Raw genomic sequence first — 244763 nt, forward strand, 5'->3', positions numbered from 1 at the left:
TATGCATATGTTTATAATTCCCACGACTGTATCTATTTTATTATTTTTTAGTTTTCAGTACATTTATCTTAAACATTGCAATGTATGTTTAACATAAAACCGTTTAACTTAAAAAGTTTTTTACCTATTTTTATTTTCTAGTTTTTAGTTTTTATTTCGCATTCTGTTGTAATTGTATTCTACTTGTTAAGACCTTTCATTTGATACCCATGTTGATGGGATTGATAAAACCTAAGTTAGCCGCCATTTTGTAGCGGCGGCCATCTTGAATTTATAATGCTAATCAGAGAACTGCATTAAGTATGATCGGTCGGTCCGGTTTGATCAGCAACAATCAAAACTTAACACAACGGTTCGTTACAACATTTTCGATCAAGCTTCGGGCACAACACAAACAAGTTCGTTCAGTTGACTTGATTTGTTCTGCTGGCTAATTCAAACTAATTGGTTGGTATCGGTATGATGATCGGAACTGATCGTGCAGAAAAAGAACGATCGAGCCCAACGATTCATAACAGCTCGGGGTTCGCTCATGTTTGATTTGATTTGATTGTGAATGATGCAATCAGACCGAAAATATGTACATATGAAGTTGCGATGAATAGAATTAACTGAAACAGATTAACATAATTTATTTGTCATTTTATATCCTAAAAACTAAAATTCAACAAATAGTATGCTCAGAACACTAAGGAACACATATTCTTCTTCATGGAATAATCGGATTGAATCAAACCAGGTTTGACCAAAATGAATGATTGTGATCGGCCTGAATGCAAGGAGAACTCTCGATCATTCTTTGCAAGTCACACAAAACGTTTGAATAAAAGCAAGAGTGATCGGAACTGAATATTCGCTACGAACATGCTCTCTTACGATCATACAATTTTGTTAATGCAAAGTTTTGCGTCACAAAAAATCCGAGTCAATGATCGGGTATGATTGTAAAAATGTTGATCGTTGCAGTTCTCTGATGCTAATGAATAAACATAATTGTATTGTCACCAAAATCCGAAGTGTATACAAAATTTGAGATTAATCGGTTGACAGGAAGAGGGTGAAATTTGAATAACTAAATTTGACCCAAGAAAAAAGAAAACAAACGGGGTGAGCTAAATAAAACCGTTTAAAAACACGATTTTTTAAGAAAAAATCGTCGTTGTCATTGTAAAATCAAAAATATGGAAAAAAACTCGACAGCCTTACCTCGCAAAATATGTACAGAAATAGTGTTTAAAATTTCAAATGGATCGGTGCAGTAGTTTTGTAGTTATGATTGGCACCGACTTTGAAAACGTGAGAGTTGTGGGAAAAACGCTTTAAAGTTTTAACCACAATCAAATCCAGTGTAAAACGAAAATCCGGCAAGTATAAAAATACTCATAACTTTGTCAATTTTGTTTTAATTGACTGAAATTATTATTATTATTAATTTACAAAAATTTTGGTAGAATATTCTTCTCATATAATGCATTCAATATGAAAAAAACCCTCTTCCCTAAAGATCTAGTATGTGAGGAAACTAAGATAAACAAAAGGTAGTTTGTGTATAAAGTGTACATAATCAGACCCTGACTGAGTCAGCTTGGTTAGGGGGGCATCACTTATCGCAACCCGAAGATCATTATGCCCCTACTTGCTAGATCAGCTCACTTTTCACGTAAGGAGTACTTGATCTTATTTTCCTTTAGTGTTGCGCCATTGGCAAACATCGTTTGAAATGTATGAAGCCTTTAAGTTAATAAATTATAAAGCTTTGGTAACCTAAAAACTAACTATATGTTTACACATGACACGTATATAGTGAAATTTTCACATAAGCAATAAACATCCGGACATCATAAGTGACAGAAACAATTCTTGAAATCAAAAAGTGGTCGCACTTGATTAATATCCCAAGCTGGCGCCTCGCTTCCAAGTTCATGTAAATAAAGGGCAATGAATTAAGATTTTTAACTTCAGAATTAAGTCTTTAGATGATATCAATCGAATAAAGAACACAAAACCAATCCGTTGTTTAATTTATTCTCAGCGTTGTTCTTAGACAACTGACAAAACATTAATTCGACTTACTATAAATTTCCATATATATAAAAAAATAATATGTAAAACAAGAAAGGAAGCTAACTTCGGCACGCCGAAGTTTATATACCCTTGCAGATAGAAATTCTATGACTAGGAATCCATACCATATAAATTATATATATTTGTGTTAAAAAACAATGAAGTAATACCTGCTTTCATTTCATTCACCTATACATATTATATTTGCAGCTTTTCGTTCACAGATTTCCATTTTTCTTCTACATCAAACGATAGTTTGTATGGCACCTATATGATATAGTCGTCCGATTTTCATGAAATTTGACACAAAATTTAAGACTAATATAAAATGGCTACACCTCAAATTTGATGAAAATCTGTTGAAAACTGAAAAAGTTATAATTTTTAATTATCTTAATTTCTCGATCGTTCCTATGGGAGCTATATGATATAGTAGTCCGATTTTTATAAAATTTTCTACAAAATTGTAAAGTATAGTAAAATGGCTATATCTCAAATTTGATCCAATTCTATTGAAAACTGAAAATGTTAAAATTTTTTTTGTAAAAATTTTCCGATCATTCCTATGGCAGCTATATGATATAGTCGTCCGATCCGGCACGTTCCGACATATATACGAGTGAGAGTATATAGAAGGCTAACTACAAAGTTTCATTCAGATAGCTTCAAAACTGAGAGACTAGTTTGCGTAGAAAAAAACTATTTCATCTTTCCAATTGAACGGACGTGTTTTTTTCTTGCGCTCTCGTTTTGTATTAAAGATTGATTCTAACCACCGGGGTTAACTTAAATTTTCTAATTTGTGTTTATAACTTCCCGTTCACTTCGCGTGTGCATGCAGCTATTCTAATTTGTGTACATAATTGGCTTTATTTTCCAATTTAGTTGTGCTGCTAGTGTTAGATTTTGCATATTTTGCATTCCTTTTTGTGCCTTCTTCGTCTAGCTTTTGTTTGCGCTGTCGCAACAGCTAAACGATTTATCTATCCATCTCCCACGCTCTCTCACTCTCTCGCTTAAGCTGTGCCGCTGCACTTCTTATCTAATCTGAACCTATTCGCTCTCCCGCTCTCTCGCTCTCGCTGAGACTCTTCACTTCTTTCTTAATTGCTCTGTTTTTATTTTTTTTCAAAGTACAAGTACAGTGGTAAGTCTATACAATGTCCGGAAATATTGTCTGTTTCGTCAAAGCCTGCAAAAAGGCAATTGTTGCAGGTGACCTTACAATCGGCTGCTGGCTGTGCGACAACGTCATGCACGCCAAGTGTATTGGAGTTGCAGCTCGGACGGTGGACGATATAAAAAAAACATCGGTCTGCGTTTCTGTTGTGAGGCCTGTCGCGATGTAGAAAGGGAAATGACGTCTTTCATTCGGCAAACCAAAAGCGGTTTTAAGGGCATTTTAAAGAGTTTTCGTAAAACTCTTGATATGTTCTTGGCGCTGGACACCCAATTTAATAGCCTTACGCTATTAAATGAGTCCCCTAGGCGCAAAAAAACTGCTATTGGTGGGCAGCATGTAGACGGACCCCAACTACCCGCAACAGGCTCTCAGCAGCAGCCTCCCTCGGCATAGCCCTCGACCTCAGCATTAATTCCAAGAGTGCTGAGATCGAGCGCTAGAAAAGATTCGGTATCCGAATGTGCAGCGGGAGTGCCCGTACCGCCGATTATTTCTGTTTTATCCCCTGGGGGGTCGCAAATATTGACCCCTCAAAGTCCCGTGCACACAAATATATCTGCCCAGGGTGTTAGGCCCGGAATACCGGCCGACAATGGCACGGCAGATAACCAATCTGCCTTGCCAAAAGCCCTTATAGCTGTTCCACCAACGAGACATATTTTTGTCTCGCGGCTCTCCCCTGACCAAACATCGGAAGATGTTCTCGCCTTTATACAAGGCAAAACCAGAGCCGAAAAAATTAAGATAAAGGTGGAAAAGTTCAAATTTTCTTACGCAAGGGACATTTCATCTTTCAAAATAAATGTCCCTAACGAGCTCTTTAACACTATTTGCTCTCCCAACTTCTGGCCAGAGTACATAGTTGTTAAGGAATTCGAGGCGAAGAAAAAGAAAAAGCGGCCTGTAGGAATAACTCTTCCCAGGCCTGAAATTACCACTGCACCTTCTACGTCTTCCAATCCCCACCCAAAAAACTAACCTACTCCTTAGGTATTTCCTATCAGAATGCAAGAGGCTTACGTAGTAAGCTTCCTAACTTGTATTCTGATAGCCTTTCGTTTGCATCTCAGGTTATTGTGCTCACAGAAACCTGGTTAAAGCCGGAGATTCTGAGCTCCGAAGTTTTTCCAGCTGTGTTCACAGTATATCGGCTAGATCGCCCTATCAGACGCGGGGGTGGAGTTCTAATAGCGGTGGACTCCTCACTCACGTCAGAATTATTAACCTTCGAGGAATGTAACGATGTTGAATTCCTCTGTGTGAAGCTATCTATCAAAGGTAGCTCCATTTTTATTACCTGTTCCTACATACCTCCACTGTCGGAACTTCCTATTTATTGGAATCACCTTTCCGCTATTCAGATGGTTTCCAGTAGACTTTTGGATAGAGACCAGTTGGTAGTTCTAGGAGATTTTAATATCCCTGGTGCTATTTGGTGCTCAAATAATTCCACCAATACTCTCCATACACCTACACAACATGACTTTATCGCTGGCTTGTTTGACATTTCGCTGTCTCAAGTCAACCATGTTCGAAATTCCTTACAGCGCTTGCTCGATCTTTGCTTCGTCTCTGATCCTGCGAGAGTCAGTTTAGCAAGGGTGGCGCCTCTGACGCAGCCCGAAGATCCTTATCATCCAACTTTCGATGTGACTCTTGATATTGGGTGTGACGTACAGAATACTTCTGATCGTCCAGCCAATAAAGTCCTATGTTTTCGCAAAACGGACTTTGAACGGTTGAATAATTTTATAAACGAGTTCAATTGGTCTAATCTATACATGTGCACTGACATGGCAGTTGCCGTTGATATTTTTTACAGTGCCATGAATTCATTTTTTACTGAATGTGTTCCGTTATATTATCCGCCAAGCTCGAATAAACCGCCGTGGTTTACTAGAGTTGAGCCGACTTAAAAATAAAAAATCTAGACTGTACGCTAAATTTAAAATCACCGGTTCTCAATCTGCCCTTTCATTTTATTTATCAGCTCGGTCAAACTTTACCGTGCTGAACGCGCAGTGTTATAAAAACTATTTAACTCGTTGTAGGGCCCAGTTCTCACAGGACCCAAAACAGTTTTATAATTTCGTTAACACTAAACGTAAACCTAAAACAAATCCTTCCTCGCTTTCATTTGAAAATACTACCGCAAATAATGATCAGGCAATAGCCGATCTATTTTCGCAGTTTTTTCAAACAACCTATTCTAGCTCTTCGTATATATACCAGACTTATTCCTACGACATACCCAAATCGAACTTAATTTTCTGTCCTAGCCTAAACGAAAGCTCTCTCCTTTTAGATCTTCATCGTGTCAAGCCAGTTTATTCGCCAGGTCCCGACGGAATTCCTGGCTGTGTGCTCAGGTATTGTGCCGACGCCCTGTGCTATCCCCTTCTGAAATTGTTTACCTTGTCCTTAGAAACCTCCCACTTTCCCATTATTTGGAAGGAATCGTTTATGATTCCTCTCCACAAAAAAGGTAGCAAATTGGATGCCAGCAATTATAGAGGAATCTCTAAGTTGTCGGCCATCCCTAAATTATTTGAAAACATTATCACCCCTCACTTACAGCACCTTTATAGATCGGTTATTTCTCCATGTCAACATGGTTTTATGAAGCGAAGATCAACAACAACAAATCTTTTGGAGCTCTCTTCCTATATTATAAAGGGCTTCCATAATAATTGTCAGACAGATGTAATCTATACTGATTTCAGTAAAGCATTTGACTCTGTTAACCATTCTCTCCTCGTTAGAAAACTCGATTCAATGGGTTTTCCAAGTGATCTTCTTAATTGGATCTCTAGTTATTTGAATGGCAGGACGCAAAAGGTCCTCTTTAAGAATAATTTATCCAATGTTCTAAGGGTTACATCTGGCGTCCCGCAAGGAAGCCATTTGGGACCCTTATTGTTTACATTATTTATAAATGACCTGCCCAAAGTCTTGACTAACTCCAGAGTACTTATGTACGCGGATGACGTCAAGCTTTGCGTGCAATACAATGACGTTGCCTGCCAGTCGGATTTACAAACAGATCTTAATAATTTTCAAACTTGGTGCCGTGTAAACTTATTAAACTTAAATGACTCGAAATGCAAGCTAATGACATTCTCACGTGTCGTTCCTAAGCTTGCTACTTACACGCTGAACTGCTGCTCTTTGGAAAGAATTAATTCTGTTGACGATTTGGGCGTCCGCTTGGACCCAAAACTTGACTTTATTGATCATATTTCGTCTATGGTGAATAGAGCCAGGGGTGTGCTTGGATTTATTAAACGGTGGTCGAAGGAATTCAATGACCCCTATGTTACTAAATCCTTATATACTTCCTTAGTTCGTCCTATCCTAGAATATGGATGCTGCGTTTGGAGCCCTCAGTACGGCGTCCATAGTAAACGCATTGAGTCGGTTCAAAAGAACTTTTTACTTTTCGCTCTACGCGGTTTAAATTGGGATGCAAACCAAAGATTACCTTCCTACTCTAGTAGACTCCTATTAATAAACTTGCCGTCCTTAGCCAATCGTAGAACGATGCTAGGGATAACCTTTATTTTTAACCTTATACATGGTGATGTGGAAAGTGCTGACTTGTTGAGTCAGCTTAATTTCCATGTACCATGTAGAACTACTAGATCCTATATCCCATTAGTGTTGCGCCACTGTAGGACCTCCTTTGAACTGCATGAACCTTTTAGAGTGCTATGTGCAAATTATAATGATTTGTACACACTAATCTCTAACGTAGATACCCTTCCTAAATTAAAATCTTTAATACTAACACACTTAGTAAGCATGCAAGCTAACAATCTGGCAGCACGCCGGTAGTTCAATTTTCCTCGTATTCTGTCCTATATTTTCCATCGCGCCTACTAACACCTAACCCTAACAGGCACGTGCCTGGTGTCATACGGGCCACTTGAATGTACTGAACTTAGTGCATCAACGTCCAAGAAGAGGAGCTATCTGAATGAAACTCTGTACTTTGTCTTCTACATATATACTCTCACTCGTATATATGTCTGGATCGGGCGACTATATTATATAGACTCCATTGGAACGATCGGAAAATTTTTATAAAAAAAAAAATTCACTTTTCAACAGAGTTTAATCAAATTTGAGACAGCCATTTCATATTATTCTACAATTTTGTGTAAAATTTTATGAAAATCGGGATCGATAAATTAGTTCAATTAAAAATTATTAATGATGTATTATATATCAAATTTTAGATATAGCCATTTCTAATTATTCTAAAATGTTGAGTTAAATTTTATGAGAACTACTACTATATCATAAAGCTCCCATAGGAACGATCGAGAAATTAATACAATTAAAAGTTTTTTCAGTTTTCAACAGACTTCAACAAATTAGATATAGCTATTTTATATTAGTCTTAAATTTTGTGTCAAATTTTATGAAAATCGGACGATCATATAGGTGCCATACAAAACGATCGTTAGATGTGGAGGAAAAATGCAAATCTGTGAATGTAAAACTGCAAATAAAATATGTATAGGTGAATGAAATGAAAGCAGGTATTACTTCATTGTTTTTAAACATAAATGTCATCGAAGTTCTATCTTAGCTTCCTTTGTTGTTGTTTTTTTTTTTTTTTTTAGGACCTGGCTCATTTTTAAGGAGCTGTTGTCTCAGGTGATGTTTCTGAAACATAACTTAATCTTGCGGCCATATAGTTACTTTTTTTTTGTAATTTTGGTCACTTTGTCACGGTTGCCATATTATTGAGTTACCATTCCATTTAATTAATAAAAAAGTATGTTGGTTAAATGGGTTTCATTTAATAAGGCAAATCGCTTCTGATTATCAAAAAATATTTTTTTTATCTATCTGCCGGCATTGGAGAGGTTGCCTTATGTATGTACAGTGTGCCACTAAAGTGATGATACAGCAGGCAAATTTAACTAAACTTAAAAAATACCCCTTCATTAAACTTTATTTGGAAAAATAGAAATGACATGTTGTTTGTTTTTCGTAGCTTTTTATTCCACAAAAGTCATGTATATCTTATATGCTGTATTCTTTTCGCTGCTGACAGTGAGCAGCTCGAGAGAGTTGGAAGTATGGGAATGCTGACTTCTACATTTATGGTCGTCAAGGCAGGGCTCGGGTGATCGTGTTACGGTCAGTTCAAACTATGTTTATGTTAACACCGCAACAAAGTGTTGCACTGTGTATCCCTGAAGTACTCTTGGTACAATGGGTATTGGTTATTCGTGTACATGCTACAGACAACAGGAGGGTCATCAATATCGCAATGCTGAATGGAATGGAGAAGATGATATCAAGTCTGATAATCATTTCACCGTTTCAGTACCAATTAAAATGCTTAAAATAATATTGCAGTACATAGTATTAGTTGGAAAGTTCCTCATATTGTTCTAAGCAATGGTGCTTAAATTAAAATGTTCAATGTAGTTAAAAGCGGTGCTAGTCTTCCACTATCTTTCCGCAGTTGAGATTGTTATGTAAACCCATCATTAGTACAGGGAACACATCATGTATGGAATGTCAAGCTGGCTGCAAACAGAGAACGGCCCCGGATTGCTATCATTGCATTTTCCTTAAACGGGCAACTAATTTCAAACAATTTGATAAATGTAAAGGAATCTAAATTCAAATGTTCATCCCTATGGGGATAAACTTTGTTCAGCATAATCTGGTACGTAAAGGTGACTGAAATTGACTGTCGCGACAGTTTCGTACAATCACAAATCCAACAACAAAGTACATTGACTGCGATGGTACGGTAATATCAGGCCATAATTGGTGCACAACATCTCAAAACTAACAAAGTTGCAGCGGGCAATGCGCTCCGCGGCGTTCTAAATGCTATCCTACACAAAATGCCGATAGAATGGTTCGTGAAGAACATTGACGCGCAGAGCGCAATAAGACTGAAGGCAAGCAATTGTTAAAAGGAACACTGCGCGGTGCTCGGCAAGGTACTTGAAAGCGTCAAAATACAAACAAACGAAACAATGTACTTGACCTCAGGGATGAACTTTGATAACAGTTTTACAACTTCATACCCAACAAGGGAGGAAAGGAGTTGGGACAGAGTAACTGTAGAGGACAAAGTATCCCTCTACACCTACGGTTTCAAGATGAGCTGTGGCTGGGGATCTGTGGCGCTGGGATCTACGTTGACCACTGGGATCCAAGAGGCCTTCAATCTCTCAGACTCAGCGACGGTCTTTTATGTCGAGATACTTGCCATAACGGAAGCAGCCAGGCTTTCAGTTCGGTGATGACTCAGCGACACCAAAGTAAAAATATACTCTGATAGCCGAGAAAACCGACTCCCGGCTAATGGCAGTATGCCAGAATGCTCTTAGTAGACTTGCTGAAGTAATGATGTACAATTAACTTGGGTACCGGGACACAATGACATATCAGGGAATGAATTGGTCCGAGCGGACTGGACTACACATAGAGATACCAATCTCCTTAAACTCGGCCCAGGCAAGGATCCGCGACCATTTCTAGCTAAAAGCAAGGAAACAAGGAATATTTTAGGAAGAGTGAACGCAGGAGATCGAAGAAATAGTGGCCGAATTTCGACAAAAAACGAATTAAAGAACTGTTATCCAACAGAAAACGAGGTTTCACCAGGTTCATGGCGGTCACCACAGAACATTGGGCGATTCGACCGCACGCAATGAAAATGGGACTTCCAAATAAAATCCAATAAAAAGCTGCAAGCAAACTTCGGAGAGAGAGAGACGCCGAAGCATCAGCTCCGTTTCTACACAGCGCCAAAAAGCATCAGACTTGAAAAGATCGGAAAGTTGAAGGTGTTAGCGATCCAAGAATTCCTTAGTGACTCAGGATGGTACTGAAGGTGATCTTGACCACGACTAAGACAACAGAGCGAGTTGATCTAAAAGGAACCCTGATATTATTGGAGGCTTTAAAATAAAGTCTCACCATTTTCCCTACCTATCCATGATATAATAAATAAATATTCATTTATTTAAGAAAAACTTTATAGATAGTCACTTATGATTCATGTATACTTATACCATACTAGCAGCCCGTCCCGGCTTCGCACGGCATTAAACATTACATTTAGATTTGTCAATTTTAACACATTCATAATAATAATAATAATATGACACATATTCATCCTTTATTATTTTTTTTTTTTTCAATTATTGAGGTCATAACCCTAAAAGAAAATACATTTATTTTGTTAGAGCTTCTCTGTAAACAATATTTGATGTTTTATTTTGTGGCAGCAAAATAAATTGATTTTCATTGGCTCCGACTCGCGATAGACCAACATACAGTTGACCATGAGTAAAACATTTATTTCGCAGATCGATCCCTACTAATTCGAAGGTTTTGCCTTGTGACTTGTTAATTGTTAATGCGAAAGATGTTTTTACCGGAAATTGAAGCCGTTTAAATGGGACTGTCATATCATTTTGGATCATCGGTATCCTCGGTATATGAGCTAGTTGACCACCTGCTGGGCATATTGTAGTTAAGAGGGCACTTCTGAATACATCAAGGTTCTGGCAAAATCATCTTCCTGGCATAAGGTGAAGAAGGCAGTCAGAGTTGTCGCTGGCGGATTCAGGACTCTTTCTTGCACATTTCTTTCTGTGAAATAGACACGTTGACCATTCTCCTAATGGACTGCCAAGTGAACTAAAGCTGGATAGCGTTCATGAATGTGGAATGAAAAAATTCTCCATGCAGCCTCGTTGCTGCTTATGTATCTTCCAGCCTGGTATTGAGATATTTCATCGAGAACTCGTACTGCATTGTTGTCACCATTTACTGCCTGAACACCAAAAGCTGCCATATCGCTGCCTTTATTCACGTACTTGCAGATATATTTAATCGATTTCACGGAATTTCAATATTCTACGTTGATGTGCGCTTTGTATGATTTTGACAATAGTGTTGAGTATGGAACCACCCAACGATTGTCTACCTCAATATCACCAATTCTCATGTTTAAAGTTGCCGAAGTCCCTCCATCTTCAGTTGACCGTCTCCTATACAGAGGATATCCATCGTCCCCTGTTACGGTGTTGGCTGTAAATGCTCGAGGATATCCCTTGAAACACTTCCCGTCTACCATGCATGGTGAACATGGGTTGAGGGTACCACATGGGCCATGGATCATGTTCTTGATGACAACTTCATGCAAATCCGTATCAACCTCGGCCCATGGAATCTCAGCGCATATAACATCGTCGATTTCGTCTCGAGTAATTTTATCATACAGCCAAATCAGTATGTGCGCATGCGGCAATCCTCTCTTCTGCCATTCTACTGAATACATCCAGCACCGCACAGATCCAAAAACTCCATGTTTCACAATTAAATCCATCAGTGACTTGAGCTTTTGTCTGAAAACACAGGCTGTGATGTTATGCCTATCCCTATGTGATTGTCTAGGAAATAACAGCTGTACTATCTCGTCCCAAGCTGGATTGCATGTGAAGGTGATAAATAAGTCTGGACGGCCGTAGCAACGAACATATGCCATGGCATCTTGAGCATATTCATGCATGTGGCGTGGACTACCTATGTATAAGGATGGCAAAATCGTGAGCTTTCCAACGTTGGTTGTATTACGGTCATTCATCACAGCATCCCGCAAATGGATATATTCCTCGGACCGAAGTTTCGTCTGATTCAATCGAAGGAGCCTGACAGTATATGCAGACCTGATGCATCCGGCCAATAACGACATTGCGATTCGAGCTGTAATCAACAGTTGGATTATATCTGAATGCAAGACGATTGTATTGCAGGTTTTGATCTGCTGCAAGCTGTAAACGCGCTTCAGCTACCCTTGCCCTGTCGCGTTCATTATTTTGAGAGTGAATCAAATCGATTGCTGCAGAACGCGACTGCCTAACTCTCAATCGTTTTCTCTCAAGCCTATCTGCTCGTCTTTCTGCTGATTCCTCGTTGTGCATCTGCATTGCTTTCAGCCGCTCAGTCTCTCGGATGGAGGCCCGTTCTTCGTCAGTCATATTCGTAATCTTACGTCTGTTTGCTTCTGTATTGCGAGTACGACGACCAAAACTCGACTTCTTGGGTGGCATGACTTCGCTTCTTACTGAACCTGAACAAAAAAATAAAATTTGTATCTCCAATTCCTTATTTCAATATGTTTTGAATGTTTGACAGGAAATGCTTTGTCTGCCTGTAGAGGGCGGTAGATGTAAGGTAGATTTTTGATATTTTTTTAACACCTTGGATTACGTTATCTTAATTTTAGTAAGGATGCCTATTTTTTTTTTAAATGAAATATAGCCTATAACACTCAGGAATGATGTAGCTTTCCAACAGTGAAAGAATTTTTCAAATCTGCCAAGTACTTTCGGAGCCTATTCAATACATACAAACAAACTTACATTACCTCTTTATATAATAGTATAGATTTAACAAAACAAGTTCTGTCTGAAATTTCTGAAAAATAGGTTTATTCAGTATTCACTTTTTGTTGTTTGTCATTTTTACAAGGTTATGTTCATTGTTGAATAGTTTATTTTGAATTTAAATCATTATTTATCTAATTAAATAATTGTTTGTTTTTACTTAGAAACTGTCTAGATTTTTAATTAAATTGGAGCAGTTATATACTTTAAATTATTCCATCTGCAATCAAAGGCAACAATTTGTTTGCATTTAATCACTAAGTTTATGTACTAATTTCTATAAAATAATGCATTAATAGTTAGGGGCTTGCTTTTTGAACTTTTACTTGATTCTGAAATCAGCGGCATAATATTTATCAAACGATCTATTGTTTCTTCCTATAAAACTTGTATAAGAGAGACCCTTTTCCTTTCATTTAGTGCGTATTGCACACATGCATATATACAAAACAGAATTTACTTAATTACTTAATAGATTATTGTTATTAAAAAGCTTAAAAAAGCTTTGGAGAGCTGTATCATTATTTCATATACGCATAAAAAGTGCAAAGAAATATTGGCGTCTAAATGGAACAAAATTACAAGTTTTTTGGTTTTAAATATATACAATGTGTTTCTTTTCTTTCGTGATTTTGTAGCAGCTCAAATTAAAAACAAAAATTAATTAAGTCAATTAGTTTAAGGTAAGTTAAGTAGCGCACTAATTTATAGTACTTAAAATTGTAGCGTGTAGCTAACGTCGGCACGCCGAAGTTTTTATACCTTTGCAGGTTGCAGTTTGATCACTAGAATTCAATACAATTTAAAATACATATATTTATGTTAAAAAAACATATTTACAGTTACAGTTTAACATTCACAGTTTTGAGTCTTTCTATGTAACGATTACAGCAATATGACATAGTCGTCCGATTTTCACTAAATCAAAACTGAAATTCTAGAATAACATAAAATGTATACATATATTGCAAATTATATGAAAATCTGTTGAAAATTGGAAAAGTAAAATTTTTCCGATCGTTTTTGCGGCAGCTAAATGATATATTTGTCTGATTCAGCCCGTTGAGACATACATATATATGAGTGAGAGTATATAGAAGTTTAACTGCAAAGTTTCATTCAGATAGACAGACGGACATGGCTAGATCGACTGTTGATCCTGATCAAGAATATATATACTTTATATGGTCGAAAATGTCTCCATCAAACTTCTGGGTACCCCTGCAAGGGTAACGAAAACTTAAGGGGTTAGACAACCCTGAACGCCTGAAAATTGGGGGGTATTTCAAAAATTAAGTTTTCCAAAGCTATTAAAATACAACTTTTTATTGATTTGATTATCAAAATACATGTTAAGCTAGAAAATAATTATTGAAAGAATAAAAAATATAGCCAAACAAACAAGGCACTTTTTTTGCGAACGGTCGTACGGTGTATATGCTGGACAGGACTATTTTTATCCGAAACCCGAAAACTAAATTTGTTTTAAAACTATATAAATTTAGCTAGAGCATCGAAGAGCATTGAATAGAGAATGTCAAGTAGTCTTTGAGAAATCATTTTCACCGATCCATAAAAAGTTGTTTTGAGAAAAACGCAAAAGAAGAAAAAACTACTCTAAGGTATACCTGTAACGCTCACTTTTAATGACTGTAATAACCACAAATAATGAGATATTTTTAAGCACGTCCTAAAATGACCGTAAGAATATCGGCGTCAAAATTACTATATATAAAAACAAAAAAATTGATTTTTCAAAATTTTCAGGGTGGCCCTTAAACCCTTAATAATAAATCAAAATGTAAGTTATGACTTATTTGTATTATGGAACAAACTGAGCCAAAATAAATAACGGTGTAGCATTAATTTATTATCGCAGCATCCTTTAATTGAATGCTAAGTATAAAAACGAAATATGATATGCCAAACTTCATTTGCAACACACCTTTTTCACAAAAGAGAATACGTTCTTTTTTTTAAATGTGTTATTTGTTTTTTTTTTTAATTTGACAATAATGATAATTATGTCTTAATTATTTTCTCGGCCACTACAGATTGATCCTACACATTCTAATTCATCTTCAACCAGGTATTCGCCATTCGTAAACTCGGCAATTGGACTTGCGACTTTTTCATTGAGTTTTGGGCTATTTTGTTGAATAGGTTGCACGCTTGAAGAGGTCATAGCACCACATACCGCTCCACCTTGAGCAGGTAAGGTTGTGCAGCTTGCTCCTATCTGTGTCCGACTATATCCGGAGCTATTTGGTGCACCTTGAGCTCCTCCTCCGGCTCCAGTTCCGGTTGCCGCTGATCGCCTGTAAACTGTGCTGTTCATTGTCAACTTGCGTACATTTTTGTCTGGATGAAATACGAGAATGTAGACTTTTGGTGAATATAGGCAAACTAGGGCGACCGAAGCACTGAGACTTATCGAAATGCACAATGTGGTGATTTGTATCTGGAGGACAATTAATTATAAGTCTCAAATGTACATATTATATATATTTTAATTAAATTTATACCTCATAAGAATTGCCAGTGCCAAAGTATATGGGCACAAAAGCTAGCCATATTATACATGTCGTGTACATGGTAAAGCCAATAAATTTGGATTCATTAAAATTCTCAGGTATTTTTCTAGTTTTAATTGCGTATACCGTGCAAATTGTGATTAGAATCATATTGTAGAGCTGCGAAAATAGGAAAGACATGTCCTGTATTTTGCATTTTAGTATCACCTCTGTGCGGTCGGGATAATAGAATCGCGTTCCAGGTGGCTCTACAACCATCCAAATCATCGTGATTATTATTTGTATAGCTGTGGAGAGTAAAAATTACATTTAATGTTGTATTTTCTTATTTAAAATGAATTCTCTGTTCTATTAATTCATCTCTCTCATCTTCCCCACACATTCAGAGGTTAAAAATAGAGGAACGATAAGGCTCAGCCTACCGGAGACTTCTGTCTTGTTTATGTAAAGAGGGAGAGTTACTCTTCGACCAAAAAAAGTTTCACTTTACTTAAATTGTGGAATTCCTTAATAGGGTCAGTATTTTGCACTCGAAGAATGAAACTAACGATAAATTCCAGCCATGTCAGCGGAGTCGAAAAGAATATCTGTGTGTACTGCAGTAAGCAGTAGATAGTTGGGAGTGGGAAAGAAAAATCTAGGAAAATCATAAAAAGTTCGGAGTAGGTTGCTGTGGTTACATTTTTTTCCATGATATCGCCTTTTACCTTTACTCAATAGCAATTAATTTTTTGCTTAAGTTTCGAACCGAGTCGCTATCTCTATAAATTTATATTATATATATTATAGTTTACAATTGGATCATTAAGAAAAAATTAAATTTGATCAAATGAAAAGGAAAACGAACAGACCAACTAAAAAGTCACATTCAGATAGCTTAAAAACTTATGGAATGGACTTGTTTGCGTATAAACGGACAGACAGATATACGGATCTAACTATATTTTTACTTTATAGAGTCAGAAATGACTCCTTTTCTACATTGAAAACTATTGACTTCAATTAAAATACCCTCCAGGGGTATAAAAATTAATGTAGCAAAAATATCGCAAAGAAACGTTTTTGTTTAGAAATCAATCCTACGCCACCACAGACATATGTGCATATGAATTTACATATCTTACCGATTAGTGATGCTGTTATTATAACCTGCGACTGCGGACTTATATATTTAAGACGTTGTGCTGATTTAGAGGCCGAATGAAATATTCGTGAAATCCGATTGGTTTTCGTGAGTAGGGCACTGTATATAATAGAGAACCCAACGCCAATGCCAAATCTCTGAAGTACACAGGAGGCAATTGTGGGTTTTGCTATTAGCGCAAAAGTGTTGCAGTAACAGACCAGTATGCCAAATAGAAGGGTATAGCTTAGCTCTCTGCCCGATGCTCTGACCAGTGGAGTATCGTGGTTTTTCGCAAATAAAACTATAACTAACATTGTCACGGAAATGCCAAAAATAGCAATGGCCATGGGAATTATAGCAAAAAGCGAGTTCCAGCGCATATATTGAATATCAAGGGAAAAGCAAGATAACTTGTCAGCATAGGGCCAAAGTCCGGGGCCGCAGTCCTTGCACGTGAATTCGTCAAAAACATATTCATATGACTCGCAGCTGTCACAAATCCAGCAGCATGTGTCCCCCTAAATAAGAATTAAAGTGTATTATATTTTTAGTAAACATTTAAATATTACCTGTTGCTTCTTTATCATCCCAACCTCACATGGCAGGGAACAGGCAGACGTTGGTTGTTCCACTTCCTTATTCCATACGACTGTCTCCGAGTTTAGCTGCAATCCATTAAACCATTTGCCAATTACCTAAAAAGATTCAAACAGTTGTTGACATACATAAGTTATATATACATAAGTTATATATACATATATAGTAGAAAACCTGGCGAACTACGTTTCGCCACCAGATGGCTTCGTTTTATGTGACATTTCGTTTTTTGATTAACAAATTAAGAAATTTTTTATTTTTGTTTTATAATTGAAAAGTAATGGATCCAGTTTAAATTTTCCACTTGCGCAGCATAATCCAGCCGTTTCTCAATATTGGCATATAGTAGCCATTGGTCCAATATCTCAATTTTAATCATCACTGTAGTTCTTAGTGGGATCATATTGGAATGCCAATCGATTGTATGATGCCAATGATCTTCGTGTCCTCACGCGTTGTCTCGATAGGGCATTTTCCCTTATTATATTTTGTCTTTCTTCGCTTAACTTCTGTGAATACACTTGTTGATGATGATGTTCTTTCGCACGTCGTCCTTTGGACTATAACCTTAAATGTACGATCCACATAATTAACACATTTTAACTTACCACCTTAAAGACAAACCTACACTTTATTTATTTTATTGTTTCAAATTGAAATGTTAGGAACGACTACTTCATATATTGGTTTGTAGGAAATACTATATTTCAGCGATGGATATCCCGCTTTTCTGTCGAACGGGATAAAAAGTATCCTATGCCCATCTGCTGGCTCTAAGCTACCTCCCTACCAATTTTCACCTAAATCTGTTCTGCCGTTCTTGAGTGTAACAGATTCAACTTTCGTTTATATATATAGATATATATATATATATATATATATATAACTTGTCAGCATATTCTTATTATATATATATATATATATATATATATATATATATTTATATGTAACGCGGCAAAGCCTGTTTATTTTAAAACTTGCTTTACTTTAAAACTTATTACTAGATACTATAAAAATTTGCCAAAAAACGCGAGAATTCGAATGCATTGCGTTCAGCAGAACATGATCACTGACCAAATGGATTTCTAATGATAGTTTTGCTAAACGGGTATGATTATTTTAATAAAAATCTAACAACTATACCATAGAGACGCCATAGGAATGAACGAAACATTTTTAGAAAAAATGTTTGTTGTTCAGTTTTCAACATATTTTCATCTATTTATATATATAGCCATTTTGTATTATTTTAGAAATCAATTTTAATTTTATGGAAATCGGACAACGACATATGTGTGTCATATAGCTGCTATGGGAACGATCGAGAAATTATTGTAAAAAAAATAGAACTTTGATGTTTTCAATAACATTTTCATCTACTTAGAGATGTAGCCTTTTTATTCCCTTGCAGGGTATTTTAATCTCAGTCAGTTTCAAGTTTTCAAGTTTGCGACGCAGTGAATTAGTCATCTCCGACCATATAAATTATATAGGAACACCCGAAAATTTTTTACAAAAAAAAATAAATAAATTTTTCTGTTTTCAACAGATTTTTATAGAATTTAAGTTAAAGTCATTTTATATTATTTTACATTTTTTTTTTTAATTTTACTACAGATTACTATAATATAGCTGCCATAGGAATGATCGAGAAATTAATACAATTAAAAATTATAACTTATTTAGTAATCAACAGATCTTAATCAAATTTGAGATATAGCCATTTTTTATTATTCTACAATTTTGTGTAAAATTGTATGAAAATTGAACACTATATCATATAACTGCCATAGAAACGATCGTTAGATATATAGGAAAATGCAAAACTCTGAATGTAAAACTGAAAATCTAATATGTATATGTTAACCAAATAAAAGCAGGAATTACTTGATTGTTTTTTTAACATACTTATATATAATATAATATAATATAATATATACTATATTAATTCCTAGTCATCTAAGTTCTATCTGCAATGGTATATAAGCTTCGGCGTGGCGAAGGTAGCTTCCTTTCTTGTTAATCATATCCGTCTGTCCCTTATAACGCAAGCTATTCCCCTAGATTTGAAGCTATCTGAATAAAACTTTCTACATAAGGCGTAACGATCCGCATCGGACGACCATATCTTATAGCTGCCATAGGAACAATCGGAAATTTTGTAGAAAAAATTAATAATTGATAAGTAGATATTTTGTATTTTTCTAAAGTCTTAGTTTAAATCTTATGAAAATAATACAACTGTATCATATAGCTGCCATAGAAAAGATCCTTAAATGTTGAGGAAAATGCAAAACAGCAAATATCAAACTGTATCTGCTGTACCACATGACATCTACAGACCACGGTCATCAACAGTTCATCAACGTGACGACTGCGACTTCTACCGAGAGAACGCTCTTAGGCGACAATCGTGCCAAGCCCGATTCTCTCACTCTCACTTGCTCCCGGTTGCTGAAACGTTGATGAAAAAATAAGTCAAAATCAGCATGTAGATTCTCTTGCACTCGCCCTTGCTCAAAAATATAAAGGGGTGGTTTTTTTATACCCTTGCAGGGTATTATAATTTTAGTCAGAAGTTTGCAACGCAGTGAAGGAGGCACCTCCGACCATATAAAGTATATATATTCGTGATCTGGATCAACAGCCGAGTCGATCTAGCCATGTCCGTCTGTCCGTCTGTCCTTCTGTCCGTCTGCCCGTCTGTCCGTCTGTCCGTTTCTACGCAAACTAGTCTCTCAGTTTTGAAGCTATCTGAATGAAACTTTGTAGTTAGCCTTCTATATACTCTCACTCGTATATATGTATGTCGGAACGGGCCGGATCGGACAACCATATCATATAGCTGCCATAGGAATGATCGGAAAATTTAAAAAAAAAAAAATTTTAACTTTTTCAGTTTTCAATAGAATTGGATCAAATTTGAGATATAGCCATTTTACTATACTCTACAATTTTGCATTAAATTTTATGAAAATCGGACTACTATATCATATAGCTCCCATAGGAACGATCGAGAAATTAATACAATTAAAAATTATAACTTTTTCGGTTTTCAACTGATTTTCATCAAATTTGAGGTATAGCCATCTTATATTAGTCTTAAATTTTGTGTCAAATTTCATGAAAATCGGACGACTATATCATATAGGTGCCTGTTTATGGGGAAGACAACGAATTTGCCACCCTTAAGCAATAATTATAACGCACGAATAGGTTATTATATGCTGTGTATATTTTCGTTTTCACTTCTCTGGTCGGAGCTGCAACTACCGATCGAATGCTTAGTTTCAATATATACATATATCAAAACGCTTACAATGTACATAGCTTAGCTTAAGATAAGGCGACAGAAGAAGAAGAGAGAGAGAAATAGATAAGAAAAGAGAAAGCTAAGAGCGCAGCAGGTGCAGCCATACACCCATGCACGCACAATTAGGCGCTAGCGGTCTGCTCCGAACAGTGCCATACAACCGATCGTTTGATGTAGAGGAAAAATGCAAATCAGTGAATGTAGAACTGCAAATATAATATGTATAGGTGAATGAAATGAAAGCAGGTATTACTTCATTGTTTTTTAACACAAATATATATAATTTATATTGTATGGATTCCTATTCATAGAAGTTCTATCTGCAAGGGTATATAAACTTCGGCGGGCCGAAGTTAGCTTCCTTTCTTGTTAATATATGTAATATATGTATTTTACACGGAAAACGTGAAAGAAATGTTTTTAAGACTTTTTGGTACAGCAGTAAATTCATATGAAAAATAGTGGAATTTTATGGAAAACAGTGGAACATAGAGGTAAGGTAATCGTGAAATTAAATGGAAAACAGTAGAATGAAGTATTTTTTTTTAGGAAAAATGAATGTAAAATTGAGAACCAAATTATACATTTAACAGCGAATTACAGTTTGTCAAGTACTTCTTTGCAAAACGAAAAATCCCTCACAAATTTGGGTTTAAACTGAAAATTTATTAACAAAAAAAAAAGAATTTTTTTAAATTTTCTTTTATAATATTATTAGGATAACTTTAATCTATAAATATAAAATACAAATCTTAAATATTTTAACATAAAACATAGTAAAAAATAACAAAAACAAAAAGATTGCAATTCGTATGCTGTCAATTAATTATTTGCAATTTGCAAAGACGTTATGGTTTAACAAGGAAGACTTAAAAACTATAAACTCTAATAGCTTCGGCGTTAATATTTTGTGTGGAGTCCCTTTGCATCTATTACAGCATGGAGGCGTCGCGACATTGGCATTATTAGCCCGTTCAAATCGTAATATTTTAGAATTTTCTCCCATTTCTCCTGTAGAACTTTAATTAAGCCCATTTTATTTGTTGGATCCGGTTTAGTCACTTTCTTTTTTCAAAAAATCCAAAAAATTGTCTATTTATATTAATATCTGACCTTCCCCAGGAGGGTCAATGAGTTTTTTGCAATTAAACAGGAGCCAGGTCCTGCACAGCTGCGATTTGAGCTTGTTTTCGGCTTTATATGTTGAAGAATTGTTGAGAAATCATTAATTAACTGTTGAGTAATTTTTGATGAATCATCGATTAATTGCTGATGATACATTGATTAATTCTTGTTGAATTGTTGTTTATAACAGTCTAGATCATGCCGATGTTAAATTTATCAGTAATTTGTATGGACATTCATCGATGATTCATCAACACCACCGCCTTGATTGTTGATGAATTACTGATGAATAGTACTGCTTTAAAACTATGGGGGCTTTAAAACTATAATGTATATATATATAGCTAATGTATATATACATACATATATACAAACTTCGAAGTTTGCATACCCTTACAGATATAAATTTGATCACTATGTAATAATACAATTTAAATTATACAAAATTTATGTTAAAAATCAATGAAGTAATACCGGCTTTCATATCATTCACCTACATATACATATTATATTTACTATTTTACATTCACAGTTTTGCATTTTCCTCTATATCTAATAATTATTTGTATATTATTATTAGTATTACTATTATATTATTATACATTTTTTTTACATTTTTCCGATTGTTCCTATGGCAGATATAAGATATAGTCATCCGATCCGGCCCGTTCCGACATACATACGAGTGAGAGTATATAGAAACTAATTGCAAAGTTTCATTCTGGTAGGTTCAAAACTGAGAGATAAGTTTGCGTAAAAACGGACGGACTGACATGGCTAGATCGACTCGGCTATTGATGCTGATCAAGAATAAATATACTTTGTGTGGTCGGAAAGGACTCCGTAGCTGCTGACAGAAATTATAATACTCTTCAATTTAAAGGAAGATTTATTTTAAAATTTTTATTGTATTAATTAAATTAGATTAACTTTTACAAGGGGGCGTTATATTTGAAAGATTCTCATATATAATTAATTTTTATATATTTTTTTATATGAGACATATTTGAGCTGATATCTTCTCTAACGGATTGCAAAAATAAGTTATTTAAGAAGAACAAATTACAAATTTAGTGTACCTAAAGAACGAAAATGAGCTGTGACATGGAAAAAGTCAGTATTTTTATTTTTTTGTTTAGATTTATGTGTTAAATAATGGTATTTAAAAATAATGAAGTTTCTTAATAAATGCCTAAATCCAACTTAACACAACTGCATTTAACCATAAATCAATAAGCATATACATATGTATAAGCAATGGATTGACTAACTGTTCCTCTAATTTGTTTTTATCTATGTATGTACATATGTGATGCAAAAAAACAAATAACAAGATACCCTTGCACGGTATTATAATTTTAGTCAGAGGTTTGCAACGTAAAGGAGACATTTCCGACAGTATGCAGTATGTATATTCCTGATTAACATCAACAGCCGATACGATCTAGCCATATCCGTCTGTCCGGCCATCTGCCCGAAACTTTGAATGAAACTTTGCAGCTAGACTTCTATATACTCTAATTCGTACATATATTAGTAAAAAAGGTGCCGGATCGGACTACTATACCATTTAGCTGCCGCAGGAACATATTTCCCTACGATTATTATTATTATAGTGCAATTTATTCCTGGTTACATAAAATTAAGGATATCTTAATTTATTGAACTTAGTCATATATATATATTGAAGTGTTGTACCTTATATTGATATCCTGATGAGTTTTCCTGGCGTTGATAATTCAAAATATCATATCTAGCCAATCCATCGCCTTGACGATCAAATTTAACCTCGCTGCCAGCAAGATCTTTTGAAAAATTAAGTTAATAGAAATATCGAATCGAAAATTAAGTAATAGTACCTATAAATGACACGTTTAGTAAATAATTATTGTAAAAGTCCTTGCCATCGTAATTAGCCATGTCAGGACAGGCTTGGGACTTGCTATTTCTTGAAATTGGTCTGTACCACACCGACTCGCTATGTTGTTGATGCTTTCGTTGTTCCGTTGTCTGATCACCTTGGATATTGCACCGATCATTATGCAAATTGTCTAGTGCATAGGCAAATGCATATACAGCATCCACAACAAATTGAGTCTTTGATTCTTGTTCGTATCTAAAAATTTATTTAAAAGCAAAGCACATATTTAAATATGTATTAGAAGAAGGAATCATTAAAGGAAGGAGAAGGAAAAATAAATTAAATTATATGAAAGATAAAGAAAACGTACCCAACTTTCTCCGATAACCGTAAAGTACTATCGCATATGGCTTTTGATTTAGCTGTAGACTTGCTGCCAGAAGAAATGTTAAGATTCGATACTGATTCAGGCTCCAAGACACAATTAAAAGTATCCTCCCAATACTCAGCAAACCAGGGATTTCGTTGATTCGTCCCCGGCGTTAGTTGCATCATATAACGATCAAAATCTTCAATTATTTCAGATTGCAGCTCTACCGTGATTGCGCCCTCAGCAATATCCTCCAATCCTTCCAATAATTTCTGTTGCTTTCCCCAACCGTCGCTGGCGATCCAGTGAAAGGGTTGCGATAAATTAGCACGCTTAGCCGCAAGTAAAATTCGCCGTGCATCTTCTGCTCTTGTAAATAGCACAACGCCGCGAGCATTTGGCTTTTTTTGAAGTTTACTTAGAATCGAATCGAAAACCTTATCGTCCGCAGCACTTGGCACTTTTTCAGCGGCAGCAATGCATACGTGACGTTCGTTGGCTTCTTTGTGAAAGGCTTCGATACCATATTCACCTGAAAACGTACAAAGTTTAAGACCCTTTATACTTTTTCTATTAGGTTGTTATCAATAAAAAGCTAAAGGGCATCAAATCGTGAGGAGGTAAAAAAAAGAAACAAAATTTTCCGTAAGTATTATCTATAAATTATGTAGAATATGTGATAATAAGGATTTTTTGAAATTCGATGTCGTCACAAAGTAATACCGCTATATTTGGCGTTCTTCTCAAAAGTGAGATTTTCAAACTTTGCTCTATGTTATCTCAAAACGGCTTGAGATGTAACACGTAAGAGACTGAAATGAACTATTATCAATAAAAAATTTCAAAATTTGTATTTTTATGATTTTTATGGGAAAAAAATTGTATACTTTTAGGGGTATATATAAGTACATATTCTTCAAGCGAGAAAACTTAACATATATAGAAGGTAACGAAAATAAGACAATTTTTTTCTTTTTCGCTTGGGCGGGAACTAACATAAGTTAAATGTTAATAGCGAAAAAGGTAAAGTTTAGCCGAATCAAAAAACTAAACACCTGTGATTAAGCGAGCAAAATAACAAATTGTATATATTTTGCTCTCATGGATCGGTTTCTAGAGTGCAAGAAAAGGTTGGAATTAATAAAGGCATTTAATTACAAAATATTATATTTTTGGGCGGCGTTATCATTATTTTGAGGGAGGGCATAGTCGATTGAGCCAACCTGGCAGTCAATAAATGTAAAATTAAAAGTTTAAATTTAAAGTTTAATTATTTAAAAAACTAACACCCAGCAAATATCTTTTTCGATACTCTTATATGTTTCATATCGATAGTCACACAGTCGTGAGCTAGTGAAGCTCACTAAACTATTCTGTCTACACATAAATACATTTTCGCGCAATTTTTAGGTGTTTTCTTTTGATTTGTAAAAGATGTAGTTTTACAATTTTTTGTCATAAAGGTATGCGGAATGAAATACGAACACGTGTTGTAAACCAAATAACAAATTTATTCCAAGTCGGATCAACGCACACTTTTTATATGTTTTGTATTAGGCTTTAAGCTATTCAACAAAAATATTATTATTATTAGATTTTGATGCACCTTTGCAAAGCCTCCTGAATTCCCATTGGATTAATTTTAGCAAGCCCTTTTTTATTTTTAATATAAAACAGTTTATGTTTTTCAGCTTATAATCCTTTTTTTCAAATTTTCAAATTTGCCGAAAACTTTTCAATTGCCCTTAACTGAAACACATTTGGAGAATTTTTGAACTCAGGCACAAACTCAATGCTCAAATGGTCAAGGGCCTCTAGTGTTGTTTTGTCATAATGAGCCTTTCCTGCCTTATTCGCTTTTTGCCACAATAAAACCTTTTAAGGAAACTTTGTTTTTGTAATTTTAGTGACATTTTCTGGAGGATTAGTATAAGGGAGCATATAATTATATTTTGGAATCGAAGTTTAATAGTCTCTCTCTGGGCATCTGAGAAGATAAAGTGTTATTTTTTTGGAAGACTTAATAACTCCCAATTCTTGTATGTACTTCTTTACAGTTCTGTCAGTTCTGTGGATTACATTGGTTTTGTTTTGCTTTTTTTTAGGTGCGACCCACGAATCGGCCTATAGTTTGGCTCAAAATTGAGACTGTTGTAATGCAAACTGAATGTTCGAAAATTTTAGAAATAAAAGTTTTTGGAAGCCCATAGCCGAAAGGTAATGAAAAACTTCCAATTTGGGTGGGTTATTTGCACAACATGTGCAAATCATGTTTTGACGCTCTGCTGTCCTCAAAGACAAAATATAATAAATAATAGTTTAAAATACTACAAAAAAATGCTTTTATAAATAAAATGCTTAAAGTTAAAAGCGTGGGGTGCATCTGAAGTCACGGTAATATCTCGCGCCAAGTACCGTTTTTTTTGGATTAATTATATCAATCATTGTTTTAACATGTATTTAGTTCGACTATTGCTGTTAATTTGTCATTTGACTGATATACATAATGGTGTCACTAAGCACAACGTTTAAATACATACGTGACGAGATATTCTACTGCTGCAATATTTTTGTTAATCTAATAATTTTTTATAAATATCAAAGATTTTCTTTTATATTTTATGTTCACAGAAATACATTTATCATTGTTTGTAACAATAGTTGAACATGTTCTTGGCGAGGCATTGTATTTTCATAATTCTCCCCTTACAGATAGTTGCCCTTAGAATAATTGTAACATTGATTATAAATGCACCCCACGCTTTTAACTCTGAATTTAGTGATCTTGTTTAGAATTATATACTATTGCTCTGAATTTAATAATTTTGTTTGTAATTATAAATTATTTTCTTCTTTTTAGTTGGGTCTTTATAAAGCGTGTTTTTTTAAACTATTATTTATTTTCTATTTTTTAGTGTGGGTACCTAGAAAAGCGTGTTTTTTAAATTTTCTAAGCTATCATTTATTTTTCGTATTTTAGTTCGATATATCAATAATCAATTTTTGCGGTCATTTAATTATGAAATATCTTACGAACTATTTTGGAATCTCATTATTTCATTTAAGGCCTCATTGTTGCATGGGATTTTTCTTGTTAACTTTGAGCAATCAAGTTCTGCTTGTCCAGCAGGCATGCGCAGATCGCGCGCTAGCTCTGTCCCTCTTACTCCTCTACGGAGGATCTATAACAGAATTTATCAATCCTGACGATCCTAATCAGGATAATGAAAATTGTTTATCAAATTATTGCATTCTCATCGGGTCCTTGAGAAGTATCAAGCTTATCAGATATTGGGAAACCCTTGAAAATAGTGTTCAAAACCTGCAGTACCGCGTGTCATCAACATGTCATCGACATGCGCCGACTGCGACTTCTACCGAGGCGACGCTCTGCCGACTGCGACTTCTACTAAGACCCTCTGCCCACGATACAGTTACGGCGGTAGTCTAGACTGCAGTCGGCGGCAGTACCAGGGCCCGGCCGTTGAGAAATTTGTTGTTAAAACATCGATGAATTGTTGATGAAACATCGATGAATTGTTGATGAAACATCGATGAATTGTTCATGAAACATCGATGAATTTTTATTGATAACAGCCTAGGACATGCCCATGTTAAGTAAATCAACAGTTTGTATGGCCTGTCATCGATGAAAAATCAACAGCATCCCTTGACTGTTGATGAATTACTGATGACAGGTACTGCAGGGAAGATTCCGTTACATACATACATACATACATCCGGAACTAATAAAAGCGTATTAATAATACTTATTGCGTTACAAGCTGGAAAAGTACCGTTATAGCCGTGTGTTCTATTTGTCTCTGTTAATTCTTGGAACATGTTTAATTTATTTCGTATTTCATTCAGCATATCTATCTATTTGCGAAATAAAGGAAAAGTGGAAGAAATGCCGTAGATACCACATATATTTTAAAAAACAAGACGAAAATTTGCTTAATGAGTCTATTGTGCTAACAGAAATAGCCGCTAATAGCTCTGAGTTCTCAGCAATAGCTTTCTCTAAATGCAAACCTCATCGCAAAGTTCAAAGAGATTCTAACATTCGCGTGCGTTTAATTAATGTTGGCAAAAAACTGCATCTTAAATGGTAATAAACCTAGACTCAGAAAGTCTCATAAAAGGTATTAGGAGCTCACAATTTGCAGTTACAATCACAGGTGTAAATATTGACCTCAATAAAATGCATGGCATTTTTATGGAAAAAATGGTATAAGCATTTAATAATAGTTCATGTAGGCTTATAGCTTGTTACAACCATAAGATAAATATTCTTCAAGCGGGAAAATTTTATATGTAGGAGGTAACGAAAATAAGAAACATTTTTCGTTTTCGCTTGGGCGGGTACTAACAGAAGATACATGTTGATAGTGAAAAAGGTATAGTTTTGCCGGATCAAAAACTAAACACGTGTGATTAAGCGAGCAAAATAAAAAATTATATATATTTTTAAAGACAATATGAAGGGAAATTTAAAAGCGAATAATATTGTTCTCATGGATCGGTTTCTAGAGTGCAAGAAAAGGTTAGAATAAATGACCTAATGACAAGGCCCATAGTAAAGAATTTCTTACATTGTTAAGGAAACCTCATGCAAAGAATTGGTAATGGCTGTTCGCGTGCGTTTATTTAATGCTGGCAAAAAATTGCATCTCAGATGTTAATAAACCTAGACTCAGAAAATCCCATAAAAGTAATTAAGTCACAGGTGTAATCATTGACCTTAATAAAATGGCACGTGGCACAGTGGTCGGTGATGTGTGGATATGGTGGCCAAAAATACTTTTAGTAGAGATACCGACTTGAAAGTTTTTTTGTAGATATATAATTGCGTAAAAATATTATATATTAAAATATATATCCTTCAATATCGAATCAACAGTGAAAGCTATAAAATTTGACTCCCAAATGCACGCAACACATTTAATCAGCTTTTTTTCAACGATTGTATTTATGAAATACTTAATATTAATTAAATAATGAACAAAGAATATTTACCAAATAATAATGAATTATATAAAGTTAATAATACTCACGAATACAAGAAAGACAAGGACAACCATGTTATAGTCACATATAGCATGCAAAATTAATAAATATGATACAAACACAATGTATATACCTTTAACTTAAAAATTTATTTTAATTAAGTCTTTTAAAATTAACTTTTATAATGTTAATGAACAAAATACTGCACAATTTCAATAGTGATGCGCACACGTACAGTAGTTCGCTTCGTTTGTGCTCTCTCTTTGCGCGCTTCTTTCTTCGCTAACTGATGGAGCAAAACAAATCAAATAATCGCTTTTGTTTTATCGATTAATAGACGGGCCACATCTTAACTCAATATTCAAAAATTCACTTTTCACATGGGAAGCAGCTTTTATATTTGTGAAGGTTTTATTTGACTTCTTCAATTCACAAAATATTGATTCATAAAACAAAACAGACAAAATAGGGAAAGTTTTCCTTTAAATGTCCGAGGAAGCTCTTAAAGTGGGAAGTTAATACATATATGCGAAACTATTGCTTGAATCATACAAGAACAAGAAAGGAAACTGACTTCGGCACTCCGAAGTTGATATACCCTTGCAAATAGAGCTATATGATATAGTCGTCCGATCCGGCCCGTTCCGACATATATACGAGTGAGAGTATATAGAAGACTAACTACAAAGTTTCATTCAGATAGCTTCAAAACTGAGAGACTAGTTTGCGTAGAATCGGACAGACTGACAGACAGACACACGGACATGGCTAGATCGACTCGTGTGTTGATACTGAACAAGAATATATATACTCTATATGGCCGAAGGTGCCTCATTCACTGTGTTGCAAACTTCTGACGGAAATTATAATACCCTGCAAGGGTATAAAATCGTCCCAAAAAAAATACGATGGAACCTTATGCATTAACTTTTACTAACTTCCGCGTTATCAATAAAGTATATTATGAGGTGATTCAGATTTTGGAAAGCATCCCCGAAATTAGCAACAAAGAAACTTAAAATTACAGAGCTTAAAAATTAAAAGAAATTTTGTTATTTAATTTTGTATGCCAGATTGGCTAAATCGACCACTGTGCAGGGGTGTTGACAACGCCATAACTCAAGCTCTACCCAATATTTTATGCTTAAAATATATATTTATACTCTCGAAATATATGTTAATAAGTGATAATTAACTTAAAGATCTAGATCTAGATATAGATAGAAAAATTCTAATAAATCCATAAAAAACAGACCGTCTCATGGCATGAGACCTTTAACTAAGAGAACGCAATCAAGAACCAATTTTGGAAAGACAAAGTTTGTATAGTGCTTGTAAAACGAAGGGGAAACAAACTGTTAACTTACCATAAGACCCCTCTGAATGTATCGTAGAAACATAAGACCAGTTGAAATTTTTGATTATATCAACTAAAGCTACCGATTGAAATGTGTCTGGAGGCACTGTTCTGGCAAACAGATCAAAACGTGATTTATCAGATAAGGTTTTAGCAGTAGATGCCGGAGATATTTGCGGAATATGAAATAAGCGTAGCAAGTTGGCCACTTGTAAGGATACCGAACTATACGATCCACCAATTACTCCAAAAACTGGACCCGACGAAGCATTTTTCCTCAGCTGCGGAGTTGATGTATCTGAACACTCAAACACAGAAGTGTCCAAGTTGTTAAGCGAAGCCCGTACAAATTGAAGCGACTGATTGAGGGCATATGTATCTCTCGAGCATGTATCTAATATATGAACACCTATCGTGATTCCAGGAAGTATGTTGGAGTCATTATTGACTCGATCAATTGCATAAAGCATCGCTTCTAAACGTTGAACTCCACGATTGTATACTTTTGGTCCACATGGGGCTCCATCGCCCTTTTCATGAACAGGAAAGAGGCCGCCAAGAACTATATCGCCAGGCAGGGACACGGAGACTGTGTCCTGGCCGTTGCTACTTAGTCCTTTTTGCTTCGACACTGATATGCTGAACGTTAAAGCCGCCAAGACCATCAGCATTATTTGTATTTCTTTTGACAGTTGCATTTTAACATATAGTGATAGACTGTAGTTTAATCATTAATAATACATTTTAAATGGATTCATCGGTTAATTCTTTTTAAACACTAAAAAGAATTGCTGTAAGTATAAAATATGAAAGTTTAAATTAAATACTTTTCAATTTGAATATATTTAGACAAGTATATAAAAATATCAGCAAATCTGTACAAGAAAGGAAGGTAATATCGGGAAGCACAAGTTTTAATTTCCTTAATTTTTGCAATTGGGTAATTAAATCCTTAATCAAGAAATGTCTTTTAAAAACAAATACAATCTTAACAGGTAAGACATAATTAATTTATCTTTTTAGGTTTAAATATAAGCATATAATATTGAACTTTGACGAAGTGTAAAACATGTTTTTCAATTCATACAAAATAAATACATTTTTCATTTTCCTATAAACTTACAAGACGTATCTACATTTCTAGTAAGGGACTAATTTGCTTAGTAACGGAAAAAAAGACAAACGGACATGGCTAAACAAGTCCACTGAAGATGCCGAATAAGGATGTGACTCTTATTACAGCTAATGTAATTATAAATTGATTTGAAACAAATTTAAATCATATATATATATTTTTTTTTTTTAGAATCGTCTAAAATAGCTACCTATAGATATCTCAGGGATTATGTGTATATTTTAAAAAATAATCAGCTGCTAACGGCAATGAAATATACCTATACAATTTGTAATTACAGTTTATTTACAGTTTTATATTTTTCTACACACTAACGATCACCAAGATTACCATATTTCAGAGTAACTGGAAATTCATTGAAAAGAAGAAATTATAATTTGTATACTCTTGCAGGGTATTCTAATTTAAGTCAGAAGTTTGCACTGCAGTGAAGGAGTCATTTCTGACCATATATGGTATATACAGCATCAGTATCAACACCCGAGTCGATCTAACCATGTATTTATAAATAACTTCAAAATTATTTTTAAAACATTATTTTTAAACAGTTGCCCTTAACTTCTTTAACTTCGTTTGGTTTGTGTCTAAGCTTAAAAGCTGGTATGAGTTCCACTGGGGTTTTCCACCCCCTTATGGTGAGGGTGGACGACCTTCCTTAAAAAAAAATCCTGTTGGTTGTATGTGTAAAGACGACCCAGAAAAAGCTTTTAGGCTTCCACAAGAACTTAAGCAAGAAGTACCAACAAGAATGGTACAATTGATGATGGCGATGGGAGCTGTGTGGAAAAGAAATGGGAAGTGTTAGCCATAGCCATAGGCCAAAAGCCCAAAAGAAAGAAAAAAGGCGTACACAGATGCAGGATATGTATATTAATATGGTTTTAGTTATATGTACATGTATAAAGACTTAAAAAGTATTTTCCGAACCATATAAGACTGCATTATTATTTACGTTGACCTACCAAAAGAGTCTTACAACATTTAAACAAACTTTACTTTCGTTACTTTCATCAGGTTTTCCTGAAATAAACTTTGATTTCATTTTGTACTTTCACATACCGTTTTAACCGTTTTTTATTTATATTGTTCTTAAAATCTTACATTTGTGTATTTATTTCGTTAGTTTTTGTCGAAACGCGTATACGTCTTTTCTTTGAATTACCAGCAAGTTGACTGATTTAAACCACGACATGATAGCACAACGCGAAATCAGTTCTTGCACGACGCAGCAGCACAACAACAACACCAAGCAGCACGCAGCCAGCGTAGTAGCAGCGATGGCCAAGTAAAAAACAACAAAAGGCAGGCAGCATCAGCAGCCGCATACAACAACAACAATTCTTTCACTGGGTTGGATTCCGTTTTGTCCATCTCTCACAAAAGTTTTTGTGCCAAAGAGAAAAAGCTCGATAAGGGTTACGAAAGAGAAAACACTGATAAGTTTCTCTGCCACGTAAATAATTGAAAGCATTGGGAGGCCTGCGCTTTGCATAACATTTTGATGCTCAACACCAGAATTTACATCACACTGTTACTGTTTAACATTCAAGCGAGCGAAGGCTCTTAAATCTGGTTGTGTGGCATTTTTGTAGTGCAAACCCTTCGGTCATACATACAACCGAATATATTTAAAACTCAACACACGTTAAGCATTTAATGCTTGTAGTAGTAAGAGTATTATCATTTTTGTAGGGAACTTGAAACGCACTAAAAGTGCCAATTCCGACCATATAAATAATTTATATTCTTGGTCAGAATAAATAGCCGAGTCGATCCATCCATCTTCGTATTAATTTTTTTTTTTTTTTTAATTTGAGTAAGTAGATGTAATAACCTAACAAAGATGAACATAGAAAAGCTTTCTGAAATAAAATAAAACGTTTTTGGTTTAGTTAAGGGGTTAGACCACCCTGAACGCCTGAAAATTGGAGGGTTTTTAAAAAGTTGTTTTTGACAAAGATATTAAAAATACAACTTTTTATTCATTGGAAAATCAAAGTATGTTGAACTAAAAAATACTTAGTATATATATATATTTACAAATAGCGGAGATAAAGCCAATCAATCAAATAAGGCAATTCATTTCGTATGGTGTACATGCTGCCCAGCACATTTATTATCGGAAACCAAAAACCAAAATTTGGTTTTAAGCTATGTATATAAATATACATATGTAATAAATATATAAATATACATAGCTATTGCATGACGTATCCGTTTTTGGGAACATTTTTTTGAGCAAATCGGAGCACTTTTCGTGTTATAATTGTTATTACTTTTGGAATATTTTGTTTGTCTCAAAGCGATTGGCATGTATTCTCGTCTGACAGTAAGCAAAAGTACCTGTAATGGTAGCTTGATAATTTGATACGGGTTCTGATAGGCAAGAAAATTGTAGCACCAGTGGCCATACCTATGTGCATCGAGATCGAGAAGGCCAACTCAGGAGCTTTCTCATTTTGTCCCTTCCGGCCCACGGCTTTCCTATTTAATTTTCTCTTCAAGGTATTAGGCCTTCTGAACTTTTGAATTCGTCTTTTTCACATATGGGGAATCCATCATTTAAAATATATTAAGGAGCTGCAAGTGAGTGAAAGGCAAATAGTGGCAAACAGCCTGTTTTATTAAAAGCCAGTTATGAAGAGGGTAAAACACCGTTTTCAAGCAGCGAGAGAGATCGAGAGGAAAATAGTTGAAAACTGCGGTTTGTCAGCGCCGTTTTAAAGGCCAGTACAGATACACGAAATTAAAAATACTAGATAGTTGGATGGGGTTGAACGATTTCTGACGACTTACTTTAGTATTTTTCCAGCGTCTTGCAATATTAACTGTATCAGCCCTTCTTAACTTCTGAATTCATCTTTTCCGCACATCTTTATTCATTGCGGGATCTACAATTGATAATATGTCAAGGAGCTGCAAGTGAGAGCGAGAGGTAAATGGTCGTGAACAGCCAGTTTTATTAAAATTTGTATTCTTTTTGCAAGTCGTTAAAAAAATACTAAAAGTACGTGTGTGTATCTCGCTCTCACCCATTGCTTTAAAACGTTCTTTTATCGTCCCCATACCGTGGCAATGAATAAACTTTTTGACGCTGACGCCATATAGTTTTAACAAAGATTATACAGTGTGGAAGATTCGTAACGCCATACGATTTTTTTGCTCACGATTTTTTCGTGCGGGCTTTTGAACTGGCTTCAGGCTCTCTCACATTTCGTTCAAAAGCCAGCGGTTATAGTTATAGTTATGTTAGTCATGTTATAGTTATAGTCATGTTAGTTACATGATTTTCTGTAATTCAAATATGTTTTGATTTCCGCGCTTGTGTGAAAGAGCGGTCTAAGAAAAGCGCGCCAATTCATTGTTTTCTCCGTTTGTTTCTCTTCTTGCGTTCGCTAAAAGACTACAACAGCATAGAGTGCCGATTAATAAGATTATTAATTACTCAAACGCTTTCCTTTCAAATTAAATTTAACCCGTTACATCTGTGACATGAACTATAATATGTGAGAGTAAAAATTGTGCAAATGTGGTATAAATAGCAAATTACAACTTTTTTCGTTGTTTCGGAACTTTGCGTGCCAGTTTTACGTGCTGCTGCTTGCTATTGACACAGGTTCGAGTTTTAGCATTATTTGTTGTTTAGTTGTTGTTAATTAGGCCATTTGAAAGCCCTTATGGCAATGGCAGATAAAATAAGAGCACAAATCAGTGGAAACAAGTGCAGCCAGCCCCACTGCCAAAAATCTAGGTGCGATTTCCTCGCACTTAAATTGTTTAAATTTTCAGGGAAAAACCCAGAAATTTTAATGAAATGGGCAGTGACGCCGATCCAAATCCCGGGAGTTCCTATTTAACACTTGGGCTCCACCGAAACAAGAAATAGCAGATCTTGTAGCGTATCCAACACTTGGACTTGAAGTGTGGTAATGAGCTTACTCAAAAGTGTTTTATTCTGTTGAGGAGTACAAACTTAGATTCAATCTCAACCTATAACTTTTTACATACCGCAGTATATCCTCCCTTCCCTACTGGGATCGCCGATAGAGGTGCAGAAACATCGAGTGAAACATCGATGTTATCGATGTTATCGATGTTTGCAAATCATCGGAACCATCGATGGCTGGGTCACCACCATCAAAGTTTTTTCACACAACTCCTAAAAAGAAAACCTTGGAGAAAATGAAGACCCTCTAAAATATTGGGAGGAAAGACTTTAAAATTGTTATGCGAAAAATGCTAAATAACAATTTTTTATAGATAAGTACTGATGAGTGCTCTTTAAAATTGGTAGCAGCCAAATACTTGTCTTACAAGCCTCGCCATGCGAAGCGGAAAGAGTGTTCAGCAAAGCTGGACAAACTATTAGTGACCGCAGGACAAGGCTCTGTGGACAAGCTTTTATTTAACAATAAGAATTCACATTTCAATAATACTATTGATAGTCCTGAAATCACAGATCCCGAATAAAATCTAGTCATATTGTTAAATTCCATTTTTTTTTAGAAACATCGATGTTTCACTCGATGTTTTTTTTTAAACATCGAAAACATCGATTGATGCACACATCGATGTTTCTGCATCCCAAATCGCCGATCGGAATAACCGTGGCGCCGAACTTAACATAGCTTTCGGCCATAAACAGTGTGGCCAGTTACAAACATAGTTCGAATACCAAATACATACTTAACGAAGGTTCGCCTTAGTGGCGCGTAATTCAAACTGACTGACTATCGATATTCTAGCGGGTTAGCTTAACCGTTCCGCGACAGGCAGAAATATGCACTTTTAGTGAGAATTTTGTGGCTTCACTTCATTACTGTTTTTATGCCAAGATCATTTCTGCCCATATGATATTGAGATAAAATATCTGAGGCGAGGAACAATCCCAGATTGGAATCTAGTAAAAAATTACAGTTGTCATAATGATGAAACAGATTTTAATGATGTAATGCTGCTCGCCTCCACTAAAAAGACACCGCTCAGTCACCAGCTGAAATTTGTCGTCAGTGCTATAAAAGCACAAAAACATTAAAATGTTTCCTAAAAAAATATTTTGACTTTAGAAAATTGTCTGATGATAGGCAAATGAGAATGAAGTTTTACATTCACAGATTTGTATTTTTGCTCCACATCTAAAGATCGTTTGCATGGCACCTATATGATATAGTCGTCCGATTTTCATAAAATTGTACACAAAATTTAAGACTGATATAAAATAGCTATATCTCAAATTTAATGAAAATCTGCTGAAATCTGAAAACGTTATAATTTTTAATTGTATTCATTTCTTGATCGTTCCTATGGCAGCTATATGATATAGAAGTCCGATTTGCAAAAACTTTACACAAAATGGTAGATTAAAATAAAATGGCTATATCTCATATTTGATGAAAATCTGGTGAAAACTGAAGAAGTTATAATTTTTAATTTTTATAATTTCTTGATCGTTTCTATGGCAACTGTATATATATGGTGGCAGTTCGAGTTTCGTAAAATTTTACACAAAATTGTAGAATAATATAAAACCGCTATATCTCAAATTTGATAATAATCTGTTGAAAACTGGAAAAGTTATAATTTTTATTGAATTAATTTCCCGATCGTTCTTATGGGAGCTATATGATATAGTAGTCCGATTTTCATAAAATTTTACAAAAAATTGTATAATATAATGAAATGGCTATATCTCAAATTTGATGAAAATCTTTTGAAAATTGAAAATGTTATAATTTTTAATTGAATTAATTTCTCGATCGTTCCTATGGAAGCTATATGGTATATTATTCCGATTTTCATTAAATTTTACACAAAATTGTAGAATAATATAAATAAGCTATATCTCAAATTTGATTAAATTCTGTTGAAAACTGAAAATGTTATACTTTTTTTTGTAACAATTTTCCGATCATTCCTATGGCAGCTATATGATATAGTAGTCCGATCTAACATATACGAGTGAGAGTATATAGAAGACTAACTACAAAGATTCATTCAGATAGCTTCAAAACTGAGAGACTAGTTTGCGTAGATGGCTAGATCTCTGACTCTGCTGTTGATCCTGATCAAGAATTTATATACTTTATATAGTCGGAGGTGCCTTGCAAACTTCTGACTGTAATAATAATACCCGGAAAGGGTATAAAAAGGGAATAAATATGAAATGGAGTGATTGCGAAAAGTTGTTCGCTCAGAGCATTTATTACAGGTCGTCCTCAACATATATGTTTTTAAGAGACTCTTTCGAATTAAATCTTTCCAAATCTAAAAAGTCTATCGTCTTTACAAAAGTGGAACAGCATAATAAAAGTACAGCCGGGAGATAACGAATGTTTGTACTCAGCCCTTAAAGATACTGTAAAGAAAATGACTGAATGTGAAAAAAAACAATAATAACTGTGATGAAGTTGCATTAAAAAACATTAACGTACAATTTCTCAGTTGACGTAATTGGCTTAGAGCACTTACTTAAACGCTGAAATAAAATGGTAAGCCAAATTTGCGTATACGAGGTATTTAAAAAAATTGAAATTTATATAGAATTGTTTTGTGCCAGAAACAAATATAAAAGGTGAATACCTTCTTAGCCTTATTTATAAAAACAATAATATTGCAGAAAATACTGAGTTCAAAGTAAGAGGCGTTGTATATGATAAAGGAGGTAACAATAGAAAATGGTATACGATAGGTATACGAATTAGAGTAGGGATCAGTAACGATAATGACTAAATTAACAGGAATACCTAAAGAACGTTAAATACCAAGGAAAAAACATATATTGTCTTGTTATGATCCAACTCGTTACAGATCCTTTTAACGACCACACGGATCACTTTTTCTTAACAAGGATCCATTAGAAAATACATTTCCGTGAGTTCTTATAAAAGGTGGTAACCGCAGAAACTCTTCAGTTAATTAATTTAATATTTATTTATTTATTTATATAAAGCTAGCGGTTGGTTGTAAAATAAAGGCTAACATAGGATATTGAGCATTGGCTGCTGTGGCCTACCGCTCGATTAAATATATACAGATTTTAATATTATACAAAGGACTTAAAGGCTAGATTTTGTGGGTGAGGATGGCTTTGTGGAGAAAGGAGAGGATTTTCATTGAGTTTTCTGTTGTTGGGTTTGCGAGGAGTTGGGTTGGGTTTTCGTGGGAGAAGGATGAGGTTCTGTGTTGGGAAAGTGCAGTGCATTCGATTAATATGTGATTTATATCTATTGTGGCATTATTGCATAAAGGGCAAGTGTTTTTATTGTTCTATTAATATAGTGTGCGTTTGTGATTTGTGTGTGGCCTAGACGTAGTCTATTGATTATTATTTGTTGTTGTCTGCTAAGGTTTGTGGTTTTAAGGGAGTAGTTTGAAGGGGTGTTGAGTGCAATATGTTTGTACCAATGGTTGCATTGGTTTTGCAGATCTTTTTCTATGTGACTGTAGTAATTTTTGAGGTGTTGTGTGATATCTTTGGAGTTGAAGTTTTTGGTAAGAATGAGTGGATAATTGTAAGCTTCCGTGGCTGTTCTGTCCGCTCTCTCATTCCCTTTTATGCCTATGTGGCTTGGGATTCAGATAAGTATAATTTTGGGAAAGAGATTGGTTATTATGTTTCTGATTGCGCTGGGGTAGTAGGAGTGGTTGTTGGAGCTGGTTATGGCTCTTAAGGAGCATAGGGAATCAGAGCATATAGCGAACTTCCCTGAATTTTTCTTGCAGAATTGTACCGCTTCTAGCATGGCTATAGCTTCGCTTGTGAGGGCAGAAGAGTAATAGGGTAGGAGTCCGGTTTTAATGGTGTTGTGGTCGTTGGTTATGCTAAAGCTAACAATGTCGTTAGTCTTTGAGTCGTCGGTGTAGAGGAATTGATGGTTGGGGAGGGAGTTTTTTATAGAGTGGAAAAGTTGGTGGAAGGTTATAGGGGGTGTGGTGTTTTTGTTGTAGTGGGATAGGGATGTGTTTGTGGCTTTCATTCTGGGTTGTATTTTTTGGATTGGTAGTTTTTAGCAGGGGAGAGATGGAGGGATAGGGTTTTGCAGGAGTCAATTATTGTATCAATTGTGCTGGGGTACCTGTATTTTTTTTTTTTTTGTTGGTTTGAGGAATTTGCCAATTGGGGAGTCATGCGAGTGGATCAGTTTAGTTGCTAGTTTGCCAGTGTGGTATTTTTGTCTGATTAGAATAGGGCATATTTTTGATTCAGTCAGCAGATTATTTGTTGGTGTTGTTCTGAAGGCACCAAGCGCTGCCCTTATAGCTGCGTTTTGTGAGGATTTGAGTTGGTTAAGGATGGAGGTTGGAGCTTTCCCGTAGATGAGTAGGCAGTAGTCTATTTTGGAGATGAGGAGGGAGTTTGTGATTTGGATGAGGGTGGTGGTGTTGCAATTGTATTTTTTTAGGAGAGGAGTTTAATGATGTTAAGGGGACGGGGGAGGGATGTTTTTAGGTTGTCTATGTGAGAATGCCAGTTGTACCGGTTGTTGATTGTCAGGCCAAGGATTTTTATGGAGTCGGTGGTAGGGATGTTAATTGAGCCAGTGACTATTTTTGATGTGCAGTTTCTTTTTCGGCATATGTGTAGGACTTGACATTTCTCTAGAGAGAGGGAGGATCCAGAGGATGAGCACCAATAATATACCCACTTAATTAACCTCGAGTAGATATTTTTGTGGATATATCGCAAAAGAATCTTGTTGTGATAATTACAGATCGTTACTGATTAAAGAAAACGAGCAATTAACAGCTTCATCCGACCTTTTTATAAATGAAAAACAAAACTTCTCGAGCGACTCGGACTTTGGAAAATTAAAAGCACCCTCTGATATATTTTTTAATGTCTGTAAAATCCACATAAAGGTTTTTAAAAATATTTTCAAATATAATAAACTACAACTTAATATTAGAAAGGCTGGAAAAATTCATCCAGCTGAACCCTCCAAGAGGGCGCCGGCTGGGCAATGGGCACTTTATTACCCCGTACAATCGTAATGCAATGGCGCTTGCTCTGTCTAGCGTAATGCAGTGTCTAGCTAAGGCTTCCATTCAATTCCTCCCACTTAAACGCCGGAGGAAATGAATCACTAGCTATGGTTGGAGGTGCTTGGCGGCAGGCATAAAACGCAAGTGGGTGGTCTGCCGCAAACAAACCAAACCATTTTTTTTTCGCAGGGATGGAGAAAAGAGAAGCAACCGGGGCTGGGATCTCAGCTCAAACGTCGGTCGAAGGTGTGACTGCTACCACCGGCGGGCAAGGAGAGGAGCAATCCCTTCTGTGTGTCGCCAGCCGACACATCTGATTTGACGGAAGCACGTCACGTCAGTTGTTACGCTACTGCTAGAATAAAGACGTAAAGAAGGCTAGCCCGCAAGGGTGCTGTACTCTATACAGACTCGGAGCTGGAGACCTTGCAGCTTTTAAAAGAGGAAAAAGAAAGCCTTCTTCGCTCGCCGGAACCAGGCACCTGCTCCCCGCGCAGGGACGGGCCGAAGCGTTCAAACGAAGGAAAGAAGGCTAAGGCTCAATATAAAGCGCCGACATAAACGACAGAGGTAAGTCACTTTTAGCCCTTATTCTTTCTACCAATTTAAATATAGCAAACGTGGGGGAGGAACACACCTTTGTAGGCCCCACCTCGTCATACGTGCTAGATATAACACTCGTAGTGGGACAAAGGACAATGGTATCAAATTGGAAAGTACTTGAGAGACCATCTTTCTCAGACCACAAGTACATACAGTTCCAATGCGAATTCGATCACTCTCTAAAACTAACAGTCTTTAGAAACCCCCAAAACACTAACTGGGGAAAGCTCAAAGAAATAATTGCTCGTATACTCGCGACTTGTACGGGCATACTAAAATCCGATGAAGATATAGAAAAGTCCTTAAAGACCCTCACAAAAGAATTACTAGGCGCATATCACGCATCATGGCCGATAACAAGAACGAAGAAGAGGACCAGAACACCCTGGTTGAACAACGACCTTTCGCTCTAACGTGATACCCTCAGAGAATTTTTCAAACTCGCCAAGCAGGCGAATGATGATATAATCAACGAAGAATACAAAATCTTGCTAAGAAATACGCAGGTCGCAAAGAAGCTCTTGAAGAAACTTCTGCTCCAACATAGAGTCGGCCGCAGAAACGGGTAGACTACGGAAGTTACTTTCAAAGCCACCCACCACACAGAGTCAGTCCAAAAGTGACGACGGACAGTGGACTTAGGCCTTTCGCCTCGAAGAGTCCCTAACAGCACTAACGCACGCGCACTTCCCATGTTGCACAGAGATCACCGATGCTAACGAGCACCAGGTACTAGCAACCAAGGAAGAACATCTCCCAAATGATCTCATATCCTCTAGAAGAATTCACTGGACTATTGACTCCTTCGCTGGGATAAAAGCGCCAGGACTAGATGGAATATTTCCAGCCCTGTTGCAGGCGACCAATGAAGTCATTACTCCATGGCTATACGCAATCTACACAGCTTGTCTTAGTACGGGCTATATCCCAATCCAATGGAGGACCTCGAGGATTGTCTTCCTACTACAAGGACTACATGCCGATAAGCCTCACCTCCTTTCTACCCAATACGCTAGAAAAGCTAACCAGCACGCATACACAAAAGGGAAATCAGTGGAGACGGCGTTGCATTCGTTAGTAGCCACCATTGAGAGGTCCCTGCACAACAAGGAATATGCACTCGGAGTCTTTGTAGACATTTCCGGGGCACTCAATAATGTTAGCACATAAGTATTAATGGAGCGCCTAGGAGCGATTAACACGCACCCCGCCATCAACTTTCAGATAGGAAAACTACTGAGGTGCAGTCGGGTACAATCAGATGGGGGCACCGCTTCCGTAGTGAAAGGAGCGCACAGAGGCACGCCGCAAGGCGGAGTCCTATCGCCCCGTATAGAATCTAGTGGTCGACGACCTAATCAGAAGGTTAGAGGTTACAGGTTACAGTGGTGAGGCCCATTGCTGGGGCCTCCAATTAGAGCTAAGCTCCTTTTTGTTCCATCCAGAGTCAGCAAGGAAACCTAGGATTGTTGAAACTTTCAGCTTTCCTATGCTTCTCAGTGACTCCATCTGGTAGGCACCGAAGTGGCGAAATCTGATGTGGTTTAGCGCTGGGCAGAAGCAGAGCAGATGTTCCGGTGTCTCTTGCTCTGTAGGTTGCTTACAGCTTCTACAGATTGCGTTGTATGGCAGTCCCAACTTCATTGCGTGCAAACCGATCGCCCAATGTCCCGTGGTGAGTGCCGTGAACCTGCTGATATCCCGCTTGCTGTTGGATAGCAGTTCCCTGGTTCGTTTCTTGTCGTACCTCGGCCAACATTCCCTTGACCTTCTGTGATCGCTCTTCCTTTGCCATTCTTTACTAGCTATCTGTCTAAAGTGGTCATGGATCCTTGTCTGGATCGTGTTTAGGGAGATTGGTAATTCGAAGTCAGAACTTAGCCCCGCCGAGCCTGCACGGGCTAGTTCGTCTGCCTTCTCATTACCTGGGATCTCGTTGTGTCCCGGTACCCATGTTACTTGTACCTTATTTTTGTCGGCAAGTCTATTAAGGGTCTTCTTGCATTCTGCCACTAGTTGTGAGTTTGTTTTCACGGCAGATAGGGATTTTATAGCCGCTTGGCTATCCGAGTAGATTCGAACTCTTTTGCCCCTGAGGTCCTGCCTTAAGGAAAGTTCGACTGCTTCCCTTATGGCTAGTAACTCAGCCTGAAAGACCGTCGCTGAGTTGGAGAGATTGAAAGCCTTTTCAATTCCCCAATTTTCAGCGAAGATCCCAGCCCCTACGCCGCAGCTAATTTTTGAGCCATCGGTGTAGAGGGACACCTCGTTCTCCACTACTACTCTGCCCCTACTCCAGTCATCCCTTGATGGGTATGATGTCGAGAATGCGTTCCCGAATTTCATTTCCGCGATCATGTAGTCGGTCTTAACGTCTGTGTTAATGCCGCTGTTTCCAAGGATCTTGCCGTGCCCGGCGCCGTAGTCCCTCCAGCAGTTGCTCGCCTTCAGTCTTACTCCGCTCTGTGCCGCAGTGTCCTTCACGAACAGCTCTATCGGCATTATATCTAGGATAGCATTGAGAGCAGCCGCGGAGCATGAGCGCATTGCACCCACTGCCCCCGCACTCGCTGCCCGTTGCATCCGTGTCAGCTTCGTTCTGTTGTAAGCCCTAGTTAGTGCCGGCCACCATACTAGGGCTCCGTATGTTAGAATTGGCCGTACCACTGCAGTGTAGAGCCATAGAATTATCTTTGGGTGCAGTCCCCATTTGTTCCCAAACATTTTCCTGTAGGAGTAGAAGACAATGCTTGGTTTCCTTACTCTTTCTGCAATGTTATCTTTCCATGAGAGCTTTTTATCCAGAATAACTCCTAGATACTTCGCTCGCTCCGATAGTTTTAGCTCCATGCCGCTAATACTGGGCATTTTGAAAGGAGGTATCTTAGTTCTTTGTGTGAAGAGCATAAGTTCCGTTTTAGTGGGGTTAATACCTAGTCCGCAGGTTTCTGCCCATTTGTTTAAACGACCTAGCGCACCCGTCATTATTTCGCTAATAACGTCAGGGTATGGTCCTGATACTAGCAGTGCTACGTCGTCCGCGTATGCAACTGCTTTGACTCCACCCGTATTGAGATCTGTCAATATGGCGTTCATATTTGTGAGCCAGAGTAGGGGCGATAGTACCCCGCCCTGAGGTGTGCCTCTCTTCACAGTCCGCGTGAGGTGAGTGCCACTCAGTTCGGCTGTGATCGTCCTGCTCTTTAGCATGACTCCGATCCACTCTCTGATGCCTCTCTCAATACCTAGCAAGTTGAGGGAGCCCAGGATAGAGTCGGGGTTCACGTTATTGAACGAGCCTTCGATGTCTAGGAAGGCTGCCATCGTGTATTGTTTGTGTTGTAATGTCTTCTCGACATGATGTACAACTACGTGTTGCGCTGTTTCCGTAGATTTTCCTCTGCGATACGTATGCTGCGCATCCGAGAGTTGATGCCCTTCTAGAGACTCTCGGATGTGGACGTCCAGGAGTCTCTCTAGTGTCTTCAGGGTGAAGAAGGTGAGACTTATCGGTCTATAATCCTTTGCTAGGATGTGCCCCCTTCTGCCCGGTTTCGGTATAAAAATGACTTTAGCCTCTCTCCACAGCAGTGGGACGTGCGTCAGTCTTAAACAAGCTTCGTAAATGGCTTTTAGCCATTTGCAAATACTGTCCTTAGCTGATTGTAGCATTGCCGGTATTAAGCCGTCTGGGCCCGGGCTTTTATACTTATCGAAAGAATCTATTGCCCACTGGATACGCTCAGTGGTAATGATGTCTTCCGTAGGTGTATCCATTTGAGAGCTCGTTCCCTCCTCGGGTACCGAGCTCACTCTTAGGCTTCCTGGGAAGTGGGTGTCAACTATTAGCTCTAGTGACTCCTCAATTGTCGTCGTAGCAGAGCCGTCTGCCCTGTTGATCAGAGTAGGGCTTATGTGACCTTTGCCGAGGATTTTGCTGACTCTCGCCGTGTCCTTTATGCTTTCCAGTGACTCGCAGTAGTTTTGCCACGACCCTTTCTTGGCCTTGTATACTGCCTTCTTGTAAATTTTTTGTGCCTCTTTGCATGATCCCTAATCCCGGGTTGCATAGCTGTGGTTAAAGGACTTTCTCGCGCTCTTCCTGAGCTCGCTTAATTCCTTTGTCCACCACGGTGGGTATTGCTTCTTCGAGAATGTTAGCTTACAAGTCTCTTTGAAGGAGTTGTTCAGAATATTCGTTAGGTCCTCAACCTCCTTGTCGAGTGCCTTTGCAGTGGATATTGTCTTGATCCTCCTGCCGTTTACTTTAGATCGGACAATTTCGCTGAAATTGTTCCAATCCGTCTTACGGGGGTTTCTCCTTGACACCTGTTTCTTAACTGGTGTCGTTATATCAAAGAAAATGTATCTATGGTCTGAGAAGGAGTGTTCTGTTGATACCCTCCAGTTCTCGACCTTGTAATTATTTTGTTCTATAAGTAATGTGAGGTCTAACACCTCTTCCCAACCTTGAAAATTTTCCGTGCTCTGAAAGATAAAGGTCGGGGTATTACCTTTATTGCATATAGTTACATTTCTACATATAATATTGTCAAAGAGTGACTCACCTCTTTCATTAGTCTCCGAACTACCCCAGAGCGTGTGCCTCGCGTTCGCATCACACCCGAGCACCAGGGTCGGCTTCGTCGCTTCCGCCCATTACAGCAGCTTGACTACCGGCTCAGGCGGGGCCGGCTCGTCATGGGCCATGTACGCTGATGATAGGGTGACTCCGCTCCCATCCGCCACCACGAATCTGGCCACTGAGAAAAGCGTTAAAATGATTCTTGATTACAATGCAAGCTCTCGACCTACCATTCGAGTTTGTGCACAGTAGTGTGTATCATTGGATTCTAAGTCCAGCGACTTGCCCGTCCCTGGTCCAAGGCTCCTGTATCAGACCGATGTCGATCCTTAGAAGGATCGTGATATTAGCTTAAGCGTGCGAGCTGCGCTTCAGGTTAATCTGCACGATTTTCGACATCGATGTTGGTGGGAGTGGCGTCAGGAGATTAATCTTGGCCTTCCTGATGCCGTACCGGACCTTGTGGTCGTTTGCCTCCAGCTGGGACAGACATTGCTGGTTAATCAGCAGGAGGAAAGGCTGGCTCGCCTTCATTACCTGCTCTGCCCTGAGGATGGTCCAGTCCTCTGTATGTATATCTGGGTTCTGGGCCTTCAGACAGGCAATCACCCTTGCATGGTCAGTTTGGCCCTTAGGTAACCAGATGCGAGCTCTGGGTCTCCTTGGGTCCCTGGCGTGGACTAGCCTAATCTTAAGGCCAGCCCATGTGTCGCTAATCTTAGCCACACACTCCGCCAGGAAGCTTCGGGAGAACCCGTCGTCGCACCTGATGACCCGGTGCCCTCTGACCACGTCTGAGGAGTCGAAGGAGGGGATGGGGCCGGTCGGCATGCTGACCAACCTGTCGGTGCTCAGCTGAGCCCCACCTGTGTGTTTCGATTGGGGAGTGCTACTCGCTCTCCCCTCGGATTGCGACTCTTCTCCGTCGGTCTCCGATGCAATGTGAGATGCAGCGACCAGTCTCGGCCTCTGCAACTCCTTCTCGTCCTTCGTTGATATTGTTTGGGGTTTATCCTCTCCCGGGAGTTCCGAAGCTCGGTTTTTGGAAGTCATTTTAATACATGAACGCCCGCTTTGCTCGACCTGGCAAGCGCAGCGGGCCAGAGGGGGTTTGGGGCTTTGAAGACAGGTCGACCGCAGCTTCGCCCCAAAACTGCGGCAAGGCCACTTACGACCCAGGGCTGCCTGGCCCTGGAAAGGCTCCGTGCAGACACAGCTGGCTTTACCCCTCAGCTGCGAGCCTGAAAGTCAGTGTGCACGGGTCACATCACACACCTTGAGGGACTTGAGGGGAGGCTGATTAAAGACTGCCTATGTCCGCCCGACTACAATTGGTCAGCATCCCCGATCGAGCCTCGAGTGGGGACCTGCTTCCAGCCGCCCTCGCTTGGAAAGTATAGTCGCACTACCGATGGTGTACACAGTTACGGCAGATGACGCGGTCATCCGTTTATCCGCCTGTGCACCGTTTCGGCTGACGGCCCCTAATCGGAAAGTCCGAGAGGAAGTCCCCGAAGATAACAGCCTATGCTAACGACAAAAGCATAATTACCACGGGATTTTGTCCATCGACCCTTAGCTCGATTATGGAATCAACACTCAGGGAGATATGAGAGATACAAGGTACCGCCATGCATCCCCCCAAAAATAAATATAACCAAGTCAAATACCTTGGTACTGTACTGGACAGAAAGCATGGAAACCCAATGTACTAGAGATGGTGAAACGCCTGCACAACGCCTAGTAGCGCTAGGAAATATGTCGACATATCGATACGGGCACAGCTCAATATGTCGAACCATGAGCAGTATATATGACTACATGACGCCTAGAACTTGCCCTGATGTGAAAACATCAACATTCATGGGACCTGAAGACTGAAAAACGGTTCCAAGATAGAAGGAGGAGTTGAAGCAGGCAGACCCCGAGACGAGGGTGTCGTATAAGCTACCAAGCCAATGCAGCATATTCCAGGCGAAAGTCTTTGCCATCAGGAATACGACAGAGCTTGCGTACGTGAGGCGGTAAACCTGTTCGTAGACAGTCAGGCGGCGATTGGATCCATGCAATCGTCAGCGGTCAGTTCCAAAAATGTACTGGGAAGCAGGAACACACTAGATATCCTAAGCACGACAACGTCAGTGCGGATCTACTGGGCTTCCAGCCACCAGGGCATAGACGATAACGAAATTGCCGACGAACTTGCAAAGGAAGAAGGCGGACTGGCTATCGATAGAACAGAAAACGTCCCAGTCTCCCTAAGAACGCTCCAAAGCGAGTTGGGGAGGCGGGCGGATGTACTAGCATAAAGCAGGTGGAGAAGAAACTTCGCAACCTGCAATATATCTAAAATCATGTGCAAAGAGCGCAATGACAAACACTACGTACTGCATCTATCCCGAAAAGATTGTAGACTATTAGTGGGAATTTCTACGGGTCACTGCCTGGCTGCCGCGAGTCCAGTTAAGCTGGGAATCATGAATCTAAGGCAACCAAAACCTTGTAAGTGTCCAGTCCTAACGCAGGCAAGAGTAAACACCTATGTGCCCCAATACTGGCATCACTAGCAGATGCCTCCAAGATGTCGCCAGGTGAACAACATGCCATCACAAAAACTAGCGCGATCCTAAAGGACTTCAACACCACATAAGATTATCCAGGTCCTTGAAAAAACAACAACCGGATAAATAAGGGCCATGCAGGCCTATGATTGCCCCCCATCAGCAATCAAGTTGATTGCTGCAAACAAATTTGCACGTTTAAACACGAGTGAAAACATTTTGCTGCAAACAAAAAACTTGCAAAGTTGTTTTGCAGCAATATTTGTTGCTTGTCGTCTGTATACATTTTTTGACAGCTATCTTGGTTGCGTCAACTGCTTGCTTGTTTGCATGTGCTGTTTGCTTTCAGTCGTAGTATTGCAGCAAACAAAGCACAATGTGGGATCGCAATTCTTGCAAGAGGTGCGCAGGGTGAAACAAAAAAAGAGTGGCCAGGGTACATCGGATAACTATACCAGCAAATGGGAGTTTTTCGATGCGCTCAAATTTATAAAAAACGACGACGGAAAAAATTATAAAATTCTAAATTTGGTAAGTAGTACAATTTATTAAACGTATCATAGTAATAACTTATTTTATATATGTTTGTATTGCCATGACAATTCACCATCAGGGGAAACAAAAAAATCTTTAAATTCTTCCCGAATATCTTTTGCTTGAGTAGAGTTTTGCGATACCCAAATACGGTAAATTTTCAACAGAAAACATAAAAGAATACAGCAAGAGTCTCTTGCTCAGAGCGAGAGCGAGAGAGTATGAACTGTTTCGGTTGTGCTCGCAACGAGAGCGCAAGAAAAAAATAGTTCGACAGTTATTTGCTCTGCTTGCAAGCAGTGTCAATAAAAAATAAAAATAGCCATGCAAAAGTTTGCGTGCAAAACAAAAATTTATTGGAGCAAGAAATTTTCTTGCAATATTTGCATAGGTGTAAACATTTGTGCAAACTTTTGCTGCAAATTATTTTCAACTTGCTGCAAATTGTTTGCATCGTGTGTTTCTAGCTTTAGAAAATATATTGTATTAAATGAAAAATTAAATTATTGATTACTTAGTATGGTTTGATATAAATAATGAATGTTATGTGCATAAGATAGATCTTTTAAAAAAACTTGTAAAAGTTTTACTTTTTAAGCATTGCAAATGGACTGTAATAGCTGATAGGCAGAAGAAGCAAGCTAAGCTCAGTATTTTTTGTAATAAGGAATAAGCGGCAACGATTTTGATAATGATTAGGTAATGAATGTGGACCAGGCCTATTGGGGATACCACAATAAATAAAACGCGCCAGAAAGTCTACCTCTATGGTGGTGTAAAACTATTTAAATATTATTATTTATTATGAACTCAAAATTTTTTTATTTATCATATAGATTTCAAATTAAATATTGGAATTTAACACTAACTATTTATATTTTTTGCATTACTTATAAAAATAAAGAAAAAAAGAACAATATAAAGGGATTCAAGCACTAAAAAAATTTAGACAAGCTAAAATCAAAACAAATGAACATATCGATATGCACATGTATACATCAGCTGTTTCTGCTGCCGTTCTCGTTCCCCTATCTTCCTCACAAGCGGTCAGTAGCCCAAAATATAAAATTAGAATTTTTCGTCGTTGCCCTGCAGTACTTGTCATCAACAAAAAATCAACGTTTCATCAACAGTCTAGGGGGTGCAGTTGATTTTTCATCGATGACAGGCCATACAAACTGTTGATTTATTTAACATGGGCGTGACCTACGCTGTCATCAATAAAATTCATCAACAATTAATTGATGATTCATCAACAATTCATCAACAAATTCATCAACAATTCATCATCAATTCATTGATGTTATGTTGATGACTCATCGATGAAGCATCGATGTTTCATCAACAATTCATCAATGTTTCATCAACAAATTTCTCAACGGCCGGGACATGCTACTGCCGACGACTGCCGTCTTGACTACCGCCGTATCTGTATCGTAACTGTATCGTGGCAGAGCGTCGTCGTAGAAGTCGCAATCGGCAGAGGGTCGATTCGGTAGAAGCCGCAGTCGGCAGAGCGTCGCCTCGGTAGAAGTCGCAGTCGGCGCGTTGATGACAGAGGCCTATTGATGACACACACACATACGAACTTGTTTTTTCTGTGTTTACTCATACATCATTATATTTTTAGATTTTTACGCTCTCAACTTTGTGAGAGCATTGAGAGCGCCATTGTCGTTTCAATCAAAAAAATTAGCCTCAAATTGCAAAACGAATGTATGGTCGTAGGGCATCTTATAAACTGTGTAGTCTTTTGTTTTTACCTCTCTTTTTGCACGCCGCTCGATAAATACTAAAAGTGTGCCACCGGAAATCTCCTAAACCCACCCAACTTTCTAGTATTTTTTAATTTCATGTATTCATACATGAAAACTGTGTTTTACCCTATCCTTACCGTACTTCAAGACAAACGAATCGTTTTTAGTTTTAAAGCCAAGATGGAAAAAACTTTACTCACATGGAGTGGTTTTCTAAGCGACAAGAATAGGTTAGAATTATGAGAAAAGGCACTGCACTTCAAGAATTACACTCTGCCCACTTTCATAGATATAGAAGGCGCCTTCAGAAGGAGTTCTGCCTCCGGCTGATAAACATTCTACAGTTGTACTGACTTTAGGACCTATCCCCGACGTCATCAGCGAACTAATTTTAAGGGCATCAACCCAGGTAAAACGGAGCTTATGCTCTTCACAAGAAGAATAAAGATCCCCAATTTCAATAAACCTCGGATAGAAGGCATAGAACTAGGACTATCGCTAGAAGCAAAGTATCTGCGAGTCATAGTAGATGCGAAGCTGTCATGGAAACTCAACATCAACGAGAGAGTCAAAAAAGCTAGCATAGCGTTTTACTCCTTCAGGAAGATGTTCGTAAACAAACAACAACACCCCAAAAATAATAATATGGCTCTACACAGCGGTTGTAAGACCCATAATCACATAAGGAGCACTAGGCAGCGCTGAACGCCATTCTAACCATTATTCCAATAAAAAATTTCAAGAAGAATACAGCAGCCCAAAAGTGCGGTACTACTGAAGTCGGGTCGGAGCTGCAAAACTACCACACCTCGCACTGTAAGATCTTTGACGAGATGAACTATCGGATGGCAAAAGACACTGATTACTTGACAACCGAACTGCAATTTGGCAACACATGCACCACGATATACCCAACGAGGGAAGAATGGAGAAGACGGAGGGCACCCGATCCAGATGAGGTTTCACTCTACACCGACGGCTTAAGGATGAGCTGCGGGGTAAGGGCGACAGTGTTCCAGTAGGATGTACTCGCAATACTGAAAGCAGTCGAACTCTCACCGAATTGAGAGCTCCGGAATATCAAGGTAAGTATCTACTCAGACATCCGCGGGCATCAAACCCCTCGCAACAGCACGGACTACATCTGAACTAGTGGCCAAATGTAAAGAGGCACTAAACAGACTAGCCAAGGACAACAGGGCTCAAATAGCCTGGGTGCCCGGACATAACGACATCCCAGGAAACGAGAAAGCAAACGAGCAGGCCAGAAAAGGGTCAGAGAAAAGCTCCAACACAACAGACACACTAGTCCTTCTGAACTCAGTCCAGACGGAAATTCATGACCATTTTAAACTATTAGCCAGCAAGGAATGGTCAATGTAGACAGAGCACAGAAGATCGAATCGAGACGGACCGGTGAGCTAATCTCCAAACGTAAAAAAGGCATCAGAAGCTTAACGGCATCCATCACTAGCCACTGGCCAAAAGGCACGCACGCCTGCAAAATGGACCTACCCTATAACACGCAATGCAGAAGCTGCAAGAATCGGGGGAGCAAGAGACATTGTGTCACTGCCCAACGCTTAACCAAATCAGGATGCGTCACTTTCGACAGTCAGTGACTATAATCCTAGCCTACCTCACTGAAACGGGCTGGTACTAAAGATGAGGCGTTGACTACGACCTACGAGGGTGTGTTAATAAATAAATAACCATTGGTACAGGAGCCGTGGACCAGGGACGAGCAAGTCGCTGGACTAAGAATCCCAGAAAATACACTGCATGCATAGCAGTTAAGAAACACTTAAATGCCCTTCTTTGACCCAATCTCAGCACAACTGACCTAGCTTTGGCCAGACTCGTGGCGCCGGATGGGAGCGGAATGTTGATTTGCCCTGCTTGAGTCGGTAGTCAAGCTGCTGCAACGGGCCGAAGAAACACAGATGACCCTGGTGCTCGGTTGTGATGCATGTGCTCTGGGGGAGCTCGGAAACTAGCTAAAGAGGTGAGTCATTTTTTTAAAATATTATATGTAGCAACAAAACAATATGTAACAAGGGTATCACCTCGCAAATCGGCAAAACACTCCTTCCATTGGTACATTTTCTTTAACCTAACGGTACCGGTAAGGTTCCAAAAAGAAACCTCCGTTAGACAGATTGGAACAAATTCGGTGAAATTATTCAATCTAAAGTAAATGGCACTAGGATTAAGACACAATTTTTCTTATAGGTACTCGACAAGCGATGGAGGACCTCACGAATATCTTGAACAACGCCCTCCGAGAGACATGCAAGATATCATTTTCGTATGGAACCCAGGAATGGGAACCATACAAGGGAGCGCAAAGAACATACAAAAAAGCAATATACAAGGCCAAGAAAGACTCAAAGAGAACTCGAAACCCGAGGAGGAAAAGAACCCTCAAACAGAAACACCAACGAAAGAGATCATTAGCACGGAGCGAATCCAGTGGGACCGGTCCCAGATGGAATAATACCGGCAATGCTATCAACAGCTAGAAAAGTATCTGCAGATGGCTGAAAGCCATTTATTAAGCTTGTATAAGACCGACGCACATCCCGCTCTTGTGGAGGGAAGTGAAGGTCATCTTCATACAGAAACCACGCAGAAGGGGGGACATCCTAGCAAAAGATTACAGACCGATAAGTCTCACCTTCGCCCTGAACACACTAGAGAGACTCCTGGAAGACCACATCCTGGAGAGACTAGAGGGACATAGAATTTCGGATGCGCAGCACACGTACCAAAAACATAATGTCAAGAAGACACTACACCACAAGCAATACACGATGGCCGCCGTCCTAGACAACGAAGACACGTTCAATAGCGTGAACTTCGACTTCTGAGCTCCCTAAACTTGTTAGGTATTGAGAGAGTCATTAGAGAGTGGATCGGGGTTATGCTTAAGAGCAGGACGATAACAGCCGAACTGAGAGGCACCCCCCTCACGCGGAAATGCACACCTCAGAGCACGGAAAGGCACTTGAAAGCGTCAAAATACAAACAAACAAAAGAATGGACTTGACCTCAGAGATGAACATTGATAACAGTTTTACGACTTCATACCCAACAAGGGAAGACTGGAGTTAAGACAGAGTTACTGTAGAGGGCAAAGTATCCCCCTACACCTACGGTTTCAAGATGACCTGTGGCGTGGGAGCTGGGATCTACACTGAGCACTGGGAGATCGAAGAAGCCTTCAATCTCTCAGACTCAGCGACGTTCTTATATTTCGAGATACTTGCCAAATCGGAAACAGTCAGGCTTTCGGTTCAATTAGTCCGAGCCGACTAGACTAGATATAGATTGACTCAGGATGGTACTGAAAGCGATCTTGACCACGACTAAGATAACAGAGCGAGTGGATCAAAAAGGAGCCCTGCTATTATTGGAGGCTTTAGAATGGAGCCTCACCACTTTTACCTACCTACCCATTTTATAATAAATAAAAATGCATTTATTTAATAAAACAAGTTCTGTCTGAAATTTCTGAAAAATAGGTTTATTTAGTATTCACTTTTTGTTGTTTGTCATTTTTACAAGGTTCTCTTGTGTTCATAGTTCAATAGTTGATTTTTAATTAAAATCATTATTTATCTAATAAAATAATAGTTAGTTTTTCCTTGGAAACTGTATAGATTTTTAATTAAATTGGAGCAGTCATATACCTTATTCTGAGATCAGCGGCGTAATATTTATCGAATGATTTATTGTTTCTTACTCTAAATTTTGTATAAGAGTGACCCTTTTCCCTTGATTAAGTGCGTGTTGCCCACGTGCTTATATACAAAACAGAATTTACTTAATTACTTAATAGATTGTTGTTGTTAAAAGAGCTTAAAAAGACTTTGGAGAGCTGTAATAATATTTCATATACGCATAAAAAGTTCAAACAAATATTGGCTTCTAAATAGAAAATAAATAAGAGTTTAAAATAACTAAAAAACACGCTTTTATAAAATAATTAATAATTACAAACAAAATATTAAATTCAAAGCAATAGTTTATAATGTGGTGTTGAAGGCGTTCCTTATGTCCAGCGTTACAACAAGACAGTAACTCTTGGAGCCGCCTTTCCACCTCTTGCCCGCGATGGCCGAACGGGCTATGTCCATCACCATCTCGATGGCATCGAGCGTGGACCTCCGGACTCCGTGGGAAAGACCTCCGGACTCCTCGATGGCAGCAGCCAGTCTGGCTGCCACGATCTTCTCGTACACCTTGCCAGTGGTGTCGGTCAGGCAGATCTGCATATAGGAGGATGGCTCCCCCGGCGGCTTGCCCGGCTTGGAGAGCAGCAGTAGCTTCTGCTTTTTCCACCTCTCAGGAAAGATTCCCTCCTCCAGGCACTTGGAGTACATGGTGGCGAACTCCCTCGGGTGAAGCGCGATGGATATTTTTAGAGCCCTGTTGGGTATAGCACACGGCCCCGGCGCCTTCTTGTGGCGCACGCTGCTTTCTAACCGGATCACCTCCTCTTCCGAGACTTCGCGGACGACATTGGGCTGGCGGTCCGCGCTCGGTTTCACGGTCACCGGAGCTCCACTCGGGAACAGCGCTCGCACGATGCCATCCAGCTCCTCGGGATCCGATGGAGCTGTGCTGCCAGCTCTTAGGCTGTTGACCACCATCCGGTACGCTCCGCCCCAGGGGTCTTCCTCCGCAGGTTGCAGCCGCATGCTCTGGTCGCAGGCATACTCCAGCGCTGCTGCAACATGCATGCTGTTTCTTCGGCTCCACCCGGCTCACCTGTTACCATGCCTTCCAACGCGTTTGTGAAAGTCCGGATGCTTTTGCGGCCCGCAGTGCCGAGCGGGTATCTTCCTCAGGTACTCCGACAGAGCACTGGATCGCCTCGAGATCGCTCCCGGTGTAGGCGTCGCTAACCTCGCATTTGGCAGAGTGGGAGATTTCTCTACTCGTGAATGTGAGGTCGATGATAGAGGCGGCTCCTATTCTGACAAACGTGTGCCGTCCCCCATTATTTAGGAGGACGATGTCCTCTGGCGTTGGTCAGGACCGATCCCCACTCCTGGGCACAAGCATTGAAGTCACCTCCGACTATGACGTTGGCCCTTCCACGTAGATCACTGCTAAGGTCCTCAAGGATCCTACTGAACGTCTCCAGCGGGAGGCTAGGCGCCAGATAGCAGCTATAGATTTGGAAGCCGCAAACTTCCGCCCACACGAATCCATCTGCTGCCAGGATGTTGGACATTCGCCGCTGGCCGTCGCCACAGAGCCAAAGGGCCGCCTTGCCGGAGCGGTCCTAAATTGCTAAAAATACTCGTTTTTAGGAACTCTTAATTTTATGGCCGCTGTAGGCCCTTGTGAAGAATTGCCCATCTATTAATTATTATTATTATTATAACAAAAAAAAAGATCATTCAAAATTCATAATTATATATTTATTTACAAGTATTTAATTCAATTGACAAAGAAATAATATATTATAACACATAAACTATAAAAATAAAATATAATAAATTTAAAAATATATAATAAATGCAATCGCGAAATCGGTGATTTGAGGCACGCCATGTTGCTGTATGCGTATGAGAGAGCTGCTGGCTAGATAGCTCTCTCTCTCTGGCTTTTGAACGAAATGTGAGAGATCCTGAAGCCAGTTCAAAAGCCAGCACGAAAAAATCGTGTGCAAAAAATCGTATGGCGTTACGGATCTTCCAATCTGTATAGTCTTTGGTTGCTGCCAGCTCGAAAATAAACCAAATTTTTTTTAAAAGGCAAAAGCACAGAGACCAGACAGATCTACTGCGTGTTCATCGATGATACAAACACTTAATCATTAATATAAAACTGTATTTAATTTAGAAATTTACCTATTCGGAACCTTTTTGCTTGGTATTCTCTAGAAAAGTGAACATCGATGTTGACCAGTTTTTAAAAACATCGCTAGTATCAAATAAACATCGATAATTCTTTCATTACCACATGTTGCTCTGCTGAACTTTTGTTTAGAAGACAATTAAATATATTCTTTAAATTTTCCATGAAGTATTTTTTGACCAGACACCTTATGTAATATTTGGATCATATGTGGTGCCGTCTATTCTTATCAAATGTTTTCTTCGTCTATTCCGCAATTTTAGCACTAAACACTACAAGACAATACTTAATTAATAAATAATTATAATAATAACTAATAAATAATTATTAATATAATTTTAATTTTTAAAAGTAATAATAAATAATAAGTAAAATAATAATGTAGATAAGTTTTGGTTACATTCTTCATTTTAATTATTCTTATCGATACTTAAACCAATGATCAGTGCCAGCAGCAGGCCATCAGTATCGCGATAGAGTAGCTTACTATTTTATATATTTTATTACTCTCGTTTTCTGCTGATTATGACGGAAATAAATCTTGCATCACCATTAGTGATCACACACATTCCAAAGAACTATCATAAAAAATCATCAGTGTTGAATAATTATGATATTATGGTGAACGAAACCTGACTGAACATATCGACAACTGAATTCTGCTTGTTTCATAACTTTTTCGATATCTCGGCTAAAATTTAGCTTGTATTTACGGTTAAATATATCGCCGATATTTTCACTTATTCAGTTATATACGGAATACTCGTATATGTTAAATAAGAAAACTAACAGTCGACTGATAAATAGTGTGGTGCCAGGATTTTTGTCGTCTACATACTTGGTCAGAAGATAGATAAGTTGGCTACAATGTCTTGTTTCCATTATCAAAATATAACAGCTATCGATATACGAATAAATGTTGCAGCTCTGAGCCTATCGAACAGAACACATTGCATGTGGAATTTGACAAAAAAAAGGAAATAGATTTGATATTCTAAAGAGTTATAACTAACTAACTAGAATTATACATTGCATTGCTGTTGTTCCCAACATTTAAAGTTGAAACTGTTATCTAGCTTTTACTTTCTTTTGTAAATACTTAAAATCGCGAGGAAGGAAAGGACTCACATGCTTTAGGTAAAAATTGGATTGGAAGAAATGCAGAAAAAAAAGCCAACAAATATTACATGATAATATTTTGTTCATTAAAAGTGATAGAAGAGTCTCTAAAAATTTATTTTACATGTCTGTGTTCATTTTTTGTATAACAAATTCATTACATTACTTTTATTGCTTGTGTGCCGTTGTGAGAGTGCCATCCAGTATTGCCACAACAGCTACGTCGGCAAAAAGTATGTAAAGGCTACATATGTATGTACATATATATACGTTGTGATTGGTTTTGAAGATCAAAATCTTCCGTTTATGTAAGTTTCTGAGCCTAATAAAAGTAGCTTAATTGTAATATTCAGTTAATAATATAGGATCTTCCGTTTCTTCTAAAAATCAAAATTTAATTTTAATTTTTAAGTTTAAAAAAACCATACTAGTTAAAATGTTTGGTTTTTGTTGTAAAAGTTTTTTATGTTTAAGTCGGTTGATAATTAGTTCTATAGCCAATGCGTGCTGTTAATATTTACAATTAATTAGTGATGAACTACTTGAGTTCTAGTCCTCTTAACATTTTTAACAACAAAAAATATAAAATTTTTATTTAGATATTTTATTAAACACATATTTATGTATGCCAAATTTCAGATATATTTCTGCCAGTGATAATCTGTTCACAGACATTCTTACAACTAATAAAATAAATGCTAATTATATAAAACTTTACCTGCAGAATTCGATGATTGTGTGACGACACATCATTTTGGGTTAAAGAAATTGCCCTTAGAAATCAATGAAACGGTTAAGTTGACCATTTCTATTGATTTCTCTTAAGAAGGCTTATAATTCATAGGATTATACGTAATGCAACACGTTGTAACAACTCTATCGACACAATCAGAAATAAACAAAGTCATGCAGCCCCATTCAGCACAAAATATGGTAAGCTTCGATCTAATATTAAAAAAGAAAAATAAGGAAAAGGTTTTAGAAGTACTACAAATTATTTCTATTATAACTTTCAGTACGTTTCAACGGGAAACAACAGTTCTGCTAACAACCGTTCAAATCCACAGCCAGGCGGTGGAGGAATATTTCGCGGCCCACAACAACAGCCGTCATCATCTGTGAATGCTCCTCGTGGAGGTGGTGTCAGCGGAGGTGCTACGCGTCACGTCCACGTCCAACCGATGTATTCGCAGGCTGCTCTTCACCAAAATATGGTGCTCCAGCCATACACACAATATAATCCCCGCCAGCAAACGTTTTCAACATCGCATCTTCAATACGCTCCAATACACCAATACTACCAATACCAATATGTGCCAGCTCTCCAGCAGCAACCGCCACCGCCGCCGCAACACACTCATCCGCGCAGTGCCGCCGTCTCCGTAAATTCAAATAACAATACATTGCAGGCAGTGCAGGTTCAGCAGCAGCAGCAGCAACAATCTAGTGGTAATCCAGGAGGTGGTCCAGGAGGCACTCAATCCTCCCAAATACAATTACTAGCAAGTACAGTTCAAGGCCCTGGCGGGAACATGGGTCAGGTTGGTGTCGGAGTAGCTCCCATGGTTGGAGTTGGCGTAATGCCGCAGACTGTGGTCCCGCCACAATCGGTCCAAGTCCAAGTGCAGGTGCAGCAGTCTAGCCGAAGACGACATCAGCATCGCTTACCCATAATCGATCCAACCACTAAGAAGAATATATTGGAAGATCTTGACAAGGTGCATACTCAAACTAATAAATTTACAATCTCATCTAAAATTATACATAAAACTATATCTTGTTTACTTTATAGTCAAATTCAAATACAGAGAATGACTTTCCTAATGAGCAGCAGACGACGTCGGCGGCAGTTCTTACTGAAACTCCTGCAATTAGGATTCCTCAGCAAGATGGTAGTGTTGGAATAATAAACCAGCATAATTTAAGCAATTTACAAGCACTGGCAACCAATGCCCCATCGGGTAAGCTTATTTATATTTACCCTTTTGGAAGATATAATTTATAGTGTGAACTTTGCAACGCTTTCTTTTTGACGCTATAAAGTATATACAGGGGTAGTCAAAAGTATTTACACAAATTCACAATTATTTTCACCGCCAAACTTATTTTTGTTATGTTTCTTGTTGTATCTTGTTTTTGTTGATTTCCATAAACATTTTTTTATTGGATAAATTGATCTATTCAGAAACAAGCAGAAAATGAAAACAAAGGATAACGGTTCATGGGACAATATTAAAAGAAAAAAAAAAAACATTTTTTTGGATATAGCTTAATAAACTTAATTCTAACCAATTGAAAGCCTTCATCGATACCTAAGCCAATTTTTTTGACTATTAATAAAGTAACTTATGTCACAAAAATATTATTTAATTATAATAGCATTAAAATTAAGACGAAAACAAATTATGTGTAAATATTACACTGTAGGTGTATCTATTCTTTTACTTATAGCACTTTTCTATGAACCGTCAACTTTCGAATTCCTTTTTGGCTCGCTTCTGCATAGATCAATATATGCAATAAAGAAAATTTCGGGGAAAACGGTCAACAACAACAAGAATAACAACTAAAAGAAATTTGGCTTGAAAATAGTCAATTTGTAAATACTTTTGACTACCTTTGTATATTTACATTTTGATATTTCAGAACCAATACAACGCTCTGATGCTGTAGGTCAAACTCCAATCGTATCCGCCATGTCAGATGCCCCTTCGGTGGAAATATTGCCAACGCCCCAAAAAGTCAGAAACAAAAAGTATGTAAACTACTAACGACTTGTGTTCTAAAGTATCACAAGTAAACCTATAAAAGCTTTTTCCAACAAATTATCTCTTTACACCGAACATTTACAATTTTTTTTTAGAATACCCATAGTGCCTCCTAAAAATGTCTCTGGCTCTACTTCTGCAGATCTAATATCTTCAAGTAAGTAAATATATATTAATAAATACATATATTAAAGGGGGGAAGGGCATTTCCGACCCTGTGAAGTATATATATTCTTGATCAGCATCAACAGCCGAGTCGATCCAGCCTTGTTCGTCTGTCCGTTTCTACGCAAACTAGGCTCTCATTTTATAGCAATATGAATGATACTTTGTAGTTACTCTTCTATATACACTCACTCATATAAAAGTTTGAACGTTCGGAAAAATTTAAGAAAAAGAACTTAACTTTTCCAGTTTTCAACATATTTTTTATTAAACTAAATTTTTTTGTATTTTAGTATTTCGGTTTAAACTTGATGAAAATCGGGAGACAAAATCAAGTCATGATAAACTGAAACTGTGAATTTAACAAAAGCAGGCATCACTTTGATTTTTTTTAAATTGTATTTATTATTAATTATTAATGGTCGATTTGCAATCTGCAAGGGTATACAAACTTTGGTGTCCGGAACTGAAAAATAAATAAAATAAAAAAATTGGTTTTTCTATTTCTTAAGAACATATGAGAAGTTAAGATTCCATACGATTAATTAATGATTTTCATAGAGATGAATTCTTACTTTGTTATTTATATTTACTTACATAAGTTTGCACAAACATGCGAAACATTAAAGTAATGTATTTTTTATCTATCCGTTTAACGAATGGTCCATAAGGTTGTGCCGTTCCGAATTTCTTATTTCCGCAGTAGCCATTTTAACAAGCCCTGTTTTATTAATTTAATTTAATATAAAAATTATACCATTTTAAGTTTTAAACAGATTTTAATCAGATTTGACATATAGCCCTTTTATATTCTACAATTTTGTGTACAATTTTATGAAAATCGGACTACTATATCATATAGCTCCCATAGGAACAATTTAGAAATTAATTCAATTAAATATTATAACTCTTTTAGTTTTCAACAGATTTTTAAAATTTAATCGAAAGACTATATCATATAGGTGCCATATAAACGATCGTTAGATGTGGAGGAAAAATGCAAATCTGTCAATGTAAACGTGTAAATATAATATGCATCGGTGAATAAAATGAAAGCAGGTTTTACTTTATTGCTTTTTAACTTAAATATATATATTATATATTGTATGGATTCCAAGTCATCGAAGTTCTATCTGCAAGGGCATATAAACTTTGGCGTGCCGAAGTTAGCTTCCTTTCTTGTTAATAATAAAACAAAATGGATATAATTCTCAAACTGTAAAAGTTATAAAAATCATATTACATATAATTTCTATTTATATAATTATTTATATTAGCTGCCATATGATATAGCTGCCGATCCGGCTCGTTCCGACTTTTATACGATTGTGTTTATAGAAGACTAACTGCAAAGTTTCATTCAGACGGACAAGGCTGGATCGGCTCGGCGGTTGGTGCTGATCAAGAACATACAGTGGATCACATTAATATTCGTCTTTTTTTTTTTGCAACGAACAAAATGTTTAAAACTAACTTAAAAAAACTAATTAAAAAATGAAAAATGAAAGCTGTTACTATCACCTATGAGGTACGGATATTGGGATTTTATTTTTAATTAAAAGTGAAATTAAACAAGAACGAAAAACAACTCAAAATCTGCTTTACATTAATATTCGTGTTTACGTTTTATTACTAAGAAATAAAAACTTTTTCTAGAGAACTAAACTATATAACTAAGAAATAACAACTTTTTCTAGAAACTTATTCAATGATTTGGTATGATAAACGTTATTTTATATTCTATTTATTTATTATTATTTTATATTGTACCGCTTAAGTCTTTTGGCATATTTTAAATAATTTATTTAGTGTATTCGGCGTCAATTTTACCCCACTCTTGAAGTGGTTCCTTTAAATCTGATATAGACGATATCGACATCTGATGCACACGGCGGTCCAATTCACTCCACAAATTTTGAATATATTAGGCTATTGGGGCGGCGTTTCCAAGACTTTTGGACAATTGTACATGACCCTTGTGCTTTGGATCATTGTCATTGTATAACCTTAAGGTCTTTTCAATGCCCATTTTGCTAAACCATCGTCTTGCCGTCATTTTAGTTAAATTTAGTTTCATCTAGTTAAATGATATCCTCCCACCAACTTTGGCCCTTTTTGGAGTAGTCCTAGGCACAGTTTTTTCGTAGTTTTCGATTGCGCTCAGACAGTAATTTTTTTTTTGCGAGCAACTCTGCCGTTGTACCCTTGTTTTTTTTATAGTCCGTCGAATAGTTTGCGCTGAATCGGACTTCCCATGATCGGCAAAGAGTTCCGCCGTCAATTCCGGTGCAGAGTCACCTTCGGCCTACTTTTGAGGTTGTTTTTTTCCGAATTGATGCCACTCTGCCCTCATTTTTGAACCGTCGGACGATGTCACCTACTGTATTTGGATGCATTTCGAGGATTTCGGCGTTTCCTTGTATATCTTGCCGTCTAAATGCAACTGCAGAACAGGTTTTCGCTGATCCAAAGATGAATTTTTAACCTTGCCCCTCATTTTACAATTCTGTGCTTCTACTTGGTTTTTTTTTCTATGATTTCCGTTAATGAGTACCAGTCCTATGTGTGCCTTTTGAGAAATCCCATTTTCCAGCTCTTTTGAGTTGCAATATTGCTTTTAAATATGACTTACCAAAAATACCGAAATACGCAATATTCTACCTTTATTTTGGGTTTTATATGATTCTTTAAATTATAATTTTATTTTAATATACATGTATATATCTATGAAAAGGAAATATTTCCAGCTTTAATATAAAAATTATTTTTTCTTAGTATAATACATTTTGTTCGCGTTTAAAGTGGAAAAAAAAAAAAAAAAAAAAAACGAATATTGAAGTAATCCACAGTATATACTTTATGTGCTCGAAGTTGCAAAGATCTGACTAAAACTATAGTACCCTGCAAGGGTACATAAAAATCCCTAATAGACTTAGAAAATTGAAAATTAGCAAAGTCATTCTAGAAATGCGCAAGTAGAGTTGTAGAGCGTTACGTTGTCGTAGATGAGATGTCCCATAGAGTTATTAGGTAGTGGAGTGAAGGATTTAAAGCAGTTGCAGCTAGACCTTTCGTACACACGTCAAACGCAAATAACAGACATGATTTACAAGCGGAGCTGCAGTTTTTACTGTTCCGAAAGATCGCTCTATTGCATCAAACTAGAAACCAAAAGCCAAGAGAGTTAAAATATCAGATGTCATATGCTATCAATTCGGAAAAACGGTTCATAAAAAATGTAGTTTGCTATTGACCAGGACAAATTGCTACTAACTGTTCCAAAGGAGTGTCGAACAAAGGATGGAGACCTACGATGGAGAAAAGAGTGGGACTTTTCGTAATAGACGAGCCTAAGTCGAGTACGTTGGTCAATGATAAAAGAAAAGAGAAAGCGAGAGAGTTTTGATTCAGGTAGTACCACATAAAATTATAATAAATAATATTTAATAATTTTAAACTTGTTCAAACAAAAGTTGCAAATTAATGTAAACTCGTTCATCCTGATAATTTTGATAATCATGAAAGAGATATCATTGCTCAAGCTTTTACCAAAGGGACTCCAAAGACGCGTGTATTAACTGGAAAATACGTATTAATTGAACCAACTAAGCCTGTACAAAGGCGACCATACAGATTTACCCTAAGCGAGAGGGAGCTAGTAAATGAAAAAAATACAGAACTAATTGAGTCTAAAGTTATCAGGGAAGACTTTGCGTCGACTATCGTAAATTAAACTAAATACAATAGCTGAAAAGCTTCCATTGCCTTTGATATAAGATCAAATAGCTAGACTTCACTTTCCTTGGCAAGACTTGTGGATGTTATCGGATTCTATTGTTATACAGCTTTTGTTACACCTGATGGGTAGTACGAATTTCTTTCAATGCCGTTTGGATTAAACACACCTTCAGTGTTTCAAAGAGCTGTATTGAAGACACTGGGCAGTCTTGCTCATTCATTTATAATTGTATATATTATCATACATATACTAATTCTTAAAAAAAAGGAAGATGTTTATAAACTGTTAGACCTTGTTTAAGAAATTTAAAACATGACGTGATTTTCGTTTAAAATTTCTAAATGCTTCTTTTTGAAAACTACAATTATATATCTTTGCTTTGATTTAAAAGCTGGAGATACGGACAAATTTAAACAAAATTGAATCACTTGTAGCTTTACCACCGCCAAAATCTGGCTTCCCTATGTGAATTTATTTTTTATTTTCGTCAGTTTGTGTCGGAATTTTCACAGCTGATAATAATAGTTTTGTTTGGGGTAAAGAGCATGATATAATTCGTAAGAAAATAGTCGCTATACTAACGAATAAGAGAGTTTATATTATTTTTGATCCTCACTTTCCAATATAACTGCATAGCGATGCGAGTTCTATCGGGTATGGGGCTTGCTTCTACACCGTTTTACAATAAGCCGAATGGGGTGAAATATTAAAGTAGAGTACCGAGCTCTTGTGAATCTAGGTATAAATTGAAAACGTTGGCTGTAGTGTGTGCTGTAAAATATTATTTACATGGAAGAAATTTTATGATTTTTACTAATATAATTATAAAAACCATTTGATTTTGAAATTGAATATAGATAAGATAAACGGATGGCATTTCCTAGAAACTCTTGGAGAAAATAGAACAGGAAATTTCTAAAATCGTAAACAACTTAAAAAATTATAATTTCCTTAATCACTAGCTGCTACTTTTGAATTGAGATCAAATTTTTTGCATAGAAAGATTGAAAGAAAATCCTTGCTTGTCTCCTACTTTTTGTTGGTCTGTTCTAAATCAGGTACATGAAGCTATAATGCATTTAGGTTGGAAGAAAATATAAGACAAGGATTACGGTCATTATTGATGCTGCGGTAAGGAAAAAATATGTTCGTAGATTTCTTTAAAAATTTCATAACGTGCCGAGTTTCTAAATATACATCAGAAAAACCTTAATTAATATCGAATTCCAAAAAGAAGCATTCCATGGCACACCATTCACACAGCCATGTAAAGAGTATGTTATTGTGCAAATTGATGCTTTTGTTTCACACCTTCTCTCTTAATGAAAACTTCCTGCACTGAAATCTTCGATTGCCATTTTTGGTATGCAACAACGTCTTAGTACGGATCAAGGACGGAATTTCACGGTAGCAAAGTTTACGCAATTCTTTTCCAATCACAAAATAAATGTACACTTAATAAGTTCAGGTTAAAAGAGTAATGAGTACCCTTTACAATCGAATTGTAGTCCTTTAGAAATGTTGATAAGTAAAATTGCAAGGCCACTGGGGTTGACTCCCATCATGCGGCAGACTGAAAGTTATGAGAAGAGTCTTCTCTTCTTTGATGAAAATAAAGTAAAGTAATTGGATTTAGTGTCCTTTAAGTTACATAAAATCACTGAGACATAAACCAAAATTAGATTTCAAATTTGAAGAACCTTTTTTAGTGATTGAGGTTTTGGAGGGACGCGTTTATTTTTTGAAGCCGACACAGAATAATAGGCGTTATAAGTATCCACATGAAAAGTGCCGGATGTGCAAATTCCAGAAAAGCTGGACGAAAATGATGAAGAACTGAGTTTAAGAAAAGATCGTTGAGGTGAGATGATGCGTGAAGCCATAAATCTAGCGATAGACAGACTCGAAATGAGTGGAGTTGGTGAAAAGAGTAAAGCAATGCAACTTTGAGTTGATAGAAAATTCGTAAAAAAAGAGAATTTTGAAAAGAAGTCGTTGTGTTATTTTGCTGCTTCCACCCTCTTTTTTACTAGAGAGGTGGTCTCTCATCTCGATTAGTGTGACCAGAGCAGACTAATATTAACTGATCTGCTACAATATTGAAAATCTGTTTACTGAGTTACATAAAATAACGGAACTGTCTGAAGAGCTGCAGTCTTGCGAGGTTTTTAAAAGTATTTATGATGTTAGTGAAATGTAACTAAATACTAATCAAATTAAGTTGATTTGGCTTAAGCTGGATTAAAGATTGGTATTGGTATTGCTGGTTTTTGACAAAATTGAAAGGGTAAATAATAAAATAATAAAAATAATAATAGACGTTGATGCACTACGGTCAGTACACTCAAGTGGCCCGTATGACACCAGCCACGTACGTGTTTTGGTTAGGTGTTAGTAGGCGCAATGGAAAATATAGGACAGAATACGAGGAAATTGACTACCGGCGGGCTGCCAGGTTGTTTGCTAAAGATTTTAATTTTGGAAGACTATCTACGTTGGAAATTAGTGTTTACAAATCATTATAATTTGCACATAATACTCTAAAGGTTCATTTATTTCGAAGGAGGTTCTACTGTGGCGCAACACTAATGGTATAAAAGATCAAGTACTTCTTGGTACGTGGAAATTGAGCTGACAAAACAAGTCAGCACTTTCCACATCACCATGGATAAGGTTATAAATAAAAATTATTCCTAGCATCGTTCTACGATTGGCTAAGGATGGTAAGTTTATTAAGAGGAGTCTATTTGAATAGTAATGTAATTTTTGGTTTGCATCGCCATTTAAACCGCGTAGAGCGAAAAGTAAAAAGTTGTTTTGAACCGACTCGATGCGTTTACTATGGTCGCCGTACTGAGCGCTCCAAACGCAGCATCCATATTCTAAGATCGAACAAACTAAAGAAGTATATAAGGATTTAGTGACATAGGGGTCATTTAATTTCTTCGACCATCGTTTAATAAATTAGCACACCCCTGGCTCTATTCACCATAGATGAAATATGATCAATAAAGTCAAGTTTTGGGTCCAAGCAGACGCCCAAATCACCAACTGAATTAATTCTTTCCAAAGAGCAGCAGTTCAGCGTGTAAGTAGTAAGCTTAGGAATGACACGAGAGAATGTCATTAGCTTGCATTTCGAGCCGTTTAATTTTAATAACTTTACACGGCACCAAGTTTGAAAATTATTGAGATCTGTTTGTAAATCCGACTGCCAGATGACGGCCTTGTATTGCACGTAATGATCCAATTAAGATCACTTGGAAAAACCATTAAATCGAGTTTCCTTACGAGGAATGAATTAACAGAGTCAAATGCTTTACTGAAATCAGAATAGATTACATTTGTCTAAAAATTATTATGGAAGCCCTTAATAATATTGGAAGATAGCTCCCAAAGACTTGTTGTTGATCTTCGCTTAATAAAACTATGTTGACATGGAGAAATAACTGATCTACAAAGGTGTTCCAAATAACGAGTAATTATGTTTTCGAATAGTTTAGGGATAACCGACAACTTGGAGATTCCTCTATAATTGCTGGCATCCAATTTGCTACCTTTTTTGTGGAGAGGAATAATAAACGATTCTGTCCGAATGGGAAGTTTCTAAGGATAAGGTAAACAATTTCAGTAGGGGATAGCACAGGGCCAGAAATTCCGTCGTGACCTGGCGAATAAACTGGCTTGACTCGATGAAGATCTAGAAGAAGAGAGCTTTCGTTTAGGCTAGGACAGAAAATTAAGTTTGATTTGGGTATGTCGTAGGAATAAGTCTGGTGAGAATTCGAAGAGTTTGAATAAGTTTTTTGAAAAAACTGCGAAAATATATCGGATATTGCCTGATCATTATTAGCGGTAGTATTTTCAAATGAAAGAGGAAGAATTTGTTTTAGGCTTACGTTTGGTGTTAACAAAATTATAAAACTGTTTTTGGTCCTGTGATAACTGGGTCTTACAACGAGTTAAATAGTTTTTATAACAATGCGCGTTCAGCACGGTAAATTTTGACCGAGCTGATAAATAAGATGAAACGGCAGATTAAAAACCTGTGAATTTAAATTTAGCATACAGTCAAGATTTTTTTTTCTTTAAGTCGGCTCAACTCTGTAGTAAACCAAGGTTTATGCGAGATTGGCGGATAGTATAACTGAACATATTTAGGAAAAAATGAATTCACGGCATTGTAAAAAATGTCCACGGCAATTGCCATGTCAGCTCACTTGTATAGATCGGACCAATTGAACTCATATAACATATTTATTTATATAAAGCTAGCGGTTGGTTGTAATTAAGACTAACTTAGGATAATGAGCATTGGCTTGCTGTGGCAACTGCTTTTCCCGTTTATGCCTATGTGGCTTGGGATCCAGATAAGTATAATTTTAGGGAAGAGTTTGGTGATTATGTTTCGGATTGTGGTGGGGTAGTAGGAGTGGTTGTTGGAGTTGGTTATGGCTCTTAAGGAGGATAGGGAATCAGAGCATATAGAGAATTTCCCATAGTTTTTGCTGCAGATTTGGCCCGCTTCAAGTATGGCTATAGCTTCGCTTGTGAGGACAGAGGAATATTGGGGTAGGAGTCCGGTTTTAATGGTGTTGTGGTCATTTGTTATGCTAAAGCTAACAATGTCGTTGTCTTTGAGCCGTCAGTGTAGAGGAATTGATGGTTGGGGAGATAGTTTTTTATAGAGTGGAAAAGTTGGTGGAAGGTTATAGGGGGTGTGGTGTTTTTGTTGTAGTGGGATAGGGATGTGTTTGTGGCTTTCATTCTGGGTTGTATTTTTTGGATTGGTAGTTTTTAGCAGGGGAGAGATGGAGGGATAGGGTTTTGCAGGAGTCAATTATTGTATCAATTGTGCTGGGGTACCTGTATGAGGAATTTGCCAATTGGGGAGTCATGCGAGTGGATCAGTTTAGTTGCTAGTTTGCCAGTGTGGTATTTTTGTCTGATTAGAATAGGGCTTATTTTTGATTCAGTCAGCAGATTATTTGTTGGTGTTGTTCTGAAGGCACCAAGCGCTGCCCTTATAGCTGCGTTTTGTGAGGATTTGAGTTGGTTAAGGATGGAGGTTGGAGCTTTCCCGTAGATGAGTAGGCAGTAGTCTTTTTTGGAGATGAGGAGGGAGTTTGTTATTTGGATGAGGGAGGCGTTGTTGCAATTGTATTTTCTTGAGGAGAGGTGTTTAATTATGTTAAGGGGACGGGAGAGGGATGTTTTTAGGTTGTTTACGTGAGAATGCCAGTTGTACTGGTTGTTGATTGTCAGGCCAAGGATTTTTGTAGAGTCGGTGGTAGGAATGTTGATTGAGCCAGTGACTATTTTTGCTGTGCAGTTTCTTCTACGGCATATGTGTAGGACTTGACATTTTTCAAGAGAGAGGGATGATCCAGAGGAGGAACATTATTCACGGATTTGCTGGAATAGGGTTGTAAGATTGTTTTGGGGGTTTCTGTTCCGGTTGTGTTAGATGATAAGATGGAAGCCGTCGGCGTAGGCAGTGAACTTGACTTGTTTTGAAAGGGAGATAATATTGGTAAGGGAATTATAGGAAATTAGGAAAAGGATGATTGAGATAGGGGAACCTTGAGGGATGCCTTTATCGAGAGGGAAGCTATGGGAGAGGGATGTGCCATTTTTTATTATCATTTTCCGGTTAGACATGAAGTTGAAGCGGGGGCCTAATTTCCATTCCTCCAACTGACGGATGAGGGTGTGGATGCCAATTTTATCGAAAGCTTTAGCGAAGTCGAGAGAAAGTATAGGTAAGTGTTTTTTTAGAGACAAGGATCTGTCTGCAAGATGGTCTACGTAAAGTAGACTATCTAGAACAGGTTTGCCTCTCTTGAAGCCGAATTGGTTGTTATGTATGAGTTTGTTTGTTAAAACAAACTACCGTAACAGTTTGATGTTTGCCCACATTTTATTTGGGTCGGAATATGGGTGGATTTCAGAGGTGAATTTTTAGATAGAGGATTTTTTGGCTTCCCTAATGGATTTTCTGAAAATGGCATTAGATTTTTTATATTCAATTATGTTTTCAATTGGCATTTTTAAGATTGAAGGAGGGTTTGGATGTGTGCGTTGGGGATGAAAGTGAAGGGAATATTGAGATTAGAATAGGCAAGTGGTCACTTCCGTGTAGATCATTGAGGACTCTCCAGTAGATCTCTGGGGAGATATTGGCTGTGACGAGAGAGAGGTCAATGTGCGTAAATGTGTTGTGTGTCGAACACTGTGTTGGCGATTTGTTATTTAGTAATGTGTAGTTGGATCTGTCAATGTATTTTGCAATTGTGTTGCCTCTGGAGTTGGATCTAGGGGAGCCCCAATATTGATGCCAGCTCTTAAAGTCTCCTAGTACGATAGTAGAGGGGGATGTCGGGGTTAGAACATTTTCTAAGTTTTTAATGTTGAATTGTTTGGCAGAGGAAATGTATGTGGATATGAGATCTATTTTTCTTTTTGAGTTATTCGAGACAGGTGGCTTCAAAGTCTGGGCTGAGGGTTTTATGGGAGTGTGAGATGGAGTTATGCACCAAAAGTGCTGCTCCTCCGAAAGCGTTAGTGCTGTCACTGCAGTATAGGGAGAAGTTTATGGGGATTGGTAGGGAAGATGTATTAGTGAGGTGGGTTTCGTGGAGTGTTATGATTTGGGGGTGGTGCTGCTTAATGAGGATTTGTAATTCTGGGTAGTTGTTTCTGTAGCCTTTGATATTCCATTTTATAATTTTTAACATGTTTTGGTTAGTTGTTTGATTTGTTTTTGATTAATATGTGTTCATTTCCCCTAAGTCGCTAGATGCGTCAGAGTTACTTTTGGTGTTTGGCTTAGGTTTTTTAGCATCTTTTTTCATGGAAGCAAGTAATCTTTTAGGTGTGTTTAGGGGTAGGATTTTTATGGATTTGTTTGGGGATTTAGTGGTTGTGGAGGAGGTAATCTTATTGGTTAAGTTGTTACTGGAGCTGGGGTAGATGTCGGCGTATGATGTAGATGGTGATCTAGGAGAGGTTATTTCGTGGTTGTTGAGTCCGGGTCCTTTGAGTTGTTGAGGTCCATCTGCGTTCCGGCATTGCTGGGAATTTTGGTTCTTGGTGACAGATGAGTAGGAGTGCGGTGTGTTATCTGAGATGCGGGCCTTGAGGATTGCGTGTTCTGTTTTGTTGTCGCATTTGTGTGTCGTTTTTATGGCTTGAAGCTCTTGTTGCGTGAGAAATACTGGGCATTTTCTGCTAGAGGAGATGGCCGAATTTGTAGCAATTGTTACATCTTAGCGGCAGAGGGATACAGGTCCTGACCGCTGTTCTCTGGTAGGCAATCATGATGAAGTCGGGAAGGTTGTGTGTGTTAAAGGTGACAATAATGAGTCCAGTCTCTTTAAGAGAGCCGTTGTCTCGTTTTAATATCTTCCGGACGTCAGTTACTTGTTGTGCCGCTAGTTCTTGTATTATGGTGTTCTCTTCAATTCCTCTTAAGTCGTTGGAGTATATTACACCTTTGGTGGAGTTAAGAGAGCTGTGTAGTGTGACTGACGTTTATGGTGGGAGCGAAAGCTTTGAGCTGCATGAGTTTCAACGCTTGTACATTTGTTTTTGTTTTAATGAGCAGTGATCCGTTGCGGAGTTTCTTGCATTCTTCAATTTCTCCACCACATTCAAAATCAATTTGTTTTTTAACGAGGAAAGGGTTAACGTTGTTGAGGTCAAGGCCGGGGTCAGATCTGGAGATAATTAGATATTTAGGTCCTGGGGTTTCAGGAGCTGTCCAGTTGTTACAGCATTTGATGGGTCGGGGTCGGTGGTGTCCCCCATCCCTACGACTCTGTCTTGTGCCGTTGGTAGTTTTTTAATTCTCTTGCACTTGTACCTGCACTTTCACTTGCACTTGCAGTTGTTGGTAGTTTTTGTTGGTTTTTACTTGTATGTTTTCAGTTTAGAGTTTGGAGAAGTATACGTCTGATCTTGACAGAAGAGGCAAAGCCATGAACTCATATATAAAATTGTTCAGCCGTTCAAACGGTCAGACATATTCTGTAAGTCAGACCCAATATCAAGAGTCACATCGAAAATTGGATGATACGGATATTCGGGCCACTGTGGCTAAACTGACTCTCGCAGGAAGGAAAGAAGGAATTTCGCACATGGTTGACTTGTGACAGCGAAATGTCGAACAAGCCAGCGATAAAGTCATGTTGTGTAGAAGTTAGGAGAGAGTATTGGTGGAAATTTTTGAGCACCAAATAGCACCAGGGATATTAAAATCAAAAACCTAGGAGTACCAACTGGTCTCTATGCAAAAGACTACTGGAAACCATATGAATAGCGGAAAGGTGGTTTGAATAAATAGGAAGTTTCGACAATAGAAATATGTAGGAACAAAACTATGTTAAGCAAACGAGGATGTGGGAAGATCTCGATGACCGTGTCGGCGTGTATTACATTCATATGAGTGTGTATGTGCTGGTCATTTGGAATGGCCCTTATTATATTTGTAAATACAGAAACAAATTTAAGAAACAAAAAGCAGTTGCAGCTAGACCTTCAGAGAGAACACATCGGAACTCGTTGCGCTTAAGGGGGTAGACCACCCTGACATTTTTTAAAAATCTATTTTTTTTTTTTTTAATCAATCTTGACGCTGATATTCTTACGGTCATTTTAAGACATCGGGCTTAAAAATATCTCGTTACTTGTGGATTCTACAGCCATTAGAAGTGAGCGCTGCCGGTATACCGTAGAGTACTTTCTTTATCTTCTTATGCGTTTTTCTCAAAACAACGTTTTTTAAAACGGTGTACATGATTTCTCAAAAACCGCCGGACCGATTCTCTTCAAATTTTTTACACAGCTTCTCTATAATGCCCTCTATGGCATGACGTAGGATTTTTTGATTTGTTTTTTTGTTTTAAAGTTATAAATTTTTAAATCAAAAATTTTGTAAAAAAAAAAAATTTTTTTTTCAAAGTGCTCCCATTTGCTCAAAAAAAATTATTTCCAAAAACGGCTACGTCATGCTATAGCCATACTTATATAGCTTATAAAAAATGTTTGTTTTTGAATTTCGGATAACAAATGTGGTGTGTGGTTCGTTTTTTGACTGGCTATATCTCCGAGGTTCGTAAATATTTTTTTTCTTTAAATAAGTATTTTTTAGTTTAACATATGTACTTTGATGTACTAATAAATAAAAAGTTGTATTCCCAATACCTTAGTCAAAATGAATTTTTGAAAAACCCTCCAATTTTCATGCGTTCAGGGTGGTCTACCCCCTTAAGAAAATGGCCTAGAATTTCCACGAACCTCCGTCATATGTACATATATATTTACAGATATCTTTAGAGCCTACAATGTTGATATGTGGACATTCTTAAAGACACAAATTATTATTATATTCTTGATCAGCATGTCAAAAGTCTGGGGCTTAAGTCCCAAAATGAACAAACAATCTGAAAAAAGTTCAAGCTCGTTTTTGTATGGTGGCCTTTTTGCAACGAATTCACGTTATACATGTTTTTTACTCTTTCTTAAAGATAATCTTTTTCTTTAACTTAAGCCAACATTTTTAACGAATGTTTGTTAAATTGTGAATTCTTTTTATATTTTAGTTGAAACCGAAGATGACGCTGAACTAAAGGTCAAGGAGCAGCCAATAAAGCAAATTCTGATTAATCCTAAAATTATCGCGGTCGAAGTGAAACATTCGACATCGACAACGGAGAACGTTGTGACACCTGTTGAAGCTGAAGAGGCAGCTGTTGTAGTTCCGGAAACGACAACTAGCGAGTTTACTTTAGAAGAAAAGATACTTTCAACAGAAGAAGATTTGTTAGCGAAAAATATTCAAGAGTCTGAAATCAAGAAGAGTCATAAAGATGAAAAACCGCTTGAAGTTTTACAAGATAGCACTCCGCAGTCTGAACCAAAAGTTTTCGTTGATATTGCAGAAGAAAAAAAAAGTTTAGGTAAAAATCCAAGTAAAGAGCAATCAGATGAAACTGATCAGTCTTCACTATCATCTATGGCATTAAAGGAAGTTGTTCTTCCTTTAGAGGAGAAAGAGCAAGCACTAGAATCACCAGAAAATACAACAAATGAGATAGAAACACAAATAGACACTCCTTCGGCAAAAACGTATCTCACTGAGAACGATTCAGCAGAACTTGATATTAAGCCCTGTTCTCTTGAAAAAGAAAAAATTTTACCGACCTACATTAACTATAATGAAGGCCAATGGTCACCGAGTAATCCCGATGGAAGAAAACAATACAATCGTGATCAACTAATGCAGTTACGCGAAGCAAAAGCCTCACGCATACAGCCAGAGGTAAAAAATGTGTCTATACTTCCGCAACCCAATCTTATGCCATCGTTTATCCGGAATAATAATAATAATAAGCGAGTACAATCAATGGTCGGCATGATCGGCAATCGAGATCCATCGGCAGGAGGTTATATTGGAAAACAGCTATCTATGTCGGGTGTTCAAGGCCAAAGTCAAGGTTCTGGTGGCCGCAACAGTAGCATGAAAGGCATGATGATTCATGTTAACCTGTCATTAAATCAAGATGTTAAGTTAAATGAGAACGAAAATGCCTGGCGACCGAGACTCTTAAATAAATTATCGATAACAGAAAATGATAGTAACCTGAAGGCCACCCAAGAAAAGGATGAATTGGTAAGACGAGTGCGTGGTATTTTGAATAAATTAACACCCGAGAGATTCGATACATTAGTTGAGGAGATAATTAAACTAAAAATCGATACACCTGATAAAATGGACGAAGTTATAGTGCTGGTCTTTGAAAAAGCAATCGACGAACCAAATTTTTCGGTTTCCTACGCAAGACTTTGTCATCGTCTTATAGCAGAAGTCAAGACTCGTGATGAACGGATGGAAAGTGGAACGAAGTCCAATTTGGCACACTTTCGTAATGCCTTATTGGATAAAACAGAACAGGAATTCACTCAAAACGTCTCACAGAGTACGGCAAAGGAAAAAAAATTACAGCCAATTGTAGATAAAATACGAAAATGCAGCGATCCAAATGAGAAGGCGGAACTCGAGGCCTTTTTAGAGGAGGAAGAACGTAAAATACGCCGGAGATCTGGTGGAACTGTTCGTTTCATAGGTGAACTCTTCAAAATCTCCATGTTGACTGGAAAAATTATTTATTCCTGTATAGATACATTACTTAATCCCCATTCGGAGGATATGCTAGAGTGTCTTTGCAAATTGTTAACAACAGTCGGCGCTAAGTTCGAGCAAACTCCTGTCAACTCCAAAGATCCAGGACGTTGTTATTCCTTAGAGAAATCCATAACTAGAATGCAAGCCATTGCCGCCAAAACTGATAAGGATGGTGCCAAAGTCAGCTCTCGGGTTCGTTTCATGCTTCAAGATGTCATTGATTTACGCAAAAATAAATGGCAAACAACTCGAAATGAGGCACCGAAGACGATGGGTCAAATTGAGAAAGAGGCAAAGAATGAACAGCTAACAGCACAGTATTTTGGCAACATATCAGGAAATTCTACACCTATTGGTTCATCGCAAAGCGGCGGAGGTTCCAATAAGAGAGATGATCGTAATATGAATTCACGGTATGGAAACGAGACACGTTCCGGTAGTAATTACGGTGGTAGTCACAGTCAGAGAGGGCATCATCAACAGCAGAATAACTCTGGAGGAGGTGGTGGTGGCAGCGGTGGAGGAGGTGGCTCCGGAAGCGCCTCAAATGGAGGCGATGACAACACTTGGCATGTGCAAACAAGCAAGGGTAGTCGCTCTCAAGCTGTTGACAGCAATAAATTAGAGGGTCTGGTAAGTTATTATTTATTGTTAAATATATTTTTTATTCTTTATTTTTTCGTATATTATTTTTAATTTACAGTCAAAACTTTCTGATCAAAATTTGGAAACTAAAAAAATGGGCGGCGTAACGCAATTTATTTGGAACCCCAATGCAAGGCAATCATTATCATCGGCGGGTTCTGCGGCACCATCGTCAACACCATCAAATCCCTTTGCTGTTCTGTCCTCGTTAATTGATAAAAACAGTAGCAGCAGCGATCGGGATCATCATCACGATAATCGTGGACCAAGAAATAAGGGTTCCTATAACAAGGGATCAATTGAACGTGATCGTTACGATCGAGGTACTTTTTTCTTATTTTTTTAGCACGAAGATGATAATAAATAATAATTTACAAAGGTATAAGCTCGCGAACTGGCTCATCGCAAGGATCGCGCGAGAGTTCCTCCTCGCGTCAGCAGGGAGGAGGTCGCACGCTAATAAATTCTGCAGTTCAAAAGTCGGCTAGTCATTCAAAATATACGCAACAGCAGCCGCCGACCTCGGTTCGACACAACAATAGCAATAAGGTGAGACTAATTTTTTGTTATCTTTTATAAAAGCTAACTTCGGCACGATGAATTTTGTATACCTTGAATACCACATAAATATCAGAAATGACTCCTTCACTGCGTTGTCAGTTTCTGGTCAAATTATACTTACCCTGCAAGGGGCTAAGCATAATTTCTTCATCTTATCAGTTATCAATTATTTTTAGGTACAATCAAACTCCAGCGGCAACGCAGAACGTGGAATTTACCGTCGCGGTAGCAATGAGCAAGGATCAGGCTTAGTTTCTACTCCAGCGACGACGTTCCCGCAGCAAAGCAATCGAACTGCTGTCTCCGCGCCTCCTGCTGTGTTTCAAGAACCCAGCGATGCCGATCTGAAGCTTATCAAGTCGGTTATCTCTGAAATGATTGAATTTGCGGACGCAGCGAAAACAGTAACGCCTGCGGTTGTCGCGTGTGTAAAAAGAATACCGGAGGATCGTCGTTGCGGCTTCTTATATTATATATTAACCGATTATTTGCATTTAGCGAATGTGGGCAAACAGTATCGCCGGTATCTTGGCATAACTGTTGGACAATTAATTCAACAGAACTATATTTCTGTGGAGCATTTTACGCTGGCGTACAACGAATTTAGCGGTTACGCAAATGACTTAATTGTTGATATACCAGAACTATGGCTGTATATTCTACAATTTGCAGGTAAATAGTATCCATAACAATAATACTTTGAAGAATTTATACTGATGGTAAAGATACAATCTTACATATTCTGTTCTTGTACAGGTCCATTAATTGTGAAGAAAGTTTTGACAGTATCAGATTTGTGGAACAAGAACCTAAAAGACAACAGCCCAACTAGTGTGGCTAAGAAGTTCCTTAAAACATATTTGATTTATTGCACGCAGGAAGTTGGACCAAATTTCACGCGCAGCATGTGGACTAAGTTCTCCTTGCATTGGTCTGATTTTATGCCAGAGAATGAAGTCAACGACTTCATCAAATCCAATGTAATTTTTGTTGTCTCTTAATGGGACGAAATATTTTAATTGAACTGTTATACATCATTATTCGTTTTAGAGACTGGAATATGTGGAAAATGAATCGATATCGCCAGTGATTGAAGAATACGATGGTGAATCGTCCGAGAAGCACGTTAAAAATGTGATAGAGAATATTGAGCGTTTGCTGAGAGAAGGAACAACAGCAGATTGTATCATTGATTATAGTAATGTATGGAATTCACCTATTCCTTTAATTCCTTTAAATAACTTAGGTTTTTCGTTTATTATGTTTAAGGGCAACATAATGGTCGTTGATAAACTGTTTATAAGAAGCTTAACCAAATCGCTGAGCAACTTTTCAATTTTGTACAAGGAGAATAGTTACAAACTAGAAACTGAAACCTTCCATAAGTTTTGCATACCAGTTTTGCAGCACTTTATTGATTTAAATGAAGTTCATCAATTGGAGTGTTTGTATGCGATGCAGCTATTAGTGCATAGTTTGGAGCATCCAAGGGGTATGAATACAAAATATACAGGTCACTTTGCATTGTTAAAATTAATTTTTTTCAGGATTACTGAGCGAACTATTTGGAGAGTTATATGACGCCTTTGTAATACAAAAGGAGTCGTTATGCAAGTGGCGCGATTCAAAGGATCAGTCAGCTGGGAAGGGTAATTGTTTAAAATTAATTAAAATTGCTAATTATTCAATATTGTCCTTATGTTTTATTAAACAGGCGTTGCTGTAAAAAGTCTTAATCCCTTCTTCAACCTTATATTCAACGACGAAGCGAACTGAGAGATATGCGGATGGCAAACATTTAAATTTGTAATAAAAAATTTACTAATTAAAAGAAAGGAAAGATTGGTGTGAATGTTCAGGAGTAACCGAGTATACCGTATATTTCGTTATGGACACTTATTCATTTACAGATTTCTGATTCATAGATGCATTATGAAGGAATATATGCAAGCAACAATATTTAGTGTATTATGTAAAAAATAAAGCAAATTTAAAGGAAATTCTAAAACTTATTTTTCACCTCACAGCATTACCATCGTCATTATACAGTCAAATCAACTTAACCATATCTAGTTTAATAGTTTAAGTTTAAGAGGGTCGTCCCTTGTGAAAACCTGTTCCTTAATGAAGTTTTAACATATATTTCGTCAGTACAAATATACATTTCAAGCTAAAACAAGAAAGGAAGCTAAATTCGGCAGGCCGAAGTTTATATACCCTTGCCCACAGAACCTCGATGACTAGGAATCAATACAATATAAATTATATATATATATATATTAAAAAACAATGAAGTAATACCTGATTTCATTTCCTTCACATATACATATATTTACAGTTTTACCTTCACATATTTTCATTTTTCTATATCCAACGATCGTTCCTCTTTGTGTTATATGATATAGTAGTCCGATTTTCATAAAATTTTACACAAAATTGTAGAATAATATAAAATGGCGATAACTTAAATTTAATGAAAATGTGTTGAAAACTGAATGAATTAATTAATTGTATTAATTTCTCGATCGTTCCTATGGGAGCTATATGAAAATTTTAGAATATTATAAAATGGTTATATCTCAAATTTGATCAAATTCTGTGGAAAAATTAAAATGTAAAATTTTTTTTTTTTAATTTTCCGATCATTCCTATGGCAGCTATATGATATAATCGTCCGATCCGGCCCGTTCCGACATATAAACGAATTAGAGTATATAACTACAAACTACAAAGTTTCACTCAAATAGCTTTTAAGCTTGGAGACATGTTTGCGTAGAAACGGACAGACGGACATGGCTAGATCGACTCGACTAGATATACACACCTTTATACCCTTGCAGGGTATTATTTTAGTCAGAAGTTTGCAACGCAGTGAGGAAAACATTTCCGACCCTTAAAAGTCTACATATTCTTAATAAGGATCAAGAGCCGAGTCGTGCTAGCGGCCGTCTGTCCGTTTTGTCGCAAACTAGTCTCAGTTTTAAAGCTATCTGAATGAAACTACTCTCATATAAGTATAAGTCGGAACAAGCCGGATCGAACGACTATGTCATATAGCTGCCAAAGGAACGATCGAAACGTTTTTGGAAAAAAGAATTATACATTTTTCAGTTATCAACAGATTTTCATCAAATTGTAGGTATAGAGATTACTTTTTTGTATTAATTCCTAGTGATAAATTCTGCAAGGGTATACTAACCTCGGCTTTCTTTCTTGTTATACCCTTGCAGGGAATTATAATTTCAATCAGAAGTTTGCAAAGCAGTGGAGTAACCTCCGACCATATAAAGTATATACATTCTTGATCAGCATCAACAAACGAGTTGATTTAGCCATGTCCGCCTGTCCGTTTCTACGCAAACTAGTTTATATACTCGACTTTTTCATATAGCTGCCATAGGAAGAACAAGAAAAGTTTTACGAAAAATATAATTTTCAGTTTTCAACAGATTTTTATAAAATTATAGCTATAGTCATTTTATATTTTTCTACAATCTTGTGTAAAATTTTATAAAAAACGAATTAATCTATCATATAGATGCGATAGGAACGATTAAGAAAATAATTCAATAACAAATTATAACTTTTTTAGTTTTTAACAGATTTTTATCAAATTTTATATATAGCCACCATTTTATATTTTTTTTTAAATTTTTTGTAAAATTTTTATTTATTATTTCTAAAAATTTTTGTAAAATTTTCTAAAAATCGGACTACTGTATCATATAGCTTCCATACAAACGATCGTTAAATATATACGAAAATGCAAAACTTTGAATGTAAGTCTGAAAATATAATATCTAAAGGTGTATAAATTGAAATTGAAAGCAACCCTTAATTCATTGTTTTTTAGCATAAGAATATATAACTCAAATTGTATTAATTCCTAGTCATCGAAGTTCTATCTGCAAGGGTATAAAAACGACGGCGTGTCGAAGTTAGCTTCCTTTTTAGTTTTTTGTATAAAAAGCTTCCTTTTTATACGCCTGCCAGGTATTATAGGTTAAGTAGAAAATTTTGACACGTTGAAAGCCCCTATAAAGTATATATATGTGTTCGTAGCATACCGCTAGTGCCTAATTATGCGCGCATAGGTGTATGTCTGCACCTGCTGCGCTCTTAGCTCTTCTCTTTTCTTATCTATTTCTCTCTCTCTTCTTCTGTCATCGACAGATGGTTTTCAAATCATTTTTATCTACTCATAGATGTAAGATATTTATACCCTTGCAGGGTATTATAATTTCAGTCAGAAGTTTGCAACGCAGTGAAGGAGGCACCTCCGACTATGTAAAGTATATATTTTCTTGATCAGGATCAACAGCCGAGTCGATCTAGCCATGTCCGTCTGTCCTTCTGTCCATCTGTCCGTTTCTACGCAAACTAGTCTCTCAGTTTTGAAGCTATCTGAATGAAACTTTGTAGTTAGCCTTCTATATACTCTCACTCGTATATATGTCGGAACGGGCCGGATCGGACGACTATATCATATAGCTGCCATAGGAATGATCGGAAAATTTTTACAAAAAAATTTTTAACTTTTTCAGTTTTCAATAGAATTTGATCAAATTTAAAATATAGCCATTTTACTATACTCTACAATTTTGCATAAAATTTTATGAAAATCGGACTACTCTATCATATAGCTCCCAAAGGAACGATTGAGAAATTAATACAATTAAAAATTATAACTTTTTCGGTTTTCAACAGATTTTCATAAAATTTGAGGTATAGCCATTTTATATCAGTCTTTAAATTTGGTGTCAAATTTCATGAAAATCGGACGACTATATCATATAGATGCCATACAAGCGATCGTTTGATGTAGAGGAAAAATGCAAATCTGTGAAAGTAAAACTGCAAATATAATATGTATAGGTGAATGAAGTGATAGCAGGTATTACTTCATTGTTTTTTAACACAAATATATATAATTTTTATTGTATGGATTCCTATTCATAGAAGTTCTATCTGCAAGGGTATATAAACTTCGGCGTGCCGAAGTTTGCTTCCTTTCTTGTTTTTTTTTAATTTCCGAATTTCAGATTTAATTTTATGAAAATCGGAAAACTGTATCATAAAGCTGTCATAGAAAGATAAATGTAGAGGAAAATGAGAAATTGTGAATGTAAGAGTGTAACAGTTATAGGTAAATGAAACGAATGTAGGCATTACTTTTTGGTTTTTATGATATATGTATATATATATAATAATATTATATTACATATTAATAATCTAATTACAATCTGCAAGGTTTTATAAACTTCGTCGAACTTTAGCTTCCTTTTTAGATTTTCTTTTTTTTTTTGCAAAAACTTAAATAAAAAACAATTTCGGAAATATGGTTTAAATAGGATTTATTGAGTTGTATCGAATTGATTTCTATGTCATAGATTATTTTTATTATCAATTTGAATCCATATTTTATCGATTATTTAAACATTCGCCAGTTATGTTTTTCCTTTAGGCGGCCTCCTTTGCCAGCCGATCAGCTTTCTCCACAACCTCCTCAATGGGCCCCACCATGTAGAAGGCCACTTCCGGCAAATGATCATACTCTCCAGCCAGAATCTGCGAGAAACCCTTAATGGTCTGCTCCAGGGGCACCAGCTTGCCGGCATGGCCGGTGAAAACTTCAGCGACTTGGAATGGCTGGGACAAGAAGCGTTGAATCTTCCTTGCACGTGCCACAGTCAGCTTATCCTCCTCCGACAACTCGTCCATACCCAGGATAGCAATAATGTCCTGAAGGGACTTGTAGTCCTGCAAAATCTTTTGAACACCACGAGCCACATTGTAGTGCTCCTGTCCAATGATATTGGGGTCCATAATACGAGATGTGGAATCCAAAGGATCCACAGCCGGATAAATGCCCAACTCGGCAATGGCACGCGACAGCACAGTGGTGGCGTCCAAATGGGCAAAAGTAGTTGCTGGAGCCGGATCCGTCAAGTCATCAGCTGGCACATAGATAGCCTGCACGGATGTAATCGAACCCTTCTTTGTGGTAGTAATGCGCTCCTGCATAGAACCCATATCGGTGGCCAATGTTGGCTGATATCCCACCGCTGAAGGAATGCGTCCAAGCAAGGCAGACACTTCGGAACCAGCCTGCGTGAACCTAAAAATGTTGTCAATGAAGAGGAGAACATCCTGTCCCTCCTGATCACGGAAGTACTCTGCGACAGTCAGACCAGTGAGAGCAACACGTGCACGAGCGCCTGGGGGCTCATTCATCTGGCCGTAGACAAGTGCCACCTTAGAGGTCTTATCCTTCAGAGAAATGACACCGGACTCAATCATTTCATTGTATAAATCGTTGCCCTCGCGAGTGCGTTCACCAACGCCGGCAAAAACTGAGTAACCACCATGAGCTTTGGCTACATTGTTAATCAGTTCCATAATTAGCACCGTTTTGCCCACACCAGCACCGCCAAACAAGCCAATTTTACCACCCTTGGCATATGGAGCCAACAGATCCACGACCTTAATTCCGGTTACCAATATCTCCTGCTCAACAGACATTTCAACGAATTCTGGAGCTTCGGCATGAATGGGAGCCGTTTTGTCCGTAGGAATGGGACCACGTTCATCAATTGGTTCACCTGAAAAAAAAAATAATATTAATATTTTTATTGCAAATACAATAACATGTACATACCAATGACATTAATGATACGTCCCAAGGTCTCTGCGCCAACGGGAATTCGAATTGGATAACCAGTATCGAGAACCTTTTGACCGCGAACCAAACCCTCAGTACCGTCCATGGCGATTGTGCGCACAGTATTCTCTCCCAAATGCTGAGCCACCTCAAGGACCAAACGTGGCGAACGGTTGTCCACTTCCAAGGCATTCAGGATTGGCGGTAAATTGTCATCGAATTGGACATCAACGACGGCACCAATCACTGCCACAATCTTACCATTGGCTCCGGCGGCAGCCTTAGCAGCGGCCTTGGCAGCATGACCACGAGCTTAAAATTACAGATATGTAAAAAATTATTTACACAGAAGTTATATTTCATTGCGCCTGCGAAATCTATACAACATTGAGCTTAGTTTAAGCTTATTAGTTTAAACTAAAGCCTAAAATTACATACACATTTAAATATCAACTTAATGTATTATTACGTCATATAGAATCGGGAACAAATAATGCGGTTCGTTTTTGTTTGAAAAAATAAGTAAATTAAGCTGCAAAGTAAAGTATAGGTAGATGTAAATTTTTATCTACCTATATTTTATTGTATTTTCAGAAAAATTAGTTTCGTTTTTAAAAACATTTAAAAATCAATTGAAAGAAAATATAAATTTTAATTACATTTAAAAAACGTAAGCATCTTTTACTATCTATAAAAATGAAGAAATTAAAATAACTAGTTAAAGTTCAAATGTTATGCAATCATTTCTCTTCTGTTCGTCGTAACAGCAGCACATCATCGTATTAAGGTTATGTTCGATTACCTTTTTTCTTTTGAAACTATACATTATTTTAGAATTAAGAATTATACGATCGTTAAACATACTCCCAAATAAGTAATATTAAAACAATATTTTAATCGTTACTTACTCAGTTGTCCCAAAATGGGAACCAAACTCTTATCGGCTTTGGCGGCAGCACGTAACGCGAACATTTTTCGGTCTAATTCAAGGCTTGTTAGAATTGCGCACACGAATACGACACATTGGATGCAAACAAAAACGAACTAAAAAATACCAAAAAAAAACTTTCAAGTTTAAAATTTTCATAATGTATGGCTCACATCTACAGCATTTTCGATAAAATACCAAATATTTTTTTTTAAGAAAATTTCCTCACATCGTCTTTGATTAGTACTAACATAAATTAGCACAGCTTGCAAATAACTGTTACTGTTAAGCACGGTATGGAAAGGGTAAAACAACGTTTACAAGCAGTGAGAGATAGCGAGAAGCAAATAGTTAAAAACGGCTGTTTGACAGCTCCGTTTTAAAGGCCTCTACGGAGACACGAAATAATACTAGAAAGTTGGATTGCGGTAGGAGATTCCTGACGGCACACATTTATTATTTTGCGGGGGGGCTTGCAAAAAGAATACAAATCTCTCGCTCTCACTTGCATTTTCTTAGCTTTGTTTTAAATTAGAGATCCCTGCATTAACAAAAAATGTGCGGTAAAAATGAATTCAGAAGTTCAGAAGAGCTGATACAGTTAATATATTTAACTTAGTACAGGAAAATACAATATTTCGAGATATATAATATTTTGTAGGGAAGAGAAATACATATATAATATATCTTGGCCAGCAAAGACAAAATGGGACAGCTCCACAGCTCGAATTGATGATTTGAGAGATCTCGATGCTTCTGGAATAGATTATAAAACGCCAGACATTTGCCATGTCGATAACGGAGACAATATTGGAAACCATTGCCAACTTTATCCGAGTCTCATCCGATGAGTGCGTCGAGGGAGTATATGCATAGGTATAGCGACTGGTGCCACCATGTTTTTAAATAAACCGGAGACCGATCCACTCGTATGGAAGCATCTCAGTTCCTTGTTCAGGTATTTGGAGTGGCTATAATATTAAGGGGTCTGGTAGCTTTCCAAGGAGGCGCTACTGCTAGAATGCAGGTCAATCGCTATGGGACAATTATTAATCAAAAACTAAGAAATAAATGTTGAAATGGCCTTAATTTTAAAAATAGGCGGGTCAACAATGTATGACCGCAATTGTAGCCCTCTAAAAATGCCGAACAAAAATGCGCTCGCAAACAATTTTACCCTTTGCATACCGTACTTTACGCTCTTCTCATAAGAAAAACAGAAAAAAACAATAATGGGAGAATTCTTCGGCACACCGATGTTTTTATACCCTTGCAGATAGAACTTCGATCACTAGGAATTTATACAATTAAATTATATATATTTATGTTAAAAACCAATGAAGAAGTGCCTGCTTTCATTTCATTCACATATAGGTGTAATTTATATTTGTAGATATAGATATAAATGAAAATCCAAAACTGTAAATGTCGTCCAATTTTCATAAATTAAAATTGATTTACCTAGTTTCACCACTTTTACATTCATGATATAGACGTTCGATTTTCAGAAAATTAAATTAATTAATTATTAAATAATTAATAATTTAATCTAAACTAATGTAAAATATAAAATGGCAATATCTGAAATTTGATTAAATTCTATTAAAAACGAAAAATTAAAAATTGTTGTTTAAAAATTCTTATAGAACACAAAATGCAAAATTTCATTCAGATAGCTTTAAATCTGAGAAACTAGTTTGCGGAGAAATGGGCAAACGGATATGGCTAGGTCGACTCTGCTGTTGATGCTGATCAAGAATATATATACTTTATATGTTCGGAAATGATTCCGGCACAGCGTTGAATATTTCTGACTAATATTATAATAGAGCAATGGCATAAAAACATTAATTCATCCTCTGTCTCTCGTTCTCTTCGTTTTGGTTTTAGGTTGATCGTTTTACGTTGAGCTATTCGTAACTCACGAATCGTAATCGTTTTCCAAATTTAATTTGAGAATGGATTTTCGTAAGTCTAGAGACAAATAAAAAGCACACCGAAGCCAACTCCGAACTAATTCCAAGTAAAGTTAAAAAAAATGTCCGATTACCATTGCATTTAGAAATAGAAGACACTAAATGAGAAATGTACAAATAATTTTTGTGCTCCATTTTTGGCAGTTTTTTCGCTTTCGTTTCAATACTTTTAAAACTAATAGAAAATTTTTTTTTGTAAAATATCTTTAGAAAATAACTGTTTCCTTAAAACGTACAAAAAAAGTTGTTAAAATTATGAAAGTTCAGACAAATAGTCTTCTGACCTTTGTAATACAGAACGCCCGAATAAATGTTGTCCTGACTGTATGGAAAGACTTATTTCGCCTATCTGCTACTCAATGCTGATCCTGCAAAACCGTATGGGTTTTACATCAGGAAAGTAGCAAGGACAGTAAGACGGCGCCCCCTCGCAGAATCCCTTTATACCGTGGTGACAACACTTGGTGCACATCAGATGCAGAAATTTCCTTGGCTTTTGCTGACGAACTAGAAGGCCGTTTTTAGCCAAAGCATGGTGACGTTATAGCAACACTGGCATTCCTATATACTGCCTATCCAGACGTAGAGCCCTTCGTCATGTAAGTCCAAAAGAAGTTTGTTTTCAAATTCAAAAACTGCACTCCAGTTAAACTTCCAATATTCGACGGCATCGATAACAGTTTCCAATGAACTGCCAAAAAAATGTATATTACTTCTTGTGCCAATGTTCAATTCCATGTTAGGTATCCACCACTTCCCCACACAATGAAATTGCGCTGTGATATCGATGATACCACGGCCGGGCAAACCGGCGAACCTTGTTGCGTCTTACCACTAAGCAAGAAATATAATACATAGAGAAGTCAAACAGAACCAAAAGTACTATCATAAAAACGGCTGAGCCTGGAACCCCAGAGCACCCGAACGGAATATCTAAAACCCCAAAGTGCGTTCGGCTGTTTCGAGTTCGAAGCATTCGTTCGAAAGCAAGCACAACAAGAATTCACTTTTAACTCGCAGATCGACCGCTGAACGATGAGCAGGGGTGCGTTTCTTCGCGCCGCCCTGCAGTACCAGTCATCAGTAATTCATCAACATTCAAGGGGGTGGTGTTGATGATTCATCGATGAAAGGCCATACAAACTGATGATGAATTTAACATGGGCCTTTCCTAGGCTGTCAACAACAAAAATTCATCAATAATTCATGATGATTCATCAACAATTCATCGATGTTTCGACAAAAATTAATCGATGTTTTATCAACAAATTCATCGATGTTTCATCAACAAATCATCTAAGTTTCATCAACAAAATTCATCAACGGCCGGTACTGCCGACGACTGCCGTCTGGACTACCGTCGAAACTGTATCGTGCGCAGAGCATCGTAGTAGAAGTCGCAGTCGGCAGAGCGTCGACTCGTTAGAAGTCGCAGTCAGTCTAGAAGAAGCCTTCGAGTGAGTGTGGCATAGTGGATTACTTTGCAAACTTAAAAGCCTGCTACCAATTTCGCAATACCTCCTCCTAAAGTCGTATCTGCTGAAGTGAGAGGTGAAAGGTCAACCTCAGATGCAGTCTAGCTGAAGTTCAACAAGGTATTGTTTTACATATGTCCCGTATTATGCACTCGGTTTACAAAGCCAAACTGGATGATTAAGTCAAGATGCAAGTTAAGCCTCCATCCATCCAAATATGGGGTACGCAGTTCGACTCAAACATTATGAGATTACATAGAGTCCAAAACCGAGCGTTGTGCACGATCATAAAGTCGATCAAAATCGCTACAACGAAGGTGGTTCAGGCCCACACCATCCACCTCATTGGCAAGCCCGATGTATAAACGATGGCTGAAGAGAAGAGATCTTTTGATAGGAGGGAACAGATGCTGATCAGATGCGGAATTGGGGGAAGCGGAATTAAATTTTTTTTATTGTAAATGTATATATTTTTTTTAATTTATCATCATTGCAAAAAAAGGATACTAGTTTTTTTAATAAAGCTTGGTACTAACAAAAGATAAATCTGATTGAAGAATATAGATAGCGAAATAGCTATTTATTTAGCTTTGTAACCAGTGCGACCAAAAAAATTAAAGAAAATGCGCGAAAACGGTCACACTGGCCGCTGAAGCCAGCTAGGTAACAGCTGTTTTCTGAAAAATTTTCTTCTTCTTTTCGGTACCTTTTTTTATATGAGTAAATCCGCCAAATGGTCAACCATCACTGAAAACGAAAATATTCATTGTCATCGTCTTTTGCAATGGATCCAAAGCATATATCGATGGATTTATTGAAGAATTGACCGAAAAAAATATATATTATTCCTTTTTTAAAAAAGGTATCATATGCTTTTCTTTTTGCACTTTTTTTTACCAAATCTCTTTATTGCGATCTAAAAAGAAGTAAAAATTGAAAATACAAAACATTAACTTATTTATAAAAAAAAAGTAGTGGTAAAATAACAAAACAAAAAAAAATAAATAAAGTGACATGGATAAATCGTATGTTCGCGACCGGAACTTAATTCAATTAAAAAAAAAAACAAATGCAGATATTTCCTTGGGAATAGACTCGAAGCTACATGAATCCATTTTAAAAGTAAAGTTATAGCTTTAGAACATATATGGGCATGCCTTGGCTCCCAACGCTCGGCCGGCTCATTTCATTACACAAAAACAAAATAGATATACTTTTTTTTAACCTGCGTACGAACGTACCTTCGAGACCCCTGGAGATACCATTTGTATTTTGTCGCTTGAAGAATATTTATCTTATTTTACTGCCAAGCTTTAATAAAAAATGGTTATATTATCGTTGCTGTTGTTTTCATGTTATGTATGTTACTAATGCCAAGTCACTACGTTTTACAACCTTTTAATTGGTTGTTTATCTTAAAAATTTATATATATATTATAAAAAAATAAAAAAAACTTCATTATTGCTACAATTATTTATGGTGTGGTCAAAAATACGATTTCGCTACTATCCAACCAGACCAGTAGATTTAAATTTAAATAAAGTTTTACACAGTTTATAATTGTATATTTTTGTTTAAATATGTTACACGCACGTATACACACATATAAAATTTAATTACTATGGTTTACTTAAAGAATATGGTGAATTAATACTGGCGCAACTCTGTTTATGTTTTCAGAGTTAATCAGGCCATTGGTAATAAAATATTTACATTTACACACTTACATTTTTTCTGCAAATACCCTTGTAAAAAATATATAGCGATTAAAGTTCCTAAACTCCTAATAGCTTGACTTGAATAACACAAACAAATTACAGATTAGTGTTTGAGGAAAAATATTTAGTATAAAAAAATTTAATGAAAAATGTAGTTCAAATGTAAAATTTGTACAAGGGCTTACAAGGTAAATGTGTCTAACTTGGCTCTTCAAAGCCGTAGGTTTTAAAGTTTCATAATTTTATAGAAAATTTGGTGGGCATTTTTATTTAGTGGATATTGAAATTAATCGCGCATCCACATTATTGGATTCATGTTCATTACAACTTACTATCAATTGAATCATTTTGAATCTTATATTGATAAATTAACATTCGATTAAGTTCACCCTTTTTTATTACTCAGATTGATCGATTTTTCAATATTTCCAATATATTTTTCCATAAAAATAATTCATTATTATAAATATTATTTGATTAGTTTTCTGCCATATAACCTGCTAATCGTACAAAATTGTATGTGCAACTCTTTTTGTTGAAAATAAACCGTCATAGCGTTTCAGCAATCCATTAAATATGTACACTGTATACACCATTAGGATTATTATTCATACAATTATTTAATTGCAAAGGTTCATTTATACATATAGATACATACAAAGATACATTGAAACATTTAGTATAAAATATTTACGTTCTAGCTTTTTTTAGTAGCGTTAAATTGACAAGAATGAATGTTGGAATAAAAAAACAATAACCTACCGAACCTTTATAGAAAAAATTACAGTAAAAATTCAGTTGTTTTGAAATGCAATTTTATGTAAACTAAATATAAAATATTTCTTAATTTAAAATAATGGCTTTTTCAATAAGGCATATAACGAAACCTAAAACCATGACGATCATGAACTTAAGAACGTAGTACGCAAGCATATAACGAAGTAAACAATATATATAAACTTGAGAGATTGATTGGTTAAAATTATGTATTCCAAATTACATAATTAAATAGTACACAAACGGAATATATATTTTTATTACATAAATTTCATATGTTAAGAACCACATATCTTGCAGGATCAATTATGAATTATAAATAAATTTAAATACTTATTTAACAAAGATAAATTTGAAAACCCAATATTAAAGTCCGTGGCTTTTGGTAATGAATTTGATGTCCATCTTTATAAAGTTTTAAGCACTTATTAAACTTGAGGACGATTAAAATAATACATTGGTTGATGAAATATAGAGATTATTTATTTAATTTACACAATATTCATTGTTTTACAGGCTTTTTATTCCGCAACAGTTCAAAGAATCACAGAACTTTTGTTTATTTAATTTTTTTTTTTTGCTTTATATATAAATATATAGTGTCATTAGGAATGTGACTTAGTACCAATTATGAACTGCACATAAGTATAAGCTATACATACATAAATTATTATTTTTGAACATATGTACGAAACTATTAATATAATATTTATTTTGTTAATAGTTTATGTAAAATAAAGTCAGTCGTTTTTTAAGTTGGATTATTTGTTATCTTGACAAATTTGATTTCACATTATATTACTTAATATCATAATACATATACGTACAATACATTTATTATATTTTTAGTATTAAATGAGCAAATATGCGAAACATTTTCTATAAAGTTTTCGTTGTTGTTTGAGAAAAAAAGACTGTTAAATAATATATAAAATTGCAGTGCTATTGAAATCATTCTCTTTATACAAGTTGTTATACAAATTTCGTTCTTTCAATTGTAATGTTAAATAATATATAAAATTGCGGTGCTATTGAAATCATTCTCTTTATACAAGTTTTTATAAAAATTTCGTTCTTTCAATTGTAATGTTTTTATAATAGTTAAGTATATATTTATCATTGATATGCGTTAGACCGAATTTGAAATAAATTTTAATAACAAATTTAGAAAGCTGAGTATGTACTTCTACGATCACGTTGAATGATGTATTTACAAATTATTAGTGTTCAAGAGAGATAAGGATTTTAAATATTAGATACATATTTAAAATTAAAAAACCTTAAAACAAAAATAAAATAAATGAAAAATAAATATTTTTGATTAAAATTCCTAAGACATAAAGGTGGCAAAGATATAGTGGAAAAAGCGAAATGTTAATTTCATGATAGATGTATTGATAAATTTTCAAAAACTATACTAGTATAGAAAGTACATTTAAGACTTTATTTACTTTAACTATACAAAATATGAAATTATATAAATATACTTGTTTAGATTTAAATGTGTGCTAAACATGAAAATGAAAAAAAACTCTAATTAAAAAAAATATAAAATAAATAATTTTGCAAAAAAAACAGCTAAAAGCAGTAATGTGTAATGTGTGCTTTATTGACAACTACTTTGAAACATGATTTTTATCAACTAGATGCTTAATACAAAAGCTCTCGTTATTTAGCTTATTTTATAGTTATCATATTTGTTTTTGTTTTAGTTTTTTAGGGCAGAAATTTTTTTTATTCGGCTGACATTATGTTGTGAACTTGCTCTAATTTAAATGCCAAGCGCTGCTTTTGCGAAAACTCGTCCTCTTCGAGTGTCACTGTCAGCTGTTCATTGTATTTTACAGCGTATGTGTAGAGCTCATGCAGAGCACAATTTGTATTAAATTCTGTGGTGTGCAGCTGAAATAACATAAAAGTACAATTGAACAATTTTTTTCTTTTTGGATATCCTTGCCGATTGAAATGAGATCATTAAAAATTAATAAAATATATATATTTCTCTTAAAACAAGAAAGGAAGCTAACTTCGGCACGCAGAAGTTTATATACCCTTGCAGATAGAACTTCTATGACTAGGAATCCATACAATATAAATTATATATATTTGTGTTAAAAAACAATTTAGTAATACCTGCTTTCATTTCATTCACCTATACATATTATATTTGCAGTTTTACATTCACAGATTTGCATTTTTCCTTTACATCAAACGTTCGTTTGTATGGAACCTATATGATATAGTCGTCCGACTTTCATGAAATTTGAGACGAAATTTAAGACTTATATAAAATGGCTATACCTCAAATTTGATGAAAGTCTGTTGAAAACTGAAAAAGTTATAATTTTTAATTGTATTAATTTCTCGATCGTTCCTATGGGAGCTATATGATATAGTAGTCCGATTTTCATAAAATTTTACACAAAATTGTAGAATAATATGAAATGGCTATACCTCAAATTTGATTAAATTCTGTTGAAAACTGAAAATTAAAAAATTTTCCGATCATTCCTATGGCAGCTATATAATATAGTCGTCCGATCCGGCCCGTTCCAACATTTATACGAGTATACAAGAGTACATAGAAGACTAAATACAAAGTTTCATTCAGATAGCTTTAAAACTGAAAAACTAGTTTGCGTAGAAACGGACAGACGGACATGGATAGATCGAGTCGGCTGTTGATGCTGATCAAGAATATATATACGTTTATCGTCTGAGGTGACTCCCTCACTGCGTTGCAAACTTCTGACTGAAATTATAATACTCTGCAAGGGTATAACTATGCTAAAAACTGTAAGTTATACTTTTCCTAAAAATTCCGATAGTTCCTATGGCAGCTACATGCTATAGTCGTCCGATCCGTTCCGACTTATACACTAGTCAGAGTATATAAAAACACTAACTGTAATGGTTTATTCAGATAGCTTCAGAAGTGAGACTAGTTTCCGTAGAAACGGATAGACGGACATGGTTAGATTGATCTGGCTGTTGATTCTGAACAAGAATGTATATACTTTACATGGTCGGAAATGATTCCGTCACTGCGTTGCAAACTTCTGACTAAAATTACAAAACCCTGCGGGATTAATATAATCATACTCTCACCCTTGATTCTTCAGCAAGCATTGCGTTCATGTCCTGATCTGATATTGGCGACATATCTCGAATGTCGCGATAATAGCGATCCACCCATTTTCGATACTCGGGTATATCTTTAGCATATAAAAGCTTCGAGCTTGGCGAATCTTTGCCTGTAAACAAAATTAAATAATTTTAAATGCATGAACAAATTATTTCTTTATTTGTATTACCCAATCGGTGATCAGAAGTTGAACAAGAATCCATAAATGTTTGAGCAACAACTGAGAGGCAGGAGTCCACGATATTCGATTTATGTATGTCAAAGACAAAATTTGGATTCTTTATTAAGTTTACCCAAAATCTAAAAAATACGAAAAATTTAAAAAGTTTATTCGTTGAAAAATAATAATAATAGTTACCTTAATGGCAAACTATTACTTTTCCAGGTATGAACGACCTCAGGATCTGTGATACCATGCAACTGGGCTTGATCATCGAGAAAATCAAACATGTACTTTATGGCCAATGGCAAAGCCGATCCACGATGCGCGGTGCTAAATATAGTCTCAAAAAGATCATCCACGAATTTCTGCAGTGTACCCTTGGTTGCCAATAGACGGGTAAGGTATATTTCAGATACCAATTTATTGACACGTTCCCCTTCCTTCTGCATATCACTATCATGGTGCTTAACCAAATGCCAGTATCTCATACCATTATCATGCATATCATTGTTTAAGGGGCTGCCGGCGCGGCTAAAGGTCGGAGAGGAGGAGGTGTATTTCGATATATTAAGTGTTTCATACCTATAGACATATTTAAAATATTTTTATTATTAACAAAATTTTTATATTGATATGTACGTGAATCTTACTTGTGTGACTTCTCATTTTTATCCGATAAAATACTAAAGTTGTAAATGGAACTTTGCTTTGGAACTAAACTCAGGCCAGCTCCATCGGGAACGTTATAATGCTGCAAAGTGTTAAGCTTCTTCCATTCATTCTCTGTTTTTGAGGTGACATCTTCATCGTATAAAATAACACGGCCTGTCGCACCCGTACGCCATTCTATATAGAACAAATTTTTTTGATTTACCACCAAATAATTATTAAATAGTGTTAAGTTATACAAAAAGGAAAGGTAGATGTCGACGTACCTAAATCTAAATCATCTTTCCTCGGTCTTTGGCTAGATGGTATATTTTTATATATTGTTTCCAAACATTTCTCCTTCACCTGTCCAATTGTATCGCAGTCCAAAACCTTAACAGATATGTTTTCCGTATGAGGTGGCAACATGTCCAAATTATTGCAAAATATTGGCTGTTGAATAATGCTGGCATAGACATTCATGGGTCGAAAATCGATGCTTTGCCTTATTAGTTTCTCCTCACTAAGAGAGTATCTGGCTTCATGGGTGCAGGCGTCAACGGGGCCCTTGTCGACTTGTCCCTTGACAGCACGAAATAACATATACAGAGGCTCTCCTGCACACTCTTTTAAGAACTTATAGAGAAGAAAAGTAAACCAAGCGCTCAACATTTTCTCAGCAACACTTTCCGTACGCCGCAGCAATAGTTTTGGATGACTCTTTCCCTCGATGCACTTTTCAATTAAATCTCCGAGCAAGGTCTTTAGAATGTCCGTGCAATATTCCAGTTTCGATTGTAATGTGACCATAATTAGGGAGGCTACATTTACGCGCTCACGCATGGAAAAGTAGCGATTCGATTCTAAGGTTCGAATAAAGAGCAAGAGAAACGTTTTATTCATAATCAACTGCCCAAAAATACGCAATCCCTTCTCTTTTCGCAAAAGTTCAGGGCGTTCCCATTGCAAGACTATGTGATCTTCATGATTGGGAAACAGTATTTTCATGGCATAAGAACGATAATCGAGAAATGGAATACCGCCGGAAGTTAAATCTCCCGTTAGATCAGTCATTTCAGTTTGAAGTTCAGCAAAGGCTTCTTTACATTCTGCAGCCACTCTTAACTCTAGTATATCCATTTGTTCCTGCATATTTCGCAAAACCCGGTTCGATTCGGAGCTCTTCTTTTTATATGCCACAAGCGTTGCAACAAAAAAGAGCAATATTATCACTATTGTGGCAATTACAGCGAATACAACGTTGTCTCCCCAATCCAAAATTATGTTTGAAGACTCGTAACTTAGTATTCCAAGCCGATATTCTAGGGAACTTCCAATGCGAACGATGACCTCGGGCCCGTTAATACTCTTCGTTGCCGTGGCTTCGGGAGGCGGTCTGCATGTAAGCTGTTGCCTAGAAAGCGATGTAATGTTGCAGAAGCCATTTCCAATTCTGACTTCAACGTCGCTCTCTTTGCATGCGCGATCCAAATTTCTCCCATTTATAGTTAGGTATTCGCTTTTAAAGTACTTGACTCTCTCTTCAAAGATAAAATATTCGGGATTTGGATAGAGTTCAAAGTGGTTGTTGTGAATTTTTGATAAATTTTGAACGCGCAAGACATTGTCCATTAGAAAACCGTACTCTAGAAGCAGTGGCTTCTCCGCATCAATAATTACTTTATTGTCTACATCAATTATGGGTGAAGAACATTCCATTTCTGTGTCCGATTGAACCCGACACTGATTGGCGTACATGACATCGTTGTAAACCACATAAATATTTGGCGTTTGAATGCTTGTAAATTGAGTGCCAATCACCGAAATTCGGATTCCTCCAGCCGGTATACCCTTAGGCACTTTAATCTGACCACTGGGACCCGAGCTCACATGCTCTACGGTGGGATCAAGGACATATTTAAAGTTGTAATCGTTAAATTCCCTTGGTCCGTTATCAAACGACATCTTCAATCTTCCCTCAATTATTCCAGGGGAAGGTGATGTACGGCATATGGCTTGTGATGAATCGGTGCTTAAAATTTTGCAAGGCAAATGATCATTTATCGATGCCTGTATACGAGATCCTGCATTTAAGTGCTTGCCGGTAATATGTATCTCTGTGCCACCGGAAGTTGGTCCGAATTTCGGATAAAAATCGAGAATTTTGGGGTCGACAAACTCGTAATCATCATTTGATTCGCCACGATAGTCGCCAATTTGTACAACAATTCTACCATTTCGATACATTTGCTCACCAGGACTATCCACTGTACATACTATTTGTTTCGTGTCAATATAAAACTGAGGAAATGGCATACAATTAATGCCGGCAATACGAACTCCGGAGTATATATCATTATAGTTCTTTCCTAAATTAATTCCACTAATCGTTATGTTGGTACCGCCTTCCCAGGGTCCAGTTTTTGGCTCAAATGTGTGTATCTCTGGATTTGGACAGATCTCACTACGATTCAACCAATCCGTTTTGCCCTCCTTGTTTTTATTGTTACATTGCTCTTCAACCTCACAGGTATTTGTCGAGGAACACCATCCGCAATTGTACTTTTCGGACAATGCCAAGCAAATTCCACAGCTATCTGCCATTTCGCGACAACGATAAATAACAACTGAAAATAGGGAAATAATCAATTTTTCTAGACAAGGTTAAAAGAAACACATAGAAAAGAAACCTACCATGTATATTGTGTGGATTATCCAGGGGTTTTGATCCGCCCCATATAACGGCAAATGTAGCAGTCAAGTTAGGAGATCGTGAAGTATACTGGAACTCCATGCTGTCACAGTAAATGGTATCACCCAGCAGTTGGGCATTCAAGCTCGTTACGCGTCCTTCAATGTTAAACTGGCAAACAAATCGAGTCTGAACTATAAACTGTCCTATTATGTGGACCTTAACCTTTATTGATTTGCTCGTACCACCAGCTACCAGAACCTCACTTCCATCCCCCGTGGCATTAATAGTGGGACAAAATCCAGGACCTGATCGATAACTTGGCCCGATACGGCTGACACCTGTGACCAAAATATCATTGCGGCAATTTTCTGCAGTGTCATGAGTGCACCGATGAGCCTCAACACACCAATCGCAGGGAAATTCCGAGGAAACACACCTTGTACACGACGAGTGTGTGCTGCAATCAAAGAATGTAAAATCCGTGGATACCAAGTCCGGGCCGTTCCTAGTTCGCACGGATAATTTTGCTGTGAAATGATGTTTGCCCTGCTCGATCTGAGGCAGCATATCGGTTCGCGGTGTTGTGCAATTAACGCCATTCCTTTTTTTCGTGGCATTTGTGAACAAGGCCTTATCATCGGTGGTGAATGCACATATTAAATTCTCTTTTAATTGGGGCAAATGATCGATGATTAACTCCAAAGTGCGAGCTGTGGTTCGCTGCAACTGATGGGGCACAACACTGGTAATGGTCGTACATTTCCCTGTTTTATAACTGACCCAATATAAGGGATCGTTGGCATCGTCCTGGCAATTTGAACGTGGACTACATTTGTTCTCCAACGAACACCAACCACAATAGGGATCTCGAGCTCCCAAACAATCGCCGCACGTTTTGTAGTCAGAGCAATCGAAAACCTTCACCTTCGCTACCATTGTTTCGGACATCACGTACATGTAAAGATTTTGGTTATCGAACTGCATATCCTGGTTGATGGCCGAGCCTTGATGCACCGCGAAATTAGCATATTCATTCGCAACAGAAGATGTCTCAACTACCACTTTCTTAAGGTAACCCATGGCTGTGCCCACAAAAACTACAGTATAGCCACTAGTGCTCGTGGCTGCCACTGAGGTCAGTCTTGTGTTAAACATTGCTACCGGCACGGCAGTTATCGGATTTTCGCCGCCCAAAGGTGAATTTACATCAAGTCCACAAAAATCCTCGCCAATTGTTTGAAGTTTCGTTAAAACGCATGGCATACTTGGTGATATAAAGTCCAGTCCCCTCATTCCACTACCATTAAAACATGATTTTATATTTTGCATAAATTTTCGACGTATGGATTTCAGTGAGTAAATACACAAAGCTGAATTATTCGAGGGTGTATTGCCATCACCCTTAGAAAAGACCGCAAACAAAACATCATCTTGTATAGAAATTCCCAAACTTTGAGCTAAGTCAGCGCTGGGTTTGCCCAGGAAACCAGCTTGGACCAGATTAAACTTTGTGCCACCTTGCGCCTCGCTGATACACTCCACTGGAATCTCAGTGTACGAATAATAATTTGAATCCTCCTGACATATTCGTACCAATTTCGTTATATATTCCTTGGGGGAAGAGTGATGACTATGTTTTAGCTGTGTGGTGAGAAAGTAGGAGAATCTTTCCGAACTAAAGCCATAAACATAGTTTACAAAATATGTTTCTCGAGCATACGAATTTATAAACGTTCTTGTCCCAGTAGTAACCGCCGAAGAAGCTATTTGGAACATCTTTGTTTTTTCCAAAGATCTTGATGCTACGGCTGGAATCTCACTTCGATAAGGAGAATTATTCGTATAGGTAACACCAACGTACATTACATTTGTCACGGGGTGTTGTGGCGGTCCCGGGGCTATAAAAGCCACAGTCGAGGAGTTGGCATCATTAGCCACCACAGCATCGGGCACTTCATGCTCCACAATGCTAACATTTTGAAGGTTACGAACTGTGCAGGTACCTTGGAATAAAGAACCACAGGCGATAAGTCGTGATGTCGCCCGATCAATTAGCAAAACCTTATTATAATTATCCGTTGGGCTCCGCACCGCATTTAAGGGACAGTCGAGGATACTGCACTCTACTGAATCATTTTGTGGCCCCGTCTTTACTGTCTCCGAGAGCTCCAGATCTGGCGATAATTGATACAGTCTGTTTACTCCACCAACAAAGACGCGTCCAGTAATGGTATCAACCAAAAGATGATTTAATTTCGTATCGAATTTGGCCACATTTGTAATGGTTGTAGTACTTAGATTCCTTGCATTTGATATTGTTACATTATTGACATTAGTTAAATTATTATTATTAAATGGTTCATTTTGCATGGTTCCCCAAACATTTGCTGCCTCGATTTGAGGAAATCTCGATTTTGATCCATATTTATCGCACAAAGTTGCTACTAGCAGACAACTAAGAATAAAATTCATCTCCATTTAAATCGTTCTTTAAGTAAGAACGATTCAATATCCGCACTCCGAGATGTATTTGCAAACTGGTTCGCAGATATTTCGATTCTGTATTCGAATAATAGTAATCTGTAGTTTCGTTTTACGTTTATACTTGATTTAAACCGCACGCATTTTAATAGGATTGGTTTGCTTTTTATATATATTCATTGAATCATTTTCTAAGTTGTATGTTAAAGGAACTTATCATATCAGCAACATAATTTGTCGTCTAAAAATGCAAAAAACACAGATAAATATGTTAAATATTAAATCCACAGTAGATAAGTTTGGAGTAATGGACTAGCCAGCACTCTCCATTTGTTGGTATACAAACAAAAAAACTACAAATAAAGTGAGTTGAATGCGTAACCATACTTATAATAATATTAGGGGCTGGAAGAAATGTTATACATAAAACATTACATTGAAAACATTTTTTTGACGTACGTGTGTACATATACATACATATCATCAACATGATGCATACATACATTTGCATCGCTGCTACAGAACTCATTCCGTTCATACATACATATGTATATATGTACATATATATCATGTACTGTTGGTATCTACCACGCCCTCTCAACTGACCATAACAATTGGTGTCAGGGGTTAAAATGCATTTTATTCTATTTATGCATAGTTTTCTTCATTATATTTCTATACCTATTTATTTTTATTCGGGTTACATACACATTTGAAGCAATCAAAATCACGTATTCAGAAACACAAATCTAAAATTTTAACTTTTATGTAGATCTTACATTTTAATTTACAATATTAACTTTATTTAGTTCAAGGAATTAAATTGTAAATTTTGCAAGAAGTAATCGGAGAAGCAATTTCCTTTTCTGAACCTAGGCTCGGTTCTTCAGATTTTGTATGTATATCTTAAGCTTTAATACGAACGAAACTCCCGTTTATAGTTGCTTTTCAAAAATGCTATATTTACGAATTAAATAAAATATTAATATGTACCTATATTTTTTACATTTTTTTATGTTGAAATGTATTTTTCTTATTATTTTTGTAATACACACATTGCACACACATTATTGTAAGAAATTTAACGACCAGAGATAAGCGCATTCTCATTTTAAGATACACTAGAGCCGACAGCCACACACGATAGTATCGATATATTTAATATTTGTGTATGCCAACCATATCGATTTATAAGTTTTCAGAATTGAGTACGAAATATCAACGCAGTGATAGAGAGCGAGATGCCAATAATTTAAAGCAGCTGATAGTGAGCTCCGTCTAATAGGGAGTCAAATTAAATTAAAATTCGATGGCGTAAGGAGATTCCTGACGGTACACTTCTGGTTCTCTCTTGCAGATCCTTTAGATATATTTAAACTTATGAATCTCTCATGAACAAAAATGTGCGGAAAATCCGAATAGAGAAGTTCAGAAAAGCTTATAAAGTTTATATAATTAAATTGGTTAAGAAAAATACTATACAAAATTTTGGGTTCTTGGCAACTATATTAATTTGCAAGGAAGAGGGAACCCTGAAAAGATATATAAATAAGAATGTCGTACAGCCGATTTTTTATATATTGTTAATTTATTTATTTAGAACAAACTAAAGTTAATATATACTAAAAAATGAACATCTTTTTTTTGGAATTGGGTACTTAACATTTGAATGTATTAAAAAAGCTTTAAAACAATTTTGTTTTCCTTTTCCATCCCACATTAGGAAACGCGGAAAACCCGATTTTTTTGTCATAAACTATAATTTTGAAGATAATTTTGCATATATGAAGATAATTTTGCTTATCTGCTTAATTTTAATAATTGTCGAATTTCAGTTTTTGTTATGGCCAGCATAGCTTCGATCTTCTGTGCTCTGTCTTCATTGACCATTTCATTTCCGTCTGGACTGAGTTCAGAGAGAGTGTCTGTTGTGTTGAAGCTTTCCTGTGACCCTTTCATGGCCAGCTCGTCAGCTTTCTCGTTTCCTGGGATGTCCTTATGTCCGGGTACCGAAGCTATTTAAGCCATGCTGTTTTCTGCCTCTTTTCTGTCTCTTAGTCCCTTTTTGCATTTGACCACTAGTTTTGTTGCTGTCTGAGTAGATCCTTACCTTGGTATTCCGGAGATCTCAATTTAATTTTATTGCGAGAACCTCCGCCTGCAAAACTGTCGCTGATGCTGGGAGGTAAAAGGACTCATCTACTCCCCAGCTCTCGGCGAAGATTCCGGCCCATACCCCGCCGCTCATCCCTGAGCCTTCGGTGTAGAGTGATACCTCATCTGGCTCGAGTACCCTCCCTCTTTTCCATACTTCCCTTGTTTGGTATATCGTGGTGTATGCGTTGCCAAATTGCAGTTAAGTTGTCATATGCCATATGTCAATGTCTTCTGTCATCCGATAGTTCATCTCGTCAAGGATCTTAAAGTGTCCGGTGTGGTAATTCTTCCAGCTCTGGCTTGCCTTCAGTCGTACTTCACTTTGGGCTACTGAATTCCTGATGAAATGTTTTGTTGGAATAATGATTAGGATGACATTTAGCGCTGCTGCGGAGCATGATCTTACTGCACCCGTTACACCTGCGCATGCCGATCTCTGAATCCTTGTGAGTTTCTGGATGTTGTAGGCCCCCACACTAGTGATCCATATGTGAGTATGGGTCTTATAACCGCTGTGTAGATCCATATTATTTATTGGGGTGGATGCCCCAGTTTTTTCTGAATGCCTTCCTACAGGAGTAAAATTTTTTGAAATTGGGAATCTTTGTTCAGCTTGTGAAAAGCATAAGGTCCGTTTTACCTGGGTTGACGCCCAATCCACATGATTTTGCCCTTGCATTGAGTTTGCTTAGTGCTATCTAGTGTCCGTACCAGTGTATTCATGAGGAATGAGGTCAGGCTAATCGGCTTTTAGTCCTTGGCTTGGATGTGTCCTCTTCTTCCTAGCTTGTGAATGAAAACTACTCTTGCTTCCTTTCACTGAAGTAGTATGTGTGCTATTTTATACATGCTTGAAAGATTTCTTGTAGCCAGCCACTCATGTTTTATTTTTTGTAGCATTTCAAGGTATGATTCCTTCCGGACCATGCTTTTTTACCTGTCGAAGAATTCGATCGCCCAATAAATCCTTTCCATAATGACTACCTCCTTCCCTCGTATTTTTTGGACTGCCCTTTGCATTTCCGTTATGCCAGCATTTTCTATCCGGTTTCCTGGATAGTCCAGCAGGATTTCTAGTTCTAGTGTTAATAAGTGTAGGGCAGCTCGCCCTCTTGCTAGTATAGGGCTCAACCTAGAGGTGTCGTTTATTCCGATTCCCGATTCGCAGTAGCTGATCCAAGAGCGTTTCTTGGCTGCGTATATCGCTTTTTTGTTTTCATTATTTATCTCCTTGTGCGGTCGCCAATCCTTGGCCTCGCAGCTTGTATTGAGGGCCGACCTAACCTTTTTCCTGAGTAAGTTTAGTTCTTTGTTTCACCATTGTGGGTTTGTCTTCTTTGAGTACGTGAGTCTGCATTACTTCTTGTGCGTGTCGTTGAGAATATTACGGAAGTCCTCAACATCCTTGTCAATTCCTTCTAGGGTAGACCGAACATTGGTCCTTCTGTTTCTCATCTTAGACTGCAAAATTTTTTTGTATTTGTCCCAGTCAGTATTTCGGGGATTTCGCTTCGGTGCTGTCACCTGTGTCGGCATCGAGATTTCAAAGAATAAGTACCTATGATCTGAGAAAGAGCTTTTTGTCGAGACCCTCCATTTTCCTAGCTTATAATTATAATTATAATTGCTGTGCTCCATTTGGAGAGTTATGTCTAGGACCTCTTCCCAGCCTTGAAATTATTTCTTACTTAGTGAAGTCACGACCTCTCGTTTAGTTCCTTACTTCCCCATAGCATGTGCCTAGCCTTGGCGTCGCACCCGAGGATAAGCGTAGCCTTATTCTCCTCAGCCCACTGCATCGCCCTAATGAACGCTTCAGGGGTGCCTGTTCGTCATGGGCTATAGAAGTACGTTAAGGTTGTTTTTGATAATTACATTCGCCATCGGCCTACCTGTCGAGTTGATGTATATAGTTGTGTATCCTTTTAAGGCCATACCAGACATTTGCCCGTCCCTAGAACATGGCTCTTGTATTAGGCCGATGTCGATGTCCTTCTCTCGGAGAAGGACTGCAAGATTTGCTGAAGGACATCGCCCGGGACGGCTAGGAAAACCTTTATCTTGGCCTTCCTGATGTCATACCGAACTTTGTGGTCTGATTTTTCCAATTGTTCTAGCCGAGCAAGAACGGCTGAATTGTTTTCATCTCCCGCTCCTAAGGTCACTTTATACGCCTGACTTGAGGAGAGGCATATTCTAGACTTGCCCGGAACTCGCAAGTGGATGGGAGTCAATGGATTCTTTAGGTGTAGGAGTCACGAGATTCTACCGCTCGCGTTAGCTGTACCGTAGAACGTTTCCAGGTGGTACCACGTGAAGGACCTTTTCCATAGGGAAGGTGGTATCCATCAAATTGATTTTCACCTGCGAGTCGACTTGATGCACCATGTAGCCAAGGAATATGCAACAGCAAAAACTATGCTGTTCTTGCCTTGGTCTGGTTCACCCTTACAACCCTATCAGAATTTTGAAAAAAATTTTTTTGGCACAACAGCCACGCCTTTCCCGCCGCGCACATCTAAAGTGAAAATTTTTAAACCATATCATTTATTTTAATAAATAAAATTAAATATAAATAAAAAACTTTTTGGGCTTAAATGCCTTCTCATTTTCATTTGGCCGTTCTGCAATTTCTCTTGGGAACTTTAAAAGGCGAATAACTTCCTGTTTATGTTTATGTGATTTTGAACATTTTTTTAGAAGCGATGTTAGACAAAAAGAGATCAGAAGAATCTACAGCACGCTGGGACACATCTGTTTTATTGTTGGCATAAGTTCTTTGTTTAATTTATGTACATTTCCAGAAGAATTTCATCTTGTTTTCAGAATATGTTAAATATCTTTTTCATTTGTCTACTTAGCAGAAAAAGCAGCTGAATGAATAAAAAAGTGAGTTAAACTTTTCTTTGAAAGCTCGGAAGACAGCTTTCTTTTTTGAGGCTAACTTCCTTCGTCATAAGATATAGAAGGCCTTCCACCTTTATAGCCACTTTTATCATTTTTTGTATAAAATGTTATATGTGATGCAAGCCAGATATTATTTTTTCTTTGTCGATTTGTTGGCATTTTTCAGCAGTCTCCTGGCTTAGACTAAACTAACTAAAAAATTTTTTTTGCACACAACCACTAAAACTCAGCATTAATGTTGTGCTTCTTTTCTAGCCAAAAATTCCAGCAATTCGCCACGACGAATACCAACCTTGTTCACACCTATTCAAATATTTTTAAAAATCGAAAAAATTCGCTTATGACTTAATTTCATTATGATTAATTTCAACATGAATATAAATATATAAGAGATAACGCACACTACCACATTGACACGTTCTTGATTGTGTCTTGCTAGATATACTCCACAAAAAAACAACTAAAGCATACCGAACCAAATGCACATTTAATTGAACACATATATAACTCTTTTATATATATGTACCTGGAACTTTATTTTGCATTTTTAATTTATAAATTGCTTTAAAAAACGCGAGTAGTAACTTTGCAATGCTGGCGTTAGGCAATGGTTGCACAATAAAATGTAAACTAAATTTTTTCGATGAGAAGGAACATTTATTTACTAGAAAAAATACTAAAATCTTATAAATATGTGATCGTTTTTGTTAGGTTTTTCCAAAAAACCGGCTTTTCCGCCCAATGTACATTATATAAACTCTACACAATTTCGATCCTTTTGTTTTGCTTATACATGAATAAATACCCGTAGTACCCAATGTCACCAACTATTCACAAAGTGCAAGTGCATGTGTTTCAAATAAATAATTAGACCTTGGTTCCACTAGGAAACTCTTACACGCAAGAAAAAATAGTCGATTCAATACTTTAACTGATCTTTATACAGGGAGATAGATACCTCGGAACCAATACAATCTATGTTTAAAGGAAAGAGAAAGGAAAACCACAAAAAAAACCCCGTTTATCGTTTATATTGGACGTGGAATCTGATTCTGAGGAAGGCCTGACCGAATGAAGAACAAAATTCTGTTTAAGACAAAAAGTAATATTCAAAGCTGATAAGCTCATACAAGTGGTTCGTTTGATTCAGAAAGCGTATAGGCGAGCTCATAAGCTCATAAGCGTTCAGCTTCGCTTTCAGCATAGTCTGCGCGTAGCCCAACAGTCTCAATAATTTATTTAAAGTTAGTGTGCAATCGATGATGCTAAGTATTGATAACAACTATTGGCTATTTGCTATTGGGGGTCATAGTTTGTTGGCAACGGCTCTATTTGAAACTTAATACTGTCTTCCCACACAGTCCAGTGTGTGAAACAGTTGGGTTCATCCAAAATATGGACATTTCCACAAAAAGGTCTACCGCGGCCAAGATTGATCAAGATTGAACGAATTTGAGATTTTCTAAAATATTCGATTGCAAACTCGCGTAAATGCAATTTTTGTTATTCTGATGAAAAAAGTAATAAAACGTAACAGAATCAATTTGATTTGACTTTTCTTTCCTAAAATAACAAAAAAATGCAAGGATTCGAAATATATTGCAAACAAAAATATGCGGTATCTAATTTAGTTACAATTTACATTTGATTTTGCAATTTCTAAAATATCCCGTGCGCAATGTCCTGTGCGAATTTAAATTGAATAAAAAACTTTACATGTAATTGTTTTAAAAACTTGTAACCATTTAAGAGGAATAAGTGAACAAACATTTAAAATTAGTTGCATTAAAATATTGCTCCCGGATCCACAGAAATTGGGGTTCGAATTGGCTGACCTTAAGAGTCAGTTCCATTTTTTCCCGCTTGAATCACTTAAATTTGGCAATTATCTTAAAATATGACAAACCACAAAATCCAGCTTTGCACCAATGAAAGAGAAATACAGCGATATACATATGTGTGTTAATTCTTTCATCAGAAAAAAAAACATTTTCGTTTGGCCGCTTTTTTACTTTGAGTGCGTACGAATGTCCAGAGTGCAACTAGGGAAATGCCCATACAAACAAAGATTAACAAAATTGCTACTGCGGCTACTTTTCAACAACAGAAAACATGCAGATTACGGAAAAATATGTTGGCACTATATAAAATTGAAATAGATGATGAAGAATTAAAAATTCTCAAATGATTTTTTTTTAACAATGAACAAAGTTTGCATTGTGCAAAATATTTTCAAAATAAAGCATAACTAGGAGTTATATAAAATAGTAGTAATACGAGGCAATTTAGGGCTAGAATATACCGGAAAACACCGAAGAGTTTCTCTGGAACACTGAACTTGCCTTGCCTTCCATGTTTATATTTTCTTAGTGAAAGGTAAAAGTTTCACTGAAAAGAAGATTTCACACTTGCACTAGAGAACTTTTGAATAACTATCTCCAAAGAAGGCCATTAAATTCGGATGGAGAACAGAACGAGATAATTTGGAACGGCAATACACTGTGGACCATCCGTTTCACGGATGCAGGAATACAGATGGATCTCTGTCTGAAGACCCTATGTAACACGTTCAACTTGTGATGATTCCTTTTTTAATAATATTTATCTCAAAAATATTTGGATTGACAGAAATCCCGAGTACCTGTACTAGGAATTCGGATGATTTACAATGTTGCCAATTCGGCTAATTAATGGCCAGGATATTTAGCAAGACTCAAATCTGGAAAACACTTAATATTGCAAGAGTTGGATATTTTGTAAATTTTACAAAAACAAATTTAAATTAATTTAGAAAATAGTAGTAGTATTAAGAAAACATTGCCATTGTTCAGCTTTCAAAACAAAAGTGCTACATATACCATTCAGCATGACCAAATTGCGTAATTTTAATGCGAATATATTATTTATTTTTCATGGTAATTTTTAAAATATTTTGCCAACATTAGGGTGCTTTAAATGTATCTTAAAAAATGCTTATCTTAAAAGGCTACCCATTAAAAAATGGAAAGTGGTAGATTTAGGGTTGATATGGCATTATTGGTTGATATTCCAAAGCAAGGTTTTGGCAATACTCATTTTGGAAATAAGGCACGGCCATTTTTTGAAAACTACATTTTATCTGCAGAAATAACCGGAGTGAACCAGGAACTTAATAAAAGTTTATCATTGGTTGCGATAAGCAAAACAACATGATCAGTCAGAAGTTTGCAACGCAGTGAAGGAGGCACCTTCGACCATATAAAGTATATACATACATATATTCTTGATCTGGATCCACAGCCGATACGATCTAGCCATATCCGTCTGTCCGTTTCTACGCAAACTAGTCTCTCAGCTTGGAAGCTATTTGAGTGAAACTTTGTAGTTAGTCTTCTATATACTCTTGTATATATGTCGGAACGGGCCGGATTGGACGACTATATCATATAGCTGCGATAGGAATGATCGGAAAATTTTTACTAAAAAAATTATAACATTTTCAGTTTTCAACAGAATGTAATCAAAATTTTTATGAAAATCGGATTACTATATCATATAGCTCCCATAGGAATGATCGACAAATTAATACAATTAAAAATTTTTACTTTCAGTTTTCAACAGATTTTCATCGTTTAAGATATAGCCATTTCATATTATTATACAATTTTGTGTACAATTTTATGAAAATCGAACTTCTATATCATATAGCTCCCATAGAAACGATCGTTAGATATAGAGGAATAATGCAAATCTGTAAATGTAGAACTGTAAATATAATATGTATACATATGTGAATGAAATGAAAGCAGGAATTACTTCTATTTATTTTAACATAAATATATATCATTTATATTGTATAGATTCCTAGTCATCGAAATTCTATCTGCAAGGGGATCTTAGCTTCGACGTGCTGAAGTTAGCTTCCTCTTTAAACGCTTTTATTTAGGTCCCCCGTTTGTTTTCTTTATTCTTGGGTCAAATTTAGTAATTCATATTTTACCCTCTTCCTGTCAACCGATTAATCTGAAATTTTGTATACACTTTGGATTTTGGTGACAATACAATTATGTTAATTCATAAGCTTTATAAATTCGAGATGGCCGCCGCTACAAAATGGCGGATAACTTAGGTTTTATCAATCCCATCAACATGGGTATCAAATGAAACGTCTCAACAAGTAGTATACAATTACAACAGAATGCGAAATAAAAACTAAAAACTAAAAAATAATAATAGGTAAAAAACTTTTTAAGTTAAACGGTTTTATTGTAAAACATACATTGCAATGTTTAAGATAAATGAACTGAAAACAAAAAATAATAAAATAGATACAGTCGTGGGAATTATAAATATATGCATAGACTAGACTAAAATACAACCGCGGGGGACGTCAATTGTCTATAAATTATCGACATAATGTGCGATAAAAGAATCGTTTAACTCGTAGAAAGGCCCGCAGACGGTAAGGAAATTACTTACTATTTTTTTGCTCATGGAAATTCCAATAGCTATACACTCCATGTAAATAAAAGAGATGTTTCAATTAGTTTATCGTTGGACATTCACACTGCTGGCTGGCGAGGAATCGTTTCGCTGCTCGTAGTTTGTATTTAATCGACAAAACATGTGATAAAAGTACCACTCGCTCACCACTATGATACCCTAAAACTCGCTTATAATCGAGCTTGCTAGCTTGTTTTCACAGTCTAGCCCTACTTATCACACGTCCATCGTTGTCGGTTGAACAACTTATCTTAAACATTGCAATGTACATATGTTTAACACAAAACCGTTTAACTTAAAAAGTTTTTTTTACCTATTTTTATTTGTTTATATTATTATTACCGATATTTCAACCTTCAGCTTATAAAAAAACAGCTCGGTATATCGAAAATATTCTTTAAACTCTCTAGACAATAGATATTGACCAGACACCTAAGAAAACAATTTGATGCTTAATGTTGCAGCTCCTTTATTTTGAAAAAAAAAAAGGTTTTCAAGTTTATTTTGTCCAATGGCGCAATTAAAGCATTGTACAACATTATTAACAAAGGAAAATTTGTTAATAAATAATATCTAATTATTAAAGAAAAATGAAGGATGCCGCTGATTTCTCTTTGCATGCCTACTTTTAGTTTTATCCTTATCGATATTGTATTCATCGATATAATCTATTAGTATCGCAAAAAAAGTAGCGTACTATTTTTACACTTCTTTATTGCTGATTATGATACATGAAATCTTGCATCATGATGGTGACGGATGAAATGCTTTCGAAACAGCAACCATTTTTGTTAAAAAAATATCAGTGGTTTCACGTGCCATCCTCAGCGCACAATATTATGATTCACGGAATGGATATAATGGAAGATGTACAACTTCCAATCGGAATGATGTCCGCAGAAGCCTTAGAAGCCTTTTCGCTTGAACCATACTCGCAATAATTCGAGGTCTAACACGATGAAGGGTCTTTTGCACCTATTTTTATGGCTGTTGGGTCCAGTAAAAAAACAAACGTATGCAACAGTTCGAGCAATAGCTCTGATGACATTGATGGCCAAAATCTAGTTTTTGACTACAATGTAAAAGGACAATTCGGACTCAGACTCAGAGCACAATTCTGATTCAGACTCGGTCAATTGACACTGTTTTTTAACCACTTTTTAAACACAATAAAAAAAAAACGAAAACATTTTAAAATAAATAAAAAAAATTTAATTATAGGGTGTTTCCACATCTGTCATCCTCCATCCGTTGAATGGATGGTCTATAAGATTTAACTGTTCAAAATTTTTAATTTTGTTCTCTATCCGTTGTGCATCCGATTTTGATGGACTCGTTTTGCTGATAGTTCTTATCAGTAAAAATTTGACCATTCACTACGAAAATTTAAACAAGGAAAAGGTGAGAAATAAAAGGCGCCGAAGCAACAGGTTATATAAACAGAAGTTTCTTACGTATTGTTTACAAACGAATCCACTAGTGTTACTGTTTTATATATTTATTGGTTAATTTTCAATACCCGATTTGATTACGACGACCGCGATGCGTTTGATTGCATTGAGAGCAAAAGTGTGAATAAAAAAAGCTTGCACATCATACGATAAGTTTAGTCGAAGATGTAAACAAGTTACAGTTAGGAGTTAGAAGTTATGGAAAAGTACTAGATAAGCTCTATAGCAAGTGCAGCGGCGGGAAGCTCGAATTGATTCCGCTGATAAGCGGCGGAGAAAGCCAGTAAACAAAAACAAATATACAGGGTGTCTCGTTCCCAAACATACCGGCCCCCCTGAACGGTAGTTCAGCACAGAGGCAGGACAGCAATCTTGAAAATTGGGCGTTTGAATGATCCGTGGGCAGTTTTCACCGTTACGACCCGGACCTTGTCATCCAATCCTGGGTGCACCTCCGTGATACGTCCAAGGATCCATTTAGAGGGTGGTAGATTAGGTTCCTTGAGAACTACCAGTGTGTCGATCTTTAAATTCTCAGTTTCTAGATGCCATTTTGTACGTTTGTGAAACGATGTCAGGTATTCCATATGCCAGCGTTTCCAAAAGCCTTGGACCATGGCTTGTAGCTGATTCCACCTTTCCAATCGATTAATTTGCATATCAAGACGGCAAGGTTCAGGTAGCGCTGCGTATGGAGCTCCAGTCAAAAAATGAGCTGGCGTCAGCGGATCCAACGAAGTAAGGGAATTCAAGAATGGCTTCAATTTGAGTCAGTACAGTTGATAGGTTCTCGAAGATTAGGGCCTTCGATTCAAGAATCCGTCGCATATGAAGTTTGATGGAGCAGGCTCCGGCTTCCCACATCCCTCCGAAATGGGGAGCAGAAGGAGGTATAAAGTGCCAAGAAATGCCTTCATTGGCGAAAAATCCAGCTAATTCTCCATCCTTTGCTTGCTCGATGGCCAGGCGTCTCATGTTGTCTAGGGTCTGCCTGCCGCCATGAAATGTGGTTCCGTTGTCCGAATAAAGGTCTGTGGGCCTCGCTCGGCGGACAATGAATCGTTGAAAGGCGGCGATGAAGGCCTTTGTTGTCAGATCACTGACAAGCTCGATGTGGAGTGCCTTTGTAGTGAGGCACACAAAAATAGCGAACCATGCTTTTCCGATCCGTGGAGTTCGTCCCTTGGATTCCATGATTGCGATCGGCCCAGCATAGTCTAGCCCTGCATGTTGAAAACAGTGACTAGCTTGCACTCTAGGTATTGGTAGTTCTCCCATGATCTGTTGACTGGTGCCTTTGCGTTGTAGGAAGCAGCGCTTACAAAGGAAAACAGCTCTTCTGACGAGATTTCGAGCACCCAGAATCCAGTACTGCTGACGAAAATTCGTAACGTTGCATCAACTCCCGTGTGCAGATTGGAGATATGAAAATGTCGAACAAGTAGTCCAGCTAGTGGTGTCTCCTTTGGTATTAGGATTGGGTGTTTAGCATTGTAGTTTAATGTAGACTGCTCGATTCTTCCACCGACTCGCATTATCCCATTTTCACCTAGAAATGGGGAGAACCGGAGTAAATGCGATTTAGCATTAAGCTGGCGTCTATTCTCGAGCTGCGCATATTTTCTGCCAAAGAATTTTTGTTGCACATGTCGAAAGAGTCGTAGTCGTGCTTCCAGCAGCTCTTTGGACGTAAGGAATGGTGAAGAATTCCTATGATGAGATCGAAGAGTTTGAATAAAGCGATAACAATAACTAGATACCCTTATTAGACGCGTCCAGGTAGAGAATTTGTGGATAAGTAACTCGTTAAAACTTTCATCAAGAAAGGTTTGCAGAGTCGTAGGTTTTATAGCTCGTTTTTCGGCGTTGACATCGAAATTTGAAGATACGCTGAACTTGCTTGTGGAAGGTGGCCAATCCGAAGTCGGTGCGGCCAACCAAGACGGACCTTTCCACCACAGCCGGTGCTCCAGAAGCTTTGACGCATGAAGTCCTCGAGAGGCACAGTCAGCTGGATTGTCTTCAGTCCGGACATGATTCCAGCAGTTACGGGGAAAGTCGTTCAGGATCTCTGCTGTCCGGTTGCAGACGTATGTGTTCCAATGTCGTGGTGGAGCTGATAGCCAATGTAGCACAATTTCTGAATCAGTCCAGCAGCTAGTGCTGAAAATAGGAATTGTTAGTGATGTTTTGACAACAGTAAGCAATCGGGAAAGAAGTAGTGCAGCATTCAGTTCCAAACGTGGTACCGAGACTGGCTTGATCGGGGCCACCCGTGTTTTGGCGGCAAGAAGGGATATTTGAAAACTGCCTCCAACTGCAACCCGAGTGTAGACAACGGCACCGTAGGCGTGCGTGGATGCATCTGCGAATCCGTGTAGTTCTACGTCTCGGAATGGTGAAGCTAAATATCGTGGTACTTGACACTGCGTAAGCGATGGCAGATCCTCCACTAAGGCTTTCCAGCTCGAGCGTAAGGTTGCAGGAATTGGCTCATCCCAGTGTAGTACACTTGTCCAGCTTTCTTGAAATATAAGCTTGAGTAAAACTGTGACCGGCGCTATACGTCCAAGCGGATCATAGATTCTCGATAGTTGCGACAAGAGTTCCCGTTTTGTAGGTGAAATAGTCGTATCGCATTCCTTGAGATTGAGATACATGACGTCCCTTCCGGTATTCCATTGGATAGCAAGAATTTTTACATGTAAGTCCGCAGCAGATTTGTTAAGGAGCTGGATAGGCTGAAAACACCTATCTTCTTCTGGCAATGATTTTAGAAGACGCCAACTATTGGAACTCCATTTCCGTAGTTTGAATTGCCCCTTTTCCAAAAGTCCAATTAGCTCGTTCTTTAGATTCATAAGTTCCCCAATTGAGTTGCATCCCGTTAGGATATCATCCACATAGGCATCGTGTTGGAGGGCATGGGCAGCTGCAGGGAACTCTTGGCGGTGATCGTCAGCTAATTGTTTCAGAACTCGAACGGCCAGAAATGGGGACGGTGGGAATTCATAAGTTACCGTCAAAAGGCGAAAATGACGTAGCGGCTCATTCTCGTTCTTTCGCCAAACAATGCGCTGAAAATTGGTGTGCGGCTTATATACGTGAATCCCTCGGAACATCTTTTCGATATCTGCACATAGAACATATTAGTGCTGACGGAAACGTAAATTAAGGGATAGTCCACGGCTGTTCTTTCCCGATCCATCGAAAACTACACGACATTTGGTAGTCAAACTGTCAAGTTTGATAACAGCGTGGTGCGGTAGGTAGAAGCAACCGTCCGGGGACTCGTCCACTTGAGCTGATGTTAGTTGTTCCATATGTCCATGTTTTAAATAGTCGTCTAGGAACGCTTCGTACTGCTGCTTCAATTCCGGAGACCGACGAAATTTGCGTTCTAGCGAGAAGAAGCGATTAATAGCCTGCGGCGAAGTGAAGCCAATAGGCGGTGCCTTCTCCTTGAAGGGGTACTGAACGATGTAAGCCCCGCTCTCAGAACGCGTATGTGTGGCAGCAAAATGCCGCTCGGTGGGATCGTTGGCGTTCAGGAGAGCCTGGCTTGGCTGTATACTGTCCATTTCCATGAATGAGCGAACCATCGTATCTAAGTCCGCGTGGTGTGTCACGGCAGAAGTCAGGTGATCATCGCATGCAATGTACGAGCCTGCAATAATCCAACCAAAAACAGTATTCAGACCAATAGGAAAGTCGTTACCAAAATATTTGCGTTCTCCAGTATAAAAAAACCACAGCTGATCTGATCCAACGATGACATCGATGGATCCTGGCGTGCAGAAGGTTGGGTCTGCCAAAGGAAGCTTGCAAATGTGCTTCCACGTAGAAGATGAGGTGTCAATAGCTTGGGCTGGAAGTGATGACGTCAACGAGCTGAGAATGAATGAGACCAATTCGATAGTTTGGTCCGAATGGCGAGAGCGCAACTTGATATGTGCGCGTCCTCGGGTAACGCCCGCGCTGTTGGCGGCTAGACCGAGTACAGAAATCTTGCGTGCGAAGCCACGGTAATTGTAGATCCAGTGTCCAGGAGCATCCTGCAAGTTGTAGTGTTTCCCCAAGCGTCGACAACGTCTGCGTGGATGGTTGGCAATAGAGTGTGCGAAGAGTGTGCAGGAATATTCTCCAGAGTATAATGAGTGAAATTGGTTTCCAGTTGATTATGGCCAATTGTAGATTCCTGCTGTGATGTTCGCTCATGGCTGTCCACATTGGCTAGCGCAACGTAGTTACCATTTTGACTTGGCCGTGACGAGCCATGAACCAAAGTATGATGCTTGCGGCGGCAGATCCAACAAGTATGCTTTGAGGTACAGTTTCCCACCATGTGAGTGGGGCTGAGGCAATTGAAACAGAGCTTCTTCGACTTGAGGAACTCCCGGCGAGATGCAATGTCAAGGGCACTGAGCCCAAGCATTGCGGGACTCCGAATCCAACTTTGACAATAATATGAAGATTAGCCAGGGATCCCGTTCCTCGCAGTTAAGAGCGCGTAAGCCACGAATAACTTCATCTGCACCATCGGCAAGTTTACGCACTGTACTAATGTTAGAGGTTGTAGCACTGGAGAGCGTCATAAAACTGTTTAGAAATGATCGGATAATTAGCGATTGTTTGTTATATCGCTGTTCCAGGCGATCCCATGCTTCACGATAGTTTTCATTAGTAACCGTAATATGTTTAACTAATGTCAGCGCGTCTCTGGAAATAAAATAATGAAATCGTTGGCAATCCGTCAGGCTCGGATTGCAAGCGATTGATCCAGTAAACATATCCGAAAAATGTTTCCAGTCCTCATAGTTACCGGAAAATGTTGGGAGTTTGATTCGCTCGAACTGAAAATCCACCTGGCTTCTTTGAGACGCATCCGCTGCTTGGACAGTGGCCGAAATACTGGTTTGAGATGGGAGATCACGTCGTAATTCCTCCAAAGTGTTGCTCAAAATGGCGTGTGTAGCGTAGTGTTTTTCCTCATAGGCATCAAAATCGGCGTCGGGGTTTTCCCAATCTGGTTCCGACTGAAACGCATACAGCTCCTCCGAGAGCCGCACAACCCGCATATAATTGTCTTGCAGTTGCACCAGGCGAACCTCTATAGTTTGCACTGAATGTATGTCATCGACAAATTTGACTGCGTAGTTATGTGCCCGAGTAATTTGGCTTTTGCAGAAGCCCCGTTCTTGAATCACACTCCGCATCGTGATCGAGATAAGAAATATCTAGATTGCCGTTTACAAAAAAACAATAATCAAATCAAATATCCAAAAAAATAACGCTTTACTGGTGAATCCGGCTCGAAGGACCAATTTTTTAATGTTTATAAACGAATTCACTAGTGTTACTGTTTTATATATTTATTGGTTAATTTTCAATACCCGATTTGATTACGACGACCGCGAAGCGTTTGATTGTATTGAGAGCAAAAGTGTATCATACGATAAGTTTAGTCGAAGATGTAAACAAGTTACAGTTAGGAGTTAGAAGTTATGGAAAAGTACTAGATAAGCTCTATAGCAAGTGCAGCGGCGGGAAGCTCGAATTGATTCCGCTGATAAGCGGCGGACAAAGCCAGTAAACAAAAACAAATATACAGGGTGTCTCGTTCCCAAACACGTATGTTATTTATAATTGTTTTAAATTTTACAGTTGATTCTAGGACCGCCGGTGGAAAGCAGAGGTGGATACACGAAATCAAGCTCGTGCTCATAGACATAGGGCAAGAAAGCATAGAGCAGTTGCGGAGAGCCCGCAAGAACACCCATGTTTACATGTAGATGGCCTAGTCCATAATGGCGACTGGGCATGATGTGTCCTGGAAGGATTTCAGGACAAAAATTTAAAATCTGACAAGGAAGTACTGTCAACTATAAGTGTCAGAATATATTGTAAATTTATTCCTTGAAATTATTATTCTTTGCAGAAATGAGAAGAATAAAATGGGGACAAGAGGCCATTTGTGTAACAGCATTTTGAAACGCCTCACAGCTTTCTCGGCTCATTCAGGGTTGACATTATTGATATTGATATTGAGAATGCTTTGGACAGCGAGAGTATGTTCCCAGAGACCGATTTCTTTTGTTTAAATTCCATTAATAATATGTTCTTATTGCAGATACTACAGAATACTTCTTGAAGGACGTGGAGTTTGACCCTGAAAATGCAAAAAACTGCAGCCGAACTCAGCGTACTGCCAATTTGCCCCCTACAAAGCGCGCAAAGATGGCCCACAAGGACGAGATGCTGGCGATTGCTAACGGAACAACCTACGCAGACTGAATATTAGCTAAAAAACCATAAGACCAAAATAGTTTTCAATCACAACTCTTACAGTTTTTAAGGGAGTCTATAAAATATAACAATTATAAAATAAGTGGGCTAATTACAACTAGGTTTGAATATATCAATATAATTGGTTTAAATAAATGACTTGAAGTATAAAATAATTGGGATTGCCAATGAAATGAAATAAATAAAAGAAAAAGATATGTTATTTTTATAACATTTATTTGCTAAAATTAAGGCAATGCTAAGGCATTGCTGATCTCATTTTTTCTGAAGGTTTGCTTAAAACTGCAGACATGTTAGTGCAATTCGGCTGTTGCTGTAGGTTACTGGCAGCCAGTCATCTAGTTTTCTTATACATCGTTGACAATTTTTTCTGTCTATTCTATGCCAAAAATAATTTTACTTGGAATTTGCTTAATATAGCAGTGTTGCGTATTATTGAATTCATGTTCTACTTTATCTATAATAGTGTCCTAATATATATCTATCAGTTTCGATATCATTGGTCCTAAACTCCTGATAACTCTTTCGACCTGTCCATTAGCCTGCGGTGATCCGGTCGCTATCTTCGTATGCTTAATTTCAAACTCTGAAAAATAATCGAACTCTGGAAGTGTAATAACTTCCCCTATCTAAAAGTGCTCTAAAATATTATAATAACTTCATTTGTATTAGTGGTTTTGTGGTACATACATATAAAAGCGTACGAATTTTTTGAAACCAGCGATAACTACAAAAAATATGTTTTTTCACTCTATCTGAGTCGACTGGACCATAATGATCAATATGAATTAGTTCGAACGGTTTGCTCCACTTCGGAATTCAATGTAGAAAACGTTCCTCGCCTATTTTCGGGGAAAATGTTACACCTTTTAAACAATTATCAATATGGCTCAAACATTTGTCGTTAGCGGTAGGCAATCAATGAGTTTTTTAATATCGAAAATTTTCTCTACCTATGTTCCCGATTTCATAGTGATATTTATACGAAATATGCCCTACCATGTGCGTTGGAAGGTAAAATATTAGTCTACCATCGTTACATTTTCTATAGATTATTCCGTTTCTCATCTCAAAAAATGCATGCTCGTTTTCCTCTAACAGTTTTTTAATATTTTGAACTTTTGGATTCTTGACTTGACAGATTAATAAATTATCTTTAAACGTATTTGAATATACTATTAATATATTCGTGCATGCTGCATTCTTTTACCTGCTCTATGGACGAGTTCTTAGTCGTAATTCTGGAGCTCTAACGCCCACCTGGCTATTCGCGGATTAAGCTCAATCTTATTTGTTAAAGTTAAAGTTTCCCGCATAAAAAAAGAATACAAGCCCAGGAAATATTGTACAAATTATGTTCTTATCATGCGCTTTTATGCATGTGTCATTTATAATAAATCCCAAATATTTAGTCTAAAGGAACACACACCGCACTTCCTCTTTGGCTTGAAGCACTATTTACCCAATAGCCATTTGACATTGCAATTGGCGTAGATCCTTATTGGCTGGAGTTGTTAGGTGCTTTGAAACAATGCATTCAGTTTTGCGCTCCGGCAAGCGGACTTCTGAAAAATAACTTTAGAAACTGCTTCGGCTCGGAGAAGCATTTTATGCGAGCCGCAGCGGTGGTGCTAGGATTTCCTGGATAATGTTTTCCAGGAGTTCGTCAACATCGATGATTATGCCGTTTACTAGCATGATTTTGTCATCAAAATAGGAATCAAACTTCTCTTCTGCACGCCATTGACTCTTGTGGAATTTGCTCCTTAACTCTCCTTTGGAAATTTTTGTCGCGAATGCCACGATTAACTGCTCACAAAGGTGATCGGTGGACTCCAATATGCGCGTGGCGTTTGCGTGAAGCCAACGCTAAGCATATCCTTTCAGCTTGGTAATTAGAAGGATGTGCATGCATCCGTCCTCTAAGTTATAGGCTCTTCCGATGTTCTGAAGCTGTGTGACCCAGCTACGTGCTGCATGTACTCCATAGTTACTTATTTTGGCAGATCAACCGATTCTGCTGGTAATTCTAAAAGTTTGTTTACTTTAGTGACGTAACGTTCATTAACACTGAAAACGGTATCGGTAATATCGATTAACAGCGTCGCGGTTAGCGACGGAGTTGCTGGAGTTTCCGATGCTTCCCTCGATGACGTCATGGGCTTGGTGAACATCCATTGATATGTTCTTGTTTGCATCGTTGATTGCTATATGAATCCATGAAGCCATGCTAGCATCTATCTTGTCTCTAATGCATCAAGCTGCTGTCGTCCGGGGTTTTCAACGCAGTCGATTGCAGATCGTGCAAAGCAACCTGCGCATCTTCCGCCAGCGGCTCTTGCTGCGCCAATAATGATGTGACTTCATCCGCCTTCTCTGCGTCGAATTTGCTGACTTGCTGCCTATCCTTCTAGCTAGTTGATGCTCCAGTTGGAAGGTCCCCACGCGTCTCCGGCGAAATAGCTTGTAATCGTTCTATTAGCTCCTCTTTAGAGCCCAGCGCAGCCAACCATTTTTTTAGTTGAGCTAACGAAAACTGGACTTATTCCGTGTCAGGCATCGTGAATAAGAACACTTCTGATGTTATATATTATTCTAATAGGGCTTTGATATTGTGCCTCTTTAATACATTGGGCTTCGTAACTTAATATCTGTTATGGTGTTATTAAGGGGAAGATCATTTACCTGTAATCCACTGGAACGAATAGAACACTTAAGACCGAATAACCGTCCTACGACGGGATACTCCAAGGATGACCCCAATTTGTATAAGGCGATATCAGTTCTCTTTCTCGCAGTTTATCTGAGGCGCAGTAATCTGAGGTTTTGCTGCTGTACAAAAAAGTTGCTAAATATTTCATTTTTAAGTAGTACAAGCTAATTTAACGAGCTTTGTTGTTTTCGTTTTAAAGAGACACAACTGTTCGATCAGCTGTTATCGGACGGAGGACTGAGGTGTTCTGTGGAAATTGTAGTTTCACATCTGCGAAAAATCCCAACTGTTTCACACGGATGGACTGTGTGAAGGCAGTATTAAGTAAAAACTGATAAATTGAATTTCTAATTGGGTTAAGATACCATAAAAATGGTATATAGATACCATAAATAAACTTGATAAAATTATAGTTATTTTTTATGATACTGCATTTCTTAGCTATATCGGCCAAATCGGCCAATGTGCAATGACGCGAAATGCTTACGAAAATATTGTAAAATTAGCTTTACAGCTAAAATTCGTTATATACATTTTCCCAGAGTAATGAAATAACGTTTCTAAAACCTGTCTCGGTAAAAACGTGCCAATAAGAGGCGGCATTGATTTCATACATATTTTTTTTTTTTTTTTTTTTTTTTTTTAACATCTTGGACGTTGATGCACTAAGGTCAGTACATACAAGTGGCCCGTATGACACCAGGCACGTGCCTGTTTGGGTTAGGTGTTAGTAGGCGCGATGGAAAATATAGGACAGAATACGAGGAAAATTGACTACCGGCGTGCTGCCAGATTGTTAGCTTGCATGCTTACTAAGTATGTTAATATCAAAGATTTTAATTTTGGAAGGGAATCTACGTTAGAGATTAGTGTGTACAAATCATTATAATTTGCACATAACACTCTAAAAGGTTCATGCAGTTCAAAGGAGGTCCTACAGTGGCGCAACACTAATGGGATATAGGATCTAGTGGTTCTACATGGTACATGGAAATTAAGCTGACCCAACAAGTCAGCACTTTCCACATCACCATGGATAAGGTTAAAAATAAAGGTTATCCCTAGCATCGTTCTACGATTGGCTAAGGACGGCAAGTTTATTAATAGGAGTCTACTAGAGTAGGAAGGTAATCTTTGGTTTGCATCCCAATTTAAACCGCGTAGAGCGAAAAGTAAAAAGTTCTTTTGAACCGACTCAATGCGTTTACTATGGACGCCGTACTGAGGGCTCCAAACGCAGCATCCATATTCTAGGATAGGACGAACTAAGGAAGTATATAAGGATTTAGTAACATAGGGGTCATTGAATTCCTTCGACCACCGTTTAATAAATCCAAGCACACCCCTGGCCCTATTCACCATAGACGAAATATGATCAATAAAGTCAAGTTTTGGGTCCAAGCGGACGCCCAAATCGTCAACTGTATTAATTCTTTCCAAAGAGCAGCCGTTCAGCGTGTAAGTAGCAAGCTTAGGAGCGACACGAGAGAATGTCATTAGCTTGCATTTCGAGCCATTTAAGTTTAATAAGTTTACACGGCACCAAGTTTGAAAATTATTAAGATCTGTTTGTAAATCCGACTGGCAGGCAACGTCATTGTATTGCACGCAAAGCTTGACGTCATCCGCGTACATAAGTACTCTGGAGTTAGTCAAGACTTTGGGCAGGTCATTTATGAACAATGTAAACAATAAGGGTCCCAAATGGCTTCCTTGCGGGACACCAGATGTAACCCTTAGAATATTGGATAAATTATTCTTAAAGAGGACCTTTTGCGTCCTGCCATTCAAATAACTAGAGATCCAATTAAGAAGATCACTTGGAAAACCCATTGAATCGAGTTTTCTAACGAGGAGAGAATGATTAACAGAGTCAAATGCTTTACTGAAATCAGTATAGATTACATCTGTCTGACAATTATTATGGAAGCCCTTTATTCAACCATCAGCCCAATGGACCATTTGGGATCGAAATCGAAAGGGATTTAACATGTTCCACGGCAGTTTCCAATAATAATTTATTTAAAGTTAGTTTCCAATCGGTGATAATATTGGTTGCGTTCAGCAAAACAACATGATCACATATCAGGGAATGATTTCTATTGATAGTTCTACTGATCGCGTATGACACTGATCATTATGCATGATTTTATCCATCATGATAAGCAAAAAAGTAGCGAAAAAAAAGTACCCTGCATTTTCACAATGCTGATGGTTGAAATATTGATAAGGGTAAAACAAAACCTAGGCATGCAAAAAAGACAACAAAAATTAGTAATGAAATCTGCGTCATTCTTAGTTATTCCTTAATAATTAGTTATCAGTTTTTAAGTAGTAAGCATTTCCTCATTTGGAATTTAGTTTTTTTGTAGCCACTAATGCGGAGTGCAGTGCTGTAATTGTGCGAAAAATATTGGACAAATCGTCTTTTTAAGAAAAGGAGAAGCCACATTAACTAACATATTATAAAGTTCCTGGTGAAAAACTATTCCTTGGTCAATTAAAGGAATATTTTAGAATGTCTCTTGTTCTGTCCCTTTGAAGGACCTGCGTGGCATTTGGGCTGGCACCGGCCAGCTCTTTCTTCGGGGCGTAGATCCCTTAACCCTGCCCGCCCCGCACAACACTGTACACCGTGCGGTTTATTTCAAACTCGCGGAAACAAAGACAACATTCTATACAATCTCTCACACACGCATAGTCGACTTGGCCATGCTCACGAACACATTTTTATTGCAACTCACACAAACACTCCTACCCAGTCGGACTTTTTAGCCAAATTCCTCCTGACTTTCATGCAAATGCGTTCGGTGGGTAGGAGCCACCGTTTACTCAGTCGGACTTTTTAGCCAAATTCCTCCTGACTTTCATGCGAACACGTTCGGTGGGTAGGAGCCACCGTTTATGTACAGTCCATTCGCTTTTATTCATGCATGGTCGGGGTAATTCATGATGCCGACGTCGCTGCTCGACTCATGATGAAAATTATTCAGAGCGGTCAGTGAGATAATTCATGGTGCCGCGATCACTACTCGGCTCATGATGAAATTGTTACATTTAAATTATTAATTGTAGTAAATCATTTTCAACCATACAAACAAACTTTTTTAGAATATTATACGACCAACTTGGGATTGAACCTACATATTAATATTAAACAGTCCGGTCGTTTACACATCGCGCTACGTAGCAACTAAAATTACGTCGGCAATATACACACATGTGCATATCCCGTGTGAGAGGGACAAAATCCTGCAACCCTTTGAGGACTTTTATTTTTTGCTTGATATTTGACTTTGCTGTCGCGAGGCAGTGTTGCCAGGTTAGCTTATTATAAGCTAGTTCTAGCATATTTGAAACTAGAAAAGCTTGAAAAATTTCCATCTAGCTTATAGCTTGAAATATAGCTTATTTTAAAATTCATCTAGCATATTTTAGCTTTTTATGTATTTTTGACATCCACGGAATGTTTTTTACGAAAAATATGCTTTATAGCATGAAAATATTGGAGTTTGTTCTTTTTTTCCGATGGTTATGTGCATTTTATGTGATCGTGAACTTATTTCTAATCGAAAGTGTCATCGGAGATCGATTTGTTGGCTGAAGTGTTACCACCAATAATTTTGTTATGTTGTGAAAATAGGTAAAGCGTGTCCTCAAAATGCCGAAAGTTATATATAAACAGATTTTTCGGGATGCTTGGCTCCAAAACAACGAATTTAAGTGCCAGGAGAAGGAACCAAAGCATATTGTTGCTACTGTAAGTCGACAATATCAGCCAAAATTTTTTAAATCAGGCAGCATGTGGCATCGAAAAAGCACATTTTATCAATGAGATCAGTTGCTGAATCGCAAAAAATAAATTTTCCGGCTAAGTGTTGCAAGACTCAGGATCAGGAAGCAGCGCTTTGTTTGTTCATTGCCGAACACTCGGCGACGAACAACATGAAGGAATTGATGAAATATTAACTAATTTGTTTTAAGTGCTTACTTTAAGAACATATTTTTAAGACTTTCTTTAATAATAACATATTCATATAATATAATAATATATATTATATGTTTCGTGTTTTCTCATATTTGGGTGTAGCTTGTTTTTTCGCATTTTTTAAAAATTGTTTAGCTTATTCTAGCTTATTTTTTTTTTAAATCTAGCTTATATGGGCGCTCATCACCTGGCAACACTGTCGCGAGGCGATCGTGACGATCGCTCGAGGCAAACTTTTTCTTACTTTGTTTTTTATTTGTTAATTCAAGGCATTTCCTTTTAAAAATTGTTGTTCTTGTTAAAGATTGGCCAACAAAATTATAATAAATCAATAAATGTGGTTAAATAAGATACCAAAATTATGGTATATAACAAGTACACAAACTCTCGAAAATATAATATTAAGTTCATATTAATAGAATTATATTCTCTAGATATTTTCCGATTTTCATTTATTCTAGGTAATAATAATAATAATAATTGCGGGGATTTTTTTTTTTTTTTGTATGCGCACTTCGTGTTAAAAAATATATCCCGAAAGGGAAATACTTCAGCACAGAATTTTATGTTAAACGGGGCAGTGTTCGATTCAGGTACTGAATGCAGCGATTGCCACTTTGCTGAACTGGGGACCATGCATAAGGCCTTTCCTGCTCGACATAGTAGTCGGACTTTGCTGATAATTGGATAAATAACAACAAAAAATATAGATAAATAAATATATAATAAATAATGAAAAATATTGTTTAAAATATGCAATAAATAGGTAATAAAAAGAAAAATATACCATATAAAAATTGTGACAATTACAAAAAAATAAACATTAAATGAATAAATCGTTACAAAGTATGAAGTCCCCCGTCGCCGAGATTCAGAATTATGTTTGAGTTTTTCGGGTCTTAAATAAAATTTCACCAAGCAGAATCAAAAATGGGCATGTCCAATTTTGTGAGCAGGCCAGAATTATCCCTCCGAGGGCTGGCTTCGGTTCAGACCGCAACCACTAACCTCTTGCGTTTACTCGTTCTGGCTTCTCTCCTCGCTGATCCTCTCCAAACGTCAAATCCGACTCCTCCGAATTCCGCCAATTTTATTTTACGATTCTCCACTTATTTTGTGTTGGGCGCATGCGCACAGAGATATTTAATTGTTTTCTATTTTAAAATTTTGTTATGTGCTCTTCGTCAGAGAAAAACATTCGAGAGTTTCCTATCGCTAGTCATTTAAATTATTTTAATATAGTGCCAACATAATAAACTGGAATCTGCATGTTTTCTTTTGTTAAACAGCTTATTATGCAGAAGCTTTTTTCCAGAGTTGTTTATTTTATGTTCGATTAGGTGTTATCGGATGGATGTGTAGCTTTGTGGGAATCAAAGTTTCACATCTGCAAGAAATCCCATCCCAATCCATTGGATGAATGGATTTAAGCAGTGACAGAAAGTGAGCGGCAAATAATTTAGAACGGCTGCTTGTGAGGCCGCATGGAGACCCGAAATCAAAATACTAGAAAATGGCATGGGGTACGAGAAAGAAAAATAAATGAATAATAATTATAAAACAACCTGTTCTCTGGTATTTGCCGATTGCCCACTTGCAGATTCTTTCTTTTTAAGCATGGAAAAAAATGTCCGAAAAAAAAAAAATAAAGAAGTTCAGAAGTGCTAATACAGTTTATATAATAAAGTTGTTAAAAAATGTTCATTTACGTATGTAACTGCATTGGTTTAAGTTGCTGTTTTGTATATAACAACTGCTTTCAGCTGCTGATATGCTCCCCATATGTAAGAAACGCACCATTTTATCATAATCATGAATATAGAGGAACCAACATAAGTTACATATATTTATTTCACTTATATTTGTGTGTACGATTTTTATTAAACTTGTCTTAAGAACATCATCGGACACTTCATGTGTATATACGAATTCTGAAATATTACATCTATTTGTTCTCTAAATATAAATTTGAACCATACATATGTATATACATATATATATAAATCTATTTTTTTTAATTTATTATATATACGTGTAATTAATTTCAATTCGAAGGCTTATTCTTAGGGAGGTGTCTTCAATTGGATGAGATGTTGGCGTTCTTTTTTCATCAAATTCGTTGCAATTTTATCTGATTTTATTTCGTTTAATTTATAGAATAATAATTGTGTCAGGTCTGTAAAATTTAAATAAAAGTAAAAAACGAAGCACAACTGTAAAATTATAATTTAAAAGGACGTAATTCCACACTATGCCACAATAAAAGTATGTAAATTATAATAATGAAATATAAAACGTTAGTTCACAAATAAAAATTTTGAAGCTTTCTCTTTCTAACCCCGTGCAAGATACATACATATGTATGTACATACTAAAAATTATACTATACTAAAATTATATACATATGTACATACATACATACATATGTATATAATTTTAGTTTGAAGTTTACAAAGCAGTGCATCAGTCCGACACCTTTAAAGTACATATATAAATACATACATATGTATTTATGTACTGGTGTGTTCTATATGTTCCTTTGTCATTTTTTTATCAATTCATTTTAATTGCAAACTGCAAGAGTATAGCTTTTTTTATTTATTTTTTCGCTGTTTTCATATTATTTTTAGGTTTGGATAAAAGCTTGCAGCCAATGATTTCGCAGCCGATGACAAGTACGATGATGATGATGATATGGGTACTATAAGACTTTTGCCAATTATAACATCTACATCCTTACTTACTCCCATACTTTTCCCTCTATTCAAACTTAGATATTTTAATGAACAGGGCATAATAGTTGGACTATGAACTGGTGGGAAATCGTTGCTATTATTTGCAGCATCTTCTTTTGCTACTGAATGTGCTTTTGACAATATATCTGGAGACAAATTTATGATTGACGATCACTGAAGACGCGGCCAGTAATTACTTCCCGTTAAATCAGACACATTTTGCGTTGAAATTTGTACGGGGACTGAAACGCCGGCAGAAATGACACCTGTAAAAATGTGTACTTAATTAATTTAACCTCGAGAATTAAATTTAATCATGTTGATACCTGTATTTGATGATGGCATTGCAGAGCTGTTGCCATAAACCCCATGCTGCGGTGGCTGTTGATGCGCCGCGGCAGGATTACAACTGGTATTTCGGTGGTGGGCAGGAGCATATGGGGATCCGAGGGATAAGGGATCGTGAAACATATAGGGATAGGCATCTCGTTGTTGCAAACAGGTTGGCGTCATCGAGCTTAATGATGAACTGTAAAAATATGTATGTTTAGTCAAAGAAAGATTATAAAATAAAAGTAGCACTATTTTTTCACAAGAAAGAAGGGAATCTACCCATTACGTCAAATGAAAAAAAAACCTACAGGAAATAAAATATATAAAACATTTATTTTTAAAAATACCAAACTTTTGCTGAATTTCCTATATTCTCATATTACTAAGCAACTAACTATAAGATATTTCATAACAAGCAATCCGATTTTCATAAAAATAATTATTATTTTTTGTTTTATATCTATCAATAACTATTAAAATCTGAGTTTGTATGAGACATATGTATGTATGTGAAACTAGTAAGGAAGCAAACTTCAACACGCAGAACTTTTTATAGCCATAGAGATTAATAATAATAATTAATTAATTAATAAGATTAATACAATTTAAATTTTATATATAAATGTTAATCAAAACGGATAACTTCAGCACGCCGAAGTTTGTATACCCTTGCAGATTTAAATTCGATCTCTAGGAATTAATGATTAAAACTCACTTGTAATTTTCTGCCATTGTTGCTATAGGTTGCGGAATAGATGAGTACATGGCATTAAATCCAGAATTCAAAGGTATCCGTGGTGTTACCGCCTGAAGTGGTGGGCTTTCAGATGTCGTATGCGTATTAGCGTCACCCCCAAGAACCTATTAAATATAGTTTTATATACATATATCTAAATATTCTATATGTATATTCTTACGGTTGGTGCACTTGTTGTAGTCTCGGAAAGGTTATTGCTAATTATTGCAGACGATGATGAACGCTCCGAACTGTTGACGGCTAAGCTAACAATACCGGATGGAGAATTATTTGACGTTGCCACTGTGGTAGATACCGATGTTCCCGTTCCAGAAGAATTATTGTTTTGTCCTGTACTGGCTCTACCACTTCCAGGATTATCCGTCGACCTTCTTTGGGTTCGCATTTTTTCCTCACGACGCCATTTAGCCCGTCGGTTGGAGAACCAAACCTGCAGACATAAAATGATTGAAATTATATAAGTTGCTTAGGAAATTTTAAAATATTTTTACAGTTCCCGTACAACCTAGTGAAACAAAAAAAAAAAAAATAATAATAATAAAAAAAAAAGTTTCCTTTTACTTACAAACCATAGCATTCACTATTTAGTTTTAAATAATGACGACAAAATCATTTTACATTTTCGTTTTTTCTTACAGTTAAACCAAAATATTTTTAAGATTAAAAACCTCGGAAACTTCTTCAGATATGATACAGAATAAAGTATTTTAATTTTACTGTTGTGTTGAAATCTCTATCTGTTATTATTCTTGAGAAAAAAATTCTAATAATATATACATAAGTAATAAGGATGTACAATTTCTCATAGATCTATTTATTATTATTATTTACGAAAGAAAACAGCTTCCTTCCTTTACGAGTAACTTTAGTCATGCTGTCAAAAAATGAAATTAGAGGACACCCTTTATAATGCGGCTTTATACATTAAGCAAACTATTGAACTTCTAGCATAGGTTACCCAAAGGGGTGAAAAAACGGATTACAATATTTTTTACAATGACATTTATAGCTGAGCATTATTTTTGCCGTTCCCACTTCAGTTTGACAAGTTACCCCTGCAGCTTATATTTTCGATTCGCGCCCCCGTCATCAAGAATTCAAGGAGTATTTCAAGTATTTTTACAGTCAAATTGTTTTTATTCACTTTGTATAAATAATCAAGAGCCGTAACGTCGATAAAAACATTTTTGTAATGAACTTGTACAAACAGTTACTATATGGGGTTGAAGTGAATAATGATAAGTTTTTGAGGGATGACTTTTAAAGTTTAACGCTCTCCCCCGCGATGGTTTGCCAACATTTTTTTGTTGAAGTAAAGTTGCGTGACGCAAAGTTGCGAAATACATCACTCATACATATTTGAATGAACTATTTTTGTTTGATTCATTGTTGTATGAATTACTTTAAAAATAGATGATATTTGGCTTAGAGTCGATTTCTACCCTCACTGTCTGATAGTCTCCAGACAAACAGACGGACATGGCTAAAGCGAATTGGCTGTCGATGATGGTCAGTTCCGCGAAATGGTCATAAAATTTCCAACTGATTCTAACATCCTTGGCATGAGATTACGGTTTCCGGCCAACTCTTGCAAGCAAAAACAAAAAACTCATAAATATGTTAAATATTAAAATAGACATTAGACTTAACAAAATTAAAATTAATGTTAATAGCAAAACTAAGTAAACAATATTTATTTAGGAAAATTTCAAAATAACAAATCAAATTTAATTCGTACTTGGGATTAAAATTGTAGAACTACATGAAAATTGTACAAGAATTTTGGGGATTAAAAAAATCTTTTTTTTTTTATTCAAGCCCAAACAACCGAGGTCGTAGGGTCTTGGTATTCAAATATTTAAGAACAATCATAATTGAATCAAGAGTATTTGAGTTTCAAAAATCAAAGAATGGTTGGGATTAAATCAAGAATTTTTGGGAATACAATTTTTAAGATTAGCGGGATTAAATCAAGAATACTCGGAATTGAAAAAATTAAGTGTGTTCATACTGAAAATAAGCAAATCCGCACTTGGCCCGAAAGCACGCCTACTTGGGCGGCTTTAATTAAAAAATAATGTCCCGGATTTTTGTTTTTGTGTGTAGATTAACCAAAAATCGACTTCCATTTTGCGTATGTTCGCGACCGAATGTTTTTTTTTGCCAATATTATGAAAACGAAAACTCAATAAACACCATCATTTACACCTAGGAAATAGCTAATATAATGATATAATGATAATCGAACAGCAACAAAAAATGTTCAGAAATCGTAATCAGTAATCTATATTCTTGTTTTTCTGCACTTATTGCGTACGAAAGTACGTTCGCGACCCCTGGAAATACTTATATACATACATTTATACTTAAGTTCTAAAAAAATTACCATATCCCAGAGTACATAAAAATATGTTTAACAAGAAAGGAAGCTAACTTTTGCACGCCGAAGTTTATATACCCTTGCAGATAGAACTTCGATGACTGGGAATCCATACAATATAAATTATATATATTTGTGTTAAAAAACTATAAAGTAATACCTGCTTTCATTTCATTCACCTATACATATTAAATTTTCAGTTTTACATTCACAGATTCTGTTGAGAACTGAAAATGTTATCGCCACCGCGATTGTCAGTCTTCCGACAACGGCCACCGCCATTCTCATTCCTCTCAAATTTCTCGATCGTTCCTATGGGAGCTATATGATATAGTCGTCAAATTTTCATAAAATTTTACACAAAATTGTAGAATAATATGAAATGGCTGTATGTATCTCAAATTTGATCAAATTCTGTTCAAAACTAAACATGTTATTTTTTCTTGTAAAAATTTTCCGATCATTCCTATGGCAGCTGTATGATATAGTCGTCCGATCTGGCCCGTTCAGACATACATATATATGAGTGAGAGTATATAGAAGGCTAACTGCAAAGTTTCATTCAGATAGCTTCAAAACTGAGAGACTAGTTTGCGTAGAAACGGACAGAAGGATAGACGGACAGACGGACATAGCTAGATCGACTCGGCTGTTGATCCTGATCAAGAATATATTTACTTTATATAATCGGAGGTGCCTCCTTCACTGCGTTGCAAACTTCTGACTGAAATTATAATACCCTGCAAGGGTATAAAAATTGCTACCATAAGGGGTCGGTGACTCCATCACTGCGTTGCAAAGAAAGTGTAATGACAGTAATGACAGTATATAAGTATCTTTTTATTAGGAAATCAAAACGATAAATGGAGAATATATGTAATAATATAAAAATATAGTTACTCTAAAAATCGGAGCTAAAAACAGAATATAATTGAACAAAACTGAAAGACAAACCTGAATACGTGCCTCTGGCAAACCAATTTTATCTGCAAGCCTTTCTCTGGCAAAAACATCCGGATAGTGAGTTCGTTCAAACTCTGTTGAATTATTTTAATAAAGGTTTTTTTTAAGGATGAAAAAATAGATGAAACGTTTTATTACAAATCTATAGTTCTTTTTAATCAATCGACAAGTGTTTTAATATATTTTATGTAGTTTGAAGTTACCTTTTTCCAGACTATCGATTTGTTCATTCGAAAACGATGTTCGATTTCGTTGCAATTTCCTTTTTAGTCTGAGTCGCATTTGCGAGTCTTCATCTCCCGAAGAATTGTGGTCAGAATTGCCGTCGGACGTACTATCATGCGAGTTTGGATGAGATACGTCCGCAGAATATTGTAAGTCTGAAGTAATCAAAAATATTGAAATTTAAGAAACTATAAATTCAAGAGTACGAAAAGTTTATCATTTTCTTGTTTGAGTACTAGTCATCAGAGCACGAGGCTATGAGTGGTTGAATTGGTAAGTATTTTTGATGCAGGGAAACAGTCTAGATTAAAGTAAATTATATAAACGGGAACAAAAGAGCGGTGGATGTTTTTATTGTCATTTACAATTGCACATATGCTAGACCAATTCATTGATTGAACAGAGAAACAAAAACTGCCCGAGAGGAAAGGAAACATATAAAGCCAAATAGCTTCATTCAATAAGATTTAATGGCAAATAACATAAATGACCAACAAATTAACTATTTGTTTTGTCCTGCTGTTTGATCATCTGTGATAAAATGCATAGATGTAAGATGCTAGCAACGAGACTACAGGGAAGTTTAAAATCTAAAGTTGTTTACATTTAACGTAACAATCCATACAAGGATATTTTGATGTTTGATCACTTTATTTAATTATTTTTTAATAAATTTTTTAAGTGTATTGTTTACATTTAACGTAACAATCCATACAAGGATATTTTGATGTTTGATCACTTTATTTAATTATTTTTTAATAAATTTTTTAAGTGTATTGTAATAAAATTATCATAGTTATATTGTTGATAAGCACTACAAATTAATTTAGCCATGTCCGTCTGTCTGTTCGTTCGTGTGAAATAACCCAATAATAATTTTAATATCTTGCCTCTTTTTTGGACATCGTCTCGATTAATTTGTCCAGATATATTTGTGGACGTTGATACTGAAACTGATGATGTCGCTGGTGGTAAAGCCAAATGTGCCGTCGTTGTATTACTTGGATACCAGGCCCATCCACCGGTCTGGCCATTAAACATTCGTAGCTTCTCATAAACTGATTCATTTTGTTGCTGCGCCTGCTGCTCCTTTTGAGAGGCTAAATTCCGCAAGACTCGATTTATAGATGAAACCTGTCAATTAATATTGCATGACAAATTTATTACTCAAAAATATATTATACATACAATATTTTGTTTCTTTATAACCTTGTAATGGGCATTATAAAGAGCAAAGAGCTTTAAATCGAACTTACAAAACTAAAGAACAGCGGTTTTCCAAATCATGCATGTATGTATGTATATGATGCCACAACTGCATAACCAACCCTCTATATTTATTGCTACGCAATTGGCTGCCGGCAATTTCAACCAATCAGAGAATCCGAAAGCGAGAGAGCTATATAGATGTAAAATAAACTTCTCTCGCCACCGTATCCACACATATTAAATACGTAATTGCAGTTGCGGTCAAGTTAATAGGTACTAAACTCAGGAAGGCAATTTTTTATGCCGTTGCAGCTTGCAATGGGAACGGAGCGATCTAATTGGTAATTAATCGATTTCAACCAAATGTAGAAATCCTTATAAAAAGTCAAGTTTAAGAAATGGTCGGCGCTTACATACGGTCACAGTCCATTGAAAAACATATATAATCATTAAGATATACAAAAAATGTTTAAAACTTAAACATTCTTACGGTACATTATAATTTTTTATATTCTCCATCAGCAAAAGCATAGTCGATCTAGCCATTCTAGTCTGTCAGCTACACTCATGAAATACCTAAAACCGCCATAAAAAAGGCAAGACTAATAAATTCGCCTTGAAAAGAATCTAAAGGCGAGTCTATCTAGATTTCAGACAAATTTACACTTAACTTAGGAAAGGAACTTTCTCAAGTTTTTCTTGAATGAAGATACATTTTTTACTTTCAGGGCTATTTGCCCCAAATTTTGAATTTTTGCAATTTGATCATTAATAAATAATAATATATGTATATTTGTTTTAAACAAGAAAGGAAGCTAACTTCGGCACGCCGAAGTTTATATATCCTTGCAGATAGAAATTCTATGACTAGGAATCCATACCATATAAATTATATATATTTGTGTTAAAAAAAAATTTTATAAAAAATTTTATAAAATTTTATACAAAATTGTAGAATAATATGAAATGGCTATACCTCAAATTTGATCAAATTCTGTTGAAAACTGAAAATTTTATAATTTTTTTGTAAAAATTTTCCGATTTTTCCTATGGCAGCTATATGATATAGTCGTCCGATCTGGCCTGTTCCGACGAGTGAGAGTATATAGAAGGCTAACTGCAAAGTTTCATTCAGATAGCTTCAAAACTAAAAGACTAGTTTGCGTAGAAACAGACAGACGGACAGACGGACATGGCTAGATCGACTCGGCTGTTGATCCTGATCAAGAATATATATACTTTATATAGTCGGAGGTGCCTCCTTCAGTGCGTTGCAAGCTTCTGACTGAAATTATAATACCCTGCCAGGGTATAAACACAACGAAGTCATTCTTACATTCATTACTGGCCCCTTATATTTACAGTATTAAACTGGTACATTAACAGTTTGTCATAATCATTAATAACGATAATAATCATTATTAACGATAGTTTCAATGGCAACTATATGAAATAGTCTTCTAATTTTCATAACATTCCAAATAAAATATAAATCATAAATTCTAAAATTATATAAAAAGCCTATATTTAAAATTTGAAGAACATTTGTAGTTATATGTTAGTTTCCTTTCTTGTTTTAAAAACATTTTCTTAGGGAATTAGGAAATTATTTTAAGTCAGATTTTCCCTTTTTTATACCCTGTGTATTTTGTGTAAAATTTTATGAAAATCGGACTACTATATCATATAGCTCCCATAGGAACGATCGAGAAATTAATACAAATAAAAATTATAACTTTTCCAGTTTACAACAGATTTTCATCAAATAAAAATATAAAATGGCTATATCTCAAATTTGATGAAAATCTGCTGAAAACGTTATTATTTTTATTTTGTATGGGAGATATATGATATAGTTCGACACATTTTACTTTAAGCAATTATGAAAAAACTAAGCAAACTATGAACAGTTATCTTTTCCTTTCCTCTTCTTTCTCTTTTTCTAAAGAAAATTTCAGGAAAATTGGTCAACAACAAGAACATCAATAACAACTAAAATAAGTTAGGATGTGAAAACATGTCGTTTTGTAAATACCTTTGACTACCTCTTTATATTCTTAATCAGCATCAAAACGGAGTCAAACTAGCCATCTCAGGCCGAAAAAATTGCATTATTTAAATATTTTTCATTTACCCAATTTTTAAATTTTAAATGACAATTAATACTTGTTTGGTTTATTCACGAGTATTCAGTATGCTCTAAAGCATAGATGGGCACGAAAATAACTGGCTGGGACAGACAACAAGTTTAACAACAACTAGCGTCGCAGCAGCACAAATGGCTTGCAAGTTTTAATTTTTTTTGTCTCGCCAAAAAAATACATGTATTTCGTTTTTGTGTTGTTTTTGTGCTAAGGTCTCTGCCGACAGGCTGTGTGAAAGTGGAAATCATAACAAAATGAGCCGGCCGAGCTCTGGGAGAAGAAAAACCTTTCAAAATTTAACAAAACATTTTATAAAAGTTGTTATAAGTTATAAAGTTGTTCTCATATTTAGGAAAACAATTTTTTATATTGAAATTGCCTTGGATTTGGATTTGTAGGGTTTTATAATTTTAGTCATAAGTTTGAAAATATATATTATTGATCAGACCCGCAGCCGATCGATCTAGGCGTATGTCCGTTTCAACGCAAACTAGGCTCTCAGTTTAAAAGCTATCTGAATGAAACTGAAGTTTCATACTAGTATATACATATATCGGAACGCGACGATAATAAAGCTACCATAGAAACAATCGAAAAAGTTTTAGAAAAAATCTTTTTCAGTTCTTATCATATTTGCATGTTATTAAAGATTTAGTCATTTAATATTATTTTAAAATTTTGGTTTATTATTTGTGAAAATCGACCGATAATAAAAACCTAGGAAGGTTCTCGAAATTAAAACCGCAAAAATTTTCACTTTGCTGTTTTCAAGATATTTTCATCTCCTGTGAGATATTGAGACTTTGTATTTTTTTTATTTTAATTACAGTCGAGTCCCGATAATTCGAAATGGCAAGGGGATCACTTTTTTTTACGAATTAGACGGGAATTCAATTTATCGAGATTTCTATTTAACGGGGCTCAAAAATGAAAGAGTCGAATAAACGGGGTTTTTAATTAAAATTAAATTAAATTAAAATTAAACAAACATTATAAGTATGTACATTCATTTGTACGTTTTTTCAAATTAAAGGAAAACAAAACAATAACATAAAATTATAGTAACAAAAAATTAAACAATTAAGCAGAAACATTAAATTATAAAAAACAAAAATTCAAGCTTTAAAATAATTGGTACTTTTTGATTGCTTGGTCACTTTCAGAATTGTTGGGCAAAACTTCTTCCAAAATTGGCTTGCATTATAAACTCCTTTTTTCTGTAGAATTGATGTTATTGTTGATGGAGCGACATCGAATTGTTTTGCCACCTCAATTTTCTTTGTTGCATTATCAATCGCCGAAATAATGCTTTGTTTTTGCGCGATTGATAACGTCTTTTGCGTACGTTTTTGTGACATTTTCACGGAACAATGTACAATGAACAATGCTTTCTTTCTTGTTTATTTTTTAACACAATTAGCCGTTATCTTTGATCGCAACACTGGCAATAAAAAAGTAAAAAAAAAGCGGTCAAAATTTTATTTGCATGCTATTCGGACTCATGGGGTTTCTAGCATATATTCCGATCATACAATCAGACAGTGATCAGATCAGACAACTATGTATCGTATGACTGGCATAGAAGTTGAATATATACAGTATTATTATACAAACATTGAAATCATTGATTATTAACACGAATTGAGTTGTATCAAATTAAATTTATAATTTCAGTTTTCTGCATTTAATGTAGATACACACCGTCATCGTAAAAAACATTGAAAATGCCACTTTTGGCAGTTGACTTAAGTGCCGCCACGTGCAACGCAACTGCCGTGGCCCTAACATTTTTCTATGACGCTTTGTTCTTCATTAATGTACTGAACATTACTCGCCCTCATTAATTGTGTGGCCAACATCAAAGAACATCAAACAAAACTGAAAACGCAGCAAGTCGACATGTTTTAGCATTTGTTTTTTTTTAAATATAGTGGATCCTTTTTCAAAATTTTTACAGATCTTCAAAAGGGTTTCTTGTTCCTTAAAATACAAGGTGTATTTACCCTTACAGGGTGTTACAATTTCCGTCAGAAGTTTGCAACGCAGTAAAGGAGTCATCTCCGACCATATAAAGTACATATATATATTCTTGATCAGCGTCAACAGCCGATTCTTTATAGTCATTTCCGTCTCTCAAAGGATTTTTTTAATTTAATTTGAGATATAGCAATTGGTATTATTCCTGAATTTCGGTTATAATTTTATGAAAACTGGGAGACTATATCATATACCTGCCAAAGAAACTATCGTTAAAGGAAAGCGCCAAACATTTATTGTAAAACTCTAACATTGAAACTGAAAACTGAAATATAAAACGTATAAGTGTCTGTAATGAAAGTATGTATTGTTTTATTGTTTTTTAACATAAATATATATAATTTATATAGTATTAATTATTAATGCCCGAATTGCAATCTGCAAACTTCGTGAAAAAGTTAGTTTCTTTTCTTGTTAAATAATTTACATATTTTCCTTTTTTTTAATGATCCACTGCCGCCTCTGCTTATTACAACCCTCCTTTATTTATAATCTCTCATTAGAAGAGGAACTCCCACTCGCTCTCTATCGTGATGGATTAGGTGAAAAGTGGGTTTGTTTACCTGGTCAACATATCATGAAAATGTTTTCACTTATCAATACCATCGAAAATGCAACTAGGGTACAGAAAGAAACGAGACGTATCTTTTTCTATAATCCGTTTTAAGTACGATGGATTGGTTTTTGTGTCGGAATTATTTAATCCCCTGTACGCGCCTGTATCCATTGGGCAAACTGTAAATATTTTTAACCACTTTCGAGAATGCTTAGATCTATTAAATTTTTTGAATTGTAATGGTCACTATGCTTGCGTTCAGCATAACAACATGGTCACTGATGAATTTATTACGATAGTTCTGCTGAACGGGTATGATTACTGATCATGATACGAAATATTTTCCATCATGATTACCAAAAAAGGATCGTAAAAATATTACGGTACATTTTCGCAAAACTAATGGATAATATCGATGGGAATAAAAAACAAGAAAGGAAGCTAACTTCGGCACGCCAAAGTTTGGATAACTTTGCAGATTGCAGTTTGATCATTAAAAATAAATAAAATAATTCCTACTTTCATTACAGTCACCCATGTATATTTATTATATTCACAGTTCTATAGTTAGTTTTGAATTTTCCTCTATATCTAATGATCGTTCGATGGCAGCTATATGATATATTCTCCCAATTTTCCTAAAATATAAAAGGGCTTTATCACAAATTTGAAGAAATTATGTTGAAAACTGAAAAAGTTATAATTTCTTATTGTATTAATTTTTCGAACAATCCTATGGCGGTTATATGACATAGTAGTCCGATTTTCATAACATTAAAGCAAAAATTCTATAATAATACAAAATAACCAAGTCTGAAATTGTATGAAAAACTGTTGAAAACTGGAAAAGATACAATTTTGTCGAAGAATTTTCTGATCGTTCCCATGCACTATGAATAACTCCAGTAACTTAAAGGATAGCGGCTTGAAACTTTACCAATCGTAACTTTATTCATATAGAATGATTCTTTATAAAAATAATTTGGATCAGAACTATATTGGATAGCTTTTATAGGAACTAAAGAACAATTTTTGAGATAAATTTATAAAACTTTGGTTACTTAAAAATACTGTTATTTTAAGTACATTTTTAATTATGTATCGAAGTCGGATAACAAGTTTTCCACTATAAACAAGTGAATAAGTATGAAATTCTATACAAATCCCAATAGGTCTCAAGGCCTCGTCCGCGAGAGTGGCGCCACTTCGGAATATTTTGGGTATGCCACGTTGATGGTACTAACATAAGATAAATCTGCCTGAAGAATGTATGACCAAAGAAATTGAAGAAAAGGTGCGACAATGGCACCACGGTCAGCTGAAGGCAGTTTTTTCTTATAAACAAACTGTATAAATAGATTTTAAAATAAATTCGATTAGATTGGATATTGGAACACTGCTTATTGTTGTATTCGCCGCTCAAAATCAGAATATTTCCGTATTTAAAATGTCTTTTTAGAATTATATCTCATTTACGGGCCTTGTCATTGCTTCATTAATTAATTCCAAACTTTTCTTGTCGCCTAGAAACCAATCCATGCGTGCAATTTCTATTTTTAAATTTCCCTCCATCTGGGCTTTAAAAATATATACAATTCATTATTTCACTTATTTTGATGCTTTATATAGCTGGAGATGACCTCTTCACTGGGTTGCAAATTTCTGACTAAAGTATATATGTATATTGTTGATCAGCATCGACAGCTGAGTCGATCTAGCCATTTCCGTCTATCCTTCTGTCCATTTCTACGCAAACTATTCTCTCAGTTTTAAAGCTATCTATTTGCAGTTTCTCTTCTATATACTCTCACTCGTATATAGGTCGGAACGGCCCGGATCGGACGACTACATCATATAGCTGCCATCAAAACGATCGGAACATTTTTAGAAAACAATTCTTAACGATTCCTGTTTTCCTGCCATGAAAACAATCTTTATATATAGAGGAAAATGCACATCTGTGAATGTGAAACAGTAAATATAAAATGTATGTTTATAAGTAATAATAAGCTCTATCCATTTACTGGTTGAAGCAAAAAATTAAAACGAAAACTTTTACAGGCTGGCATTTATGACCTTAGATTTTTACGATGTATCGATGTTTCACTTCGAAGCATTAAAAACCTGTTACATTTATACAAGCATGAATTTACTGTTTTTGTGATCCATATTTGTAAATTTAAAAACTTACACTTGGTATATTATCACTATTGCAAACTTGTTCCGATAGTAGACGATCCCGGATTTCCCACGCAAATATGCTTGGACACTCCCGTTTATAGTCAGCAATTTTTTGTACAACAGGAGTTGTGGCTACGCGTGGCTTTGACCCACCTATTGCTCGTGGCTTAATTGATCCAGTTTCATAGTATCTAAAAATAAACGAGGAAGCATTGTTATGTATTTGCTGTTAAGAAATTTTTTAATAGAAAAATAATATGTATATTTTTTTGTTATAATATATATTTTAATACAATTATTCTCGTTGTAATATAAATCACTGTATCCAATTACAAAAAGAAACGAACTAACTTTGGCACGCCGAAGTTTATATACCCTTGCAGACTGGGATTCGACCAATAATTAATTAATTAATATACGTTTTTGTTAAAAATCAAGGAAGTAATTCCTACTTTAATTAGAGGTGCTTATACTTATTATATTTACAGTTGTACAGTTACAGTTACAGTTTCTCTATCGTACCTATACCTGTACCAGCTATTTGATATAGTGGGCAGATTTTCATAAAATGAAAGTCGAAAATTGAAAATAATACAGAATGGCTATATTTCAAATTTGAGCTGTTAAAATCTCTTGAAAACAGAATAAGTTATAATTTTTTTCTAAAAATTTTCCGATCGTTCCCATAGCAGATATAGTATATAGTCGTTCGATCCGGCCCGTTCCGACATATGTACGAGTAAGAGTATATAGAACACTAACTACAAAGTTTCATTCAGATAGCTTCAAAACTGAGAGACTAGTTTGCGTAGAAACGGACTGACGGACAAACGGGCATAGCTAAATGGAATCGGCTGTTTATGCAAATCAAGAATATATATACATACATTATATGGTCGGTGATAACTCCATCATTTCGTTGCAAATAATACCCTAATGACCTGCAAAATCCATGGATTCCGAATCTTAAACCAAAATAATTGTAGGATTTTTTTTTAAAGATATGAGCATTTAAAGTTGAAAATTGTTTTTTATTTTGCAACATACAGAAAAAATGTAAATTAGTTGACTTTCAGGGGACATTACACAGAAAAACCTGTTGTTATGTTTTTTACTTTAAATGATATATACATTCATAAACTGTAAGCCAACCTAAAACCAAAAAGGAAGCTAACTTTGGCACCCCGAAGTTTATATACTATTTCAGATGGAACTTCGATCACTAGGAATTAATACAGTATAAACTATGTATATTTATGTTTAAAAAAACAATTGAGTAATGCCTGCTTTCATTACATTCAACTATACGTATTAAATTTACAGTTTTACATTGACAGATTTGCTTTTTTCCTCTACTTCTAACGATCGTTTGAATGGCACCTAAATGATAAATCGTCCGATTTCCATTAAAGTTGACACAAATTTTAAGACATATAAAATGGCTATATCTCAAATTTGATGAAAATCTGTTAAAACTGAAAAAGTTAAAATGTTTATCGTAACAATTTTCCGATTGTTTCTAAGGTAGCTAAATGATATAATCGTCCGATCCGGCCCGTTCCGACATGCAAAGTTTTATTTAGATAGCTTTAAAACTGAGAGACTAGTTTGCGTAGAAACGAAAAGACGGAAGACATGGCTAGATCGACTCGGCTGTTAATGCTGATCAAGAATAAACATACATACATATATTCTATATATTGTCGAAAGTGACTACTGCGTTGCTGTAGTCTGACTGAAGTTATAATACCCTGCAAGGGTATAAAAATGACAGTTAGGATTGTACAGGTACATTATGTTTAAATTTTTCTGGGTAAAGAGTCTTCTGAAGCTGCCAAAAGACGCTAACTACATTACCCCTATACTTCGCGTCTATCTATTCTGAACCAAAATCAATTTTGATAGTCTGCGTTAAGCTGCGACACTGGAAACGTAAGGATGCACACTGAAACAACTCAGAGTAAAACAAGAAAGGAAGCTGACTTCGGCACTCCCAAGTTTATATACCCCTGCAGATAGAACTTCGATGACTAGCAATTAATACAATATTAATTATATATATATATATTAAAAAACAATGAAGTAATACCTGCTTTCATTTCATTCACTGATACATATTATATTTACAGTTTTACTTTCACAGATTTGCATTTTTCCTCTATATCTAACGTTCGTTTGTATGGCACCTACATATGTATGTGATATAGTCGTTCGATTTTCATAAAATTTAACACAAAATTGTATAATAATATGAAAAAACTATAATCTTAATACAATTAAAATATATAACTTGTTCAGTTTTCAACATATTTTCATCAAATTTGTTACATTGTTAAATGTATACGAAAACGCCAAACTGTTTTGTAAAACGTTAACTGTAAAACTGTAATATAAAAGATTTAAGTGACTGTAATGAAAGTATGAAATGTTTAGTTGTTTTTTAACATAAATATATATAATTGTACTGTATTAATTTCTAATGATCGAATTACAATCTGCAAGGGTATACAAACACAACACAGAATCCCGATTTCCAAATACAAATTTTGAAATTATACAAAAAGGCCTTGCTTCATCTCGGGTGTTTATGCTGATCAAGAATATATATACCTTATACGGTCGGAAATGACACTTTCACTGCATTGCAAACTTAGACTTAAGTAAATAAATAATTACGTTTTTCATTAACCAATTCAATTTAGTCTGCGCTCTCACCTGCCAAGAATTTTGCTAACACATCCATTGGAAACTTGTAAAATCCGTGAAATATCACATGGACGGGCACCCGAATGGGCCAACTCCACAATTTTTTGGCGCGTTGAATCGGGCAGCGGTCGCCCGTTGACATAAACGCCGCCCAGTTGATTAATACCACTGTGACCCGCCGTCGAACACCCGAAGAGTGAACTCTGACCGACGGACGAATGCGGATGGTGGCCATGCATGATGTGTTCCGTCGTTAGCATCATGATTGATTAATATATGTGCAACAAAGTGGTTATGGAGGATAAGCTTCGATGATATTTAAAGCATATTCAATGCTCGTTTTTTAAGGGCGTTTTTCTGGTTGAATTTATTTTCGTGACAAATATTGTGTATTTTAGTCGTCACTACGGTTTGCACATTATTTAATTTTTTTTTTTAAATCCTGTTAAGATTTCGGCGGGAGGTTTATATCTTTAGTGATGTTAAGTCGGGAACAAACAATTACATTAACATTTTAAAAACTCTCGTGGCAAAGTATAAATAATAGTGTTAATAAATACATGGTCCCGAATAGTAACGAATCCTACCGCAATTTGCCGTAATTGCGACGGGTCGTCGCGGCGAGCCCTACGACCTAGTTTATTAATCTGCAAATAATTTGCATTCGAAATTATCAAACCCGTGACGTTTTAGTTTAAACAAAAATGTCTTATTTTACTAACAGGTTTTCCATCAGTTGACGAGGCGAGGCGCGCACTAAGCCAAGCGAAACGTTAATGAGCTCTCAAGCGAAAAAACACTGGCAAGAGCAGCAGCAATAGCAGTACATCGAGGAACTTCGCTTCAGTCAGCCATTTTGAGAGTCTTTACCTATACAGTTGTCTCTTTTCGTTGGCAGTTTTACAATGGTTGTGATTATGACTTGAAGTGAGATAGCTAGAGTGACACAGTACGGTATCGAGGCAATGACAAACATGCAGGACCAATAGAAATCAAGCAAGAGCAAGAAAGATATATTTTTTTTAAGGAAAGAAAAGGCCAACCTTTCTTTTTCAAGGGTATTGGTTGGTTAATAATAATAACACGAGGGTGGGGGGGGGGGTAACTTTAACTTTATGAGTTTACAGTGATAATAACACGTAATTTCTATAAACATTCACAAAAATATACATACATAAATTCTTATTTATCCGTCTCCGTATGCATATGCTTGGTTATTTTTATACTTAATGCTGTATCAACTTTTTTTCCTAAATTTTTTGGTATTTGCTTATGTATATCTTAAAAATAATGTTTTAAACTTTTGGGGGCAACAAAAACAAAATCTGGGACCGTAAAATTTGGCCAACAGAAAGATGCACAACATATGAAATTCTTTATAAATATCCACTTTGTTTTGATATAAACTAAAAATAGATATTACGTTTGTCAGTTCAGCTTTATCGTACATTTTTTATACTTCAACATTGCAGAAAATAACGCTACCAAGTACAATTTCGATTATTTAAAGGCAACCCCTAAAAGTCTGCCAACTAAGCTTACGCGCACTCAACATCCTGTCCGACACGTTTTTGGGATTTTTGAAGTCACACGCACCATCGAATTCATTCGCTGCCTGCTCCACCCCAATTTTGTTCCTTATATTTTAGTGCGGCGGCATTCAATTTTGTTTAGATTCTTCAAAGGGAAACATTCCTGGGACGACTTTTTGTCATTCCAATTGCGTGTGCCAACAAATTTCACGGCGCCTCATGAGAGAGAAGGTGACGAATCTGATTTTGAAAGGAATGTATGAAAAGCGTTAATTTATTTTAGAATCTACATGATTGTGTGACGTGAACATTGTAGTGCACACCCTTTGCAGGTATTTAGTCTGAACTTGGCAACGCATTGAAGGAGTCATTTGCGTATATATGTATCTTTAAACACCATCAGCAGCCGATTTGTTCTAGCAGTGTTCGTTTGTCCCTTTCTATCGTTATGCTATCATTGTATATCAGAGTCAAGGAAAAAGTTAGTTGTCTTTACATACATATTTATATATTGTATGTACGCACGCGACAAAAGCATAAGTCACATTTACAAAAAACCAGTTCAAGCTCTGATTTTAGCGAAGCATGATAAACAATTTTATTGGAAATAATTTTAATGAATTATGCAATGAACTATCTGAATAAAGTATTTTGTTTGAATTTTAAATTAAAACTAACTACGTTTTTGAATTAAATTTTTGTCCCGGTCGGACGCGACATTTTAGAATCGCATATGTCCTTTTGCATTTTATATTGACACTGCGTTATCTGTGTGATTTTAAAAACCAAAAATCAAAGCAAAATTTCTTTTTTTAAGAGATTGCGAGATATGGATTTTATATTTTAAACAAGAAAGGAAGCTTACTTCGGCACGCCGAAGTTTATATACCCTTTCAGATAGAACTTCGATGACTAGGAATCCATACAGCATAAATTATATATATTTATGTCAAAAAACAATGAAGTAAGTAGTAGTAGTTTAACATTCACAGATTTTCATTTTTCCTCTACATCTAACGATCGTTTGTATGATTTTTATTAAATTTGAGACAAAATTTAAGACTAATATAAAATGGCTATACCTCAATTTTGATGAAAATCTCTTGAAAACTGAAAAAGTTATAAGTTTTGTATTGTATTAATTTCTCGCTCGTTCCTATGTACTAATTGTAGAATAATATAAAAATGCTATATCTCAAATTAGATGAAATCTGTTGAAAACTGAAAAAGTTAAAATTTTTAATTGTATTAATTTCTACATCGTTCCTATGCATAGGAGCTGTATTTTCATAAAATTTTACATAAAATTGAAGAACAATATAAGATGCCTATACTTCAAATTCTGTTAAAAAACTGAAAATGTTATACTTTTTTTTTTTAAATTTTCCGATCATTCCTATGGCAGCTATATGATATAATTGTCGGATCCGGCCCGAGAGTATATAAAAGACTATCTACAGACGGACATGGGTAGATCGACTCGGCTGTTGATTCTGATCAAGAATATATATACTTTATTTTGTCGGAGGTGATTCCTTCACTGTCTTCCAAACTTCTGAATAAAATAACAATACCCTGCAAGGGTATAAAAATACAGCAACTGCAAAAACTCCCATGCAAAATGGTAGAGTTTTTAAACATGCACTCATAAAAATATTTTTCTACATTTAAGAAAAATCGCCTTAGATTTGAGGAAGTTTCTTTCCCGATTCTAGGGCAAATTTTTCTTAAATTTAGGGCGACTCGACTTTGGAGCCATTTTTAGGGCGAATTTCTAAATCTACGGGCGAAAAATGTTCTTTTTAGGGCGATTTCGGGTTAACATTTTTATGAGTGTGATAATTAAATAGCATTAGTTCTTCTCAAGCAGGGTTTTTAAATGAAGGAATTAAAACCGAGAAAATTATACACTAGCTGTGTATTTTAATTTGCAGTAATTTAATTTTGTAAATTACAAAATAATATTGCATTCCTAAAAAAGGAACAAAATCCTCCAATTTAAAGCTTTTATCATCTATAACAATTTGAATTCATCCTATAAATTGAGAGTAATTAATTTAATTTACTGTCGAACATAAAAGTTACCTTTATATGTATAACCGCTAAGCAAGATATTTCTTGCCAGAAAACCCAGCGTCTTCGAATTCCAAACAAAGATTTTGGGCCTTTTAGAGGTCTCTGAAGATTAATTTGATACGTTTTCTTATCACATGTCACAATTTAGTTCCAGTCGACGATTTGAACAAGCTTGTCGTCAGTCGAGCCACAAAATCAAAAAGAACGGGAGATCAGCTGTTATTTTTCACAATACGGTGGTTACAATTCCAAAAATTAATGACACAAAATGAAACGCGGAAAGCGATGCTGTCAACAACACTTGTTCGATAGGGATTAGAGAAAACAATACAATAAGTGAGCTGTGGCACTGCAGAAAAAATTTGCCAGAGTATACAAAAGACTCTTAACACGAAACAAAATAAACAAAGCTGTTGGCGATAATTAAATAAAGTCAGGTACTTTGATACAGACACTTCTTCAACTTAACTTCAACCTGTTGAAAACCTATTTAAAACTAAGTTTGAATGCTGCGAAAGCAAATCTGACCCCTAATAAATATTATTCAAATAAAAATTCACTCAATCGCGATTTATCATTATTATTATGAAAAACATCATAAACAAGAAAGAAAGCTAGTTTCGTCATGCCGGGTATATCTTGCAGATTGCAAATCAACAATTAATATAATATTAATTACATACATATGTTTATGTTAGACAAGAAACCAAGGTAACGTAGGCATGTGAAGTTTTTATACCCTTGCAGATTGTTATTCGATCATTAATAATTAGAACAATATTCATTTAATATATTTATTTTAAAAAGAAAACATCGAAGTAATGCCTACCTTTATAGCATTCATCTATGTATATATATTACATTTACAGTTTTACAGTTACAGTTTTACATCCACAGTTTTCATTTTCCGTTACATCCTCCTCCAGCTCTATAATATAGTCTAACAATTTTTATAAAATAAAATCCGAAATTCTGAAATTTTAGAAAAGGAAAAGGAAAGGAGAAAAGTAGAAATATTTTGAAATACTCGATGTTTTATGTCTTATATATTTTTTTTAACTTAGCATGGTAATATAATTTTAGTTTTCTTTACTTTTACTTTACTCTACTTTTTCGACCTTATAAAGAAGGTATATAAAGAGGGCAAGCTTTATTTTGATTAAAAAAATCTAAAACAGAGGCATTTACTTTTGCTTTCTAACGTCACTTTCGAAGTGACACACGGAGAATACAAAGATTCTAAAGAAAACGCATATGTACATATGTACATATATGTATGCTCTTCTAAATTATTTAAAGTGTAAACAAGAAACATTAAATATAAATATTATTTATATATTTATGCTAAAAAAAATTATATTTCAGCTTTACATTTACAGTTTTGCATTTTTCTCTATATCTAACTATCGTTTATATGGCAGCTATATGATAAAGCCGTCCATAATCATTTTATAAAATTAAAAACGAAATTCTTTGGTATAATATATGAGGGCTATATCTAAAATTTGATAAGAGACTGCTGAAAACTAAAAAGTTATAATTTTTGTTGTAAACATTTTTCAATCGTTCCAGCTAAATGATATAGTCGTCTGATCCGGCCCGTTCCGAAATATACATATATGCACGAGTGAGTATATAGAAGACTAACTGCAAAGTAGTAGCTTCAAAACTGAGACTAGTTTGCGTGGAAACGGACAGACGGATATGGCTAGATCGACTCGGCTGTTGATGCTGATCAAGAATATATATACTTTATATGGTCGGAGATGACTTCACTGCTTTGGAAACCTTTGAGGTAAATAATAATACCCTTTAAGGGTAGAAAAACAACATGAAAAGTATGACGGAAGAAAACACACATAAAACACGACAGTTAATTATTCAATTGGGAAAGAACTACGTTTTAATTTAAAGTGAAATCAAATATTATTATTATATTATTAGGATCGATTAAAATTAATTGCATTTAAATCTTTCATCACGTTTTAAAGCTTTCTTAACTCGTATATAAGTCGGTCTTATAAAACATATAAGTACATATGTACTTGCCAAAGCAATAATAAGTAAAATACAATGTAAAATATGTTATGTTGGTATATATCCCCCCGTAGGCTTCGAAAGTGACTATATAAACTGTCTAATGAAACTCTGGAAATGTCTTCAGATCCAATTGGTAAAATCAGGCTTCAGAATTTAACAAATGTAGCTTAACAATTTTAGAAGGCACCCCCTTTTTCCTTTTCCGGTTGAGTGACTAATTGCTCATTGAAGTAGCATTGTAGTTCCGTCTACAACCAAGCGATTTGTGATATGGATTTTGGACCGTTGGTTCGTTGGGCCTCTGCCCGTGCCCGTGATGTCAACGACGTCCCATTCTTAGCAGAGCCACATAGCTAAACCCTCATTGTAATTGTCATCTCTGTCTGCATCCATGGGATAAGCTTAGGTTGGCGAATCACATTGTTACTGAAGTGTTTATTATAGCTTTTGTTGCGAAGAATCGATTAATAATTTAAAACGCTTAAACAAAACCTATTAAATTCCAGTGAATCTTATAGTAGGTCATACAACAATTTCTGAAGTCCACCAATGTAAACTATAGATTTCAAAAATGTAATGGAATTGATAGACAGTTTTCGATTACCACAACAACAAAAATAACTCAAAACAAAAATGTATATCTCGATTGAAACTGCCAACAACAGAAATCTGATAAAATAGGACGGACTGACTGACTGGATATATCAACTGAGTGCGCTAATTTAACTTCATCAGTGGCGATACGCCTACTTTTCCATATATGATGCTGATGTTGAAGTGACGCAAATGTGTGTGGCTCACCAACAATACCGCACGCGTCTACAAAACGAGAGAACGAGGACGAACACCCCAAACCCTAAGTCAAATATACAACACAAAAATGGACAGGGGCAAGGACCAGGACCTGGACGTGTTTTCATAGGGCTAGGGGTGTATTTTTGGTGGAAGGAAAGAAAAGGAAAAAGATCTAAACTGCGAGCTGCCAGGGTTGTGTTAGATGACTTGAGGGTTTGGGGTATCCCTTTGATTGTTTTTTGGGATTTTCATTATTTCATCTCAATGGTTTTGCATTCATGAAAATTGTCGAGACATTTGTTATACAATAATTTAATTTGCTTGCCTCATATATAAACCTAAAATTATACATCCAGCTGTTATAGTTCAGAGACTGTGATTAAAAAAGTATGTTTCTTATCGTTTTACGACGAGCACCGACAAATGAACAAACAAAATAATTGAACTTGTATCTACCAAAGTTCCGAATTAGGAACCAGTTTAAGTATAGAGGTCAAATATAAATAACTAAAATTCGACGTCGGTCATTAAAATAATAGTGCAACCCTCGCAGGTTCAATACAATATAAATTATATATATTTATGTAAATAAAAAAAATATTAACAGTTTTATAGTTACAGTTTTACATTCACAGTTTTGCGTTTTCCTGTACACGTAACGATCGTTTGTACGACAGCTATATGATATAGTAGTACAATTTTCATAAAATTTAAATCGAAATTCTAGAATAATATAAAATTGATATATCTTAAATTACATGCATAGCTGTTGAAAATTGGAAAAGTAAGAATTTATTTCTAAAAATTTTCCGATCGTTCCTATGGCAGCTATATGATATAGTCGTCCGATCTGGCCTGTTCCGCCATACATATATACGGGTAAGATTATATAGACATGGCTGTTGATGCTAATCAATAATATATATGTATGTACATATGCTTTATATGGTCGGAGATGACTCCTTCACTGCGTTGCAAACTTTTGCCAGAAATAATATCCTGCAAGGGTATAAAAACAGCATGAATTTTATAAAACTTACATACGAATAAAAAATCAGTTGCAACATATACCTACATATGTTATATTTACAGTTACCCAGCAGTACCATTCATCAGTAATTCATCAACAGTCAAGGCGGTGATGTTGATGATTCATCGATGAATGACATGGGCATGTCCTAGACTGTCATCAACAACAACTCATCAGCAATTAATCAATAATTCATTAATAAATTCATCAACAATTTATAGATGTTTCATCAACAAATCATCAACAATTAATCAACGATTCATCAACATTTAAAATTATCTCACGCTATAAGGAGAATTTCACAATTTAAAATTTTGTCAGAGTAAATATACATATTACTCCGAACTTTTTCAAAAAAATTAAATTATAAAAAACCCGTCCCGCTTATTATTGAGAAAGGGAGAGTGCAAGAGAACCTAAATGCAGATTTTTACTCATGAGAGTACGATAAAGTCCGGGCTTGGCACGATTGCCGCCTGAGACCGTCGGCTCGGTAGAAGTCGCAGTCGGCACGTTGATGGCAGTGGCCTATTGATGACATGTGGTACTTCAGCGTATACATAGATATAGTTTTACATTCACAGTTTTGCATTTTCATTTACATTTATCGGTCTGGTATATGATAAAAATTTAAATCGAAATTCGGAGAGAATAATTACATACATGTAGGTATATGTATATGTATAACAATATTAAAATAATATTTCAGGTGAAGTGTTGAATGAATGTGTATTTAACCTTATATTTTATATTAATATTACATTAACATTTGTAGATAAAGGTAAATCGGATTACTATATAATACAGCTGCCAGAGAAATGATATTTTAATGTAAGGGAAAACAAGTACATATATACAAACGTAACAAAATTTTACATTTCTTCTTATTTTTTCAGCAAATATGTATGTACGTATGTATATGTAAACATGTACTTAGTTATATTCCGACCTCCGACCATAAAAGTTCTTATTCTTGATCAGCATCAACTGCTGAGTCGCTCTAGCCATGTCCGTTTGTCCGTCTGTCCGTTTCTAAGCAAACTAGTCTCTCAGTTTTTAACCTATCTGAATGAAACTTTGTAGATAGTCTTCTATGTACTCTCACTCGTATATACATACATATGTACATATGTAGGAACGGGCCGGACCGAATGATTATATCAAATAGCTGCCATAGGAATGATCGGAAAATTTTTACAAAAAAAGATAATAATAGTTTCAGTTTTCAACAGATTTGAGATATAGCCTTTCTATATTATTCTAAATTTTTTTGTAAAATTTTAATAAAATAGGACTACTATATCATATAGATCCCACAGGAACGATCAGGAAATTACAAAAATTAAATATTATAACTTTTTCAGTTTTCAACAAATTTTCATCCGATTTAAGATATAGCCATTTTATTTTGTTCTACAATTTTGTGTAAAATTTAATGAAAATTGTATATAATGGTATATAAACATCGGCGTGCCGAATTTAGCTTCCTTTCTTGTTTTTAAATATTTTAGAAATTCGGATTTTTTTGTATGAAAATCGGACGACTATATCATATTATTTATATTATTATTCATCTTATTATTCTATTCATATAACACTGTAATGTAAAAGTGTAACTATAGAACTGTAAATATAGTATATGTAGGTGAATGGTAACAAAAGTAGGCATTACTTCTATGTTTTCTTATAATAAAAATAATATGGTATTATATTGTTATTGATAAAATTTTAATCTGCACGGGTATACAAACTTTGGCGTGCCGAAGTTAGTTCATTTCTTGTTTTTCTATAATGTTCCCAAGGTAGCTCTGACTGATATACTAATGAGAATATAAAGTAGAATATCTATCCAAGTTTCATTCAAACAATAAGACTAGTTTTGCGTAGAAACGGGCACCCGGATGTACCGGGGGACGGACAGACGTAAATGGGTGTATTGAATCAAGAATATTTTACTGCGATTTAAATGCAAAGTGGGGAAAAAATACCCATCAATTCGAAAATGATGGCATTGTTGATTTTTATTTATCACTCGGCACCATTTAATCATTAAAACGAAAATTAAACTCTGATTAGTCCTATATTTTGAATTAAGCAGAGAGCTTTAAAAAGTTTCTTTTGAAACCCCGGTTTTGTTAGTTTTCCCATGGTTTCATATATCTAATTTATCAATTAAATTATATATATCTGTAAGACATGCAATTTTAATAACTGTTTAAGTAGCAGTTGGTTAATTGTTGGCTTCTATAGTTATTACAGATCGATAACAATAAAATTTTGTTCAAAAGCGCAAAATGCCGCAAAGTGTGTAATTGGTCGATGGAACAAAAGAGAGAAAGACCACTGTATGTGACTGCCTGGAAGCAGGCGATACATGAATTCATCAATGGTGTGTTTAAGCAGTTTGTCAGCGCCACGTGACGGGCGACTGCTCTACATCCTCCAAGCGGTCTTTTGAATTCTATTGCTGGGCAACAGCAGGCGGTGGCGGGTGGCTCAACGAGTGCCCTTCATCGCACATCGATTAGAAACGAGGATGAGGGAGTCGTGTGCCGGCTATGATGATGATGTAAAGCTAGGCGTCCGTTAGTCCAATTCAAAAACAGCAGCATTCCAGATATGTAGCTCCGCAACCAATTCCTCACTTCCCCCAAAAATCGCTGCTGGATACGAGGTGCAGTAAGTACGGGGATTTAAACGCTCTGGATCGCAATCTTGTGCTGGCTGGCCACTTTGCCACCTTCACGTTGTCAGCGCAACAACCAAAAATGGCCTGAGAGGAACGAAGGAATCAAATATAAAAATCGTTATATTCATTTAAGAACACTGGCTAGTTGTAGGTAGAAAAAGGTAATAATACAAATAAACACAATCACTTTTAGGTACAACTAATATTTTATTTATTATCGGAAATACATCAGATCTTATTATAAAACACACATATGTATGTCGAAGACTTCTATCCAGAAGTTGCCCCAAAAATTATCCAAACAAGAAAGGTAGCTTCGCCACACCGAAATTTGTATACCCTTGCAAGGTGCAACTCGATCACTAGGAATTCATTCAATATACATTTTTATATAAATGCTACAAAACAACAAAGAATGCCTACTTTCATTACATTCACCTATTACTGTTACAGTTTTATATTTGCATGTTGCATGTTCCTTTGTATCTAACGCTCGTTTGTATGTCAGCTATATGAAATAGTAGTCGTCCGATTTGTATAAAACTTAAACCGAAATGCTAAAATATTTTAAAATAGCTATATTTAAAATTAAATGCAAATCTGAAAACTGAAAATGTTATACTTTTTTATCTAGAAATTGGTTGATTGTTTTATGGCAGGTCTGATCAGTCCCGTTGTGGTATATGAACTAGTGAGAGTATATAAGGGACTGACTGCAAAGTTTAATACAAATAGCTTTAAAACTTAGATTATAGTTTGCGTAAAAACAGACAGAGGGACTTGGCTAGATCGACTCTGCTTTTGATTCTGATCATACTTTATAGGGCCGAAAATGTCTTCTTTACTGCGTTGTACATTTTTTACTTATACAATAATACCATGCAAAGTTAAAAAAAGCAATTTTGCCAAATCTCCTTACCCCTTTAGTATTATATATATCATAATTGCTGTTCCAATATGTATAATTCAGGCAATACATTAATAAACGAATATACCCATTTATATAAGCAAATAATACTACGGTGCGTATACGGCACGCTCCTTTGTTAATTTCCCGTGCACACGCCACACACTTGCCCATTACCACTTAATAAGCACAGATTCAAAGTCCCTCGACGAAACATGCGTTACTTATGCCATTTTTCTTTTACTCGTGATGATACGCCGTTTATTTAAAGTAATATTTCCGTGTCCGGTAAATAATTCGAAACGCGTGTTTCATATAAAGCAATGTAAGTTCATTTACGGATTTTATAAGGTAAAGATGTATTAAGAGATCGCATAAAATTCTTCCAGAGAGCTTTCGATATTAAATTAGAAATGCACATATGGAAAATTTATGATATGTGTCCCCATAAGCGGCGAGTCCGTTAATACATAGGCCAATCCGGTCGGATCAGGCAACTCGAAGATACATATTTTGCTTTATACACGATGATAGAATATCCCGCCCTAAACAATACAGACACAAAGAAAGAGATCATCATGCACAGTCTTATTCATGCACAAATCCCGCATACAAAGAAAATAATTTTAATTGTTTGCTTCAAGGGTAGTCTTAATGCTCGCTGTTTTATGTACGCACCTCGTCGCACCCCTAAGTAGGGTTCAACTGTGTAAAAACTATTCGGAGCTCCCTACACTTTGTCTTGTAACAATTTTGACCTCTTTTGTTTGGTTTGGAAAAACCTTGTCGGCATTTTGCTTTGCGGTTTTTATACATCCTTTGTTGTTATTTAAGCTATATTAGGGTACTGCTGTCTTCCTTTTTCAATTGTTATCAATATCAAAGAAGAAACTCATTTTGATTAGATCTCAAAAGACTTCAAAGTCTGTGGGTGACTAACGACTTATTTGATAAATGTTCTCTTAAAGTTAAGAACTTTATAACACAAAGTTTCGCCAAAACGTTTTACCCAATTTATATGATTTTTATACCCTTGGAGGGTATTGTAATTTCAGTCAGAAGTTTGCAACGCAGTGAAGGAGTCATCTCTGACCATATGTATAAGGTATGTATGTACATATGTCGAAAGTAATAATTATTAATTGTTTTCATTTCTCGATCGTTCCAATGTCAGCTATATGATATAGTATTCCGATTTTTATAAAATTTTAAACAAAATTGTAGAATAATATAAAATGGCTATATCTTAAACTTGAAAATTGAAAAGGTTATAATTAACATATACCCTTGCAGGGTATTATAATTTCATTCAGAAGTTTGCATCGCAATATGATCTCCGACCATATAAAGTATATATGTACATATGTATGTATATTCTTAATCAGCATCATGCTCTACCCATGTCCGTCTGTTCGTTTCTACTCAAACTAGTCTCTGAGTTTTGAAGCTATCTGAATAAAACTTTTAAGTTGGTCTTCTATATACTCTTTCTCGTATATACATATGTCGGAAAGGGACTGATCGGACGACCATGTCATATACATAGTTTCAATAGGATCGATCGGAAAATTTTTATAAAATTGGCAAAGTAAGAATTATTTCAACAGATTTTCATATAATTTGAGATAAAGCCATTTTATATTATTCTAGAATTTCGGTTTAAATTTTTCGGAAAATCGGACTACTATCGGACAAAATATCATTACATATACTGAAAAACGCAAAACTGTGAATGTAAAACTGTAAATATGATTTTTGACATAAATATATCTAATTTATTTGTATGATACCTAGGATCAAACTGCAACCTGCAAGGGTTCTTGTTTTTAGCAAAGTATGATAATGAGTCCGATTTTTATAAAATTTTCAACGCAATTTTAAAATAATATAGAAATGGTTATATCCTAGTTTAATGAAAATCTGATGAAAACTAAAAAAGTTACAAAGTTTGCGTAGAAACTGACAGACGGGCATACATACATACATAGCTTAATCGATTCATGTGTTGATGCTATGTATTTACTTTATATGGTCAAAGATGACTCCTTCACTACGTTGCAAACTTCTAAATAAAATACAAGATATTTTCATTTGGGATAAATATATGTATTATGTATGGTGAATGAATTAAAAATCTCCGACCATATAAAGTTTATGTTTATATATTCTTGGTCAGCAGAGTCGATATAGCCCTGTCTGTCTACGCAAACTAGTCTCTCAGTTTTAAAGCTATCTGAATAAAACTTTGTAGCTAGTCTTCTATATACTCTCAGTCGTACATATCTCGGAACGGGCCGGATCGGACGACTATATCATAAGCTGCCACAGGAACGTTCGGAAATAATTAAATTAAGAGTATAACTATATTAGTTTTTAACAGATTTTCATTAAATTTGAGATATTGCCCTTTTTTATTACTCTAAAATTTGGTGTAATATTTTATGAATATCGGTCTATCACATCTTATAGCTGCCATTAGAAAGTTCGAGAAATTAATACAATTTAAAACTATAACTTTTTCAGTTTTAAACATGTTTTTATTACATTTGATACACATCCCTTTTATATTATTCGAAAATTTCTGTTTCAATTTTTGAAAATCGGATATCTTTATTATATAGCTGTTATACAAACGATCGTTAGATATAGGAGAATAGAGATTAAAGGGGAATGCAAAACTGTGAATGTAAAACTGTAAATATAATATGTATAGGTGAATGAAATGAAAGAACATAAATATTTACAATTTATATTGTATAAATTTAAATTGTCCGAAGTTCTATCTGCGAGGGTAGTGCCGAAGTTAGCTTCGTTTCTTGTTTACCATAAATTTATATAATTTATATATATTGTTTTAATTCATAGTGATCGAATTTTATCTGCAAGAGTATGCAAAATACAGCGTGATGAAGTTAGTTTCCTCTCTTGTTATTAAATACCTTTATGATATCCTAAAAATATTTTAGATCCAACAATTCTGAAGTGAATTAGAAAAGAAAGCTTTGGTATATAGTTCGTTATTTTATTTTCATTTTTGAATTTTAAATGTACAGCGTATTTTACAATCAACTTTTGTTTATTTGCTTAAATTAATTTATATGTAATAATCGATTTTCGATTTTTGAAAACACCAACCATGCGTAGACAATTTTAGTGTTTTGGTTATTATTTATATAATGGATATCATACATACATTTATAAATCATTTGTAAATTACTCCCTATTTGTATATTATATTCCTACTATATAAAATAGTTTCTATTATTGTCGCGGAACTTACAACATAGGTTTTATTGTCGTACATGTGTAAATACTGATGATGATAATGGTTCTATAGAATATAGTATATAATAGTAATATATTTTCACTTTCGTGATCCATTCTCTGATATATATATATCGATTTATACTCTTAAGTACTATTAAATATTTTGTTTATTTTTGGAATCATACAGTTTTTAATAGTCATATTGATAAGTGATATTTAGCTTATAAATGCATATATTTCTACAATTCTTCACATAAAGCTTACAAGTGATTCAGAAGAAAGACAGTTTAAGTACGGAGGCAAAATATAAGAAAATATATACTGATATGTTTATGCTCGATGTGCGAAACATTCATTATTTGCAAATAATATATATTATTTAGGTAAATAATACTAGTTGCAGATTTATTTAAGGTATTAAGTGATCCAAGGCTTAGATTATACTTTTAGGGTTCATAGTTATTTCAATTATTATTAATAATAGTTGGATATGATACATTCATATTTTCAGATCAAAACTACTATCAGCAGATAATAAAAAACTGACTTTATAAATATGACAATGATCTGCTACCGTATGAATTTTTGCGATGGTGAGGTTAAGGTTTTCATTTTTCCTTTTGCAACCTGTTTTTTAGATGTCCAAAATTGTGATTTTTTTAAACAGATATTTTTTCAGAGCAGGCACAATTGCATATATATACATGTTATAATTGGTATTCTGGAAATTTTAAATACATTTTCTTAGTGTAGGGGTTTTTTTTTTTTTTACATTTTTCAAGTTTTTAATATTTGATGGATATATATTAAAATTAATGTTATACATGGAATTTTAAATTTTCTGATTTGGAATGGTTGCACTCTTGCTGGAGTCTAAAAACAGTCATAATTGCGGATCGTCGTGATATGTCTATACCTATCAGATGACTACAAAAACATTTTTTTAATTTTATAATTACTAGAAATATATACTTTACGAATAAAATTATATATCTATTTTCGAAGCTTTGCATAAAGTATATATTGAAGTTCGGAAAGATATATAGTAATGTCTTATTTTGAAATTGATTGTTATTGGTTGGAAGCATTTTGTTTTTTTTTTTTTTTTTTTTCTAACTTTGGAGTTTACATTTTAAGTTCATACATACACATAAGTACGTACATATACATGTACATAAGTATAATATGGTATCTCATTTATATTTAAATGAAAAAACCTAATCAATTATTTATTTTACATTGGCATTTTGATACCATTTTTAGAACTTAGTTTGTAGACATTTAAATTCGTCTCTAAAAGTATGTATTATAAAATTCCATGTGTTTTCTTTTGCTTCTGTGTTCTACAAAATTACTGTTATTTGAATGAATATCAACATAAAAATATGTATTTACAATGCAAATTTTAGCTGAAACTCAGGAAATTGTCTTATAAATGGGTTTATAATGATTAATAGACGCCTTAAAATCCTTTAGAGATAATATTTGGGCTTTAAGAGATTTTACGACGTAATCAATAGTTTCCGTAATCTGGGAATTCAACTTCCATGTTCAGATGTTCAGTTTCGGGAATTATTTTCCCCAGCTTATCATTATTATCATTTTCCACAGATGCAAAATAATTTTCATCATTTGGCGGTTGAGGGTTATAGTTGTATTCATCAAACAAATTCAGTTGTCGACCTACATCATTATTGCCTTTGTCTGTTCCTTTATTTCTTTCCGAGTTTAATGATGAAGCCGATAGCCCTCGTAGACCACGTCGAAAGTAATTATTTTCCTGCGGCTTTAAAATATTTAGAGAATATACCTGTTGTTAGATTACCAAAATATTTTTATATCTGAGCTTCATATTTATATTTTTTCGGTCCCAATATCTACAAACAATTTACAATGATTTATTTATTATACCCTTGCAGTGTATTAAAATATTAGTCAGAAGTTTGCAACGCAATAAAGGATACATTTCCGATCCTATAAAGTATGTATATATATTCTTGATCATCATCAACAGCCGAGTCGATCTACCTATGTCCGTCTTCCCGTTTGTTTCTACGCAAACAACATTCTCAGTTTTGAAGCTATCAGAATAAAGCTTAACTGCAAAGTCTTCTATATACTCTCACTCGTATATACATACATATGTACATATGTCGGAACATCCCTAATAGGAAGACTGTATCATATAGCTGCCATAGGAACGATCGCAAAATTAAAAAAAATAAAAATTATAACTTCTTTAGTTTAAAACAGATTTTTATAAAATTTAAGATATAGCCATTTTAAATTATTCTGCAATTTATTTTAAATTTTGATAAAAATCGGACAACTATAATATATACATACATAGTTGTCACGTAGAGGAAAATTTAAATGTGAGTAACTGTATATATATAGTTATATATATATATATATATATATTCTTGATCAGAATAAGCAGCCGAGTCGATTTAGCCACGGAACGGGCCGGATCGGAAGATAGCTATTATAGCATATGAAGGTATTTTACTTTTTTGAGATTTAGCCATTTTGTATTATTCTAGAATTTCATTTTCTTTTTTTAAAGTACGTCCCCTTAAGTACCAAAATTTCTTTTCTGTCCGATTCCTGGTGTCATGTTCGAAAAACAAAAACAAATCTCATGAGTTTCGGTAAGAGACCTCCGAAACAAAGTAGGCAATGGCCGAACAACAATTCGAAGCAGCGGTTCGGAAATTAAAGTGAGATGATGAAAAATATTATTAAAAAACAAGAAAGGAAGCTAACTTCGGCCCGCCGAAGTTTAAATACCCTTGCAGATAGAAATTCTATGACTAGAAATCCATACCATATAAATTATATATATATGTGTTTTTAAAAACAATGAAGTAATACCTGCTTTTATTTCATTCACCTATACATATTATATTTGCAGCTTTATATTCACAGATTTGTATTTTTCTTCTACATCAAACGATCGTTTGTATGGCACCTATATGATATAGTCGTTTGATTTTCATAAAATTTTACACAAAATTTTAGAATAATATGAAATGGCTATATCTCAAATTTGATTAAATTCTGTTGAAAACTAAAAATGTTATCGCCACCGCGATTGTCAGTCTTCCGACAACAGCCACCGCCATTCTCATTCCTCTCAAATTTCTCGATCGTTCCTATGGGAGCTATATGATATATTAGTCCGATTTTCATAAAATTTTACACAAAATTGTAGAATAATATGAAACGGCTATATCTCAAATTTGATGAAAATCTGTTGAAAACTGAAAATGTTATACTTTTTAATTGAATTAATTTCTCGATCGTTCCTATGGGAGCTATATGATATAGTCGTCCGATTTTCATAAAAATTTACGCAAAATTGTAGAATAATATTTAATGGCTATATCTCAAATTTGATCCAATTCTATAGAGAACTGAAAAAGTTAAAATTTTTTTTGTAAAAATTTTCCGATCATTCCTATGGCAGCTATATGATATAGTCGTCCGATCCGGCCCGTTCCGACATATATACGAGTGAGAGTATATAGAAGGCTAACTACAAAGTTTCATTCAGATAGCTTCAAAACTGAGAGACTAGTTTGCGTAGAAACGGACAGACGGACAGACGGACAGACGGACAGACGGACAGACGGACAGACGGACAGACGGACATGGCTAGATCGACTCGGCTGTTGATCCTGATCAAGAATATATATACTTTATATAGTCGGAGGTGCCTCCTTCACTGCGTTGCAAACTTCTGACTGAAATTATAATACCCTGCAAGGGTATAAAAAAAGAATCGATAGTCTCGTTGTTGAAGTCGATTTTTTTTGCAGGTCTAATGATAGCTGAAGTATTCACAAGTGTTTTGCATTGTAATTTATTAAATATTGTTATTTATTTATTATTTGTATTCAGTTGATTCAGGATAGAGACCTCACAATCAAACCTGATTCAGACCTGAATCCTAAAGGAATGGTACTGAAGGGATACGTTTAGTGGAAATGCCAGAGGTTGTGCTAAGAAAAATTATGGTAATTATTGAACAAATTGTAAAGTTTTTTAAATAAATAAATAAACAAAAAAATAAATTATAAATTGCGTCAGATATTTACTATGGGCCGGGGTGTGCGGGTATCTTCTACACGTTTTCCTCTGGGATTCCTATCTGATTCTATTGGGTTGGCAAGAAAGTCATGTCGTTTTTTTTTTCAATATTTTCAAAGATGATGGCCGATGGTCGACCAGAACGTGGGGCGTCTTTAACTCCAAAACCTCCAAGCTTGAATTTGGTAAACCAGCGCTGACATTGGCGATCACTCATGCCATCTTTACCATACGACAGCTTCGACAGCGTTTTCCTTTTCGAAAGTAAAAAAGCAAAATATGCCGAAAATGCTCACTTTGGTCCTCCATGTTTAATTTGCTAAAGCTTCCACAAATGTTATCGAATAATTACCAAATTTTCGTCAATAGTACCCAAGACAATAAGCTTTAAAACGATTTTAAAAAGTGTGACCCTGGTGCTCGATTAGTCGTAAATAAATTAGATTAAAAACGATTACTAAAAAAAACGACATGACCAACCCAATACCCAAAATTCCCCTACGATTCCTTAATGATTCTATCTGGTATTCCTTTGAGAGTCCTATCTGATTCTACTCTGAATTCCCCTACGGTTACTGCCTGATTCCGTCTCGAATTCCTGGCTGATTCCGTTAAGAATTCGGTTTGAAATTCCCTTCTGATTCACGAAGGAATTCGTGTCGACATTCACGACAAATTCCTAGCAGGATTCCTTAATGATTCCCGGATAATTCCGGATAATAACACTGAAACTGTGAATGCAAAACTGTTGCATTCTGCAAGGGTATAAAAATTCGGCATACCGAAGTTAACTAATTTTCTTGTTTTAGTTATAAAATGATTTGGTTATTTAATTAAGCAAATTACCTCTTTAAAAAGTGATCGATTTCGCTCCCTGAAGTGTGATTTTCGTATCGGATATGTCCTTGGTATCCCAATAATAGTACTATGATCTCTTTCGGGCATTAAGTCGCTTGATATGCGACCGGTAGTTGCTGCACCTTGATTTAATTGTCTAATATTTCCATACCTTCTCGAGAATATGCTCTTAGCATTTTCTTTACTACTTTGGTATTCTTTGGCATTGTAAAATGGAAAAGACGCTGAGGATCCGATGCGGCGCGTAGTTGCTCGGTTTCCAGTTTTGTGATTTTTTATATTGTTAACTTTATCCCTTTGCGAATTTTGTTCATTTAATATTGTCATGCGATTAGCGTTGTTTTGGTTATATTGATAACTTTCAGCGTCGGGGCTGCGGTTCTGGTCCATCATAATTGATTCGGAGGAGGAACTGCCAAAAGATTGAGGATTGTTGTTTGCAAATATGCTGTTTAAATTAAAAATTGTTTTAGATATAAAATTCAATTTGTTTTAATCAATTCATACTTTTTTCCATTGGCTATTTCCTTGAGAGCAGCAGCACGTGCTGCCATTTCCTCATCCCTACGTTGCTGTGTTAATTCCTTAGCCCGCTCTGTCCATATTAACTCTTTCAGCTTTTGAAAACTTCCTTGTATGGCAACGGAATTTTGGTTATCTTTAGTATTAGATCCAATTCCACCACTTTCGCTTGGTATTCCGCCCACATAACGGTTTTTATTTGATCTTCTTGATGAAGAGGACGTAGATATTCCATTTTGTGGACGAATCTCAGAGCCGTAAAATCTAGTTTGACTTGTTCCCGGTGGAGGATTACTCAATCCAAATTCCACCAGACGCTCCTTTTGATGATGTTCCAAGGGAGATATTGGCATCCGTTGTGGCAAACTTGGTTCTCGACTAACAACCCGACCAAACACTGGCGATCGCGATCTTTCCCTACCGCCCATCCTAAGTCTGTTTCAAAATAAATTAAAAATAGAATATAATACCGCTTCGCTTCTTCGGAAAAAAAGATATCCTGCAAGGGTAACAACTAATAGAAATTTTGAAAAAATTTATATAAACTTACGATCCCAGCATTCGTGAGTTAAAATAAAGTGGTTCCCAAACATTATACGTAAATGGGTCACGGTACGTTGGTATTTCATTTGTAATCTCTGCCGCTCTAGATTGCCTCTTAGAAAATCTTTAAAATAAATATTAAAAATGTAAATATTGTAATTTTTTCCCAAAACTTTAACTTGAGAGACCCTTACATCCACATGGCGCGCAGTTGCTCGCATGTTGGCTCTTGTGAGTTCAGTGAGAATGTTTTTGGCACAAAAACTTCACCAACTGTTCGCACGCCACCGGAAGTGTCGTCCGTTTTGATCGCATTTTCCTTGTTCAAATTTCTTTCACGACTACGAGGAGTGCCAAGATAGTTAGCATTTCCATATCGAAGGGTTGCCAAAACTAATAATACATCAATTTGTATGTACTTGATCTGCAGAAAAATATTTCATTAGTTATCTAAATTGAACTCTGGCGACCTAATGGCGCAATGTAACACATTTTACATATTTTTAATACATACCAAAAGCGAATTGTAATGCATTTTCAAAACTTAATTAGAATTCCAAAATGCCCACTGAATAGAGAATCGACCCTCTGGCTAGCATTTGATTGATATGTAAGTTCTACCAAAATAAAAGAAAATAACAAAACGTTTATATCTGCACCTAAGGTATATAATTGTCAGAAATCATGCATGGCATAGAAAAAAGTACAAAAATGTTATATAAATATTTCCCTATGTCAACAGTTTTAATAATATAAAGTTTTGTTAGGAATTTAATACAATTTTGGCGAGTTTTTTTCATTTTATTTATATTGTAAGGTAATTTTAAATATTATGTTTTCCCAAAGTATTGGTTAATATATGTACATACATATATAATATATAACAATCTGTGGAAAACAGCGAAAGCATCTACCTCCAGAAATGTTTATACCCGGGTACAAGGTACAAGTTCCTCCCGAGCGAGCAAAAATCAAATCGGTAAAAAAAATCTATACGGGCTCGATTTCCCCTGGACCACAAATTTTCAATGTTTACACTGAGCAAAACAACAAAGTAACATATTACTGCTGGATTTCTTACAAAATTTCTGCTAAGCACATATGTATGATCTCTGATCAAGATGCAAGATTTCTTCCATCGTGATTAGTCAAAAAGGACCAAAAAAATAGTACGTTACATTTTCGCAATAATGATGATTATATCGATACTTGAAATATTCGCCGATTGCAGATTGCATTTCGGTTATAAATAAATAATAAATTAAATACTATATATATTTATATTAAAAATAACAAAGTAATGTATAATTTAGTTACATTCATATTATATTTACAGTTAAAAATCTCTTCTGTGGTATAGTAGTAGTATATAGTAGTTCGATGTTAATAAAATTAATACAAAATGGCTGATTATATTTAACACTGGAAGATATATGATATAGTCGTCCGATCAGTCCCGTTTCGAAATACATTCATACCAGTAAGAGTATATAGAAAGCCAACTACAAAATTTTATTTAGATAGCCTAAAATGGGTTCCTACATTGCGTTGCGAAGTTCTGACTAAAATTATAGTACCGAGGGAATGCACACCAAATGGAATATAAATTAGTATTTCCTTGCTGATTATAAAACGATTACAAGTTTTCAGTTTTCAACTTACATATGTATTTATACCCTAGCACCTCCGGAGGCACCTCCGACCATATGAAGTATGAAAATAATATGTATTTTGGATCAGCATTTTCGTCCGTCCTTTTGTCCATCTCTTCGTTTGTACGCAAACTAGTCTGTCAGTTTGAAAGCTGGATGAAAATTTACATTTAATCTTCTATGTATGTATATACTCTCACTACTATATAAGTTGGAACGGGTCGGATCAAACAACTATATTATATAGCTGTCATAGGAAATCTGAAAATTTTTACAAAAAAAATTTATAACTTTTTCAGTTTTCAACAAATTTTCTTCAAATAGCAATTCCAAAACAATCTAGATTTTGGTTAAAAAATTTATGAAAATCGAACTGCTATAAAATGTAGCGGAAGACTATATCATCTAGCTGCCCTACAAATGATATAGAAAAAAAAGACTGTAAATGTAAAACTGTAAATATAATATGTATAGGTGACTGAAATGAAAGCAGGCATTACTTCATTGTTCGTTAACATAAATATATGTATGTATATAAGTTATATTGTATTAATCGCTAGTCATCGAAGTTCTATCTGCAGGGGTACATAAACTTCGGCGTGCCCGTCTGTCCGTTTCTACTCAAACTAGTCTCTCAGTTTTGAAGCTATCTGAATGAAACTTTGTTTTTGAAATTTTATTATTATTTTTAAATTCTATATTGTTTTAAGATTTTGTGAAAAATTTTATATATATCCGACTACTATATTATATAGCTGGCATAGGAATGATCGAGAAATTAATACAATTAAAAATATATCTTTTTCAGTTTTAAACAGATTTTCATCAAATTTTAGATATAGCTTCGATTTTCATTTTGTAAAATGACTGTGGACGACTACATCAAGCTTCCATACAAACGGTCGTTAGATTTAGAGGAAAATGCAAAACTGTGAAAGTAAAATTGTAAATTTAATATGTAAAGGTGAATGAAATAAAAGCATGTATTACTCCATTTTTTGTAGACATAAATAATTATAATTTATATTGTATTAGTTCCTGGTGATCGAAATTCTAATGTATAATTCATATTGGCTTAATTGTTGATAATTCAATTGCGCACGGGTATACAAACTGCGGCAAGCCAAGCTTAGCTTCCTTTCTTGTTGTCTTTAATAATAAAATTATAGGTGCGTTAGTTATTTAATGTGCATTTAAAAATTACAGGTGCCGTGCTCTATAAAAAAAAGTCATCTAATGGTGCAATTAGCATTGAATAATTGTGCAAGTTAATCGTGTGCTTTCCGCCATAAATTAGTTCATTTACTTCTCCTGCATTTTGCATATTTTCTTCCAATTATGTAATTATGCGCGTTAAATTGAATGCAAGAAAGTGCTTGCATTTTGTATACTGCCATGGATGCCTATAGAAAATCCACAAATCAGAAAGAGGATGCTGAAAAATACCGTACACTTTAATAACTTATAAATAAATATAAATAAAAAAAAAAACACAAAACAGTCATTTTAATATTTATTATTTAGTGAGTCTCTTTCTTATTGTGAAAAAAATGGACTACACAAGTTGGGTTACCTTTACTTATCGAATTCTTGCTGACGTATTAAATAAAGCTTTCTCAAATTTGTTAAATTTTATATGTATACACAACGACCATCTTTACTATTTAATGTAAATAATTGAATGGAAATAGTGATCAAATCATTTCGTATTAACCTTGTGTGTATGCATTTCATGAATGAATCACATGTACTCTGATACCTATAGCGTATACTACAATTTTTTATAAGAAATGACAAACTTCTTCAGGACATGCGCAGAAAAGATATCCATCCGCGACAAGCTTTATAGATGCTGAATAAATGTATATACATCTTTAAAATGCATTTTTCTTTATAAAATAAAGCACAACCAAAAATATTTTCTTCAAAAAAACCTCTTGGCTAAATGTATCATTATTTTGTGCAAGTTATCTATGACATTTAATGGTTCCCGAATTCCTTTTAATTTTAATCTATTTCGCTTGTTACCAAGGGAATTTTTTGTACTACGACGTTTCCAAACACTCAACGTAAACTGAACCAAATGTTAAATGAAGAACATGAATCACAAGTACCTTGCGTTAAAAGTTTTTGTCTTCAGATGTAGCTTTGCAAGCTTATCCTTGCTGTATGTATGTATATTTATTTATAAAAGCTCCATGTGGTAAAGTTTTGAATGCGTGAATAATGACAGGTCCGCCTTGTGTGCTTTGGACTTGGCGCAGTTACTAGAGGTGATGCTAAAATTCCTAACGGGTTCTAATTGCATACTGGTGGTAACACTATTCTCAAAATACAGCGTAATGGTTCCCGATGACAGACATTGAAAGAAGTCTAAACCAAATACATATACATATGTATATTTATTTTATATATAAAGTAATCTGTTAGATAGGAAAAATGTTTCAGATCTACAAAAATAATAAATTAATTACAATGTTTGAAAGGAAATCCTTTAAAGTTATCAATCATATTTTATGTAAGCCAAGCTATTTTAACAAGCTTGGCTTGGCAGTGTTATTAATTATGTTAACATTTTTTTAAATATGTAATATATATAACTATATTCGATTATATTTTTTTTTATAAATATACTTCTTGAAGGTCGCCCAAATAAGTAACGTTTAAAGAAAGCTCTACATTGAACTATAGTAAATCAATAATTTCTGTATGTATGTAAGTATGTATGTAACCTAACCTAAGTATGAACATAAATACCTATATATAAAAATATAATTATATATGGTATATTATCGTATATGGGTAAAAATATTGAAAAAAAATATTTCTCTTACTTTATTATTAAAAGATTTTAATTCAAATAAAGAGTATTATTTTTCCCCAGTGAACTAAAATGAGTGAAAACATTAAGGTTGTAGTTCGGTGTCGGCCAATGAATCGAAATGAAATTGAGAGTAAATGTGAAGTAAGTATAATGGAATTTACTATAAAAAAATTAAATTTAATGATAATAATATAAAAACGAATATTTCAGAACATTGTAGATATTAAAGACTATTCCGTTTCTGTGCTAAATCCATTAGCACGACTTGCTCAAAAAAAAGTATTCACATTTGATAGTGCTTATAATATGAATACAACAACAGAAGTAATTTATAATGAAATGTGCTACTCACTAGTGGAAAGTTCTATTGAAGGATATAATGGAACGATTTTTGCATATGGCCAGACAGGTTGTGGCAAAACACATACAATGCAGGTAATTTAAGACCACCTTTTATCATTATCTTAAATATTATACAATATACATATGGGCAATTCTCCAGAAAGGTCCACCGCGGCCAAAAACTTAAAATTGTTTAAAAACAAGTATTTTTAACATGGTTTCATAAAAAATTTGTAAGATTGACCAAGACTAAGAGAATTTTTAATTTTCTAACATAAATTTCGAAATAATCGATGTCAAAGACGCGTAAACGCAATTTATGTTATTTTTATAAAAAAAAGGCCAATCTCTTAAACAAAGGCATTTTGCTTTTACTTTTGCTTTCTAATATAAGACAGAGAATACAAAGAGTCCATATAGAATGCAAAAGGACATATGCAATTTCGCTTTTAAAAATGTCGCGTGCGACCGGGATTAAAATTTAATTACAAAAAAACTACTTAATATTTTTAAATCTAACAAAGTACATTATTAAGATAATTCATTAAAATTTATTGTAATAAAATTTTTTATCACGTTTCGCTGAAATCATAATATTAATAATATTAATATTTTAAAATCTAACAAAGTACATTACTAATATAATTCATTAAAATTTATTGCAATACAATTTTTTATCACGTTTCGCTGAAATCAGACCTTAAACTGGTTTTTGGCTAATGTAACTTCTGTTTTTGTCGCGTGCGAATACAGTACATTTAGTTGAATATCTTGAAAACGAACAAGGATTTAAAATCGACCTTTACACGAATTATAGTGCTAACCATGAAGTATTCGTTTCAATTTTTGTAAAATTAAAATAAAGTCTTGGCACATGTTTTTTTTTAATTTGAAGGCGTACGAATGTCGCATTCGACACCGGAGAATTGCCCATATATGTAATCTTCTTACTAGTATTTAATATATAATTTATACTTTCCTTACAAGGGCACTAAAAACATGGATAATACAATAAGCGATGGAATCATACCAAAATGTTTCGATCACATATTTGAAGCGATATCCATGATAACCAATATTAGATACTTGGCGTTCGTAAGTTACTTTGAAATTTACAACGAGAATATTCGTGACTTGCTTGTAACGACAAGAGATGGTTGTTTTGTTAATCATCAGCTTAAAGACATGCCGGGTATTGGAGTTACAGTGCCAACATTAAGTTCCCAGCCAGTTATTAATGCAGTACAATGTTATCGCTGGTTAAATGTAGGCAATAAAAATCGGATAACGGCTGCGACATTAATGAATGAAAAAAGTTCACGATCGCATACAGTGTTTACCATTACCTTGGAGCAATCACAAAACTTTACTACAAATATTACATCAGATCATGATCTTGAAGATGATCTTGATCGTGAAATTCTTCAAGCAGGAATACGGCGAGGAAAATTAAACCTGGTGGACTTGGCCGGCTCAGAAAGGCAGCGTAAGACGGGAGCTCAGGGAGAACGCCTTAAAGAAGCAACTAAAATTAATTTATCACTTTCGGCTTTGGGAAATGTTATATCATCGTTGGTTAATGGTAAAACCAAACATGTACCTTTTAGGGATTCGAAACTTACGCGTCTGCTACAGGTAAATTACATAACGTGAATCAAAGGTTACTACCGCTTTTTTAAGGGTTATACACCATTGTGGGATTGCTATTTTTCTTATTTTATATGCGTTTAATAACATATTATATAGTTATTCAATAATTTCTAAAAATTTCTTCTAATAAAAGATAAAAGAGAGCTAACTTCGACACGTCGAAGTTTGTATGTATATCGTTGCATATTGCTATTGATTGCAAACTTTGCTCGCACAGAGGGCCTTTTTAATGACAAGCCCCATTATATATGATTTAACTTAAAAGAAACGTTGTAATTAAGCAAATAATACAGGTCAACATTGTTTACCTGTCTTTCCACAATTGTCGTAGATGGGAAACTCCGATTTCCACAGAGCAACATCTCTATCCTCCATCCGATAACAGCTGACCGAAAAACTGTGGCTTCTCCAAAACATTGACAAATCTGGTTAAAGATTGAATGATTCAAAATGATTAAAATCTATTCAAAATAAAGTAGAAATAGGAGTTTTATATAAAATAGTAGCAATATATGTATTCTAGCCCCAAAGTGTCTCCAATTGCTATATATTATATCGATTCGAAACTAAATTAAAAGTTTGTCTTTATCTAGAAGTACAATTTCGTCTTCTCTAAGATAGCGTTTCAGCAGGGCGAACCTGAGCATATTGGTTCCGTATCAATGCATTTTGTTAGGCTCATTTATTTTGTGTTTGCTTATTACGAATATTTACTTTGATTTGATCGCCTAATTGCAGAAATTATTAAAAAACAAGAAAGGAAGCTAACTTCGGCACGCCGAAGTTTATGTACCCTTGCAGATAGAGCTTCGATGACTAGGAACTAATACAATATAATTATATATATTTCTGTTTAAAAAAACGATGGAGTAATGCCTGCTTTCATTTCATTCACTTATACATACATATATATTATATTTACAGTTTTCAATTCATAGTTTAGCTTTTTCCCCTATATCTAACTATCGTGTTTATGGCAGTTATATGATATAGTCATCCGATTTTCATAAAACTAAAATTAAAATTCTAGAGTAATAAAAGTGGGTTATATATCGTAAATTTGATGAAAATCTGTTAAAAACTGAAAAAGTTATAATTTTTAATTGTATTAATTTATCGAACCTTTCTATTTCTATATGTTTAGAGTAGACAACAGTGGGTCCAATGAATCGAATCCTCTGTTAAAGACATCAGACTTTGAAACGGCTGAATTTTATTGCATGGGATCGTCCATCGCGCTTGTATAATTTGTTTTGTACTTATAATGCATTTTTACCAAGGACTCATAGAATATATATTACTTTCATCTTTCCAAGCGAACGGACGTGTTTTTTTCTTGCGCTCTCGTTTTGTGTTAAAGTTTGAAAATAACCACGGGGTCAACTTAAATTTTCTATTTTGTGTTAATAACTTCCCGTTCATTTCGCGTGTGCATGCATCTATTCTAATGTGTGCTTATAATTGGTTTTATTTCCCAATTTAGTTGTGCTGCATTCCTTTTTATGCCTTCTTCGTGTAGCTTTTGTTTGCGCCGTCGCAACAGCTAAACGTTTTTGCTATCTACTTATCTCCCACGCTCTTCCACTCTTTCGCTTTAGCTGTGCCGCTGCACTTCTTATCTTATCTGATCTCATACGCTCTCCCGCTCTCTCGCTCTCGCTGTGACTCTTCACTTCTTTCTTTATAGCTCTGTTGTTTTTTTTTTCAAGTACAAGTTCAGTGGTAAGTCCTTATAATGTCCGTAAATATTGTCTGTTTCGTCACAACCTGCAAAAAGGCAATTGCTGCAGGTGACCTTACAATCGGCTGCTGGCTGTGCGACAACGTCATGCACGCCAAGTGTATTGGTGGGGCGGCTCGGACGTTGGACGATGTAAAAAAAAACATCGGTCTGCGTTACTGCTGTGAGGCCTGTCGCGATGTAGAAAGGGAAATGATGTCTTTCAAGCGGCAAACCAAACGCGGTTTTAAGGGCATTTTAACGAGTTTTCGTAAAACTCTTGATATGTTCTTGGCGCTGGACACTCAATTTAATAGCCTTACGCTATTAAATGAGTCTCCTAGGCGCAAAAAAACTGCTATTGGTGGGCAGCATGCATGTAATCTATACAGATTTCAGTAAAGCATTTGACTCTGTTAACCATTCTCTCCTCGTTAGAAAACTCGATAATATGATCTCAAGTTATTTGAATGGCAGAACGCAAAAGGTTCTCTTAAAGAATAATTTATCCAATGTTCTAAGGGTTACATCTGGCGTCCCACAAGGAAGCCATTTGGGACCCTTATTGTTTACATTATTTATAAATGACCTGCCCAAAGTCTTTACTAACTCCATACTGCTTATGTACGCGGATGATGTCAAGCTTTGCGAGGAATACAATGACATTGCCTGCCAGTCGGATTTACAAACAGATCTTAATTATTTTCAAACTTGGTGCCGTGTAAACTTATTAAACTTAAATGGCTCGAAATGCAAGCTAATGACATTCTCTCGTGTCGTTCCTAAGCTTGCTACTTACACGCTGAACTGCTGCTCTTTGGAAAGAATTAATTGTGTTGATGATTTCGGCGTCCGCTTGGACCAAAAACTTGACTTTATTGATCATATTTCGTCTTTGATGAATAGAGCCAGAGGTGTGCATGGATTTATTAAACGGTGGTCGAAGGAATTTATTGACCCCTATGTCACTAAATCCTTATATACTTCTTTAGTTCGTCCTATCTTAGAATATGGATGCTGCGTTTGGAGCCCTCAGTACGGCGTCTATAGCAAACGCATCGAGTCGGTTCAAAAGGACTTTTTACTGTTCGCTCTACGCGGTTCAAATTGGGATGCAAACCAAAAATTACCTTCCTACTCAAATAGACTCCTTTTAATTAACTTACCGTCCTTAGCCATTCATAGAACGATGCTTGGGATAACCTTCTTTTATAACCTTATTCATGGTGATGTGGAAAGTGCTGACTTGTTGAGTCAGCTCAATTTGCACGTACCATGTAAAACCACTAGATCCTATATACCATTAGTGTTGCGCCACTGTAGAACCTCCTTCGAATTGCATGAACCTTTAAAGTCTGATGTGCAAATTATAATGATTTGTACACACTAATCTAACGTAGATAGTCAATTTCCTCGAATTCTGTAGTATATTTTCCATCGCGCCTACTGACACCTAACCCAAACAGCCACGTGCCTGGTGTCATATGGGCCACTTGAATGTACAGACCGTAGTGCATCAACGTCCAAAAATTAAAAATTAAAAAAAATTTGGTGCTCAAATAATTCCACCAATACTCTACTAACTTGTACACAACATGACTTTTTCGCTGGCTTGTTCGACGTTTCGCTGTCTCAAGTAAACCATGTACGAAATTCCTTACGGCGCTTGCTCGATCTTTGTTTCGTCTCTGATCCAGTGAGAGTCAGTTTAGCCAGGGTGGCGACTCTGACGCAGGCCGACGCGACTCCGTATCATCCTACTTTCGATGTGACTCTTGATATTGGGTCTGACTTACAGAATATATCTGACCGTCCAGCCAAAAAAGTCCTCTGTTTCGCAAGACAGACTTAGAACGCTTTTTTTATATTTTTAAATTTATATACAAATTATATTTTAAGTGTGTGTGAGCAGGGAGGGTTTAATGTCAAAGTGGATAATATGGCGGTTTTTTCTTCAAATTTGAAGTGTTGCCGTAGGGGCTTTCCTGCTTCTTCCAGGATTATCTGATTCCTGTAGCAGTTTAAAGGTTTATCGGTAGATTAGACCGTGTAGGTCAACGAGATTTCGCTGTGCACAGTGGCTACTTTGGACTGGGGTTCGTTTTGTATTGCATTAATGTTCGGGCGGGACAAGGGGTCGGTCACAAATTTTCCTTACCGGGCTTGTGAAAAAAATTTAAGCATTACGGTCTTCGATGAATGCTTTCCATCCTTTAATTTTCGGGTTAGTGTTAGCGGGTGATGGTCCGTAAAAATCTGGATCTCTTTGGTGCCATATAGGTAATTTTGTAATTTTCTTATGGCCCAAACGATAGCTAACAATTATCTTTCGTTAGTTGCGTAGTTCAGCTCGCAGTCTTTCAATGTGCGAGATATCATAGTAATGGCTACCGATACCGCTTGCTGAGACATCGGTGGTCAAGTCGAAGGAAATTTTCTGATGATAAGATGTCTCGCTGGTGTCCGAAACGCTCTGCTTTGGATCTCATTAAATTCGATTGAAACCTTCTTTGTGTTTACTATCAGTGCCATTCTCTCCCTTGAGTAGGGAGGTAAGTGGTCTAGCTATAGTCGTGAAGTCTTTAACAAAACTTCTGTTTTAACTGGCCAAACCTATAAAAGTCCTAAGGCTGAACAAGATTGTTAGTTTGGTTGGTTTTGGTTTTTACCTTTTCAGTTCCATCTTTTCACCCTAAGAATTTAAAGAATTAATTTTTTTCTGGTGCCACTGACATGTTGGCTTGGTATAGACATTTAAGAACTGTGTCAATGTTCTAACGTAGGCGGCCGCGTTCTCAGAGAAGATTATTGCGTCGTCAACATAGACATAACAAATCAATGTTTGTGAAATTAACATTGTCGCATTCTTGGTATTTTAACTGTTCAGCAACGTTATCGTACCTGATTACGTTGTTACATAAGTCCAATGCAGCTTCGGCCTGCGTTAGCAGGTCGAAACCTATGATGGCATCGAACGCCTTGATAGGATCGAGTAAAAAGAAAGGGGGCTTTAGGCCGAATAAATGCATCAAACACTTTCCTCTTATTCTACTGGAGCCATGAATGGAAGTTACAGTAAATTGGGAGTCGACCGGCATTATGGGTTTTAGCTCCTTTACGGGCTTTACATAATTCTTTGCCGCTCACGTATCTATGAGGATTTTAAATGTCCTCCACGCCAACCTTCGTTCAATGACCATCTTCAAAAAAATTATTAGGTCATCAATAATTTTTTTAACCCGGCCCGCAAAACAACAATTCGCTCGCTTCCAAACGTTCAAGTGTATTTTTATTCAGCGCGAAGAATAAGAGCAACAAGAACTAATTGGAATTGAACGCATCAGTGCATCAGTGGCCTTTTGTTGTTGCTGTAGAGTACAGCAAGTCTCAAGTTCTTGTTTTTGATTTAACTGCGTGCGTAGAATTTGTGAAAAGAGAAAGTTCTCCACCCGCCATCTCTCCACACCTCTTGCTTCTACCGTCTTGGACACCTCTCTTTCACTCGTGCGTCTCGTGGACGGAGCATCTTACGGTCGTGGCCCAAAAACTGCGCCTGCGTAGCGACAATTTCACAACCAATTGAGGTCGGATCAGCTTGCAAGAACTTCCTTGGAATCCAACCAACCAAGCACCAAGCAGACAGTGTCCCCCGTAGCTACCAAAAACTCTACGCATGGATCACCCTCCAAGCTAAAACCTGGCTCCACTTCATTATCATCCTCATCCGCCATGGGAAATGGCAAGCACTGGGAGACGAAAACAAAGACGACGGAAGCGAATGCCCTGCCGCCACAGAAATCGGTGGTGGTGGCCTATATATGCTGGATATTTGGTGGCATCTTTGGACTGCATCATTTGTACCTGCATCGGGATCGCCATGCCTTCATCTGGTGGTGTACTCTAGGAGGCTACATGGGCATCGGTTGGATGGGTGAGCTGTTCCTAATCTCCGAATACGTGAGGGATGCCAATGAGGATCCATAGTTTGTAAAGCAGTTCCTTGCCAAGCTGCAGGCATGTCCGAAACCACCATATTCCTCGAAGAGATTCGTGGGCCAGGTGATGATCGGTCACCTGTTTGGACAAGTGTGCTCCATGGCCATACCAGAGACTCTGATTGGTGGCTGGGACCTGAGCATCCTGCACTAGGCAATACCTATCTTTGTGTCCCTGGGCGTCTGGCTGGTGGGCAACATTGGACGGAAGCAGGGTGTCTGGTGGCACTGCCTCCTGGCTGCTTTTCTAGCCTATCCGGCCATGTATTTGATATACGATAAGACCTACTCCCTGCTGCTTACTGGATTGATTTCGGCTCTGACCTTTGACGGCAACTCCAAGCAGTGGCGACGCACTCCACCCAGGCGCGGCAGTCCCGGCAAGCGAACCTTCAAGCTAACCACCGCTGTGATCATTTACTGCGCCTTCTGGGGCAGCTTTTTGTACTTCAATGGCACCATTTCGGATGAGGATGGCGGCGAGGTGCCCATCCACGAGGCTCTGCACAAATTCTTGGCCTCTGCCTGGTGGACAGATCTGAAGCAGGCCCTGCGGGATACCTACAAGTATGCCAGCATTATGGCTGGTATGAGACCTGGAAGGAGGTGTTCGGGAGCATGGATGTGGATGGCGAACGGAACTCGTATAAGGTCCTGACCTTAGTGCCACTGCCACGCAGGCGGAGATCACCGCTGCCTGTAGGAAGCTCTCCAAATAGTAAGGTTAAGGATGAGGCCTTGAGAGCCCAGGCACACCAGCGTTTCATTGAGATCCAGCAGGCATACAGTGTGCTTAGCAAAATCAAGTCGAATCGCAGACGCAAGAATAAGCAATACCAGCAGGAGGAAGAGGCAATTGTCCTTTGAGAAGGAAGGAGGAATGGGAATACACTTCCTTTTAGGATGTAATTAAAATATATAGTTGCATTGTGACCCAGTTGAGAGGGAGGGAAACTTCTCCAAACTGTTTTGTAATGCTTAATTAAAAACATACTGAATCTAGTTAATGTACTGAAAAAAATAAGAAAATAAAGGGTGTTTTCAATTCTCTTAAATAGAAACTCTATCTACACAAATCTCTAATTATTTTTTATAAAAACCCATATCTTGTTACTAATTTGAAAAACGAAACCCCTTTTACAGGGTATCCCTTAGTGCCTTAAAAATCAACTTTACAAAAATATCTAAATTATTGTTATAAAAACCACACCGACTTTTGTTACTTTACTTAAAAAGAGTCTCTTTTACAAGGTATTCCAAAGTCGCTTAAATATCAATTCTATTTAAAAAATGCTCTACATTTTTATTAAAAACCCCACACCGAATCTAGTTAATTTACTAAAAGTGAAAAACCCTTTTAATAAGTATCAACAAGAATCTCTTAAATGTTATAAATCCCACACCACCTCTAGTTAATTAACTGAAAAACAGAAATCCTTTTACGGGGTATCCCGTAGTCTCTGAAAAATCAATTCCAATTACATCTTTTCCCTTCGTTTTTTAGCGTAAGAAAATAATTGCATTTTGGCTACTCTTACGTGTTGCTTTTAAATAATTCCAAAATTGAAATAATTGATGCGTGACAGACAGCATTTCCATTTTATATTTATATTCATTTATTTATTTTATTTTATATATTTATTTTACATAATATAATGAACTACTTAACAGACTAAGCTAAAAAAAAAAATTTGGGGCATTAGGTCATTATCGTGCTCGATTGTAGTAGTCCGGGTCTTCATCCGAATTGGTGGTTTGCTTGATATTGTAAACGCGCTGGTGCCTGGTCATTCTCTCTGAAGAGTTTGGCCTTTCTGGCGCCTATTCGTTTGAGGATTGTATGTTAAGACCCTGCCTTAAATTCGTGGAATGCTTGAATTTAGAGGACGACGGATCTACGTCCATTGGTTCTGGGAACTGACTTAAATTGGTTTTTTGGTTTCCTCAGTTGATCTGGCTTTTTTACAAAGTTGGAATTTTTTCTGGGCACGTTTGGCCACGAAGTTTTTCCCTTGTCTTTCGGGTGCATAATTTTGGCCCTTGCGGAAATCAGTATTTTGATTCCTCTGCTCGACAGCTTTGACATATGTGGCTACGAACATACTTCGTTCGAAGCTGGCCTCAGCCTCCCTAGCTAGAGCTGATGACAGGTCTTTGTGCTGTGCTGGAAATACAACAGACCTTAGGGTTTTCTTTAAACTAGAAATGAATACGTGTAGAGCATCAGCTATTGTTTTTAAGCATTAAGCATGTGTCATAACGATCTTGTTGGTAACGAGGGTCAATTTCCGACTTCATCGTAATAATGCATTAGGCTTTGGTCCCCTTGACGGACCAACTTAAGTCTCTGCCGTAAAAGGCGCGAGAATATTTTGTCTGCATAAAAGAAGTCTTATCTAGCCATAATGAAGTCAAAGTTGAGCACGGTATTGTGAGAAACTAATAGCGCTCGCGCTGGTCCCCTAATTTTGTTTCTTATAACAGTGACTGCTTGGAATTGCACTAGCCGGATATGGTTCAAATAATTCATAGGCGTTGGTGGCAAATTGCCTCCATGCCACGTACTCGTCTTGTACGCCCGTAAAATTTGGGATTGACTTTACTGCGTTTAACGGTATATCGCAGTGCTTTGCATTCGGTTTTACTGATATCCTCTCATAGCGTTCAATTTGTTGCGCCTCTATGCTCAAATTTTTAAACTTTCGTTAACTGCCCTAGTATTCGCTTCGAATTCAGCATTAAGCTTTTCTTCCTGATAGGCCACTGCGGCATTAATTTGCATTTCTACAGCGCCCGCGTTCATTGTGTACGAATTATTTGACGTCTTCGGGTTGGTCCCGCTCTTCTTCACTCTCACTTTCGAATTCACGTCTTGGATGCCTCAATGGGTCTGGAAAACTCATCGGCCCACACTAAACACAATTTATTGCGTGACCGAATACTTTAATTCGGCTGAAAAAAGGTTTGCTCTTGCTATTTTCATGTATTAAAAAAAAATAACCGAGTTTTTGGTATCCAAATAAATAAGAAAATTTCTTGCTGGAGGCAGCAGTGCTGATATCTGACACCGCTAGCTTTTATTTATATGCCACGTTTACAGTGGCACCTTAATTTGAAATTTTTGCTGCACTTTATGTTATTATTTTCAAACTCGAGTGTAGGTGTTTTTATTTTAATTATCCCCGTGTGTGTATGTGAGTGTAGGTCTTATATTTTAAGTGTGTGTGTCTCCGGTAATTCCCACGCAGCAGTCGCGGGGGATGTAGAAGGGGACGCTGCGCGCCGTCTCGCCAGCACTCTGGAGTTGTCGTGAGTAAGCTATATGACGGGAGAACTTCTTTCCGTTGCTATCTGCCCTTAAGGCGAGATATTAACTGTACTCAAACGTGGCCGGCAATCCGGCGGCTTGTCAGGCCAAAGTGCTGACACTATCAAAAATAGCATAACTCACCATACCGGGAACCAATGGGCTCCAGGTACGGCCCCTAAAGGCGTTTATGCTGAATTTGCATACAAAACAGTAGGGTGATTCAATAATTACCCAAGACTTATACCGACTTGTGGCTACTCATTAATCGTGTTAACTTACACATAAACATGTGCACTGACATGTCATGAATTCATTTTTTAATGAATGTGTACAGTTATTCTAATAAACCATCGTGGTTTACTAAACTCTTCGAATTTACATCATACTTATTCCTACGACATACCCAAATCGAACTTAATTCTTTGTCCTATCCTAAACGAAAGATCTCTTCTTTTAGATCTTTCTCGTATCATGCCAGTTTATGCGCCAGTTCCCGACGGAATTCCTGGCTGTATGCTCTGGTATTGTGCTATCTGTGCTACCCTGTGCTATCCCCTTCTGAAATTTTTTACCTTGCAAGGATGCTAATCACGGGCCATGATAAATATAAAGCCGGACCAGCATCCTACATAGAAATAGTTTGTATTTACTTGAACAGACAGGACAGTGGGCCCAGAAGCCGAGATTTGGAACAGGATGGGAGGAGTAGGTGGGGAAGGGGGTTTTTCCGCACAGGCTTCCGGGAGTGCAGGATCGGCCCGTCACCCGGATACCGACGCCTATCACACCGACGGCCATGGGCAGCTCGGATTTGGACCACTCCGTGTCACCCGGTGGCGTGTTCATCCCCCGTCACCCGGAGCCGCAGGACTCGCCTAGGAGAAAAAGGTACCTCCGGGTCATAGGGGTGGCGACCACGTCACCCGTGTGCAGCCCGCTACGCCCGGAGAGAGAATTCTGACAAGGGGCGGCCCTGTCAGCCGGGAACCGCTTCCGAGCAGGAGGGGTCGAGGAGGGGTGGCCACAGTGGCCGCGTCACCATCTCCCAGGCATCCTTCGCCTGATAGTCCTGTAGCGTTTCCGTCCGACTCGGGTCGTGCCCGCTCAATGTTGTTGCCCCATTCGTCTGAGAGGGTGCTGTAACGGGCCCTCGGTGCGGACAATGACCGGTTGTCATCTTGGCTAGTGAACATCAGCAGTAGTGCGTCCTCGTCCTGCGGTCCTTCCCATTGCATGCGACTGAGAGACTCCAGCAGCCTTGCAAGGAAGGATTGGGTTCGTCTCAAAACCGCGTGAGAATGCTCGTCGTTCTCGGGCCCTATCCCAAAGGGGCGGCCGTATATCTGGTGGGTGCCAGGGCCGGCGGTCCTACAGCCATGCCCTATGTTGGTTCCTCCCCGTCCAATGGTGATGACGTGATAGGTCCTGCCGCTGGCGTCATAGCCGGTTTGGCGTCGTAGCCGGTTTGGAGTCGTAGCCGGTTTGGCGCCGCCCTGGGGTTGGCCCGAGGGGCGCCGATGGCTATCAGGGGCGGTGGTGATCACCGGTTTCTTTGCTTCATCGTTTTTTTAATTTCGTCAATTTCGCTGGCTTCCACGTTGATCGTTGTTTATCGATTTTCTCCTCTGGGTTCGATCGGTTTCTTTTGCGGTGATGGCCGCTTTTACCGACTGGCCCGAGGGGAACCCGGTGTGTGCTTATGCCCGCCATGGGGGCGGGGACGTTGGGCGAGCGCGCTCGCCAGCAAGCGGCCCCAATGACGCCCTTTTATCCTCGATCAGGGCACGTTGTGCTGATGATACGGCTTCAGGTTGTGATACTGGCTGTACAGCGGCGGCGAGTAGTTGGATCCTTTAGCCGAACTATATTCTTCGAGAAGAATTTCATGACCTGATAAGGCTCGTCATACTTGGCTGCTAGCTTGGCAGCAAACCCGTCGGCAGCATTGGATAATGTGTGTCGTCGGACGAGAACTAGAGCACCCAGTGCTGGTCTCCATTCCGTTCGTCGTAAGTTGTAGTGGCTGCCTCGCTCGGAGATGGCACGTTCGGCGTTGTCGCGAGCAACTTCAAAGATTCTGTGTAGCTGTTTGCTTCGCTCTTCAGGCGGGATCGTGGCGATTCCTCGGCCAGGTGTTACCTCGTCGTAGAGAGTGTAGGCTCTTGGTCAAGGAAGACGGGGCTAGCAGCTGCTCCCAGGTAGTCTGTGGCTCGTCGCCAAGATATTGCGCTATTATGGTCTTAACGGTTCTGTCGCGGTGTCCATGGGGCGGTATATTGGAGGTTCATTGCCATGGATTTTGCAGAAAGTCCGGAAGGCTCTGCTTGTGAACTGAGTCCCGTTGTCACAAACCAGAGTCTTCGGGATTCCGAAACGGTTGAGTATCCTTTTCCGAAAGGCTCGCTCCAAATACCTGAACGAGTACAGAAACACAAGGAGAACTGTGTTTCCTTGTTTGGACCGCGGGAGGGGTCCGATAAAAATTTCGTCAACCTGGCGTGTGAACATCTTTCCCGCTGCTTTCTCCTAGCTAACCTTAAAGCGTTGGCAGCTCTGGCATCGTCGTACGTAGATGGCTACTTCCCTGTACAATCCGGGCCAGTAATACTTTTGGGCCAGCCACGTACTTGTTTTCCTGAAGTCATTGGCTCCACTATGTCGGCAAAGTTCGGTACAAAGCGTCTGTACCAGGACGCTATGCCGAGGTTCGTCGGCGCTGTTGGCTCCCGTATGGCGGAAATCTTATCCGGATCCGTGTGAGTCCCGGTTTCACGAATCACATTTCCAAGGTATGTGATGCTCCGTTGAAAGAATTTACACTTGTCCCTGTTGAGACGGATGTTGGAATTCCTCAGGCGCCTGAACACTTCGCGTAGATTCCGGACGTGTTCCTGCAGCGTCGATCCGATCACTTTGATGTCATCCAAATATGCGAGGGCGTGTGGCTCCATGTCAGGGCCGATGACAGTGTCGAGGGCACGTCGAAAAGTTGCCGGGGCCGAGTGTATACCAAAAGGCTTCATCTTCTAATGAAACACTCCACGGCCGGGGACAATGAACCCTGTGGACTCACGGATTGCAGGAGATACTGGTATCTGCCAGTATCCATTCTTGAGGTCCAGCGTGAATATGAAACGGGCTTGGCACAGCCGTTCCGCGATATGGTGGATCCTCAGGATTCCGTGGGTGATATATGTGCTTAAAAGGCTTGTCGTTACGCATGATGATGCAATGTTCGGCAATTTGGGAAATGCCGGTAAACCTATGAAACCAAGAAAGTTCTCGCTTGAGGAACTGTTCTAGCCAGGGCTCTGGGTATCTCGGTGTGGTCACTGGAGCGTGGCTCCTCCTCTGAGTCATACTCAGCGTCGGCAATTCCGCATTGGAGTGTAGCTGGTCAGTAGCAAAGAAAATCCATCCCCAGTAGGAGATCGTCCAGCTATGCGAGGCCCCCCTCTCCAAGGTGGTAGTGAGAGGTTGTCCCACGGCCGTGACTTCTGCCCGGATACGGCTATGATTCTGTTGTATCGCGGTGGTCAGTTTCTCTGGACGTTTGGCCCGGGTTGGTCCCCGATACTCTGGTTTCTGCAGCAATCTAAGGTTCGACTTCCCAGTCGGCCACAATCCCAGCAAAAGATGGATTTAGGATTGCGACATTCCCTGGAGGCGTGTCCCTCCTGTTCGCAGTTGCGGCAGGCAGTGTGCACGTTAATACGCCCGTGGGCAGAGATGGTTGAAGCTGGTTGTTCTGGTTTACTGGTTGTGTCCGGTGTGTGACGTCAGCCGGAGAATTTCGTTGTCGTGACTGCTGTGGCGTGCTGACATTCGTCGCGTAGCTCGCGTTCATCATGTTCCTTGAGGTCGCCGTCTGGTGTTCGGTCATGGTTCCGCGAGTTGTATGCGCACGGAGGGATCGTACTCCGCGGCTGCGTGCGACTTCGTATTTAACAATTAGTTTTGTTAACTCGGCCCAAGTCCTAAAATCCTGTCGACGTGTGAACATCGGGATTCTGATCCTGCTCTGTGCATTTCGAGTCGTAGGTCCACCAGATATTTCTTAAATGGCTCATGGATCCTTTGGTAGCGTGTGCGGATTTCGTCATTCAATCATTGGAAATATCGCGGCGGTAGAAAGAATTCCAAAAATTCTCGGCGCACCTCGGTCCATGTCTTGCCTTGGAGACCGCTGGTTCGCAACAGATACTTTCTCTCTATCCGGTAAGAATCCGCCGTTCCTCCAGATGCTCAATGAAACCAAGCGCATCTGAGGTGGCGTCAAACACTAGTCCCCACTTGGTGACCTTGTCCACCAAGAGAGAGCAGGTGTTTATGTCCAGATATGTGGTAGTTGTTCGTGTGTTACTTTCCGACTTTCGAGCCGAAGGTGAGACACTTCGTAGAATCGTGAGTGTCTGGTTACCACTGGGCTTCTCCGCCACGGGTGGGAGCGGCGTTAGTGGTTTGATGTCCCCGGAAGGGGTAATTCCGTACTTGAGTTCCATCTTCCTGAGCTGAGTCAGGACTAGGTCCGAGTGTTCAGGTTGACGTGCGAATGCGTACAGTCCTCTGCGATTTTCAAGTAATTTTTTATGTGCTTGGGTTATCCTTGAGGACAGCGCGTAGGGACCCGGTTTCTTTTAAGAGTGATTTGGGTTAGTCCTTGGTGACTATTAGTAGTCCTGCGTTGATATCTTTAAGGATCCTGGTTCATTTGGTGTAGTCCTTGATGACTATGAGTGGTCCTGTGTGGGTATCCTTAAGGATCCTGGTTAATGCTGCGTGGTTAAATCGCGTTGTCGTTCGTGTTGATCGTTCGATATGAACTGTTTGATCGCTCGATGAGAACTGTCCATGTTGATTGCTCGATGTGAACTCCTCGATCGCTCGAAGGCAAATGTTTTTGTTTATGCTGGTGGTCCTAGGCCTTTAATGCAGGCGTGTGAAAGAAATGGGAACCATCGGCTGCGACGTCGTCATTGTCTTCCTACATATCCTCTTTGTGTCTCCGTTCGTGTCGGGGTGCATTCGTCTGTTTTCGTACGTGTTTCGTGTTTCAGAGCTCCGGGTCTGAAAGTCTTCGTGCCTATGGTTTCGCTTCGTTGGCGCCGACGTTTGGGAACTTCGGGTCCCTAATGTGTTCGTGTCTGTTTTTCACGTCGTGTGCGCAGACTTAGGGACTTAGGGTCCAGAATGACTTAGTTGTTGCTAAGCGGACTGTACCTCTGTGCTTGGGCATGCACCTCCACTGCTTCATCCCTAACCTCAATACTACTCCTGTCCGTTCCTATAGTGGGGCTTTAATCCGGGATGTACAGTGGGCCCAGAGGTCGAGATTTGCAACAGGATGGGAGAAGTAGGTAGAAAAAGGGGTTGTTCCGCACAGGCTTCCGGCGGTCCAGGATCGGCCCGTCACCCGGATACCTGTCCCACCGACGGCCATGTGCTGCACTCCCCTGCACCCGGTTGCGTTTTCCTCGGCCTGGGAGGGCATCAGCAGGGAACCGCTCCCGGCAAGGACGGGTGGTCACAGTGGCCGCGGCGTTCACGGTCCCGATGAGACCGGCACCGGAAGGCACGTCCGTTCTCCTTGTGTGATCAAAACCGACTCCTTCGATCGGTGGGAAGAGGGGGACTTCGGACACCCTCCTTTGCCCCCGATCCCTCTGCTGCTCTGGCGTTCTCGCCCTTCGCTGGCACTCAGCTCGGTGTGCCAGCGTTGCTTAGGCCGATTCCCGAACCTCTCGCATGGTGGCGTGATGCTTACATGGCTTTCCTCCATCAGAGGCTTGCTCGGCTGCCTCCACGTGTTGCTATCGGCAATCGGCTTCGTCGTCGGCGAGCGTCTTAACCGAAGCTCTTCGCTGTGATCCCGAGTCTGTGGTTGTGTCGCTGCTCGTTGGAAATACCTGAATGAGGCCAGTCTAGTTGCGAAAGCCGAAGTTTTACATTTAAAAATAGTCTACTGATGTAACTTGTGAACTTTACCCAAATAAATAAAGTGCGTTAACACAAATACTAAATACTAAAGTTTTAAAGCATCGGAGGAGAAAAACTATTGAAAAGTGTCATACTAAAAAAATTAATTTCTGCATGTATTGGTAGGCAGAAAAAGTTACAAACGCACAGCTTCGCATCACACAGACGAAAACCATAGTGTGTGAGAGATTCCACGAAAACTACGAAACAGAGGAACTGGCATACGACAGAAATCAAATTCGACGAAACAAAACGTCCGAGTTCTGCAAAATTTCTCGATGACGCCATCGCATGTAGCAAGAGAGACAATTTGAAAGAAACAGCATTGGAGGAAGGCGACAATTTCCAACCAACAAATTTCCAAAACCAGAAAAAAAAGACATTCAATGTTTTACCAAATTTGAGTCAAAAATTTTGCAAACAGCAGCGAAGGGTACCTGAGAGACAGATTAGCGAAGAGTACGACCTGGAGAGCATTTTAAAACATGTATTTCGACAAGGAGACCAAAGACGAATTTCGTAACGAAGAGCAGCAGGATAGATGAGTGCAGAAAAGCAGACTTCGCAAAGGTGAGAGAGGGACGTGAAGCTAGTAGATGTTGCGGAAAAGATGACTGTTTATGGGGAAGACAACGAATTTGCCACCCTTAAGCAATAATTACAACGCACGAATAGGTTAATTAAATGCTGTGTATATTTTCGTTCACTTCTCTGGTCGGAGCTGCAACTACCGATCGAATTATTGACTTCAACATATATAATCTTAAAATGTAGCTTAGCATAGATAAGGCGACAGAAGAAGAAGAGAGAGAGAAATAGATAAACAAAGAAAAGAGCTAAGAGCGCAGCAGGTGCAGCCATACACCCATGCGCGCATGATTAGGCGCTAGCGGTCTGCTCCGAACAATGACAGAGCTTCACTATTCCGATTTTAAAGAAGACGAGAAGAGCGGCAGACGAGTGTCGTAAGCACTGGCTGTGGGTGAGCGAGAGCCGGTGTTGTTCAAAAAATTTGTTTTTAAATTGTTTAACGTAATCGCATTGTTTGTTTCGAATGAAGTCTATTTGCAGAGATTTATTTATGCAAAAGCCGCCAAGCTTTATATCAAAAGCACCAATAGAGTAAGGGGTTGCGTCGCGCTCAGGCAAGCGTTTATTGAAGAGTTCTGTAAAAAACTATGCTTAGCTGAGATATATAATGAACAAGAGTTTTTGCGACTGCTTCCGAATATATAAAGAAATGGAGTTCATTCAGGGGCGAATGAAAATTCACGATGGCTGGTTGTGGGATTGGAAGAAGCTAGGTTACTTGGAAACCTAGAAAATTGGGAGTCCATACACTATTTCGAACTTCACCATAACTGCGAAGATTTTTACAGATTTTGTAGTAGTGCTATCCCGTTCCAAAAATCAGAGTTCTTGCCGTCCTGAATGAGGCCAGTCGAGTTGCGAAAGCCGAAGTTTTACATTTATAAATAGTGTACTAATGTCAATTGTGAACTTAACCCAAATCAATAAACTCAATTTGTTAAATCCCCAAATATAGTATATATATTTTTTTATAAGCATCAACATCGCCAATTCCGGTACGTGTTACATTATCAATGTTAACTTGAAATATTTTTAATTTTAAGTGGTTTACAATTTTGGTTATAGTATAATATTTTTACTAATTTTAAAATCAGCGTCGTCTGAAGTTTTTAATTAGTTTATTAAAAATATTATTTGTAAATAATAAAACCGAAGACTTGGTGGAAAGATTATATATATATTAATCGGGCAAATCGAAAACGAAAGAATTTTTTCGATTGCATTCTATTTAGGCTAGCTTTAACGACGGTTGGCGAAGGCGGGGCGAATTCGCAAACAGCGCTAGAGACCTTTATTATGCTCCCGCCTTCGGCCTAAGCTAACTTACACTAGTTTAGAAGTCTCCGCTTTAAGTCACCAGCTACCACTAAGAAGACTTGTTGCTCGTTGTATTGTTCTTTAGTGAATGCATTTTATATCTTAGAGTTGAGAGAGTTGTGAGTTCGTTACATACATGTGCTGTTTTGGGTCTGTGTGGGAACGCTGACCAAAGAGTTTGATGTGCTCTCCGTCTGAGTGTGGCGATCATATTACATTTGCACTTGAACTTGTGCTTGCATTGCAACAAAGTGTCACAATGAATTTGTATGTTTCTGCTTATATGTTTTTATATTAATATGCGCACATCACACTAGACTGAAAATTTTTGTAAACTACACATTACTACATTCAGCCAACACCGGCCCCGTTCAATGCCTCCACGCCTTCAACACACTGGAAGCGCTCCGTCTAAGGTCGACGACGATGACCATGCTGTCCTCCCGTGCGTGCGTCTCGACGTTCCGTACTAGAACCCACTGTTGAGGCGGCAGGTTGTCCTCTGCGACAGCGACGAGCTGTCCCTGGTGGTGCCACTTTCCCCGAATTGGCATTTCAGGACATATTCCCTGGACCATCGCCGACAGAACGTTTGTCTGACTGACGAGACAAGCCGCCATCGCCGCAAGCAGCTGAAACGCGCCGGATTCGGGGTCTGGAGTGCTGCTGCTGCGACGAGGAGCCTGCCTGCCAGCAGCGTGAGCGCCTCTCCGTACCCTCCCAAAGTCCCCCCCCCACAACCATGTTCAAACAAATGTCAACAACCACCACGTTGGATGAGATCAAATCCAATGAAGAGTAACTTTCGAATCCGACCAGTAGAATATTTGTTCGATAGAGACTTTTAATAAGGGTTTGACTCTTTGCCAAAGATCTGCGAGAAGGTGAGCGGTACATAACTCAACCCTTGTGAACGGTGTGGTCTTGAGCGGCGATACTTTTGACTTTAACGTCAACAACTATAGTTTATAACCTTCAGCAGTTTTGCTACGAATATAGACGCAAGATTCATAAGCTCTCATCTTTCAAAGTGAAAGGTTTTTTTTTTCTTGCGCTCTCGAATTGTGTTATATTTTGCATAAACCAACCGGGGCTTAATTAAATTTTCTACTTTTCTTTACAACAACTTCCCGTTTACTTCGCGTGTGCATGGAGCTATTCTTATCTGTGTACTTTATAGAGTTCTCAGTTTTTAAATGTGCTGCTAGTGCTTTAGCATATTTTGCTTCTGTGCGATAACAGCAACCAAAGTGTATTGGTGTTGCAGCTCGGACGGTGAAGGATGTGAGAAAAAAACCATTGGCCTGTGTTACTACTGCGGGGCTTGCCGCGAGGTGGAAAAGGAGATGATGTCTTTTGTGCGGTAAACCAAGAGCGGCTTAGAACATATTATTGAGTTTTTGAAAAACTCACTATATGTTTTTAGCTCTGGACACCCAATTTAATAGCTTTACGCCATTTTAATTGCTTTACGCTATTAAATAGCTTTACGCTATTAAATGAGTCTCCGAGTCGCAAAAATACCGCTGTTGGTGGGCAGCATGCAGACGGACCCCAACTACCTGCAACGGGCTCTCAGAAGAAGTCCCCTTCGGCGAGCCTTCGACCTAAGCTTTAGCTCCAAGGGTCCTGAGATCGAGCTCTAAAAAAGATTTGGTGCTGGTGATATCCGTTTTGTCCCCTGCCTTGCCAAAAGTCCTAATATCTATTTCACATGCGAGACATATATTTGTTTCTTAGCCCCTGACTAAACATTGGAAGATGCATTCGCCTTTATTTAAGGCAAAACAAGAGCCGATAAAATAAAGATTAGGGTAGATAAATTCAAATTTTCTTACGCTAGGGATATTTTATCTTTTAAAATAAATGTCACTAACGAACTCTTTGACACAATTTACTCTACAAATTTCAGGCCAGAGTACGTTGTTGTCAAGGAGTTCGAAGTTAAGAAAAGAAAAAGCGGCCGGTAGAAATAACTAGGCCCGATCAGACCATTGCGCTTTCTACCAGTTCCTACCCAAAAAACTAACCTACTCCCTACGTATTTCCTATCAGAATGCAAGAGGCTTACGTAGTAAGCTTTCTATCTTGTATTCTGATAGTCTTTCGTTTGCTTCTCAGGTTATTGTGCTCTCAGAAACCTGTTTAATGCCAGAGATTCTGAGCTCCAAAGCTTTTCCAGCTGAGTTTACAGTTTACCGGCTAGATCGCTCTATCACTTCTATGAACCCTCATATTAACTTTCGAGGAATGCAACGATGATGAATTCCTCTTTGTGAACCTTGCTATCATTGGTAGTTCAATTTTTATTACCTGTTTCTACATACCTTCATTATCGGAACTTCCTATTTATTGGAACCACCTTTATGCTATTCATGTGGAATCCAAAAGACTTTGGGTAGTCCTGGGTGATTTTAATACGCCTGGGGCTATTTGGTCCTCAAATAATTCCACCAAGACTCTCTTAACTTCTACACAACATGACTTTATTGCTGGCATGTTCGACATTTCACGGTCTTAAGTCAACCATGTACGAAATTCATTAGAGCGCTTGCTCGATCTTTGTTTTGTCTCTGATTCGGCGAGAGTCAGAGAGTAATAGAGTTCGCCAGGGTGACGCCTCTGACGTTACCCGATAGATCTTAATGATTTTCAATCACGGTGCCGAGTAAACTTATTAAACTTGAAGGACTCTAAATTCAAGCTAATCACATTCTCTTGTGATGTTCCCAAGCTTGCAACTTATAGGGTGAACTGCTGCTTGGACCCTAAACTTGACTTTATCGATCAATTATGTCCCCATCTTAGCACGGTTTTATGAAAAACAGATCAACGTCTACAAACCTTCTTGAATTTTTTGCTGTCATTAGAAACGCTTTCAAATTGGATTTCCAAACGGACGTTATTTTCACCGATTTCAGCAAAGTTTTTGACTCGAAAAATCACCTGCTATTACAAAGAAAACTTACGCTTTTGGGTTTCCCTGTTTTATTGACTAATTGGATTGCAACATATTTATCCAACAGTAGTCAACGTGTCACCTTTAAGCGCTTTCCCTCAAACCGAGTTTTTTTTACTTCTGGCGTTCCTCAAGGGAGCCACCTTGGGCCACTTCTCTTCGGCCTCTTTATCAACGACTTCCCTGAAGTGGTCCTACACTCAAATGTGATGATGTACGCAGATGACGTCATTGTTTGCCATTGAAAACTCTCATTCACATAACTTTTTGCAAACTGAACTCAAAAAATGCAATCCTGGTGCACTAATAATCTCTTCTTTCTCAACAACTCCAAATGTAAATGTATGTCATTTTACCGGAAGAATTGTCTGCTCGCCAATAATTCTATAGGTGCGAGCGATCTTGAACGCATCTATACGGTAACAGATCTCGGAGTCCTGCTTAATCACACCCGTCTTCCATCATATGCCGACAGGCTACGGCTTTTAAGCCTCCCCACCCTAAAGAATCGTCGAACCTGCCACAGCGTTATTTTTATTCTTAAGCTAATTAACAGTCAAATTTGTTCCTCAAACCTTGTAAGCAAATTACGACTCGCTGTCCCTGTAAGGCCATTTCGTTATTTTCCTCCAATAGCCCTTAACGTCTGTAAGAAGAACATTGACGAACATAATACTTTCCGTGTTCTATGTTCCATGTACAATAAGTATTATTTTCTGTTACATGTTGAATTGTCCATCGAGTTTAACGTACAAAATTTGTTACATTACCGTCTGTCCGTCTGTCCGTCTGTCCATCTGTACATCTGTCCGTCTGTCCGTTTCTACGCAAACTAGTCTCTCAGTTTTGAAACTATCTGAATGAAACTTTGTAGTTAGCCTTCTATATACTCTCACTCGTATATATGTCGGAACGGGAATGATCGGAAAATTTTTACAAAAAAAATTTTAACATTTTCAGTTTTTAATAGAATTGGATCAAATTTGAGATATAGCCATTTAACTATACTTTACAATTTTGCATAAAATTTTATGAAAATCGGACTACTATATCATATAGCTCCCATAGGAACGATCGAGAAATTAATACAATTAAATTTATAACTTTTTCAGTTTACAGCTGCTTTTCATTAAATTTGAGGTATAGCCATTTTATATAATTTTTAATTAATAATTAATAATTATAATTTTGTGTTAAATTTCATGAAAATCGGACGACTATATCATATAGGTGCCATACAAACGATCGTTTGATGTAGAGGAAAAATGCAAATCTGTGAATGTAAAACTGCAAATATATGTATAGGTGAATGAAATGAAAGCAGGTATTACTTCATTGTTTTTTAACACAAATATATATAATTTATATTGTATTGATTCCTATTCATAGAAGTTCTATCTGCAAGGGTATACAATCTTCGGCGTGCCGAAGTTAGCTTCCTTTCTTGTTATAAATCTATATATATATAAATGCTCTGTTCGTGTCTACATCCTTCATAGACTTGAAAAGTTCTGAACCGTTTAAGCCCAAATTTTTACACAACATGCGTTGAGGTTCCAGCTCGGTTATTGTCTACTTTTGATGTTGATAGCTTATCTGCGGTTGCGAATATATCTATTTTTTTAGCGTTTCCCGTGCCCCTACTGCTGCGCCCTCTACAGGCAGCCAGCTGAATCAAAGCATTTCCTGTCAAACATTCAAAACATATTGAAAGAAGAAATTGGAGATACAAATTTTATTTTTTTGTTCAGGTTCAGTAAGAAACGAAGTCATGCCACCCAAGAAGTCGAGTTTTGGTCGTCGTACTCGCAATACAGAAGCAAACAGACGTAAGATTACGAATATGACTGACGAAGAACGGGCCTCCATCCGAGAGACTGAGCGGCTGAAAGCAATGCAGATGCACAACGAGGAATCAGCAGAAAGACGAGCAGATAGGCTTGAGAGAAAACGATTGAGAGTTAGGCAGTCGCGTTCTGCAGCAATCGATTTGATTCACTCTCAAAATAATGAACGCGACAGGGCAAGGGTAGCTAAAGCGCGTTTACAGCTTGCAGCAGATGAAAGCCTGCAATACAATCGTCTTGCATTCAGATATAATCCAACTGTTGATTACAGCTCGAATAGCAATGTCGTTATTGGCCGGATGCATAAGGTCTGCATATACTGTCAGGCTCCTTCGATTAAATCAGATGAAACTTCGGTCCGAAGAATATATCCATTTGCGGGATGCTGTGATGAATGGCCGTAATACAACCAACGTTGGAAAGCTCACGATTTTGCCATCCTCATACATAGGTAGTCCTCGCCACATGCATGAATATGCTCAAGATGCCCAGGCATATGTTCGTTGCTACGGCCGTCCAGATTTATTTATCACCTTCACATGCAATCTAGCTTGGGACGAGATAGTACAGCTGTTATTTCCTGGACAATCATATAGGGATAGGCATGACATCACAGCCCGTGTTTTCAGACAAAAGCTCAAGTCACTGATGGATTTCATTGTGAAACATGGAGTTTTTGGATCTGTGTGGTGCTGAATGTATTCAGTAGAATGGCAGAAGAGAGGATTTGCCGCATGCGCACATACTGATTTGGCTGTATGATAAAATTACTCCAGACGAAATCGACGATGTTATATGCGCTGAGATTCCACGGGCCGAGGTTGATACGGATTTGCATGAAGTTGTCATCAAGAACATGATCCATGGCCCTTATGGTACCCTCAACCCATGTTCACCATGAATGGTAGACGGGAAGTGTTCCAAGCGATATCCTCGAGCATTTACAGCCAACACCGTAACAGGGGACGATGGAAATCCTCTGTATAGGAGACGGTCAACTGAAGATGGAGGGACTTCGGCAACTTTAAACATGAGAATTGGTGATATTGAGGTAGACAATCGTTGGGTGGTTCCATACTCACCACTATTGTCAAAATCATACAAAGCGCACATCAACGTAGAATATTGCAATTCCGTGAAATCGATTAAATATAACTGCAAGTATGTGAATAAAGGCAGCGATATGGCAGTTTTTGGTGTTCAGGCAGAAAATGGTGACAGCAATGCAGTACGAGTTGTCGATGAAATATCTCAATACCAGGCTGGAAGATACATAAGCAGCAACGAGGCTGCATGGCGAATTTTTTCGTTCCCAATTCATGAACGCTATCCAGCTGTAGTTCACTTGGCATTCAATTTGGAGAATGGTCAACGTGTCTATTTCACAGAACTAAATGTGCAAGAAAGAGTCCTGAATCCGCCTACGACAACTCTGACTGCCTTCTTCACCTTATGCCAGGAAGATGCTTTTGCCATAACCTTGATGTATTCAGAAGTGCCCTCTTAACCACAATATGGCACAGAGAAACGTGGCAGGGTACAGCTAGTAAATTAATAAAAAATTCGTCTATGGTGAATAAAGCCCAGGGGTGTGCTTGGATTTATTAAACGGTGATCAAAGGAATTCAATGACCCCTACACAGAAAAAATTCTGGTGGGTTGAATCTACAAAATTTGTGGGTTGAATTACAGTAAAGCTGCAATCAATGTATTTTATTGTTGTTGGGCGTTGATGCACTAAGATCAGTACATTCAAGTGGCCCGTATGACACCAGGCACGTGGCTGTTTGGGTTAGGTGTTAGTAGGCGCGATGGAAAATGTAGGACAGAATACGAGGAAATTGACTAAAGGCGTGCTGCCAGGTTGCTTGCTTGCATGTTTACTAAGTGTGTTAATATTAAGGATTTTAATTTGGGAAGGGTATCTATGTAAGAGATTAGTGTGTACAAATCATTATAATTTGCACATAACACTCTAAAAGGTTCATGCTGTTCAAAGGAGGTTCTACAGTGGCGCAACACTAATGGGATATAGGATCTAGTAGTTCTACATGGTACATGGAAATTAAGCTGACTCAATGAGTCAGCACTTTACACATCACAATGGATAAGGTTAAGAATAAAGGTTATTCCTAGCATCGTTTTACGATTGGCTAAGGACGGCAAGTTTATTAATAGGAGTATACTAGCGTAGGAAGGTAATTTTTGATTCGCATCCCAATTTAAACCGCGTTGAGCGAAAAGTAAAAAGTTCTTTTGAACCGACTCAATGCGTTTACTATGAACGCCGTACTGAGGGGTCCAAACGCAGCATCCATATTCTAGGATAGGACGAACTAAGGAAGTATATAAGGATTTAGTAACATAGGGGTCACTGAATTCCTTCGACCACCGTTTAATAAATCCAAGCACACCTCTGGCTCTATTCATCATAGACGAAATATGATCAATAAAGTCAAGTTTTTGGTCCAAGCGGACGCCGAAATCATCAACAGAATTAATTCTTTCCAAAGAGCAGCAGTTCAGCATGTAAGTAGCAAGCTTAGGAGCGACACGAGAGAATGTCATTAGCTTGCATTTCGAGCCATTTAAGTTTAATAAGTTTACATGGCACCAAGTTTGAAAATTATTAAGATCTGTTTGTAAATCCGACTGGCAGGCAACGTCATTGTATTCCTCGCAAAGCTTGACGTCATCCGCGTACATAAGCAGTATGGAGTTAGTAAAGACTTTGGGCAGGTCATTTATAAATAATGTAAGCAAAAGGGGCCCAAATGGCTTCCTTGTGGGACGCCAGATGTAACCATTAGAACATTGGATAAATTATTCTTAAAGAGGACCTTTTGAAACCCATTAAATCGAGTTTTCTAACGAGAAGAGAATGGTTAACAGAGTCAAAAGCTTTACTGAAATCAGTATAGGTTACATCTGTCTGACAATTATTATGGAAGCCCTTTATAATATAGGAAGAGAGCTCCAAAAGATTTGTTGTTGTTGATCTTCGCTTAATAAAACCAGGTCGACATGGAGAAATAACTGATCTACAAAGGTGCTGTAAGAGGGGTGATAATGTTTTCAAATAATTTAGGGATGGCCGACAACTTAGAGATTCCTCTATAATTGCTGGCATCCAATTTGCTACCTTTTTTGTGGAAAGGAATAATAAAAGATTCCTTCCAAATAATGGGAAAGTGGGAGGTTTCTAAGGACAAGGTAAACAATATCAGAACGGGATAGCACAGGGCGTCGGCACAATACCTGAGCCCACAGCCAGGAATTCCGTCGGGACCTGGCGAATAAACAGCCTTGACACGATGAAGATCTAACAGGAGAGAGCTTTCCTTTAGGCTAGGACAGAAAATTATGTTTGATTTGGGTATGTCGTAGGAATAAGTCTGGTGTAAATACGAAGAGCTTGAATAAGTTGTTTGAAAAAAACTGCGAAAATAGATAGGCTATTGCCTGATCATTATTTGCGGTAGTATTTTCAATTGAAAGCGAGGAAGGATTTGTTTTAGGCTTACGTTTAGTGTTAACGAAATTATAAAACTGTTTTGGGTCCTGTGAGAACTGGGCCCTACAACGAGTTAAATAGTTTTTATAACACTGTATAGATCGGATCAACTGAACTCGTTTATAAAATTATTCAGCCGTTTAAAGTCCGTTTTGTGAAAACATAGGACTTTATTGGCTGAACGGTCAGAAATATTCTGTACTTCACACCCAATATCAAGAGTCACATCGAAAGTTGGATGATAAGGATCTTCGGTCTCCGTCAGAGGCGTCACCCTTGCTAAACTGACTCTCGCAGGATCAGAGACGAAGCAAAGATCAAGCAAGCGCTGTAAGGAATTTCGCACATGGTTGACTTGAGACAGCGAACTGTCGAACAAGCCAGCGATAAAGTCATGTTGTGTAGGTGTATTGAGAGTATTGGTGGTATTATTTGAGCACCAATTAGCACCAGGGATATTAAAATCTCCTAGGACTACCAACTGGTCTCTATCCTACTAGAAACCATCTGAATAGCGGAAAGGTGATGGTCTCTATCCAAAAGCCTACTAGAAACCATCTAAATAGCGGAAAGGTGATTCCAATAAATAAGGAGTTCCGAGAATGGAGGTATGTAGGAACAGGTAATAAAAATGGAGCTACCTTTGATAGATAGCTTCACACAGAGGAATTCAGCATCGTTGCATTCCTAGAAGGTTAATAATACTGACGTGAGTAAGGAGTCTACCGCTATAAGAACTCCACCCCCGCGTCTGACAGGGCGATCTAGCCGATATACTGTGAACACAGCTAGAAAAACTTCGAAGCTCAGAATCTCCGGCATTAAACAGGTTTCTGTGAGCACAATAACCTGAGATGCAAACGAAAGACTATCAGAATACAAGATAGAAAGCTTACTTCGTTAGCCTCTTGCATTCTGATAAGAAATACGTAGGGAGTAGGTTAGTTTTTTGGGTCGGGATTGGAAGACGCAGAAGGCGCAGTGGCATGATCAGGCCTGGGAAGAGTTATTCCTACAGGCCGCTTTTTCTTTTTTTCGCCTCGAACTCCTTAACAACAATGTACTCTGTCCATAATTAAGAGAGCAAATAGTGTTAAAGAGATCGTTAGGGACATTTATTTTGAAAGATGAAATATCCCAAGCGTAAGAAAATTTAAACTTCTCCACCTTAATCTTTATTTTATCGGCTCTGGTGTTGCCTTGTATAAAGGCGAGAACATCTTCCGATGTTTGATCAGGGGAGAGCCGCTAAAGGGCTTTTGGCAAGGCGGATTGGTTTTCTGCCTAAGGGCCTAACACCCAGGGCAGATATATCGGTATACACGGGACTTTGAGGGGCAAAATTTGTGACCCCCCGGGGGACAAAACAGAAATTACCGGTGGTACGGGCACTCCCGCTGCACAGTCGGGTCTTTTTTAGCGCTCGATCTTAGCACTCTTGGAATTAATGCTGAGGTCGAGGGCTGTGCCGAGGAAGGCTGCTGCTGAGAGCCCGTTGAAGGTAGCTGTTTTTTTGCGCCTAGGAGACTCTTTTAATAGCGTAAGGCTATTAAATTGATGGTAAGGTCACCTGCAGAAATAGCCTTTTTGCAGGTTTTGGCGAAACAGACAATATTTAAGGACTTTTTAAAGACTTACCACTGTACTTGTACTTTAAAAAAAGAGGAAACAAAAAACAACAGAGCTATGAAGATAAGAGCGTGTGAGATCAGATAAGATGAGAAGTGCAGCAGCAAAGTGAAAGCGAGAGAGTGGGAGATAAATAGCAAAAACGTTTAGCTGTTGCGACGGCGCAAACAAAAGCTAAACGAAGAAGGCATAAAAAGGAATGCAAAATATGCAAAAGCTAGCACTAGCAGACAACTAAATTGGGAAGTAAAACCAATTATAAACACAAATCATAATAGCTGCATGCACACGCGAAGTGAACGGGAAGTTATTAAAACAAAATAGAAAAACCCCGGTGGTTATTTTCAAACTTTAACACAAAACGAGAGTGCAAGAAAAAAACACGTCCGTTCACTTGGAAAGATGACATATTTTAATGCAGAATGTGCAGTCCAACCACCTTCTAATAATGTAGCTGCAATTTCCGAAGATGCATCAATGACATAACGAACGTTTTGCTTGTACCGTCAGAAGCATTCAAGAAAATATAATCCACCTGCATTTTTGGAAACGACTTGTGTCATATACATTTTTTTACCACATTGCCGAATGACTGAAAAAGTGCTTAGACTTTTGAGATATACCGAACATTTATGAATACAATGCATGCACAAAATATGCATTTCCGGGCATTTCACCCGGATAGTTAGCGGCATTACAATGTGGACATATTACGTCCATCATTTCAATATATCCGTACATAATATAATCAATTTTACTGTTGCACTATGGGGCGACCGACCACATTTTGTGGCATTAATAAATATCTTTAAAACGAATGAATATTATTATGATTATATATATTTTTTAGTCAACTTTATTATAGTAAAATGAAAGTGTTTTGAGAAAAATGGTCTTGGTCCCGCCTTATTTTAAGGATGTATAATTTTTTTTTGTCAGTGTAAAGAAATTGTATGATTTGTTTTTTTTTTATTTAATATTAATTATTATTACAGTTTATTTTTTGCATGGTTTAGGCGATCATCCATAGCAATATTTCACACTCCTTAAAAAAACGATCTGTAGGAGCCTAATTTTCTGTAAAAGGACTAGGAAGTATGTAGGTAGGTTGCAGTGGTGAGGCCCATTTCTGGGGCCTCCAATTAGAGCTAAGCTCCTTTTTGCTCCACACCCTCTGTTTGTTGTTGTTATACACTATCAGTACCATCCAGAGTCAGCCAGGAAACCTAGGATTGCCGAAACTTTCAGCTTTCCTATGTTTCCCAGTGACTCCAACTGGTAGGCACCAAAGTGGCGAAATCTGATATAGTTTAGCGCTGGGCAGAAGCAGAGCAGATGTTCCGGTGTCTCTTGCTCTGTAGGTTGCTTACAGCTTCTACAGATTGCGTTGTATGGCAGTCCCAGCTTCATTGCGTGCGAACCGATCGCCCAATGTCCCGTGGTGAGTGCCGTGAACCTGCTGATATCCCGTTTGCTGTTGGATAGCAGTTCCCTGGTTCGTTTTTCGTCGTACCTCGGCCAGCATTCCCTTGACCTTCTGTGATCACTCTTGCCTTGCCATTCTTTATTAGCTATCTGCCTAAAGTGGTCATGGATCCTTGTCTGGATCGCGTTTAGGGAGATCGGTAATTCGAAGTCAGAGCTTAGCCCTGCCGAGCCTGCACGGGCTAGTTCGTCTGCCTTCTCATTTCCTGGGATCTCGTTGTGTCCCGGTACCCAAGTTACTTGTACCTTATTTTTGTCGGCAAGTCTATTAAGGGCCTTCTTGCATTCTGCCACTAGTCGTGAGTTCGTTTTCACGGCAGATAGGGATTTTATAGCCGCTTGGCTATCCGAGTAGATTCGAACTCTTTTGCCCCTGAGGTCCTGCCTTAAGGAAAGTTCGACTGCTTCCCTTATGGCTAGTAACTCAGCCTGAAAGACCGTCGCTGAGTTAGAGAGATTGAAAGCCTGTTCAATTCTCCAATTTTCAGCGAAGATCCCAGCCCCTACGCCGCAGCTCATTTTTGAGCCATCGGTGTAGAGGGACACCTCGTTCTCCACTACTACTCTGCCCCTACTCCAGTCTTCCCTTGATGGGTATGATGTCGAGAATGCATTCCCGAATTTCATTTCCGCGATCATGTAGTCGGTCTTAACGTCTGTGTTAATGCCGCTGCTCCCAAGGATCTTGCCGTGCCCGGCGCCGTAGTCCCTCCAGCAATTGCTCGCCTTCAGACTTACTGCGCTCTGTACCGCAGTGTCCTTCACAAACAGCTCTATCGGCATTATATCCAGGATGGCGTTGAGGGCAGCCGCGGGGCATGAGCGCATTGCACCCACGGCCCCCGCACTCGCTGCCCGTTGCATCCGTGTCAGCTTCGTTCTGCTGTAAGCCCTAGTTAGTGCCGGCCACCATACTAGGGCTCCGTATGTAAGAATTGGTCGTACCACTGCAGTGTAGAGCCATAAAATTATCTTTGGGTGCAGTCCCCATTTGTTCCCAAACATTTTCCTGCAGGAGTAGAATGCGATGCTTGCTTTCCTTACTCTTTCTGCAATGTTATCCTTCTATAAGAGCTTTTTATCCAGAATAACTCCTAGATACTTCGCTCGCTCCGAAAGTTTTAGCTCCATGCCGTTGATACTGGGCATGTTGAAGGGTGGTATCTTAGTTCTTCGCGTGAAGAGCATAAGTTCCGTTTTTGTGGGGTTGATACCTAGTCCGCAGGTTTTTGCCCATTTGTTTAATCGACCTAGCGCACCCGTCATTATTTCGCTAATAACGTCAGGGTATGGTCCTGAAACTAGCAGTACTACGTCGTCCGCGTATGCAACTGCTATGACTCCACCCGTATTGAGATCTGTCAATATGGCGTTCATATTTGTGAGCCAGAGTAGGGGCGATAGTACCCCGCCCTGAGGTGTGCCTCTCTTCACAGTCCGCGTGAGGTGAGTGCCACTCAGTTCGGCTGTGATCGTCCTGCTCTTTAGCATGACTCCGATCCACTCTCTGATGCCTCTCTCAATACCTAGCAAGTTGAGGGAGTCCAGGATAGAGTCGGGGTTCACGTTATTGAACGCGCCTTCGATGTCTAGGAAGGCTGCCATCGTGTATTGTTTGTGTTGTAATGTCTTCTCGACATGATGTACAACTACGTGTTGCGCTGTTTCCGTACATTTTCCTCTGCGATACGTATGCTGCGCATCCGAGAGTTGATGCCCTTCTAGAGACTCTCGGATGTGGACGTCCAGGAGTCTCTCTAGTGTCTTCAGGGTGAAGAAGGTGAGACTTATCGGTCTATAATCCTTTGCTAGGATGTGCCCCCTTCTGCCCGGTTTCGGTATAAAAATGACTTTAGCCTCTCTCCACAGCAGTGGGACGTGCGTCAGTCTTAAACAAGCTTCGTAAATGGCTTTTAGCCATTTGCAAATACTGTCCTTAGCTGATTGTAGCATTGCCGGTATTAAGCCGTCTGGGCCCGGGCTTTTATACTTATCGAAAGAATCTATTGCCCACTGGATACGCTCAGTGGTAATGATGTCTTCCGTAGGTGTATCCATTTGAGAGCTCGTTCCCTCCTCGGGTACCGAGCTCACTCTTAGGGCTTATGTGACCTTTGGCGAGGATTTTGCTGACTCTCGCCGTGTCCTTTATGCTTTCCAGTGACTCGCAGTAGTTTTGCCACGACCCTTTCTTGGCCTTGTATACTGCCTTCTTGTAAATTTTTTGTGCCTCTTTGCATGATCCCTAATCCCGGGTTGCATAGCTGTGGTTAAAGGACTTTCTCGCGCTCTTCCTGAGCTCGCTTAATTCCTTTGTCCACCACGGTGGGTATTGCTTCTTCGAGAATGTTAGCTTACAAGTCTCTTTGAAGGCGTTGTTCAGAATATTCGTTAGGTCCTCAACCTCCTTGTCGAGTGCCTTTGCAGTGGATATTGTCTTGATCCTCCTGCCGTTTACTTTAGATCGGACAATTTCGCTGAAATTGTTCCAATCCGTCTTACGGGGGTTTCTCCTTGACACCTGTTTCTTAACTGGTGTCGTTATATCAAAGAAAATGTATCTATGGTCTGAGAAGGAGTGTTCTGTTGATACCCTCCAGTTCTCGACCTTGTAATTATTTTGTTCTATAAGTAATGTGAGGTCTAACACCTCTTCCCAACCTTGAAAATTTTCCGTGCTCTGAAAGATAAAGGTCGGGGTATTACCTTTATTGCATATCGTTACATTTCTACATATAATATTGTCAAAGAGTGACTCACCTCTTTCGTTAGTCTCCGAACTCCCCCAGGGCGTGTGTCTTGCGTTCGCATCACACCCGAGCACCAGGGTCGTCTTCATCACTTCCGCCCATTGCACCACCTTGACTACCGGCTCAGGCGGGGCCGGCTCGTCATGGGCCATGTACGCAGATGATATGGTGACTCCGCTTCCATCCGCCGCCACGAATCTGGCCACTGCTAGGTCAGGTGTGCTGAGATTGGGACAGTGAAAAGCATTAAAGTGATTCTTAATTACAATGCAAGCTCTCGACCTACCATTCGAGTTTGTGCACAGTAGTGTGTATCCTTGGATTCTCAATCCAGCGACTTGCCCGTCCCTGGTCCAAGGCTCCTGTATTAGACCGATGTCGATATCCCTCTCCCTTAGAAGGATCGTGAGATTAGCTGAAGCGTGCGAGCTGCGCTTCAGGTTAATCTGCACGATTCTCGACATCGATGTTAGTGGGGGTGGCGTCCGGAGATTTGTCGTCGATGACCATGTCGTCCAACAATTTGTTGGTGTCATCGACCTCCTCCAGAATCTCGTCCGGCTCGGCCAGGAAGACCTTAATCTTGGCCTTCCTGGTGCCGTACCTGACCTTGTGGTCCGTTGCCTCCAGCTGGGGCAGACAGCGCTGGTTGATCAGCAGGAGGAAAGGCTGACTCGCCTTCATCTCCTGCTCTGCTCTGAGGATGGTCCAGTCCTCCGTATGTATGTCTGGGTTCTGAGCCTTCAGACAGGCGATCACCCTAGCATGGTCAGTTTGGACCTTTGGTAACCAGATGCGAGCTCTGGGTCTCCTTGGGATCTCCCTGGCGTGGACTAGCCTAATCTTAGGGCCAGCCCTCACTTCCTGTGAGCGAATTCGCTTTGCCTTCGAGGGCTGGAACGCCGCCGGGTTTGCCGCTTTGTACTGCTCAAATTCCGCGATCTCCGCAAGGAATTTGGCCTTGTCCTCGGCATCCCGAGGGTCAGTTTTGCCCTCAGCCTCGTTCTTGGCTATCTTGCCGAGAACGAAGCGGGCTCTGTTGACCCTCGCTAGTCTCTGATGGTGAGACATTTTCGCTAACTCTTAGGTGGTGCTCAGCTGAGCCCCACCTGTGTGTTTCGATTGGGGAGTGCTACTCGCCCTCCCCTCGGATTGCGACTCTTCTTCGTCGGTCTCCGATACAATGTGAGATGCAGCGACTAGTCTCGGCCTCTGCATCTCCTTCTCGTCCTTCGTTGACAGTTGTTGGGGTTTATCCTCTCCCAGGAGTTCCGAAGCTCGGTTTGTGGTATTCATTGCATATCATGAACGCCCGCTTTGCTCGACCTGGCAGCGCAGCGGGCCAGAGGGGGTTTGGGGCTTTGAAGACAGGTTGACCGCAGCTTCGCCCCAAAACTGCGGCAAGGCCACTTACGACCCAGGGTTGCCTGGCCCTGGGAAGGCTCCGTGCAGACACAGCTTGGAATTACCCCTCAGCTGCGAACCTGGAAGCCAGTGTGCACGGGTCGCATCACACACCTGACTTGAGGGGAGGCTACTTAAAGACTGCCTAAGTCCGCCCGACTACAATTGGTCAGCATCCCCGGTCGAGCCTCGACTGGGGACCTGCTTCCAGCCGCCCTCGCTTGGAGAGTATAGTCGCACTACCGATGGTGTACACAGTTACGGCAGATGACACAGTCATCCGTTGATCCCCCTGTGCACCCTATCGGCTGACGGCCCTAGGAAATATACATTAAGTATATTATAATTAAAAATTCCAGTATCTGTAGAATATACATATGACAGTTTTACCGTTCCATATATCCAAAATCTAGAGCTCGCAAATAACTGTCGACCGGTTTTCTTTTTGCGCTCTCGTTGCGAGCACAACCTAAAATGTTCATACTCTCTCCCCTCGCTCTGAGCAAGAGAATCTTCCTGACTTAATTTGCGTTTTCTGTTGAGCGCTTTTCGTTGTGCTTTCGCACAAACTCAACGAAAACTTTCTTTTCATATATATACATATTTCGTCTGCAAACCAGACGCTTAACGATTTGTTTTCAAATGTGTTTGAATGTATACCAATACATATGCTTCACTGAACACGACAAAAAGTTTGGTTAAGATTGGTCGGTCGATCGTTTTCAAGATGTTCACCTTAATGTACTGCATTCGCATACGACAAAAGTAACAAAAATAGAAGTCACATTTGCAAAATGACAGTTCAAGCTCTGATTTCAGCGAAGCGTGATGAAAAATAAATGCGATTAGTTTTAATGAATTATGCAATGAATTATCTTAATAATGAATTTTGTTTGACTTTAAAATACAAAAAAATTTTATTAATATTGATGAATCTGACCATTTTTGTAGGTAACCAACCATGTTAAAAATACTCGTTTTAAAGATATTTTAATTTTTTGCCCGCGGTGAACCTTTCTGTAGAAATATCCATATTTTAAACCCCAGAAAATGGATTGGCTGTTTAAAGAATTATACTTGTCGACGATAGAATATTGTAATCGATAGGCGCAATTAGTATATTAAGTGTCGACGAGAACATACTGATGGATTTTGAGCCCAAGTGTGTACGGGCATACTTTTATCGATAAGTTAACCGCCAAAATTGGGCGTTCTTATTGTCGTTCGAAAAGTAGGAGGACACACTGCGGTAAGCACGTGTGAGAGTTTAATGAAATGTAAAATTAAGGTTAAGTTCAAGGTTCACATCTGCTTGTCGGCCTCGGGGCAGGGGTGTTGCCTTTGTTTGGCGGGAACTAGAAATGTCGAGCCGTTAAAGGCAAATCCAAGGGACGCCCGACAATTCCTTTTATTCGCATTCCGAGGGAGACTGCAGGAGCAGCTTGGGAGCGCGGGCGGCGCCCCACGTGTGGATTGAGTCGCAGTCTGCGACATAGAGACGCAGACAGCGTCAGTTGAGGAGTCGCAGGCAGCGACGTAATTGAGACGCAGACAGCGTCAGTCGTGGAGTCGCAGGCAGCGATGTAGAGGAGAGCAGTCAGCGCCGACCACAGTTGAGTCGCAGTCAGCGACATGGAGACGCAGACAGCGTCAGTCGTGGAGTCGCAGGCAGCGACGTAGAGGAGCGCAATCAGCGCCGACCACAGTTGAGTCGCAGTCAGCGACATGGAGGCGCAGACAGGATCAGTCGTGGAGTCGCAGGCAGCGACGTAGAGGAGCGCAGTCAGAGCCGAATAAGTTGAGTCGCAGTCAGCGACAAGGAGACGCAGACAGCGTCAGTTAAAGATCCGCAGGCAGCGACGTAATGGAGACGCAGACAGCGTCAGTCGTGTCAATGCCAGAGAGGATCCCACGTTGGATCTCCTGGCGAGGATTGCAGCATTGGAAAAGAAGCTGCAGCAGGTTAGGACCCTGGGAAGCGTGCGTACCGCCAATTGCGCGCCAATGCAGTTGTCTCGCGTCAGGGCAGCCGCCATTTTGGAGCGGTCCGCCATCAGCGACATCAAACGAGGAGACCTCATGTAACGGGGTCGGGTCGGTGCCCTGGGTACAGCGCGTCCTGCACGCTGCCGCCACCTTACAGTGGGGCGCCGTTCACAACAAGCACTGCGCAGACAGCGCATGGATTCACATTACCGCCACTTGTCGGATCCCCCACTATAATGACGTCAAATGGAATCCAGGAAAGCTCCCTGATCTGCCTATATTTAGAGGGCTGCCCGAGGAGTGGCCGATCTTCAGCTGTGTGTTCACGGAGACAACACGAGCGTATAACTGCACGGATTTGGAGAACAATCAGAGGTTGTTGAAGGCGCTGAAGGATGATGCTCGCGACGCAGTGAAGTTGCTATTGATTCATCCAGGGAACGTCTGCGCCGCCATGGAGCAGCTGCGCTTTAGTTTTGGCCCACCGGAGCAGCTAATAATCAGTCAGCTGAACAACGCGGTGAACTCGGAGCAGCATATCGACGCCAAGAAATGCGATCGACAGGATGATCGGCTCGGATGCTGTCGAATCTGTGGAGGACAACACGCAGTTACGAACTGCAAGGAATTTATTGGAACTTCGGCACCGGGCACCGGGTGGAGCATTGTGAGGAGGCACAGGCTCTGCTTCTCATGCTTACGAAGTGGGCACATGACTAGATCCTGCAATGTGCATAGTGAGTGCCAGATTAATGACTGTCGCAAGTTTCGCCACCGTCTGCTGCATGGCGCTGAAGATGAGCAAAGGCCGCAGCAACGAGGTGGGTACAATCGCCACAACGGAGGGAACCAGCAGTCAGCGGTTTCCAGACACAGCCCGGACAGGAGGTCTTTGCCACGAGACGGTTACAGGGACCACGAGGCGAACCAGCAGCTCGCCATAAATAGCCTGGAGAGAAGGCACCGCAGGAAGCGGATGCGCCCGTGCACAGGAATTTAAGCTGCGTTGAGGCCGAGCGAGGCCGCCTTCTGTTCCGTATACTGCCAATAGCGGTGTACGAAGCCGGTCGGACGATAAATACGTACGCGCTCTTTGATGAAGGATCCTCCGTTACGATGATTGACGACGAACTACGGAGGAATATGGGAGTGCAAGGGGAGCGCCGACAGCTAAATATCCAATGGTTCAGAGGAAGGGCATCCAAAGAGACCACGTAGTAAGTCTGAAAATAAGTGGAGTTGGGAAGTCCATTCGCCATGTAATGAGAAACGTGTATGCCATTTCGAGCTTGAGCCCACCGATGCAGACGTTAAGTCGGCAGGATGTACAGGGTGTGCATAAGAATGCGCGCCTGCCGATGGAACCTTACACCAAGATGGTGCCGAAGTTGCTCATCGACCTGGATCATGGTCGTCTGGGATTGCCAGAGAGAGACCGTATGCGGCCGCAACCGAGTTAGGCTGGGTTGTGTTCGGGCCCGTAAAGGGGCCTATCTCGGACAATGATGCGATCCGTCTTTAAACTTGCAGTTTTGAATTGAGAGAAGCGGTTTTTCACGGGGTCGGGGATGTCGACGATCGAATATTGTAATCGATAGGCGCAATTAGTATATTAAGTGTCGACGAGAAAATACTGTTGTTTTTTGAGCCCAAGTGTGTACGGGCATATATTTATCGATAAGTTAACCGCCAAAATTGGGCGTTCTTATTGTCGTGCGAAAAGTTGGAGTAGGAATTTAATGAAATTAAAATTAAGGTTAAGTTCACCTTTACGCAGAATAAAACATACGTAGTGCTTCGCATCTGCTTGTCGGCCTCGGGCCAGGGGTGTTTCCTTTGTTTGGCGGGAACTAGAGATGTGGAGTCGTTAAAAGCAAATACAAGGGACGCACGACAACACTTATTAATTATTTATACACTTTTTGTCACATTAAACTTGCCAACGATTACCCAATATCCGGAGTAAGGCGAGCGCTACGGCTGTTAACTTAACAGTGGCTCTGTTAAAGCAGCTTGAATCATTGATTTCAGATGACATGAACATTTTTTTAACATGCCGTGCAGAAAGTGGATAAAGAAACATAATAGTTTAGTTAGTGGCAAAACTCCACAAAAATAGAAATGGAGCAAAAAAAAAGAGCTTTCTGTTTTTTTCCTTTCTCGGGTACTCGGATAAGCTGAATGTTGAAACCGGAAACTTATTGTGAACGATCAAAATCAAATAAAAAAAGCAAACAGCAGGGATTTTTAAAGCGAACTAAATTGAATTTATATATTTCGAAAGCCAAGATGGAGGGAAATTAAAAAATAGAAACACTGTTCGCTTTAGAGATTTAACTCACAAGAAACATTTTAATTGCTCAAACAATTTGTTATTGAGTGGCGACGGCACTGTCGCGAACAGTTTTTTGGCCTTCAGCTTCATATCTTCAAGTGTCACAACATCTGATCCGTTCGAATTTATATTAAAATACCGTTTCTGAGAGCTGAGAGAGAGGCAAATAGCTGTTCGTGAGCGATGTCTTAAAGGTCTGTACGTTGACGAGAAATCCAAATACTATAAAGTTGCACGGCGTTAGGGGCTTCCTGAAGGCTGAGTTAATGCAATGAAGAAAAAAAATCTATCAAACAAAGTACTCGAGGATTTGCCTCTCAGTTTTACTTGCAGCTCTTTAACATACTTCAAGTTCTTGATCCGGCCATGAACAATAATGTTCGGAAAAGAAATCTCGCAGATATTAAAGCACACAGCTCAGGTTGTTCCACTTTCGACATTTGCAAGGTCGCTGTGGTTGCCATTGGATTTCGGTTGCTTTATCATGGGCTGATTCGATGGGTAATATGGCCACTGAACCGAACACCGATCCATTCTTGCATACAAAAGCACATGTCCAATCATCCAATCTCCGTTAAACCAATCATCAAATGTTGAACGTGTCTTAAGTTTCAAAAGAACCGCTTGTTTACAGAGTATGACCGCATTTTTTGCCCTCCAAAAATGGCAAAGAACTATTAAAAAGAGCGGTCATACTGCAAAAGAATTAATATTTTTCCGCTTCAAAACAGTTCAACCCTCGCCGTACCGTACTTTAAGTTAAGTTAGGACCATCAAAACGCATTCGAAGCCTTAAATATTTTATTGGATACTTTTGGATATTTTTGTTATCGATCGCTTCGACTTCCCCTTACTTTTAGGATTCCTTGGGAGGAAATACAAAAACCCTTATGATATCCTGCATCTCTCCATCAAACATTAATTATGATGAAACAATAACGACCCTGCGCTACGCAAGTAGAGCTAAGAAAATTGCAAATAAGCCGACAATTAACGAAGATCCCAAAGATGCCAAATTACGACAGTATCATGATGAAATACTTTATTTAAAAAGAATGCTGAAAGAAACACAACAAACGATTGATTTCAAAAGTGACGAGAAGTTAAGAGAAGTTTCAATTAATGATAAGAAATACCAAGAAATCCCAGATATCACCAATGCTGAAGCGATGAACTCAAGGTCAATCTTACCTGTTCATTCAAAAGAAGAGAACATTCAATTGCAAGCACGAAACCGTATTGATCTTATTAAACAAACCTTAATTGGAGGTGAGCGTGTTGGTGATTTAAAACTTAAGGAACAGCATAAAGCCCGTCGAATTGCTGCTCAACGTCACTTAAATGCCGTAGCAAATGCTCTGAGCCGTATTAATTATGAAGATCGAGACCTTTTACAAGGTCATTATGCTAGTATAGCCCAAGAGATAAATATTAAAAACGAACACATACGAAATTGCCAACAAAAAATTAAAATGCTTCAAATGGAACTTTCGGATTTGAATTCAGAGTTTCAGCTTGATCGTGAAGATTATTTGGATGAAATAAGAAATCTTGGACGTTACATCAAGTTTTATCAACAATTACTTAATAAATTTGATTCAAATTTACGTAAAAATTATAAAAATTGGTAAGAAATCGTTGCCACTAATAATAATAAGTACTTACCCAAACGTTTTATAATAGGTCTCCGGATATTGTAATGGAGCATTCAACATGGATTGATGATCTGAAAATTTGGAAAATTCCAGACAACTATTTGTTGAAACTTCCACCGGCTAATCTTAATTCTGATAATCAACAAATATATAGCTCGACAGAAACTAAGAACATTTCCAAAATATTTAGGAATGATGAAAAGCAACCTTTTGAACATGTAAGTATGTTTTTATTTCCTTAATTATTATAGAACATATATATTTTTTTATAATAAATAATCATAAATATTTTCTTAAAGGACAACTTTAACACATCAAAAGAGAAGTTTAACGGGAATGTTCTCAAAAACTACTTTCGCACATCTCGTCCAAACAATAAAAAGGAGCAATTCGGAAAAATAACCGGCTTAAAAGAATAAAGTGAATAACAGGAAACATTTATAATAAAACTTATTTAAAAAAAAATCATATGGATGGCGTTTCAGCCCATCAATGTGAAGCGTAATCGGTCCTGCGTATCTAAGAGGGATGGTCAGGGCGTTTGTCAAGCAAACGAAAAAGTTTAGTGAGGTGGCCAGAGTCTGGCTATTGCGCTGGTAATTAGGTGAGACAACGGATTTTCGAGGAACTTCCTGGAAGACCCAGAGCTCGCATATGGTTCACAAAAGGGAAATCCGACCATGCAAGGGCACTCCAACAGAATCCAGATGTGCATACAGAGAACTGGGCCATCCTCCAAGTAGAGAAGGAGATGAAGACGAGCCATTCATTCCTCCTGGTTATATATCATCGTTTCTTATAGACGTGAAAATATAAAATTCGGTACATCAGAAATGGCAAGTTTAAGTTTTTCCGAACCGAATGAGATTCTGGAGGAGGTGGACGACACGAATAATTTGCTGGATGGTCAGCCCGAGTGCACTCTGACTAACCACGATGCCGAAAATAGTCAAAATTTTTTTGGCTAATTTGTCAATTTGATTAGGACTAGAGACGAGCACGTATAAGGTCTGTCACTGCCTCTACTAGCCACAAACTCGAAAGGTATAGTATACAAAATGAATATGCAAATTAATACAAAATTATTAAATTTCTAAATTTTTGTCAGCGGGTGGGAATGGAGTTTACATCAGCATACATGTCTGAATCTGGCTCCCCAATAACGGGAGGTAAAGCTGCTCCAACGGGCCAAAGATACAAAAACGAATCAGGTGATCAGGTGCGACGCATAAGAACTAGGGAAGCTCCAAAACAACTGATAGATGTGAAACACTTTTTGATCATATTACATATACGGCAAAACGTTATAATATGTAACAAAGGGAATATACTATAATTTGTATTTTCGAGCACGGAGGTCTTATTGCCTTACAAGACATACGATTTATACTGGCTCTTCTTAAGATGTTAAGGACTTTGCTTTCTACGTTATTGGAAGTCAATCAAAGTAGATCGAGTTTTTAAATCGAGTTCTATTGACTGGCAGCGGGGGCGAAGCGGGTGGCTTCGTATTCAAAAAGAAATCCAAAGATTTGCGGAACATCCTTGTCTTACGTTCCTAGTAGTCCAATGAGCCCTTTGCCCAAACTCAGTTTGCCTCGCTGATAATATTGGACGTTTACGCTATCTACGTTAGAGATTATTCTGAACAAACCATTATAATTTGCTCATGAGACTCTTAAAGGCTAATAGATTTTAAAGGAGGCTATAGAGTGGCACAAAACTAAGGGTATATAGGATAGAGTATTTCAAGTCAGCACTTTCAACGTCGTTTCATCTTAAAAGATAAAGGTTAATAAGCCGTTTAAGCTTAATAAGTTTACGCAGCTCCAGTTTTAGAAATTATTAAGAAATATTAAGTAAAGACTCTCGCAGGATCAGAGACGAAGCAAAGATCGAGCAAGCGCTGTAAGGAATTTCGAACATGGTTGACTTGAGACAGCGAAATGTCAAACAAGCCAGCGATAAAGTCATGTTGTGTAGGTGTATTGAGAGTATTGGTAGAATTATTCGAGCACCAAATAGCACCAGGGATATTAAAATCTCCAAGAACTACCAACTGGTCTCTATCCAAAAGTCTATCCAAAAGTCAAAAGTTTCTATCCTGCACCGCAGGAAGCGGATGCGCCCGTGCACAGGAATTTAAGCTGCGTTGAGGCCGAGCGAGGCCGCCTTCTGTTCCGTATACTGCCAGTAGCGGTGTACGAAGCCGGTCGGACGATAAATACGTACGCGCTCTTTGATGAAGGATCCTCCGTTACGATGATTGACGACGAACTACGGAGGAATATGGGAGTGCAAGGGGAGCGCCGACAGCTAAATATCCAATGGTTCAGAGGAAGGGCATCCAAAGAGACCACGTAGTAAGTCTGAAAATAAGTGGAGTTGGGAAGTCCACTCGCCATGTACTGAGAAACGTGTATGCCATTTCGAGCTTGAGCCCACCGATGCAGACATTAAGTCAGCAGGATGTACAGGGTGTGCATAAGAATGCGCGCCTGCCGATGGAACCTTACACCAAGATGGTGCCGAAGTTGCTCATCGACCTGGATCATGGTCGTCTGGGATTGCCAGAGAGAGACCGTATGCGGCCGCAACCGAGCTAGGCTGGGTTGTGTTCGGGCCCGTAAAGGGGCCTATCTCGGACAATGATGCGATCCGTCTTTAAACTTGCAGTTTTGAATTGAGAGAAGCGGTTTTTCACGGGGTCGGGGATGTCGACGATCGAATATTGTAATCGATAGGCGCAATTAGTATATTAAGTGTCGACGAGAAAATACTGTTGTTTTTTGAGCCCAAGTGTGTACGGGCATATATTTATCGATAAGTTAACCGCCAAAATTGGGCGTTCTTATTGTCGTGCGAAAAGTAGGAGTAGGAATTTAATGAAATTAAAATTAAGGTTAAGTTCACCTTTACGCAGAATAAAACATACGTAGTGCTTCGCATCTGCTTGTCGGCCTCGGGCCAGGGGTGTTTCCTTTGTTTGGCGGGAACTAGAGATGTGGAGTCGTTAAAAGCAAATACAAGGGACGCACGACAACACTTATTAATTATTTATACACTTTTTGTCACATTAAACTTGCCAACGATTACCCAATATCCGAAGAAGGCGAGCGCTACGGCTGTTAACTTAACAGTGGCTCTGTTAAAGCAGCTTGAATCATTGATTTTCGATGACATGAACATTTTTTTAAGATGCCGTGCAGAAAGTGGATAAAGAAACATAATAGTTTAGTTAGTGGCAAAACTCCACAAAAATAGAAATGGAGCAAAAAAAAAGAGCTTTCTGTTTTTTTCCTTTCTCGGGTACTCGGATAAGCTGAATGTTGAAACCGGAAACTTATTGTGAACGATCAAAATCAAATAAAAAAAGCAAACAGCAGGGATTTTTAAAGCGAACTAAATTGAATTTATATAAATTAAAAAATAGAAACACTGTTCGCTTTAGAGATTTAACTCACAAGAAACATTTTAATTGCTCAAACAATTTGTTATTGAGTGGCGACGGCACTGTCGCGAACAGTTTTTTGGCCTTCAGCTTCATATCTTCAAGTGTCACAACATCTGATCCGTTCGAATTTATATTAAAATACCGTTTCGAAGCTCTGAGAGAGAGGCAAATAGCTGTTCGTGAGCGATGTCTTAAAGGTCTGTACGTTGACGAGAAATCCAAATACTATAAAGTTGCACGGCGTTAGGGGCTTCCTGAAGGCTGAGTTAATGCAATGAAGAAAAAAAATCTATCAAACAAAGTACTCGAGGATTTACCTCTCAGTTTTACTTGCAGCTCTTTAACATACTTCAAGTTCTTGATCCGGCCATGAACAATAATGTTCGGAAAAGAAATCTCGCAGATATTAAAGCACACATCTCAGGTTGTTCAACTTTCGACATTTGCAAGGTCGCTGTGGTTGCCATTGGATTTCGGTTGCTTTATCATGGGCTGATTCGATGGGTAATATGGCCACTGAACCGAACACCGATACATTCTTGCATACAAAAGCACATGTCCAATCATCCGATCTCCGTTAAACCAATCATCAAATGTTGAACGTGTCTTAAGTTTCAAAAGAACCGCTTGTTTACAGAGTATGACCGCATTTTTTGCCCTCCAAAAATGGCAAAGAACTAGTAAAAAGAGCGGTCATACTGCAAAAGAATTAATATTTTTCCGCTTCAAAACAGTTCAACCCTCGCCGTACCGTACTTTAAGTTAAGTTAAGACCATCAAAACGCATTCGAAGCCTTAAATATTTTATTGGATACTTTTGGATATTTTTGTTATCGATCGCTTCGACTTCCCCTTACTTTTAGGATTCCTTGGGAGGAAATACAAAAACCCTTATGATATCCTGCATCTCTCCATCAAACATTAATTATGATGAAACAATAACGACCCTGCGCTACGCAAGTAGAGCTAAGAAAATTGCAAATAAGCCGACAATTAACGAAGATCCCAAAGATGCCAAATTACGACAGTATCATGATGAAATACTTTATTTAAAAAGAATGCTGAAAGAAACACAACAAACGATTGATTTCAAAAGTGACGAGAAGTTAAGAGAAGTTTCAATTAATGATAAGAAATACCAAGAAATCCCAGATATCACCAATGCTGAAGCGATGAACTCAAGGTCAATCTTACCTGTTCATTCAAAAGAAGAGAACATTCAATTGCAAGCACGAAACCGTATTGATCTTATTAAACAAACCTTAATTGGAGGTGAGCGTGTTGGTGATTTAAAACTTAAGGAACAGCATAAAGCCCGTCGAATTGCTGCTCAACGTCACTTAAATGCCGTAGCAAATGCTCTGAGCCGTATTAATTATGAAGATCGAGACCTTTTACAAGGTCATTATGCTAGTATAGCCCAAGAGATAAATATTAAAAACGAACACATACGAAATTGCCAACAAAAAATTAAAATGCTTCAAATGGAACTTTCGGATTTGAATTCAGAGTTTCAGCTTGATCGTGAAGATTATTTGGATGAAATAAGAAATCTTGGACGTTACATCAAGTTTTATCAACAATTACTTAATAAATTTGATTCAAATTTACGTAAAAATTATAAAAATTGGTAAGAAATCGTTGCCACTAATAATAATAAGTACTTACCCAAACGTTTTATAATAGGTCTCCGGATATTGTAATGGAGCATTCAACATGGATTGATGATCTGAAAATTTGGAAAATTCCAGACAACTATTTGTTGAAACTTCCACCGGCTAATCTTAATTCTGATAATCAACAAATATATAGCTCGACAGAAACTAAGAACATTTCCAAAATATTTAGGAATGATGAAAAGCAACCTTTTGAACATGTAAGTATGTTTTTATTTCCTTAATTATTATAGAACATATATATTTTTTTATAATAAATAATCATAAATATTTTCTTAAAGGACAACTTTAACACATCAAAAGAGAAGTTTAACGGGAATGTTCTCAAAAACTACTTTCGCACATCTCGTCCAAACAATAAAAAGGAGCAATTCGGAAAAATAACCGGCTTAAAAGAATAAAGTGAATAACAGGAAACATTTATAATAAAACTTATTTTAAAAAAAAATCATATGGATGGCGTTTCAGCCCATCAATGCGAAGCGTAATCGGTCCTGCGTATCTAAGAGGGAAGGTCAGGGCGTTTGTCAAGCAAACGAAAAAGTTTAGTGAGGTGGCCAGAGTCTGGCTATTGCGCTGGTAATTAGGTGAGACAACGGATTTTCGAGGAACTTCCTGGAAGACCCAGAGCTCGCATATGGTTCACAAAAGGGAAATCCGACCATGCAAGGGCACTCCAACAGAATCCAGATGTGCATACAGAGAACTGGGCCATCCTCCAAGTAGAGAAGGAGATGAAGACGAGCCATTCATTCCTCCTGGTTATATATCATCGTTTCTTATAGACGTGAAAATATAAAATTCGGTACATCAGAAATGGCAAGTTTAAGTTTTTCCGAACCGAATGAGATTCTGGAGGAGGTGGACGACACGAATAATTTGCTGGATGGTCAGCCCGAGTGCACTCTGACTAACCACGATGCCGAAAATAGTCAAAATTTTTTTGTCTAATTTGTCAATTTGATTAGGACTAGAGACGAGCACGTATAAGGTCTGTCACTGCCTCTACTAGCCACAAACTCGAAAGGTATAGTATACAAAATAAATATGCAAATTAATACAAAATTATTAAATTTCTAAATTTTTGTCAGCGGATGGGAATGGAGTTTACATCAGCATACATGGCTGAATCTGGCTCCCCAATAACGGGAGGTAAAGCTGCTCCAACGGGCCAAAGATACAAAAACGAATCAGGTGATCAGGTGCGACGCATAAGAACTAGGGAAGCTCCAAAACAACTGATAGATGTGAAACACTTTTTGATCATATTACATATACGGCAAAACGTTATAATATGTAACAAAGGGAAACTGTAACTATAATTTGTATTTTCGAGCACGGAGGTCTTATTGCCTTACAAGACATACGATTTATACTGGCTCTTCTTAAGATGTTAAGGACTTTGCTTTGTACGTTATTGGAAGTCAATCAAAGTAGATCGAGTTTTTAAATCGAGTTCTATTGACTGGCAGCGGGGGCGAAGCGGGTGGCTTCGTATTCAAAAAGAAATCCAAAGATTTGCGGAACATCCTTGTCTTACGTTCCTAGTAGTCCAATGAGCCCTTTGCCCAAACTCAGTTTGCCTCGCTGATAATATTGGACGTTTACGCTATCTACGTTAGAGATTATTCTGAACAAACCATTATAATTTGCACATGAGACTCTTAAAGGCTAATAGATTTTAAAGGAGGCTATAGAGTGGCACAAAACTAAGGGTATATAGGATAGAGTATTTCAAGTCAGCACTTTCAACGTCGTTTCATCTTAAAAGATAAAGGTTAATAAGCCGTTTAAGCTTAATAAGTTTACGCAGCTCCAGTTTTAGAAATTATTAAGAAATATTAAGTAAAGACTCTCGCAGGATCAGAGACGAAGCAAAGATCGAGCAAGCGCTGTAAGGAATTTCGAACATGGTTGACTTGAGACAGCGAAATGTCAAACAAGCCAGCGATAAAGTCATGTTGTGTAGGTGTATTGAGAGTATTGGTAGAATTATTCGAGCACCAAATAGCACCAGGGATATTAAAATCTCCAAGAACTACCAACTGGTCTCTATCCAAAAGTCTATCCAAAAGTCAAAAGTTTCTATCCTGCACCGCAGGAAGCGGATGCGCCCGTGCACAGGAATTTAAGCTGCGTTGAGGCCGAGCGAGGCCGCCTTCTGTTCCGTATACTGCCAGTAGCGGTGTACGAAGCCGGTCGGACGATAAATACGTACGCGCTCTTTGATGAAGGATCCTCCGTTACGATGATTGACGACGAACTACGGAGGAATATGGGAGTGCAAGGGGAGCGCCGACAGCTAAATATCCAATGGTTCAGAGGAAGGGCATCCAAAGAGACCACGTAGTAAGTCTGAAAATAAGTGGAGTTGGGAAGTCCACTCGCCATGTACTGAGAAACGTGTATGCCATTTCGAGCTTGAGCCCACCGATGCAGACGTTAAGTCGGCAGGATGTACAGGGTGTGCATAAGAATGCGCGCCTGCCGATGGAACCTTACACCAAGATGGTGCCGAAGTTGCTCATCGACCTGGATCATGGTCGTCTGGGATTGCCAGAGAGAGACCGTATGCGGCCGCAACCGAGCTAGGCTGGGTTGTGTTCGGGCCCGTAAAGGGGCCTATCTCGGACAATGATGCGATCCGTCTTTAAACTTGCAGTTTTGAATTGAGAGAAGCGGTTTTTCACGGGGTCGGGGATGTCGACGATCGAATATTGTAATCGATAGGCGCAATTAGTATATTAAGTGTCGACGAGAAAATACTGTTGTTTTTTGAGCCCAAGTGTGTACGGGCATATATTTATCGATAAGTTAACCGCCAAAATTGGGCGTTCTTATTGTCGTGCGAAAAGTAGGAGTAGGAATTTAATGAAATTAAAATTAAGGTTAAGTTCACCTTTACGCAGAATAAAACATACGTAGTGCTTCGCATCTGCTTGTCGGCCTCGGGCCAGGGGTGTTTCCTTTGTTTGGCGGGAACTAGAGATGTGGAGTCGTTAAAAGCAAATACAAGGGACGCACGACAACACTTATTAATTATTTATACACTTTTTGTCACATTAAACTTGCCAACGATTACCCAATATCCGAAGAAGGCGAGCGCTACGGCTGTTAACTTAACAGTGGCTCTGTTAAAGCAGCTTGAATCATTGATTTTCGATGACATGAACATTTTTTTAAGATGCCGTGCAGAAAGTGGATAAAGAAACATAATAGTTTAGTTAGTGGCAAAACTCCACAAAAATAGAAATGGAGCAAAAAAAAAGAGCTTTCTGTTTTTTTCCTTTCTCGGGTACTCGGATAAGCTGAATGTTGAAACCGGAAACTTATTGTGAACGATCAAAATCAAATAAAAAAAGCAAACAGCAGGGATTTTTAAAGCGAACTAAATTGAATTTATATAAATTAAAAAATAGAAACACTGTTCGCTTTAGAGATTTAACTCACAAGAAACATTTTAATTGCTCAAACAATTTGTTATTGAGTGGCGACGGCACTGTCGCGAACAGTTTTTTGGCCTTCAGCTTCATATCTTCAAGTGTCACAACATCTGATCCGTTCGAATTTATATTAAAATACCGTTTCGAAGCTCTGAGAGAGAGGCAAATAGCTGTTCGTGAGCGATGTCTTAAAGGTCTGTACGTTGACGAGAAATCCAAATACTATAAAGTTGCACGGCGTTAGGGGCTTCCTGAAGGCTGAGTTAATGCAATGAAGAAAAAAAATCTATCAAACAAAGTACTCGAGGATTTACCTCTCAGTTTTACTTGCAGCTCTTTAACATACTTCAAGTTCTTGATCCGGCCATGAACAATAATGTTCGGAAAAGAAATCTCGCAGATATTAAAGCACACATCTCAGGTTGTTCAACTTTCGACATTTGCAAGGTCGCTGTGGTTGCCATTGGATTTCGGTTGCTTTATCATGGGCTGATTCGATGGGTAATATGGCCACTGAACCGAACACCGATACATTCTTGCATACAAAAGCACATGTCCAATCATCCGATCTCCGTTAAACCAATCATCAAATGTTGAACGTGTCTTAAGTTTCAAAAGAACCGCTTGTTTACAGAGTATGACCGCATTTTTTGCCCTCCAAAAATGGCAAAGAACTAGTAAAAAGAGCGGTCATACTGCAAAAGAATTAATATTTTTCCGCTTCAAAACAGTTCAACCCTCGCCGTACCGTACTTTAAGTTAAGTTAATACCATCAAAACGCATTCGAAGCCTTAAATATTTTATTGGATACTTTTGGATATTTTTGTTATCGATCGCTTCGACTTCCCCTTACTTTTAGGATTCCTTGGGAGGAAATACAAAAACCCTTATGATATCCTGCATCTCTCCATCAAACATTAATTATGATGAAACAATAACGACCCTGCGCTACGCAAGTAGAGCTAAGAAAATTGCAAATAAGCCGACAATTAACGAAGATCCCAAAGATGCCAAATTACGACAGTATCATGATGAAATACTTTATTTAAAAAGAATGCTGAAAGAAACACAACAAACGATTGATTTCAAAAGTGACGAGAAGTTAAGAGAAGTTTCAATTAATGATAAGAAATACCAAGAAATCCCAGATATCACCAATGCTGAAGCGATGAACTCAAGGTCAATCTTACCTGTTCATTCAAAAGAAGAGAACATTCAATTGCAAGCACGAAACCGTATTGATCTTATTAAACAAACCTTAATTGGAGGTGAGCGTGTTGGTGATTTAAAGCTTAAGGAACAGCATAAAGCCCGTCGAATTGCTGCTCAACGTCACTTAAATGCCGTAGCAAATGCTCTGAGCCGTATTAATTATGAAGATCGAGACCTTTTACAAGGTCATTATGCTAGTATAGCCCAAGAGATAAATATTAAAAACGAACACATACGAAATTGCCAACAAAAAATTAAAATGCTTCAAATGGAACTTTCGGATTTGAATTCAGAGTTTCAGCTTGATCGTGAAGATTATTTGGATGAAATAAGAAATCTTGGACGTTACATCAAGTTTTATCAACAATTACTTAATAAATTTGATTCAAATTTACGTAAAAATTATAAAAATTGGTAAGAAATCGTTGCCACTAATAATAATAAGTACTTACCCAAACGTTTTATAATAGGTCTCCGGATATTGTAATGGAGCATTCAACATGGATTGATGATCTGAAAATTTGGAAAATTCCATGCGAAGCGTAATCGGTCCTGCGTATCTAAGAGGGAAGGTCAGGGCGTTTGTCAAGCAAACGAAAAAGTTTAGTGAGGTGGCCAGAGTCTGGCTATTGCGCTGGTAATTAGGTGAGACAACGGATTTTCGAGGAACTTCCTGGAAGACCCAGAGCTCGCATATGGTTCACAAAAGGGAAATCCGACCATGCAAGGGCACTCCAACAGAATCCAGATGTGCATACAGAGAACTGGGCCATCCTCCAAGTAGAGAAGGAGATGAAGACGAGCCATTCATTCCTCCTGGTTATATATCATCGTTTCTTATAGACGTGAAAATATAAAATTCGGTACATCAGAAATGGCAAGTTTAAGTTTTTCCGAACCGAATGAGATTCTGGAGGAGGTGGACGACACGAATAATTTGCTGGATGGTCAGCCCGAGTGCACTCTGACTAACCACGATGCCGAAAATAGTCAAAATTTTTTTGTCTAATTTGTCAATTTGATTAGGACTAGAGACGAGCACGTATAAGGTCTGTCACTGCCTCTACTAGCCACAAACTCGAAAGGTATAGTATACAAAATAAATATGCAAATTAATACAAAATTATTAAATTTCTAAATTTTTGTCAGCGGATGGGAATGGAGTTTACATCAGCATACATGGCTGAATCTGGCTCCCCAATAACGGGAGGTAAAGCTGCTCCAACGGGCCAAAGATACAAAAACGAATCAGGTGATCAGGTGCGACGCATAAGAACTAGGGAAGCTCCAAAACAACTGATAGATGTGAAACACTTTTTGATCATATTACATATACGGCAAAACGTTATAATATGTAACAAAGGGAATATACTATAATTTGTATTTTCGAGCACGGAGGTCTTATTGCCTTACAAGACATACGATTTATACTGGCTCTTCTTAAGATGTTAAGGACTTTGCTTTGTACGTTATTGGAAGTCAAACAAAGTAGATCGAGTTTTTAAATCGAGTTCTATTGACTGGCAGCGGGGGCGAAGCGGGTGGCTTCGTATTCAAAAAGAAATCCAAAGATTTGCGGAACATCCTTGTCTTACTTGGACGTTGATGCACTAAGGTCAGTACATACAAGTGGCCCGTATGACACCAGGCACGTGCCTGTTTGGGTTAGGTGTTAGTAGGCGCGATGGAAAATATAGGACAGAATACGAGGAAAATTGACTACCGGCGTGCTGCCAGATTGTTAGCTTGCATGCTTACTAAGTATGTTAATATCAAAGATTTTAATTTGGGAAGGGAATCTACGTTAGAGATTAGTGTGTACAAATCATTATAATTTGCACATAACACTCTAAAAGGTTCATGCAGTTCAAAGGAGGTCCTACAGTGGCGCAACACTAATGGGATATAGGATCTAGTGGTTCTACATGGTACATGGAAATTAAGCTGACCCAACAAGTCAGCACTTTCCACATCACCATGGATAAGGTTAAAAATAAAGGTTATCCCTAGCATCGTTCTACGATTGGCTAAGGACGGCAAGTTTATTAATATGAGTCTACTAGAGTAGGAAGGTAATCTTTGGTTTGCATCCCAATTTAAACCGCGTAGAGCGAAAAGTAAAAAGTTCTTTTGAACCGACTCAATGCGTTTACTATGGACGCCGTACTGAGGGCTCCAAACGCAGCATCCATATTCTAGGATAGGACGAACTAAGGAAGTATATAAGGATTTAGTAACATAGGGGTCATTGAATTCCTTCGACCACCGTTTAATAAATCCAAGCACACCCCTGGCCCTATTCACCATAGACGAAATATGATCAATAAAGTCAAGTTTTGGGTCCAAGCGGACGCCCAAATCGTCAACTGTATTAATTCTTTCCAAAGAGCAGCCGTTCAGCGTGTAAGTAGCAAGCTTAGGAGCGACACGAGAGAATGTCATTAGCTTGCATTTCGAGCCATTTAAGTTTAATAAGTTTACACGGCACCAAGTTTGAAAATGATTAAGATCTGTTTGTAAATCCGACTGGCAGGCAACGTCATTGTATTGCACGCAAAGCTTGACGTCATCCGCGTACATAAGTACTCTGGAGTTAGTCAAGACTTTGGGCAGGTCATTTATGAACAATGTAAACAATAAGGGTCCCAAATGGCTTCCTTGCGGGACACCAGATGTAACCCTTAGAATATTGGATAAATTATTCTTAAAGAGGACCTTTTGCGTCCTGCCATTCAAATAACTAGAGATCCAATTAAGAAGATCACTTGGAAAACCCATTGAATCGAGTTTTCTAACGAGGAGAGAATGATTAACAGAGTCAAATGCTTTACTGAAATCAGTATAGATTACATCTGTCTGACAATTATTATGGAAGCCCTTTATAATATAGGAAGAGAGCTCCAAAAGATTTGTTGTTGTTGATCTTCGCTTAATAAAACCAGGTCGACATGGAGAAATAACTGATCTACAAAGGTGCTGTAAGAGGGGTGATAATGTTTTCAAATAATTTAGGGATGGCCGACAACTTAGAGATTCCTCTATAATTGCTGGCATCCAATTTGCTACCTTTTTTGTGGAAAGGAATAATAAAAGATTCCTTCCAAATAATGGGAAAGTGGGAGGTTTCTAAGGACAAGGTAAACAATATCAGAACGGGATAGCACAGGGCGTCGGCACAATACCTGAGCCCACAGCCAGGAATTCCGTCGGGACCTGGCGAATAAACTGGCTTGACACGATGAAGATCTAAAAGGAGAGAGCTTTCGTTTAGGCTAGGACAAAAAATTAAGTTCGATTTGGGTATGTCGTGGAATAAGTCTGGTATATATACGAAGAGCTAGAATAGGTTGTTTGAAAAAACTGCGAAAATAGATCGGCTATTGCCTGATCATTATTTGCGGTAGTATTTTCAAATGAAAGCGAGGAAGGATTTGTTTTAGGTTTACGTTTAGTGTTAACGAAATTATAAAACTGTTTTGGGTCCTGTGAGAACTGGGCCCTACAACGAGTTAGATAGTTTTTGTAACACTGCGCGTTCAGCACGGAAAAGTTTGACCGAGCTGATAAATAAAATGAAAGGGCAGATTGAGAACCGGTGATTTTAAATTTAGCATACAGTCTAGATTTTTTATTTTTAAGTCGGCTCAACTCTTTAGTAAACCACGGCGGTTTATTCGAGCTTGGCGGATAATATAACGGAACACATTCAGTAAAAAATGAATTCATGGCACTGTAAAAAATATCAATGGCAACTGCCATGTCAGTGCACATGTATAGATCGGGCCAATTGAACTCGTTTATAAAATTATTCAGCCGTTCAAAGTCCGTTTTGCGAAAACATAGGACTTTATTGGCTGGACGGTCAGAAATATGCTGTACGTCACACCCAATATCAAGAGTCACATCGAAAGTTGGATGATAAGGATCTTCGGGTTGCGTCAGAGGCGCCACCCTTGCTAAACTGACTCTCGCAGGATCAGAGACGAAGCAAAGATCGAGCAAGCGCTGTAAGGAATTTCGAACATGGTTGACTTGAGACAGCGAAATGTCAAACAAGCCAGCGATAAAGTCATGTTGTGTAGGTGTATTGAGAGTATTGGTGGAATTATTCGAGCACCAAATAGCACCAGGGATATTAAAATCTCCAAGAACTACCAACTGGTCTCTATCCAAAAGTCTACTGGAAACCATCTGAATAACGGAAAGGTGATTCCAATAAATAGGAAGTTCCGACAGTGGAGGTATGTAGGAACAGGTAATAAAAATGGAGCTACCTTTGATAGATAGCTTCACACAGAGGAATTCAACATCGTTACATTCCTCGAAGGTTAATAATTCTGACGTGAGTGAGGAGTCCACCGCTATTAGAACTCCACCCCCGCGTCTGACAGGGCGATCTAGCCGATATACCGTGAACACAGCTGGAAAAACTTCGGAGCTCAGAATCTCCGGCTTTAACCAGGTTTCTGTGAGCACAATAACCTGAGATGCAAACGAAAGGCTATCAGAATACAAGTTAGGAAGCTTACTACGTAAGCCTCTTGCATTCTGATAGGAAATACCTAAGGAGTGGGTTAGTTTTTTGGGTCGGGATTGGAAGACGTAGAAGGCGCAGTGGTAACATCAGGCCTGGGAAGAGTTATTCCTACAGGCCGCTTTTTCTTTTTCTTCGCCTCGAACTCCTTAACAACTATGTACTCTGGCCAGAAGTTGGGAGAGCAAATAGTGTTAAAGAGCTCGTTAGGGACATTTATCTTGAAAGATGAAATGTCCCTTGCGTAAGAAAATTTAAACTTTTCCACCTTTATCTTAATTTTTTCGGCTCTGGTTTTGCCTTGTATAAAGGCGAGAACATCTTCCGATGTTTGGTCAGGGGAGAGCCGCGAGACAAAAATATGTCTCGTTGGTGGAACAGCTATAAGGGCTTTTGGCAAGGCAGATTGGTTATCCGCCGTGCCATTGTCGGCCGGTATTCCGGGCCTAACACCCTGGGCAGATATACTTGTGTGAACGGGACTTTGAGGGGTCAATATTTGCGACCCCCCAGGCGATAAAACAGAAATCACCGGCGGTACGGGCACTCCCACTGCACATTCGGATACCGAATCTTTCCTAGCGCTCGATCTCAGCACTCTTGGAATTACTGCTGAGGTCGAGGGCTGTGCCGTGGGAGGCTGCTGCTGAGAGCCTGTTGCGGGTAGTTGGGGTCCATCTACATGCTGCCCACCAATAGCAGTTTTTTTGCGCCTAGGAGACTCATTTAATGGCGTAAGGCTATTAAATTGGGTGTCCAGCGCCAAGAACATATCAAGAGTTTTACGAAAACTCGTTAAAATGCCCTTAAAACCGCTTTTGGTTTGCCGCATGAAAGACGTCATTTCCCTTTCTACATCGCGACAGGCCTCACAACAGTAACGCAGGCCGATGTTTTTCCTTACATCGTCCACCGTTCGAGCTGCAACCCCAATACACTTGGCGTGCATGACGTTGTCGCACAGCCAGCAGCCGATTGTAAGGTCACCTTCAGCAATTGCCTTTTGGCAGGTTTTAACAAAACAGACAATAGTTCCGGACATTATGAGGACTTACCACTGTACTTGTACTTGGAAAAAAATAACAACAGAGCTATAAAGAAAGAAGTGAAGAGTCACAGCGAGAGCGAGAGAGCGGGAGAGCGTATTAGATTAGATAAGAAAAGAAGTGCAGCGGCACAGCTAAAGCGAGAGAGTTGGAGAGCGTGGGAGATAAATAGATAACACGTTTAGCTGTTGCGACGGCGCAAACAAAAGCTAGACGAAGAAGGCACAAAAAGGAATTCAAAATATGCAAAAGCTAGCACTAGCAGCACAGCTAAATTGGAGAATAAAACCAATTATATACACAAAATTAGGATAGCTGCATGCACACGCGAAGTGAACGGGAAGTTATAAACACAAATTAGAAAATTTAAGTTAACCCCGGTGGTTAGATTGAAACTTTAACACAAAACGAGAGCGCAAGAAAAAAACACTTCCGTTCACTTGGAAAGATGATATGATTATTAATGTAAACAATAATGGACGAATCTGGCTCCCTTGCTTGACTCCAGAAGTAACCCTAAGAATATTAAATAAATTAATTTTAAAGAGGACCTTTTGCGTCCTGCCATTCAGATAACTTGATATCCAATTATGAATATCAACTGGAAATCCTATTAAATCGACATTCCTAACAAGAAGAGATTGGTTAAAAGAGTCAAATGCTTCACTGAAATCATAATAGACTATTTCTATCTAAAAGGAATTGTAGAAGCCCTTTATAATATAGGAAAGAGAGGTCCAAAAGATCTTATTCCATTTTAACATGTAGAAATAACTGATCTACAACGGTGTCGCAAATGAGGAGTAAATACGTTTTCGACAAATTTTGGGATGTCCGACAACGTAGAGATTCCTCTATAATTGTTAGTATCCGATTTGTTATCTTTTTTGTGGAGAAGAATAACAAATGATGAATTCCAAATAAGAAGAAAATCTGTGGTTTCTAAGAATAAGATAAACAGAAGGGGGTTGTACAGGGCGTCGGTATAATACCTGAGCACACAGCTCGGAATTTAGTTGGGACCTGAAGATTAAACTGGCCTTGTTTGTAGGGAAGACAACCAATTTTCCTTATCCCAATCCTTATTCCAATCCCATTCCCTATCCGAAAGTCTATTAAAAACCATCTGAAGAGCGGAAAGATGGTTCGCATAAATAGGAAGTTCCTCGAAAGTTACGCGAGGGTGGGGTCAACCGCTATAAGGACACAACAAAAACGTCTGATAGGTCGATCTACCCGATAAGTCGTGAAGGCAGCTGGAAAAACTTCGGAGCTCAGAATTTCCGGCTTTAACCAGGTTTCTGTGAACACAATAACCTGAGAGGTGTGACGGCTCTATTAAAAGACGCACAAATAGCGCTCCAAAATAAGGCCCCGATAGAAGGCCACCTAGGCCTTTCCCTCGACTTGTGTGCGAAACACGCGTATTGTTGAGAGTGTCCCTTTAGCCTCCGTGTCCAGCCCGAGATTCCCCTAGGTTCGGTGAACCGCGCAGAACAGGTACCAACCGCCTGCTAGCCTCCGCGCCCAGCCATAGTTGGCTCCCTTTTTGCATTCTCCACTCCAATTTACCCATACGTTCCCCGCCAGCCACTCGCGTCGCCTCAGGCGAGACCGGCGTGAGAGCCAAGCTCCCACTACCCACCTACTATCCCCCCTTGTCCTGAGCGTTGCCACGGCTAACATAGAAGTTGCCTGTCCAAGATTCTGACCAACCCCACTCGGTGAACGCGCCTTGCAAGCAGTGTGCGTGCCGTAGCCGCCAGCTTTCGAAAGGCTGGTCGGAAAAGCAGTTCGGCAAGCCGTTCGCGTGTCAGCGCAAGTAGCTTGACAGGGTAGGCTGCTAAGCAGGCTGGGAAAAGCAGGGCGAAGGCGTCTCTAGATTACTCGCCAAGTCGAGCGCACCGACCCAATCGGCCCCAGCCGAAAATGCAGGGGTAAAATATTCGGCGTTCGACTCACTTCTTGGTGTTCTTTACCCATATATACGATAACCTAGTGTCACTCCCATCTTTCTATACAAATATTCTTGTATAGGTTTTTTGGCCGCGACTGAGATCTACCCCGGCCAGAGAACTTCATAATAGAACCAAACGAAAGACAATCAGAACACAAGCTAGAAAGCCCCTTGCTTTCTGATAGGAAATGGATAGATTTGCCTAATTTTTGGGCCTAGGCAGAGTTATTCTTAGCTTCGAACTCCATGACAAAAAAAAGCAAATTGTGTCAAAAAGTTAGTTAGATAAAATATTCCAAGCATAAGAGAATTTAAATTTGTCCACCTTTATTTTATTTTTTTTTATTGTCTTGTAGGTGGAACTTCTATTAAAGCTTTTGGCAAAGCAGATTGGTTATCATCCGTGCTATTTTCGGCCTGATATCGTGGGCTAATATATTTAAGGGACTTTGATAGGTCATTATTCGGGTCAAAACGGATATCACCGGCACTACGGCGGTACTTTCGGACACCGATTCTTTTTTGAAAATTGGGTGCCAGATATTATAGAGAAATATCTAAGTTGTCGGCTATCCCTAAACTATTCGAAAACATAATTACTCCTCACTTGCAGCACCTTTGTAGATCAGTTATTTCTCCATGTCAACATGGTTTTATTAAGCGAAGATCAGCCACACACAATCTTTTGGAGCTGTCGTTCTATATTATAAAGGGCTTCCATAAATAGAGCCAGGTGTGTGCTTGGATTTATTAAACAGTGGTCGAAGGAATTCAATGACCACTATGTTACTAAATCCTTATACCTCTTTAGTTCGCCATATCAACTCAACTTCCATGTACCAAGTTGAAATACTATATCCTATATTCCTTTAGTGGTGCACCTCTGTAGAACCTCAGTCAGCGTCCCAGGTTAAGCTTTGGATGGCAAAAAGCAAAAAGTTCTTTGTTAACAATGTCTTTGTTAACCGTGCGAGAAGTATGCTCGGATAACGAAAGTTTAGGATCTGGTCGGACAACTAGATCGTCAACAAGGGAGATTCTTTCCAAAGTGCAGTCGTTAAGCATATAAGTGGCAAACAGGGGAGTAACTCGCCGGAAGCCTCTAATAAAAAATGAGGTTAGTTCCAAAAAATTACTTGTGATTGATCTTCGCCTCATAAAACCGTGCTGACATGGAGAAATGACGGATCTGCATAAGTGTTGAAAGTGGGGAGTGATCAAATTTTCGAAGAGTTTAGGGATTGCAGATAACTTAGAGAGGAATAACAAAAGATTCCTTCAAAATAAGGGGAAATTCTGAGGAATCTAAAGATAAGGTAAACAAAAACTTAAGAAGGTGGAGACAGAGCATCGGCGCCATACCTTAGCACTCAGCCTGGTATTTCATCGAGACCTGGTGAATATATTCGCTTTCGTTTAAGATGGGACTGGGCGTAGCAAAAGAATAAATCTAACTTGAAGCGGTTGGGGGAAAATATGTTGTTTTAAAAAACTCAGCAAAAAGATTGGCGATGTCCTGGTCAGAGTTTGAGCTAGTATTATTAAATGTAACCTAGGAAAGGTATTAATTGGGTTTACGCTTAGTGTTAATAAAGTTATACAACTGTTTTGGGTTCTGCACAAACTGAACCGTACAACGAGTCAAATAATTTGTATAAAGCTGAGCGCAGTGTGGGAACCGACGAGTTTACACTTATTATAAAGTCAAGACTTTACATTTTTTTGGCGTGTTAGCTCTTTGTTGAAAAAAGGCTGTTTATTAGAGACCAACAGTTGGTTACCATAAAACTTTGTTTGTAGGGGTGCGATCCTGCCGCTAAAGATCCTGGAAAATGTAACCCAGTGAAAATTCCCACGTCGCAAGCGAAGTTGAAAGGTAAAGGCGGGGGCGTCGTGGGCAATTCAACTACTCAGCTTTTCGCTGCATACATAAGACTAATTAGCTTAAACGTAAGGGCTGCGCTCCCGACCGATAAGCTAAGCTTAACAGTGCGAGAGCGGGCCCGAGAAGTGGAGCGCGAACTAGCCGTCAGCTCGCCTAGCAGCGAGCGAAGCTCGGGAACTCAGGAGCGGGCGTTCGCGAACATCGAAGAGTGGGCTCGGGAGCGCTTAGACTAGCCCGATGAGCTGTGCGCGAAGAGCCGACTTGCGGGAGTGCAAGAGCGGCCAAGCTTTGGAAATTCGGTGGACAGAGTGACGTGAACATTCTCCCCCCCTTGCAATCACTCGGGTTGCAACATATATTATTCCTGTATAAGCTCTGCCGCGTTCTGCAGGGTATCCTGGCTTGTGGCGGAAATTGCCTATGCGCACCGGAGTGCAGCTGAGGAGCCGTGGAGAAGCACAGGATTATAGAGGAGACGTCGACGTCGATAACGGATGAAGTTCGGGGGCAACCTCGGCATTGGTTGGATTTGACCTCTGATCAGAGCGTTCGCGTGGTGCGAAGCGGTGGGATCTTCTCGAAGCGGACTGAAAAAAATATATCATTTAGAAGAGCGGTTAGTTAATAACGCGAATTGGGTGCACGGAGTCATCCGATGCTGCGATCGGGGAGCTGGAACTGGACTTCCAGGCATTTGCAGGAGCGTGTGGTGATGCTGATTGCACGTCTTGCATCGGTCACCACTGCGGCACTTGCCTTGGGAATGTTCGTGGGCCAAACAGTTCGAACAGTAGCGGTTGGTGGACACCGCGCTGAGCCTCTTCTCAGCACTAAGCCTGAGGAACTTGTGGCATTTTCGAAGCGGATGGATTCCGCTGCAGACTCGGCATGGGTAGGATAAAATACCTCGGTAACGTCTGCTCTTGATGTCGTAGGGTACCCAGTAATTGAAGGCGTTGGGAGTAGTGATTCGCGTAGAGAACGAGGATATCCTTTTGATCGGTGCGGTTACTGGGCTGGAAGGTTCAGGAGCAATCTGAACACGGGAGGAATCGTTTCTGGGATGCAGCAGGGTGTGATGCCGTCTGCGGCATGTAAGACAGGAGTGGACACAGGGGCAATCCCGCTGCTGATGGCCTCGTGCCAAACAATTTAAGCAGAGTTGCTTTTATCGGATGATATTTGATCTCTCGACTACGGTAATTTTGAGGAAACGGGGACATCTTCGCAGGGGGTGGTTTTTCCTGAAACACAGGTCACACCTTCTGGGTGTTGGAGTCATCCTGAAGTCGGAAGAATGAAACCGGGGCCCTGGGGCCCTCGGAGTCGACAACTTTGGCGGAAAATGCCGTGAGCTGGTAGACGTAACGTCATCGATGGCCTCCAGCGTACGATGGCGTTCGGTCAGAAACGCGTCTAGCTCGTTCCAAGTTGGAATTTTTTCTTTGTTGTGGATGGATTGTTCCCACAGAGAAAGGGAGCTTGGGAAGCTTTGAGAAAACCATATACACCAAAAGACAATCCCAAGCTTCAACTTGAATGGAGGACATCTCTAGAGCGGTCAGGCAGCTCTGGATGGTGCTTTGCTGCTCTTTCAGCGCGACTCCCGATTCTTACGGGACAGCCTGGATGTTGAAGAGGATTTTCAACTGGCTGTTAACCAATAATCTTCGGTTTTCGAAGCGGTCGGTGAGGCTTTGCCAAGCTGCGACGAACCCCTCATTGGTGAGCGCGTCTTTGGAAACAATGGCGTGCGCTTCGCCAGTTGTCTTGGTGAGTAGGTGGAACAATTTCTCCACCGGGGTGAGACGCGAGGTGTGAATATATACCGCCGTAAAAAGGTCCCTGAATGTGTGCCACCGAAGACAGTCATCAGTGAAAATTTCGGTGTTCACCGGTGGCAGGCGACAACCGGTGGAAGGGGGTGTGTGGACGCTGCTGGAAGCCAGAGTTGACTGGGCCGCGCCCCATTCTATTATCTCCTGCTGCTGGGCCACACACCTGGAATAGACGTAGTAGCAGTAGCTATACTTAGCTTCATACCACCGTTGAAGTGTCCGCGCCGTCGTCGGACACGGGGAGCAGTTCGGAGCAGCTCTCGTAACTCTTCTCCACCTTTTCCCACAAAGCCCGGATTTGGTCGCGACGCACTTGACACGTGGAAGGAAAGGGCTGGCTGATTTCTCGGGCGCCTACAGTTTGGATCTTTGCCTCAAATTGACTCACACGGTCTGTCGTGGCAATAAACTTCTTCAACGCAATGTCGATGGCGGTTTGAGCCATTTTTGTGGTCGTCCGTGAGTGAGTGAGTGAGCCTGGACGATGGAGCTGGGCTAGTATTTAAAGCTGTTTACTCTTGAGCGGAATTATGGGAATAATTTTAATTCGAAATTAAAATTATTGTGTATTTTAGAATATATATGTATATATATATTTGTATGTATATGGGTGGTAGTTCGGCCTAGTAGTGAATTTGCGAATTAAAATCCTTGTGTTTTCTCTTAATATATAATATATTTCGGACGTGGAGGTTTGCTTATATTTTGCTCAGAAAATTGGTCACGAATTGTGGATGGATCCCGTAATAAATTAAATACGGATTTAGGAACGTATTGGTCGGAAGTAATTAATTGTTGCCAAATTATTCATCGCGAATCCGAAATGGTCGAAATAAAGCCTTGGCTTTTGTTTGAGAGAAGACTCAATGGGTCATGCCATCGGCAAAGAAGTGCACATGGGCGGAAATCAAAACAACCAAGCGGCAAGAACAACACGGCCGTTGCGACGGCTCAGTTGAAAAGATTAAATTAAAAATTAATTAATCAAATTCAAATTCTGGATCTATTGATGGATGTTGAACTATGAGCCGCAGATGTTTAATTATTTAAACGCCGGGAAGGTAGAATTAAAAAACAAACATCCGTTTTTGGTCGCGGAGAAGAGCTCACTGGATAAACCGTCGGCAAAGCAGTGGTGAGTGAGGGACCCAAAGAACTACAGGGCAACAACAACACGGCCGTGTCGGCGGCTAAATGGAGACATTTAAAAACACTCGTTTGTGTTTGGGTTTTGCTGAACAGCTCAGAATAGTGCGAAGCTTGCCCAATATATGTATGTATGTAAAATAATTGTGGAGATCGATGCTCAGGGCAGAATAGCGCGAAGCTTGCCCAATATATAAGTTAACAAACTAGTTTCTAAAATCGTTGATAAAGAAGATGCAAGCTCAGTACATATGGCGCAACCGGGTGAAGAAACCAGAAGTTCAATTTACTACCAACTTAGGAAACTTCCGGATTAGTGTTCCCACGATCGTTACCCAAAAGATGCAAGCTCAGCGAACGTGGCTTACCATATCTAGGGCATCTGCCAATGTGGAAATCAATGCATTGACCAATGGTAATTGGAAGCGGCCAATAGTTACAAATCGTCATAACCGCCTAATGAGAACAAAGAACGTCAGCGGAAAAACAAAGAACATCAGCGGAAGTAATGACGGCGGCAGAGACGGTGACAGCGATGGAGCAACAAGCAGCCTATATAAACGATTGTTAAGCTTAAACAAATTCTGTTCTTAATCCAACTCAAAACAATAAAGATTATTTTTTAACTAATAATCTTTAACTGGCGCCGGAACAGGGACCTGGTTCTAATCCTCGAAAGGTGCCAAGTTCCGCGTCTCGCGTCTATCGGTAAAAAAATCCCGACGTTCGGTATAATAACTCCGCCTAATACGTCATGAGTGAAATCCAAACAACGCGAACCGGAGGAGCGAAAAAAGTCGCTACCCCTAGTGTAAAGGACTTGTACCTGGAGGAAAGACCAGGCCAGAAATTATCGCCGTGATCCCTTTAGTACCCGTTCGGAGGGAAAGTGAGAAAAGGTATAGAGGAGGCCCCCCAGTAGACCCACACTCGAGAGGAATCGCCGTAGAGTGGGACAAAAAGGAATCCGCCAAGTCAATCGTCACGAGAGCACGCCGAGGAATGTTATTATTGTAAGAATAGTTTTAAGTACACTTGGAAAAAATAATAACATCGAAAAGAAATTAACAAAATTCAAAATTAAGAATTCTCAACAAAAGTAAGGAAACGAAATGCGAACTATTTACTAATTATTTAAGATTTAACTTGTGATTTCTGAGTGAAAACAAAATCAAAATCTTTTATCAATAACACTGAAAAGAAATTAACACAATTAGCAATTAAGAATTCTTAACAAAAATAAGAAAACAAAATTCGAACTATTTAGTAATTATTTAAGATCCAACTTTTGATTGTGAGTGAAAACAAAATCAAAATCCTTTATCAATTGTCAATATATCAAAATGACCGAACAAGACTTAGTTGAGAGTCTCAAACTTTACAGGACCTTCTTCAAGCACACGACTAAACGCACGAATTATGACAGAGAGTGAGATTGAGGAAAACATAAAAATAGTTCTAAAGGAAAAACCTCGGTAACTTGGTAAAGGAAATATTAAATCCGAATAAGGACTTCTCTAAATATGAAGATCAGGAAATTAAGGAAGAATTTGCACACAATTTAAGTGAGTTAGATAAATTACCAGATATTGTCCGATCGCTTAGAGATTATTCAGGAAACAAAACTGAAAATTCATCACGAAAAAATGTGTTACCAGGCTATTAAGCTTCAATGAAAACAAAATGGTTTCACCTAAATATTACGGAACCTTCTTAGCAATAGCAATAAAACAATTAGGCTCAGAGCTCGGAAGAAATTCAAAATCTAAAAGTTATTGCTTTTTTTCTTAAAAAATAAAAATACAATTAATACCAGAAGATAAAAATAATATAATACACGCAATTACATGGGCAAAATCAAACACATTAAATTCATTTGTATTTACAACCACAGAAACCACAATAATAGAAGATATCTTCAGAAAAGGAAATAACTTATTTTTGAACGTAGAAGAGTTTGCTAAGGTCAAATTAGCCACAAATGGTAACGACCTCCTTTACATTATTAGCTTACCAACCATAAAAACAGACAACTGCAGAACACTTAAAATTAAAGCAATAAAGAAAGCCCAAGTTATAAATGAACAATATATAAAACACGAAAATTTGTTAGAAACAACTATTTGCAATAACAGAACCATGCGAATCCCATAATGATAAGACTATTTGTAAATCAGAAAAATTGTTAGATTTAAGTAACGATACTTGTGTAACTGCACTACTAAATTTAAGGGAACCCTGATAGTAATAATAGGCATGGCCACAGCACTCCTACGAAAACGTAAACAGACGGAAAGAACAACCGCCCCTCCTCCGGAAATGCAAGAAAAGCCTACACAATCCGGACCGGTAATCTTTTACGTTGCGACCGAGGACAGTCGCGTTTAAGGAGGGAAGAGTTAACAACCTAGTTTCTAAAATCGTTGACAAAGAAGATGCAAGCTCAGTACATATGGCGCAACCGGGTGAAGAAACCAGAAGTTAAATTTACTACCAACTCAGGAAACTTCCGGATTAGTGTTCCCACGATCGTTACCCAAAAGTTGCAAGCTCAGCGCACGTGGCGTACCATATCTAGGGCATGTGCCAATGTGGAAATCAATGTAATGACCAATGACCAATGACCAATGACCAATGACCAATGACCAATGGTAATTGGAAGCGGCCAATAGTTACAAATCGTCATAACCGCCTAATGAGAACAAAGAACGTCAGCGGAAAAACAAAGAACATCAGCGGAAGTAATGACGGCGGCAGAGACGGTGACAGCGATGGAGCAACAAGCAGCCTATATAAACGATTGTTAAGCTTAAACAAATTCTGTTCTTAATCCAACTCAAAACAATAAAGATTATTTTTTAATGAAAAAATAACTAATAATTTTTAACTTAAATGTATGTATTGTAAATTGATATAAATAAAATAGGATTTATAAAATTCGGATAATTTTAAATCCTTGGTTTACGAAATTTATTTCTTTAAAAATTGTAGGTGGCGGATTTTGTCTCGTCGGCACTGTTCGGCTGTGAAATGTGTAAGTGCAGGTGCTTGTACACGCTCTAGGCACAAAGGGGAGACGAAAAAAGTGACAAATAATTACTTGATATGCCCTTATGCGTGCATGTGTATATACATACGTATGTAATAGCTTGGAGATCGATGCTCAGCGCAGAATAGCGCGAAGCTTGTCCAACATATATGTATGTATGTAGATGATTGTGGAGGTCGATTTTCAACGCAGAATAGGGCGAAGCTTGCCCAATATATATGTACGGTTACCCAATATATTTTGGTATGTAAATATGTAGGGTTTTTATTGGCACAGTGGAGCGTCGAGAAGTGGACTGTATTGAATTGTGCGAACAGAAAAATGTGTATGGATACAGCACAAAAATTAGCGAAAAATATCGTGACAGCGGCGGACTGTTCGGTGAGCAGGGTGAATTCCCGCAACAAGCGCACACCGGCTGGCCGATATTAATTATGCCTTTCTTTTTGTAACACAATTTCACTGTTCACCGAGAACTTTTTTGTGTGTTTTGTGTTTTGTATGTGGCTGCACATAGGCCTCGACCGTTGGCAAGTGGATGAACAACGGGGAATCAAAGAGACGGCGAGGAGGATGGCGGCGCACACAAAACGGACACGGATTCGCACGTCGTAAGCTAAGTTGAAAAGTAGAGGCGGGGGCGTCGTGGGCAATTAAACTAGTCAGCTTTATTTCGCTGCATACATAAGACTAATTAGCTTAAACGTAAGGGCTGCGCTCCCGACCGATAAGCTAAGCTTAACAGTGCGAGAGCGGGCCCGAGAAGTGGAGCGCGAACTAGCCGTCAGCTCGCCTAGCAGCGAGCGAAGCTCGGGAACTCTGGAGCGGGCGTTCCCGAACATCGAAAGGTGGGCGCGGGAGCGCTTAGACTAGCCCGATGAGCCGTGCGCAAAGAGCCGACTTGCGGGAGTGCAAGAGCGGCCAAGCTTTGGAAATTCGGTGGACAGAGGCGGCGCCGCGGAGGGCCTCCTGACGTTAACACACTTAATGAATAAAGGGTTCATTGGCTCTTCAGACGATGGAAGAATGTAAGAAAAAGAATTATAGACAATACTACCTCGAAATGATAGTTTCACACAGATAAATTCTATATCCGCGAAATCGTTGGACCCCACCAGTTCCAGCAATTAAAACTCCACCTCCTCGCTGGAAAAGCCGGTTTAATCTATAGACTGTGTACTAACTCGGAAGAATTTTGTACAAAGGATCTCCCGCTTTAACCAGGTTTAAGTAGTAGTAGATGCAGAAGAGAAGCTATCAGAATACAGTTTCGAGAGCTTGCTGCATATGCCCCTAGTGTTCTGATAGGAATGATGGAAGTTAGAGGTTAGTTTTTTGGTACTGAAGGTACAACAGTGGATACTGTAGCTTGTGCTGGCCTGGGTAGTTGTTCTCAACAGTTAATTCCGCTCCTGGTCTGGCGCATGAAGGGCATCATTTCCCTCTTAAGCGATCGACAGCCCACACAGCAATAATGCAATCCCTTTTTGCTGGAAATTCCATCAGGTACATACTCGTCATCTTAATGTATTTTGCATGGACTATCGTGTCGCGAAGCCAGCAGTGGACACTCAGCTTATCAGCCGCAACACTTTTACGGCAATTTACTACATTTTCATTTGTGCACTTTTTCAAATGCGCAAAATATACGCGAGCGCGGGAAAGTAAAAGAGAATGAGAAAGAGAGAGAGCAAGATAACAATAGAGCGTGAGCGGGAGCTTCGGACCACTTAGCTGTGGCCAAAAGCAAACGACATCAAGAGGGCGGAAAAAAACTAAAAGTAGTAATAAATAGATATTAACCATACAGAATGCACATGCACGCCCAACACAAAAATTCGGAGCGCAAAACAAAAACACGAGCGTTCGCTATAAAGTGATAGACGATAAAGAAGAAGAAAAGAAGAAAAGACAAGAAAAATTGAACAAAAGCATAATGATGCAAAACCGAACAAAAATTCGATGGGCATAATTTTCCTGAGAAATATGATTTCTTGTTAGATCGCCTAAAGCTAGCTTTGATTTTGGGGAAGAAACTAAAAGTTTTGGTTGAAAAACTCACAAGTTTAGATTTAATGGAGAGAAGAGCGATACCATATTTACAAAATGCCTCGACCCAAAAACATAAAAGAACAAGACAAAATGTCTCGATCCAAAATTTAAAACGGACAAAACCGCACCCACGAAGTGCCTTACTCCTAAACAAAATAAGTAGAACCCCGCACCTAAAAAGTGCCTTCTTCCTTAAGTTACTATGATACAGAGAAGATAAATAATAGTTAAAAAAAAAAATAAAAAAACTCGCTTTTATAAATAACCGAACTAAAGAGAAGAAATTAATTTATATTTACAAACAAAATTATTAAATTGAGAGCAATATTATATAATTATAAACAAGATCACTAAATTCAGAGTTAAAAGCAAGGGGTGCATCTATAATCAATGTTACAATTATTCTAAGGCCAACTATCTGTAAAGGGAGATTAATGAAAATATAGAAAAATATAGAATCCTACACCCCACGCAAAAGTGTGTTAAAAGCGTGTTTTTTTTTTAGTTTTTTTTACTATTATTTGCTGACGCAGATCGCCAGTCGTGCTCCATGAAAGTTGTAGGAATTTGTGGAGGCTCACGATTCCTTACCGAAAGTATACGTCGCAGACAACAATCTGGAGAAGGATTTGTTGTTGAGGCAAGATGTCATCACATGCGAAGTTCTGTTAGAATTCGAGCCAGGCGAAACGGAAATCAAGAGAGCAGTTCATCAGCCGGTAACGCTTTCAAGCGAGAGTATTTTTCAAAAGCTTCTTGTTTATTTCCAGATCGATGAAGAAAGGAAAGAGCAAAGTTCGAAATTTGCTCAAGGCGTTCGCTGAAGTATTCTCCACACAATTGCAAGGCATAGGAAAGACAAACGTCGTAAAGGCAAAAATTTTAGTTGAGAATGGCCAGATAGTTTCCCAAGTCTATCACCACGGATGGAGTGTTTGAGTTTAAACGTCTTCCGTTTGGGCTTAAAAATGCACCTGCTGCGTTTAAAAGACTTATGGCCGAGTTACAGAGGCGTGTGCAGAAAAGCGATATGATGAATTACATCGACGATATCCTAATTGATAGCCAAAAGGTTAATGAGATCTACGAAAAGCTAAGGATTCTTCGAGTGTTGCGAGACTGCGGATTAACTTTAATCAAAGCAAGTGTTAGTTGTACAAGCAATCGATCACATTTGTAGGTCATCAAATACACACTGATCGAATCAGCCCCACAGATGTTAAAACTAATGACATATCAGAGTTTGTAAAACCGATAAATGTCACTGTAGTGAAGGGATTCTAGGTCTCATTGGATATTTTCGGAAATTCGTCGCCGGATATACCATAAAATCAGAGCTACTGCAAATCCTGTTGCGGAAGGACCAACAGTTCAAATGGGATCAGCCACAAGCTGACCCGTTTAAAGAATTGAAGAAAAGCCTTACGTCGAAGCCTGTGGTAACTAGCTATCGCTTAGATGCTGAATATGAAGTTCATATAGATGCAAGCCCCGTTGGATTAGCCGGAGTTTTGATGCAGAGAGATAAAAATCAATCAATCATTTTTCGTCGAGCCGGTACATAAATGTGCCACGTTGACGCGCTTAGCAGAGCGCCGGTTAAAGATGCACACGAGCTGGAGACCGCATCCCAGAAGATCTCTAAAGCAATCTGATTGGTTGTTTTCCACACAATAACATAACGAGAAAATCCAGAAAATTGAAACTGATATGAAAAAAGAGAAGAAACCCGAAAACGACGACTATATGATCGAGCAAGATCGCCTGTTTCGCAAAAATAACAATAAAATGTTATGGGTGGTGCGAAGAAACTAAGATTCCATATTTTGCACGAATATCACGACAAAGCTGGACACACATAGAGTTCAGATAGAAATTAAAAAATTTTGGTATGTTTGGTTTCAAGCTATTATTAGTTTTATTAAGATTTCCATATGTTCACCGCTCTTATACATATCCAATAAACATTACTCCACCACTCGGAAAAGCCATCCCTTGACAAAAGCAATATTAGCAATAATTAGTCTGTGAATATTGTACCTCTAATTATATCGACCATCATTCACGTCGTTTTCGTCTTGCCCTTGCCAATAAATGATTGGAAATTGTAACGCATCCTACAAACTATGTGTCTCGCTTACACGATGCATGTCATTGCTTCTTCGCTGAACGTCACGATTTAGTTTGATCGCCAACAATATTTGCAGCAACATCATTGTGAATTGAATCTTAGCACAAGTTAACCTGTTGGGGTACAAACCGCTCTTATGCCAAAATTGTGCGTATCCGATGGTTTTCGTTCCAATGCTGTTTTTAACATATTAACCACTGCATTATTAAAGAAAATAATGCTTGCAATTGTTCAATAATTCGTCTCTTTAACTGTTGTGTTGTACCGCCCATTCATATATATATGTAATTGCAATCAATAATTTTTTGAAGAAAACGGTGTACATTTTACCTCCCCGGTAGGCATGAAGCCCACTTTTTGAATGATATTAGCTGCTCATGAGAAAGCAGTTTTTGTATTCAAGTATGTTTTGAAGAAAACGGCTGGAATCGGGATCACATCAATCAAATAATGTTGTCAGTGACTGTGGTGATGTAATGGATTCAGATTAACTTTTCCACTTGCGCAGCACAATCCAGCCGTTTCTCTTTTGAACTTTAACGCATTGCAATATCGGCATGTAGTCGTCATTGGTCCAATATCTTAATTTTCATCGTCACTGTAGTTTGCATTGGTAACGTATTGGAATGCCAAGCGATTGTATGATGCCAATGATCTTCGTTCTGTCAATACACTTGTTGCTGGCTTGGATGTCTTGTGCGGCAGCCGATGTTGGCTCGTCCTTAAGGCATTTTGAACTATAGACATAGTGCTGAATTTAACCTCAAATGCATTATCCACATAATTAACACAGTTCAACTTACCTCCTTAAAGACAAAATCTTGCTGTTGAAATTGAATAAAAATTTTCATAATATACTAGATTTATTTGATTGCTTCCAATTGAAGTGTTAGAACACGACTTCTTATAATATTGGTTTGTAGTACATGCTATTTATCAGAGATGGATTTCCTGCTTTTCCGTTAAAAATTTTCCTGAATTTTTTTTGCTATAAACCTTACAGAGTCCGAGACCTTACCAACCAATGGAAAACCGTGGAAATCGGTTCGTGCGTTCTGGAGTTATATCTTCAGGAAAGAACAGTAGTAGGAACAGTAGATTATAACATCGAATTGCTTTTTATTTAAATGGTTTAGTGAACCTCCGTTGTAACAAAATTAAGTGACGGTATCTCTCTCGTCTTAAAATCTAGCTTATATTGGATAACATGCGATAGAACGCTTATGAATAGCTTCATATATCGATTACTTCGAACAACATTAAGTATAACAAAATAGCCACTCTGAGGCATGTTATATGTATATAATAAGGTGTTTAAAATAATTATTTTAATATTAATATGGTTTTATACGAAGTTCATGATAATCGCATTGAATTTGTCCCAGAGAACTTTTTTTTGTTTGCCATCCGGAGCTTAACCTGGGATGCTCATTTATGATTACCGTCTTACTCTAGTAGTCTTCTCCTAATTAATTTACGTTCCCTAGCGTATCGTAGGACGATGGTTGGTGTAGTTTATTTCAATAAACTTATTCACGGTGACATTCGCCAACTAACATCTAGACGATAAATTCCCTTAGTAGTTGTTCGCGCTACGAGGGCGCTTAATTTCGAGCAGAGTGTGGGAGCACGAGCTTTCCCTTTCGCTTGCTTTCGGTCGTCGCTCTGTCGCTCTCGCTTGCTAAATAAAATAATAGATGCACCAAATAATTGCGAATTTGTGTAAATACTTTTGACTACCCCTGTATATATATAAAGTGACATATCCACAGTCCCATAGACTTTAGCACATGCCTACTTATTCCACATATATGTACACCCATGAATCATCATCGAATGACCATAAAGCCATTGGACACCACAACTCCACACGAGTTCGACAGTAGAATAAACACAAGTCCCCAGTAGTAGACTAAACAATTTTATTGTCTAAACATCCTTTCCTATTTGTCGCGTTCACACGCTCAAAGTTCGGACTCGTTAGCTCGAAAACAAAATTATCAAATTTCAAAAGAGCACTTGTATCCAAGAGCGAATGCACTTGAATCCAAGAGAAATTAAATAATCAATTAAGCTCTCTCTTAGAATCTTTCGAAATCAATCAAGATCCACAAAAGCTCGAAACCGAGGTTTGATCGTCACCCATCCTAGTTCAATAAGTTGAGTTCAGTTTGAGACACGAAATTATTCGGTCGGTGTTCTTCATACATACAAATATCTTGTAACTTATTCGGTTAAATAAAAAATAAAATATATTTTTTTAACTTACGAATAACCAAGTATTTAATTGGCGCAGCCGGTAGGATCAAAAATTAAAATAATCCTTTCAGTACGGTATTGGTCAACTTAAAGGATAAGCTATACAACTAGCTATCCAGACCAACGAATTGAAATAGTGATTAAAAAATTGATCCGCTAAAGAATCTACGTGCAAGTAGTATTCTAAATCGAAAATCCCGTGCGGTCGGAAATAAAGTTCAAACCCGAATTTTTAATTCTGTAACTTTTAATACAACCAAACCAAAATCCCGTGCGGTCAGAAATAAAGTTCAAATCCGAATTTTTAATTCTGTGACTTTAAAATAAAACAAAACCAAAATGGCAACAGTGCAACAACTCTCCGAGCTACACTTAAATCAATTGCTGAACCAAATTAAGGAGCTGCATTATTATGATGGCACACCAGGAAAGCTGTCAATATTCATCAACCAGGTGGACCAATTGCTGACCCTGTACCCAACACAAGATAATCGGCAAGCTCATATTATCTACGGCGCTATAAAACGAGTAATAGTGGACAACGCCTTAGAAGCAGTAATTCAAGCAGGAGCAACATCATGGATGGAGATCCGGGAAACCCTTTCCACTTCATTTAAGGATCATAGACCATATGTAACACTGATAAAACAACTGGAGGAAACACCATATTCAGGAAGCATCAGTAAGTTCATCCAGATGCTGGAAGCACAGCATCGCAATATCTTTGATAAGCTAGAACTAGAATGTAATCCCGTAATTAAGAGCAATTATTCCGATATGTTAAAATGAACTATCAAGTCCACAATCGATAAGAAATTACCAGATAGAATGTACATGTCGTTGGCTCGTAAGGATATTGACACTATCCCAAAGTTAAAACAAGCCACTATGGAACTTGGTCTTTATGACGCAAATCCCGAAGATATGTATTTTCAAAAATCTCACGATTATAATCGCAGGAATAAGGGAAATAAAAATTTAAATAATAATCAAAGATATTACAATAACAAACATAACACAAATTCTTATTATTCGTCTACGTCTCAAAATAATAATCAAACCAGTAACTCGAATCGAAATACACAGAATCGAAACCCAAATAACCCTACTATTGTTGACCCACAAGTTTATCACAATTTTAGGAACAAGTTAAATCAAGGTAGGCAGAATAATCCATTAAACCATCAGCCCTCTACTTCACACAACCCGGGTAATAATGGTCCCGTTAAAAGACAAAGAGAAAGTAGTAGTGGACAAACTAAAATGGAGGTAGACGTAAATTTTCATCAAACTGCCTCGGAAACCTCGGACATGGGAGAAGAGGTAGAATCAGTCCATATGTAAGAATTACATATGAGAACAATCTTTACAAAGGTATGATTGACACAGGTTCGTCCATCAATATCATTAGGGAGAATTTTGCAAATTTGAAGGAAACTAAAGAAAACCTCAAGGTATACACAATTAAGGGTCCAATAATACTAACGAAAAGCATAATGATTAAACCCAATGTAGTATGTCCGTTTGAACAAAAGTTCTATGTGCATAATTTTTCTCAAAAATATGATTTCCTGTTAGGTCGTCAATATTTAGAAGATACCAAAGCAAAGATTGATTATGAGAAGGAGACTGTAACCTTAGGTTCAAAAACCTATAAATTCAGATACGAGGATGAGAAGGGCGAGACCGCATCAACTAGATGCCTTGACCCAATCAAAAAGGGCGAGACCGCATCAACTAGATGCCTTGACCCAATCAAAAAGGGTGAGACCACACTAAAAAAGTGTCCCAGTCCAAAAGACAAAAAGGTTAACCCCAAAATCAAACAAAAAGTGGAGAAGTCCGCACCCCTAAAGTGCCTTACTCCCAAAAACAGTAAAGATGCCGAGGATTCAGATGCAATGCAATCCAATCCTACATCGATTACTGACGAAACAATTAACTTCGCGATCAATAATGAATTACGCGAATGTAACGAGTTTAGGCTCGAACACCTCAATTTTGAAGAAAAGGAATGTTTAAAGAAGGTCGTATACCAATATAGAGACATTCAGTACAGAGAAGGTGAGAATTTGACTTTCACTAGTACCATTAAACATGTTATCCAAACTCAACATGAAGATCCGGTTTATCGCAAACCATACAAATACCCCCAGAGTGTTGATCAGGAGGTAAATAAACAAATTAAGGAAATGATAGAGCAGGGCATTATCCGAAAATCTAAGTCCCCCTATTGTTCACCCATTTGGGTAGTTCCAAAGAAGGCAGACGCCTCAGGTAAACCGAAATTCAGATTAGTAGTCGACTATAGGAATCTTAACGAAATAACAATAAATGATAAATTTCCGATTCCTAGAATGGACGAAATACTTGACAAACTGGGAAGATGTCAGTATTTTACTACTATCGATCCAGCTAAAGGTTTCCATCAAATTCAGATGGAGGAAAAGTCTATTGCAAAAACTGCGTTTTCAACCAAACATGGGCATTACGAATATACCCGCATGCCCTTTGGCCTTAAAAATGCACCGGCAACTTTTCAGAGATGTATGAACAACTTGTTAGAAGATTTAATCTACAAGGATTGTTTGGTATACTTGGATGATATCATAATTTACTCCACTTCATTGGAGGAACATATTTTATCATTGAAGAAAGTCTTTGGAAAATTAAGGGACGCTAACTTAAAATTGCAGTTAGATAAATGTGAGTTCATGAGGAAGGAAACAGAATTCCTAGGACACATTGTCACTACTAACGGAATTCGGCCTAACCCAAACAAAACGAACGCAATCACAAAATTTCCATTACCAAAAACTCCTAAACAAATAAAATTATTTCTAGGATTATGTGGATTCTATCGCAAGTTCATTCCTAACTTTGCTAAGGTAGTTAAACCTATGACCCTAAAGTTGAAAAAAGGAGCAGTAATCGACACCAAATGCAGAGATTATGTAGAGTCATTTGAAAAACTAAAGGTATTGATAACTTCAGACCCGATTTTAATCTACCCTGATTTCTCAAAACCCTTTTCCCTAACAACTGACGCTAGCAATATAGCAATTGGTGCTGTTTTGTCACAAAACCATAAGCCCGTATGTTACGCAAGCAGAACGCTAAACGAACACGAAATAAACTATGCTACTATCGAAAAAGAATTGTTAGCTATAGTTTGGGCAACTAAATATTTTAGGTCATATCTATTCGGAAGGCCATTTGAAATATTAAGTGATCACAAACCATTGGTGTGGCTTAACAACATAAAGGAACCTAACATGAAACTACAAAGGTGGAAAATCAAATTGAATGAATTTGATTACAAAATTAAGTATCTTCCACGCAAAGAAAATTATGTAGCGGATGCTCTTTCCCGCACAGTAATAGAAGAAGCCATGGTTGGCGAAATTGCTGATAGCATGGATGCAACAATTCATAGCGCTGCTGAAGATAACTTAAATTACATCTCCATCACCGAAAGACCCCTAAACTATTTCTCCAGACAAATAGAAATGGTAAAAGGAGATGTAGACACAGTTAACACGAATCATTACTTTCAGAAATTAAAAATTAAAATCACATATAAAGAAATGACAATCGAGTTAGCTAAAAACCTCATCAAGGAATATTTTTGCACAAAGAAAAGCACTATTTATTTCCCAGATGACGGCGACTTTCTGATATTCCAAAGGGCATATATCGAAATCATAAGCCCTAATTGTTTCACAAAATTGCTGCGATGTATCAGAAATTAACTGATATTCTGACGTATGCAGAATTTAAAGATCTAATCTTAAAGAAACATAAGGAACTTTTACACCCAGGTATAGAAAAAACCATTAATTGGTTTAAAGAAGAATATTACTATCCTGACAGTCAGAAACTCATTCAGAATATTATCAATGAATGCGAAGTTTGCAATATAGCTAAAACTGAACATAGGAATACAAAACTTGTATTCGAAACGACACCCGAAGTCCTAAACGCTAGAGAAAAATACGTGATTGATTTTTATCTAACAGGGAACCAAATCTTCCTATCCTGCATAGATATCTATTCGAAATTTGCTACCCTAATCGAAGTAAAGAGTAGAGATTGGCTAGAAGCAAAAAGAGCCCTCATGAAGATATTTAATGACATGGGAAAACCGCAAAAAATAAAAGCAGATAAAGATTCAGCGTTTATGTGTATAGCATTGCAAAACTGGCTAAAATCAGAAGGTGTAAATATAACCATCACAACAAGCAAAAACGGTGTATCCGATATAGAAAGATTTCATAAGACTGTAAATGAGAAGCTGAGAATTATTGGTAGTGAACAAAATATAGAAGATCGATGCACAAAATTTGAAACGATCCTATACGTTTATAATCACAAAACAAGGCACAATACTACCAAAAGAACTCCAGCAGACATTTTTCTATACGCAGGAAGCCCTGATTTTAATGTACAACAAAACAAAATTAACAAAATTGACCAGCTAAACAAAAACAGACATAGTTATGATGTTGATACGAAATACAGGCAATCACCATTAGTCAAAAGTAAGGTGACCAACCCGTTTAAGAAAACAGGTCAGATTAGACAAGTGGATGATAAACACTTCGAAGAAACAAACAGAGGCAGGAAAATCGTACATTACAAGTCCAAGTTCAAGAAACAAAAGAAAACTAACAAAAGTAAATACGATAATTCTAGACCCGTCGAAGAAGATTAAAAGATGCCCCTTATCCCCCATAATGATTATAAGTCTGGCAATCATCGCTCTCATCACCGTAGTCCAAGGCAATAGCATAGCAGTAAACAGAATAAGTGCTAAGAATGGATACCTATTATTTCAGACAGGAGTTACGGAGATACCCACGAGTTACGAATATCATTACTTAAGCATAAACATAACTAATACCATGTTAATGTTTGAGAACTTGTTGGATGAAGCGAAACATTTTCCTGACGTAATCCAAATAGATTACTTAGTTGAAAAACTAAAACCGGAAATAAATGGTTTGAGAATAATCCAGAGAACCAAACGAGGTCTAGTAAATATTGTAGGAACAGCATACAAATATTTATTTGGCACACTAGATCAAGACGACAGAGATGAGTTAGAAAGCAAAATTAATAACTTGTCAGAAAATTCCGTTCAGAATCATGATTTGAATATGATTATTGATGTGATTAACAGCGGGATAGATATCATTAACAAATTGAAAATTGAAAACGAAAAACAACAACAGGTAGCAGTACTTATTTTCAATTTACAACAATTCATTGAGTATATTGAAGACATAGAAATGGGTATGCAACTCACGAGACTGGGAATTTTCAATCCGAAATTACTTAAACATGATTATTTAAAACAAGTAAATTCCGAGAAAATGCTTAAGATTAAAACATCCACTTGGCTAAAAACAGATACAAACGAAATTTTAATAATTTCCCATGTTCCTACTGAGATAACAAAAGTCTTAATATTCAATATAGTTCCATATCCTGATGAGTCCAACTACATCCTTACTGAATCCATATTTGATAAGTTTTATATTTACGAAGATAAGGTCTATAATACACACACAGGTAAACCAATTTTCGATAAGTGTTTAATAGGAATTATTAAACAAGAACCTACTCAATGTAAATACACTAAAACACACAAAGATTTCCAAATCAATTATGTTGAACCAAACATATTAGTCACCTGGAACATTCCGGAAACAATTGTTAATCAAAATTGTATCAACAATAGAGTTTCTATACATGGAAACAACATTATTAAAATAAAGACTTTTACTATGCAAATAGATGAATTCATAATTTCAAACAACCTTGCAGATTTTACACAGTCAATTTATATTGTAAACAACATTACTAAAATAGAACCTTTGGCATACATTCAGACAAGAGATATAATTGAATCCCATGTAAAATATTACAGCATGTTTCAAATCATATGTCTTACATCCTTTGTTATTACAATCCTAAGTTTAATATTGTATGTCAGTTATAAATTTAAGAGTATACCTAAGAAACTCATTGTTAAATATAAGAAAACACAAGAAGAACAACCGATCCCGGAACAAATTGTAAATGATCAGATCATACCGGAAAATAACATTATGATTTATCCCACGTTATCCGCCTGAGGACAGGCTAAATTCAAAGGTTGGGGGAGTGACATATCCACAGTCCCATAGACTTTAGCACACGCCTACTTATTCCACATATATGTACACCCATGAATCATCATCGAATGACCATAAAGTCATTGGACACCACAACTCCACACGAGTTCGACAGTAGAATAAACACAAGTCCCCAGTAGTAGACTAAACAATTTTATTGTCTAAACATCCTTTCCTATTTGTCGCGTTCACACGCTCAAAGTTCGGACTCGTTAGCTCGAAAACAAATTATCAAATTTCAAAAGAGCACTTGTATCCAAGAGCGAATGCACTTGAATCCAAGAGAAATTAAATAATCAATTAAGCTCTCTCTTAGAATCTTTCGAAATCAATCAAGATCCACAAAAGCTCGAAACCGAGGTTTGATCGTCACCCATCCTAGTTCAATAAGTTGAGTTCAGTTTGAGACACGAAATTATTCGGTCGGTGTTCTTCATACATACAAATATCTTGTAACTTATTCGGTTAAATAAAAAATAAAATATATTTTTTTAACTTACGAATAACCAAGTATTTAATTATATATA

The 244763-nt window shown here is 37.8% G+C and overlaps 8 protein-coding genes, 5 long non-coding RNA genes and 2 pseudogenes across 53 annotated transcripts; 9 read left to right on the forward strand and 6 right to left on the reverse strand.

Annotated features, from left to right (window-relative positions):
- Positions 1 to 12704: 12704 nt before the first annotated feature.
- mGluR (metabotropic Glutamate Receptor) lies at positions 12705 to 32502 on the reverse strand. 6 transcript variants are annotated; one of them, XM_086826679.1, is made up of 10 exons: positions 32211 to 32388; positions 32072 to 32129; positions 29985 to 30765; positions 23608 to 24139; positions 23236 to 23492; positions 23075 to 23181; positions 16911 to 17036; positions 16340 to 16859; positions 15207 to 15502; positions 12705 to 15142 (listed from the first exon to the last, which is right to left on the reverse strand). In XM_086826679.1, exons 3-10 carry the CDS (start codon positions 30670 to 30672, stop codon positions 14711 to 14713), a joined length of 2958 nt encoding a protein of 985 aa, XP_086682805.1. In that variant the 5' UTR covers positions 30673 to 30765; positions 32072 to 32129; positions 32211 to 32388; the 3' UTR covers positions 12705 to 14710. The 6 variants fall into 6 exon arrangements, with proteins under 6 accessions (XP_086682805.1, XP_020809877.2, XP_086682804.1 ...); XM_020954218.2 differs by lacking the exon at positions 32072 to 32129 and having other exon boundaries at positions 32211 to 32502; XM_086826678.1 differs by lacking the exon at positions 32072 to 32129 and having other exon boundaries at positions 32169 to 32457.
- Positions 32503 to 40315: 7813 nt separating this feature from the next.
- LOC147644551 (uncharacterized) lies at positions 40316 to 47270 on the reverse strand (annotated as a pseudogene).
- Positions 47271 to 56908: 9638 nt separating this feature from the next.
- Positions 56909 to 78184, forward strand: eIF4G1 (eukaryotic translation initiation factor 4G1). Of its 4 annotated transcripts, none has more exons than XM_020954174.2 (15): positions 56909 to 57139; positions 57846 to 58054; positions 58138 to 58839; positions 58914 to 59082; positions 59768 to 59876; positions 59985 to 60046; positions 73396 to 75611; positions 75682 to 75946; positions 76003 to 76172; positions 76361 to 76856; positions 76941 to 77164; positions 77235 to 77387; positions 77454 to 77676; positions 77732 to 77833; positions 77899 to 78184. In XM_020954174.2, the coding sequence occupies exons 2-15, from the start codon at positions 57977 to 57979 to the stop codon at positions 77958 to 77960; spliced, it is 5031 nt and encodes a 1676-aa protein (XP_020809833.2). In that variant the 5' UTR covers positions 56909 to 57139; positions 57846 to 57976; the 3' UTR covers positions 77961 to 78184. The 4 variants fall into 4 exon arrangements, with proteins under 4 accessions (XP_020809833.2, XP_086682808.1, XP_086682809.1 ...); XM_086826682.1 differs by having other exon boundaries at positions 56910 to 57429; XM_086826683.1 differs by having other exon boundaries at positions 56913 to 57139; positions 57761 to 58054.
- A 3337-nt stretch (positions 78185 to 81521) lies between these two features.
- Positions 81522 to 83862, reverse strand: ATPsynbeta (ATP synthase, beta subunit). Its single transcript, XM_086826694.1, has 3 exons — positions 83754 to 83862; positions 82843 to 83157; positions 81522 to 82786 (listed from the first exon to the last, which is right to left on the reverse strand). Exons 1-3 carry the CDS (start codon positions 83815 to 83817, stop codon positions 81645 to 81647), a joined length of 1521 nt encoding a protein of 506 aa, XP_086682820.1. The 5' UTR covers positions 83818 to 83862; the 3' UTR covers positions 81522 to 81644.
- A 4000-nt stretch (positions 83863 to 87862) lies between these two features.
- On the forward strand, positions 87863 to 93833 carry LOC147644553 (uncharacterized). Its single transcript, XR_015270333.1, has 2 exons — positions 87863 to 88086; positions 93251 to 93833. It is a non-coding gene; the product is annotated as an uncharacterized LOC147644553 (long non-coding RNA).
- On the reverse strand, positions 88769 to 100037 carry PlexA (plexin A). 3 transcript variants are annotated; one of them, XM_086826687.1, is made up of 8 exons: positions 99846 to 100037; positions 96371 to 99093; positions 93964 to 96303; positions 93679 to 93874; positions 93224 to 93559; positions 93035 to 93165; positions 92829 to 92974; positions 88769 to 91622 (listed from the first exon to the last, which is right to left on the reverse strand). In XM_086826687.1, exons 2-8 carry the CDS (start codon positions 98847 to 98849, stop codon positions 91455 to 91457), a joined length of 5796 nt encoding a protein of 1931 aa, XP_086682813.1. In that variant the 5' UTR covers positions 98850 to 99093; positions 99846 to 100037; the 3' UTR covers positions 88769 to 91454. The 3 variants fall into 3 exon arrangements, with proteins under 3 accessions (XP_086682813.1, XP_086682811.1, XP_086682812.1); XM_086826685.1 differs by having other exon boundaries at positions 93224 to 93610; XM_086826686.1 differs by having other exon boundaries at positions 93224 to 93610; positions 99561 to 99952.
- On the forward strand, positions 98962 to 116382 carry LOC110185465 (uncharacterized). The gene is made up of 4 exons (XR_002319785.2): positions 98962 to 99216; positions 115514 to 115721; positions 115788 to 115917; positions 115980 to 116382. It is a non-coding gene; the product is annotated as an uncharacterized LOC110185465 (long non-coding RNA).
- Positions 116383 to 124042: 7660 nt separating this feature from the next.
- Positions 124043 to 125922, forward strand: LOC147644554 (uncharacterized). Its single transcript, XR_015270332.1, has 3 exons — positions 124043 to 124379; positions 125487 to 125554; positions 125631 to 125922. It is a non-coding gene; the product is annotated as an uncharacterized LOC147644554 (long non-coding RNA).
- On the reverse strand, positions 124690 to 142018 carry toy (paired box 6 protein twin of eyeless). Of its 8 annotated transcripts, none has more exons than XM_086826689.1 (10): positions 141805 to 142018; positions 141092 to 141729; positions 138387 to 138567; positions 131140 to 131383; positions 130228 to 130404; positions 130028 to 130098; positions 126842 to 127111; positions 126640 to 126785; positions 125918 to 126120; positions 124690 to 125857 (listed from the first exon to the last, which is right to left on the reverse strand). In XM_086826689.1, the coding sequence occupies exons 2-10, from the start codon at positions 141343 to 141345 to the stop codon at positions 125763 to 125765; spliced, it is 1641 nt and encodes a 546-aa protein (XP_086682815.1). In that variant the 5' UTR covers positions 141346 to 141729; positions 141805 to 142018; the 3' UTR covers positions 124690 to 125762. The 8 variants fall into 8 exon arrangements, with proteins under 8 accessions (XP_086682815.1, XP_086682814.1, XP_020809917.2 ...); XM_086826688.1 differs by having other exon boundaries at positions 130016 to 130098; positions 141805 to 141904; XM_020954258.2 differs by having other exon boundaries at positions 141092 to 141906.
- Positions 142019 to 155152: 13134 nt separating this feature from the next.
- Positions 155153 to 165396, reverse strand: LOC110185401 (uncharacterized). Of its 13 annotated transcripts, none has more exons than XM_020954201.2 (8): positions 165114 to 165207; positions 164392 to 164520; positions 161948 to 162050; positions 161628 to 161857; positions 161441 to 161557; positions 160876 to 161325; positions 160357 to 160816; positions 155153 to 157204 (listed from the first exon to the last, which is right to left on the reverse strand). In XM_020954201.2, exons 3-8 carry the CDS (start codon positions 161966 to 161968, stop codon positions 156932 to 156934), a joined length of 1551 nt encoding a protein of 516 aa, XP_020809860.1. In that variant the 5' UTR covers positions 161969 to 162050; positions 164392 to 164520; positions 165114 to 165207; the 3' UTR covers positions 155153 to 156931. The 13 variants fall into 13 exon arrangements, with proteins under 13 accessions (XP_020809860.1, XP_086682832.1, XP_086682831.1 ...); XM_086826706.1 differs by having other exon boundaries at positions 164800 to 165177; XM_086826705.1 differs by having other exon boundaries at positions 164659 to 165177.
- On the forward strand, positions 165342 to 206879 carry Kif3C (Kinesin family member 3C). Of its 10 annotated transcripts, none has more exons than XM_086826695.1 (8): positions 165342 to 165603; positions 165729 to 165800; positions 165970 to 166050; positions 166120 to 166344; positions 167239 to 167886; positions 205580 to 206346; positions 206403 to 206592; positions 206674 to 206879. In XM_086826695.1, exons 3-8 carry the CDS (start codon positions 165979 to 165981, stop codon positions 206791 to 206793), a joined length of 2022 nt encoding a protein of 673 aa, XP_086682821.1. In that variant the 5' UTR covers positions 165342 to 165603; positions 165729 to 165800; positions 165970 to 165978; the 3' UTR covers positions 206794 to 206879. The 10 variants fall into 10 exon arrangements, with proteins under 10 accessions (XP_086682821.1, XP_086682823.1, XP_086682826.1 ...); XM_086826700.1 differs by having other exon boundaries at positions 165349 to 165400; XM_086826699.1 differs by having other exon boundaries at positions 165379 to 165672.
- Positions 169730 to 174684, forward strand: LOC110185458 (dnaJ homolog subfamily C member 22-like; annotated as a pseudogene).
- On the forward strand, positions 206707 to 211921 carry LOC110185461 (osmotic avoidance abnormal protein 3-like). Of its 2 annotated transcripts, XM_086826717.1 has the most exons (5): positions 206707 to 207418; positions 207483 to 207593; positions 210692 to 211458; positions 211515 to 211704; positions 211786 to 211921. In XM_086826717.1, the coding sequence occupies exons 2-5, from the start codon at positions 207492 to 207494 to the stop codon at positions 211903 to 211905; spliced, it is 1179 nt and encodes a 392-aa protein (XP_086682843.1). In that variant the 5' UTR covers positions 206707 to 207418; positions 207483 to 207491; the 3' UTR covers positions 211906 to 211921. The 2 variants fall into 2 exon arrangements, with proteins under 2 accessions (XP_086682843.1, XP_086682842.1); XM_086826716.1 differs by lacking the exons at positions 206707 to 207418; positions 207483 to 207593 and adding an exon at positions 209315 to 210332.
- Positions 211922 to 212461: 540 nt separating this feature from the next.
- LOC110185478 (uncharacterized) lies at positions 212462 to 216024 on the forward strand. Of its 2 annotated transcripts, none has more exons than XR_015270334.1 (2): positions 212462 to 212531; positions 215808 to 216024. It is a non-coding gene; the product is annotated as an uncharacterized LOC110185478 (long non-coding RNA). The 2 variants fall into 2 exon arrangements; XR_015270335.1 differs by lacking the exon at positions 212462 to 212531 and adding an exon at positions 215314 to 215448.
- An 855-nt stretch (positions 216025 to 216879) lies between these two features.
- LOC147644555 (uncharacterized) lies at positions 216880 to 217550 on the forward strand. Its single transcript, XR_015270336.1, has 2 exons — positions 216880 to 217245; positions 217310 to 217550. It is a non-coding gene; the product is annotated as an uncharacterized LOC147644555 (long non-coding RNA).
- The last annotated feature ends 27213 nt before the right edge of the window (positions 217551 to 244763 follow it).

The sequence above is a fragment of the Drosophila serrata genome, unplaced genomic scaffold (assembly GCF_035046125.1).
Source record: "Drosophila serrata isolate PLE 108 unplaced genomic scaffold, ASM3504612v1 contig_160, whole genome shotgun sequence".
Classification (NCBI taxonomy): domain Eukaryota; kingdom Metazoa; phylum Arthropoda; class Insecta; order Diptera; family Drosophilidae; genus Drosophila; species Drosophila serrata.

Coding starts and splice junctions, on each gene's coding strand:
- LOC110185461 (XM_086826716.1), top strand. CDS start 210,198: ATGAACAATAATGTTCGGAAAAGAAATCTCGCAGATATTAAAGCACAC. Junction 210,333..210,691: donor ATCATGGGCTGATTCGATGG/GTAATATGGCCA, acceptor CCTTACTTTTAG/GATTCCTTGGGAGGAAATAC. Junction 211,459..211,514: donor CGTAAAAATTATAAAAATTG/GTAAGAAATCGT, acceptor GTTTTATAATAG/GTCTCCGGATATTGTAATGG.
- eIF4G1 (XM_020954174.2), top strand. CDS start 57,977: ATGCAACACGTTGTAACAACTCTATCGACACAATCAGAAATAAACAAA. Junction 59,083..59,767: donor GGCAACCAATGCCCCATCGG/GTAAGCTTATTT, acceptor TTGATATTTCAG/AACCAATACAACGCTCTGAT. Junction 75,947..76,002: donor ACGTGATCGTTACGATCGAG/GTACTTTTTTCT, acceptor TAATTTACAAAG/GTATAAGCTCGCGAACTGGC.
- Kif3C (XM_086826695.1), top strand. CDS start 165,979: ATGAGTGAAAACATTAAGGTTGTAGTTCGGTGTCGGCCAATGAATCGA. Junction 166,345..167,238: donor GCAAAACACATACAATGCAG/GTAATTTAAGAC, acceptor TTTCCTTACAAG/GGCACTAAAAACATGGATAA. Junction 206,593..206,673: donor AAAAGCAACCTTTTGAACAT/GTAAGTATGTTT, acceptor ATTTTCTTAAAG/GACAACTTTAACACATCAAA.
- PlexA (XM_086826685.1), bottom strand. CDS start 98,849: ATGGAGATGAATTTTATTCTTAGTTGTCTGCTAGTAGCAACTTTGTGC. Junction 96,304..96,370: donor TAATCCACACAATATACATG/GTAGGTTTCTTT, acceptor CCCTATTTTCAG/TTGTTATTTATCGTTGTCGC. Junction 91,623..92,828: donor TGCTTGCTGAAGAATCAAGG/GTGAGAGTATGA, acceptor ATGTTATTTCAG/CTGCACACCACAGAATTTAA.
- mGluR (XM_020954218.2), bottom strand. CDS start 30,672: ATGCAACTGTCAAAAGAAATACAAATAATGCTGATGGTCTTGGCGGCT. Junction 23,493..23,607: donor CGGTTATCGGAGAAAGTTGG/GTACGTTTTCTT, acceptor ATAAATTTTTAG/ATACGAACAAGAATCAAAGA. Junction 17,037..23,074: donor CATCAGGATATCAATATAAG/GTACAACACTTC, acceptor GAATCTTTTTAG/GTAATTGGCAAATGGTTTAA.
- LOC110185401 (XM_086826712.1), bottom strand. CDS start 161,968: ATGCATTACAATTCGCTTTTG. Junction 161,558..161,627: donor CAACTGCGCGCCATGTGGAT/GTAAGGGTCTCT, acceptor TTTATTTTAAAG/ATTTTCTAAGAGGCAATCTA. Junction 157,205..160,356: donor ATCGATCACTTTTTAAAGAG/GTAATTTGCTTA, acceptor AATATTTTAAAG/CCGCAGGAAAATAATTACTT.
- toy (XM_020954257.2), bottom strand. CDS start 141,345: ATGATGCTAACGACGGAACACATCATGCATGGCCACCATCCGCATTCG. Junction 138,568..141,091: donor GTTAGCAAAATTCTTGGCAG/GTGAGAGCGCAG, acceptor GTTTATTTTTAG/ATACTATGAAACTGGATCAA. Junction 130,405..131,139: donor AGACGATGTCCAAAAAAGAG/GCAAGATATTAA, acceptor TGATTACTTCAG/ACTTACAATATTCTGCGGAC.
- ATPsynbeta (XM_086826694.1), bottom strand. CDS start 83,817: ATGTTCGCGTTACGTGCTGCCGCCAAAGCCGATAAGAGTTTGGTTCCC. Junction 83,158..83,753: donor TCCCATTTTGGGACAACTGA/GTAAGTAACGAT, acceptor TGTAATTTTAAG/CTCGTGGTCATGCTGCCAAG. Junction 82,787..82,842: donor ACGTATCATTAATGTCATTG/GTATGTACATGT, acceptor TTTTTTTTTCAG/GTGAACCAATTGATGAACGT.